At 36.8% G+C, this 288,358-nt stretch overlaps 20 protein-coding genes, 1 long non-coding RNA gene and 1 pseudogene across 39 annotated transcripts in view; 13 read left to right on the plus strand and 9 right to left on the minus strand.

Annotated features, from left to right (window-relative positions):
* Positions 1–22,225: 22,225 nt before the first annotated feature.
* Positions 22,226–23,403, minus strand: LOC135589084 (myb-related protein 306-like). Its single transcript, XM_065081391.1, has 3 exons — positions 23,196–23,403; positions 22,992–23,121; positions 22,226–22,898 (listed from the first exon to the last, which is right to left on the minus strand). The coding sequence occupies exons 1-3, from the start codon at positions 23,329–23,331 to the stop codon at positions 22,334–22,336; spliced, it is 831 nt and encodes a 276-aa protein (XP_064937463.1). The 5' UTR covers positions 23,332–23,403; the 3' UTR covers positions 22,226–22,333.
* A 1,705-nt stretch (positions 23,404–25,108) lies between these two features.
* On the plus strand, positions 25,109–28,933 carry LOC135587778 (protein EMBRYO DEFECTIVE 514-like). The gene is made up of 2 exons (XM_065079533.1): positions 25,109–25,898; positions 28,392–28,933. Exons 1-2 carry the CDS (start codon positions 25,191–25,193, stop codon positions 28,755–28,757), a joined length of 1,074 nt encoding a protein of 357 aa, XP_064935605.1. The 5' UTR covers positions 25,109–25,190; the 3' UTR covers positions 28,758–28,933.
* Positions 28,934–29,833: 900 nt separating this feature from the next.
* On the plus strand, positions 29,834–36,697 carry LOC135587780 (defective in cullin neddylation protein AAR3-like; annotated as a pseudogene).
* Positions 36,698–36,998: 301 nt separating this feature from the next.
* LOC135587779 (cytochrome P450 704B1-like) lies at positions 36,999–39,360 on the minus strand. Its single transcript, XM_065079534.1, has 6 exons — positions 38,873–39,360; positions 38,589–38,801; positions 38,224–38,520; positions 37,780–38,151; positions 37,492–37,692; positions 36,999–37,236 (listed from the first exon to the last, which is right to left on the minus strand). Exons 1-6 carry the CDS (start codon positions 39,218–39,220, stop codon positions 37,060–37,062), a joined length of 1,608 nt encoding a protein of 535 aa, XP_064935606.1. The 5' UTR covers positions 39,221–39,360; the 3' UTR covers positions 36,999–37,059.
* Positions 39,361–40,114: 754 nt separating this feature from the next.
* On the minus strand, positions 40,115–46,076 carry LOC135584010 (rhamnogalacturonan I rhamnosyltransferase 4-like). The gene is made up of 8 exons (XM_065079535.1): positions 45,623–46,076; positions 43,367–43,434; positions 43,205–43,293; positions 42,726–42,888; positions 42,206–42,492; positions 41,163–41,367; positions 40,835–40,992; positions 40,115–40,745 (listed from the first exon to the last, which is right to left on the minus strand). Exons 1-8 carry the CDS (start codon positions 45,888–45,890, stop codon positions 40,481–40,483), a joined length of 1,503 nt encoding a protein of 500 aa, XP_064935607.1. The 5' UTR covers positions 45,891–46,076; the 3' UTR covers positions 40,115–40,480.
* A 7,393-nt stretch (positions 46,077–53,469) lies between these two features.
* LOC135587781 (actin-related protein 4-like) lies at positions 53,470–75,598 on the plus strand. Of its 2 annotated transcripts, XM_065079536.1 has the most exons (20): positions 53,470–53,631; positions 53,740–53,831; positions 54,519–54,674; positions 54,762–54,835; positions 55,585–55,665; positions 56,337–56,397; positions 56,526–56,575; positions 57,849–57,903; positions 65,273–65,350; positions 65,430–65,483; positions 67,454–67,507; positions 67,598–67,658; positions 68,225–68,276; positions 68,468–68,534; positions 72,737–72,796; positions 72,883–72,945; positions 73,752–73,814; positions 74,189–74,253; positions 75,142–75,210; positions 75,314–75,598. In XM_065079536.1, the coding sequence occupies exons 1-20, from the start codon at positions 53,619–53,621 to the stop codon at positions 75,357–75,359; spliced, it is 1,314 nt and encodes a 437-aa protein (XP_064935608.1). In that variant the 5' UTR covers positions 53,470–53,618; the 3' UTR covers positions 75,360–75,598. The 2 variants fall into 2 exon arrangements, with proteins under 2 accessions (XP_064935608.1, XP_064935609.1); XM_065079537.1 differs by lacking the exon at positions 72,737–72,796 and having other exon boundaries at positions 53,477–53,631.
* Positions 75,599–77,155: 1,557 nt separating this feature from the next.
* LOC135587784 (serine/threonine-protein kinase VIK-like) lies at positions 77,156–90,703 on the minus strand. 2 transcript variants are annotated; one of them, XM_065079538.1, is made up of 11 exons: positions 90,337–90,703; positions 89,212–89,286; positions 81,793–81,909; positions 80,663–80,757; positions 79,815–79,935; positions 79,645–79,724; positions 78,739–78,798; positions 78,542–78,663; positions 78,369–78,454; positions 78,169–78,284; positions 77,156–77,787 (listed from the first exon to the last, which is right to left on the minus strand). In XM_065079538.1, exons 1-11 carry the CDS (start codon positions 90,661–90,663, stop codon positions 77,661–77,663), a joined length of 1,326 nt encoding a protein of 441 aa, XP_064935610.1. In that variant the 5' UTR covers positions 90,664–90,703; the 3' UTR covers positions 77,156–77,660. The 2 variants fall into 2 exon arrangements, with proteins under 2 accessions (XP_064935610.1, XP_064935611.1); XM_065079539.1 differs by lacking the exon at positions 90,337–90,703 and adding an exon at positions 89,690–89,876.
* A 7,575-nt stretch (positions 90,704–98,278) lies between these two features.
* Positions 98,279–104,824, plus strand: LOC135587785 (26S proteasome regulatory subunit 7A-like). Its single transcript, XM_065079540.1, has 10 exons — positions 98,279–98,438; positions 98,875–98,956; positions 100,269–100,360; positions 100,916–100,993; positions 101,093–101,154; positions 102,008–102,152; positions 102,366–102,584; positions 102,714–102,895; positions 104,065–104,240; positions 104,461–104,824. The coding sequence occupies exons 1-10, from the start codon at positions 98,355–98,357 to the stop codon at positions 104,616–104,618; spliced, it is 1,278 nt and encodes a 425-aa protein (XP_064935612.1). The 5' UTR covers positions 98,279–98,354; the 3' UTR covers positions 104,619–104,824.
* A 3,898-nt stretch (positions 104,825–108,722) lies between these two features.
* On the plus strand, positions 108,723–110,178 carry LOC135589085 (RING-H2 finger protein ATL3-like). The gene has a single exon (XM_065081392.1). The coding sequence runs from the start codon at positions 109,184–109,186 to the stop codon at positions 109,973–109,975; it is 792 nt and encodes a 263-aa protein (XP_064937464.1). The 5' UTR covers positions 108,723–109,183; the 3' UTR covers positions 109,976–110,178.
* A 9,472-nt stretch (positions 110,179–119,650) lies between these two features.
* LOC135589086 (DNA repair protein RAD51 homolog) lies at positions 119,651–123,261 on the plus strand. Its single transcript, XM_065081393.1, has 9 exons — positions 119,651–119,849; positions 121,024–121,168; positions 121,277–121,387; positions 121,510–121,601; positions 121,977–122,071; positions 122,156–122,269; positions 122,476–122,605; positions 122,717–122,838; positions 122,917–123,261. The coding sequence occupies exons 1-9, from the start codon at positions 119,754–119,756 to the stop codon at positions 123,038–123,040; spliced, it is 1,029 nt and encodes a 342-aa protein (XP_064937465.1). The 5' UTR covers positions 119,651–119,753; the 3' UTR covers positions 123,041–123,261.
* Positions 123,262–124,078: 817 nt separating this feature from the next.
* On the plus strand, positions 124,079–129,427 carry LOC135587786 (uncharacterized). The gene is made up of 5 exons (XM_065079542.1): positions 124,079–124,606; positions 126,345–126,497; positions 126,574–126,715; positions 126,802–127,043; positions 128,843–129,427. Exons 1-5 carry the CDS (start codon positions 124,166–124,168, stop codon positions 129,047–129,049), a joined length of 1,185 nt encoding a protein of 394 aa, XP_064935614.1. The 5' UTR covers positions 124,079–124,165; the 3' UTR covers positions 129,050–129,427.
* A 935-nt stretch (positions 129,428–130,362) lies between these two features.
* LOC103994770 (protein PHYTOCHROME-DEPENDENT LATE-FLOWERING) lies at positions 130,363–141,268 on the plus strand. Of its 3 annotated transcripts, none has more exons than XM_018830926.2 (12): positions 130,363–130,752; positions 131,312–131,357; positions 131,439–131,506; positions 131,635–131,712; positions 133,141–133,221; positions 136,782–136,940; positions 137,023–137,121; positions 137,194–138,431; positions 138,860–139,080; positions 139,190–139,302; positions 139,392–139,430; positions 139,526–141,268. In XM_018830926.2, the coding sequence occupies exons 1-12, from the start codon at positions 130,612–130,614 to the stop codon at positions 140,915–140,917; spliced, it is 3,675 nt and encodes a 1,224-aa protein (XP_018686471.2). In that variant the 5' UTR covers positions 130,363–130,611; the 3' UTR covers positions 140,918–141,268. The 3 variants fall into 3 exon arrangements, with proteins under 3 accessions (XP_018686471.2, XP_009413474.2, XP_018686472.2); XM_009415199.3 differs by having other exon boundaries at positions 131,442–131,506; XM_018830927.2 differs by lacking the exons at positions 130,363–130,752; positions 131,312–131,357; positions 131,439–131,506; positions 131,635–131,712 and adding an exon at positions 133,408–133,464 and having other exon boundaries at positions 133,162–133,221.
* Positions 141,269–157,519: 16,251 nt separating this feature from the next.
* On the minus strand, positions 157,520–159,289 carry LOC103994771 (protein TIFY 10a). 2 transcript variants are annotated; one of them, XM_065079543.1, is made up of 5 exons: positions 159,053–159,289; positions 158,688–158,982; positions 158,169–158,440; positions 158,021–158,078; positions 157,520–157,927 (listed from the first exon to the last, which is right to left on the minus strand). In XM_065079543.1, exons 1-5 carry the CDS (start codon positions 159,180–159,182, stop codon positions 157,801–157,803), a joined length of 882 nt encoding a protein of 293 aa, XP_064935615.1. In that variant the 5' UTR covers positions 159,183–159,289; the 3' UTR covers positions 157,520–157,800. The 2 variants fall into 2 exon arrangements, with proteins under 2 accessions (XP_064935615.1, XP_009413475.2); XM_009415200.3 differs by having other exon boundaries at positions 158,688–158,862; positions 159,053–159,286.
* Positions 159,290–175,281: 15,992 nt separating this feature from the next.
* Positions 175,282–181,828, minus strand: LOC135587788 (polyadenylate-binding protein-interacting protein 7-like). Of its 4 annotated transcripts, XM_065079548.1 has the most exons (7): positions 181,191–181,828; positions 180,701–180,870; positions 179,195–180,005; positions 177,494–177,902; positions 177,311–177,381; positions 175,988–176,112; positions 175,282–175,479 (listed from the first exon to the last, which is right to left on the minus strand). In XM_065079548.1, exons 2-7 carry the CDS (start codon positions 180,718–180,720, stop codon positions 175,422–175,424), a joined length of 1,494 nt encoding a protein of 497 aa, XP_064935620.1. In that variant the 5' UTR covers positions 180,721–180,870; positions 181,191–181,828; the 3' UTR covers positions 175,282–175,421. The 4 variants fall into 4 exon arrangements, with proteins under 4 accessions (XP_064935620.1, XP_064935621.1, XP_064935618.1 ...); XM_065079549.1 differs by lacking the exon at positions 180,701–180,870; XM_065079546.1 differs by having other exon boundaries at positions 179,195–180,870.
* A 149-nt stretch (positions 181,829–181,977) lies between these two features.
* On the minus strand, positions 181,978–189,506 carry LOC135587787 (glycine-rich domain-containing protein 1-like). Of its 2 annotated transcripts, none has more exons than XM_065079545.1 (9): positions 189,365–189,506; positions 189,096–189,276; positions 187,400–187,517; positions 187,046–187,300; positions 185,624–186,073; positions 184,536–185,056; positions 183,969–184,170; positions 182,733–182,885; positions 181,978–182,654 (listed from the first exon to the last, which is right to left on the minus strand). In XM_065079545.1, exons 2-9 carry the CDS (start codon positions 189,254–189,256, stop codon positions 182,184–182,186), a joined length of 2,331 nt encoding a protein of 776 aa, XP_064935617.1. In that variant the 5' UTR covers positions 189,257–189,276; positions 189,365–189,506; the 3' UTR covers positions 181,978–182,183. The 2 variants fall into 2 exon arrangements, with proteins under 2 accessions (XP_064935617.1, XP_064935616.1); XM_065079544.1 differs by having other exon boundaries at positions 189,096–189,295.
* Positions 189,507–193,202: 3,696 nt separating this feature from the next.
* Positions 193,203–196,071, minus strand: LOC135583995 (stress enhanced protein 1, chloroplastic-like). 2 transcript variants are annotated; one of them, XM_065079552.1, is made up of 5 exons: positions 195,913–196,071; positions 195,714–195,809; positions 195,285–195,463; positions 193,574–193,680; positions 193,203–193,456 (listed from the first exon to the last, which is right to left on the minus strand). In XM_065079552.1, the coding sequence occupies exons 1-4, from the start codon at positions 195,974–195,976 to the stop codon at positions 193,576–193,578; spliced, it is 444 nt and encodes a 147-aa protein (XP_064935624.1). In that variant the 5' UTR covers positions 195,977–196,071; the 3' UTR covers positions 193,203–193,456; positions 193,574–193,575. The 2 variants fall into 2 exon arrangements, with proteins under 2 accessions (XP_064935624.1, XP_064935622.1); XM_065079550.1 differs by having other exon boundaries at positions 193,570–193,680.
* Positions 196,072–197,018: 947 nt separating this feature from the next.
* Positions 197,019–199,916, plus strand: LOC135589089 (uncharacterized). The gene is made up of 7 exons (XM_065081395.1): positions 197,019–197,231; positions 197,322–197,361; positions 197,543–197,613; positions 197,866–197,960; positions 198,987–199,054; positions 199,164–199,274; positions 199,526–199,916. The coding sequence occupies exons 1-7, from the start codon at positions 197,048–197,050 to the stop codon at positions 199,665–199,667; spliced, it is 711 nt and encodes a 236-aa protein (XP_064937467.1). The 5' UTR covers positions 197,019–197,047; the 3' UTR covers positions 199,668–199,916.
* Positions 199,917–242,431: 42,515 nt separating this feature from the next.
* LOC135589090 (uncharacterized) lies at positions 242,432–245,411 on the plus strand. 2 transcript variants are annotated; one of them, XR_010476594.1, is made up of 4 exons: positions 242,432–242,570; positions 243,542–243,681; positions 243,915–244,212; positions 244,307–245,411. It is a non-coding gene; the product is annotated as an uncharacterized LOC135589090 (long non-coding RNA). The 2 variants fall into 2 exon arrangements; XR_010476595.1 differs by having other exon boundaries at positions 244,005–244,212.
* A 2,061-nt stretch (positions 245,412–247,472) lies between these two features.
* Positions 247,473–255,154, plus strand: LOC135586494 (nuclear transcription factor Y subunit A-3-like). Of its 2 annotated transcripts, none has more exons than XM_065079553.1 (6): positions 247,473–247,720; positions 250,275–250,645; positions 251,513–251,625; positions 251,751–251,822; positions 253,635–253,805; positions 254,478–255,154. In XM_065079553.1, exons 2-6 carry the CDS (start codon positions 250,486–250,488, stop codon positions 254,832–254,834), a joined length of 873 nt encoding a protein of 290 aa, XP_064935625.1. In that variant the 5' UTR covers positions 247,473–247,720; positions 250,275–250,485; the 3' UTR covers positions 254,835–255,154. The 2 variants fall into 2 exon arrangements, with proteins under 2 accessions (XP_064935625.1, XP_064935626.1); XM_065079554.1 differs by having other exon boundaries at positions 247,505–247,547.
* Positions 255,155–255,637: 483 nt separating this feature from the next.
* On the plus strand, positions 255,638–265,748 carry LOC135585620 (casein kinase 1-like protein HD16). Of its 4 annotated transcripts, none has more exons than XR_010475970.1 (17): positions 255,638–256,413; positions 259,519–259,647; positions 259,764–259,837; positions 259,930–259,999; positions 260,160–260,215; positions 260,708–260,779; positions 260,883–260,977; positions 261,173–261,239; positions 261,332–261,461; positions 261,557–261,775; positions 261,860–261,990; positions 263,191–263,365; positions 263,439–263,529; positions 264,298–264,455; positions 264,747–264,935; positions 265,183–265,366; positions 265,451–265,748. XR_010475970.1 is itself a non-coding variant. In XM_065079555.1 (16 exons), the coding sequence occupies exons 1-16, from the start codon at positions 255,976–255,978 to the stop codon at positions 265,240–265,242; spliced, it is 2,154 nt and encodes a 717-aa protein (XP_064935627.1). In that variant the 5' UTR covers positions 255,638–255,975; the 3' UTR covers positions 265,243–265,412. The 4 variants fall into 4 exon arrangements, 1 of the variants encoding a protein (XP_064935627.1); XR_010475969.1 differs by having other exon boundaries at positions 265,183–265,351; XR_001979554.2 differs by having other exon boundaries at positions 265,183–265,340.
* Positions 265,749–266,829: 1,081 nt separating this feature from the next.
* Positions 266,830–269,968, plus strand: LOC103994779 (protein GID8 homolog). 3 transcript variants are annotated; one of them, XM_009415217.3, is made up of 6 exons: positions 266,830–266,986; positions 267,089–267,248; positions 267,373–267,479; positions 268,353–268,484; positions 268,904–269,060; positions 269,624–269,968. In XM_009415217.3, exons 1-6 carry the CDS (start codon positions 266,936–266,938, stop codon positions 269,743–269,745), a joined length of 729 nt encoding a protein of 242 aa, XP_009413492.1. In that variant the 5' UTR covers positions 266,830–266,935; the 3' UTR covers positions 269,746–269,968. The 3 variants fall into 3 exon arrangements, with proteins under 3 accessions (XP_009413492.1, XP_064935629.1, XP_064935628.1); XM_065079557.1 differs by having other exon boundaries at positions 266,830–266,983; XM_065079556.1 differs by having other exon boundaries at positions 266,835–267,248.
* Positions 269,969–271,547: 1,579 nt separating this feature from the next.
* The window catches only part of LOC135587791 (sodium/hydrogen exchanger 8-like), a 27,763-nt gene continuing 10,952 nt past the window's right edge, over positions 271,548–288,358 (minus strand). The window contains exons 8-24 of one of the 2 annotated variants that reach the window (XM_065079559.1): positions 283,017–283,069; positions 282,871–282,936; positions 282,453–282,497; positions 281,232–281,287; positions 280,619–280,803; positions 278,789–278,842; positions 278,603–278,710; positions 277,553–277,784; positions 276,611–276,913; positions 276,182–276,279; positions 275,814–275,945; positions 275,516–275,734; positions 275,215–275,421; positions 274,604–274,868; positions 272,599–272,900; positions 272,163–272,521; positions 271,548–272,081 (exon numbers count right to left, since the gene is read on the minus strand). In XM_065079559.1, coding sequence (XP_064935631.1) covers positions 272,198–272,521; positions 272,599–272,900; positions 274,604–274,868; positions 275,215–275,421; positions 275,516–275,734; positions 275,814–275,945; positions 276,182–276,279; positions 276,611–276,913; positions 277,553–277,784; positions 278,603–278,710; positions 278,789–278,842; positions 280,619–280,803; positions 281,232–281,287; positions 282,453–282,497; positions 282,871–282,936; positions 283,017–283,069 — 2,649 coding nt within the window. In that variant the 3' untranslated portion in view covers positions 271,548–272,081; positions 272,163–272,197. Of the gene's footprint in view, positions 272,522–272,598; positions 272,901–274,603; positions 274,869–275,214; positions 275,422–275,515; positions 275,735–275,813; positions 275,946–276,181; positions 276,280–276,610; positions 276,914–277,552; positions 277,785–278,602; positions 278,711–278,788; positions 278,843–280,618; positions 280,804–281,231; positions 281,288–282,452; positions 282,498–282,870; positions 282,937–283,016; positions 283,070–288,358 lie in introns of both variants that reach the window. The other variant, XM_065079558.1, reaches the window with a different exon arrangement.

Consider the following 288,358-nt stretch of genomic DNA (forward strand, 5'->3'; position numbering starts at 1 on the left):
TCAAATTTTTAAGTTTTCAAATATGCTAAAAAGAAAATCATGATATAATTTTTGAAAAATAATTTTTTAATTCCTATTCCTACTATCTAAATTAAGCACTCATGAAAAACTTCAAGTAATTTTAAAATAATTCAAGAAAGTTGAGTTACTTACCTTGTAGTCGAAGTTCTTGATTCATCCTTGGTTGCCTTCCTCTTCTTTGGCCTCTTCCTCCGTTCAAATTCATTATTTATTTTAGATTTTTGTTTAATAAACTTATTAAGATTTAGTGTTCAAAGTTCAAGTTCATCATTGTCCTCATCACTTGAGTCATCGCTCAAGTGGTATTCATGTATTTATATCATCACATAAGGAATATCAAGAAGAATTATTAGGTGATGAGATGTATTTCATTCATTCAAAGAATTTTACATAACAAAATTCAAGTCATAAGCCTTAAAAAATGTCATGAGAGAACATATAAACAATCTTGATTTATAAAATGAATATTCAAGTTATAATTTCGAGAAATCAAGAGAAACCGTGATTCATTTTAATAAATCTCCTCTTAAATAAATAACATAAAGAATTCTTAGGAGATCATGAAAAAGATAGAATTCATTCAATCTTGTAAGAGAACAAGATTTTAATTCATGCATAAAAAATCTTGATTTAAACTTAAGAAATCTTAATTTATAAATTTCAAAAAATCAAGATAAAGCTCATTTAAATCATCAAATCAAGATCAATAGATTTTCAAAAATGAATTGTTAGGATCAAGAAAATCCGAAAATAAAATTTAACATTTTCATGCATTCGGACATGGTTTTGCTATAGATTTTCAAACACAATCATGAAGATAAAACATGCTCATGATCATGAAAATTTTTGTATCCAAAACACATAATTTTCAACATGTTATTAAGGCATGTAATAGTGTAAAATTCTCATTATAGCAATTATATCCTACCATGCATGATCAAAATTTCTCCTCATTTTATCATATTTAACATGATTAAAGCATTGAACATGATTCATATTTAAAATGTGTCTCATGTCATAAGTATGAATCAAGCATTTGTGAAATCTGAAATCATCCTCAAAGTCACATTCAATAAATTCATACATGACAAGCATAGATTTATTGAAAAGTCAATAAGATAGAGGATCATATTTCGTTTTATAAATTTCTATTCATGTGATTTGCTTCTTATAAGCATGCCTTTACTTTTAATAAAACAAGTGTCAACATTTAAGACGGAAAGGTAAATTTCATAAAACAAATCATCAAGCATGATTCCATGTTAACATCCTTTTAATATCTTGATATTCATCATCAAGTATGATTTCAAAAAGTATGTTCAAGAGAAATCATTAAGACCAAATGCTTGATACACTCATTTATTTTCATGTTTATTTTCATGTGATTCACAAGATTGGTAAAATAAATTCATTAATCTCAATAGAATAGAAAATTCATTTCCATTTCATGCAATTGATTTCATGTGAGGGTATTCAAGTCTTTTGTGAAAATATGTATCATCATTTAAAATCGAAACATAAGTTTTGTCATGAAACCGTCAAGACCAAACACATCATGATATCACATCTATCATCAAAAGACTATCAAGAAATTCATACATAGATGTACATGCACTATGTCATCTTAATATGCCATGAGAATGTCATCTTAATTCGTATTAAAAATGATTAGACCACAAACATGTTAATCTAAAATGAGAATTTCAAATCAATATTTACTTCAAACACTCATGCATGACATAAAATCATCAAGATACACATGCATGGATTAATCCTAAGCATTATCACATATCATATAATTATCATCCCTAATGTTGCATACATCATTCAACATTTCAAAACATAACATGCATGAAACCTTAGCAATATACTTTTCATGATCAAATTTTTAATTTTTCAAAGATGCTAAAAAGAAAAACATGATATAATTTTTGAAAAATAATTTTTTATTTCCTATTCCTACTATCTAAATTAAGCACTCATGAAAAACTTCAAATAATTTCAAAATAATTCAAGAGAGTTGAGTTACTTACCTTGTAGTCGAAGCCCATCAAAGCCCAATTCACCGTTTCACCTTTGGAAGTTCTTGATTCATCCTTTGTTGCCTTCCTCTTCTTTGGCCTCTTCCTCCGTTCAAGTTCATTGTTTATTTTAGATTTTTGTTTAATAAACTTATTAAGATTTAGTGTTCGAAGTTCAAGTTCATCATTGTCCTCATCACTTGAGTCATCGCTCAGTGGTATTCATTTGTCCGGAGTTCCAAATCCTTCCTATTCTTTGGAAGGTAGTTCAAGTGTTCATCGAGTTCAAAATATTCCAAAAGTGTCATTTTATTGGTCATTAATGACCAAATTAATTCTTCTAATGAAAAAATATTTAAATTTTGTATCTCTTGTATTGTAGTTATTTTAGGATCCCACCTTTTTGGAAGGAATCTTAAGATCTTGCTTACGAGATCAAAATTCAAAAAATATTTACTAAGAACTATTAGATTATTGACGACATCCGTGAAACGGGTGTACATGTCGCCTATAGTCTCGCTTGATTGCATTCGAAAAAGCTCAAAATCATGTAATAAAATGTTAACTTTTGAGTCTTTGACTCTACTAGTTCTCTCGTGCATGATTTCAAGTGTTCGCCAAATATCAAAAGTCGTTTCGCACGAAGAAATCCGATTGAACTCATTTTTGTCCAAAGCGTAAAATAAGGCATTCATAGCCTTTGCGTTTAAAGAAAAGTACTTCTTCTACAAATCCAACCATTTATTCATCGGTTTAGAGGGAAGTCGAAAATCGTTTTCAACAATATTTCATAAATCCAAATTCATAAGAAAACTCTCATTCGAGTTTTCCAATAAGTGTAGTCCAATCTGTTAAACAACGGTGGACGAATAACCGATAAGCCCTCTCGAAAGCCATGAAGAGTCATTTCTCTCGGGTGTAAATCCGAAATGAGAAATACCAAGCTCTGATACCAATTGTTTGGATCAAGAGCACTAAGAGGGGGGGGGGGGTGTGAATTAGTGCAACGGAAAACTTTCGACGATTAAAACTGCATTCGTACGATAAAAGCGATTTTGGTAAGAAAGCCGATTTGTAAATCACTTTAACTTGTGATCAAGCCAGATGCAGTTAAAGCAAATATATAGAGGCAGTTTGTAGTTTAAGATAGACAACAGAATATGATAGCAAACTGGAATATGACGTTCGTACGATAAAAGCGATTTCGGTATGAAAGCTGATTCGTAAATCACTTTAACTTGTAATCAAGCGAGATGCAGTTAAAGCAAAGATATAAAGGCAGTTTGCAGTTCTGATGGAAATCAGAATGTAAGCGCAAACTGAAATATGATGTTCGTACGATAAAACTGATTTCCGTCTTAACGCCGATTCGGAAAATACTTAACTATGAAACACGTTCGTAAATGAGCAGAAGGCAGTAAGCTACTGAGGAGGTTTGCAGTAAAGATAAGATGCTCAAAGTAAATGCAAACCGAGATTTAGAGTGGTTCGATCAATCTTGACCTATATCCACTTTTGGCTTCCTCCACCGACGAGGTCACTGACGTCCACTAGAGGCCTTCCTTCAATAGGCGAAGGCCAACCACCCTTTTACAGTTTCACTCCTTTTGACGGGCTTAGGAGACAACAACCCTTACAAACTTTTCTCTCCTCTCTTGAAAGATTAAAACTTGGAAGAAAAGAGGGAGGAGAACTTCTAGCCTTTAAAACACTTTTGAGCTTTAAAAATCATAGAGTAAGATTGGATTTTCGGTGCCTTTGGGTTGCCCTTTCATGCAGGAAAGGGTGGGGTTTATATAGGCCCCAAACTGGTTTAAATTTGGAGCTCAAAAGTGTCTTTTCCCGGATTTTCGGGGTCCTGGCGATACTACCTCCTAACTGGGGTGGTACAACTGCCTGGCAGCTCGGAGACTGAGCCACTGGGCAGTGCCACCACTTGACAAGGGTGGTTGCACTGCCCAGTCTCGCTCGGAGACTGAGCCCAGGCAGTGCCACCGCTCGACTAGGGCGATTGCACCGCCTAGTCTCGCTCGGAGATTAAGCCCAAGAGGTGCCACCGCTTGACTGGGGCGGTTGCACCGACTAGTCTCGCTTGGAGACTGAGCCCAGGCGGTGCCACCGCCTAACCTGGGCGGTTGCACTGCCTAGCTTTCCTGGGAGACTATCTCTTGGGCGGTGCCATCGCTTGGCAGGAATTCTGGTCTGAATGGGTTGATCCATTCGGCCCAATTTGGGTCTATCAAGGGCCCAATTGCCCCCAGATTAAGTTAATGGGATCACCTCTCATTCCTAACTTAATCTACATGCTAACTATGATATTTCTTAAGATATTTACTGCAACTTGCTCTGGTGCGTCAATCGCTTCTTTTGACGAGCTTCCGGCGAACATCCGACGAACCTTCGGCGATGCTCCGGCGGACTTCCGGCAAACTCCTGGACTTGCGACGATCCACTTAGCGAGTTCCGACAAGCTTTTTTGGCAAGCTCCTGGACTTCTCGGATCTATTGCCGGAGAACCTCCGTCGACTGTCTGGACTTCTGTCGAACTCTCGAACTCCCAACGTGATCATAGTCTTGACTCCGGTGCAACTCCTGCTTCATGTCTTACTTCCATTGTAGTTAATTCTGCACATGTAAAATAAAACTTCGATCGAGACAATTAATCCTAAGTAATTAACCAAGTTGTCCGGCATGTCATTGGTCCCTCGACGCTTCGTCCGATTATTCAGCACATCATCCTCTCCTGCGGCCTATTGTCCAATCGGCAAGTTGACTCCGCAACTCCGATATCCTTGGCACAATACCCGCTCTTCTTGGCCCGATGCCCGAGTTCACGGTCCGAAGCCTTCTATCGATACGTCGACCGATCCACCGGCCTGATGTCCAATCTTCTGACATGTTCCTCCAGCACAACATGATTTTTTCTGCTTTAATTGTCTCATCCTGATCGAAGCATCCTGCGTCACTCAAAACGCAGATTAAAACATAAACGTAATTATCAATTGGTTTCATCATCAAAATCTGAGATTCAACACTACACATATTAGAAAACTCGAATGAGATTTTTCTTGCTTTCGTTGAATCTCGATTTATGGAACATAGTCGAATTTGATTTTCAAAATCTTCTCTTCCAATGAATGATTGGAATGAGTTAGAGAAGAAGACTTTCTCTTTAAATGCAAAGGTTATGAATGTCTTATTTTGCACTTTAAATAAAAATGAATTCAATCGGATTTCTGCTTACGAAACGACTTTTGACATTTGGCATACACTTGAAATCATACATGAAGGCACAAGTAGGGTTAAAGATTCTAAAGTTAATATTTTGATGCATGATTTTGAGTTATTTCGTATGGAACCAAGAGAGACTATTAGAGACATGTACACCCGTTTTACGGATGTCATTAATAGTCTAAAAGGACTTAGTAAAAGTTTTTCGAATTTTGAACTTGTTAATAAAGTTTTGCGATCTCTTTCTAAAAATTGAGATTCAAAGGTAACAGCAATACAAGAATCAAAATATTTGAACCATTTTTCGATTAAAGAACTTATTGGGTCTTTGATGACCTATGAAATGATGGGCAATGCACATGAATAATTCGAGAACAACCTTCCAAAGAACAGAAAGGATTTTGCACTTAGAACAAAAAAGGACCACTCGAGCGAAAGCTCAAGTGATGATGAACTTGAACTTCTCACAATAAAGCTTAAAAAGTTTTTAAAATAAGAATCAAAGAACAAAAATAAACATAAAATGAACATAACTACTTGCTATGAACATAAGAAGGAAGCACTTTAGGATGAATCGAGCTCATCCGATGACGAGAAGCAAACCGATGAATACAAAACGACAAACTTCACCTTAATGACTCTCGACGATTAGGTAAATGACTCACCCGAAACCCCCTTAATTTATTTTGAAATTACTTGATGTATTTAATATGTTGTTTTTAAATTAGTATATAAAATATAAAAAATAAATAAATAAAAGTGGATCATGCTTTTCTTTTTCTAGCTAATTTTGAAAATGATAATGAAAATTACATGTTTTATGATAAATGAACAAAATGTTAGATTTAAATCTAATGATTAATCCTATTTATGTTTTTAAGAAAAAATAATGTGTATCTAAATTGATGATTTTCTATTTTGATTGAAAATGCTTTATGAAATCATGTTTAATGATATCATGCTTAATAAGTTTATATTTCAAAATTATGCATGATGATTTTTGTGAATCATGGCTTATTGATCTTTGTCGCAATGAAAGTTGAATTTTCGGTTTTAAACAAGATGGATAGTTTTCATATGAAAAACTTGAGTATATTTATATGAAATCAATCACATAAAATGAAACATATAAAAAGAAAATATATTGTCATTGGAATTAAAATGATAAATCAAATCTCTTGTTTAAAGAAGTCGTATGTTTAATGTGTCATATTTTGGGACATAATGATGAAATTTGTTTTTCGGTCTTAAACCATGATACATGTTTTTATTTAGTATAAATGATAAAGGAATGCTTGTATGAAATAAATCACATGAATTGAAATAACTATAAAGAGAAAAATATTTTTCTTGAATTTTTTTTTCTATCTTATTGAATTTTGAATAAGAGATTGATAAATCTATTTATGTTATTTTGAATCTCTTGAGCTATGAAAGTGATTTTGATGATTTGATAATTTAAATTTGAATAATTTTTTATCCAAATCATGATCTTGTTTCCTTGATATTTATAAATTAATATTTATTATGAATCAAGATTTTTCATTAATTGTTCTCCTACGATTCTACTTAGTATTTTCTTAAGAGGAGATTTTCTAAATGAATCATGATTTTTCTTATGAATTCTTGGATTTATAACATGAGATTTCTTATGAATTTAGATTGTTTAATATGATTCTCCTTTTCGCTATTTGAGTCATCCGAAAAGAATCATAATTTTTATCTTGATTTTTTGATATTTATAACTTAAAATTTCTTGTGCAAGAATCAAGATATTATATCATTTGATCTCCTAAGATTTCATTTTGATTATTTAAAAGGAGATTTGTTAAAATGAATAATGTCTTTTGGTGTTCATATGATCATATCTTTCATGCCATGATTTATTTATGATACTCCCTTATATTCATTTAGTGTATATCTCATCACCTAATTAATTTTTCTTGATATTCTTCATGTGATGAAATAAATATGATGATTTAAAACTATGCATGAAATACTTATGATATTATGTTGATTCATACAAATGAGAAGTTATGATCATGCATGGTAGGATGCAATGTAATTTGACATTTTGATACCATCATGATTTGAATTATTTATGATTTGGAATGATACATGCAATACTAAGATTTGTTGCTAAAATGATATATCATGAATGCTTGAGTATCATGTATGATATGCATAGAGTGATGATTTAGTTTTGGTATCATGCATGAAGTAAGGATGAAATATAAGATTTTAAAATTGTGCATGTTTTAATTTGAAACTATAATAATGCATAAATATATTGAAATAAGATTGATACTTTACCTTTGTCATGATTTAAAAATTATTGTAAAGGGAAAAGAATTACATAATCATATTCTTTCCTTCTTTTTCACAATGATAAATGGGGGGAAGAAAAGTTGCTAGTTTGCACGTTTCAAGTGTAGAATCTCATATTTTGATGATGAAACTAATTGATGAGTATTTATGATTTAATCTATATTTTGAGTGATGCAGGATGCTTCGATCATGATGAGATAATTAAAGTATGAAGAATCATGTTGGGCCGGTGGAACATGTCAGAAGATTGGATGTCGAGCCGGAGGATCGGTCGACGTATCAACAGAAGGCTTCCGACCATGGATTCGGGCATCGAGCTAAGAAGAGTGGATATTGCACCAAGGATATCAGAGTTGCGGAGTCAACTGGCCAATTGGGCAAAAGGCCGCTAGAGAGGACGATGCGCCAAAGAATCGGACGAAGCGTCGATAGACCAATGATATGCCGAACAACATGATTCAAGCTTAGTAATAATTGTCTAGATAGAAGTGTGTTTTTACATGTGTAGGATTAACTACGATAGCAAGGCATAAAGTAAAATAAAGTCCCGAAGTCAAGGACGCGATTTCGTTGGGAGTTCGAGAGTTCGTCGGAAATTCTGCAGGAACCAACTGAGAAGTCTCGGAGCTTGCTAGAGAAGCTCATCGAAACTCGCCAAGAAGATCATCATGAAGTCCAAGAGCTTACCGGAAGTCCATTGGAATATTACCGAGATATCATTGGAAGTTCACCGGAAGATCGCCGGAAGAAACCAAGACCTAGGGACTTGTTTAGCATAAGTATGCCTTAGATTTCGTAGTTAGCACGTAATTGGGATTGGATTTGGGCCAACCCAATTATGGGCCAGTTGGGCCCATGTAAGGACTATGTTGGGCCCAATGAGAGGCTCAAACAGTGACCCAAGAGGCAGCTCCGTTATGGCACAGTCTTCGAGACTATGTTAGGCAGTGGTACCGCCAGTCTAGGCAGTGGTACCGCCAGTTTAGGCGATGGTACCACCCCTGGCAGGGTGCCAGGCGGTGGTACCGCTAGTCTGGGCAGTGATACCACCCAATGGCCTAGTGCCAGGAGGTGGTACCGCCCAGTGTAGTGTCTGAGTCAAACTAACACTAGCGATGGTACCGCTTAGACCTAGGAAACCCGGGATGAGATGTTTTTAGGCTCCAAGTTTGAATCAACTTAAAGCCTATAAATACCCTCTCATCCCTAGTTAACACACACAAGCACAAAGAGTTTTAAAGTGAGAAAACGCTATAGAAATCACTTGAGAAATCCCTCCTCTAGATCTAACTTTAGAATTCTGTTTAGAGAGGAGTGTGTGTGCTTGTAAAGGTTGTCTCCTAAACCTGTGAAAAGGAGAAGAGGGGTGTAAAAGGTGGTTGGTCTTCGCCTATTGAAGGAAGACCGATAGTCGATGCCAATGGCCTTGACAGAAGAGGAATCGACGGAGTGGATGTAGGTCACGACGATCGAACCACTATAAAATTGGCGTGTTCTCTGGATTGCATTTCTATTGTTAACATTTACTTTACTGCAAACCATTTTACTTTCTTACTTCCTTCAATACATTTACGAACACATTTTCAAGTTAAGCATTTCTGAGTTAGGCTTTTATCGTATGAAAAGTATTCGAAACCGATGTATTTTACCCCTGCACTAATTCAATACATTTACGAACACATTTTCAAGTTAAGCATTTCTGAGTTAGGCTTTTATCGTATGAAAAGCATTCGGAACCGATGTATTTTACCGCTGCACTAATTCACCACCGCCCCCCCCCCCCATTGCCGACCTCGTTCCTAACAATTGAAATCAGAGCCTCATTTTCTCATTTAGTTTAACACCCAAAGAGAAATGGCTCTTTTCGGCTTTCAAGAGAGTCACTCTCTCGTTCATCCTCCCTTTTTCAATGGGACGGACTACACTTATTGGAAAACTCGAATGAGAGTTTTCTTGCTTTCGTTGAATCTCGATTTATGGCACATAGTCAAATTTAGTTTTCGAATGTCTTCTCTTCCAATGAACCATTGGAATGATTTGGAGAAGAAGACATTTTCTTTAAATGCTAGAGCTATGAATGCTCTCTTTTGTGCCTTAGATAAAAATGAATTCAATCAGGTTTCTTTGTGCAAAATGGCTTTCGATATTTGGCACATTCTCGAAATCACACACAAAAGCACGAATAGAGTTAAAGAGTCTAAAGTCAATCTTTTATTGCACGATTTTAAACTTTTTCGAATGAAGCCTAATGAAACCATTGTTGACATGTACACCCGTTTTACGGATGTCATTAATGGTTTAAAAGCTCTTTGAAAATACTTTTCTAATTTTGAACTCATTAACAAGATTTTACGATCGCTTTCTAAGAATTGGGATTCGAAAATAATAGCTATACAAGAATCAAAAAATTTGAATACTTTTTTATCGAAGAACTTATTGGGTCTCTGATGACCTATGAAATAACGTGCAATGCACGTAAAGAACTTAAGAACCACCTTCCAAAGAACAAGAAGAATTTTGGACTAAGAAGAATTAACAGGAAGAACTTGAGAACCACCTTCCAAAGACATGGTCTTCTAGGCGGTGGTACCGATAGACTAAGTGGTGGTACCGCCAGACTGGGTGGTGGTACCACCCAGTGTCAAGCTGCAAGTGGTGGTACCGCCCGTACCTCGAAATTTTAGAGATTTGAATTTTGACTCCAAGATTTAAAGCAATTTGGGGTCTATAAATACCCCAGCTATTCCTGCATGGAGTAGGAAGAAAAAAGAATAAATACTTTATGTTTCTAGAGTTGAAAACTCTTGTAAAGTATATAGTCCCTCCTCCTAAAGTTTAGAGACCGTTCTAAGGGAGAGTGTGAGGGAAGCTTTGTAAAAAGAGGGTGTAAAGGTTCTCTTTTGAGCCTACAAAAGGAGAATAGAGTTGTAAAAAGGAGATTGATCTTCACCTATTAAAGGAATATCGTTAGTGGATGCCGGTGGCCTCGACGGAAGAGGAATCGGTGGAGTGGATGTAGGTCACGACGACCGAACTACTATAATTCGGTTTGCATTTACTTCTGACAATTTACATTTACTGCAAACTGCCATTCTTTACTTGTGTTACATCTACTATACTCTCCTGTATGCTTTCAAGTTAACATCTTTCGAAATGGGTTTAATCGCAATGAGATTTTGAACCAACGTAATTTTTACCATGTTGAATCTCGTATTTTGATGATGAAACCAATTGATAATTATGTTTATATTTTAATCTATGTTTTGAGTGACGCATGATGCTTCGATCCAGATGAGATAATTAAAGCAGGAAAAATCATGTTGTGCCAGAGGAACATGTCAGAAGATTGGACGTCGGGTCGATTGATCGGTCGACGTATCGACAGAAGGCTTCGGGCCGTGGAGTCGGGCATTGGGCCAAGAAGAGTGGGTATTGTGCTAAGGATATCGGAATTGCAGAGTCAACTAGTCGATTGGGCAATAGGCCGCAAGAGAGGACGATGTGCCGAATAATCGGACGAAGCGTTAAGAGACCAATGACATGCCAGACAACTTGATTAATTGCTTAGGATTAATTATCTCGATCGAAGTTTTGTTTTATATATGCAGGATTAACTACGATGGAAGTAAGATATGCAATAGGAGTTGCACCGGAGTCAAGACTATGATCACGTTGGGAGTTCGAGAGTTCGACGGAAGTCCGGACGGTCGTCGGAGGTTCTGCGGGAACAAATCCGAGAAGTCCAGGAGCTTGCCAAAGAAGCTCATCGGAACTCACCAAGTGGATCATCGCAAGTCCAGGAGTTTGCCGGAAGTCCGCCGGAGCATCGCCGACGGTTCGTTGGATGTTCGCCGGAAGTTCGTCGGAAGCTCGCCGGAAGAAGCGATTGACGCACCGGAGCGAGTTGCAGTAAAAGTCTTAAGAAATATCGTAGTTAGCATGTAGATTAAGTTAGGAATGGGAGATGATCCCATTAACTTAATCTGGGGGCAATTGGGCCCTTGATAGACCCAAATTGGGCTGAATGGATCAACTCATTCGGACCAGAATTCTTGCCAAGCGATGGCACCGCCCAGGAGATAGTCTCCCAGGAAATCTGGGCGGTGCAACCGCCCCAGTCAGGCGGTGGCACCACTTGGGCTCGGTCTCCGAGCGAGATTGGGCGATGCAACCGCCCCTGTAGGCGGTGGCACCGCCCAGAGGCTCAGTCTCTGAGCTGTTAGGCGGTTGTACCGCCCCAATCAGGAGGTAGTACCGTCAGGACCCCGGAAATCCGAGAAAAGATACTTTTGAGCTCCAAATTCAAACCAGTTTAGGGCCTATATAAACCCCACCCTTTCCTGCATGAAAGAAAAACCAAACACACCGAAAATCCAATCTTACTCTATGATTTTTAGAGCTCATAAGTGTTGTAAAGGCTAGAAGTTCTCCTCCCTCTTTTCTTCCAAGTTTTAAGCTTTCAAGATAGGAGAGAAATTCTATAAGGGTTGTCTCCTAAGCCCATCAAAAGGAGTGAAACTATAAAAGGGTGGTTGGCCTTCGCCTATTGAAGGAAGGCCTCTAGTGGACGTCGGTGACCTCATTGGAGGAGGAAGCCAAAAGTGGATGTAGGTCAAGATTGACCGAACCACTCTAAATCTCAATTTACATTTACTTTCTGTTCTCTATCTTAACTGCAAATTGCCTCCATAGCTTTACTTTAACTGCACTTTGCCTAATCTAAGTTAAAGCAATTTTCGAATCGGCTTTTATACCGAAATCGCTTTTATCATATGAACATCGTTTTAAATCATCGAAAGTTTTCCACTGCACTAATTCAACCCCCCCCCCCCCCCCCCCCTTAGTGCTCTTGATCCTAACAATTGGTATCAGAGCCTGGTATTTCTCATTTCGGATTTACACCCGAGAGAAATGGCTCTTCATGGCTTTCAAGATGGCTTATTGGTTGTTCGTCCACCATTGTTTAACGGATTGGACTACACTTATTGGAAAACTCGAATAAGAGTTTTCTTGATTTCTATGAATTTGGATTTATGGAATATTGTTGAAAACAGTTTTCAACTTCCCTCTAAACCGATGAACGAATAGTCAGATTTGGAGAAGAAGTACTTTTCTTTAAACGCAAAGTCTGTGAATGCCTTATTTTGCGCTTTGGACAAAATGAGTTCAATCATATTTCTAAGTGCGAAACGGCTTTTGATATTTAGCAAACACTTGAAATCACACACGAGGGAACTAGTAGAGTAAAAGACTCGAAAGTTAACATTTTATTGCATGATTTTGAGCTTTTTCGAATACAACCAAGCGAGACTATAGGCGATATGTACACCCGTTTCACAGATGTCGTCAATAATCTAAAAGTTCTTGGTAAATCTTTTTCGAATTTTGATCTCGTAAGCAAGATCTTAAGATCCCTTCCAAAAAGGTGGGATCCTAAAATAACCGTAATACAAGAGAAAAAATTTAAATGATTTTCCATTAGAAGAATTAATCAGGTCATTAATGACCTATAAAATGACACTTTTGGAATATTTGAACCCGATGAGCACTTGAACCACCTTCCAAATAATAGGAAGGAATTAGAACTCTGGACAAATGAATACCACATGAGCGATGACTCAAGTGATGAGGACAATGATGAACTTGAACTTCGAACACTAAATCTTAATAAGTTTATTAAATAAAAATCTAAAATAAATAATGAACTTTAATGGAAGAAGAGGAAGGCAATCAAGGATGAATCAAGAACTTCCAAAGGTGAAACGGCGAATTGGGCTTTGATGGGCTTCGACTACAAGGTAAGTAACTCAACTCTCTTAAATTATTTTGAAATTACTTGAAGTTTTTCATGAGTGCTCAATTTAGATAGTAGGAATAGGAAATAAAAAATTATTTTTCAAAAATTATATTATGTTTTTCTTTTTAGCATCTTTGAAAAATTAAAAATTTGATCATGAAAAGTATATTGCTAAGGTTGCATGCATGTTATGTTTTGAAATGTTGAATTATGTATGCAACATTAGGGATGATAATTATATGATATGTGATAATGCTTAGGATTAATCCATACATGTGTATCTTGATGATTTTATGTCATGCATGAGTGTTTGAAGTAAATATTGATTTGAAACTCTCATTTTAAATTAACATGTTTGTGGTCTAATCGTTTTTATAACGAATTAAGATTACATTCTCATGACATATTAAGATGACATAGTGCATGTACATCTATGTATGAATTTCTTGATAGTCTTTTAAAGATAGATATGATATCATGATGTGTTTGGTCTTGACGGTTTCATGACAAAACTTATGTTTCGATTTTAAATGATGATACATATTTTCACAAAAGACTTGAATACCCTCACATAAAATAAACATGAAAATAAATGAGTATATCATGCAATTGGTCTTAATGATTTCTCTTGAATATACTTTTTGAAATCATACTTGATGATGAATATCAAGATATTAAAAGGATGTTAACATGGAATCATGCTTGATGATTTGTTTTATGAAATTTACCTTTCCATCTTAAATGTTAACACTTGTTTTATTAAAGGTAAAGGCATGCTAATAAGAAGCAAATCACATGAATAGAAATTTATAAAAATGAAATGCGATCCTCTATCTTATCGACTTTTCAATAAATCTATGCTTGTCATGTTTGAATTTATTGAATGTGACTTTGAGGATGATTTCGGATTTCACAAATGCTTGAATCATACTTATGACATGAGACACATTTTAAATATGAATCATGTTCAATGGTTCAATCATGTTAAATATGATAAAATGAGGAGAAATTTTGATCATGCATGGTAGGATATAATTGCTATAATGAGAATTTTACACTATTATATGCCTTAATAACATATTGAAAATTATGTGTTTTGGATACAAAAATTTTCATGATCATGAGCATGTTTTATCTTCATGATTGTATTTGAAAATCTATAGCAAAACCATGTCCGAATGCATGTAAGTGTTAAATTTCATTTTCAGATTTTTTTGATCCTAACAATTCATTTTTGAAAATTATTGATCTTGATTTGATGATTTAAATGAGCTTTATCTTGATTTTTCGAAATTTATAAATTGAGATTTCTTATGCTTAAATCAAGATTTTATATGCATGAATTAATATCTTATTCACTTACAAGATTGAATGAATTCTATCATTTTCATGATCTCCTAAGAATTCTTTATGTTATTTATTTAAGAGGAGATTTGTTAAAATGAATCACAGTTTCTCTTGATTTCTCGAAATTATAACTTGAATATTCATTTTATAAATCAAGATTGTTTATATATTCTCTCATGACATCTTTTAAGGCTTATGACTTGAATTTTGTTATGTAAAATTCTTTGAATGAATGAAATACATCTCATCACCTAATAATTCTTCTTGATATTCCTTATGTGATGATATGAATACATGAAATATCCATTAATTTGTTTTGATGTATACAAATAAGAAGTTTCGATCATGAATGGTAGGATGTAATTTGACAAAATTGGTACCATCTTGATGTGAAATAAATGATGATTTGGAATCATACATTAATGATGATTTTATGATTTGGTATGATGCATTCAATGATGAAATATTCATTAATTTGAAATGATGCATGCAATACTTATGACAATGATGTACATGATGTATTGCATATAATGTGTATCATGAATGCTTTAAATGATGAATGTTTGGTATTATGATCAACATGTTGATAAATGCTTAAAAATTTTAATGTTTGAGTATCATGTATGATATGCTCATTAATGATGATTGATTTATTCTTCGGTATCGTGCATGAAAAATAAGGTTTTTGAAATTGTGTATGTTTTAATTTGAATATATAATGATGCACAAATAAGATTGATACTTACCTTTGTCATAATCTGAAAATTGATATAAGGGTCTTCCCTTCTTTTTTACAATGACAAAGGGGAAGCAAGAATTTCTAGCGTGGATATCATGAAATGAGGCAAACTAGCTAGCTTGCACAATTCAAGATGAAAGCAAAAATTGCACTTCTCAAAAGAGAAGAAATTGCTATCTTGAACATTACCGATAATTGCTAGTTTGAAATCTCAAGAAGAAGCAAAACATGCTAATTTGCACATCTAGCAAACTTGCATATTTCAAGAGGCAAGAGTTGCTTTCTCGAATATCTTTAAATTACTAGCTTGCATGTTCTAAAATGTTGTAACATTGATAGCTTGCACGAGCTTGCTATCTTGAACATCTTAATAAACAAAAATTACAAAAGTGCTATCTTACCTATCTCAAGAAGTAAAACATGCTAACTTGCGCATCTAGCAAAGTTGACAAAATTTACATATTTCAAGAAGCAAGAGTTGCCTTCTTGAATATCTCTAATTTGCTAGCTTGCATGGGGTAGAAGTTGCTATCTCAAAAGAAGCAAAAGTGCTATATTATATGTTGTAAAACTTGCATATCTAAAACTTGATAGCTTGAATGTTCTAAGCATGATGTAACACTTGCTAAATTTTCTAGCTTCAAAACTGCATGATGATAAAACTTGATATTATGTTTTTCATGCAATAAGTTGAATTAATACTACAAACACATTAAAGTTGGACTTCTCCTTTTTGTTGATGACAAAAGGGGATAAGTATGATGTTATGCATAAGTTTATGCATATGTTCATGATGACGTGTTGCAAGTATTCATGATGAATATTGCAATAACTTAAATTCAGTTTGAATTCAAGGGTCTATCGATATGGCATATTGATAGGGGGAGTTTGTTTAAACTCTGGGAGTTAAGTTTAACTCTGTCATCAATTGGTTGTCATCATCAAAAAGGGGGAGATTGTTGAATCTCGTATTTTGATGATGAAACCAATTGATAATTGCGTTTATGTTTTAATCTGCGTTTTGAGTGACGCAGGATGCTTCGATCAGGATGAGACAATTAAAGCAGGAAAAATCATATTGTGCCGAAGGAACATGTCAGAAGATTGGACATCAAGCCGATGGATCGTCGACATATCGACAGAAGGCTTCGGGCCGTGGACTCGAGCATCGAGCCAAGAAGAGTGGGTATTATGCTAAGGATATCGGAGTTGCAGAGTCAACTGGCCGATTGGGCAATAGGCCGCAAGAGAAAACGATGCGCCGAATAATCGGACGAAGCGTCGAGAAACCAATGACATGCCAAACAACTTGGTTAATTGCTTAGGATTAATTATCTCGATCGAAGTTTTGTTTTATATATGCAGGATTAACTACGATGGAAGTAAGATATGCAATAGGAGTTGCGCCGGAGTCAAGACTATGATCACGTTGGGAGTTCGAGAGTTCGATGGAAGTCCAGACGGTCGTCGGAGGTTCTATGGGAATAAATCCGAGAAGTCCAGGAGCTTACCAAAGAAGCTCGTCGAAACTCACCAAGTAGATCATCGCAAGTCCAGGAGTTTGCCGAAAGTCTGTCGGAGCATCGCCGAAAGTTTGACGGATGTTCGTCGGAAGTTCGCCGGAAGCTCGCTGGAAGAAGCGATTGACGCACCGGAGCAAGTTGCAGTAAAAGTCTTAAGAAATATCATAGTTAGCATGTAGATTAAGTTAGGAATGGGAGATGATCCCATTAACTTAATCTGGGGGCAATTGAGCCCTTGATAGACCCAAATTGGGCCGAATGGATCAACCTATTCGGACCAGAATTCCTGCCAGGCGGTGGCACCGCCCAGGAGACAGTCTCCCAGGAAATCTGGGCGGTGAAACCGCCCCAGTCAGGCGGTGGCACCACTTGGGCTTAGTCTCCGAGCGAGACTGGGCGATGCAACCGCCCCTGTCAAGCGGTGGCACCGCCCAGAGGCTCAGTCTCTGAGCTGCCAGGCGGTTGTACCGCCCCAGTCAGGAGGTAGTACCGCCAGGATCCCGAAAATCCGGGAAAAGATACTTTTGAGCTCCAAATTCAAACCAGATTGGGGCCTATATAAACCTCACCCTTTCCTGCGTGAAAGGGCAACCAAAGACACCGAAAATCCAATCTTACTCTGTAATTTTTAGAGCGCAAAAGTGTTGTAAAGGCTAGAAGTTCTCCTCCCTCTTTTCTTCCAAGTTTTGAGCTTTCAAGAGAGGAGAGAAATTTTGTAAGGGTTGTCACCTAAGCCCATCAAAAGGAGTGAAACTGTAAAAGGGTGGTTGGCCTTCGCCTATTGAAGGAAGGCCTCTAGTGGACGTTAGTGACCTCATCGAAAGAGGAAGCCAAAAGTGGATGTAGGTCAAGATTGACCGAACCACTCTAAATCTCGGTTTGCATTTACTTTCTGTTCTCTATCTTAACTGCAAACTTCCTCCATAGCTTTACTTTCACTGCACTTTGCCTGATCTAAGTTAAAGCAATTTCTAAATCGGCTTTTATGTCGAAATCGTTTTTATCATACGAACGTCATTTTAAATCGTTGAAAGTTTTTCGCTGCACTAGTTTACCCCCCCCCCCCCCCCCTCTTTGTTCCGACTTGTTCCTAACAAAGGGTAGGTAAAATTATGCATGGTTGCAATTTTATAGTGACTCAATCTTTTCTACCTATGTCCACTCTCGATTCCTCTTCCCACGAGGCTATTGGTTTTCACTATCGATCTTATTTCTAATTGGTGAAGATCAACTACTCTTGTTATTATTTTTTCCTTTTTCAGGCTAAGGAGATAACCTTCATGCTCTCCTTTTACATAAGATCTCTCACCTCTTATAACTTAGAATTATAATCAAACTCAAGAGGAAGAGGAGACTCAAGCTATACTTAAGATAAGAGTTTATAATACTTTTTTTTCTTAGGAATAGATACTCCATCAACTAAGCCTAATTAGGGTATTTATAGGCCCCAAAAGGCTTTAGAAATGGAGTTAAAATTTTAAATTCTTAAAATTTCGGGGTATTAACGGTACTACTACAAGCACTAGGTGGTTCTATTATTGTAACTAAGTGAAAAATAGGAGTTTTGGTGGTACTACCATTGGCCTAGGCGATACTACCATCACCTTAGGTGGTACTACCATCAGGTGGTACCATCGTTGAAAATATCATAAAAGCATAAACAATACTTTTCGACTGACTCGGGCTATACAACTACTTAGCCTAGTGGTACCACTACCCAGGTCTGGTTTAGGCCATCGATTTAGCCTTCTAACAGGTCTAATTTGGTCCTTGTTTAAGCTCAATGGCTTCCTTGACAAGTTCATATGGTTTCGGCCCAATACCAACTCAAATTGACCTATAATGACCTTGATCAAGACTTTAACAAATCAACCATGCATATGTCACATTAACGAAACTTTCGACATGATGTATGTTATTCTGGTACGTCGACTTTCCCACGATATCCAATCTTCCAACATAATATCTGATTCTTCTAACATGATTCCTAAACCTACAGTACGAAGTCTAATCTCTAACATGTTTACTAATCCTTCGGCTTGACATCCAATTTTTGGCATGATAATTTTTTAATGTAATGTCCGACTTTTCTTCTCGATAGTTGGCCCTTCGATAATCCAAGTGTGTGATCGAAGTATTTCTTGCATCACTTATTTCAAAAATATATTTAGTCTAATAAACTCATTAATTAGTTTTATCATCAAAATCAAAGATTCAACATGATCCACCTCATTAACTGTATGCTCATCCCAATCTTACAACATCAGTTATCATTTAAATGACTATTTTATAAAACCTCAAACTTTTAAAAATTAAAAATATTTGATTGCTTATATTATCCCTAGTTGTGCCCCTATACTTTACGTAAATTAGCACTAAGATCTAGGTCATGCATCTTCATTAGGTACTCCCTTGAATATAATATTTTTCAGTGCTTTGATCTTAAAACTCATAAGGTATATGTATCACATCATATTATTTTTATTAAGTTCATATTTGTCTTTCAAATATGAGCTACTACAATAACCATCTATTATTTTTATTAAGGTATATGTGTACCTCAAATCCCCTCAAGCACACGTCTTACCACATTAGCCAGTAGTTCTCCTCTAGACGTACTCACTTATTACTCTAGTTCAGCAGCATCTTATCCCTTTTACAATTTCAACATCCACCTCTCCACTAACTCACTATGTAATATCTAATAAAGCAACACTCTTAGCACCATAAATGATATCTTTATCCTTTCCTCATCCAAGTGATACCGAAGTGCATTAACCTAATCAGATACATATCACTAACTCTTTACCAATTCTCATATCATCAAAAAATCCAATAATACGATCGAGCCCAAACATCACATCATAATTATGCTCTAAAAATGGTATGTTTAAACTATGTCAAATCCTTAATCTTCATACTATCACAAGCTCTCTACCCTGCCCTACTAAACCCACAAAGATCGCCCTAGCTTAAAAATCTTCACACTAGCATAAAGCCATATGTGAAAAAATATGATGTCCTACTTTACAATGTCAGATGGATCCTTATATTATCTCATCTCACACAAAATATCATCGGGTGTAAGTGAATCTTTTGAATTAAGTGTAACATAAATGGATGCATTGCTAGATACAAAAGACATCTAGTGGCTAAAGGGTTTTATTAACTATCAAATATTGATTTCATAAAAACCCTCAGTCTAGTTATTAAATCGATAATAATTTGACTTATTCTGAGTTTGGGTATCACTCAAGGCTGACATATATGTTAGTTAGATATTAATAATGCTTTCTTACAAAGGATCTTAACTGAAGATGTCTTTATGTAGTAACACATTAACTTTATCCATCTTCAATGTTCAAGCTATATTTTGTAAACTACGAAAAGCTACTCATGGACTTTGTCAAGCTCCAAGAGCCTAGTATACCAAACTTAGCTCATTTTTTATGTTAGTCGACTTTACCAACTCTAAATACGATGGCTCTTTATTCTTAAGAGATGTACTATATATCTATTAGTTTATGTAAATGATATTATCATCATAGATAATAATTTCAAGAAGATCAAATAATTCTATAAGCAATTGGTAAATTGATTTTCCATCAAAGATCTAGCAACCTTAAACTATTTTCTAGGAATGAAAGCAATGTTTACATCTTTTGAACTTTTTTTATCTCAAAAAATATATATTCGAGATCTATTATCAAAGATAAATATATAGAATGCTAAAGAAGTTATCGCCCTATTATACTCCACTAAGTCACTCAAGCTATAAAATGACAACCCTGCTATGCTACAGATCCCACTCAATATAGATAAATACTTGATTCCTTGTAGTATTTGTCTTTTATATGTCTAGACATTTTATTTACGGTTAGTAAATTATCATAATTTATGCACTGACTCTCTACTATACATTGGTTAGTACTAAAACGTATCCTATGATATCTTAAAGAAACTCTCAAGTATAAACTTATTCGTAAATACTCATTTCTTTATCTTTATATCTTTGTTGATTGGGCAAGCAATATTGATGACAAAACATCTATATTAATGTATATTAGCTTCCTTGGAATAAATATGACTAATTTGAGTTCCAAGAAATATAATACACCTGCAAGATCAACCACTAAAATTGAATATCGAGTTATTAGCACCACTACTATAGAAGTCAACTAGATCATCAATCTATTATACGAATTTGGCATCACCTCTTAATTCACTCTAATAATATACTATAGTAATATCAGTGCCACTTACCTATACTCTAACCTTGTGTTCTACTCTCCATGAAATACAATGTCATCAACTTTCACTTTGTCAAAGATAAAATTGTCAAACATCAATTACGTGCTTCTCACATCTATACTTCTGACCAACTAGTGGATTCCCTCACAAAACCTCTCACTCGTATAATATTTCAATCACATCGTTTCAATATTAATAATTTTTAACGAAAGTTCAATCTTACGGGAGAACGATAGAGGACCGTGATAAAGACAAATATGCAATAACAACTTTGTATTCATTATATGTTTAAATCCTTAATCAATCTATAATTTAAAAATCAATCACTATGATATATATTTTTATATATATGAACATAATTTAAATATATAATTAAAAAATTAATTTTATATAAATATACATTACCTTAATAAATAAAATCATTATCACTTTTATAATAAATTCTTTAATTTCACCGGGCTGCAGTACTAACTTTGCTTTCCGGTTCCTCTGGCCTCATGGCGTCCATGAGTCTTTTGGACATGGATGGTAAAGAGCAAGCAACCGCAGTCGCTCGTAAGTAAAATACATTTAATGGAGGAGGAAAAGTTGAAGACACTTCACATGTGGTGCATTAAAGACCAACTTGTTTTCTAAGGCTGATCTTTACCTGGATCCTTTTCTTCCTTCCTGTGAATGTTCATGAACTGCAAAGTTGCAGCATCCAAATTCCAATCTATGTAATGTAATCAATACACCATCTACAAACAAAGGTCCATTATTTCTCTTCCTTTACTCTTTCCTGTTGAATCATCATCGTTATAGTTGTGAGGATGCATTGTCCCTAAAAATGATCGTAATTGCTGTCAAAAGTTTTAGATCAATTATTATATTTGTTTCTGCAACTTGAGCAGAGACAAGCATTGGAGATTTGGTGGCTGAAACTCCAAGAACAGTAAAACTACTCTCATATGATTGATGTGACCAATGAGTCCATGCACACCAAGTAATTTACACTTGTTTTCAACCAAAACAACAGGAGAAATTAGTGTGATCAGTTCAAGCAAACACCAAAGAAGACGTCAAACACGTCCCCTTAGAACAAGAATTGATCACATGCATCATCACCTGGCGCCATGTCTGGAAGGCTCTCTTGCCCATGTCCGACACTTTCATCAAACAACCATGACTCGAGCAACGACAACGGTGTTCGGGTCTCCGCCGTAGACTCGTTGATCCCAAACAGTGACTCGAGCGGTTCCGGCGACATGGAGCAGCCGGAAGCACTCGAGGCCGAAGCAACGCCGGGCTTCGGTGAGCCCCTCAACCATCCTTCAAGAAGTCGAGATATGTTCTCGGTGCTCGATGCGTAGGTCGAAGGCCTGATGTTGAAGTTGTACTCAGCCGAGGAGGCCATCGAATCAGGTAGGTCATCGGACTTCTCCATGGACAAGGCCTCGCTCAGAGCCCGCTTCGCCATGTGGATGTCGGTTTGGAGACACCTCTCCCACTGACCTTTGGGGATGGAACGGCAGCTCGGGCGCCTACTGCTCGTTTGTCGATCATTGCCAGTTCCAAGCTTCTTCTTCAGATGTGTATTCCAGTAGTTCTTGATGTCATTATCTGTCCTCTCCGGTAGATACGAAGCTATAGCTGCCCACCTGCATTCCAATAACATCGATGTCATCAATCAGTAGCCAGAACGAAGTCATGATTCATGTCATCTCTTCGTATTAAGGCTTCAAATCAATTACCTGTTGCCTAGAAGAGCTTGGAGATGGATTATAAGCTTCTCCTCCTGATCAGTGAAGTTCCCACGCTTGATCCCAGGCCTGAGGTAGTTTGTCCACCTGAGCCTGCAGCTCTTGCTGCATCTAATTAGCCCTGCCAAGGAAAGAAGACGATCTAAGTCGAATCAAGTATTCAGATCACAAGACTAGAAGAACGAAAAGGCTCACCAGTATTGGTAGGAACAGCCTTCCAATTCCCTGGACCATGCTCTTGGATGTAGGAGACCAAGACTATGTCCTCTTCTGGTGTCCAAGGTCCTTTCTTCACACCATCTCGGTCACAGCGTGGTGGTGGTCTGCCCATCTCACTCCTCTCTTAACCTTTTCCTTGAGAACGAAAACAAACAAAGAGTCTCTTCGCCACCTTTTGCTCCTTTTCTCCAATGTAGCTCAAAAGACAAAGACAACTATCTTCCAAGCTCTCCACAGGTATATACACACACCCGCTGACCCTCACAAAGACTTTGGCTGCATCAATCGTCAAAAGAAGACAGCAAGGTGCATTTACTCAGCGGTATCCACGGAAGTCGGCTTGAGGGAGGTATCCACACACTACCGCGTGCATTCAATGTGGTTGCACCGGGAAGAACCCTAATCTGACTTCTCTACTGCTTCGGATGTCGGTATCAACTACTAAAGCTTTTGTTACTGCTTACTGGCAATGGAGTTCAGGTTTTGATGGCGCAGAAAAAAACATGCAAACTCTACTTAGCCCTTGCTAGTCTCTCTTCTCATGCAAACCCCAAGAAGTCGTGTAGGTTGAACACTTGATGATGGATAGAAGTAGATGCAGCATTTAGATGGCCATCTCTTCATGTAAAATAGTGCTAGAACACAGACGCGGCAAGTCTTCACTGACACTTCCCTGACCTTCTTCAAGTGAGTTACTGTTGTTAGGAAGACTCCCAAACAGCAAGGAAGAGCAAAGGTCAACTCACAAGTGTCAGAATCAAATTAATGTTCTCTCTGGATGAATATTTATTCTTTTATTTAAAGAAGCTCAAAAACTGAGGCAATATATATTTGTTAATGTGGCTCTTTTTTTTATGATACTCAAAATGATTTCTTTTTCTTTTACTTATTTAAGTGGAAGAATATGAGACAAACTATTAGGAATAGGAAGAGAGAAGGCTAAACTAAATATTTTTAATTATACTAATTTTTAATAAAACTCAATATCATTAAAAGATCCATATTGTTGTTCCCAATTTATTTAGTATATTTCAACTAATTATTTTTGTAAATTCAAGCTTAAGAAAACATGCATGAAAAACCAATGACCTAAACTTGTAAATTGCAATATGGATTTCATAATTCCCCATTGGATAAAATCTCTGTCTTCATGATCACCAAACTCAACTTAGTCTGTGATCAACAAAGGCTTAAAGGTGTGGTGATAGGGGGAAAGAATGTTCACCTTCGATCATAACTTGGAACATAATCTTCTAGTCGGTAGAAGAAAAATATTCTCAATTGTCAATAATCAATCGTCACATCAACATCGATTAACAAAAAAATATTTTTATGTTATGTGGAATATTTTCTGAACCATTAGTAGTCAAATTCAAATTGACTATAAAGCAACATGAAATGCTCCTCTTGACTCAGGACTAACTTAATCATCCAATAAATTATATTGAGAATTTACACCCAAAATAGCAGCTATATTTGAGCATAAGTTAGATCTTACATTGGACATTAAATGCATGCCACAATTAACTTTAAATTCTCCTTTTATATATGAGAGAGATTATAAAAGGCTCAAGTTTAAATATGGATTAAGTTAAGAGAGAATCTTAATTTATATATTATATTATTTTTATATAACAAAGGATTTGAGTTAAGCATTGGATCACATATGTCTTATTTTTTCTTTTTTTTATTATTATATTTTATGGTTGATTTGATGAATGTATGAATGAATAATCTTCTCAGTTGATGCTTAGAGAAGAAACTCATTCCAAGCCCTATTTCAAGTGGCCGCCAATACCACGAGATTCATTTGTGGGCTTGAGGCCCATTTTAAATGGCTTAAATGTGGGCTTACGGCCCATTTATCCCTTCAGACTATGGCTTCGTCCACCTCGGAAGTTTTAGCTCTCAACTTTTAGGGCGAGCAGCCTGAAACCCTTCCTCCTCCCTCGGGGTCGCGGAACCTCGACTATGGCGGAAGAGCTCCCGGGTAGCAACCCCCAACATGCCAAAGGCGACGAGGCTGCCGAAGAAGACATGGAAGTCGAGACGAGCCCCGTCCAGGACCAGCCCGACGGTGCCGAGAATGCGGCGGTTAATGGTGGTGGCGGCTCGAAGAGGGGAAGACAGAAGGAAGCGGCGGCCGAGGGACTCGAGGAAGGCGCTGTCTCGAAGAAGCCGAAGGTTTTCAAGAAGAGATCCTTTGAGGAAGAAAGGATGGAGAAAGTTGAAGGGAAGGGAGAAGGAGGAGCTGATATGGAGGAGGGAGGCGGTGAGGACGAGGAGTTCGAAGGTGACAAGGCGAGATCATTTGATGAAGAAAGGATGGAGAAGCTTGATGGGAAGGGAGAAAGGGGTGAGGATTCGGAGGGGGGAGACGGTGACGACAAGGAGGCGTTCGTAGGCGACAAGGCGAGATCAGTTGAGGAAGAACGGATGGAAAAAGTTGAAGGGAAGGGAGAGGGGGCAGAGGATTTGGAGGGAGGCGGTGACGACGAGAAAGAGTTCAAAGGAGAAGAAGAAGAAGGGGGAGGGGATTTGGAGGAGGGAAGAGGTGACGTTGAGAAGGAAACCTCCGGCGTGAGTGTCGGCCCGAAGGTCTTTACCTCCTCTGTCGAGATGTTCGAGTACTTCTTCAAGTTGCTCCATTCCTGGTCACCAAATCTTGATCTCAACAAGGTCACCTTTTGGCTTTTCTGTCTCCAGCTTTTCCTATTTTTATAGAAATGCGGCTCTCTTTAGTCCGCATTTGCCAAACATGTAGATTAAGTTGATCACATTGCTGTAGAAGATCGAGTTGAATACCCCACAAAACATTGTTATACTCGAAATTTCCAGCACAATATTTTAGGCACCCTATTGTTAGTGTCAAACTCTTTTATCCGATCCAATCAAATTTTCATACTGTTCTATGCCTAGAATTTGTAGGTGGTGCATGACATCTCCTCACATTTGTTTATTTAGTGATTCATTGCTTATCAGTTATGTGGATGTTGCATTTAGGTTATGATTGGATTCTATTCGTAGTCCTTTATTTACTTGAATTATTGCATATATTAGCATCAATTTTACCTGATTTGTGGTGCTGTTGGGGTTTAGCAATCTAGTTTGAGGTTTCTCTATTATTAGTGGGAACTAACTGTTCTTGAATTATGCCAAGGTTTTCTACTATTGTCCTCATTGTCTGGTACAAAATAGTTTAGATTTCGTTAAAAATTTACATGGCTTTTCTGTTCTATCGTTCCTGTTGTCTTTTAGTTTTTATCCACTTACAAGGGACAAATATAATTATTTGACTGTTCGATTGTGTTAATGTAGCAATTATTTTTTTCTGCTAGCACCTACTCGTAGATGATAAATGTTAAGAGGAGAAAAACGCGGTCTAGTCTACTAGATTATGAAGTAAAAGAAAAGCATGTTTGCACTTTGTTGCCGCCTCCTCTTCTTCTGCTTCTCTTCTCTTCTTTGATTCCTCCCCCCTTCCTGATATGGTGCCTACCAACGCACCATATCGACCCGTACCCAACATGGGTCCAGTGCCCGAAATTACAATCCCTAGTTGAGAAGAAATTATTTTACCACTTTTCTTTGCCTTGTTTACTTATTTGTTAGGGCTGCCAATTTGTCTGGATTGGATCAGAAGGCGCTCAACCTGCTTCAGATCTGTCTTTCTGGATCGATTAGTTGGCCAGAAATCAAATCAACCCAAGAAGACACACATCTGGTCAATTAAGTGGGATATACAGAAAATAACACACAATGAACAAAGGTAACTAAAGAAAAATAGTTCTTCAAGGAATTTTCTCTTGCCCTAATAAACATTTAAACTCATTATCACATTTAAGGGCTTACAATCACAGAAATTGAGCAATGAAAATTTGTTCTTGTATTCCTACAAGATCCTCCTATAATAGTACTTTTACATTCTTCAAATATGTTTCTAAGTAGCCTGACATATACCAAACCCATGTATAAGGATGTTTAGACATTATTTTTTCTTTAAATAGGACTTGGAGGTCTTTTTCAGTTGCCTATGTAGATGAAAATGCATTGGCATTCCTTAGTTAAGTAGGACATCAACACTCTTGCCAAAGGAGGCTATGCCTCTCAGTGTTTGTTCCGATCCAAACTCATATGGTTATGGTTATCCTGCCATCTCTTCCAATTAGGACCTGGTCTCATTGCCATGTCAAGTGGTGCCCCAATTGCCAGCAAATCAAGAGTATATTTGGGTAGGGTGATGATGAACATCGTCATGTAATTAAAAGGTGTTGGTTGGACACTCCGTGTTGATCGGATTCTAGGACCCACTGGTAGGTTAGCCCAAGTGATGTGGGACCTAGTAAGGATGAGGACCAGCCCAAGTTGGTTATTAGATCTTGACTTTTGTAAGATTTTCTGGCCTGAGTTTTGACCTCCACGGCTCTACCATAAGGAAAAGATGTCCTCGTCAATTGGATCCAATATGAAGATCAAATCATCGCCATAGGTAAATCGATGATGCTTGAATTACTTAACATGGTCTGTCTATAATCTTTAGAATTGTCTGGTCATGATGATTCCATGTTGGAATCAATGCAGTACAACCCTGGATTGATCTGACATGCATTGGTTAAAAATAAATGTCATGACAAATTTCTCATTCCTATTCTTTAATCAGGTGATTCAGTGGCTACTTTATGTCAGTGCAGTACATAATGAAAAGAAAGACGACTTGTACAGCCCCTTTTTACTTATTTTTTCTGGAAGCTGCTTTCCTTTTGCAACATCAAATGGTCTTGTTACTATTATATTGCATGTTAAGAAAGCATGTCACTCTAATTGGCTTTAGTATTACATCCATCTAAGGTGATTCATGAAAAGAAAGGTGACTAGTACATTCCTTTTTACATATTTTTTGCTGGAATCTGCGTTCTTTTTGCAACATCAAATTTTATTGTGATAATTATACTGTATCATAAGAAAGCATGTCACTCTAATTGGCTTTGGTAGTGGACCATCCATCTAAGGTGATCCTGTTGGTGTTTTTAGTAGTGTTAGGGAAAATTGTGGTACCTCATTTTGCAGTTCTCTCTGTGGTATGCTTACATGTAATTGAGTCCTAGGAAAACAGCTCTCCCACATCATTGGAACTCAAATTGTCATCTCACACTCGACATATTATGCTTTCAGTATGAGCACATGGTGTTGCATGACTTGCTGAATAAGGGGCATCCAGAGCCCACTAAGAAGATTGGAGTAGGTATCCAAGCATTCCAGGTGCGCTACCATCCGGCCTGGAAAAGCAGGTGCTTCTTCGTTGTCCGAGTTGATGAAACAATAGACGACTTCAGCTTCCGTAAATGTGTCGACAACATACTGCCCTTGCCCGACAACATGAAAGCCCGACTGTCATCGGGTGGCAATAAGGTGACGGATCATAAGAAAGCATGGAGCAATCAGAAGGGAGGCCGTGGCAGTAGGGGGCGTGGAGGAAGAGGTGGTGGTGGTCATGGCCGTGGCCGTGGTGGAAAAAAGGGAGGAGGGTTCCGGAAATAAATCTCAGCTGTTTTTGCTCATGGTAGCGGTTGACCTACTTACGTTTGAAAATCTTACCATTTTTGGATTCCCTTGGGTTTTTGAATCGAAATGTTTTTAATCGTGGTTTGTAAATTGGGATGCCTGTCTATCCTGCAATTTAATTCAAGAGCTTCAACGTCTCCCTTAATGATTGATGTTACTTGTAAAGTTCACACGGTTGAAATCCATGGATGAGCGAGTATGATGGGATTTGGATCGGAAATAGTAGAGTTTGAGACACCCATGCATGCAACAAGGGGAACGATGTTGTACATGATGCTGTCTGTATCAAGAAATGGTAATCAGACATGCAAGAGAATTGTTAGGAAAGTCTGTCGAAACATACTGTAACGGTTAGATTAGTTTTTGGCTCTTGTTTTCCGAAAGAGGAAAATATGCTATATTTGTCTTAAAACTGTGAATAGAAGAAGATATGTTGGGATGCTATTCCTAACATCCTCACTTTGTATGTCGATTGAATTGTTAATCGTAATTATTAATATGCCCGACGGGAGTCAATCCCACAATGAGAAAATCCATATCTTGCAGAGACGTCACCTTAAAATCCGTGATTACGTACGTAATCATGGATTTTTAAGCAAACACTAACTTACTCATTCAACAATGATTAAATCATTCTGAATATAGGAAGAACTCTTTGAAATATACTAACGATTGGTGTCACCGTTACCACTCTTAACTTCATCTCTTTTCTTCTTTTTTTTTGTGTTTCTGAAAAATATATATATAAATATATAATAAATAAAATATTTTAAAATCATATTGAGTATAAATAATAATAATAATAATAATAATAATGAGGATTACAATAATAGTTCGTTGTATAAATGGTTGTGAGCTATTAATTCATTCATTCTACTTGGAACATCAAAAACATTTTTGGTGCCTATATTTTCTATTCAAAGTCATTCCGAATCTTAGAATAAGGTTATCCGACGTGATTTTAAGTATTCGGATCCACCTATATAAAAAGGATCCGACCCGTTATCTATCCTTCGCTTCGTTGGTCTCCCACGTGCGGAAAGCGATCTTGGTTCTTACGCTAAGCCTTTCCCACCTCTGCTTTGCTTCCCATTCTCTCTCCTCTCCTCTCCGAGCCGATCCGAAAGGGGATTGATGGTTTTGGTCACTCGATTCAGGGTCTGAATCTGTGCGGATCATTCCTCTCGGAATCCTATCTGACGGAATCCATGGAGTCCTCCGCGCCGCAGCGGTTCGACATCTTCCGAGTGTTCTCAAGATACTGCGGTGAGTGGGGAAGAAGAACCTTGTTGTCGTTTGGATGCGTCTTAAGGGTTGCATTTTCCTTGTTGACAGCTTTGATTTTTGTTTTTTCGTTTGTTATCTGGCGTTGTAATTTGGGGAAAAGTTGCCTTTTGTTGTTTTTGAGCATTATCGCTTATTGATGCGTAAAATTTTGTCTTTCTTATTTCGGATGGATTTATTTTTTGTATTTTGTTTCCTTTTTTTATCTCTTTTCCGGGCAAGAAGACTGTTTGGAGAATCAGGAATTCAATTGAGTGCTTCTGTGTTGATTGAATAGGACGAAGCGTGAGAAGAGATGAACTAGTGTTGGTTGGCTATGTTGTTGGGATGAACTCTGTTTTGATCTGGAAATTTTTTTTTTATCACCTTGTTCTGGTGGTGATATACTGGACCCACTTATCAAGATTGAGGATGCGAAATCTCATCTTATATATTTTTTTAAGGTGTCAATTAATGTGCTCGAGGTGCTGGGATTATAATCCGCCTTTGTCACTTATCCTTTGCAAAAAAAAGAGAAAAAAAATTATTCTGGATGGGTCGGATATTATTCTTTTCAAAATTATTGGATACAAGTGGAGTGGTTATATGGTATGTTTGTTTGAATATATATTCTCAGCTAAGTTGGTGTTTCATTCTTGAGCTTTATAACCCGTTTATTGCAATCTTCTCGAATATTAGAAGATTACTTTTTTTTCTTTGCATGAAAATTTTGGTGGCAGATTTGCTTATGTAAGTGGTTCTTTTTTGGTGCTGTGTTCTCTCACGTTTAAATCTCAAAGAAAGATTTTTATTTAAGAAGCTGTGAATTATTGAATGTGCAAAGCAAGAAGAAAATTGGATTCCTGAGTATCTTTGGTCATAATCTTCTCGGGCGTTTTGTGGATTATGAGTTCTGATTGTTTTGTGCAACTCAAGATAATTACTTCTTAACTGTTTCTTCTTTTAATAATGTGGACATTGCAACATTTTTATGTAGATATTGTGTCAAGAAATCATCTTTCAAGCTCAAAGGAATTGTTAGCTACGCTTTTGACCTCTCTGGAGTACAGTGTGCTAACAAGGTTTGGCTCTTTGGGATGCTTAAGACTTTGAAAACCAAATTCATGTCATATTTATATGCACTTTTTTGATAATTTTGAAGAGCTAATATGTTGAAGGTATTTTGTTTCATGTCTCATATCTACTAATAAATTAACATGTTAATTTGAGATGCATTTGTGAAATTCTTGTGAACCCGCTCCATAAAACAAGGCACCAAATACCATGCTGATGACCCAAAAGCAGAATCAAAGGAATCACAATTACCTCTAGTAGTCAATTTGCATCGGTAATCATTGTTGCATGTTTTTAAAGTTGACAAATTCTGTTTGGCAAAACTCATTCTTGATCCCACTATACAGAATTGAACATAAGATCGATACTGAAAACTTGCATATGCTTCAGCTTTGACTTCACGATCATGTGGACCTACTATGTTTCAATCACTCCCATACTTTCTGACCATTTATGAGTATATTTGTTCCATGTGGTATCTTGAAAGTTTTCTTGAAATTCTCTATCCTGTTCATAATACTTGCTTCGGTCAACCAAGCTTCCATGTTCTTGATATTTCATCCTTAGAGGATCAGTCACTCATCCATAATATGATTAAAACATTTGGTATATTAAACCTCTCCTTTGATGCTTCAGTTATTGCAAGATTTAATTTTTTTAATTTCTAACTTAAGCATTCCAAGAATAAACAATTTTGGAGTATCTTATGTGATGTTCCTTCGTAAATTCTCATACCTTTCTATCTCAAAGTCAAAGATATATGTAAATCATTCATTTGACCCTGTCCTTGTGGTTCACTGGCATCATTTGTGTAGAAATGAATCCTAACAGTGTCGGTAGTGATGATCAGATGAAAGATCTAGTTTTCTTTTTTATTTTAATGAGAATATTCTTGAAGAGATGATTTTGCAAAGCTTTTGTGCCTTATGCAGTGTAAATTTCATATTCCTGTAGACTAATTATTTTGTATATGCTTCACTTTCTTTCGTTCTAATAAATTTCTGGTATTTGATTTAGGGAGACATTATTCAATGACACCTACAGGCTTATGTCATGCCTTGATTTGTCTGTGAGTGCTGACTTATAAGTTATATACCCTTTGTCCTGGTATTTTGTTTGTCACTTTCATTATTGGTTTTTGACTATGATTTTGTAGGTTGATTCTCGTCAGTTCAGTTCCTTTTATGATTTCGTCTTCTTCATTTGTCGTGAAAATGGGCAGAAGAATATTAGTAAGCTCATTTTTGTGGATTGTTCTGTATTTAATATTTTGTGTTCTTTACTATGTTTAGCATTATGTGATTTTTTTTCTTATCAGCTGTAAATAAGGCCATAACAGCATGGAGGTTAATTTTGAATGGAAGGTTTCTTATGCTAGATCAATGGTGTAATTTTGTTGAGGTGTGTAAGTACTAAGTATTGTGTGCTTGATCACCATTTACAAGTTACATACAAATTCTAATGTAGTATTTTGGCTGCTTGTTTGGTTGCTCTCAGAGATGGCAATGATTTGATATGTTATTTCATTTCTAAACTATCATCATTCTGTTTCCCAACTTTTAAATTGTAATTGTATACTTTTTCCGCTAAGGGAATGCAGTTATGAATGATGTATATGGCACATCTGTCTGAAGTGAATTTACTAGTGTTAGACATTCTACTGTTTTATATAGCCACTTTTCTCAAAAATATGTATAACAATCACTAAGATAGACCTTTATCGATGCTTCTTTGAGACACCACTGGATTGCCTCTATTTTTCCTAGATGCATTATGAAGATTGCCGGATTCAGTTGTGATTGGTAACTAGAAGCATCTCAATGCATCAATGAAAAACTGTGATGGTAGCTAAGTGAGGATCAATTACTGCAGATCAGGGGTAAAGGATATCCAGTTAAAGGATACACTCTTGGAGTACATAGCACATGCAGAAAACATCCTATAGTTGGTCTTATGATGGTGGTAATGAGATTTCATTTTCTCACTGGAAACAAAGTGGTCAGGGAGATAACTAGAGCCATTGAAAATATGAAACTACAGTAAAACATATAGGTATCGATGCAGATAAGGGTCCAAAGAAAAAACTCTAGAAGCTGAAAAGTAGGTGATAGAACACTACTATGAGGATTATTCTTTGGAGAAGAGAGAATATAATATTATAAATTCTTAGTCTCGTCTTGTAGGAAGAGTCAATCAGGTCAAAAACAACTGTGCAAGATTTGGATGAAATAATCAAAGGAATATATGAAGATAATTTCATATGGGACATAAATTGATTCATAGGTAAATGGCATATAAACTATTTGTGGATACATGTAGAATACAAGAAAAATATATAACTAGATATATAAATGTAGATTCTACCATGTCTTACAATTCCTGTAGTAGCAAATATACAATGTAAAAGTAATATTAGAAGAGTATAATAAACTTGAACTCTGAAGTAAACAGTGAAACTCCAAAGCAAGGATTGAAATTTCGTATCGTACCAAAATTTCGAGACTTATTCGGTACGGTATGATACTGTATACTAAGCGATATATTTCGGTCTATCGCTCGATATATATATATATATATATGTAAACCGCTCAGTTTACCTCTATGCGGGGTGACGTCGCTGAGGCGACGTTGCAAATAAAAAAAATATTACAGGCGACGTCGCCCGAGAAGAGAAGAAAAGAAAAATCTTCGCCTCTCTCCACCTCGCAACGTCGATGCCTCTTCTCCCACGCGCGGATGAGAAGTCGCCGATAGATGAGGAGGAGAGCGGCGATCTCCAGGTTCTCCCTTTTTTTCCTATTTCTTTCTTCCCTTTCTCCCTCTTCTTTCTTCTCCCTCGGTCATCATCGACAATAACGCCTCAATCGACGACGATAATGCCTCAATCAATGCTACCGCTCGGTAGCGGGCAGTCCGCGTACCGATCTGTTGACGGAGTGGTACGTACCGCCTGGTCCGGACGGTATCATTCGATATTGCAGACCTTGCACCAAAGATGGGAATATAGTGCTTTTGAAAAGTAAAAGAAATGAGTTAGTATTCTTTCTGGAATAGTTTAACATAGTGGCTTATTTCTAAGAGTTCTATTTATGTCATTTTATCTAAATTTTCCTTGATTGAGCTCAGAAACACCAACGGCATAATATATCTGAGGATACTTGGCAACAACTCCTGGCTTTCAGCCGATGCGTAAATGAAGATCTTGAAGGCTATGATCCAAAAGGTAATTGTAGACTAGGATCATCTCTTGGTATAATTGTGGCACCATTGCTGCCAAAATGTGTTTCCTATGTGCAATCTGAAGACATCATCAAGCAGGGATAACTTTTTTTAAAATTTTTTTAGGTGCTTGGCCTGTACTCATTGATGATTTTGTTGAGCATATGTTCAGGTTTGTCTTCTTCGCTGACCTGCTATTGATGGTTTCATCTTTTCACATAATGGTACTATTAGTCTAACATCATTTAGTGGAAATTTTCTTTTGCATTTCCATTAAAGCTGTCTGGATTATCTATCTTGACGATGCATTCAAATCACATTGCTGCCCAAGACTGGTGCCTCATGAATTTGGAGATGAGAGTTATTATAAATTTATAATGGACAAGCAGTTCTTCAATTCAAACAAGAGTTTCACATCACAACTATTGTTTTCGATTCATTATGGTTGTAAATAATGGCATAATACATGATCGGACCAGAAATTTCTTTTTTATTCCCCAGTTTTTTTCTTTTTAGTGATTGGAGATGCCTAGTTGATACCATTATGTGGAAAATTTCTTAAACAATTTAAACACTTGAACCCTGGAACTCATTTGTTCTTCTATTGATAGGGTGAATCAAACTACTGGTATATATTGAGGATCAATGCACTGTGACATGATTGATCTTGACTGTTCTAAATTTGGGAGGTCTAACAGAAAAATGAGGCTCATTATCAGGCCTGGCCAAGCTTCTCCTGGATCAGTTTCAGGATTGGCTGGTCTTGTAAACCATTGGTAAAAGAGAACATGAGTACAACGAGTTTTTATTTGAATGTAAATATCTGGGTTCTTGATTTCAATAACAGTATGGAAGGGGCTTACCCTAAATTCCAGTCAAGTGGAGCTAAATATAGACACCACTTCTGTTCTATTTTATATTCTTAGTATGTTTTAGAAGTTAATTTTTGCAGTCTGTGTGGCAATGATGAGGCAGCTGTTTAGATGGTTGAGGTTGTGTATGCTGGTTTTATCTCATGAACTAGTCTTTCGTACATTTGGTCTTATAGGGAAGTTATTGGCTTTTTATAACATTGTTAAGCAGAGGTGCATGAGTCTGGACATAAATTTCTGTTGAAAAAATGATTTTGTAGGAAAATCTAGTACGAGTTTGAAAAATATTCTCATAGAAAACATCATTAGCATGTTCCAGAAGACATATGGGACTCTACATGCAAAGAAATGAAACCGAAGAGTGCATAATGATAAGAAGCCATCAAAGACACTTGTTCATAATGAGATTATGAGATCATAAGATCAGTTGGGAGCAAAATGTCCAATCTTTTATTTGAGCATGATATATGCTAATTTCAGTGTGTAAAATTGGAAGTTGCTTGGTCTTTTTTGTGATATGGTGTCATGATTTTTCGTATGAGTTAGTTTTGAGTCAGCTACTAATGACTTTATCGTGATTCTTAGTTGGCATAACTCAGTTATTTCAGTTTCATGTTTTTCCCTGATTTAAATTTCTCTATTTGTTTTTGTAACAATCAGCTTGCCTGCCTATGCTTGTTTAGATGATTTAAATTCATGATAATTCATGTTCCAAAATGCAGTATCAATCAATCCAATGATTGTGGTGCTCAAGATTTATGCTGCTGTGGTGATGTCGAAGCACAGCCTAGCATATCCAGTACTTTTAGTGGTAATAAGCCCAAACCCTGAGCAGAAGAGCAAGAATATATATATATATATATATATATATATATATATATATATATATATATATATATATATATATATATATATATATCAGATGTCAGAGGTGACAATAACAAACCCCTTTTTTCTGACATGTTTCCATGATTAATCCATTGTTTTGCAGGATTGAATTTGCATCCTGGGTTAAAGCGGAAATATTCTTCTTATTTTGAGAAACATATTGAGCACATTCCAAAATCGATGGAGATATCAAAATGTTCAGACTTTCCAGCACAAACCAAGCGATCAAAGCAGACTTCTTTTCCCCGGCAATCTTGGACATATGGATTCCGATATATCTATGAGCATGGTTGATGGTACATGGGACTACCAAGATGGAATGAATAAACACAATTCACATAATTGTCTTCATCCCTCACTTTGTGCTGTGGAGGATTGCCTGTCCAAAGGTTCAGAAGGATATCTTTCATTTGGCTGCTGTTTTCATTTTGATCAGAAGAACAGGGTTTACTCCTAAACATTTTTCTTGGTCAGAGTCTGAGCTTCAAGTATTTTATGCATCCTTTTGTTACGGTATAAATTCGGGTTTTTTTGTTGTGTGCATCGTATCATCAGATTGTATGTATTAAGCTGGCCAGCAATATATCAACTATCAAGTCATGTGATCTTTTGTTTCTTGACCGACTACTGCGAGTATCAACATATATGATTGGTTGCCATGATTTCTCGGTTCCCTCTTGTTCAGATGACTGCCACCAATATCTAGTATTGTTTATTTGGAATTGGTATGTTCTGTTATCGGGCATGTATCATACTCTTTGTACTAACTAGTAGAGTATGCAGTTTTGGATTATGGTTAATTGCTTGTTCATTGTAGTTCTGCTTTGAATGTCTTCTCAAACCAGCCATGTCTTCAAAGGAAGATTCAGAGTTGTGTTGTAGATAGGATGAGACTGAGATATGATCTTGTACTGTAGTCCTTACTCATATGGCAATGCAGTTATTACATTTTCATGACATTATTATCGTCGGGAAATATAAACTTTTAGTCCATGAGCCATTGATAGTATTGTCATCATCCTATACTGCACTGTATGATTTGGCACCAGAGTGAATGTGAAGAACCTGCACAGGATAGCCAGTGTCATCTTCATTTGCAGGTAAGCAGAGTCTTTCCCCAGACATATTCGCGGTCCAGCCTGCAACCATCAATACAAAATTGCAGTGGTTAGTCTTCCTCCCAAACGTCCATTATCATCAGTGTATAGTTCAAACTTCACCAACTCAAGTTTCATTGTTGTTGTTGCAGTGGAAGTAGAGAAAGAGAATGTTCCTATTTAACCTCCATTTATCATCAGGTAAAGCTCAAGCTCAAACTTCACTGATCTAAGTTTCACTGTTGTTGCAGTGAAGTAGAGAGAGAAGTGAGCTTTCGATTTCCATGGTGGATGTACCTGGAATGCTGTGAACTTGAATGGGGAGACGGTCTGCAATATCCCATCCTTGAACCACCTCTCAGGTTTGTACAGTGCTGCATCAGGTCCCCAGTTGTACTCCATTCTCCCCATGACATAGGGAACATAGGTAACCATGTCACCTGCTTTCACCTTTGTTCCATCTGGTAGAACATCATCCTTCAGAATTCCTTTAGGATCCTGCATTCTCTCACTCACGGTTACATGATGAAGATTGATTGCAAGTTATCTGTGCAGGTTTGCAGGCCATGGAATGGGATCGATCACCTGAGGAACTGCAGGGTACAGTCTGAGAGTCTCTGAGATGCATGCATGGAGGTAAGCCAATCTTCCCATGGAATCATAGCTGAGGAAGCCAGCAAACTGCGTCATCCTGTCATCGAAAGCCTCGACCAGTAGCGCAACACCTTCTTCCTTGGCGCGCTCTTCTTCGAATGCCCTGAGCTCGTCATGGAGCTTCTCGGCCACACCAGGGTGTGTCATCACCATGTAGATGAACCATGACAGCGTCGCCGCCGTCGTGTCTCTTCCTGCGATCACAAAGTTAAGGACCACATCTCTGAGGCTCTTGTCGTCGCTGAAGATGCTGCCGTCGCCCTCGCCGAGCTCGATGAACCTCGACAGCAGATCGTGCTTCATCTGTTGCAGAAGCAAGAACAGAGTTCTAGGATGGCAACCAGATCAAAGCAGGAGAGTATCAGGTCATATTACCTCATCTCCATTTCTCTTGGCTCGTGCAAGCTTGATCTTTGCTTTCCTCCGACGAATAATGTCGTAGGTGAACTCATCGAGGACTTTGATGCTCCGCTGCAGGCGCGCCTCTCCTTGCACGCGAAGAAGCCTTTTGATCCTCCAAAAGGGATCGATGAATCGGTTAGTGACGATGATATTAGCATCATCGAAAGCCTGAGCAAATGCGTTCTCGGGGAGGTCAGCTGCTAGCGTTCCGATCTCGACTCCAAATCCAACCTTGGCGATGGAGTCCAACGTCATCCTCATGAACAGATCCTGCGCCCACAGCAGCTGCAGCTGCATCAGAGCTTCCAAACGCCATGCATGGATGACTCACCGATTACCTGCATGTCGACGTCGCGATCGACCGGAACTTGGCATAGTATTCGTGAGAGCTTCAAAGCATGTTCTCTGAACACACGAGTGCTCAAGTCCCTCAGATTCTTCGACGCGAACTCGAGGCTGGCCGTCTTCCTCTGCGCCCGCCACAGCTCACCGTCCGCATTGAAGATGCCGTCTCCGAGCAGCACATCCATGTAGGATCGATACGCTTCCCCCTTCAATTGCTTGCATCCACATGAGAAAGATTGCAGTGCGAGAAAGTCTTCGGTCCGAAGACTGAGATCACCTTGGGGTAGTTGGCGAAGTTGGTCTTGAGGACATGTTCGACGCTTGCAGGATCGGCGATGTAGGTGTAGGATTTGAACGGCAGCGAGACGGTCACCGTCTTCGATTCCGAGAGGTAGCCGGCGAGCCAGTCGTGCATGCGGTCGTAGTTCTTGAGCTGCTCGATGGTTGATCTGATGACAGGCCATGTCTTGGGGCATCTCTGGTGTCTCTGCTTCCACCTGTGGATGAAGACCCAAGAAAGCAGAAACAGAGCGAGTAGAGAGCAGGTGTGCAGTCCAAACAGGGAAGAAGAAGAAGAAGAAGAAGAAGAAGAAGACGCAGAGGGCAACAGGTTGGATTCTTCCATGGACGCAGATGCTTTTGAGGTTGGGGAGTGTGGGTATATAAGGAAAAGGAAACAGTAGGTGAGGTGTGGGTGACAAGTATCTTGGCATGATCATGGGTTAGATGGTCTCATTCCTTGGGTGTTGTACGCCTAACCAAGAGGAATGAATCAAGCGACGTTGCTGCAGCGATTACCAAGTACGATTCTCTCATCATCATCGATGGTATGTTAGATAGATGATATATCATTTGTCATGATCGATGAATAGAGCCTCGACTCGATATTGGGAGGGTTAGAGGTCTTATTCGCGGCTTCACTCCCATCCCATCCCATCCCATCCCATCCATATTTCTGTTTTACTGTTCTACTTTAATGCTTAATGAATTTTTTTTTTCTTTTGCCAAAAAACTTGAGCTATAAATACACTCGACGAGTTTGGCGGTGCAGTTGGGAACTAGCTATAAAAACTTGAGCTATAAATACACTTGAGCTATTATAAAGACACTCAACTAACTAGTTTGGTTGTGTTTGCTCGGTTCTTGCGATCCACTTTTCCCATGGAAGGATGTGATAGCATCAATTGATATCATTTCTAATAAAAGGACTTGTACTAATAAAAGGACTTCTACTCGAAAGGTGAACCGATAGACACTCGATAGTCATCCACTTTTCGATCCAATGACGTCATTTCAAAGAAAAAGACTTCTACTAAGAATATTATTTTTGAAATTCGGATACACTAATACGATGATACCATACACCAATACAATACCGGTCATGGTCCAAGTCCCGACCAATATGATACCGGTACACAAAATTAGAAGCTTTATTTAATACCATCACAATACGATGATCATTAATTCCACAAAAAGAAAAGCTATTCAGAGAATGATGATCATTAATTCCACAATATGATGATGCGCAATTGTGACTTTAAACTCTTGCAATCAAAATTAGGCTCATTGTCCTTCTGGACCATAAGTGCCAACTTGACAGAAACTTCATTAGCATCTACAATTTGGTAGAGATACTCCGGCGGCAATCTCAAACATAATTCGAGCAACTATTTTACAGCGATAAGGTCACCCGAGATGCACCGGGCACCACAAAATAATAATGCCTATGAACAAAAGAATAAGGCCTATGGAACATAAGAATAAAAGGAAATCATGAGCTGAGAGATCGTGCCTCCGCTGCTGCCTTTCGCCGTGTCTCACCATTCTTGGCTGCCCGCAGCAGGCCTGCTCTCGCAAACGGAAGCTAACAAGCTGCGAGATACCTTTACTTCACAGAGCTTGACTTGTGAGGCATAGGGCATTCATTTGCATTTGTCAGGCACTCTTGAGGGTTAGAATAGAAGTAATCTTCCTCCTTGGGCTTACCGGCAACAACTCTTCGGCAGGTTGGCTGGCCGATGCTCTTCTCAAGAACTTGTCTCACTGAAGTTGCAAAATCGTCCCAAGAAAGTGTCTTGTTGTTATGCAGATCCAGAAGCTCCACCAATTTTCTGCGGTCCAGGGAGATAGTTTTCCTGAACCCGAGATACCTATCAAGACCAAAACACAGGCAATCATGTTAATTGTGAGTGAACCGATGGTAACAGCTACAACACAATAGCAAAAGAAAAAGACCAACCTTCGATGTCCCTCGACGACTTTTGCCATGTTCCCATCATATGTTGGGATGAAGACATCACTCGCCAAAGAAACCATATAATCAAGGGCAGCCATCTGGGATGAATGGTTCTGAAATTGACGTAAATCTTCTGGGTCAAGTAGCATCTCCTTTCTAACCTGGAGAATGGCATATTTGTTGCTCGTAACTTTTTGTACTAACTTTAATTAAGCAGTGACAGAAGTTTCCTATGGAGGATAGCTTCTAACTTGAAACTGGTAGCTAAAGAAAAACAAATATAAAATTCAAAATTAAATGAAGCAACTTAATATATGGAATAAGATCTTACAAGCTTCGGGAATGCTGCGCGTAATGTAGACAGCCTCTTTTCCCCACCATAAATCTCACCAGAGGCAATGTATATTTCAGTATCCTTGTCAAACCCCAATGCTTCGAGAACAAGCGTGGTCTCCTCAGGTGTAAGTGGGCAAAAGCCTTGCAGCCTTTTGGCTACAGAGTCTATCTCTTTTTCCCTCCACCATGGATAAGCATACCTAAAAAAGTGCAGCATGTTAAATTCACACAGAAGATAACACTAAATAACATTTATTGCCAGATAATTCTATTGCTTGCATAAAGACAACTGAAACCTTACAACAGAAAGAGAAAAAAAGGCTGCTTGTACCATTTTCTTCTTTTCAAGGCAACGCTTATCAATATCCTGAATATTTTGTCTATTATGTTTCCAAAAAGTTGTATATTGCTTTCACAAGACTAGAGAGACCTTATGACAAAACATAAAAAATATAAACCTGCTTATACATTACACAAGCATATATATGTGTGTGTGTGTGTATACATATATATATACATATATACATATATACATACATATATACATATATATATACACATACATATATATATATATATACACATACATATATATATATATATATATATATATATATATAGTTTTTACCAAATGCCACAGGCCACATGGTTTCATCAGAACTAAGCATGGATTGAGACAAACATTGAAAAAGAGCTTGGCAGATGAATGATGGTCATCCCATGAAACTTAACAGTAAAAATTCGAAGTCATCTCGAATTAGTTGATATATGATATGAGACTTATACCATATAACAGTATGATGCTTCAAGTTCTTTTTCCTTTAGAGAGAGAAATTATTCTTTATAAAATAGATTGATCTTTTTATCTGTTTATCGTACACCAAGATTTGGTATTTGCAAGAGTAATTTTTACAATAAAAAACTACGAACACCACAGGAAGACATGATAAATATTTTAGAAAAGCCTAAACATCAGAAAGACCAAATTGATATTTTTGAACAAGAGGCTCAAAAACACATAGGGTTACTGTTTCAAACCTTAGACTTTTAAGCTCCTCAGCTTCTTCCTTGGAACAACCATGAGTGCAGCCAGAGAAAGCCAGCATATCCATTTCATATCTCAAATGTAGCGCAATAAAGGATCCCCGCTTTTGAAGAATTTGAACCAACCTGTTTCCCAGTGCCTCGAGCTGAGGAGTAAATTTTAATGCATGATAGTTTACATGGCATCTAAGCTTTTGGAGATGAATAGGGAGATTGTTTGCCAACCGTGCATCTGTCTTATTAAAATGAATCACATTGGACTTGTTGAACAGTGGCAAAATCTGCATCATGTGAAGAAAATCAGAGACAACACCAAGAATGGTAAACTCTAAAATATTAGCAGTGCAGTATCTTGCAAGAATACAGTCAACATAAAAGGCATAAAAGCCACTTAAGCTTTTGTGCATACTAAGACAAGCCACAAACATATACATCATTATTACCACTGCATGAGACATTCAAGCAAGAGAAATAAATGCAAATGTTCAATACTAAAAATAAATAAGTTCAATACCTGTTGCAAGTAGTACTTCTCATCTGACCAGCTCACAGGACGCATTCTAAGTAAATTGCTAGAAGCCTTTCCACTTATCTTCTTTGGTAGCCTTTTAGTGATGTGTACTTCATCTTTTAAAGAATCGATGAAATGTTTCACATCAAATAGATCATCAAAATTGCTGCAGTACGAATATATAGATGTTTAGTACCGCAGCCAAGAATGACAAAAAACACAAAATGAGAATCTTAATCGTGGACCATAATGCCAATCATAACCAATACATTAATGCAAGGTACTAGACTGGCATATAAATGCATGTCGATGTAGTATCAAAGGCAATGCTATATCATATGGGTCTGTGATGTTGTGGTCAGATATACCATCTACTGGAAGTGAATGGCGCAGCTCAACCATGCATAGCACTTGCTAATGGCTGACTAGCATACACTTGGATATGAAATGTAGTCAATTGCTTGTTACCAAAGAAAAAGTACCTCGGGTCAGCCCAAAATGACTGCTTATCAAGCTCCGGAATCACCAGTGTAAGGTTCAACAAGCGAGCCACTGTCACCATGTCACATATCTAAAAAAACCCAATTACCATAATTTCAGAAGTAGCAGTGGATATGTGCAACATTCAGAAAGAAGTTACCAACCGCTGCACGCATTTGGTTTAAGCCACCATTGCATGATACTTTTAGATAACCATTGCTTGTATAATTTCCTGCAAATAGTTAGATTGGGAAGGCATTAGAACACTTACTGAAGTTAACTACTGTGTTAACAACATAAGTTACTATTTGTAATTTTGACATAAAGCATTCGAATATGTTCTATTTTGGAAGGTCTGGCATTCCTGATATAATTATAACCTTATAAGAATTGGACATTTTTGCATCTGGACTAGCATGGTAAATCATATAAACTAATCACTCCTCTGTAGGACCATAGGCAGAAATTTTAAGACCTAAACATGATAAAAGATATTACAGACAATCTTTCAAGTAATTTTTAACTGATTAACTGCACCACCAGGAATTCATTCAAAGCATGAAGCTGCAGACTAAAAAAAGGAGGGAGAAAGAGAGTTTTTCAAGCATAAGTTACTGGATTTGAATGACACATCAAAAACAAGATTCAACTCCTGGTTATCAGATGCAAAAATGTATATTGCAAAACATGTTGATCAGATGCAAAAGTTACCACTCCTGGTTACTGAAGCACCCTCATTGTGTCCCTCTTCTAATTTAGATTCATGAAGATAGCATATAAAGTTTCACACGGAACAGACAATAAACATGCATAATCTTAATTGTGAAGAATTTCAGGGTAATATCAGCTAAATGGGTTCTAAAGTTTAAGCTATCACCATGGAATTATGAAAAGATATATATGTGTAAAGATTTTTTTGTTACCGATGTGTAAAGATTTGAAATGAATATATCAAAGGAGTAGAAGTAAAGTACGCAGTTAAAGAAATATTTCTTGAGGAAAAATTCTTTTCAAGAGCAATCTGATAGTTGATTGTGAACATGAGCAAAATGACTACAGAAAATATGAATATAACCACTTAAAAAGCACAATGCATCATTGTTTTTTGATTTTCCATGTTACAAACAGTCACATGTATGAGTCCCCTTCATAAGATGGACAAAATAACATAGTAACCCAGTAACTTATCATCTAGGACAGCTAGAGCCTTGTGTGATGGCTAGTTGAAGGGCTGGGTACTTTGCAGCAAGATGGTTATAAGCAAATATTTTATACAAGGACAAGTGATCATGCCAAACTAAACTATATGATTATAAGCAAATATCTCTCCAACCATATTTGTCCAACTACTTCTGAAAGAATGTGATCAATTAATCATGGCATGAAGCAATTCTGCTGGAAAATTCATCTTTCTTATCTAGAAGCAAAAACAACATCAAAACGTTTGTTATAATCTTAAAAACAAGGGACTCCTAACTCTTGGTTGAAATCAGACGTCTTTTTCCCTTAAATCTTTATTACACTTAGGCTTCTCAAATAACCCGTCAAAAAGAAAAAGAAGAAAGAGATAATAAAACACATGACATCAGCCAGTATCTCAGATATATAGAGAGAGATATAGAGATCTTCCCCAATATAGTACCGATCTACCATTCCTTTAACAGTGTTGATAAAAATACCAAACTGTCTTTTATACTTTTAACAAAAAATTATTTGACAGAAACAAATAAACCTCACCCTCCAAAAAAAGAGAAAAAAAAATTAAAAAAAACATAAAAACCATGGAAAACAAGTCAGAACACATCTATCATCCTCTTCTCTGTTTTCTTTCAGTTTTTGTCCCTATCAAAAATCTTATTGAGAATGAGTATAGTGCACGATTGTCCAATGTTTCCAATAGTGTAATTTTCTTTGGGGTTTAGAAGTCTCCATTACATGCTACAAGGCAAGTGCCTTGACTAATCCTGAGAAGCAGATGATTAAAAGCTAATGCATGCACAGTTAGAGCTATTGTTTTCATTACTCTAGAATCCCCTACCCATTGCTCATCAAGATGTAAAATCAAAGGGGGAGGGCAGAGAAAAAATGTCTAAACATTCTTTATTCTATTTTATTGTAATTAACCGTCACTTCTCATATATAATTTCTCTACGTGATACACTTTAAGTGTGTGTTTACAGGTGCTTCTTTTATCCATAGCAAAATGGTTTTCCTTCCTTGCATATCAAGAAAAGACAAGATGTTAGCACTAAATCGCGTTTTAGGACAACAAGATGAAACATTTGATCCCAAATGATAGTGACATCTGTTCTTTTGCTCCCAAGATACGTCCAAAAGAAGAAATATGCACCAAATCGGCACTTTAAGGCTACATTTTTTTTTTCGGGGAAAATCTTCAAAGAAAAGCTTGGATTACATACTCAATGGTGGGAGCGGCGGTGGAGGAGCAAGTGGCGGATGAGCGGACCTCGATCCTGCCTCGGCTATGCCCAAGAACAACCGCGCCGTGTTCCAACCCCAAGCGTGGGGCCAGAGGCGCCCGGGGACGAGAAGCTGGACCAGGCACGTCCAGATGAGGATGCAGCCGCACACGGTCAGGAACCAGACCTGCAGCCGCGCTCGCTGCGGCATCGCCGCTCTGGCCGAAGGCGCTCCGCCGGCCTCAGAATGTGCGGCGACGCCTCCCATCGCACCGCCGCCTCATCGGAAACTGGAAGAAACCTAAATCCGAAACACCCCCTCCCCTCCAAGATTCGATCTTTCGTGTCCTCGATCGAATCCTGTGGGTATTCGTATCCAAGAAGAGAGAGAGTGATGGATGCGGCGAAATAATATCACCTTCACTTCCTTCTCTTTTTTTATTCTTATTATTCGAATAAAAGGGCCAGCTTTTAGCACGCTCAGATCCAATTGTGCCAGCGGTTTAGTGGCTATAAATAAAAAAAAAAGCCGGTATATAATATTTATTTATATTTATATTTATATTTATATGAATAATTTATCAAAAAAACACCTAATAATAGACTTTAACATGTACTAATGTGTAATCCCTTTTTGAAGAATGTTGTTTCAAGCCTAATCGATCAACATGCCAGTTCGATTTGGGTCAGATCAATTCAAATCAGATCTATTATTTATAATCAAGTTACACTTATAGAAATTATTAAAAATATACTAATTTTATGTACTTTTATTGCTTAACTTATTTTAATTTTGAGTGTAACTAAGTCAAAATATGAAATATAAAATATAAAATATTGAATTTTATGATAAATTTAAAATAATTATATATAAATATTAGTATTTTTTAACATATTCTATGTATAACTCAAGTGTAGTTCGAGTGTACCTAATAATTTTTTAGATATTTTTATATAAAATTAATATATTTTAGGATAATTTAATTCTTTTAGATTTATGATGAATTTAAAATAATTTTATATAAAGGCTAATATTTTTTTAATAGATTATGTGAATGAATGTAACTCAAATGTAATTATTTTTTAAATAATTTAAGATAATTTTTATATAAAATATTTTTTAAAAAAATATGTTATGTGAATAAGTGTAGTAGTTTTTTTAGATAAACTATGAGGAGCGAAGGAATAGTGGATTAGAAGTAAAAGAAGAAAAAAAAAAGAAGGGGATTATTAGGCAGGTGGATGAGAGAGAGAGAGAGAGAGAGATATGATGAGGAAGCGAAAGGAGAGTGGGGAGGTGATTGAGTAAGAGAGAGAGATGATGGTGGAGGTGGAGTGAAAAGAGGATAAGATGATTGTGGAGGTAAATTGGAAGGAGAAGGCAACACAAGTAGAAGGCAACACAAGTAGAAGGCGATTGGTAGGAGGTGAAGTGGAGAAAGCACAGTGGAGGAGGGGGGTAAATTTGACATTTTCAAAAGATAATCTAAGAGTTTAATTAAATAATTAGTTGAATCGTATGATTTGATTCATCTAAACAAAAATTGATTTTATTCTGAAAAATCAAGTCAAAGTACGATCATCATTTTTATTATTATTTTATTTAAAATATTTTTTTATCAAAACTCAAAAAAAGGGATTTATCCTAAAAACCATATTATGTCATATGATATTATCAAGGGTTTTTTTTTTTTGTATATACACATACCCCATTGATACCCTATTTTACTTCCAAAAATATCCTACCATAATCTCCTATCTTTGCAGTAAACTGATTGATTCATAAGTGAATGTGTCTAAAACACTATTATTAGCGAAAGTTATGTTTTTTAGTTTTTATATTAATAAAAAATATCTATCTAAGATTTTTTTGATAAATTATTTTAAGTTATTATTTCCCACTAATAAGATTTTTTTTATATGTTTATAGTGTTTTTTATAGGAACTTGAAAAACATTATAGCTATATTAAAAAATAACTTATAGAAGACAAGTTTTTTTTTTTTTTGCTGTTTTTGTTTTCAAATCAACAAAAGCACATATCCTGAAACCCTAAAATGTTTTATGAAACTTTAATAAATATAATAAAATAATAATCAATACTTGTGACAATTTGAATTAATTAAGATTGGACTCTAATATTTCCATTATAACGTTTTTGAATAGAGCTAGTGTTTTCAATTTACTAAATAAACATTGTAATTAGTTTGATTGAACCCAAGTAACTATAATCCTGTTCAAACTGAAGTAATTTAACTCCTATCTAGTTGTGTTTCCATGAGAAACTTAGAAACTAAGGTTGTACTACTATCGTCAACTATCCAAGATTAAAGAGGAGGAGGAGTGAGAGAGGTGGGGAGGAGGAATTGAAGGAGTAGAGGAGGAGGAAACTAATTAGAAGAGGTGGATCGAGAGGAGGAGGAAGAAAGGGAGGGTGAGAAGGATGAAGCTAATGGAGAGAGGAAGAAAGAGGCACGGGGGTGGGGGTGAGGGTAATCTAGGATTTAATTAAATTAAATTGATCAGTTAATGCTTCGTTGAATCTAATTTATCTAAAAAATAATTCGATTCTAAAAAACTGAAATGATTCGATTTTAAAAAATTAAGTCAAATATAGTCAAAGATAATCTTTATCTTTTTATGATTTCATTTAAAGTATTTCGATGAAATCCCGGGCCTCCCTCGTAAAAACTAAATATGCGAGTGTTATCTGATAAAAAAGATATATATATATATATATATATATATATATATATATATATATATATATATATATATATATATGTATATATATATATATGTATGTATATATATATATATGTATATATGTATATATGTATATATGTATATATGTATATATGTATATATGTATATATATATATATGTATATATATGTATATATATATATGTATATATGTATGTATATATATATATATATATATGTAGATATTTATATATATGTATATATATATATGTATATATATATATATGTATATTTATGTATATACATATATATATGTATATGTAGATGTATATATATACATATACATATATATATATATATATATATATATATATATATATACATATATGTATATATATATATATAAATAGTGAATGTGTCTAAATCATTATAATTAATAGAGTTAAGTTTTATTAATTTAATAAAAATATCTATCTAAGGTTTCAATGATAAATTAGTTTTATTATACTTTAAGTCGTTATTTCTCACTAATAATATTTTTTATATGTTTATAGTGTTTTTGTAACACCCCTGATTAATTCCATATCGAAAGTGGACAAGATTAAGATTGACTTATAAGAGCATGATGAGTGTATTATTATTAGCTTTAGCTTAAACATTTTGGTTACGACATGGAATCATCATTGGGATACGCCTCTATGCTATGATCTAATCTGAGTTATGTTGGGGTTTTGAGTGGGGGTGATTGTAACACCCTGATTAATCGTATACGGGCAAAATTAAGATTGGCTCATCAAACTCGGGTCATGACAGTTTTTGTATATGTACTTTAAAAACATTATAGCTCTATTAAAAAATAACTTACAGAAATCTTCTTTTTTTTTCGTGTTTTTGTTTTCAAATCCACAATAACACATATCTTAAACCCTAAAATATTTTATAAAACTTTAATCAGTATAATAGAATAATAATTAATACTTGTAATTTAATTAAGATTGAACTATAATATTTTCATCGTAGCATATTTGAATAGAGTTAGTGTTTTCAATTTACTAAATAAATATTGTAATTGGTTTGATTGAACCCAAATAAATATAACCTCGTTAACTACTTTTCACATGTGTATATATATATATATATATATATATATATATATATATATATATATATATATATATATATATATATATATATATACTCACTGAATATTTATCAATCAATACCCTCATTTTATTTTTTAAAAATAGTACCCTAATTTTATAAAATCCAAAGTATCCTAAAAAATTTCTTCCTATCGTAATATATTGATTTGTTATAATGTTTTTTTGTCTATTATGATGTTTTGATCATTAATAAAAATATCATAAATAATACTCATAACTTCTGATAACAAGTCTAAAAATACAATATGGATCCATGAGCAATAATAATTAAAGAGGGACCATGTGATGCAATTTATAGTATTTTTAATAACATTTATAATGTTTTCAATACATCAATAAAAGATTGTAAATAATATTGAAAAATATTATAAATGAATAAAATAAAAACATTATAATAGTTAAAAATTGATTAAAAAAAGATAAAAATACATGATGAAAAAACTTTTGAAATGCATTTTGTGTGTTTTTCAGATTAGAGATACAAGGTATTGGAAGTTATTACTTAAATATATGAGAAAGTATGACTCAAAAATATTGATAATTTCTATTCAGGTTTAATTCGATCTCATCCAACAAATTAAACAAGAACAACTATGAGATCTACATGAGGTTTAATTTCCAAGTAGCACATGAGGTTTGTTAGAATCTTTAAATGTTCATAAACGAAAATAATGAGAAGGTATTATTATAGATTTTCTTTTAAGTTTACTAAGAAACTCTAGAAAGCATGATATTATTTAGGTCATCATTGATATGCTAATTAAATCTACATAATTCTTACCTATTAATATGACTTAATCTGTTGTAAGCATATATATTTGATGAAAAAGTAAAGCTTCATAGTGTTTTAAAAGAAATTATCTCAAACAGAGATTTTAAATTTTCTTTTAATCATGAAAAATGCTATAAAAGTTTACGAGTACTAATGTTAAGTTTAGTACTGTTTACTATTCACAAACTAATGATCAATCAAAAATAAAAATTGAAACGCTTGAAGATTTGCTTTAAGTTTATGTCAAAAGCAATAATAATTTTTTATTATAAACAGAGATTAAGAACTCTTTTATTGAATTCACTTACAATAATAATTTTTTATTATTATAAAACTTTATAAAGCTTTATATCAAGGAAAATGCAAAACACTTATATAATGGAAAGAGATTGGCAACAGAAAATTATTAGCACCAGACAAAATACAAAAGATTAATAAGAAAATTTAAGTTATATAAAAAATTAAAGACTACCCAAAGTCATCAAAGAAGCTACGCTGATAATATAACGAGAGATATTAAGTTACAAGATTTTGTATTATTAAAGATCTCCCATTATAAGTGTGTGATAAGATTTGAAAAAAAAGAAAAATTAAGTGTAGATTTGTCAATCATTTTGAAATTATTGAGAGGGTTGATTCTATTACTTATAAAATTACTTTGTCACCGTCGTTATCTTATATCAATGATGTATTTTATGCATCGATATTGAGAAAGTATATAGTTAATCCCCTTATATCATTAAAAATATGAGTTGATTTTAATCGATAATGACTAATCTTATGTCAAAGAATTCATTCAAATCATTGACAAGAGATAAAAGATCTTTAAGATTTTGAGTTTGTTCCCTTGGTTAAAGTGGTTTAGAAATATCATTCCACATAAACTATCTTGAATATATATGAAGAAATGAAAAGAGTTTACCTCAATCTTTTCATTGAGGTATGATAATTTAAAAAACTAAATCTTTTTTTTAAGAGAGAGAGAGAGTGTGTGTGCGCGTGTGAAATATCATTCATTTCTTAATTATTTATGATATTGATTTTTTTTATTATTTTAATTAAAATTTTTATTTAATAATTTCTTATTTTAAATAAATTTATATTGAAAGCTTAGGGCTATAGGGCCTAATTGGAAATCCTAGAAATTTTAATATGATTTGTGAAAGTATTAATGATAAGTTAATGGAGGAAAAAAAAGATAATAAATGTGGCACTAGAAAATAAAATAGGGCCCTTATGCTTGATATATGTTGACATCTAATATAATTTTGATGCATGCTTGCCACTTTGTATTACTAAGGCTTATCTAAATATTAGCAATTGGAGTACAAAAGTTAAATATTTTTAGTCGATCAATGTCTATGCTTGCCATCCACCTTACACTAGAGAAGAGAATAATTGAATGAGAAGAAGAAGAAGAAAACAAGTGTGCTTAGTTTGACTTGAGAAATTTGGATTAATTCAAGATGTTGGGAATTAGCTCTTTAAGGCCGGTGTTTAATCTGATCATATATAACATTTTATCTTTAATTCCCTTTTACTTCTGAGTAAGATTTTTCCCTCTTTCTAATAGCATCAACCTCAATTAAGTTATATAAACATATAATTATGGAATTATAAGAATCCTCACTTATCTATCATATTTTAACTATAATTTGAGCAAAAATATTATTAAAAATTATATTTTTAATATCTTATTTGAATAATTCAAAAGTACAAATATTTACCCAAATATTTATTTCAACTGATCATTTGAATTCTGCTAAACAAAGATAAAATGATTTCATCCATTCGTATTAAATTACTTATAAATTTCTATAGACAACTTTAATTTATATAAAATATTTTTAATTAAAAAATAAACTTTGCATACCTTTTTAACAATAGCTGGCTTGAATAATTTATATCTTAATTGACTGTCCGGATAATTACTATAACTTACCTTAGAGATTGTGGTAGAATTAATTATTCTCAATATTATTATACAATTTGATTTCAACGAAGACTCATAATTCTTAGTTACTGATTCTTATTATGATTGAATAAGTTGAATATAAGTGTATGTTAGTTTTCATATTTCTTTATAAATGTACATATATGTTTTTGTTGCTTCCCATACATTTATACTTTTTATATTTTTGGTGTATTCTAGTGTCTGTGTGATACTTTTATCCTTTTGTCAAAAATAATAAAATATATATATATATATATATATATATATATATATATATTAAGTTTGTGGAGTCATGACAAGCTTAAAACTTATATTAGATCTATTAAAAAATGAGTGGGATTATATTATGTTTTGTCCACACAACACCATCTATGTTTTTTTATTTTTTATTTATATGGTCTTGAAGAACATGCTTATGTATTGATGTATACGTTTTTTGACATGAATGAATTGAATGGAATATCAAAGATAACTGTTGAGCTCATTTTAATCTTGATTTGCTTATATGTTATTGTTTGCTTCTTTGTTAAATATGGATTTAGTAAAAAAATATATATTACTCTTGAAATTACATTTTATATCTTAACCCTTATGTCTTATGATTTATCATTCTTATTATAGAAGAATATTTTTTTTTATAATTTTGTCCAAAATCTAAGTTAGTGTATGTTTTCTTTAATGTTAAAATAAATCTTAGGAAGATTATAGATATTACATATGATGTTTTGATCTTTGGTGTAAACTTGTAGCAAATGATTAGCTTATGGACATGGTGTTTCATTGATCCAATAAGTTTATAAGTAGTTGTTAAAGAATCTTTAAGTGGCCTTTGAGTTTTATAAATTTATTGAATGATTTACAAATTATACAAGTTGTACATATATATATATACATACATATATATATATATATATACATATATATATATGTATGTATATATATACACATATATATGTATATATACATACATATATATATACATATATATATATACATATACATATATACATATACATATATACATATATACATATACATATATATACATATACATATATGTATACATATACATATATATACATATATATATATACATATATATACATATATATACATATATATATATATGTATATATATATATGTATATATGTATATATATATATGTATATATGTATATATATATATGTATATATATGTATATGTATATATATATATATATAATCGGCACAACTCTTACAAGTTTTAAACCCATTAGAAACCCCTCGCCGTCAGCAGTGCGCGCAATTCGTCAGATCTGCACCGGTGCGAGCCCCGGTGTTCTTCTCCGCTGATTTAGGGCTTCTCGATTCCTCCCTCCTCGCTTCTTCCGAACAACCGGGGCAGTTGCTCTCTTGCGAGGAACCATGTACGGAGGCGGTGTGTCCGTTCATTCCTTTTTCTCCCAAAACCCTAGCCCAATTGATCTGCCGCGACGGAGTGCCCCTTGTGAACTCATCGGCTCGCTGTTTGTATTTTCACTTGTAGATGAAGTGTCGGCGATAGTTCTCGACTTGGGCTCCTACACATGCAAGGCTGGGTACGCGGGAGAAGATGCCCCTAAGGCTGTTTTTCCCTCTGTAAGTGCGTTCATTGGCGCGTTGATTCGTTTGTCCTTGCAGTCTACACATAATTTCTGTTTGACATTTTGACTACTTGCTCCAAAATGGCATGAGAACCCGAAACTGTTATGAGTTACCAGATGCAGTCATCCTGCTACCGTAGACTCTTGAGACACTTGAAGTAACCTCTTGATGGCGAACTGTGTCTTGCATTTGAATGTAGCTGAAAAGTCATTCTCAACAATTTCGGTAGATTAGTAATGAGACAGAACTTAAGAAAGATATAGAAACGGATAGAAGTGGTATATGGTGGCTTCTGAATAACAGCATGTGAAGCTTTTTGTAAGGTTAATGGTGGTGAGAGTAGACCCTTACAACTCAAATTAGTCTGGTCTCTGATTCATCGCTTCAGCTGGTGCTATTCTGGATAAATGGCTCATAATCTGTCTCATGTACTTATCTATTATGTATTGTTGTTCCTTAGAGGATAGAGCTGTGACTGCACTGGATATCTAGCCATAATTTGCACTATGTTCTTGAGTTCGATGCAGTGCTCAAGAAATATGTGGACAATCACAAGATATGCTGTAAATTTCCCACAATTGTTTTTCTTAGTACTGTAATTTTTTAATATGTTACAGTTGCTCATTGCATTTTATTTTTCTGGTGCAAGTTTTATTGTTATATATGGGTTGTTTTTTTAAGGTTGTGGGGTCAATTTATCAAGCGGGAGCCACTGATGAGGTTAAACATGAGAAGGACTCTGATTCAATGTATGATTCTGAAAATGCTGACAAGATAAAGACAAGGAAATTGTATGTAGGCACTCAAGCCTTAGGCTATAGGCGTGATCACATGGAGGTCAGGCTACCAGAAGGCTTATGGTACTATCGAATGAGATTTTATCCCTATATCTTGATTCTTGTGCCATCTTTGTTTTTGATGTAGGTTATATCCCCCATAAAGGATGGAGTTGTTGTTGACTGGGACATTGTTGACAACATATGGAATCATGCTTTCAGGTGAGACTGCTATCGGTGAAGATTTTGTAAATTATTTATAATAACAATTAGCTTGAAGGAAGGATATCTCCATTGACCCATCATGTTCTTTATATGTTGTCTTGCTTTGTGACCGAAGTTAGCTATGGTATACTTTGCTTTGCCTCTCATATTATGTTCCCATGCGTTTTTATATGGATCGTGCTTCTAAGTTTGCAGTAAAGAAGATCTTTGATCTACAATCAACTAGGCTTCTTTTTCTCTTTCCACTTGCCCTTACAAGGATTTCTAGGCAACTTGTTACAGGTTTAGGTAGGTCAATTCTTGCCATGAAATATTCTAAATCTTTTAAGCATCACAACCTGATTGCTATGACCAACAGCATGTTTTGGGAGCACAATATTTGCTTCTTATTACTTTTGTACTTGCTTTCATTTGATTTGTTATGATCACAGAAATACCATTAAATATGTTTTGGGAGGAGGCATGGAACCTGAGACCCTATTTTCTAGCATATCTTACCCATGATACAGAATTTGCTCTGTATATGGTGAAATAAAATGTTTCTAAGACATTCCTTATGTGACAGAGTATGTTTATACTTGGAAGTATTTTTAATGAAGTAGGTGTCAGCTGAAATTATACTAAACGTGCAAACTGGTTATATTTAGTAAAGTTAACTGTTTGTGCTATATGTTTTTCTTTCCGTGAGCACAATATTTTATCATTTTTGACAATTAATAACATGGTTAGTGTGATATCCTTTGCAGGGAACGCCTTCTAATTGATCCAAAAGAGCATCCCATGCTACTTGCAGAACCATCTTTTAACACTCCCCAACAAAGAGAAAAGTAATTTGCTTTATCCATTCCTATGCCAAATGCCACTAGAAGTAATCTAGGCATATATGCTTTCAACGCTGTAGGATTTGTACTGTATAGTCTTTTGTTTTGGCAGCCACAATGGATAACATCATAATTTTACATGATCTCTATCATATTGGAATATGATGTATACTTACAATTATTTAGCTTACTTGGTGGACTAAAGATGCATGTATGTAAAAAACAAGTCAACTCAAATTTAGCTTTTGAGTGTTGTTTCTTTGTTGTGTTTATATTTCTCTACTCTTGCTTTTTTATTCCTTCTGCCATTTCTGTGCTTATATTTTTATCTTTTTTTTATCATTCTGTTATTTTATTTTAGCTTTTTTTTCTTGCTGCATTTCTGTTTTTGCTATTACATTACTACAGTAATCTTCCTTCTTCCAAGATGTGAACCTCATCTTCATATTCTTCATGTTCATGAGTTCTGCAGTGAACAAAATAGCTTTTGTAATCATATTCTAATTACTTGTCATCCTTAATGCACCTTTGTTCAATGAGGTGCTTGCTTGCTTTGCACCTAGGCTTCAGGAAATATTACTGCCTTATTGTGCCTCAAGCTGTTGAATTACTTTGGTTCTAATGTTTGACATGTTTTTTTATTGTACTTTTTCTAACTCATACTATTTGACTTGCAGAGCAGCTGAGCTTATGTTTGAGAGTTACAAAGTCCCTGCTTTATTTTTAGCTAAAAATGCTGTATGATTTTGTCTCTCCTATACTCACAATCAGTGTCTTCCACATGTGTTTTTTCCTTCATTCTCTTCAGTTGCACATCTGGATAGAAATTCAATTGTTACTTCTGATGATTTGGTCAAAATTTCTAGGTCCTTACATCTTTTGCTTCTGGTCGGGCTACATCTTTGGTAGTTGACAGGTAGGACCTAATGTTTAAATTTATTTGTTATACTTTTTTTGTCTTCCAGTTTGTATGTGGCAGTTCTATTGATGAATATATTTGATGTGGTTATATGTTTGGTGTCAACCTCATTTTCACCTAAGTAACTTGATTTTACTTGCTGGCATCATTCATATAAGTTCTTATCGTGCCTTCTATGAAGCTCTTTATCAAAATCACCCTATGTGCTATTAGACAGGTTTTGCTGGCGATTGGGGCATTTTGGCTTCTGAGTTGTGGTAAATAAGTTGAGGGCATTTAAAATATATTATGGTGTTTTTGCATGCACAAATGAAACTTTTTTTTAGCAACTTTGGATTATTTAGATTCAGTGAATAATGATACTTATGTTTCTTTATCAAGTGAATATTTGTTCATGCTCCTTATTTTGTAGAAATAGTACTCTGGTAAAAATACTGGTGGTGTATCAGTAATTCAGTTGAAAACTTCTTTACCTTTACGAACCGCCTCCAACTAAATAGATCAAGCCTAAAGCATGATGAAGTAAACTAAGAACATTGACATGCAAAGTTCTTGTATTTGAGTGTATCAGATAGTAAAGCTATATGGTTTGTCTTTATACCTTAGTAGTCAGTATAAGAAGACAACTAAAGATACTGATCTGTAACTGGTAATTTCTATCTTGCATAATTCCATGAAAAGGTATCCAAGACCTTGGTGTAATGATAGATATTCAATGCCTAAATTTCTGCCTAGTAAGTTCTATGATATCTATGAGCAGGCAACATCACTGTAGGTCTTACTCTGGTAATAATAGCCCTTGATTATTAGCTTAAATAGTTTTGCCTGATCAGGTAATTTTAAAAGATTATTCATTTGGTTTTCGGATTCATCTAAGTGGCAAGTTAGGTTTAAGTTAAATGTTGACATGAATGATTGTAAAATTTCACAAGGTCACATTCTTATGTCCCACAAATTGATCAGCAGTTGATGAGAAAAATCATTATGTAGTGTCATCATCCAATTCTGTATTTTCTGTTACTGAAGTTCCTTGTACAATTGTGATACTCTGATGCTGCATTCTATATATTCTTGTAATTTTGTAGTTGGCTTTTGTTATTTTTCTTAAAAGGTTTGTAGTATTAAATTCGATGATGAGAATTTTCTTGTTTCCCATATTATGTTTCTTCCATGATCTCTTACTGATATATCCTGATGATCTTAGAAAGCCTAGACATTCAGTGCCTTATATTAGCTATTTAGTAATGGTTCTGTTTTTCCCTTTGCTCAGCGGGGGTGGGTCCACAACCATAGCAGCAGTACATGATGGCTATGTGCTCCAGAAGGTAATTATCTGTTTGTGAAAGCTTTAATCATTTAAGCGTATACTGTCCTGATAGTATGGTTACCTGCCATCTCATTTTGGCATCCTGAAAGTGATGAAGTTATCTTTCTTGAACTTAAAATACTAAAATTCTCTTGACTGTTTGACTTCCTTTAGATTTTGAGATGTCTTTGACTGGCATAGGTATTCTACCTGTCAAATCTTCAGTTTCTAAATTTATTAGCATAGTACTTGTCTTTTTCTGCCTTATTCTATCTTTATCAGTTCATAATCTAAAATATACTCTCTGGCTTCTTCCTAAACACTTCAAGTTGATATATCTGTAAAATACCTTGTCTGCTGCTTCTCAAATTATCAATTCTGCATTTTTTAATTATGAGAATGTGACTTATGTAGGATTGTTTTAGCTGCTGTGTTTTGAGTTCTTAGTGCTCACTCTCCAATTCTGTCATGATCATACGGATGCATGACTAGGTACTAATTCTAATTTATTAACATAAAAGGATTTTGGTGTCCCTTGCTTTTCTTGTGCTGCTAAGGTTGTTTGTGGTGCCACACATTGGCAGCATTTGCCAAGGCACAATCTAGCACTGCTCTAGCATGGTTTGGTGTTAGAGCATTTAATGGGGAAAACCACGAATTACAGGTTTACCCTTACTTTTGAACTTTTGAATTTAAACTTACGATTTTATCCTCATTTTTTATTGTTTCTTTTAAAAATTATAAAAATGCCCTTGATTTTTTATCATTTTGCCTTGGGAGTAATGCCCTATGTTACTCCCTCAACCATGCACACGTGATGCATGTGTGTTGATTGCAGTGGGCGATTCAGCTTGTTGTTGTCACATGGCGCACTCATAGGCTGCCAAATGACAGCCCTTGATTCGTTGGAAAACCTATAAATAGTCTTCTTTCCACAGCTTTTCAAAAAACTCAACTCCATTGCTTTCCAATCTTTCTTTCAAGCTACATCTCATATTTTTTCTGTTTGTTTTTGCTTGTTCTGTTGGTGCTGCAGCATCCTCTTGATTCTCCATGACGTGCACATAGAAGAATCTACATTTCGATTGTATCTTGGGTGGTCTTATTGACAAGCGCCAACATAAGGTGATGGGAATATGCTTAGGACCAAGGTTCGCTATATCGTATCGTATCGGCGTTTCGGTCCGGGCTCGATACGGTATGGTACCGGTGTACCGGGCGGTACATCAAGGCATACCGAGTGGTACACCCTGGTGTACCGAACAATTTTTTATTTTTATTTTTTCATACTGTAGCAGTGCTACAGTATAGCACTGTAGCACTATAGCGGTACTGGGCGGTCCGCGTACCGGTAACCTGTTGGACCGGTACGTACCGCCCGATACGGGCGATATGCTTCGGTATGGCAGACCTTGCTTAGGACAACGACCACATGCCTTCAGGTTTTATTTTCTCACTTCTATTTCATTTCATAACATTTTACCTGTTTTTGTTCTAATTGGAGGTTAGAAATTATTATTCCCATTCTAACAATCTAAGCATATTCCTTTTCTATTTGTTTAAACATATGCTTGGATTGTTAGAACAAGAATAATAATTTTTAACCTTCTATTGGAACAAAAACATGTCAAATATTATTAAACGAAATAGAAGTTAGAAAATAAAACCTAGTGGCACGTAGTCATTGTTTCTAAGTGTACACTCCGTTGTGTGCTGTCACTTGTTGAGAAAATAAAACCTAGTGGCACGTAGACCAGCGGAACGCGGACCACCCGGTACCAGTGCACTGTATCACTGTAGCAGTATTGTAGTGCATTATAACAGTACAGTGCACTGTTGCAGTGCACAGTTACAGTAGCAGTACAGTGTACAGTACACTATAGCAATGTACTGTAGCAGTGCGACAGTGCTCGGTGCACTTAGGTGTACCGCTCGGTACACCGTACCGTACCGGTACCGAGTCTAGGTCGAAATACCGGTATGGTACGGTATTGCGAACTTTGTTTGATAGTAATGGAGCTGAGTTTGAAAAGCTACGAAAAGAGGGTTCTTTATAGGTTTTCTAGCCAATTAGGGATTGCAATGTGGTAGCTTACCAGTGCGCCATGTGGCAGCAATGGGTTGAAATGCTCACCACAGAAAATGCACATGCATCATGTGTGGGTGAGAGAGTAACATATGGGTTTTACTCCTAAGGTAAAATGGTAAAAAGGCAAGGACATTTCGTAATTTTAAAAGAAATGATAAAAATGAAGGTAAAATCATAAATTTAAAACAATAAAAAGCAAGGGTAAACTTATAATTTATGGTTTTTCCCATTAAATGCTCTAACAAGCATAAATTATTTTAAAATAAATAAATAATAAAATGAAGAACAAAATGAAGATTGTTGTGGATGTTTCTACTATGCAGTCAATGAGGTCTTTTCAAAGATGACTCATTTAATGAATTGAGCATCCATTTGAAGGAAATAAAGTGAATCAGGTTTTGAACTGCATTCCTTCTATCTAAACTTCAATTAACTCACGCAATGTGAAATACATCCTCGCGTATTAATGCGATAATGATCATGCACAAGTTTCTTATTTGTTAATAAGAGAATCTGAGGATTGCTTAGATCCTTAACCGTGATCGTCTATGAATCCTCTTATATAGGAGAGTCCTACCAAGGATGTTTGTAGAACCACATCTCACGAAAAATACTGTCTCGATTTTCTTTCAGAGTCATACCTCCTATACTTCTACACAAGAGCACTAATCACCATAGGGATGGAGTTAGAGATAAACTTTATCTATTTGCTTCGAAGTGCTAACCAATGTGCTCTTTAGCCAATCAATCAACTTGCTATTGCCACTTTGAACCTTACTCAAGGGATCTTCTATTACAGAGGTTGAGTTCCCACCACTAGAATTCTCATTCTAGGTTAAAACCCATTCCCCTCGATGACATCAGGACCTTAGTCCTATTTAGGTCTTTAGGAAGGCAGTCAAGTATATTATTATCAGTTTTAACATGAAAAATAAAGATAACGGAGTGAGAATTTAGCCATCTAATTGACTTTTGTTTGATCTTTATATGTGTACCCATCTTAATGTTTATGAGTTTCTTTTTACAAGAATATATTGTAGCTCTGTAGTCACATTGAATGAAAATAAGAGGAATAGGGCTAGAGATCATTGGAAGAGAGAAAAAAAATCAGATTTTTAAATCATACGGCTTTAATTCAAGTAGTGTTATGTGCCATAAAATTAGCTTCCATGGTGTTCCTGGCAATTATGGTCTGTTTGGAAGATTGTCAAGATATAACACTGCCACCAAGAGTAAAATTATATCTAGATATAGATTTGCTATCTAAAGAATCAAAAATCCATTTAGCGTCATTATAGCTTCCAAAAACAGACGGATACATGCAACGTTAAGTCCATAATCAAAAGTACCCTTAAGGTATCTAAAAACTCGCTTAAGGGCATTTCAATGAGCTAAACTAGGGTTATGAGAATATCTATTGAGTCTGAAGATAACATAAGAGATATTAGGTTTGTTTCTATTTGATAAGTAAAGAAGTGATCCAATGATATGAGAATATCTTTCTTGATCTACAGGATACCAATATTTTTAACTAAATTAGTATATAGTTATAGTTGAATAGTCAGTATATCCAATTTTTTCAAGATTTGTTAAGTATAATGCAATTGATCTAAAAGTATAGATTCAAAAGATTTAAAGAATTTTCATTCATAGAATAACATCTGTCTCCCCTAGATTCTTCATATCAAAATGATCAGATAAGAAAGATTTGATCTCAATGATCATATCTAGATTAGAAGCATGAATCAATATATCATCAACATAAATGCAAAATAGAATGAATTTATTTCCTATCTTTTTACAATAAAGACTATTATCATATTATTAATTTGGAATCAAAAGAATAGAATCACATAATAAAAAATTTCATGTTATTGCTTAGGTGCTTGCCTGAGTCCATATAAGGAACGGATCAGCTTGCACACTCTCTTCTTGTCCGAGCATGATAAAGCCTTCATGTTGATCCATATAAATTTCTTCTTCTAGATCTCAATGAAGAAAAGCAGAAGGTGGTCTTCACTTCCATTTAATAAACCAGGAGTTTAATAGATAAAACATAAAAGTAAAAGTAAGTAGGACTCGAATGGTAGAAATTTGTGCTATAGGCATGTATGTGTCACAATAATCAATGTCAGCCTTTTGCCCCAAACCTTGAGCTACAAGCCGAGTCTTCTATTTTTCAATTGTGAAGATCCACTTGCACCTTAGGGGTAAATCAGTGAGATTCCAAGTATGGTTACTAATAATAAATTATATTTCGCTATTTACCGTCTCCTTTCAGGAAGGAGCATCTGAAAAGAAAATGGTCTCTTGGAATGAATTGGGTGTATCATCAATCATATAGGTGACAAAAGCATCATCAAAATTCCTTCCAATCCTTGCTCTTTTGCTTTTTTTGGGTTCAGAATAAAGGGTAGGTTCTAAAATTATTGAAATAGGAGAAGAAGAAGAATCACATAAGATACATGTAGCAATCTAGATTTAAAAGGAAATATATTATCAAAAAATGATAGATTTCTAAATTCAATCAAGATGTCATTTGAGATTTCAGAAATTCTAGAGTTCACTACAAGGAATTTATAGGTGTTGGTGTCTAGTGAATATTCTACAATGACAACATTTTTAGGGCCTGTCTTTTTCCTTTACTCAGAGATATTGACTTTGGCTATACATCCCTACATTTAGAAGTAATTTAGTCTTGATTTGTGTCTTTTCAAAGTTCATAAGGAGCTGTCTCTTTATCTTTTTGAGGAATTCAGTTAAGTATATGACATGTAGATAAGATGGCCTCCCTGTACAAGTTTTGGGGTATTATTGAACTAAGGATCAATGCATTAACCATATCTAAAAGGATTTCATTCTTTCTTTCAGCTACACTATTATACTTAGGTAAGGAAGGAGCAATCACTTTATGAATTATGCCATGATCTTCACAGAACTTATCAAATTCATTTGAAGTGTACTCACCTCCCTTATCGGATCTTAAGATTTTAAATCTTTTATCAAGTTGATTTTCAGCCTCAGCCTTATAGATCTTGAATTTATTAAGAACATCATTTTAGACTTTAAAAGGTAAGCGTAGCAGAATTTAAAGAAGTCGTCAATTAAGGCCCTGCCTTTTGCCTTGGATTTTTTACCGTTTTACCTTAGGAGTAATTTTCATACATTACTCCCTCACCCGTGCACACGTGATGCATATGCATTGATTTAGTGGGTGTTTCAGCCATTGCTGCCATGTTGTGGACTCATGGCAGCCCATATTCTTTCAAGATACGTTTCCTATTCTTTTGTTTGTTTTTGCTTATTTTGCTTAGGGTTCGTCTTACTGGGCTATACCACTCGGTACGGGTGGTACGTACCGGTCCGATAGGGGATCGGTATGCAGACCGCCCTCTACCGGGCGATACCCTTTACATGATCCCGTGTTGGGCGATACGAGGTCTGTATCGATTGCTAACGGTCGGATTTCGACCATTACTGATTAAGGGCTCAAATTGCCCTATTTCAAACGATCAATTTGATCGTTTGAACCATAGAAAAATGGTTTTTAAACCCTTTCCTTCGCCACAGCCGCCCACCCAGCGTGCAAAGGAAAAGAAAGGCAAAGGGGAAGGTAGTAGCAACATCCGCACCGTTGGAAAGAATCAAGTCGGGCGATGAGACACTTTATCAATCACATTCAACAACCCACTCGATCTAAAGATATGGCAACGACGTGGATAGCAGTTCCTCCACTGATGATGGTGACGACACTGACGAGTCGATGGTCCTGCCTACACAATGGTCCGATGAGCAATGTTTTACATATGCCATCCAAGATTCAGATCATCAAGCTCGTTAAGGTATTAGTCAAGTTTATACACGAAAGTGGAATAGGAAGGGGAAGACATGGGATGATTTTAAGCAAATGCGACAGAGCCTATACGATGTAGACATAGAGTGAAGCTCATTGTATTCACAGCCTTGTATTCTGGAGAATCTTATGGCCAATGATAGTATGGTGATTGTTGGTCATATTTCAACAAGCAGCAGTACGATCTTATGATGCAGAGTAACATATTAGTGGTGAAAGTATAAGTTCTGATATTCTCCATGCTCCGCACCAATACATACCACAATTGTCCTTGCCTTAGGAGTCGCCTCGAACATATGGTTCACGATGATCGGACTACGACCATCACTACATTGATGCACCAATAACATACGGTATATCAATATATTATGTTGTGGGATCATTTTCAGGATTTAGTTTGACAATCATATCAAATTGATAATTTGATATACATGTACATAGGATCGAGGTCCCCGATCCATCGCCCGTGGAGTCTCGTCGTTCTTTTTGGTAGTAGAATCAGGTATATCCATCAATTGATCAATTGATTACTTGATTCATTTGAATCTTAAAATTTAAGTTATTTAAAAAATAATCTAATAATTCAAATAATCTCTTTGTAGGTAATTCAATATTAATGGAAGGAAGGTCTGGAATGTATCACAAAGTTACTTCGCAAGCCCGAAAAATATGTGTCACTATCTTTCCTAATTTAGATTATTTTTGCTAAAATTATACTAAATTTATATTTATTTTTAACTTAAAAACCCTAATCCAATTTTTTTCTATTTTAAAAAAATTTTGGAGTTATTTTCAATAATTTTATCGTACCGTTGGTATGCTTAGGTATATCGACATATGGTACATCGGTACATACTGTGTCGACGGTTAGTTGGTACATCGATATGGACCGGTAAGGTGAACCTTGGTTCTGCTGGTGCCAAAGCATCCTCTTGATTCTCCACAACATGTGTGCAGGAGAATCTATATCTCAGTTATATCTTGGGCGATTTTCTTGAGGGGGGAGAGACGGTGACATCTACGGATTTTATTTTCAAACTTCTATTATTTTGTTTCATAACATTTTACCTGTTTTTGTTCTAATTGGAGGTTAAAAATTATTATTCCTGTTCTAACATATGGACTATCTTATTCTGCAATTAATTGTGGAGATTGTTTTGCAAAGAATTATGACATTATAAGTTTCTTACTAGCTTTAATCTTTACTGTTATTCTGTTTTTGTTTAGTAGCTCATAATTTTTGACATCAATTACTATTAGAAGGAAACAAATACAGTTTTCTGCCTTTCTCAGTGTGTTTGTCAGTGTGTTCATGCCTTATTCTTCAAATCACTTGGTTGAGAATAAGTTTAACTTGGTACAGATGTCCTTTTAGAAGTATTGTGTAAAAGATCTTTCACGTTGAACAAGGGCTCTTTGTGCTCTAACTCGTTCTATGCTAAGCAGGCTGTTTCAACTTCCCCCATTGGAGGTGAATTTCTGACTGACTGCATGATGAAAAGCTTGGAAAGCAAGGGAGTCATGGTAAGTTTGAATGTACATGATCTTAAATATCCTATGCCGAACTTTTAAAGCCTGATTTCTGATCATCTTCTTGTTTCAGATAAAACCTAGATATTCATTTAAACGGAAAGAAATACGCCCAGGTGAATTTCAGGTAGTTCACTGTTGATATCCTGCCACAGTAGTGGGCCTTAAAATTATTTATTTGGTTAACTATTCTGTAACCTTTGTTGTTTGTTTTAGTTTTCTTCATTGTTATTTGCTACACCTGTGAGCATATCCATTTGGCTTCTGAGAATTTGAAGACTGGACCAAGCTGAATGCACCGTTGGTCAGCTTTAGAATTTTGGATCAAATTAAGCATAATCTTAGCCAAGACAGATTGCTTTCTCTTTTTTGCATATTTTTTATACATTTACTATTTATAGTTTCTACTTGGGAATCCTTTACGGGGTCCTATTTTTAAGTTGTATTTTTTTCTGAGTCCTACTTGAGTATATGTTGGGTTGGAAGAGTCCAGTAGCACAAACGATCAGTTTTAGAATTCTAGATCTCTCTTTGGACAATTTTTTGAAATGTTGAGTTTACTATTTTTGAAGGAGTTGCATCTTTTTTATCACTAAACTTTTGTTCTCAAACATCACTATAACATTAGTTATATTTTTCCGTTAGATTCTATTGAAACTTCCACTGATACATATATTTCATTGTCAAATAGAGTCCTGAAATAAGCATTATTTTCCATAGAAATCAACTTCTGCTCGTCCTACTTTGCTGAGGCATTCATTTAATGAACTATGTAATAACGGTTCAATATTTGTTACTGAGGTTGTGTATTTGTCATGTCTCCATTGTCATATGTATAGGAGATCGGCTTTTCTTTAGGACTGCATTTGATGATGTTAAGATATAATTATGTCTCTTAGTTGGGTCTCAAGTTTTGTGATATGGAGATTGTAGTTTCTCCGGGTAGTTGATCCTAAAGTTTTGCCACCCAGATTTTTGGCCCAAATGCCATGGACTAAATGATGATGAAAGATCCCTTCTGAGTTAGTACAAATATACTTCTTGTATATTAGTTGGAGTGACAACATGCTCTTTCAGATTTTACTATGAGGGATCTTGGCAATTGTCATGAATACTTCATGAAGATTTATTTAAGCTGCACTCCATCTTTTTCCTATTGGGTAGTACTGTTTAGAAAAGGTTGACACTAATATATAATCCTCGTTAAGTTTGTGTCCGTGGCAATATCTATCTTGTGGACCTGAAGTGATTCTTAGTTTTCACGAAAGCTGATAAGCTTGGCTTGGATTTAAGTATGAATAAGATACAACTGAATTGTTTAGTTACACCTCTTTGGATTTTATAGGTTTGACAGTTTGGGATGTGCTTTTGCTCCAGGACAGGTAGCAAGTTTGGTGTATGAACTCAGGAGAGAGACTCCATGAGAGAACGATAGAGGGAAGAACAAAAAATAGTAGAGTGAAAAAACCTTCCATAAATATCCTCAAACCAACAAAGAAGAACATGTCTATGATTTTAAATGAACTACTTAAGACAAGTTCACTTTAAAAGTACCTTACTTTCTCTTTGGTTTATTGATATTTACTCAAGTTTAAGGTGATCCCTACTGCATTCTATTTTATTATATTGTATACATTAGGTTGATTATAAATTTAAGAAAATGAAGATTTTTCAAATGCATTATTTTTACAACACCAAATTTTTTTTTTCGTTACAGAGTATGTTTTGCAATAGTTAAGTAGTTATTACATATTATATATACTTTTTGAATCATATATATTTATTGAGAATATTATAATTAGTAACTGCTTTGATATGTTTATATAGCATGCAAGACATGCTATTATCTCAATCATGTAAACCGACATGTAATAAGAACTTTATGGTTTGTTATATTTTGTGCTTATGCCATGTTTGTGGTTGAACATATTTTCATGGTTTTACTAAAAATAAAAAATTTCCCATGCTCTCATGCAATTCTGACAATGGATTAGTACTGTTGCAGCATTCTGCATCTTGTTTATATTTGTTGGATACCTGATCAGTAAACATGGTAAAGGAAGTTGATTATTTTGTTTCTTGATTTCATGTGAACAGACCGTTGACCTTGATATTCCAAATACGACTGAAAGTTACAAGTTGTACTCCCAGGTACATGTTCAGTTTGTTTCTTTGTTTTGTTGCTGTACATATTCAACTTTCTTGAATCCACATATTGTTGCTAATGTTGCTGATTGACAGCGAGCTATTGCTAGTGACATTAAGGAATCCGTTTGCCGAGTACCTGACACTGCTTTTGAAGGTAAATTCAATTTGGATCATGAGTGAATCCTGTATTCTTCTGTCAGAGTATCATGTTTTGATACTTGCACAAGATACATAGCAACTGCGAGTCTATTGTGCATATGTAAATGATGCTAGAAACATAAAATTTGAAACTATCATTTTGCACTTTGGCATAGAACTTGCATGTTTTGTGGTTTAAGGAGCTTCTGGTGATTCTTCTTTGGAAACCTATTTACAAAATATAAAACTGTTGTTTTGTGGTTTTTCGTGCCAGTAGTCAGTATGATTTTTCATTGACAACTGTAAAAATATTTCATATCTTTGTTGGCATCATAGTCACTAAGACATCCATTCAACAGTTGTGTGCTTCTTGCTTACTCTAATATTCTTTTGTTGTCATTCTCTTCTTGTTGCTTTTCTGTATCTCTTTTGCATTTGTGCATTGAGGATGGAAGTTTGTTTTGTTGGGAGTGGTTCTGGTTAGGTGTTGCACTACATAGTTTGATTTTCCTGAAGAACTTCAAAACACAGTTTGTTTTGTGAATGTGAATATGAAAGTTGCTGACACTGGTTATTTTGCAGAAAGTGGTTATGCAAATGTTCCTATGACTCCTTATGAGCTTCCTGATGGGCAGTAAGTTGAATACTTATTTCTCTCTTGCTCAGGTTAAAAGTTCAAATGGACAACCACTTGAATATTATTGTCAGAACTCTTTTAACCTCTAATTTATGCTTGTGACTTTTATTTTTCTTATTTCATTTAATGCAAGTTAGCATGCATTAGTACTGACAAGTATCTGCACTGCTCTAAATTTTGGTCTCCAGAACTATAGAGATTGGGGCAGATAGATTCAAGATTCCTGATGTCTTGTTTAATCCGTCGCTAGTGCAGGTAAAGGACAAATATTTTGACAAATTTTGATATGCTTTTGCAATACAAAATATACTTCTCGGGACAATGATCATGCTATGAACTATTACAAAACATTTCCTTCTCTTGGCCTTTGTTATAGGAGTCTTCTTGCAATAACTGCTGCAAATGGGTCTGAAGATCTTCATTGACTATGGGCCCAACTCATAAATGAGGCCCAATTAGATCTGAGGGCTGGTGATTAGGATCTCTATCACCAAATTCCTTGATTAGAACCTCATTAAACCTATACAAATAGATTAATCACCAAAAACTTATCGGTGAATGTGATATCATTTATTTGTATCATAGTTAACTCTTCATGATTAACGTTATCTCTATCAAGTCATTACCATTGATTCTCGATTGTAAGAAAAGGGTCATGCGGTCTATTGACTCCAGATAATTGGGACCTTACAGCATTATTATTGCCATTAACAGTGTTTTCTTGTTTATGAAATTTAGCTTACTGGTAGGAAAAATCCATGTAGTTGACCCCAAGTATCTAGAACCTTAGTCTATGTTGTTATTTACTAGGTAGTAGTGATTTAAAAAGCGTTAGGCGCTAAGATCCAAAAACGCCCGAGACGCTAAAATATAAAATATAATTAATAAATATAATTATTTAAATAAAAATATGCTATTAAATTAAGAAAATCTAAGGTGCAAAATCATAATATTACATTAACAAAAAGTCTCAAAATTTAAAACAATAAAATTTTACATCAAAGTCATTCATCATAATCAATATTATCATCATTTTCACACAAATCATCTTCATTGAATTCGTCCTCTTCCTCTTATCCTTTTTCTTCATCAAAATATGTTTCATTCTCTATGTCTTCAACAATAGCATGAGCCGAGCTTGATGTTTTTGCACTCATTTTTCTCTTTGTCATCTGTCTTGTATATATTTGTAATTCTTTAGCACCTGAAGCTCTTGCTACATATCCCCATGTCAATTTATCATCTTCAAATACAAGCTCGTTTTCGACATTTTGCAAGTTGACACTCATTTATCCCACTAACCACTTATTTAAAACATCAATATCTTGTAATGAGATTAGATCAATTCTATTTCGCAAATCATAACGAGCCTTTAAAGTTTGATTATACTTTACGTAAACAAGATTATGTAATCGTTAATGTTCCAACCGATTTCTTTTGTTTGAGTGAATTTATCATGTCATATAATTTAAAAATATATTAATACATCTATCTAAATAAATAAATTAATTGAAATAAAAATATTTAGTGATCCTTACATGCTCAAAGACGTTCCAGTTTCGATTACAACCCGAAGCATTACATGTCAAACGAAATACTTTGATAGCAAATTGCTCTAAGTTCGAGATGAAATTTCTTAATAGACTTCATTCAACTGCAAAATTTATGTTATTATTAGTAATAACATAATAACATACTATAGATGAAATTAATTATATCAAATTATTAATACTTGGAGACGTAGTTGTCCTGGATCGAACTGCCATTGGAATTCCAAAAAGACCTTCGACATTTTTATATAGAGATAATTCACGAATAATCTTGACTTGCACCTCAAGGCTTGAAACTAATCTTGTAATGCACTGATATAATCCATCCAAAACTTCTGCATCAAACCCAACAAATTTAATCTTATAAAATAATTCAGGGTTTAAATAATATCCTGCTGCATGTAAGGGACGATGAAGTTGACAATTTCATCTTTCGTCAATGATTGTAAAAATTCTCATATTTTTCTTCATTTTTATTAAAAGACTTTTTAATTGTCTCCTTTGTCCTATCCATAGCCTCATAAATATATCCCACTACAGACTTATTTTTATTATCCACCAACCGAAGGACTCAAATATAAGGGTTCATTACCTTTAATATATAAACTACATGATTTCAAAAGGATGACACTAAGATAATATCAGTAGTCCTCTTGCCTTTTGCTTCTTTTGCTCATTTGCTTGTCATCCATTTCTCGTAAACATGTTTCTCAGATTATGTTTTTGACGATGCACGCTCTGTATGTCAAGAATGAAGTAGCAAATCGGGTAACACCATATCTCACTAATTCTTTATTGCCTGTGAATTCTCTCATCATATCCGAAGCCCCAATATGATTATAAAAAAATTCAACAACAAAAATTACCGTTTCTAAAGTTTTCTTGATGTTTCAGATTTTTTTAATATCTTCCAACATTAAATCAATACAATGTGCCGCACATTGAGAGCAAATATAAGTGTTGTCTTTTTGTTTCAATTAATTTACTTGAGACAAAGGATAACAAAAATAATAAGACTTAATAGTTTAACACATTTAATTGAAGATAAAATAATTAAAAAAATAAAAAAATTTCAAAAAATGAATATTACCAGCTAATACATATTTGCTTCCATTGTCGGTTATGTGATTTGAACGACATTTTGTTCTTCAATTTCTTCCACGAACTTGTCAAGTAAATCATATATTTTGTCTCCAGGTTTACAAAAGATGAAACATCTATTGACTTCACAAACATAGTCCCTAAATAATAGTTAATCATAAAATTAATTATACTCCTGCGTCTCCTGTCAGTCAAAGCATTTAACATAATAGAGCAACTATGTGTTGCCCATGATTCTTTATGACCTTTTAGTAAGTCATTTATATAATTCAACTCTTTTTGCAACAATATAACTCATATCTCATAATAACTTTGAGGTTTTAATCTCGCACCATATCTTCCAGTAACTTCAATCATTTCCTTACAACTGTCTAAATAAGTTGTACTAAGGGGAAGACCGGCCTTATAGAAGAAGCGAGCGATGTGCTGAATCGTTCTTTCTCTTATTTTATTTATCACAAGTATCACTTATATTTGTTTGTCTAAAATTTGAGTCTCCTGTTTGCCCTTGTTGCTTCTGTGATCCATGAAACATATATAGATCCATCGGTCCTTTTTTTACCCTTCTTAGTACTAATAACTTCTTTTCCTTTTTTGTCGTATACTTTTTTCTTACTTGGGTTAATACTCATAGAATAATCTTCTTCTTCATCCCTGAGATGTTCAACATTATCTTCTAGTAAATTCCCGTAAGATTCATTCTTTTGCATCTTCTTTTTATTCATATAACTCAACAATTCTTTCTTTTACCTCAGGTGAATACTTTTTGTAAGCTGCTGCTTTTTTGAAATTTCCTACTAGATGTTATTTTACATTAAAAATATCACTTTTAGTAGTCTTTTTGCAGAATATGCAAGTCACTGCATTAGGATCTTTCGGATCCTTTAGATAATTATACTTTAATGCAGGATCTTTTTCTGATGTCATTGGAGAATCTATTGAGTTGCTCTGTACACTTGTCATTATCCTTAAACCTAACAATAATTTTAAATAAATAAAAATTAATAGTATTAAAATCAAAATAATATATTATTAATCTAATAAATAAAAATACTGTTACTAATATACAGTTAGTAGTATACTGTTAACAGTATACTATCGAAGTGAGAAGAGTGTGAGTAAGAGGAAGACCAAGGTTGTTGACTGAGAGCAGCGGGAGCGGGGGCGGCGAGCGGTGGCAGTGGTAGCAATAGCGATAGCGGCAGCTGAGAGAGGCAACGATAACGAAGAAGAAATCTCGACGGCAGAATCACGAGTAGGGTTAGGGTTGGGGAAGTCTCGAGAGGGATGCTGGGAGGCTGATATTAGTGCTTTAGTTGGTTCGATTGGAGCAACTAAAGCACCTGAGATTGAACCAGACCTAAAACGTTGGTTCGGTCGCCTGGTTTAACCCGGGCGCTTGCTTAAAGCACCCGACACCTGGGCTGGGGTAAGCACCCAAGTGGCACCTCTTTGAAGCGTGCTGCCTAGAAATTAAGCAAGGCGCTCGGGCCTCACCTCGCCTCGCTCGAGCGCCTATTGAAATCGCTGCTAGGCAGTGTTGACTTTTCTGGTGTAGTTGCACCCTAGTGTTGTGTTTCTTTTTCATGGTTTGTGGGTGCACGGACAGCTTGAATGACTTTTCATATTATACAACAACAATATAGCCATAAAGGATCAACTATTTGGAGTTGGCTACATGGTTCTGTTGCTGTCATTTGACATTTGAGTGATTGACTTTTCTTATTATATGAGAAAATTATTCCTGTAAGCTTAAGACAATTAATGGATACATTTGTTTTTTCTTTCGGTCAATACATGTGTTAGACAATTCCTGGAATGGAAAGCTTTGCTGGTTCCGCTTCTGTTAGTGGGCTTCCACAAATGGTGAATCATTCTTCTCAGCATGCTTAGCTTGACTTTTGTCATAAAGTGTATACATTTTGTAATTTTTTTTCATTCTTGTCATTTAGGTTATCGAGAGCATAAACAGATGTGATGCAGACATTAAAAGGGAACTATTCAGCAGTATACTGGTATACCTAACTGTTATTTTTGAAGCATTAGTTGACTCTAACCAGTCCTGATATGGTTTGACATTCTAGTTCCTGCATTTTGAGATCCTAATTTATTTCCCTGTGGACTTCTCTTAGTCCTTGGGATGTTTGCAAATTTTGTTTGATGTTTGTGTTGTAATTAGTGCAAATCATCTTTGTAGTAGTATCTCAATTGCCTTTTTGGTTAAATCCAGCAATCCTGAAACTTTTTCGGCCATCTCAAATGCCTTATGAATAATGAAAAGGATTAATTGAAAATCCTTATAGAAAAGGAAATTCATTTCTGACTAAAATAATTTTACTTAAAGATGACTTAATCTTAAGCATGATACTAATTGTGACTCGTGATTTTCAGAATAAATGAAAGAAAACAAAACAAAAAACAGGTTCCTCGTTTTTACAAGCATAAATTTGGAGCAGTATTTGACCCTTTAAGTTAACATTCAAACTTGGGCAACGAGAAGTGATTTGTAGAACAAGGTTTCTTTTCTCGTCAAGTCTAATATTGTATATGATGTTTCTATCCTAATAGAAACTTACTTTTTACAAGCTGGACTCCAATTAATATTTTATCTAATGGATCTCCTAAGCTAAACCTTGTTAATCTTCTTGACAGAATTATATAAATTAGATTTGTCTCATTGATCTATTCTTTGGAATGAATTATATCCTCTTTCACTCCGTCGGTTCTTTCTTTACGAGAAGATTCATGTAGGTCATTTCACATTCTCTGTGTAGCTTTTTATTATTTGTCCTAATATATCTATAAATGTTTTCCATATCAGCTTGCTGGTGGCACAGCATCAATGCTGCAGCTTAAGGAGCGACTTGAAAAGGAGTTGATGGAGGTAAAGATGGTCAGAATTCCATTTATCTTCTGAGTTCAATAACTAGCAGTATATGAGAAAGATCCATTACTACTATATCTAAAAGGTCAAAAGAATTTAAAACTGACACCTTGGATGGATTAGTGGCCTGCTGATAAATGATAGTTATCTTTCTTGTCTTATTTATGTGTTTCTGTACATAGCTTTATTTCATTCAAAAATCAAAATGATTTGGTTCTGTATGCCCTACGCTCTTTTGTCCTTGATATATTTCACTTTTGGAGCTTCTCATGTATAACACATTTTTGGGATGCCTCAAACAGAACTTAAGAGATCACATGCATTTATTGGCTAGGCCACAAGTGTTGGATGCTTACTGCCTCTGTTGTTTGCAGGAGGCTCCTCAAGCTGCACGAGTCAAGGTTTTGGCTAGTGGAAATTCAATAGAAAGGCGATTCAGGTTGAACTTTTTGAATATTTTTGGGCATTAATCCAATTGCTCCAATCTAACTGATTTGTCTTTTAAAAGCATATCTAATGTGTCTAATAATTTTAAACAGTTCAAGAAAACTTCATCTGGCTCCGTTGGGTGGTTTCTGGCCTTTGTGTTTCAGCTTGTTTCAATTGTTTAACATGCTTGGTAGATAAGCGATATATACTGTGATGTGCTTGCTAGATAGGTGACGTCCCATCTTTTTCTGAATTTCTTTTTTGGTATGTGGCTTGGACTTGACAATTTTTACGGTGTATGTGTTGGTGTGCACGCATTCATGTGTATAATTGTTAGTGCGTTTGTCTGTTCATGTGTGCGTAACTGTGGATACATTTGTTAGCGTAACCAATGTGTTTTCAGTAGAGTTTGCTGTTGAGCTTTAAAGCTTGTTTAGATCTTGTGCAAGTTCAATTTTAAGACCTATTTGAAACCATCTAATGTCCATCATGTGACATTCTATCTGACAATGATAACTTGAGACATTATTTTTCCATTTAATAATAGTTTGACTATTATGGATAAATTTATATTGTAGGTGAGCGTGCTTTATCGTATGTGCAATGTAATTTATACGTCTGCATGTTGCTTGTTGCTGTGCGTGCACATAATTTATACATCTGCATGTTGCTGCTTGATGTGCAACATATAGTTGCTGGTGTATAATAGGCCAAGAACACAATATGTGACATGCACTTTACTAACCTACTTTCTTGTTACATATAGTCAGGCTAGCATCTCAATTTGTGGTTTGTACCATAAAGAAACTCTTGAATTTCTTTTTAATTTCTATTTTTCTGTCTGCTTCAACAACATTACTATTGGTGGTTTTAATGGATTCCATTATGTATGAATCAGTGTTTGGATAGGAGGGAGCATTTTGGCATCTCTTGGATCATTTCAGCAACTGTGGTTTTCCAAAGCGGAGTATGACTATAGCTTTGCATGCATATCCGACGGTTAGCCAGTTTCAAGCATATATGCATGTTAGCTTATAACCACTCTTTGCTTGTTCATATTCTTGTGACAGATATGAGGAGCATGGAGTCTCGAATATCCAAAGAAAGTGTCCTTGAGGATGTGTTATTGGAGCTAGACGAACATAAAGTCATGCCATCTATTTACTGTAGTTTGATAGTTGATTTAATGCTTAAGGTATCAAGCTCACCATTCCTCCAATATGATAGTACAGTTTACAGCTTTTGTATGCACACAAGTGAACTTGTTGTTTTATTGATGTTTGTATTAGGCAAATACTTGGAAGAAACAGCCTGGTTATTATTATTATTATTATTATTAATGCCCATTTGGTTCATACATTGAAGTTATTATTATTATTATTTGTGTTTGGTTAAGATTGAGGTTAAATAAATTGTTCTCATGATTGAAACTTCACTTGAATCAGCAAGAATGTTACTGTTATAGTGTAATCCCTACTTTGGAAGAAACAGCTTGGTGGAGTAGTAGGTGGCCGAGTTGTAGAGAAGAGGGAGAGTAGTTTTCCACTTCATGCATTGCTTCTTTGGATCTTTTTCTTCGAACATCTACAGGTGAAGCCATCGGGATAGCATCATTCGGTTGGGGGCAAGTTTACCGGAAGTATTTCTAACTCTGGATTCTGGTGGTAGCGCAGTGAGTTGATGGGCGAGTGTTCTTCACTCTCAATTCTGCTCACCAAGGGATTATGTTGGACCGTTTTGGTGCTGGTTAGACTAACATAATCGCCTGAGTCTCTCCCACATTTAGAATTCTGAACCCTGTCGGCGAGAGTAAGGATGAGGTATTGAGAGTTATGGCACCGTTATTTTTATTTTTTATTTTTCCCTGCACCCGTCTACTACTGTGTCGGTAAGAGAGTAAACCTTAAACAGCCTAATATTTTGATCTTTGAAAATTCTTTTAAGCATGTAGTTAGTGTGTTTCAGTTCTTAGTCTAAAACACCATATCAAGCAAATATTTTTGTTTGCCAAATCAACTAGTAAGTTTTGCTAGGTCAAATGTATATCTCCAAGAAAAATTTTCCAAACCATAAATGATTTAAATAATATTTTTCTAATCGTAAATGATTGGAATTTTTATACTATTTAGGAATGAACTCTTCAAACATTTATCCGCAGTGTCGTCGGGCATGGCATGCTTTTGTTGCAAGTATTTTTGAAGTTGGTTGTGGAGATCAAACACCCTTAAAAATCAACACGGAGGTTATCCGAGTTGGCTAGCGTGAGAGCCTATAGCATCCCCAGCAGCCAAATGCAGAAGCGGGCATTTGACTCTTCCTTGAATGTCACGAGCCTATGACAGAAATATGATATTCCCATAATGTTGGCAGACACCCCAAAAACAAAAACAAAAACAAAAACAGAATCTCCTCGAACGTTTTGCATATACAAAGAGAAAAAGATGAATGGAAAGCTCCCACTGGTTTAGAAGGATATATCAGATTCCCAAGGAGTAAACACATTAGAAAATTTTGGCAATCGCGTCAACTAGCATACGATGAAAGATCATGCATGTCTAGTAGCTATGACGGTTTTTCTTATAAATAATTTATTACTCCTTTTTTATGTGTCAATGTGAGACTAAATTGATGTTACACAACAAGGTCTCAAATCCGACTCTACATTGTGACATGCCCACTATAAATAATATTTCTCCATTAATGGATAACCACCTTATTATGCAAGGTCTCAAATATTTTGCTTCAACACTTAGTTGGCTCTCATATCAATTATCACAGACTCTATCCCAAGGGATAACCAATCCATTCATTTTGTTTGTTAAGCATGAATCATTAATCAAAATATATTTAAACCAAATTAATACTAAAACACCTATCGAGACCTCATAAAACAATCCAAACATTTACGGTGGTAGGACTAAACCAGAAATATTACATCTTGAGACGTGGTCTCAAGAAGTAGAAACATGTACATATTTACATAGTTACAAACAGTAGAGGGCATATGTCTAGCTATGCCGGTTTACCAAACATCCATAAACTTCACCCAAGTTTGTGGGATCATTTACATGATAAATTTTCAATACAATATCAATAAGAGTAGCAAAGTTAAAGAGGCAAATTCTTCCAAAGCAACATATGTAGCAGATGACTACCACAGGCTTGATAGCAATTTAGAATATCACTTATTCATCCAAAATAAGGAGGCAAAGAGAAAGATTATTGAAAATATATATAAAAAAAAAAGGGGGTCACACCTCATGGCAAGGGCATGCTGTGAACAAATCCTTTGCAGAACTTGTGTGTGTACTTGTTCCATGATGAGCCAATGTCCCAAAGAAGCAGTTTCACTTTGATCTTACCTGGAAAACACAAATCTAATTGATGATAATGTGAAGCTTAAAGCAAATCTAGTTTTTACTGGGTGAAAATGCTCCAGTGGTGATCTGATGATAGGTTCTCTTTGATCTTTTCGAGCCTCTTGAGAATATCAATAAAGGAGGGCCTCCTGTTCATATCGGCAGCCCAACAATGATCTGTCAAGCTGCAAGACTCGGATACCAGATACAAAATATTACTTTCTGTCATAGATACATATTAGCTGAGAATAATCATGATATAACTACTTAAAGATAAAAAAACAATTGGTAGCAGAAATACGAATAAATATGTCACATTTCACTTTATTTTGAACTTCGGGTAATGAAATAAATTGGTTGAGAAAGAATAGATCATATTAGACCAAAAATAATAATAATAATAATAATAATAATAATAAATACAGCTTCCGTTTCAGCTGAATCTATTTTCTGATATCCATTGATAAAAATGTATGATAGAGCAAATCGTTCTACCAACTGGCTGGTGGCTTCAGCAAAAGACAGCAGAGAGTCAAACTGTAAATACAATTTTTAATGTTACTTACTCCCTTAGTTCCTGAACATATCCTTTTGAATGGTACAACGGCCGCTTTCCATCTGCAACAAGCTTGGCAGCTTCATATGGTTCATGGTTCGGAAACGGAGGATTGCCTTCAAGCATCTAAGCATACAATCACAAGTTTGTCAGGACATATAAAGTTAACCAATCATCGGTCACTAGATTGCTACTTGAAAGAACATTTACCTCGTACAGAATCATTGCAAAAGAGAAAACATCAACTTTCTTATCATATTTTCTATGCTTGAATACTTCAGGAGCCATATAACGATCTGGTTTTCAAAGAGGAAAAAAAATAAAATTCAGCCAAGCATTTGAAACTACACTTAAGGCGAAGCTAAACATTACTCGATACTCACAGCTGCCAGTTTCTCCAGTCATTCTGTACACATCATTTGAGTTCTTGACTCTGATGAGCTTACTTAGTCCAAAGTCTCCAACCTTTAAATGATCCGCACTTGAATTCACCAAAAGGACATTTCTGAAAGTAAACTTACCTAATTAAGCTCTGAACAATCCACATCAACAACACAAAGACATCACTATTTGAGTGCACCTTGGTTTTAGATCTCTGTGTATTATAACATTTGGCTCATTGTGGAGATACGCCATGCCTCTGTCTCAGAGGGTCCAGAATAAACATTAGGAATACCATGGACATGTACTGATGCAAAGTTGTAAGCTCTAGAAAAATTCAAACTCAGAATTAATAATTTAGCTAACATATTTAACTTTCATGGTAGTCAATTCAAGTTTCAAAATATTATGACTGGGACCAAGTCCTCTGATGTCACACGATTAAAAACCCAGCGATTGTTGACTTGGTCCACTGCAAATTTTGAACAGTCTTGCAATCCCTACATCCACCTTTCATGGAGGCCAAGGGACATGGAAAACAATAAATGAGAAGAGGAGAAAAGAGAACGAGAGAAGGAGAAGAAAAAAACTTTATTCAACTTATATCAGATTTATAATAAAATATCTAAATTAATGTAACTTTGAAATAATTTATTATATTTCTAAATACAAAAATAGTTTAGAGGTCCGAAAATAAATTAAAAATTAAAACTACAAGTATTTTGAGATATAATCTTTAGACATTTTAATATGAATATATGATTTCATATTCCTGTAACCATATCTAAAATTGGACTTTTTGTTGCATCCTCATTGTCCAAGTTTGAAGTAACAATCACATTGCATAGTTGGGTACCAGTACTTTGTATCCAAACCATTTTAATTATTAATTAATTTACCCTTTCAACAAACAATTATAAGCACTATTCACAATTAGTAACAAAATATGACTAAAGCTAGCAAGAGAATGTGCACTCCAGAAGAATATGCATGATCTACTGATGTGATTTATTTGGAAAAGGATTTCCAACTCTTCAATGAGAATGTAGCTCTGAAGGATGTGCTATTATAAGCTGTAGATAATTGCAAAGGATGATAGTATTACCTGGCAATATCCAGGGCAAAATTGATAGCTGCTAATGGAGTAAGTGAGCCCTTTTCCTTCAAATACTGATGAAGATCACCCTGAAAGAATATACAAATAAACATTACTTTAAAACAGGATAATCTTACATTCTTTCCAAATGAAATTTGCTAGGCATATTATTCTTATACCCCTCTGAGATATTCTGTGATTAGCATCAAGGGTTTTTGATCTGTTACAGCCCCAAGGAATTGGACAATATTGGGATGCCGCAACTTCACTAGCACATTGACCTCATGGCGGAAATCTTGGCTGAATCATAACAAGGCAGCTCGTAAGATGCCAAATGTTAACCGAGGAAAAAGAAAATAGATATTTCAATTGGTTCATAGATATTTTAAGGCCTAATAAAATGGAGATTTCAAATGTTAACCAGGGAAAAAGAGATCAACTGAAAAAAAAAAAACTGTCCCCAAATTTCTTAGAGGACCATTAATCACTATCTGCAACTATGCTTTTCTTAACAGGATAATGGAATCCCAGTCAGAGAAGATATATAGGAATATATGAAATGACAATTCAGATTCTACAAGAATGTTGAATGAGATAAGGTAAATACATGTTCTCTGACCTCTTGCAAATAAAACAGTAGACAAGAACTACATCCAAAAATTCATTTAGAATAAAATGCACATGCTATCTGTCCATCATAGAACTATATATAAAAACTAACCACCATAACAGATAATTCAGAATGTAGCCTAAGAATCAAACAGATGCAGGACTTTTGTGAAACTTTCCAAGACCAAAAAAAAGGTCTATAACATTTTAATATAAAACAGGGCACCAGTAACACAATATTCCAGAACATAACAACAGTATAGGGTCTTACATCGCCAATCGATCATCTGATAATGATGGAAGAATAGAGTTTTGTGAAACTTTCCAAGACCAAAGAAAAGGTCTATAACGTCTTAATATAAAAACAGAGCACCGGTAACACAATATTCCAGAACGTAACAACAGTATAGGGTCTTACATCACCAATCTATCATCTGATAATGATGGAAGAATACGTTTGACGGCAACAGGTGTTCCACGCCAATAAGCTTTTATAATCTCACCAAATGAACCCTGCAGCATCAGAGATGCCACAAAACCTAATCAAAATTCTTGAAAAAAATAAAGGATAGTTTGTGGGTCTGCATTAGTATAGAACATCACAATCAAAACAGCCGCTTAAATTTGGGAGAGAAAAGGAACATGTTCAGGAAGATAAGGGTGACCGATCAGACTTGTTCAACAAATTCACATACTTTTGTTAGTCACTCAAAGAAATCAGCCTTTATTTTCTTGTATCATTTAAGTCCGAAATCTACACTAAAACTCTCAATCAGGTTATTTCTGTGATCCATTATATTATTAACTATAAATGCTTCTTATCCTTAGTCTTATAGTAAATATTTGCTAACCAGCAAAAACAACAAATGAGCTCATTTGAACAATAAATGCAAAGGCTTATGGTCAAGAGTATCTAGCACAACAAGCAAATTAACTAATCAAATTACATGCATGTGGTCAGATGTAGAACATGTAGACCAATTAAACCAGCAATTCCTTCTATCCATAGAAACATACTTACCATTAAGCATGACATGTATCTTTTCATATGAGACCTATCACTTGGTTCTTTTTTTAGGTTGAGTCCATTGCTTATTTAGATCCTACCATTTGCTTGTCATCCACATTCAAAACTTTATACAAATAGTCATTTTCTTGATTGTTATTGGCTTCTCCATCCTAGGGTTGTTTTTCCAGCAGCATATTGTCTATGACCAGCATAGATCAAAGCAAACAAAAACAACTTTGAGAATTTCACACGTTAAGTTCATATTCAAGACAACTTTTAAGAATAGTAATGCATTAGCAAATGATAATATAGTGGATGCAGTCAGCCTGTGGGCAGAAGGCCAACCTGTGAAGTATTATAAAGCACAGCAAAAATTAAATTTTACATTCAATCAGCCTCTGCCATTGCATAAAACTCACAGCTACAAAAATTTTAATGATCTGAAGTTCTAAGCTGGTTCTTTGGACTAATGTGAAACATAAACTCTAATCACCATAGTGAGTAATGCAACATGAAATGACAAAGCATTAACAGTAAACCTTTCCGATTATTGTGGCAGTTGAAAAATCCAATTCAGATGGTTCAATTTCCCAGTCACACTTGTTAGGAAGAGGCGGTGGAACTGGCTTTTGTTCAAAATGGCTTCCATCATGTCCCTGCAATGCCAACAGAGGCCATTGGTTGTTTCAGAAAGTTTAGGACACCATAAATCAATCAACTAAAAGTTGTGTTAAAGTATGCTATACTATCAGAACAAGGATCATATGTAACGACAAACACTAGATCAACTTAGGTAGTTAAGCTGTTTAATGTTTTTAATCGACCATAAAGGAGACAAGAACAACACAGTAGCGCGTTGTGCTTAGGATACTAGATATTGAAAAACACAAGTATTTTACGTACTAATATGCAACAATTGCCTTCTTTGTGAAACAACATCATGCTGACAGCTGGCTGGTGTTGTATATTCCATAGGCACTGCAAGGTGTGCAGCTATTCTAACCCATGGAGACGGTAAGATGGAGGCAGAAGCGAGATAGGACAAGAAGGTAAGAATAGAAACCTGCTTCTATGAGTGGTGTTCTCCCTGGCCAAATGTAGAGTGACTGCCAACTCTATCCAGTGATTTCAATAGGCGCTCGGGCGAGGCGAGGCGAGGCCCGAGCGCCTCGCTTCAAATAGGCGCTCGCCGGAGCCCAGGCGTCGGGCGCTTCGGGCGAGCGCCTGGGTTAAACCAGGCGACCGAACCAGACTTTTAGGTCTGATTGGTCTCCGATGCTTTAGTTGGTTCAATCGAACCAACTAAATCACCGATATCAGGCTCCCTCTCACGATTTCCCCGACTTCCTCAACCCTAACACTCGCGATTTTGCCACCGAGATTTCTTTGCTGTCGTTGCTCTTGCCTGCCGCTGCCACTGTCTTTGCTCGTTGCTGCTTTCGCTACTCGCCGCTGCCACAATCGTTGCTCGCCGCTGCTGTCGTCACTCCCGCTGTCGCTCGCCACTCCCGCTCCCGCTCCAGCTACGGCTGTCGCCTGCTACCGCTGCCGCTACCTCAGCAGCCTCGGTTTTCTCACACTCTTCTCACTATACTATTAATAGTATATTTTTATTTTAAAAACAAAAAATACTATTATGATTTATTTATTTATTATGATTTTGTACCCGATTTTCTTAATTTAATAGCATATTTTTTTATTTAAATAATTATATTTATTAATTATATTATATATTTTTATATTTTAGCTTCTCGTTTCACTCGGGCGAGCGTCTGGGCGAGCGCCTAGCGGCTCAGGCGTTTTGGACCTTGGCGCCTAGCGCTTTTTAAATCACTGACTCTATCATATCAGGTAGTGAGAGAAAAGGCATCATAGAGAGGGCATACATATCAAGGAGCCAAGACAGAGCGTTATGCCAGAAGATATTTTAGTAAGATGTGGTTGGTAAGAGCCATGCATTTGACCAGGCCTGATAAAGAAGGCTTGGGACTGGTGAATTAATTGTGTTATGGATCTAGTACACCGGATTATGGTCAATTAACCAATTTTGAGCATACCGCATGAAACTGGGCATCTTGCAAATTGTTCTCCGCCACATGTCACCATGCATCGTGGTAATATTTATTAGAATACTGTCTTCTAATGAACTTTTAAATGTCACAGTGGCAAATCCTACTAAGATCAGTTAGACGAAGCAGCAGGAAAGAAAAATCTAACATGCCATCTGACATGAATAACCACAGTAAAAAAGAGAACCTTGCCAATTGCTGTTGAATCTCGGATTTTGATGATGAAACCAATTGATAGTGTTTATGATCTGATCTATATTTCGAGCGACGCAGGAAGCTTCGATTAGGGAGAGAAAATTAAAGCAGGAAGAATCATGTTGGGCCGAAGTGGAACATGTCAGAAGATTGGACGTCAAGCCGGAGGATCGATCGACGTATCGGCAGAAGGCTTCAGGCTATGGGTTCGAGCATCGGGCTAAGAAGTGCGGAAGTTGCACCAAGGAAATCTGAATTGCGGAGGTCAATTGGTCGATTGGGCAATGGGCAATAGGCCACAAGAGAGGACGATGCGCCGAAGAATCGAACGAGGCGTCGATGAACCAATGACATGCCGGACAACATTTGATTTAGCTTTGTAATAATTGTCTAAATCGAAGTAGGTTTTAGGTGTAATTGGGTTGGAACTGGGCCAACTCAATTATGGGTCAATTGGGCTCAAGTTTGGGTTGTGTTGGGTCAATTGAAAGGCTCAAACAGTGACCCAACAGGTGGAACCGTCGGTGGCACAGTCTCCGAGACTGTGTCAGGCAGTGGTATCGCTAGTACCCCGAAAATCGGGGATGAGACACTTTTTGGCTCCAAGTTTGAATCCACTTGGGACCTATAAATACCCCTCTCATCCCTACTTAGATAACACAAGAATTGAGAGCAAAAAGGAAGAAAAACGCTATTGTAATCTTGTGAGAACTCCTCTCAAGCTCTAAGTGCTGGTGGAGTTTAAGAAAGGAGGTAGTGGGGGTGTAAAGGTTGTCTCCTGAACCTGTCAATTGGAGAATAGAGTTGTAAGGGTAGTTAGTCTTCGCCCATTGAAGGAAGACCGTTAGTGGATGTCGGTGGCCTCGACGGAAGAGGAATCAGGAGTGGATGTAGGTCACAACGACCGAACCACTATAAAACTCGGTTTGTATTTTTGGTTTGCTTTTCATTCCCTTACTGCAAACTGCCTTACTTGCTTACTGCTTTCACTAAGCTTACGAACGCTTTCAAGTTAAACTCACATTTCCGATACGAGCTTTTATCGAACAAAAGATTTTCGAACCGACGTGGTTTTTATCGCTGCACTAATTGCTTTCACGACGAGCTTTTATTGGGTCTTTGATGACCTATGAAATGACTTGTGTTGAACATGATGAACATGAGAACCACCTTCCAAAGAACATGAAGGATTTGACACTTCGAACAATAAAATACCACTTGAGTAATGACTCAAGTGATGATGATGATGATGACCTTGAGCTCCTCACAATAAAGCTTAAAAAATTCTTAAAACAAGAATTAAAGAATAAAAATGAACTTAAAAAGACATAATTACCAAAGAAGAAGAAAGTATTCAAGGCGGCTTGGGACAAATCGAGCTCATCCGAAAACGAGAAGCAAACCAACAAAGACAATGTGACGAACTACGCCTTAATGGCTTTCGACGACGAGGTAACCAAAACTCCTTTACCTTATTTTGAAATTACATGATGCATTTCATGAGTTGTTCTTAAATTTGTTTAGAAAAATTATATATATAAAAATAAAAAATTTGAGCATAAAAATTGCATGTTTTGTAATAATACTTGCACATCAAATAAGATTAATTCCTTGTATGTTATAAGAAATAATTATGTGTATCTTGATGATTTTCGTATTGCTTTTTTATTTTGATTTTGATTGAAAATACTTTATGTTTAATGAAATCATGTTTGATGTTTTAATGATGCATAATGATGTAAGACATAATGAAAATGTTAAAAGTTTTGAAATCATGATTAATGAGTTTATATTTTAAAATTATGCATGATGATTTTTGTGATTTATGGCTTATTGATCCTTGTCATAATGAAAGTTGCTTTTTCGGTTTTAAATGATGATGCATGTTTTGATTTGGCGTAAAAACATGGGCATGCTTGTAAGAAATCAAATCACTTAAATTGAAATAACTAAAAAGAGGAAAGCATTTTTCTTGAAATTTTCTTTTTCTCTATCTTATTGATTTTTTAAAAAGAGATTAATGAACCTATTTATGTTATTTTATGAATCTCTTAAACTATTAAAGTGATTTTGATGATTTAGATTTGAACGAGTTTTATCCAAATCATGATCTTGATGATTGAAGATTTCATATGCATGAATTGAGATCTTTTTATCTTATGTTTCTTTTTATCATTTACTAAAGAGAAAAATTATCCAAATGAATCATGAATGTTCTTTTGATTACAACTTAAAAGTTTTCGACAAATCAAGATTTTTTCATACTTTGTTCTCCTACGATTCTTTTTGTTATTCACTAAAAAGGAGACTTATCTTATTAAACCATGATATGCTACTTGACATCTTGATAATTTATGACTTGAGTCTTATTATGCATTATTCCCCTGTTATTCTTTCTTATTTACAATGACAAAAGGGAGAAAGGAAATCACTAGCATTTCAAGAGATTGATAAATCTATTTATTTCATTTTGAATCTCTTGAAAGTTATTTTGATGATTTTTATTATTTGAATTTGAATGAGTTTTCACCTATATCGTGATTTTGATTCCTCGGAATTATAATTTGAAATCTTTTATAAATCAAGATCTCTGATTATGTGTTCTCGTATTATTTAAGAGGAGATTTTTTTTATGAATCATGATATTTTGAATTATAACTTGAGATTTTTCTTCAATATATAAATCATGATCTTGACAACTTGAGATTCTTATGAATCAAGATTGTTTAATATAATTCTTCTTTTTGTTATCCAAAAGAATCATAATTTGTCTCTTGATATTCACAATTTGTCTTCATGAATTGTATATCTCATCATCAAGCTAAATTTTCTTGATATATTTCAATTGATGATTTTTAAAAATGATGTAATGGGAAAAATTTTGCACCTTCTTTTTGACAATGACAAAGGGGGAGCAAAACTTGCTAACTTGCTCATCTCAAAAGAGAAGAAAGAAGTGCTATCTTGCAAATCTCAAGAGAAACAATGTTTACTAACTTACACATTTCAAGAAGATGTAAAAACATACTATCTTGTACATTTCAAATTTGCTAGCTCAAGATGCAAAATTTGGAAACTTGCAAAAAGAAGAAAAACTTGGTAGCATCCTCATCTCAAAAGATGCAAAAATTTTGCCAACTTTCATATGTGAAAAATTTACTAGCTTACATGTTCTAAACTTGTTATTTACTATCTCGCATTCTTTTTCAAAAACTTGCTAGTTTGAACATCGTAAAGAAAAGCAAACATGCTAACTTGCACATCTAGCAAAATTTATAAACTTGCAAAACTCAAAATTATTGCTAGCTTGCATGTTATCAAATGATGTAAAATTTTGTTAGCTTACGCTTTGCAAAGAAAGCAAAAAATTGTACTTCTCAAAAGAGAAGAAAGAAAATTACTAGCTTGCATGATGATATAACTTGATATTATGTTTATAATGCAATGATTTGAAATTATATATCAAAAACTTGCTAATTGCACTTCTTTTTATTGATGACAAAGGGGGAGAAGTATGATGACGATATTAAAATCTTATGCATGATTTTATGATGACATGTTGCTTGGATTTTTGAATTCAAGAGTTCTATCAATATGACATATTGATAGGGGGAGTTAAGGTTAACTCCGTCATCAATTGGTTGTCATCATAAAAAAATGAGAGATTGTTGAATCTCGAATTTTGATGATAAAACCAATTGATAGTGTTTATGATCTGATTTGCGTTTTGAGTGACATAGGAAACTTCGATCAGGGAGAGACAATTAAAGCAGGAAGAATCATGTTAGGTCAGAGTGGAACATGTCAGAAGATTGGATGTCGAGCCGAAGGATCGGTCGACATATCGACAGAAGGCTTCGGGGCATAGGTTCGGGCATCGGGCCAAGAAGAGTAAAAATTGCGCCAAGGAAATCGAAGTTGCGAAGATTAATTGGTCGATTGAGCAATAGGCTGCAAAAAAGGACGATGTGCTGAAGAATTGGACAAGGCGTCGATGAACCAATGACATGTCGAACAACATTTGATTTAGCTTTATAATAATTGTCTAGATTGAAGTAGGTTTTAGGTGTAATTGGGTTGGAATTGGGCTAACTCAATTATGGGCCAATTGGGCCCAAGTTTGGGTAGTGTTGGGCCAAGTCAGAGGCCCAAACAGTGACCAAACAAGTGAAACCGTCGGTGGCATAGTCTCTAAGACTGTGTCAGGCAGTGGTACCGCCCAATGGCAGGGTGTCAGGCGATGGTACCGTCCAGTGTCAGTGCTACAGGCGATGGTACCGTCAGTACCCCGAAAACCGATGATGAGACACTTTTTGGCTCCAAGTTTGCATCCACTTGGGGCCTATAAATACCCCTCTCATCCCTGCTCAAATAACACAAGAATTAAGAGCAAAAAGGAAGAAAAACGCTATTGTAATCTTGTGAGAACTCCTCTGAAGCTCTAAGTGTTAGTGAAGTTTAAGAGAGGAGGTAGTGGAGGTGTAAAGGTTCTCTCCTGAACCTGTTAGAAGGAGAATCAAGTTGTAAGGGTAGTTGGTCTTCGCCCATTGAAGGAAGATCGTTAGTGGATGCCGGTGGCCTCGACAGAAGAGGAATCAGGAGTGGATGTAGGTCACAACGACCGAACCGCTATAAAACTCGGTTTGCATTTCTGTTTTGCTTTTCATTCCCTTACTGCAAACTGCCTTACTTGCTTACTACTTTCACTACGCTTACGAACGCTTTCAAGTTAAACTCACATTTCCGATACGAGCTTTTATCGAACGAAAGATTTTCGAACCGACCTGGTTTTTATCGCTGCACTAATTCACCCCCCCCCCCCCCCCCACCATCTTAGTGCCGACTCGATCCTAACAATTGCAAGCTAAAAATTTTGAATAACAAGATCTATAAGACAAGTATAAGTTACTTGAAAAACACAAACGAATAATTAATGAGAAAGCAGGGAAATTAAAGTTCATAGAACTATGATAAGAGCAGTTTCCATTCCTAAATTTAAACATATCCTTTTGAACAATGTCCTAGGTGAACTTGGAACATGAGAGTAATTGTAAAGGATAACAATTGGAGATTATAGCTCGCTCACAGAATGAAATTTGACTGCAAAACTTGGGTACTATTTTCTGTAGCCAGAGCTTATGGCTAGCCCTTATCTCAAATTTCAGATATGCTACTATTGATGACTTATTAATTGTTCTATAAAAAGTCAACAAGTAGAGAATTTACTCTTAAGAAAAGTTTTGCCAAGATATTATGGTCGATGTCCCAGCCTATAATAATAAAAAATGGTGCAGTGAACAGACATAAACCCAGAAGATACCACAAAACAAGAAAAATTGATGTTATTGACAAAATATGCATAAAGGAAAACAAGAATAGTAAGTAAGGTAATGCAGTCTTTATACAATTATGAATTAGCTAAAAATTTGACAAGCAACCGTTTGCACAAAGCTAAAAATTGCATTGAAGAAACTACAATTTCGTTACTCATGCAAATTGTTAAAAGATATCAAGGTATACACAATCCTAAAAAGACAAAACTGCTAGAAAGAAAAAAGTGAGAGTCACCAATGTTCTTTAGGATGATTAAATCAAGAAATAGCTGGTATTCTTCCAAGACTAATGTTTTGAGATAAACTACTCAGTATATCTACCGTGTACAAGAACAGCACATATTTATTGTAGTAAACGTACAAAGGACATGCCACCATGTGCTTTTAGCAGTTCGATCATGCCATGCTGCTTAGCACCTTCTGCATCAGCCAATGGCTGTCAAAACAAATGCAAGCTCAGGATCAATATCTTTCATGTATCAAATGATAGTCACTGGAATACAAAATTTTCAAAAACAAACAACAAAATTATCTTTAAATAATTGAAATAAATACTAAGTATTACTATTTATAAATGTAGCAGCACTCTAGCATGTATTACTATTTAAAAGTAAATACTATCATACTGTTTCAAATTCATACTGATGTGACAAATATTCCATTATCAATTCCACCAGTCACTGAAATGTAGTTTGCCAATTTAGTTACCCTTTTCATGATACTTTTTCTTGGAAGGAACCTTCCCAGGTGGAAAATAAAACATAAAAAATTCTCTGGTGACATTAGTTTCACGTATAATTCCCTGAACTATCATCTTAGATACTTGGATCAAGTCTTACGCTTCTAGTCTCTCCTGAAACAAACATCTGAATGGCACCAGCTATGAGAACAATATTCCAAAATGGCACAACTCAGACGGTGAGACCAGAATATCCAATGAAAGACAATTTTCCCAGCAACCAGAAAGTCTAGGGTCTACAACAGCTGAACATCCAACAGAACCCTATGCAATCTGAAAGCGATTCCAGATCCGTCCCTAGGAACAATGTTAACTAGTGAGTTCCAAATCAAAGGCCACAGCCTCCAAATGGTCCTCTCTCTTTGATAATTTCACATAGTATCTATCACCTTACACCCCTCCACATAATCCTCATCTGCATCTCGTACAGTTACTAACCACATCTTTTTATACCTTTTTCTCTGTCCTCTTTTTCCTGGTCAACAACATTTCACACAAGATAGTTCCAATCTTCATAGATTTCAACCACATGGGTATCAAGACTTTCATCCATGACTTCCACTGGAATGACAATTGGTCTGATAACTCGTTCGCCCTAATCGATCAAACTCAGAATCATAAAACAAGGATTAGGTGAAGTTATAGCAAGAAGAAGAAACGGATGATGACTGCCAACACAAGTTTCAGTCAAACTCCGACTGCGTCATGGGGCGAGGTGCGATCAGCACCTACAATCAAGTGGCTCACCGTGTTGTTCCATCGGTCCTGGGCATTGACGTCGGCGCCATACTCGAGGAGGCACCCGGTGACGTTGATCCAGCCGTGGAGCGCCGCGACATGGAGCGGGGTACGGCTATCGTAGTCGCGGGCGTTGACGAGGCCACGATCTTCCTCGAGGAGCTTCCGCACGGCGGCGGCATCGTTCTGGTGGGCGTGCCACAGGATCAGCGACGTCCGACTGACCCTCGCCTTCTCCTTCTGCTTCTCCCCCGTCCGCGGCGGCGACACTCCCGAAGAGGCGCCTTCTCCTTCGCCGCCTCCGTCACCAATGGGGTTGCCCTCCTCGGTGCTCATCGTCCAACGTTGCCGTCGCGATCCACTCTTGACCTTTTCCCCGATCGAGGGAAACAAATCTAAACCCGTTCTTACAATTAAGTCCCCCAAATATTTGCATTTTAATTTATATATTATTTAATTTCTTATTTTTTAAAATATTTTGAAAATAAGATTAATATCATGCTAATAATTTGTAATGTGGAAGTGTGAAAAATGTTTGCAATTGGGTTTGTCCGATGAAATCCGATAATCAAATTAATATATGTTCGTATATTTGATAAGATCATTTTATATAATAATATCATTCTTTAACTATTAGTTTGATTTGTTGAGGAAGATTATGTTATATAATAATATCATTCTGATGAGGAAATATTTTGTTTCGATGATGAAAAAGTATGCTCTACATCATTTTCAATAGCTAACGTGGGTGTCTAATAGGTGATTGGATTCTGTGTGTAGAAAATAATTATCATATCATCCCTTAAATAAATCATGCTTCGGTTTATCCATCCTAAAATTAATATAATATTTGTTTCAGGACCTTTGATCATTATAGTTTACATTAAAGAATGATTTAAGTTATAGTTTGGTTATTTTCTTGTCCTATGTCAACGTTTCATTAAGTGCTTTAAATATTATTATTTTTTCTTAAGCGGACACATCTTATAATCGTTTAATCAGACGTTGTAGTGAAAAGTCCATAGAGGAGGCTTTTAACTAACACATCCGCCACTTGTTTGTTATGTTTAGTTTTCAATGATATTGTCTTTATGTTTTTTCTTTTAGCACTAATAAAGTCAAATTTGATTATCAATTTAACTTTATCTCTGGAAGAGAGGAATCATTAGATATCTACAACTTGGGAAGGAAAAAATGTTCTCTCCACCTTGTGTCTGCTTTCCTTAATGTTTCCTTGTACACGATTCTCTTAAGCTCCATAAGTTAGTACATGTCCATAAGTATTTGTTTAGTTAGTTTTAAATAATCATACACATATGAAAGTTGTCATATAAATTATTATTATTATAACTATTAATTAATGAAAGGATATTATCTTAGGATAAGGTTCATTTTAACAATTGTGATCTTGGTTATAAACATTTTAAGTTATTATGATTTATTCGTGTATAAAATAACTCTTATATTTTAAAAAATATAATATATAAGTTACTCTCGTTAACATATATTAGAGTTCGCTTACATGATATGTTAACTCATAATAAATCATTAATATAATGACACATATAATTAAAATTAAAAAAACTAAAATCATTATTAATGGTGGGGAGGAGACATCGTCTAGCATCGAGTTGCTACTGTTTAATAGGGCATCGTACGCACACAGCCTCTCCCGCGCTGACGATGAGCTTAAGAGCTTCCGGTCCTGCCTTAGGTGGATTTGCATCGACCAGTCTGACACTAGGCACATAGTAGTCTCTTGGTCCCTCTTCCTTCTCCTAAGTGTTTTCATCATCGCCTCTCATTTCATCCTCTCTTGCATCTCCACCCATCGCGCTTACGACGTGATGGTCCAGCTCTTCCTCATCTCAAAATGGGTGTCGTTTGCGGTGGCAAGCAATACCATGGTGGCATATGCCATGGAGCTGGCGAGTAACATATAGTAGATCTAGCTAATTAGCTCCAGGGCACATGCCACTACGTCACCTATCACGGTGTTGCTTGCCACTACAAACGGCACCCTATCAAATCCCAACAAGTACAACCATACATTGTAAGCCATCTCTCCAACAAAACATGACATCACAAAGACGAAAAGCAAGTGGAAGAAGTGGTTGAGCTAATTCATGTAGCCCTCTCGCACCCGCTCACTCTCCCTAACCAGCATGTCGAGGAAGAGGAAGTGGCGGAGGTCATAGCGATGAATGAAGGCGGAGAGGTAAAGGTCAGAGGCAAAGGTGAGAGAGACCTGGACCACCATATCATAAACGCGGTGGGTGAGGGCACAAGAGATGATGAAATGGGAGGTGGTGGGGACGAAGACACTCAGGAGGAGAAAGAGGGACCATGAGACCATTGTATGCCCAGTGTCAAATTGGTCAATGTACTGTCACGGATAAACTTCTAAACAAGATGTTTGATGTAATGCTTATGTATGTCCGTGTCTTTTGGCATGTTCATGCCTTGTACAGCATGTAGAGGGGCGACCGAAGGCTTAATAGTCTCATTTTAGTTGGGTTGGTGGCCTCTTTAGGCTTGTAAATAAAGGTTGTATCATGTGGACACGTGCGAGAGATCTTCGGTCTGTAATGGACCATTTTACCCTTTGTTGTGCCACTGTTCAGAGCTTGTAAAGTCTGTTTGTAATTTGCATTGTCTATGAAGTTTTTTTCGGAGATGTTTGCTTGTGGATCCCGATTGAGGCATTCTCTCTAACCCGTTCTCTCTTTTGGTGGTCCTAAGGGACAATAGAAGGCTTCGGGGAAGCTGACCTTTGCGGACGAACACGCAAGGGTGCCGCACGACTTAGGCAAAACCAGCTAAGTCCGTGACAAATGGTATCCGAGTGGGACAAGCACTCATAGAAGCACTTAGCATGCAAACGTGGGGGACCTAGCGGGGCTGTGTTGAGGGCAGTCAGCATACGCGCGACCGTTTGGGGGAAAACGGGCATGGAGATGTAGGGAAAAGGAGTCGCTCGGAGGAGCGGGCATCTGAGATTGGCATTCAGAGGAATGGCCAATCCTTCGCGCAAGAGGCACTACGAGAATAGACAAGCTTGGAAGAATGCAGAGCGCACAAATGTTGGGATGGCTGAGTTTGAGCTACGACTCAACGTTGACAACCATACTTGATGGTGCTCAAGGCAAGCGAGGCGCTTGGTAAAGGATGAGACCATCCAAGGTGGAATAAGTTGCTCAACAACCAAAAGAGTTATGCAAAGCTCACAGAGGTGAGGGGAATTGCTAACTCGAAGAATTTGGTACTCATGCATGGGCTTGTATGCGGATGATGGAATGTTCGTGGCCATCCCAAGACGACCGAAACTCGACGCCATGGAGCATTGAAACTTTCTCTTCGGCATTGGAAGGATACGTCCGTAGGAGGCTGAAGTGTGCAACGAGTTCAGCATGTTGCTAGGCCTTGAGTGGTGCAGCGGGGGCTGTATTGACGTGGAGTCGTAATCTAGCAAGTGCGTCTGCAGGAGGCAAAACAATGCACAGTTTGTTCAGTAGATCAGAGTAGTCCAAGGGGATGGTGGTCTCCGAAACAAAGAGAGATGTTGCTCCAATGGGACAATTATCCAGGAGGGATAAGTCCCGGCTCTCTAGAGGGAGAATCATGTGGGACGGACCTCACAAGTTGAAGAGGAGTGCCTTGACAAACAACAACTCCACGAAGCTCAATGGACTGAGCAAGCGGCGAGGAGTTATCGCATGATCTCGCTCGAGAGAATGCATTGGTGGATGCATTGCGAGATCAAGTGGGGAAGCGACCCAAAGCAACTTAAATGAAGGCACACTTGGAGTCGATGTGGAGATCGGACTCAAGGGAGGGCTGACCCGTGGAATGGTGGGCACGAGGACCACCATCGACTCAATGTGAAAACGAGGAGCGGAGCAACTTGGGTGTAACTTGGCGAAGTACCCAAGCCGCATGAAGGGAGCCAGCAGAGAAGTTGGAACATGGAGCAGAGGCACAGTGCTTTCCTTAGACAGAGGTCAAGGACATAAACTCTTGTAGAGGCAAGAGTAGGATCATGTTGTTCCATGGGTCCTTCATTCTGACGGAGTGGACTCATCTTGCATGGTGCCAAAGTCGAAGGGAGCTTCTGGGCACATGCACCTTATCTCGGAAAAGCATTTGATGGAGGAACTAAGGCGACTCAATTTGCGGAGGCGAAATTGAGTTCAGAGGGCCTTAGCACGGGGCAAGAGGATGCAGAGGCAGGTGCTCTTGAAGAATATGCCACAGTGTTGCCATTCAAGTTGCCATGAAGGAAGCGGTGCGCAGCGGAGATTGTGCTGGTAGGGGCAGAGGCCCAGGATCCAAACAATGGTACACAAATTACAGTGAAGTCGGTGGACTTCGGGAGCTACTAGGCGACGGACTATCCTAGAGCGGTGATTCATCTAGGTGTGACCCAAGAGTGGGTGGATGAAGGTCGATTGCTAAAGGAGTGAACAAAATCGAAGGTGGAAGAGACCCTGCGATGTATTGGCAGAGGCCACACATGGAGGGTTCACAATTCGAGTTTATTCTACAAGGATCAGAATGCAATGGAGATGTCACCAGGAGGCGACATGGTGCAGCGGATCGTGGTGGAACAGTTTGATGGCAATGCGATACACACAACCTAGCCCCGTAAGGGACTATATCATATGGAGGTATGATCGAGAGCTACTGGAAGCTCCACTTCGGTGAACAACATGACGACAAGAAGGGCTATGGATTCAAGGAGTGAAGGCCATGGTACCGTAGAGGCGGGTCTTTCGTGCGTGCATCGAATTTTGCATCGGATGAAAACCTTTGTCATCAGCATATGGGGGCTGGGTTCCACCAAGGGAAAAGTTCGGATGCAAGTACCAGTGAGTTCCATGGGAGGGACTTGATCATGCAGAGGTATGATCGAAGCAGTTGGAGAGTTGGACTACTCCAGAGCTCATATTCGCTTAAGGGAGCTCGGCAAGTCAGAGGACAAGATCGAGTAAGCGAACGTTGCTACTAAGGAAGCTAAGGAGAACAGAATCGGTGCATACCCTACAACGTGATGGCAGAGGCCATGTATGGGAGTTGCAGTCTATCTTTCCATCGACCAAACGGACTGCTTGGAGAACACAGAGGTGTTGAAGCAGGGGGTTGAAAGGGGCGAGGAAGCGACGACGAGTCCAGAGGGACTTAGCTACCCAAAATCAAGCATCAGTTAGAATGAAGATGGACTCAGAGGAGTGCCACAGAGACATATCTACTGATCGTGAAGAAAAGGGATGCAGATATAAGGCGACGGATAGTAGGGCCATGGGCATGGCAGCACCATGGTACCGCAGAGGCGGGACTTCCGTGAAAGTCATTGATCCCTTGCTCTCATGGAGGGAGAGCGCTTGGTCGTGAAAGGGGCCGAGGAGGTGGAGCATGCAGAGGCAATCTCCAAGTACCAAGACAAGGCTGAAGGGTAGAGGCCGAGGAACTTCGTAAGACCGGTGTCAATGAGCTTCTCATCAAGATGGCCGAAAGTGAAGGACTTCGGGTCATGCAAGAGTGCATAACCAAGGAACGAAGCAGGCAGTACGTGGTGTTGTACCTTTACTACTCAGTGGAGTAGGCGGTAGGGTTGATAGAGAAGACGGTACAATCCCAGAGGCGACCAAACCTATGAGAGAATTACTCCAAGTTGGGGTGAAAACTTCCTGCATTCTAGAAGTTCGATGGCATTGAGAAGGTGAATCACAGTAACTAACTCAACGCAAGGAGTGCAAACACTTAAAGTGCTTCAGAAGTGTGAGCAAAGAGCAGGCAAAGTCCAGTAACCATCTCGATGCATGGAGTACAACCTCGGGGAGGCGGGCGAAGTCAAGTAACCTTTGCCTTCTCAACTCTTAAGAGAATGGGCGAAACCGAGTATCCCAATTCTCTTATCTATCCAGTAGAGGAGCTCTTCACAAGTTCAAAGACCCTTTGAAGATAATGGAAGACAATAGTTGTCAAATCCTCACCAACGGTGATCAGTGCTACTGAGAGTAGATTGTCCGCTTCATTTCCCAACGAAATGCCAATCGAAAGCGGAAGTGATGCGAACCTACTTGGATGTGACAACTAAGTGAAAGAAGAGTCAATGAGCAAATTTTGTGGAGGAAGGACCCAAAACTTCAAAAGTTTGTGAGACGATGCTCGTTAAAGCTCCAACAAGCATCCACCCAGTTCAAACAGCATGAGAAATTTGAGAGACTGGCGCAGTAAGGATGGTCTTTTCCTTCATTTGGGGGATCCGCAGGAATCAACAATGATCAACACAACTCAGCCAACCCCACACCAGAGTCAGAGTCATTGGTGAGTTGAAGCAACATGGCGGATCAAAGGTTCGACTACTCAAAAACAATAACGGAGAGCAGCTAGGAGCCAAGAGGCGCATTGTAGCTGGAGCAGAAGATTGAAGACTCAGCAAAGGCGAGGAGTTGCAGTGTCAACAAAGGCTTCAACGAGGACGTCGAAGGAATAAGTGGGGAAGAATGTCACGGACAAACTTCTAAACAAGATATTTAATGTAATGCTTATGTATGTCCATGTCTTTTGGCATGTTCATGCCTTGTACAGCATGTAGAGGGGCGGCCAAAGGCTTAATAATCCCATTTTAGTTGGGTTGGTGGCCTATTTAGGCTTGTAAATAAAGGTTGTGTCATGTGGACACGTGCGAGAGATCTTCGGTCTATAATGGACCATTTTACCCTTTGTTGTGCCACTGTTCAGAGCTTGTAAAGTCTGTTTGTAATTTGCATTATCTATGAATTGTTTTTCGGAGATATTTGCTTGTGGATCCCGATTGAGGCGTTCTCTCTAACCCGTTCTCTCTTTTGGTGGTCCTAAGGGACAATGGGAGGCTTCAGGGAGGCTGACTTTTACAGACGGACACACAAGGGTGCCGCACGACTTAGGCAAAACCAGCTAAGTCCTTGATAGTATGTCCACGTAAGTTAGGACCGAAAGCTCTTAAGCTCATCGACAGCACATGAGAGGTTGCGTGCGGTTAACACCTTGCTAGGCAACAACGACTTGGTGCTACTACTGGTGGTCGCTTCCATGATAATATCTCCTCCTATCATTAATGGATGTCTCAAAATTATTTTAACTAAAATTACATATGTCATTATATTAATGATTTAGTGTAAATTATTTTAACTAAAATTATTTTAACTAAAATTATTTTAACTAAAATTACATATGTCAATATACCGTATAAATATATTCTAACGTTTGTTAATTCAGATTCGAGTAAGCAGCGAGTATGGATTCCATGCCAATCAAAGAATGATTTGCTTTAAATCTTGCGACTAGGGAATAATTATCACACGTTTGGATCAAAAGTGATTGAATGCAAATGATTCTTACTCTTTACAACTGCAACAAAAGCGCCTAACAAATTTTACTCGTGACATTTTTCACTGTGCCAACGTCACATCGATGACTAATTAGTAAGATAATATAAAAATTTTGTGTGTGTGATAATTATTCTCTATTCGCAAGATTGAGTCCGTTTGGATCGTCGATTTCCGCATGGAGAAGGCAATCGTGCATTATTGAGGAGAATGAGAACCATTACAATATAAGATGTCTCATGATTTCTTAACGTTCATTAATTTTTATTTCAGTTAATTAGCTCTAAGTGTTTCTGTCTATACCATTCAACTCGATCCTCGTGCCACAGCCGGCACGTGGACCTCTCTCCTACCCGTCCCGAGATCGTTTGGTCACCGACCGAGTATGTCTCAGCCCCAGTGGGCCACCACACATTTCTCCATTCTAAAGGAAGGTAATGTCTCCGGGTATAATTTGATTTTTTTTTATAGAGCAAAAATCCGCGAGAGCGTTGCATTTAGACATATGTGGGCCACCACAAGACTTCCCAATTCACGAGGCAGGTGAGCTATCGGGGAGGCTGTTTAAAGTATATTTATCTTTTTGATCAGGGCGATCGCTTACTTAGGAGTCGAGTTAGGGGAAGAAAGCGCGTGAGAGAGAGAGAGGCGATCGCCATGGCTCCGGAACCTGAGGACGGGATGAACGAGAAGAACCCTCGCCCTCTCGACGAGGACGACATCGCCCTCCTCAAGACATACGTATTGTTCTTTATTCCCCCTTCCCTTTCTCACCTCATCCATGGATGGCTCTTCTTTTCTCGAGTTACCCGTCTTTCGTTTTCATTTTAGCTGCTTTTCTATGCCCTAATTTCCTCTCGTTTTTCCTTAGCGAGCCAAAAATTAAATCGAAGATCGGGATATTTGTCAAATAGTCAAAATTAGTAGGCCATGTTCTTCGATAATCGTAAATTTAGGGATTTAGGGTTTCGTTATGCTTACATTTCTTGCTGTCTGCCCTAGAAGTTGCTGTCTGTTTTCTTTTTAACCATTTAACTTTGAATTTGTTTTTTCTATTTTGCAACTTCGTTTCATGGTTCCTATGACAACTGTAGTTACTCTTTCTTTTAGATCGCCAAATTCCATTATGGTGGTTGTTGTTTTGGCAATATTATGCATTCTGAATACTTGATGGCAGGGTTTGGGACCTTACTCAACAAGCATTAAGAAGGCTGAGAAGGAAATCAAGGAATTAGCCAAGAAGGTCAATGATCTATGTGGTATGAGTTCTAAAAGAATATTTAAGTCTCCGGGTTCTTGTGATGGTCACCTTCCTAATTGTGCTTTCTGGTCTTGGTTTTTTTGTTGAGGAGAACATCATAAAAGATGATGGTATATTCAAACGGAAATCTGCATATGGACTTTGCTTGATCAATAAACCTGGAATTTTATATATTTTTATTTGCACAATATTATTAATATCATGTTTTAGGTCGAAAGTTAAAAATGATTGTTTTGGATTAATATTTCAAGATGTCTTTTGGTGAGGTTTTTGCTTAGGTGTTCTTATGTCCGTAAAGTAAGCTGACACTTAAAATCATGGATAGTCCAGGTTGCGACTATAACATAAAGGAAATGAAATGTGTGTACAATTGAACTTCTTGGCCAAGCATTAATAATATCTTTTCAGCCTAGTCAAAGTTCAATGTGGGAGTTGATTGGATTTGAAAGGTTTTATTACAATTATCACGGTCAAGCAATATCTGGTCTCCTATATGGTGTATTCACACACTGTAGTTGCTCTGATTACTTGAGTCCTTGGTGCATCAAGTCTCAATCTAAGCATCCAAATCATCTGTAGTCTAAACCCTGACCGGATTTCATCCTTTTGTTTGTGTGTATAATGGCGTGACAAACATTTTGAAGGTGTGGCAAACCAAAAATGTGATGATTGTGGTCATTTCCTACACCCTCCTTGTGTTTACTGTTCTACTTCTGCCTCTCCTATGCAGGCCACATATCAGTCATTGGCCTCCTTCCGCTGCTTTTGCTCCATCTTTTTTTCTTTTTTCTATTTACCAGAGAAATAGAATTGGTCAAAATCTGATATCTTTGGCCAAATTTAATCAATTTTAGTTGATTCCGTCGCTTCTGGCAATAATATTAAGAAATCGGCCAAATTTGTGTTGGCCTTGGTTGACAAGGATACAAATATGTGTATCGTATTGGAATCAATCGGCACAATAATCTATGATGGTAAGCTTATCAGTGACTTGTCACTGTGAATTTTTCCTGTTGACTTTTTTCTTGGTATTCCTCCACTATTTAGTGTAGATTGTTTGTATTTTTTGTGACAATCTAGGCTCGTTGAACATGTTCTTTGGCATGGTTTAGCTTTTTCCTAGCATAATTTCACAATTATCACTTTGATACAAGTAAAATTCAATTTCGCATGTGTTGTTTGTGTTGGTTCAAATTAGTTCAAATATGAAATTTTTTTATATAAAAGAAGCTTTTGTGCAGCTGTCTCTGTAAGTGCAGGAGGACCTGATTATTTCATTGCTTGTTATTTTTTTCTGACTTAAATACCAGGAATCAAGGAGTCTGATACTGGTTTGGCTGCACCAAGCCAGTGGGATTTAGTCTCTGACAAGCAAATGATGCAAGAGGAGCAACCTCTTCAGGTACATTTGGTCAAATTTCCAGCCCCCTCTTTGCATGCGACATATACACACATGCACAAGCACCCATAGGACAAGCTTGCAATCACAATAACCAAGATGGTGCATCGGTAACCCTGAAAATTCTATCAAGATGCCATGTTTAATCATTAGCGAGCTTTGGAAGGTCCTTCCACAATCTGGATCTTGCCCAAAAGGACTTGGGTCAGTTAGCATTTGGCTACCAGATGCATGGTTTAAGTGGGATAAAAGCACACACCAAAATACCAATCCTGACATACTTTGCTTCTGAAATCCAGATTAAAACATGCAGCAGCAACCAGCAAACTTCTTTGCTGCATTCCAGAACTTCTGGTACATGCTAGTGGATTATTTACTAACCTTCTCATCGGCTTCCTGCCACCAAAAGCCACATAAGCTTGCAAAATGAAAAACAAAATGTTTGAGCTACAAAAGATGGGGGAAAACACTTCTAAATACTGTTATATTGTCTGAGTTTTGTATTATGTTTTCCCTAGCTTATGGTGTTCCTAAAGTAATTACATGCTTCTTTGGAAGGTTGCAAGGTGTACCAAGATTATTAGCCCAAACACAGAGGACACTAAATATGTGATAAATGTTAAGCAGATAGCCAAGGTATTTTCCTGATTTGGATAATTCTCATTCTTGTCAGATACAAATATTTACCTTGATATATCTTTGGAATGTTTCACATAATTTCATTTTTATGTGCAGTTTGTGGTGGGATTGGGTGACAAGGTCTCGCCAACTGACATTGAAGAAGGGATGCGTGTTGGGTAAGAAATTGTTTACTTAGTGCATATTACACTTGTGCAGTTAAAGATTTGAAGTGCAAAAGCAACTTATCAAAATTTTCAAGTAAGATCATACAAATCTTGTGTCATCAGCTGGCTGTCAGATTAGGTATTTAATTGTTAAGTCATAACAAGGAAATGAAATATCAGATTCTTGTTTGGTGCATGCAATTTCCCAAAATGTTTGGCTATTTATTGCTAAGAGTTTTTATTGTTCCAGAAGTGCCAATTAGGAGGATAAAATGACCCTAAGAAAAATGGTTATTTAGTTTATTGAATATGCAAGGATATTGTAGAAATAAACGTTTGTATAAAATATTATTTTGTTTATTTTTCTACAAGTAGTTGATAGACATAGCTATTCAAGAATTACAAGTAAAAAGAAAGACTCAATACACAAGACTTCCACCAATACGGTGCATATACATTGCCTTTTCTGCAACCAGAGAGGTTGATTATGTGATTTGAACTCTTGACACCCAATAATTATAGGAGCAACCTTATCATAGTGCCATGGCTGATCCCGTAGTGGAACGAATGGTTCAAGGTATTTGCCACTTATACCAACTCCTAGACACTGAATAAGATTTAAAAAAATATCTGAGGATATGTACTATGTTTTCATACATTTACCATATTTTTTTGTATGCCTTCTAAGCCAGTATATCATATCATTATGCATTTAGAAAATGGTAAGTAGTACTTGGATATATTAATTAATACAGCTATATTGTGATGGTGGTTCTTGCAACAGGGCTTCAATTGCCTTGTTTACTGTAATTTTCCTATTATATTTGAAATTATATTTTCATGCCAAGCCTATTTCTTGGTGCAGAGTTGATAGGAACAAGTATCAAATCCAGATACCGTTACCACCAAAGATTGATCCAAGTGTTACAATGATGACAGTGGAAGAGAAGCCTGATGTCACATACAATGATGTTGGTGGATGCAAAGAGCAGATTGAGAAGATGCGCGAAGTATGGCCAAAGCTGCTAATTTGCTTTTGAAGTACTTTTGTTTGGGATTGTTAGTTTAATAATTCATTCATAGTGCACAAGTTAATTTCCAGACAATGGCAAGCATTGTAAATATGTAATATACTTCTGAGTGGAGTAGTTGAAGCCACGAGAACATATTTTCTTTTCACAATGAATAAATACTAACATTTTTTTTTTCATATTATGTTTCAGGTCGTGGAACTTCCTATGCTTCATCCAGAGAAATTTGTTAAACTAGGTATTGATCCTCCAAAAGGGGTTCTCTGTTATGGTCCTCCAGGAACTGGTAAAACACTACTAGCTAGAGCAGTAGCAAATAGAACAGATGCATGCTTTATTCGTGTCATTGGAAGTGAGCTTGTTCAAAAATATGTTGGAGAGGGAGCTAGGATGGTTCGCGAACTATTTCAGGTTTTTAAACTCCAGACATATCATGCTCTTCTTTTATTTTGAGAGTGATCACAACCAGAATTTTGTTCTCTCTCTTTTTTCTTTTTAATTTTTTAGTACCAAATTTAATCAAATTGTTTGTTGTCATAGATGGCTCGCTCAAAGAAGGCCTGTATAGTGTTCTTTGATGAAGTAGATGCAATTGGTGGAGCTCGGTTTGATGATGGTGTTGGTGGTGACAACGAAGTTCAGCGTACCATGCTTGAAATTGTTAATCAGCTTGATGGCTTCGATGCAAGAGGAAACATTAAAGTTCTAATGGCCACAAACAGGTTTGTTATTCTACTTTCTTTCTGCATGGTTTTTGCTTGTGTACACTTATCTGGAGATATTGAAGAATAAAATTTTTAAACAGAACAAGCTTTCTACGCATGCTTATTGAACTCACTGATATACATATTATTAACATATGACTGTATAATCAGTATTAAAACTACCTAAACATCACTAAAGAGATATTGCTTCTTTGATTGATGTTTGTTGGTATTCTTCACTTTCTTTTCTGCACAGCTTATGTTTGTTGCTTGTCTCTAAATATCATTAAATTTAAAGGTTCGACTCCTAGCAAATACATCTCTATATTTTGAGGACGGGCCACAATGGTAAGGTTGCTCTTTTGCGAGACCTGGGAGACCATGGTTTGAGTCATGGAAACAACTTCTTTAAATATTCAAAGGTAAAGGCTATCTACATTGACCCTCCCTAGACCTCGCATTGCGGGAGCCTTGTGCATTGGGGTACAACCTTTTTTAAAGTTAGTTCTTAATGCAAGCCCTATAATATATACTCACTAGTACCAACTCCATAATACATATCTGTTATCACCTTAATATGACTAATAGATTTTTTTTAGTGTTTCTAGCCACTTTATCATGCTTTTACCTTGCAAAAAAAAAAAGTGTAATTTTTTTCTTTATATTTATCTTTAATTGAATTTCAATAAATAAATTTCTATTTGATCTTCTAGACATAAGTTTAAATTGATTTGTTTTAGAAAAAAGAATAGCGAAGGTAGTATATTACTGTTGGTTCCAATTGAATATCACATCTTTGAATTTGATCTGCAACTCCTAAGGGCTTAGAGACAAAAAAAATATGAAATATCATTGGCTAGATGCAGATTAACCGGCTTTAATGACTTCAAACATGTGTTAACATGATCAATAATCTAGAAGCACACAAGGTAGTTCATATGCATGTCTCTAAAAACATGTAGGCAGGAATCAGTTTAGATTTGGTTACACTGCTGACTATGTTGGAGAACTTACTTGAAATCAGCTTCTTTTTTTTTTTATTGTAAGCATATGGTATTATTGACATTTCATTTGTAGTGTTAAAACTTACTTGAAATGTAAAAATTGCATCCTTATATTTGCTTTGCAATTCACAAATGAAAGCTAACTCCAACATTATACATTTCTACTGTAAAAAAAACTTTCAGACCTGATACTTTGGACCCAGCTCTACTGCGACCTGGACGGTTGGACCGCAAAGTTGAGTTTGGTCTGCCTGATTTGGAGGGTCGAACCCAGATATTTAAGATCCACACCAGGACAATGAATTGTGAGAGGGATATTCGCTTTGAGCTCCTTGCTCGTCTGTGCCCCAACTCCACTGGTATGAACTAGTCACTACTAATTAGGTTACAAGAGATCTATCATACCTTTGTGCAGCTTTACATTTCAAAGTTTTGGTGCTAATGGTCCTAGTAGGGGTTTATAATGTACAGTTAAGAGGCTGCAAATTCTGTTCCAATGACGATGTCATGTCCATTGCTTTGACTTCAATAGGTCATAAATTTATGGAGCATGTTTGTTGATGTGGTTTATTTCTCTAGGGGCTGATATAAGAAGCGTTTGCACCGAAGCTGGGATGTTTGCTATCCGAGCACGAAGGAAGACGGTCACGGAGAAGGACTTCCTTGATGCTGTGAACAAGGTCATCAAAGGCTACCAAAAGTTTAGTGCAACTCCAAAATACATGGTCTACAACTAAGGCATTTTCATGTGATCTTTCATGAAAACACAAGGTGGAGATACACGCCATAAAATTTTATTCACGCACTTCTCTCCCATCACTAAGATTTCATGATAATTCAGTTTGCAATTCCATCACTAAGCATGAGCTGCATGCACCACCCTCTATTTGTTGAGCTTACTCTTTCATGCATCTCTTGACTCAAAAAGGTTCTATTGTGTTTAGTTGTGCTACTGATGCTGCTCCTGCGTCTGCTAGAAGAATTATTCACACTGCAAGAATGCTCGTGTTGTTGCTAATTGAGCTCTTGTTGTTATCATATGAAAGCAAGCTGCTTTTATAGTGCACGATAGGAATGGGACTGCACGTATCTTTGCACTTGGTGATGTGGACAGACATCGTATTCCACCTCATCGAGTCTCATTGTCTTTGCCGATGTTGGAGGTTCCAAACCTTCTCCAACACCAAAGCTCATCTCCGATCATCTCAACTAGTTCTTGGGAAACCAAACCATTGGCTTAATCCTATCCTCAACAGAAGACCGACCAATCATGGCGCCGAACGTCGTCATCTGCGTCTTTTGGTTTGATTGGTAATCGTTATGCCATGAATTATAATAGTTCGAGTGAATCGGATGTGTGACTGATTGTTCATTATGTCATGAATCGACTGATAATAATAATCCGAGTGAGAGATTTGGAGCCTTTTCTTTCGTTTCGTACCTAAGCGCTTGGTCGATGGAGATGGTGACACTACAAAAAGGTTGAGGCTCATGTAACCAATCTTGTCGTGCATTCCTGAGGCTTCTTCATCACCATGCACCGAAACTTTGCTGATGTCAGATAGGTCGCAGTTGTTCCTTCTTTGGACAACCCAACCCACTACGGAAGAAATACCACCACCACCACCCACCAACGACAGCACTCTCTCTCTCTCTCTCTCTCTCATTACCTGCCACATTATATGAAATAAAAGAATAAGGGAAACCTAACAAGAGCACTTCGAGCGAATCTCTTTCTCTCCATTAGCTTTTTTGATGGCAAATTTTCAGAAATAAATTTAAAAATTTAAAAATTTTCTGCAAAGTACTTCAACTTTAAAAAAATTTTATCAAATATTTTTTTTTTATAAATAATCAATTTTTTCTTAGTCTTGTCCAACCCGTCGTCGTTGCCTTCACCTTGCACCACCCAAGTATTGCTCGTGCACACGTGGAGGTGACGATGGATCTAGTAGGAGCTAGCCATGGGACGATGTCGCCAGAACCAATAGAAGTGGAGGGTAGAAGCGACGGTAGGTAAATGTGAATAATTCTTTAAGTTACTCATTATTTGTAATATAATAATTCAAAAAATTTGGATAAAATTCTAAGAAAGGAAAAATAGATTTTTTAATTCTTTTGTAGCCAATATTTACATTGAAAAATCTAAAATATTGATAAAAAAATTCTGAAAAAAAAGGACGAAAGAAAGGAGAGAAGTTTCTCTTTATTTCTTTTGTTTCTTTTCTATTTATATTTCTCTATTGGTATTGGATTATTCATTATGGTGCTAATAATCATCTTGTTTGAATGAATACGAAGGAATACGCTTAGGATAGTACTTGCATACATCTAAATTTAATATATAAACTACTTATTTCAATTTCAACACATTTGAAATAATAAAAAGGATATTTTAGTATTCTTTCTTCAACAAATTACAGATTATATAATGGAAAAAAAAGACCTATCAACCAATAAAATCCTGACGAATGGATTAAAAAACTACTTAAGATATCACCTCCATATATTTTATCAAAGTTCGATCAGCTCGACTACCACATCAGCAAAGCTGACGTGGCTACCACATCATCATTAAAATAATAAAAGAATATATACTTTTAATAATCATCCGATTCCATGTGTCTTTGACATTCGACCATTATTATACGGGAATCTTCATATGATTGGAAATATATATATATATATATATATATATATATATATATATATATATATTGTTTTGCTTATTATTTGTGGCGCATTTCATTAAGAAAGTTGACCCCAATCTTTCGACAATTCAAATTTGATTTCTAGCAGCATCTATTATTTGTGTAAAAGTAGGCCTTTTTTCTTTTTTCATGTACCATTAGAATCTCTGATGTATCTCACTTTATTCATGTTATTCCATCTAATCATAGTCGAGATAGCAATTATATCTGTGCCTAATTTGATTCAAATCCATATTAATTGTCTATCATCTTCATATGCTAATATAATTAAAGAATTAATTTCATTACTAAAACAAAACCCGTGTTATAAACATATCGATGTAATCCAACCTAATTATTCCCACTGATAACGCCAATATTCGTTTATCAAATATCCTCATCGACTATCAATAGTTTGATCCACTTAGAACGCACTAATAAACCTAATTCGGTTTTAAAGATAATAGGTTACAATGTTCTTATATATAGCTATAGTATGTTTTTGTTACTAAGATAAAAGCATCACAAATTATTAAAAATACTAACCTTATTATATATTTGAGGTTTCATAAAATATATATTTTTTTAATTTAGAGCTTTTAACTATGAATATTTTTGATATATTTGAAATTAGAGGATGACAAGTCCTTTTTTTTTATGCAACCTTAAATTTAGGACTAGAATTTTTTGAAAAATCTTATGATATGTATTATTAATCATTTAAAAATAATTTAATAAAAGGAATTTTTTCACCTAATCAGAACAGTGTGGTAACTCTAATGGAAAAAACATATAACTCAGTTTTAATTAATTAAAATTTTCAGTAATCATAAATATCAATTTTACCATATGTTTTGAGGCACTATAAAATGTCTAATATGAGAATATGAATGTTCTGAATGAAAATTATGAAGGAACTCACATATTCAAAATAAAGTATGATAAAAATATAAAATTTTCTACTTTGTTTTAAATTTAATTTAAATATCTTTGAAAAATTTAAAATATTTATATTCATTTATTGTGAATCAATGATAATAAAGAAGAATGTGATGACTTTGTAAGAAAAAGCACAGTAAGAAATACTGTAATTATATTTAAAAATTTATTTAAAAAATAATAATATTATTATACTTGTTTAACCCAAATAGTATTTTTGATTTTTTTTAAATAAAAGGATGGGATTCTCTTTTATTAAAATTCATCCCCTATTTTTGTTTTTCCAAAATAACCATTATAATTCGAATAATACCTAAAATATCTCAGTTATCAAATTTTTTTCATCAGCTTTGGACCGTTATAGTGTTTTACAATAATGTTAGAGTATTTTATTAAGGTTCTGAAAATGTTATAGGTGACATCAATAATGACTACTACAATATCATATTTTTAGGGTTGTAATTAGTTTGGTTGATGTTGGGAGTCTATTTAGATCATATCTAATGTTTTTACGTTGACTTTATAGTGTTTTTTGTTGTGGTAGCTCAAAGCATTATAATAAATCAATGTTTTTTTATTTATTTATATTTGGGTGTTATAAATATATATATTTGAATCCTAATATAACATATCAAGTGATTTCTAGTTTGTTTAGATTCTATTTAGTTCATTAATAATGTTTTTCAATAATATTATAGTGTTTTTATTAAGGTGTTGAAAATAATATAAAAATATTTTTTTTAAAAATACTATAAGTGATATTATATTGCATCTTTGATTGTTTGATACAATAGATGAAATTATATTTTAAATATACATTTATATAAACATTGCTCGGTAAAATTATATTTAAAAAATTCGTTGAATATTATGTGATAAATTTAACCATACAAATATATTTTAATATTATATATATATATATAAATTAATAAGTAAATAATATAAAAAAAAAATAAAATGAATGCACATAATTTTACAATAAATGAACATAAAATAATATTAAAAAATAAAATATATTTCTCACTAAATCATGCCATTACATTAAATGAGGATTAGAGTTCTATTATATATAGTGATAATTTTGTGATTTAAAAGAAAGTCATAAAGTGCTTTGTGAAACTTCAAAAAATTTCATTAACATCTCTTAAATACTGAAATGCTAATGCTATCCAAAAATAATATAAGGATTTACACAATATAGCATCCAAGCTAAACATGATTCAAAAGAAACTTTACCAAGCAACAATCTATATTTGCTGTGCATCATTTAATTTTAGGATCCCATTTGCATCCATTTCTTGTATTTTTCAAATGAACTTTATAATATTTTTTATTATGGCGGCCAAAATATTATAATTGGTAGAAAAAAAAAATACTATTCCGGTATTCCAAATACAGATCCCATTCAAGAAAAAAACAAAAAACAAAAACAAAAACAAAAACAAAAAGGGACAATTTTTGGAGAAATCGCCTTTAAAAAAATTAAAATTAAAATTAAAATATGGGGAAAAAAAATCACCATCAAAGAAAAAGCTTTATGGCCCAAACTCCATTTCTCCGTCCTCTCTCATGCGGCGCGCTACATATACACACGCAATTCTCAGAACACTTCACCTGCCATTTCTTCCACTGCTGAGCTCATAAAACACATCGAGGAGGAGAATCCCAGACTTATGTCCGGAACAGTGCAGTCGATGGGCGGCGTCGGCCGGTTGTCCCTGACGACGGCCACCGGGATCATGGTCGCCGCGGTCATCGCCTTTTTACTGCTCTTTGTCCTCGCCTTCTTCATGTACCTCCGCGCCAAGCACTGCTGGGGCGCCATCCCGGTCTCCCGCGGCGCCCCTGCCTCCTTGGCCTCCGCCCCGCGGCTGCGCGGCCTCGAAGTTCCCGCCGTCGCCGCGCTCCCTTCGGTGCTGATCCGCTTCGGGGGCTTGAAGGATGGCGCCGAGTGCGCGGTCTGCCTCTGCGAGCTGTCGGAAGGCGACGCCGCGCGGCTGCTGCCCAAGTGCGGCCACGCCTTCCATGTCGAGTGCATCGACATGTGGTTCCTATCCCACTCCACCTGTCCGCTCTGCCGCAGCTCGGTGGATCCCGAGGTTGCCGATCGCGACGCTCGCTCATCGGAATCATCGCCGGATTCTGCGGCGAATGTGCTGCTTTGTGCCTCGGACGATCAGGTTAATGGCCCAAGTTCTCTCGCGAGCTCCAGCACTTTGAGCTCTTCTTCTTCTTCTTCTTCTTCTTCTTCAGAGGAAGCATCGGTGATCGAGATACCGAGGAGAGCGGTGGACGGGTTCCAAACTCCGAATTCGCCATTGCCCGTAAGAAGGCTCCCAGAGGAAGAGACCAGATCGCCCACAGCACCAACGTCGAGATCGCAGGGATGTTCTACGGGGACGAGTTCACGAATGGCTGCCGCGTGTTGCAGAACGTATGCTTCACTGAGTCTGTCGAAGGTTTAGCATCAACATTTCCATTAGATTTGCACAGGTGGTAAGTAGTCAATCTATGTCATGTCAATTAGGAATTCCATAACAAGGATGAAAACAAGTGCATGTGCATATGTTTTGCTGATTGTAAAGAAAGGCATTTGGGGGTATTTTAGAAGCTTGGAAGCAGACAATTCTTTCATATATATATATAATATATATAGTTTCTGTGTGAATTTGTTGTTCTCTTAATTTTAATTCATCCATGTCAAAAAATTTGAGCTTTGGGTTCTCCATCAGAGGCTCATACTTCAATAATGATTGATTGATCGATTGGGTACAATGCAAGAATGAATGCATTTGATACTACCAATGACCTCTCGGCCACAGTGCTGATGAAATCTATAGAAACTTCATTAGTCTCTTTTTGGCTTTCTTTCTCTTATGACTGGTAATTTCATGGTTCATTCAACTAAGCCATGTATAGATTGTGATCTATGCGAAAACCCAAATGAACATTTAGGTTCCGATTTCTGGTGAGTCCAAATTGCACTTCACTTCTGGCTCAGGAATGATGAAAGAGTTCAATTTTGAACTAGGGTAGATGATCTAGTCCAAATTGCATTGCACGCGCCAGACTATCTGCTTTCGTGCGCCTGACTGTAAAAACATATTAGCATCCCTTTATTTTTTTGTGCTTTAAATAAATATTTTATTGAGTTGATATTTAAATAAATAAAATCGGATAGAGATTTATTTGATATTTATTTATTTATTAAGAATCCAAGTTCTAATGGACTTTGTGTGGAAATCTATAAATAGAGATAGAGATTTATCCATTTTTTTTAACCAGCAATGAATTATTATTTAGTCTTTTGACAAACCCTTCGAGGAAGATTTCCTCGAAGTGATCAAGGAGGTCGATTCTCTCAAAGTGATCATCTCATTTTCTCCCCTTTCTTCTATGATAAAATCCTGGGGTCTTATCGTTTGGTATCAGAGTAGTGATTCTCGATGTTCTCATTGTAATTTTTCACAACACTTTACCATGCTATAATCATCATAAAAAAAAAAAGAAAAAAAAAGAGAAGAGGGTGAAGCCAATAGCCACATTTTTCTCGAGCAAGAAAGGGCCCCTGCTTCCGGCCAACGACAACTGTCGCCGCTACTTCCATGCCAGTGACCCCCCCCCCCCCCCCCCCCCCCCATCGTTGCACCACAATCGCCGTCCAACCATGCATACCCCATCGTGCTCAAGCGAGAAAGTGTCACCGTCGCTGTTCCCAACCACCGAACCACCCCACTCGTCACTCCTAGCCTCGGCGATCCTTGGTTGCTCCCAGCCCTAAGTGATGCTGCTTCCCAGCCACGCCACCACTGTTGCCTCTTGATCTCGGCAGCAACCTCCCTCCTTGTGGCGATCGAAGCAAGGCAACTCTTCATCTTCTATCGTTGCCGCCGATCACCATTATTTCCTCCCCTTTTGCTACTGCTTCCTAGCTAGTGACCATCGTAGACGTTGCTTCACCACCATTGCCTCTCGATCTTGGTAGTAACCTCCCCTCCTCGCGGTGATCGAAATAGGGCAACTCTGCATCTTCTGCCACAATTGCCATTCACCATTGTTTCTCCCCTTTTGCTATTTCTTCTCGGCTAGTGACCACTGCCGCCGTTGTTTCCGACTGGTGACCACCGCCCTCGTTCTGCCGCAACCACCCTCCAGCCGCGCATGTAGTAATCGTAATAAGCCTTTACGTTGCCCTACCTCAACCCCGACCGCTCGTCAATTGCTCCCCTTGGGTCGCAGCAACCACAACCACACACATAGCTGCCCTCAATCACTCCCCACGCCGACATCGTCGCCATCAATCCCCCGTAGCCCCACCCCATGTAGTGATAGAAACAGGGTAGCAACATTTCCTCCTTGCAGCGACTACAACAAGCCTTTATGTTTCCCTCAACGTCCATTTCCTTGATAGGTTTGTGTTCCCTTACGTCCTCAACGTTGCTTTGGGCCAAACTTCACAATAGCTGCACCGAATAGTACAGTACTGATGCCTTTGACCTAACATTAGTTGGAGATTACAGATCTGTAGTCTTACACAATGGCTACCAATAACTTAGTGAAAGCTCAATTAGAAGTTTTGAAAATCAGAATTGAAAACCGGTTGCAAGAAACCCTTAATGATTTAAAAAGAATTTATTGAAGAGCTTTAATAAGTTTCAATAAGATGAAAGCTCAAATCTTACTTTAACTAATATGGAGATACAAAGAAAAGGAACTAAGAACATGACACAAGATATCCATACATGAAGGTAGAATTTTCAAGATAGGAAGATGGAGATCCGACCAGTTAGATCTCTAGGGTAGAATTTTTTTTTTGTCATTTTCACAAAACTCCAAAAGAATCCAAGGTGAAAATAGCTTCAATCTAACTAGATGTAGATGCAATCCAATGGTATGATTGGTATGAAACCTAGGGTCCTCTCATGGGAGCAATTCAAGAGAGGACTTCTCATTTGCTTTGGACCATCTGAATATGAGAATGTTGATGGGCAGCTCACTAAAATTCGTTAGATTTATACAGTACTAGAATATTAGAACATATTTGAATGATTGTTAAATTAAGCCAGAGATTGATCCGAACGACAACTAGTAGGAACATTTATTGAAGGACTTAATCCAAATATTTGGTATAAAGTCAAAGCTCACCAACCCTACATTATGGCAACTGCAATCTTGTTTGCACGTTTTCATTAGAACAAAATCAGTAGAAAAATTCATCAAAATAGAAGTGCCAATAAATATATGATCAATAAGCCACCCGCCCCATTTATTCCCAACTGAAACCCTGACACCCGAAGACTAGCTCGAGAAGAACTTAAGGAATAATCAGTGAAGGGTTTGTGCTGACACTGTGACGAAAAGTGGAGTAAGGAGCACCGATGTAAACAAGGGCAATTTATGATGATTGAACCAATTGGGGAGAAACCAGAAGCTAACAATATGAACTCCGATCATGAAGGTATGAATTTTGATGAAGATGTTGGACCTATCATACATATAGTATATATATTATTTGGCTACTTTAACTCATAAACTATGAAAGTTGGAGGAATTTTAGAATATCAGTATATTATAGTTTTGATTGATATTAGTAACACTAAGTAATAAAATATTATAGGTGAAACTTTATAAATAGATATATATTTATTTTTTTTCGATAAGTAATAAAAATTTATTTAGTCTTTTGATAAATCCTAAGAGATCGATCCACTTCAAGTGATATATATATATATATATATATATATATATATATATATATATATATATATATATATATATATATATATATATATATATATATATATTATGATATAATTTTAGGCTCTTATCAAAACACATTGAGATGCTGTTTGGTGATAGAATGAAAACTAACCAAAAGGCTGCTTACTTATGGTCAGGCCTCACTGGATAAGTAGCTTGAGTGGGACGAGGCTACCGGATGGGAAGGGAAGAATGTTATGCAAGCAAGAGACTTTTTCCCTCCCATTTGTCACTTTATTGATGTGGATAGATGAAAGCGATTGGAAATATTCCTGCTGGCGTATGTCAGACTGTTCTATCATAATTAGCTCATTGACCAGAGGATACACATTTTGATGTTGTCCGGAAGCCCTCGGTGGTTTCCATCATAAAATACATCACTACAATGACTGATGTTGCATGAACCTAACTTCTATAGTCATTAATCGAGCAATCGATTTTTCTCACACCAACAATCACTTCTTTCTTAATCGACAGTGACCGTATTGTTCACATCTTTGTTATAGCTGCACCGAAGCTTTGTGCTCCTACTAAAGATATTGCTTATAACATGCTTTTATCATGTCTTCTCTGCTCTAGTGTTCAGTTATATGATCGAGTTGTCTCGAACATGTTGTTGCTCGTTCCACTTCATCGGATCGTCCAATTCATGCAACAGTTATCAAGCTTAAATCATTTGGTTACATCAAGATAGTTCTTTTGCTACTTGTTTTTCACTGTTCGATGAATTGGATGGGCAAGATTTTTAATAGACACTGTAATTTTCCATCACACAAAAACAACCCTTCAAGCAATGCTTGCAATTTTTTTTTTTTCAGTACCGATAGGCACATTTCAACTTTTTACGATGAATCAACTTGTGCTTTTCGAGTCTTGTTTTTTTGCTTACACTGTTCTTCTCCAAATTGCTTTGGATCTCGGATTAATAGTTTTTTTGAATCCTAGCTTTCTCGATTTGCAAGTTGGAAAGGGTGTCTTCCTGGACTTTTCCTTCTTTTAGAAGGTTAATGATAGGGCTTATTTTGGGTCTAAGACAAGTCATACCTAGTGTCACACGTCAGGTCAGAATCCGTACTAAGTCGTTGCTTGGCATGTCTCGGATTTCCCGAGATGACACTGCCTCCAAGACACGACAAGTTAGAATCCATACCAAGACACTGTTTGACACGTCCACTACGTTAACCCGTATACGATCGACCCTTGGACAATAGTATAAAGACTTCTGGCCGACATCCGGCTCAGGGGGAGAAAAACAATTCCACAAACAATTGATTTGCTCGTTGGAGGGGCCACAGTCGAGAATCACTCGACGAAGGCCTTTTTTACAGGTAGACAGTCACCCCGAGCCACGAGCGCCTCGACCAGGAAATCGCCACCCAGGGAGGTCGAGCTGTCAGTTATCTCGGGAATAGAGAGACACAGCTCGACGCTGACGGTGCTCGAACCAAAAAACGCTGACCAACACCCCGTTGCGAAGGCCTGAGTTACCTGGGTATCCAACTCAGCCAACAGAGAACTCCCGACATTGACCCGTGGACCTAGCTATGCTGACTCGTCAGCGATGACATCTTTGTTCACCAACAGCTAATATATTCAATATTAATTCTGTACCAACCCTTGACATTATCATTCCGAATTCATATGGCCACTGAAACCCCCATCTGAAGCTGTAAATTCTATGATGCCAATGGACAAGCCCACAACAGCTTCGAGATATTATACAGGGTTTATATCAGGGACAGGAATCAGCGTCATATGGCTTTCTCAATTTTCATGTGGCACAAAGTATGAAGCCAATAAAACAAATTATTATCTTGGATTAGGAATCGGAATATGTTCCTACCTGAGAGGTGCCTCATATCCTTCTCCTTCTCCCAGATTACTGTTGCTGCTTGCTCATTCCTTCCGCAGAATCTATTTAAATTGTTACCACCTAGCACAGATCGGTAATGATCGATTTAGTGGCCATATGAATTCGGAAAGATAATGTCAAGGGTTGGTACAGAATTAATATTGAATATATTAGCTTCGATTGTTACCACCTAGCACAGATCGGTAATGATCGATTTCGATTGTTACAGGTTGCTAATGATCAAAATCGATTGTTACCGACCTATAGTGTTCCAACGGTCAAATTGACCATTAGAGCTCTTTTGCATGAGTTTCTAAACCTATCCTCTCCCTTATTTCAACATTTCACTCCTGCACTCTCTTAGACTACCTCAAACTCATTTTTTTTCACATTCTTTTTTTTATTCTTACATTTGCACTCTCTTAGACTCTACAAAATAATGATATTTTTCTTATTTTCACCTTTGCACTCTCTTAGACTCTACAAAGCAACTATTTATGAATTATATCGAGACTAATTTGAGAGGATTAAGAGGAAAAACTTTTTAATCAAGAGTATGCATTCTCTTTCTTTAATTAGAGAGTAATTCATATATTTAATATTATGATTAATGTGTTTAATATTGATTAATTCAAAATTAGACATCAAATATTTATATTTCATGTATATTAAATATTAAAAGATATTTATAATAGTAAAATATATTTAATTAGTTTTTATTAAAATTATTTAATATTATAATTAGTGATTTTAATGATGATTTAATCAAAATTTAATTGATTTTGGATTAATTGAATGTCTTTAATGCATATTAAGGTGTTTGTGATATCAGGAAAATGAGGAATTGAATTTAAAAGGTTGATAGTTATATTTGCTGGGATAAGTTTTTTGGATTTAAGAGAAACAAACTTAAGGTAATACTTTCATAAAATCGATAAATAGTTCACCACCGAGTTTAGAATTATAAAAGGATACAAAAAATTTACCACCCAAATGATACTAAACAAGGATACAGAATTAAAAACAAATGACTCACCACTCAAGAAAATGTCCAAGAGAGACAGAGATGAAACCTACCACTCTGTGGTAAACAAAAAAGACACATAATTAAAAGAGAACTTAAAGAGTTTCTACAAATACAATCAAATTATGGATGATTTTTAACTCTAAAACACGATAACTAAGCCATTTAATGCATTCCTTATTAATGAAAAAAGTTAGAATTAACTCCTCATTTGAATCTGCCCATCATCATCAGTTGGAAAGTTAAGAGTATGAGCTTTTTCAACTTCTCAAGCAATGCCCCTTAATTCTTTAGTAATCAATATGAGCTATTCAATTAAGTTGGGCCATTACATGTTTGTAAAAATAGGTTTGCAACTCATTTGGCTTATGGCTGTCACATTTGAGAGATCTGGATTAAAGACTATGAGACAAGTAATTAGGGCTATAAAGAATACCATAGATTCATTATAATTTATGCGAGCTTATTGTTGGAAATTAGGCACTCTTGTGTTAATCTTCTCTGGTTGAAAAAGACTTGTCCTTAAGTCCTTATTTATTCCTTCATTATGATAAAGACTTAAATCAATCACAATGAATATTGGGGACACTCCATAATCTCCAAGCAGCTCGATCTCATAAACGTTCTTGCCAATTCTCTTAAGCACCTTGAATAGACTATCAGCTTTTGGTTTCAATTTTTCAAATTTGTCTAGTGGAAACCTCTCATTCCTCGGATGAATTCAAACTAAATGACCCTCATTAAGCTTTACATGCTTTCTGTGTTTATTGACAACTTACTTGTATCTCTTATTTTGCTTCTCAATGGTTGCTTTAATACTCTCATGCAACTTCTTTATCTATTTATCTCTATCTTTAGCATCTCTACTAAATTGCTTAGTTGTAGAATGAGGAACTAAGTCTAAAGAACTAACAAGATTAGCACCATAAACAACTACAAAAGGACTCTTATCATTGTTGTGATACATGGAACGGTTGTAGACAAACTCAATTTGTGAAAGACTGAGATCCCATGGCTTAATGTTCTTACCGACATAACTTCTAAGCAAGTTTCTAAAGCTTCTATTCGTTACCTCTGTTTGTCCATTGGTTTGTGGATAATGAGGGCTATTAAAATTCAAAGATGTACCTAGCTTCCTCCGTAGAGTTCTCTAAAAATGACTAAAAAATTTTGAATCTTGATCAGATACCATAGTTCTTGGAATGTCATGCAATCTCACAATATCCTTAGAGTGCAAATCAACAATATAAGATGCATTATTTGATTTGTTGCACAGAACAAAATGAGACATCTTTAAGAATCTATCAACAACAACCATGATAAAATCCTTATTCCTTTGAGTTCTTGGCAGTCCCAAAACGAAGTCAAGACTCACATCCTCCCATGGAGCACTAGGCATCGACAATGGAGTGTATAAATCAGAATTTTTGACTTCTTGTTTTTGCCAAATGACACACTCAGCATTGCTTCACAAGTCTCTCCACATCTCTGAACATCTTAGTCCAATAGAAATTTGATTAAACAAGAACTAGAGTCTTATCCTTACCAAAATGTCCTCCCAAAATACCACCATAAGCTTTAACCAAAATTATTTATCTTAAAGAATAAGATGGAACACATAAGATATTAGCTCGAAAAAGAAAATCCATCAAAGAGAAAAAATTATTAAAAAGAACTTGATTTGCAATTCTATCATATTTGAGATGAAATCTATATCATTCTCGAAGAGATATTTAAATGTTGCAAATCCAACCACTTTGACTTCCATGATAATAAAGAATGCTTTCTACCTAATGCATCAGCAACTATATTTTGAATACCAGATTTGTGCTTGATAGTAAAATTATAAGATTGTAAGAACTCTACCCAAGTTGCATGATCTTGTTTAGCTTATGTTGGAGATTAATGAACTTCAAAACCTCATGATCAGAATATAGGACAAATGACTTGACAAAAAGATGTTGGGATAACTAGATAGTGCATCATATGTAGTGGAAGAATAAAAAAATAAAATCCTATATTTCCCAAAAGAAAAAGATTTCGTCGTCGTGCCACAAAACAAATTACAAAACAAAAAATTGAACGTGTCAAAGTAGATTTGTTACCTAGGGAGATCATATATCCTTATAAAATCCTAGATATATAGGAATGAATGAAAGAGGTGAATTATTCTCCTCTCTAATGATGATCCATATGGTAGATGCGATAAAGACACGCTTCAAATCATTGCATGACCTTCCTCTCCATGTGCACCACGTAATCAAGAAGCGGTCGACTCTTCTTGATCTTCCTCTATATGCCTCAAATTAGGGTCGTCGACTGAGGAGGAGAGGAAGAGAGGAGAATAGGAGGTGACAGTAAAAAATACTCTAATCATTTCATGATTAATCCTTTCTTATGCTTACAATATCTTTGATTGCTATCATAAGGAAAATTAGCACTTTCAATTTCTCTCAATTTGACATGTTATCCATCTCAGTAAGAGTACACATTGAACTCTCCAAATTCAAATTCTAATCGTGGGAGCCTTGTACATTGATTGTTCTTCTCGCATGACTGATTTATACCATTGTATCGATCAATTATTGATATGATATGTATCAATATACTAAGATGCATTAATGTACCGTTCATATCAGTCATCAATTGAATTGGTGCATACTTAAATCTTGATCCTTCTTACTTATTTTTAGCATCAATGCACTGATTGTATCCAGCCTCATATTTACATGTCATGTTTCTGAGTTAACTCTTCCTCTCTATGAATTAATTAATACAGGCTTTGGAAGATGCGTTTAACAGCTTAAAAGGTGTAACATGCAACAAGGCCAAAGGAGCAAAGGTGTAATATTCAAAATGTAGCCCTTTGGATAGCCCAAAATGTCCATTGCATGAGTCCAAACTCATAGATTTGTGATGGAATTTTGTGCATGAGAACGTTAATGTAAATAACTTAACATAACATGCGACAATGTCTGTGGAAATAGTTTCATGGAACATTAGTTTAATCTTTACATCGGAAATGTGCAAAGATGTGAATATTTTAGATCCACTGTCATTAGTTTAGGTTTGAATAATTTAGATCGATGGTTTAGATTCAATAGGTTCAGATCCACTCTCATGCGTTTCGCACGTCATTTTTATATTATAATAACAATAAAGCTATAAAATATTAACAATTTTGGATTGATTAGTTGGGACGTGTTAAATGAAAATTTATGTAAGATTAAATTTAGACCATTAATAGGGTAATGCTTGATCGAGTTAAATTACTATAAAATAAAAACCATATTATATATTTTTTTATGTCTGAATGGAGATATTATATTATATATATATATATATATATATTTAAAGAAGTAATTGTATGTACTACAGATTATTTTCCTGTATAATTAAAGATTTCGGTGCGCCTATCGGGCCCCATAAATGAGGCAAGCCCACATAACTTGGGCTGGTAGCTTCCAGAAGAAGCCTCAGCTTTGTATTTACACTACACGCTTCATAGGAAATCTTTCACCTGTAGGTCTCAAAACACAGGATTTTGGCGCCTCCAGGATTGTTCGAATCCCTCGTCCCTCCTCCCTCTTCTCTCGCTGGGACGGCAATGGCGGCGGCGGCGCAGAGGCACCAGAAGATGGCGGAGGATCAAGATGAGGCCGAGGACATCCAGCACGGACCTTTCCCCATCGAGCACCTTCAGGTATGAGGAACCCCCATTATTTCCCCCTCTTTTCTTGGAATCTTTGATCGTATCAAGAACGAGGCTTTCTTGTATTTTCAACATCATGACTCGCCAAATCCGACTTGAAACATCCATTCCGCTGTCGCGTGCACAAGTTTCTTGTTGATCGAGTCTTTGCTGGCATTGTTTGATTCAAGCTGCAGGAACTTGTCTTTAATGTTTCTCCCTTATCGTTTGCCAACGGATGGGATCTGGAAATCTAGGGAATTTTTCGTGCTTTGTTATCTGCCCTTCCTCCGTTCTTTATTAGGTTCTTTTCTGATCCATTAGGGTTATTGGATTGGTAACAAAATAAGGCTTTTACAGCGGGTTACTTTATGATCTGGCTAAGCATGACAAAGGTGTACTAGAGGCAAAAGATGCAGCTAAGGGAGCCTCAGGGAAGCACTCCACTAAATTTGCTATTACCACCCTGAAAACAAGTTCTCCTTTGCATCTTCTCCCCTGCTATAATCTCAGAATACACTGGCTCAAGATTCTTCGATGTATACCTACTCTAGATTAGGACATGTCAATTCCAACCAATACCTTTGAAACGTATTGCCTATTCTCAAATCAAATTATATACTTTCCTACTGCCATGCTTTATCATGTCTTATTAACTTTATGATTAGAATGTTTCACTTCATAAACTACCTCATATCATATCTTGTGTGATTTGCATGATTATGTTGCAAGAAATGGTGATTACATATTTGGCTAATGTGGCACTTGATTGTAAATTGAGTCTTGAACTCATCAATTACTAAAGCTTGTAATTATTACTTGATGATAGAATTAATGCAAAAGAAATTTAGCACTAGAATGACAGATTCAAAGTGATTTACCCTACAATATAGTCTTAGCAATGTCCTTGTTACAGGGTATGCCACCTTCAGACGTTACAAAATCCTAAATATCTGTGGGGGCAAATTCAATTTGTATTCCCAAGAACTATGTCTAGATTTCTTTTGGTAAACTTTGTATCCAAAACATCGCAGCACCTGTAGTTTTTCAACTCAACTATGCTTATTTGAAAAATTGTGGTATATGCAAATGCAATCGTTACGAGTTAAAAGTCTTACCTGTGGGGTGCTATCATTTACCTGTCACTATATGATTTTATGACTCATCTTGTGTTTTTGTGATGAAGACATCTGGGATTGCTGCTATAGATGTTAAGAAGCTAAAAGATGCTGGGCTCTGTACTGTGGAATCTGTTGTATATTCACCGAGGAAGGATCTTCTGCAAATTAAAGGGATCAGTGAAGCAAAGGTTGACAAGATAATTGAAGCAGGCATGTAATTTGATCTACTCTTGCATGATTTATGACTGCATATTTCTGTTGCAAAATTCACCGACTAAATCTCCCAAAAATATTGATTATGGGATCCATTCTTGACAGCTTCAAAGTTGGTACCACTTGGCTTTACCAGCGCAAGCCAACTTCACGCTCAGCGGCTTGAAATAATTCAGATCACATCTGGAGCAAGGGAACTTGATAAGATCTTGGAGGGTAACTTTCCTATTGATAAGTCTAGGATTTCTCTGTAGCAAGAACAAATTAAAATTCTCATATCGGTAATAATTATTACTTTATATCATATTCTATCTTAATTTGTTGTGGATATTGCACAGGAGGTATTGAAACTGGATCTATTACTGAAATATATGGTGAATTCCGCTGTGGTAAAACTCAGTTGTGTCACACACTCTGTGTCACTTGTCAGGTATATTCTCTGCATGGTTATGTTACTTTTGAATAAGAAGTTTCCAGTGTAGTCATATATTTTTACCAATTTAGGTAAATTTTGTTAGTATATATTTGTTGGAAATGTATTTTTTAGTTTAGTTACTCATGTTTTATCAATCCATGTGAACTTGCACTTTTGCTGTGGTGCCTGACATATGCCTCATATGTCAGGCATGGTAACATTGGAACCCGCTAGCATATGTTGAAGCATCAATTAAAGCATAAGTGATGGTCAAAACTAGGGTAAATAGAGCTTTCTAGAGCGCTTATATATTTTTGGAGAAAATTTTGTTGTATCATTTCTCGACTTCAATGTTATTTCATATAATTGGTTAGTTACATTTGTTTCTAGCTCCCGTTGGATCAAGGTGGCGGTGAAGGAAAGGCACTATATATTGATGCTGAGGGTACCTTCAGGCCACAAAGACTCCTCCAAATTGCAGAGAGGTTTTACAATTACTTCATGGTTAATCATAGCATCCCAACAACCAAATCTTGCTTTTAAGACAAGAGTACTTCAAAATTTTGCAGGTTTGGACTAAATGGTGCTGATGTTCTGGAAAATGTAGCTTATGCTAGAGCATATAATACTGATCATCAGTCAAGATTGTTGCTGGAAGCAGCTTCAATGATGGTTGAGGCAAGGCATGTTCCTTCTAAATCTTTTTCATCTCGGTTACTTGATCATTCCTATTGCTGGTCAATATTTTCCCCCATTTCCTAGACTTGAATAGTTATTTCACTTTGAAGTTGTTTAGGTTAGGCAGTTAATCTTGTAAAATAGTTTCTTTTATCCTACTCTTAGTTTGTTCTTTGTCAGATAAGACTGATTGAGCTTCAATCTTTTCTAGGTTTGCTCTTATGATAGTAGACAGTGCTACAGCTCTTTACAGAACAGATTTTTCCGGAAGAGGAGAATTGTCAGCTAGGCAAATGCATCTGGCAAAGTTTCTTAGGAGCCTTCAGAAGTTGGCTGACGAAGTAATGCTTATCAATCCATTATCCTTCACCAGAAGAACACGAAGATGCTGAAGCAACTATAACTTCTTTTTTCTAAACCTACACCTAAATGTTTTTTCCTGGATGTTATAGTTTGGTGTAGCTGTGGTCATTACGAATCAAGTTGTTGCACAAGTGGATGGATCTGCAATATTTGCTGGGCCACAAATCAAACCCATCGGTGGAAACATCATGGCACATGCTTCTACAACAAGGTGCCTTGAGATCATCCTTTGATCTCTCTCACATCTCTTTCACTTGCTTTAATCTTTATTCTCTCTTTGCTGCACCAGGCTTGCCCTACGCAAGGGAAGGGGAGAAGAGCGCATTTGCAAAGTTATTAGTTCCCCATGTTTGGCTGAGGCTGAAGCAAGATTTCAGATATCTCCTGAGGGTGTCACGGATGTAAAAGATTGACCAGTGCAACAGCAGTTATCTTGTCGTCCATGCTCAGATGAACCATCAGAACCCTATGTACAATGCATGTATCTATTCCTGTTCTTCTGCCACCAGCAGCAACTTCATCCCCTATATGTTTTTTCCCTACGGCCACAGATTCTTCAAGATTGTAAATGTGGGAAGCATGCAGGTATGGTACTCTAGGGTATGAATATCTATCACATCGTCAATTTTGAATCTGAGCATGGGCATCTCAATTCTCCTTTTTGCTATCTCTGTTTTGAGATATGTTGTCTCAGTGCCCTTTTCTTGTTATTAGTGGCTCCACTTGTTCGTGTTCTTCTACAAGTGCAAACTTCATGTACTACTGGTTCAGTTTACTGCTGCAACAACAAACTCTTTTCATATGAATTCTTTATCATCATCGAACTATGTAGAAAAATATACTAATTAAGTTAATTCTTAATAATTAATAAGACTGTTTCAGGTTTTCCTTAATATCTTTTCATATTGATTATACTCATTGTTTTATTTTCTCTAACTATATGTTCATATCATTATAAATAAATTTTATTTTATTCTCTGATAATTTACTGTACAATAAGCTTATATACATAACAATAAAAACAATGGAATGCTAAGATCCATGGAATAATAACCTTTGATGAAAATTCTATGTGCATGGAATAATCTCTTGCATTAGTATTGTGGAATGATATGGGGTTGTATTTACGGGACCGATTGTTTATTGGTACATGCAGCTAAGATAAACATTAGAGCTTATAACTTACACTTACTACACCTTAGACCTGATTATTAATACATTATTGATACAACCAATAATAGATTTAATCCATTAGCAATTCTCCAACATAAATGACAATTCAGATGCTAACTAGTTGAATATTTATCAGCATAGATTACCTTAGAATCACATGACTGCCGCAACATAATTGAGAAGACAGTATAACAATACGTACTCGCCACAAGTGTCGTCACCATCAGTAAGTGGAGGTCGTGGTTGCTATCTTTAGAGACCTTTTGCTGCCTGCCTCCGTCTCCTCTTCTCTCTCCACGACTGGAAACCAAGTATAGAGGAGAGAGAGAGAGAGAGAGAGAGAGAGAGAGAGAGAGAGGGAGGAGATGTGGGGGCGGTCCGCTTCTTTCCTTCTCGACAAGCGCCTTCGCGACCAACACCCCTCCCTCTCCTCCCCTTCTTCCTCATCTCCCGACTCCACCATGGACCTCAACCCTAATCCTAACCACGGGGTCTCCGCCTACTACCAGACGCGGGCGGAGCATCACGCCATCGTCAGCAGCGACTGGCTCGCCCAGGCCCAGGCCGCCGTCGATCGCGAAGACGATACCGCCCTGACGGAGAGGCCGCACGCCTCTGCCGCCGTCTCGCTCTCTGCCTCGAAACCCTTCAGCGTTATCGACGAGTTCAACTACTGGCGGAAGAAGCCCGACCTCGCTGAAGCCGTCGCCGCCATCATGGCCCTTGCCGCCGTCATCCGCTCCTGCGAGGCTACCACCATGATGGAGCTCGAGATCGAGCTCAAGAAGGCCTCCGACACGCTAAAGGTGAGAGTTTTTTTATTGCACAGCTGCTCGTTTCAGTTTATGAACCATCTCTCGATACCTTGCTACGCTTTTTAGGGTTTTGCTACAGAATTTGGTCGAGTTGGTTGATTTGGTCCATAGTGCGCTCGCCTTTTGGGGTAATCACGAAGCCTGTTTACTATGTTTATATTCCCAATTCAAATTTTTTTATAGATTATGGAACTCATAAATAATATCTTATTAGTTGTAAAAGAACGTAACTTTGGCTTGAGAGGGGATAAGCATTATCTGGACCTTTGAGATTCTACTGAGATTTCCAATAGAATTGGTTACTTTTGTTTACACTGGGTACAGGCCTGAATTAATTAGTGATGAATGTTTGTACATGAATTTAGATGATGATTAAAGTTTTTAAGCATCCAAAACCTCACTATTTCTTGCTTCTGTTTAGTTGTCGCTTTCTCTCTTTTTGGGGCATATTCTTACCTTCTATCTCGTTGGATCATCCGGTAGCATATTCTTCCGCATATCCCAGTTCACTCAGTGAAAATTTTTATTGGATATGATATGTCTGTCACCTCAATGGCTTTGCAAGCCATTTTTTCTTATTGATCCTTTATCAGGTTACTGTCATATAGATTGATAAAAGCTAGGGCCCCTAGTCTAACAAGTAGGTCAACTAAATTTCCACTTAATATGAGTTCATCCCAATAGTTAACATTGTCAACCCAGAATTGTTGTCTGTTTAATCTTTAGCATCTTTGAGTAGATGATGGATGAGTTGCAAATAAGTTTACCATGGTTCAGCACCAAAGGAGAATGCATGGCACGCTTACAAAAGGGATTTTAAGGCGAAAAATTGCTGTATAAAGAAGATTCGTAAGCTGCAGATGGAAGGATCAAATATTTGGATCTCGTTGAAGAAAAGCCTTGTTGTAGGGAGTCTGATAGTCATAGAAAATTTGGGATGTAAAGAAATTGTTGTCGTGTTCTGTTAATTAAGAACACAAGTAACCAGAGGGCATTGAACATGATAGTTTCTGAGATATGCATAAGCTGATTTGAAGAAATTTGCCATCAGGATTTGGCTCAAAATTAGTTGAAGACATTTGCTATTAGTGATCATATTAGAGTAGTTTCCTTATCAGGATGAAAGCTTTATCTCAAAATAACCTGCCGATGCGAATAATGGCAAAAGTGATTCTGGCAACCTGGTCCGGTAAGATTAAAATTTGACAGAGATATATATCTGAGCTAATGAAATAATCAATGATCTGGTCCAGATCTCTTTCAGGGTTCTTGTGCCATCATTTGACATCATATTTCATGGACTCTAAATATTTCTTTAGCTGTTCGATTGTGGTAGTAAATTGGCAAACCCTACCCTCCATTTGTTCTTGTGTGTCCAAAAAGTATCCAAATGTAGCTGAGAAAGAATTCAGGCAAGTGAAAAGGGATTAGTATATCTGGACTGGGTTAGTGCTTTAATTGGGTTGGAAATTTGATTAGCTAATTCTACATATATGTGGTATGTGGGTGAACCAGGAATGAATTTTTGCATGCGACAGATGAATAGTTACAGCTTTAGAATGAGATATGAATGGACATCGTGCCCTAGGTTTCTTTTTGTTGTTGACTGACTTGGTAATATAGACTTTATTATCTTCTCAGTTCGCAATAGGTAACCAGAGAAATATTCATGCATGTTGTCACTTTATTTGACTGTGAAGTTTACCTAACCGACATGTTTGTATTTTAGTCTTGGGACACAACTTCTATATCATTGTCAGCCGGTTGTGATCTGTTCATGCGATATGTAACCCGAACTTCTGCTGTGGAATATGAGGACTTCCATGCTGCAAAGCTTCGGTTGATTGAACGAGGGGAAAAATTTGGAGAGATCTCCATGAAGGTACATGATAACCATGTGTTGGTTTCTGTTTTCATCCTTGCACCATAGTAATTTACTTTGGCATGAACTTTGCTAGGCACGCCGCACAATTGCAATGCTTGGACAGGATTTTGTATTTGATGGTTGCACAATTTTAGTTCATGGTTTTTCAAGAGTAGTATTGGAAGTTTTGAAGCTGGCAGCATCAAATAGAAAACTCTTCAGAATCTTCTGCACAGGTCCTTGTCTGAAGCACCTCAACTATGTCTATTCTTTGGAACCATTAACTTCCACAAAAATAATTGGTGTTTTTGTTCTGTTTCAGAGGGCAGACCTGACAAGACAGGCCTTAGATTATCCAAAGAACTTGCAGCACTCGGTGTTCCTGTCAAGCTTCTAATTGATTCTGCAGTGGCTTATGCAATGGATGAGGTTGACATGGTATTTGTTGGAGCTGATGGGGTTGTTGAAAGCGGAGGTATCATCAACATGATGGGAACATATCAAACTGCATTAGTCGCTCATAGCATGAACAAACCTGTTTATGTAGCTGCTGAAAGTTACAAGGTCTAATTTTCACCTTGATCTACTATGTCTGCAATTTTTATGACCAGTAGTTTGCAAACTCAAAGATGAACCCAACATAGGCTTTCTGTCATCTTTATTTACTTACAAAAATGTTTTTTCCAACAACTGCACCTTGTCCAACTTTGATGGCAGATACAGGCAAGACAGAGCTAACCATCCAGAATTAGAAATGGAAACCACATCTTATGTTCTTGCTTACTTGTTAAATTCTTGTAATGTGAGGCTATGGTGAATAGGGTCTACCGTGAGGCTATGTGGGAACAAATCCTTTTATCGTAACTTCATGTGTAAAGCTCTAGTCTAGTATAAAACCTAGTCCTAGCCTGCTTTTTTCGGTGTTACGTTTTAATTCTTTTTTTCCCCTACTTTTCATCATTGAGTTACCAGAGCAGTACAAAATGTTGTACATAAAATGTATAGCATTACTTGAATGATTCAATAAAAAATTTAGGAAGAATTGATGATTTATCTAATCATTTATGTTCAACATCTGCTGCATGATGGAGTGATCAACATATAGGGTGTAACCTGTGGCTGTCATTTTCCTGCTTAGTACAAGGGAATACAGGAAAAGTTGTTTCTATGCCTTTATCCTCTAGATCATTGGATATGTTACAATTCTTCATGTCCAAGTAATTAGATTTGTAAGATGGTTTTGAGACAGCCAACTTGATGCTCTTACTCGCATGATTTAATGTCTGGTGTTACTGATTTCTCTAAACATTTGTGAAGTCTATATTGAACTTATAGTGTTGAACTAAGGCGCCGATCACCCTTTTTATTTTGTGGTACAAATGAAGGGTGTAAAGGGAGTATAATTTAGTGAAGAAAATTATGACACACACCTAGTGGAAGTTGGTTTACTCTAACAGGTTTAAGCCCGATAACTCCTTTTGTCTTCCGCTGTTGTTAATTATAAAACAGGATGGTTAAACTGAGAAGGGGCGTCAGGGGTTTTTTTTGTATACCTTTATGATTAAAAAAAAATTATAAGACAGTTGTGAGATTAAAAAATAACATATACAAAAAATTTTTATTACTGAGATTAGAATGTTGAGATAGATGTGTGGAATTTAGAGTTTAAGATGAGATAGAATTGTTTAAAATGATATGACTATATGCTGAGGAAACCTATGAATGCGGTAGTTCAAAGTGACGAAATAATTAATATTAATGGTATGAGAAACATAGAAAAACTGAAAAAAATCTTACTAGAAATTATAAATAAAGACTTTGTACATATTTCGATGATGGCAAAAGAACCATGTAGACAACTCCAAATAATTGGGATTTACAATTTTATTGTTGTTGTTGCTAATTGTACTTTTATTCTTCTCTAATTGAATATAAAATTAGATTAGTCAAACCTACTAGTTTACAGGGTATGGAAGCATCAGTTAGCTTTAGAGTGTAAGGGGGGTATCTACCAAGTTCTGTTTGTACTGACAAAGGAGTTAAAATGAAATGACACTTCTGTAATGCTAAACCACATGAAATAAGGATCCATGTCTATTAAATCTGGCGATTATACAATGACTGGATTTTTTTGGAAAGTAAAAAATGTAATGTCTAGCTTTCTTTCAATTCCCCAGACAGCATAAATTACCTTTCTGAAGATTTTTAATGTTTGGTATTTTGTTTCGTCAGGTTTATTTTCCACACGAGATGCATGGTTGTGTTCTTTTTCATTTGTTGTTGAAGTTAAACCAGAACCTGCCTTTCATGAAAGGTGTCAAAAGAATTAGTGAATTTGTGCTTTGCTGTTGTGATGATTGCAGTTTGCGCGCCTATATCCATTGGACCAGAAGGACCTGGAACCTGCACTTCACCCGATAGACTTTGGTGTTCCCATCCCATCAGGGGTTGAGGTTGAAACATCTGCGAGGGATTACACCCCACCTCAGTACCTCACGCTGCTTTTCACTGATCTCGGTGTTCTTACACCTTCCGTTGTGAGTGATGAGCTTATTCAACTCTACCTCTAAACTTTGGAGCAATTACTTACTGCTTGTGAGATTACCTTAAGCATAGTATTTCAAGCTGCTGAAGAAAAGAGAGCAAATCTATGCAGTCATCCCCTTGTTTTATCAAACTACTTGTTCATTAGGAATGTCTCATACCCCGCTATATGCTCAGGGTGTAAAATCTATGCAGTCATCCCCCTGTTTTATCGAACTACTTGTTCATTAGGATTGTAATTTTAGAACTGCTATATGCTCTTCCCAAGTGAGAGGAGTATCGTCTGATTTTGTGGTTCAATCATTGAATTGTTTTTATTTCTGTTGAGAAACGTAGTGCAGTGGATGAAAACTTTTCCATCTTTTATGAAATATCATGGAGGAATGGAGTATGAATTTTGTTAATGGTATTGTGCAACACAAAATTACATTGCCAAATTGGTAAAGATTCCAAGATTCATGGAACTGTGTCCCATGCTTTTTATTTCATCCTCAAATATGCTATTGGTTCCTACAGAAATAAATAAGATCCATCAACTTTTTGGGATCTATTTCCTTATCATTGAGTTCTTTCTTAGACTTTAGGTTCCTCTATTACCAAAAATACAATTGATGCCAAGTGTGTTCTATGAGGATCTAATACATGTGGAAGAGAAGGGATGATGATGATAATGAATTAAAAGTGTGATACTATGGATTCGTAGAGATATTGTATCCATGAGATAACAAAAATAAAGGTGCATAAAAGAACATGACTTTTAGATCGTATTCCAAGGACATGAGATGAATTAATTCCATGCAGATTTGTTCAAGATCAGACCCCCTGGGAAATCTCGATTACCACATCAAGTCCCCATTAAATGATCCAATCATCAAGAATCCAAGGGACGCATGAGAGGGGAAGACTATTTCAGGTATTTGAGGATAATATTAAAAGAATATATTATATAAACAATAAAAATTAGATTATCTCTAAAAATTCTAGTGATTAAAATACAATGCATGATAACAAAAGGCAAGTCTTAATAGGTTTTTTGATGCATTGGTATCACATCTCTGCCAAATAGTAGCCATTTCCTACTCCATGTCAATGCCACATCATATATCACATATATTATATAAATATAAATATAAATATAAATATAAATATAAATATAAATATATATATATATATATATATATATATATATATATATATATATATATATATATATATATATATATATATATATATATATATATATATATATATATATATATATATATATATATATATATATATATATATATATATATATATATCGCACGCGCTCTTTCGTCGTTTCCGTGTTTTCTGATACTATTTGGAGACGACATCCCGAGGGAGGGAAAGGCGAAGGCAGAGGGGCAAAGGCAGAGGCAGAGGGAAGAAGGTTTACATGAGGAGGAGGAGGAGGAGAACCAAAAGTCTTGATTGACTTCAACCAAGTGGTGCTCTTTGAGAGAGGGTTCATTGAGGTTTTCCGATCGCTGCCTTCTGCTCGGAGTGGAGATCCGTGGCCCGGTAAGGAAGGGACCGCTGGTGGCGGAGGAGGAGGAGGAGGAGGGAGATGGGTATATCCTTCAGACTATCGAAGTCCGGGAAGCGGTTCCGGCCGAAGCCGATCTTGGTGCAAGAGGAGACCGGCCCATCCGGCGAGGAATCCAAGGAGAGCTCTGGCGTTCTCGTCGGAGCTGGGTCGAAGCGCGAGGTTCGTCTCTTTGTTCTTTTGCGCTTTGGCCGGTGTCTTTTGATCATTCTCTTATTTCTGGCGAAGATTGGGTGATTCTTTAATTCTTGATTTGCTTTGGAGGGCATTATTGGAGAAAGATAGGTTTTTGGATGCTGTTTGTCGTGAAGTTTGCTGTTTTTTGTGAATTGCGTTTGGTAATCGCTTGGAATTTTGAAATTCTTTAGGAAGTTTTCTGGTTCTGACCTAGAGCACTTTGAACCGGATAGTATCTGGCATCCAACATGGTCGAAATTTGTTGTTTTGTTGGATGGTATCACGAGTTGTTTGAGTTGCATTTTTATATACGACGACTTTCTGGTCTGGCGTACACTTCGTGTGTGCATGCAAAAACTACTTATTCCCTTACTCTGTTCTGGCTATCAGTTGTTCTTTTTCTGTTATCTGGAGAGAAATTCTCCTAATGTTCTATTGAATTTTGTGTTTTGGTGATCGTGTAGATCTTTTCAGAATTACTATTGTATGATGGAAAGAAATATTAGGTCTTTTCTTCCTTTGCCTAAAATATCTTATCCCGTAGGTTGATGATACCGAGGCTGCAAATGACACCGGTGACGTATTTCGAGGTAACTGTGATTATTGTTGCAAATCATCAACACAAAATTCAGCTCTAGTGAGTTACATCCTTCTTTGTTTCAATACTGTAGCAGAGCATGAGGTTTCTTTTACCTTGAACCTTTATCCAAAGGGATACTCCATCGGGAAACCAACCGAGGTTTGTTGAAATTATGAATTACACATCTTCTGGATCTTAATGTGTTAATATTTGCCATTTGTCCGATTATTTACAACAGATTCATTTATTACAGTCGTTATTATCCTAACATAATTTCAATATGTCAGATAGAGAATTGCCAGACTCTGCTTCAAGATGTTAAGCCATTGCATCCATATGATAAGGCATCGGAGACACTTTTTTCTGTAAGTATGAACTCTGCAAATATGAAGTTGTTTATGAGGTTCTAATTGTCTTTACATTTAGTTCACTTTTGATCAAGTGAATTTTTACTATGGGCAGCCCTGGTACCAATAAAACCAAAATCTTTTGTGAGCTTAGTAGCTGTTGGCCTCGACTCATATGTCACAGTCGGCTGAGCAAATATTTCAACTAGGTACTGAAAAATGTATTAAGAAGGAAGGAATGTCGTTTTGGGTACCGGACCCATTGGTCAGATTTGTATGTACCTGTTGGTACCAATGAATTGGCACATAGTATACTAGTACGTACTAGTGTTTCAAAGAGGAAAAAATTGAAGGAGAAGAGGAAGGAATGGTGGCAGGAGAGGAGGAGGAAGGACGAAGAGGAAGGAGGAGGAAGAAGAGGAGAAGAAGCATACCTGTTGATGGTGCACACAAGTAGTGGGCGGTGAATGGCGGGCAGCAGGGAGTTACGTGGTGTCCAGTGCCAGTGGCAAAATCGTGCTAATTGACTAGGAAAAATGTTTTTATTTTCTTTTCCTTTTTAATGGGTTGGACTGGACTGCCCTAGCAGAGACAGTCCACATACCGGTTCACATTCGGACTATTATGTACCACTACCGGTCTGGATGAAATGTCAAATCCCATTAAGAAGTGACCAAATCAATATTGCATTGATGTGAGATTTTCAGTTTTGCAATCTTCTGCTTTGAGGTTGGACCATTCTTTGCTTGCACAAAAGAAATTAGGTTACCTTGGCTCGGCCTGGACCAAGTAGTGAGAGATATTGTCTTGCATTTAACTATATAAGCTGATAAATTGTTTGAATGATTCAAAGCCTGAATCTCTAGTTCTAGTTTCTGTGAGTTTTAAAAATTGTACAGTCCTGGAAATTGGTGTGGGTCATTTCTATAGACACAAATGACCTCGAGTATTCAGTTTTAGGCTGTGCAAATTATTAATATTTCATACATACCACATGCGTGCATATATGTGGAAAATTTATGCTGGTTTGATTATTTGCACAAAATGCTGCAACACTTTTTCTTTCTAATTTAATTCCTCAAGAATTAATTTCTTTATTAACAAATCATGAGCTCATTTCTTTTTTTACTTTTAATTTTTAGTGTCATTTTGTTGGAACATAATTTCGGAGCTCTCTCACAGTCAACACTCTCCCTCCTCTAACTAACATAATAGTGACAAGAGAAAATGTAAAAAATTGAAGCTTCTGTATTTTATATTATATTCAGCACAAGATTTCTTTGTATTTCTATGATAATGGTGCAACCAATTTCACTTAAGTTTTAAGTTTGTTCTTCCTTATCTGCTTTGTATAAGATGTCAGAGAAGTAAATATTCTCATATCCTCTTTCATCTTGATTCACTTCGACTCTAATTTTTTTTTTAATTGTTCATCACATCTTGGAGGCAATTGAGTCAGGGTGGTTACCGGGAGATATTCTTGATGATATACCTACCAAGTACTTTGATGGGGCCATTGTCTGCCAGGTCAGCTATACTTCACACTGCTGAACCACTCATGCTGATACTTCAAATTTACAGGATTTTGTTGTTCTTTAATGAAGTTTATTATTTTCCTTATAGTTGCCTGGTGTTTGCTAGGTGTCTGTTATATTAAGATTTAAGATTATCATCTAGACTCATTATTCTTGTTTTTGTTCTGGTTTGACGAAGTGATGGATCAAGTTAAGTTTGTTTGAAGACGTGTTCCTCAGATTCATGTACTCAAGGGTACTGACTGCCTCATTGGTTTTTGTTGTTTTTCCAAGAATTTGGTTGTTTTCCCTATAATTGTCTTATGTTTGCTATGTTGTATCTCCTATATTAAGACTTAAGATTATATAACTAGGTTCATTGTTGTTTTCATTTTGGTTGATGAAGTGATAGACCAAGTAGTTTGTTTGAGAACATAGTCCTCAATTTCATGTACTCAAGGGCACTGACTGGCTCATTCACACCCTATCTTATTTTCTGGTTAATTACTATTTACTATGTGTTTTTTTTGTCATTTTGCTCATTTTCCATTGCCAAATTAATCAGTTCTGCATGCTAGATGGTTCAGCTGTAGCCTGTAATCAGTCATTTATTTGAATGAAAACTATTGGGTTAAACACTTCCAAAGTTTTTCAAATGACAAATGAACTAAAATCAGTTTATTAAGATGAGCTTTATTATTACAACAATGTATGAGACTAACTTTCATATATAAAGGAACACAATTTACTTAATTGTCTTGTTATGTTGGCAGTTGCTGTATTTTGAATTGACTTATAATATCATAAGGATGACATGGATCCATCCATTCAGTTTTACATGTAACAATAATGTCTTTGTAAGTGATATATTTCTAAAGTTGGAAACTAGACAGAAAACCATTTTTTGACCATCTTCTACTTTTCCGAACAATAATGTGTCAGCTATAGTTTAAGATCTGAACAATTTCATGGAAGATATGGTAGAGTTTATATGACTGGTGTCATCCTGACATCATCTCTCTGTGGTACTCAACCCCTAGGCAAGTTAAAGTTATCATCAGAGGACACACTTAAAAGAAAGAAAAGAACCTGTTGGGGATGAAGCTCTTTGTTACTGGTTTCAGTTTGCACAGCATAGTTTTCCAAATTACCTAAACTTAGGAGGACTGCAGAAGGAAGGAAAATGACAAGCTTTGCTATAGACAGCATCTTAATGGCACATTCAAGCAACAAGACAATAGAACAAACACCTATTTTGAGCATACACATTATGACAAATTAGTATAACGTTTTTGTACTCAAAATATCTCATCATCTGGAAGTCAATTGTTTGAATATCTCCACACACAGGTTTCTTTTCTTGTGAACTTTCTTTTGTATTTATTGGTCTAGAAGTAGTGACCAGTTGTTCTTGGTTTAAAGCTACTGATTTGTGCCTCCAAATATTCTGTTATTTTTCTTTTCTGTATGTTGTCATCTTTTTTTTATCAATTTTATTATTAATATTAATATTAATATTATTATTATTATTATTTGGCTCCCCCACTCTTTTTAATTTTTAGAACAATAAAACCTATATTTCAATGTTAGGTAAAATATGAAACTAAAGTAGTAATGTATATATGATCGGTTGCTTGACCTACCATTAAAGTGACTATTATCTTATTGCTTTGATCTTGCTAACCTTGTGGAACCTAGACTTGCATAATTTCATAGTATAATTATATAAATGGTGAGTTGAATGAAAAACCAAGGTTTGATGTACCGAAATATACCGCTCGATATGGGCGGTACATACCGATCCGATAGAGGACTGGTATGGGCGGTACATCGGCACACCGTAGTGCACCATGCATTGTTACGTTTGGTACAACTCAATACGTACCGTACCGATAGTTGGTCGGTACACTGGTAAGGATCGGTAATGCGAACCATGTGAAAAACAATGACTTTTGTACAGTGTTATCAAAAGGTGCTCGGTTGTCACCTAGGTGTTTAGGCAACGCGAGGCCTAAGCACCTCGAATCAACTCTTGGGCGAGCGATTGGAGTCGGGACACATAGGCAAGCGCTAGGGCCTGGGCGCTAAGCAGCTCAGGTACTCACCTAGGTTGGCCTAGGTCAATTCCAATTTGATTTGAGCCTTATCGAGTTAATTGATATAGATCAAACTAAGATGCTCGAACTTGACCATGTGATTTCAACCTGACTAAGTCAATTGATTTAGCTCAATCTTCTAAGAACTAATTGATTAGGGCTTGCATGCTTTCAATTGCGAGCCCTAATGTTTTCTTCGTAGCCAACGATGACCTCCTCGCAACCATGGCCCCTCAATCGACCATGGCCAGCGACACCCTCCCTGCAACTATGCTGGCCTCAACCAAGCACGAGGCCACCACTCCAACCTTCTCATCGCATGAGTCGTCAATTTTACTCGCACGACCTCTCTTTCTTTCTCTCTGGTGTTGCATACTCTTTACTGTCATCCCTTTGTTGAGCTTGACAACACCCCCTCTTTGGTGTTTGACTTTCCGCTGTCATCATTCCTCTGTCACCATGCATCCGGAGCACCTCATGCGGTACCTTCCCTTTGGTGCATGGTAGCCCCAACCACCCCTCCTTCCTAAAAAATAGGACCCCTCCTGTCAATCATTGGCAATGTCCTCTCGTCGTGTGCGACAACCAATTGAGGAACATCACCATAGAGATAGCACTAGAACGTACGCGTCATAGAGACAGCTTTAGACTCCACCACCTTTGGGCTCAACTGGATTCCACTGCACCTTTCCTTTCCATCATGGCACCCCTCTTCTCTGTCGCCTCTACACTCTATCGGTATAGCTTCGCTGTTAATTTTTTGTTCTCACTGTTAACTCTTGTCAATAATAGTTAAATATTGTTGATAACAGTGATGCTAACTTTTTATTATAATGGGTAACTCGTTAATAGTGGTTAACCAGTGAGTTCTTTAATTCTTTATAGATGGATAATCTTGTGTAATTTGATGTTTTAGTGGTAATCTTTCGAATATGAAATGATATGAAACTCATTTATTGTGTAATTTTTATTTAATGATCATCGTTATTCCTAATTATATATTAACATTGGTGAGAGTTTGGAATCGTAGTACCTTTTGGCCCCTTGTGTCTTTGACAATACTGCATCTGTATGGTACATGGCCATCCAGTGAGTAGTTCATGGCTGAGATAAATTTGTGGAATTATGACTAAACCTAATTAGGAATTATAGCTGAGCTAATCAAACTCCATATTGTCATGCAACTTACTACAACCCATCAAAACAGATGAGTCATTTAATGAACAATTACCCAATATGGATGGAATATCTTCTGTTTTGTAACTTATAAGAAAGTCATTCTTCCCAATTTTCCAAACTTTTTAATGTGCTTTTGAAGAACGACAAGCGTAAACATGACCACCAATGAGTTGTTTCCTGTTTTATTCTCTAGAGAAGTAAATCAACAAAAATAGTTGATGCCAAACATGCCCTATGATTAAATTATTTTTAACTGTTTCTTCCTGATTTGTGCTAAGACAGTTATTCCTTTATGCAGGTACGGGATTATAGAGATCACATATCTGAACAAGGAACTGCTACCACATCCTTTGTCATGCCAGTTTTACGTAAAGTACGGTTAAGGATGTCACTGGAAAATGTCATTAAGGACATGCCTTTTATAGCTGATGATTCTTGGACCTACAGTGACCTAATGGTGGGCATTCCTCTTTGGTATCACCTAAGAGAACATTCTTACTACTGAGCTGTGAATTGATAGATATGATTTTGTTTCACAGGAAGTGGAGGCACGTATTCTCAAAGTTCTGCAACCGCGTCTTTGTTTAGACCCTACACCAATGTTGGATAGGCTTTGTAAAGACCCTAGTGCTACCAAGGTATTTTGAATTTCCTTAAATTACTTTAGCAATGAAACACATCCATTATCTATTCTCAATAATTTTTTGCAGCTGAATCTTAGTTTTGGAAGAAAGAGGAAACTGCAGCAAATTGCTGAGGTGACTGTTACAGCCAATAACCAAAACCTTGGGAAAAGTATTTGCACTGATAGGAAACCTGGGAATCCTAACTGTGGACAGGGAGGTGCGGGAACTTCAGTGTGCAATGCATCACTTCAACAAGTTTATGAGAATATTTCCATGCAACATGGATCAAGTGGGGTTCCATCCTTCAGACGTAACAATGTTGGACATGAAGCCACCAGACAAACTTTGCCTCTGCATTCCGAGTTCAAGCTTCAACCAGCTATCAACTCATCTGCTATTGCAGAGGATCGTGCAGCTGGACTTCCAAGCAACTTTTCTGGAGTTAATGCAAAAATTTCCTTGGCTCAGAACATGATAAGCTCTTATGCTGACACAGCTGGCAGTAACTCTGCTAGTTCTTTGAAGAGGGAGAACCCAGATGCCCAGTTGACACCTTTAGCGGCCATGAAGAGACCAAAGCAGACACCAGTAAGACTAGATGACATCCAGCAGCAACAGCAAACAGGGCCTCCATTGGTTGGCCTTACTGGCACAGATATGCAATGGAAAAACCAACTTCCACATTCACATCCAGACATAAAGGGAATTCAGCACTCTTCTACTTGGGGTGGTCAAAGACATACTTTGTCTGTGATGAATAATGTACCTAATAATGAACCTGGAGCACCTTTCTTCAATCAACAAGGTTTGAGATATGGTGCTAATGAAGAACATTTAGACAGGCAAGGGACTGAGAGGCCTAAAGAGGCTCTGCCGACACTGGACTCAGATAACAGTGTTCTTGATCTGCAGCAGTTACGAGCACAGCATTTGCGACAGCACTCATCTATGAGAAACCATCCTCCAACTGCTGTAGAGTGGCAGAATGGCCGACCAATAACTGAGGACATTGTAAAGGACGATGTGCATCAAAGAAGGATATCAGTGCCCAGTCCACGAGTCCCTTCTGGGCCTATGGTACAGTCACCGATGTCCTCAAAATTGGGGGAGATCTCATCTGGTTCTTTAGCTGGACAGTTCAGTGGTGTTAGAACTGTTTCTGTTTTGGGTGTGCAAAAGGATAAGTTAACAGCAATCACTAATGCCAGTGTTAGTAATATGAATGTGCCACTAGCTGCTAACAGCCCATCAACTGCAGCTGCTCCTATGGGAGATCAAGTCATTCTTGAGCGATTTGTGAAAATTGGTGTGGTGGCCCAGAGGTATGTTTATAATCTGTAGTGATTGTTTATGCAATAGTTGTCTTCCTGCTTTTTCTAGTGAAAAATTGCTTTTTTATAGCATTCTACCGCAGCATCCTATTTAATATATGGTTCTCTTTGACGTCTGCAGTCTGTATTGTTTCTTTGTTCCTTGTATAGATGTATATTGTAGATAGAGAGGAGAGAATTTATTGAGCACACTGAGAATCATCAAACATATAATGATGATTATAGTTTGTCACTTGGGAAGTGACTGATGCATAAGTGTAAACATTCTCCATCTCTCGATGTGCTAGTTCTTGTCAGCATATTCTATAATTGTAAATTTTAGGAACAGCATCATTTTAGAACATTTTGGTTTACATGAATGGGTAAAACTATCAATGTCAGCAAGCTGGTCATTGCTAATCTTTTTGTTTTGGTATCAGACACCAACTCAATGTCAAGAAGAACAAAGTTGATCATTATTCTGCAAGGGAAACAGTACAGTATTCTACTCAGCAACTTGCATTTTATCTCTCTGATTCATTCAATTGTGAGGACTACACAGACCACACAAAACCCATGTCGAGGTCTCTAATTGGTGGGTCAACTACTACCTGTAAGGCCAGATCAATGAGCTTCATGCGCAATGAAGAGATGTATCAAGGTTAACCCTGCTTAAAGCTTTTTTCCCTGAAAGATATAAACCTGTAAAACATTGTTAGTTGACAACTGGGTTATTAGTCCGCTGATATGCAACTCTTCCTTCTTTCCAGTCCCTACGAGGTTGTTAATGACTGAGAAGCCCTTTGATGGCACAGTATCAATGCAGTATGGATTTATGGATGATTCTGTTATTCACGATTACCAACTGACATTACCCACAAATGTGAGTTCCTTTTCACTGAACCCTACTACCAATTTTAGCATATTTGGATTGAATTATTTTCTGATCTCATATATTGGTATTTTTATCAGCACCATGCAGATCTGCTTGCAGCACAGTTTGGTCTACTGGTAAGTATTTCAAGCAAGATTTACAGGTCGAAATATCTAATTGTCTAGTCAATTGACCCTGTTTGAACTCCCTTTATGTGTTTCATATTATTCAGATGGAGCGTGATGGATATCAGAAAACTGATGATCAAATACGACCAATACCAATCCGCATGGTTGCTCCAAACAAATTGGCCCCAGTTTCAGGAATGTTACTAGATAACACTGCATCTCAAATGAAACAACCAGAATTAGCTACTGGTCAGCCACTGCAAGTAGCTGCCCCAGCTATGGCCAATGGCATGGTGCCTATGAATGTTTCCCAGAACCCTTCCAACCATGCAAGGATGCTGACATCTGTAAACAACAGCCAGGCATTGGGGATATCACAAGGTTATATTCCAGGGACTGCTATACCGACCAGGATGCAGCAAGTTGATCAATATTTGTTTCAACAGCAGCAGCAACAACCACCATGGCAACAACAGCAGCTGCAGCCCACCACACAATCACGGTTGCAACAACAACAAAAACTTCCATTCACTCATGTTCACACATCCTCTCCACCGCTCACTACGAATCCACTCTCTCAGATAATGAATCAGACATCAAATCTGCCAATGAGCACTAATCAGATGGTAAAGCCATCACCATTGCAGCTACAGATGCTGCAGCAGCAGGCAGGACAGCAACAGCAGCCACAGATTTCAAGGAAGGTGATGTTGGGGATTAATCAAAATATTAGCATGGGAAATGTGGGAAACAATGTGATGAGTCTTGGTCTGAGCAATGTCTTAGGCATTGGTGGCCCACATGGTGTATCTTCCCCTACAGGGTCTATTTCGGGCTCAGGCAACATTAGTCCTCACGAGATGAACCTTGCATCTGCGTCCAATTTCAGTCCAGGTCTTCGTCCAAGTTCTCTTTCACATGCTCAAGCTGCTACTGCTGCAGTGGCAATAAAGCTGAGGATGGCACAGCAAAATAGAGCAGGGCCATATGGTCAGTCTGGGATTGCTGGTATACCAGGAAATACCAACCAGATGCTTCCCAGCTCAGCAGGCCTGCCTGTGCTGGGTGCACTTAACCGAGCAAATTTGAGCTCTTTACAACTGAATGCAATGCTGCCTATGGGTCCTCCTAAATTATCTGGAGCGAATTTTTACCTAAATCCTCAGCAGCAGCTTCAGCACCAACAATTACAGCAACAGCAGCAGCACCAAATGCAACAAGTAAGCTCTCCATTGCAACAGCCACAGGTTGGCTCTCCGCCAATGGTGGGTTCCCCATCAGTGATGGTGATGCAGCATCAGCATATCAGCCCTCAACAACTGAGCCAACAGACTGCAATGAGTCCCCAGCAGTTAAGCTCTGGTGCATTTCAGCCTACTAATAACAGTGGTAATCCAGTGGCTGGACCTGCTAGCCCCCAGTTGAGCTCGCAAACGCATGGGTCTGTTGGTAGCATCACAAGCTCCCCCCATGGATCAGCTTCAAGGTGTAAATAAAGCTGGTTCAGCCAGCCATATTTCAGTTGGTACAAATGGGAGTATGCATGGATTGATGACCTTCATGATTAATTGACTCAACCTCAACCTTCAGTCCAGGCATAATCTTTGTGAGAACGGATGTGGGGTTCGATCAGTGGTTAACTCAGCACTTTGGATAGTAGGTTGCAACCTCTTCAAACTGCATGTAAATAATCTTTCAAGTCATGGCACAAATTTTATAGGATGTGAAACTCTGATTTGTTATTCAATGTGTGTACATTTAAGTATGTTTTATGACATTCTTTTATATTTGTAAGCAAAGATAATGTCATTCTTGCAATCAATCAACTGATTTGTGGGAATGCATTAGGTAGAGCTGCAAAACCTTCATTTGTTCATGGGATAAGAATGCACATGAAGAATGTACTTCCTGTGGTTGGCTGATGTGCAAAACATTTTCTTGTTGCTAATGTTCTAAAAGAGCAATTTTAACCGTGTTATGCTTCTTGCTCTTTGAGCAGTCGAAACATCAGAGCCAGATGGTATCTTCAAGCATCTGATGGCAGTGGTAAGTGAACCAAATGAGAACTTGTCTGCTATAGTTGGTGGAAAGGGAGGATCAACTGGTGCCTTTATTTGTTGTCTATTGTCGTCATTAATCAAGCAATTAGAACGTGGAATGTGCTGACATCAGCTTTCTAGCCTGTCAGCTCACCGGCGGAAGTGATAGACGGGCAGGGCAGTAACTTTGCTCAGGTGTGTTACAAATAAATCACGTTGGTGATGACAATATATGTGACATGATACATAATTTTTTATTTTTATTTTATATATTATTATTATGATATTTTTTATTTTATATTATTTATTATATATATATATATTATGATGCTTGTGGATCTGTATAATGAGAATCAAGTCGTGATGAGATCACGATAATGAGACCGATTCATCTTTAAACATAGACCCTAAATAATTTCGATCATAGATTACTCGAGAGAGACATCGAGATAACTGAACAAACTAGTGCACTATATACCAATCCATATGATAGAGACGATTAGTCTCATATCTGTCCGTGGATCTATGCAATGAAAATCGGATCGTGATGAGATCATGATAATAAGATTGATTCGTCTTTAAACACAGACCCTAAATAATCCCGATCATAGGTTACTCAAGAGGGATATCGAGATAACCGAATAGACTAGTGCACTACATATCCATCCATATGATGGAGGTGATTGGTCTCATAGCTACTTATGTGGGGACACTAGGGATACAGTACATGTGCTCATTGGAAAATGAGTTCACTGATTGATCCGCTTACAGAATGTTGATTGGTTGATGATACCTCATTATTAGATAGTGAGTCCATCATCCTAGTAGTGTACCTAGTCCTTAGACTTGAGATATCAAAGATGTCCTGTATAAGTACTTCACTCTTTGATATCTGATTTATAGTTCCAAATTTAATATAGTCGGTCATTGGGAGTAGTAGCCAACCTTATAAGGGCTATTGAGTGTCGATAGAGGATCATCCACTCTCATTATCATGAGAGGAATATCCTACGTGTTATTGCTTAGAAAAATCCTTAGCCAAGGTCATTCGGATTAAGAGAGAAAGAGTTCTCAGGGAGAATTCAATTAGAGCGAGACTAGAGGAGATATCGTATGGGCCTAACAGCACTATACTCGGTATATGGTCTCTGGGATATTAGATGGATGGGGGATTATAGGTACATGGTAATTGAGGACAAATAGGTCTAAAGGATTGGATTCCCCTGTATCTCTTGGGGATTATGACATAATGACATAATACGCCCGTAGTCGATGAGTCGAGTGAATTATTATAGAGATAATAATTCTCTGAGCTAGAAGAAGTTCTGATAGTATGATTCATGGCCAACTCGATATTGAGCCTAGAGGGTCACACACATATGGTAGGCATTGCGACGAGTAGATGCTCGATTATGAGATATTCGTTGGAGCCTCTATCTTATTGGATATCCAATAAGCCACTGAATTATTAGATCCTATGGATGAGATCCAATAAGAGCTAATAAGATATTATTGGATAAAGACCTACTAATCTAAGAGGCTTGGATAATTTGATAGAGATTCAATATCCAATATGACAGGATCCATTAGGGTTAAGTTAACTAGGGGCCTCTATAAATAGGAGGGAACCAAAAGCCCATAGGTTTGGGCTTCCCTGAAAGTGTGGAGATTTCAATTTAAGGAGCGTTATCGCAGCCCTGTTGTGTGGATTATCGCTAGATAAAAACACTATCTCACACGTGGATTTAAGTTTTGCAAGTTTTTGCGCATCAATCTTCAAATGATGACGAACACATTTTTAAAAATTTAGGTTTTTATTTTCTATTCTTCTACTGTGCATATAATGTTGCTTCTAGATTTCCCAATAACCTTTTGCTCCCATATCGTGATTTTAAAGGAGGTTGTATAGGTCGACCATCATGAGTAGTAATTCTCTGGAGATAGCCTGTTTGCCCCTTCCCCAACCGGCTAGTACAGGCGATCATCATTCGCGTATTTCGGGTGGCGGTTAGTATTGACAAGCGACGTCTTAGCAGTCATCCTTCACTAACGACGCATCATAAGGAATCGTACCATTTGGTTGTCCATATAAATGAGCTCCAAGAGAGTGTATAGTCTAGTCTCCATCAGTTGTTTGTCGGTCTTGCTTCATTGGTTGTATATGTATAAAAGCCGATCTCCAAGGCCTGAAGAGGGGATTGGACATTAGAGAGATTAAGTCAGAAACTCCTCCCAACATGGATCGCTTTTGATAATAGTCAAGATCTCCATAATAACAACCTCAACAACAGCCAAGATCTCCCGTGATAACAACCTCAACTATAGCCAAGATCTCCCTAACTACATGATGAGATATCATAAATCTGTTAAGAAAATTCTCCCTTCTAAACATATATAAATATGGAATATTATGTATTTCTTCAATCAATACAATCTTATTCTTTCTATTTCATTTCTATCCGTTGAATCTCATATTTTGATGATGAAACCACTTGATATATGTTTATATTTTAATCTATGTTTTGAGTGATGCAGGATGCTCCGATCAAGATGAGACAATTAAAGCAGGAAAAATCATGTTGTGCCGGAGGAACATGTCAGAAGATTGGACGTCAGGTTGGTGGATCGGTCGATGTATCGGCAGAAGGCTTCGGGTCGTAGACTCGGGCATCGGGCCGAATGGATCAGCCCATTCAGACCTAGATTTCTTTGCCAGAGGTGGCACCGCCTAGGTCGACGGTGGCACTGCCTGGGTCGATGGTGGCACCGCCCAGGGCTCAGTCTCCGAACTCTGGTTGGGCGGTGCAACCGCCTCTAACAGAGGTGCAACCGCCCCTAACAGGAGGTGGCACTATCTAGAGGCTCAGTCTTCGAGCTCTGCCAAGCGGTGCAACCGCCCCAGTCAGGCGGTGCAATCGCCAGACCCCGGAACGCCAGAACCCGGAAGGTGGTGCAACCCCCCCTTAGTGCTCTTGATCCTAACAATTGATATCAGAGCCCGGTATTTCTCATTTCGGATTTACACCCGAGAGAAATACCTCTTCATGGCTTTCAAGAGGGCTTATTGGTTGTTCGTCTACCGTTGTTTAACAGATTGGACTACACTTATTGGAAAACTCGAATGAGAGTTTTCTTGATTTCTATGAATTTGGATTTATGGAATATCGTTGAAAACGGTTTTCAACTTCCCTCTAAACCGATGAACGAATGGTCGGATTTGGAGAAGAAGTATTTTTCTTTAAACGCAAAGGCTATGAATGCCTTGTTTTGTGCACTTGACAAAAATGAATTTAATCGCGTTTCGATGTGTAATTCGGCTTTTGATATTTGGCGAACACTTGAAATCACGCATGAGGGAACTAGTAGAATCAAAGACTCGAAAGTTAACATTTTATTACATGATTTTGAGCTTTTTCGAATGCAACCAAGTGAGACTATAGGCGACATGTACACCCGTTTCATGGATGTCGTCAATAATCTAAGAGTTCTTGGTAAATCTTTTTCGAATTTTGATCTCGTAAGCAAAATCTTAAGATCCCTTCCAAAAAGGTGGGATCCTAAAATAACCGCAATACAAGAAATAAAAGATTTAAATATTTTTCCACTTGAAGAACTAATTGGTTCGTTGATGACATATGAAGTGATGCATAATGCATATAATGAACATGATGAACAAAATCACCTTCCAAAGAACAGGAAGGATTTGGAACTCCGGACAAATGAATACCACTTGAGCGATGACTCAAGTGACGAGGACAATGATGAACTTGAACTTCGAACGCTAAATCTTAATAAGTTTATTAAACAAAAATCTAAAATAAATAATGAACTTAAACGGAGGAAGAGGCCAAAGAAGAGGAAGGCAACCAATGATGAATCAAAAACTTCGAAAGGTGAAACGGCGAATTGGGCTTTGACAGGCTTCGACTACAAGGTAAGAAACTCAACTCTCTTGAATTATTTTGAAATTACTTAAGTTTTTCATGAGTGCTTAATTTAGATAGTAGGAATAGGAAATAAATAAATTATTTTTCAAAAATTATATCATGTTTTTCTTTTTAGCATCTTTGAAAAATTAAAAATTTGATGGTTTCATGCATGTTATGTTTAGAAATAAATATTGAATGATGTATTTAACATTAGGGATGATAATATGATATGTGATAATGCTTAGGATTAATCCATGCATGTGTATCTTGATGATTTTATGTTATACATGAGTTTTTGAAGTAAATGTTGATTTGAAACTCTCTTTTTAGATTAATATGTTTTTGGTCTAATCGTTTCTATGACGAATTAAGATGACATTCTCATGAAATATTGAGATGACATAGTGCATGTACATCTATGTAAGAATTTCTTGATAGTCTTTTGATGATAGATGTGATATCATGATGTGTTTGGTCTTGATGGCTTCATAACAAAACTGATGTTTCGATTTTAAATGATGATACATGTTTTCACAAAAGACTTGAATACCCTCACATGAAATCAATTGTATGAAATGGAAATAATTTTCTATCCTATTGAGATTAATGAATTTATTTTACCAATCTTGTAAATCTCATGAAAATAAACATGATGAATATTTTGAAAATAAATGAGTGTATCATGCATTTGGTCTTAATGATTTCTCTTTAACATACTTTTTGAAATCATACTTGATGATAAATATCAAGATATTAAAAGGATGTTATTATGGAATCTTGATGATTTGTTTTTTACATTTCCGTCTTAAATGTTGACACTTGTTTTATTAAAGGAAAAGGCATGCTTATAAGAAGCAAATCATATGAATAGAAATTTATAAAAACAAAATGTGATCCTCTATCTTATCGTCTTTTCAATAAATCTATGCTTGTCATGAATGAATTTGTTGAATGTGACTTTGAGGATGATTTCAGATTTTACAAATGCTTGATTCACACTTATGACATAAGACATTTTAAATATGAATCATGTTCAATGCTTCAATCATGTTACATCTCCTTAATTCATTTTGTTCTCCTACATTTATTTACCAAAGAGGAGAATCTTCCGAATGAATGAAATGATACAAATGAATCACTTATTGATATATCTTTTTGAAATATCTTTTTAATGTGATGTTGATATTTTGAGATGCCTATTGGAATTCATGACATGAGATAATTGAATCCTTGACTTACTCTTTATATGGTTTGAAAATGGATGTTTAAAATCTTGCTTGATGAGTTGTTTTATAAGATTTTGCCTTTACATCTTGAACTTTCATGCTTATCTTGATTTGGCATATAAAGACTACGACATGCTTAGATGAAAAAGAATCACTTAAAAAATGCTTTTCCCATCTGATCGAGATTAATAATTTCATGATATTTTGTGAATCTCGAAATTGATTTTGATGATTTGATTATGAGTTTCAAGTTAACGATTTGATCTAAATCATAATCTTGATCTTGCAAAATTGAAATCATAAATAATATCTTTTGGTATTCATGAATTGATACTCACAAAATGAAAGTACTAGTATTCATGACTTGAATTTGATTGAAACATTGCATGCTTAAATTAATTATTCTCCTATGTTTCAAAAATTCTTTAAATGCCTTATGTGATGACTGAAAATTAATTTGCTTTATGATGAATCACGAATCATGACTTGATCTATGATATTGATATATTTTAATCATGATCCTTGGTTGTATAATTCTTTTGCTCTATTAAAAGGATTTGTCGAATGAATCATGTCCTTCTTGAATTTTCTTGATATCATGACATGATTTTGTAATATGGCCTGTATAATGATTAAAATTTTTTAGCCTTTGATTTCTCCCTTCTTTTCGATAATGACATAGGGGGAGAAAGATTGCTAGCTTAAGGCAAATGCTGGCTAGCTTGTACTCTTCCCTTCTTTTCGACAAAAACAAAAGGGAGAAAGTTTTTGCTAGTTAGAACATGCAAAGAAAAGCAAAGTGCAATCTTGCACAAGAAGCAAGTGTTGAATTGCCATGATTGAACTTAAGAATCTTGCTATGCTTTTGTGCTTATATGTTGTGATGAAAATCTAGCTTCATGTTACAAAAACTTGCATATCTTTTAAAATAGCTAGAGCTACTTCTCCTTTTGTTGATGACAAAGGGAGAGAAATATATAAATTGATACTATGAGTGCCATATTTGAATTTGAATTATATTAAGATATCAAAAGAAGCTTGTATCGAAATATATGGTAAATTGATAATCAAAATGCTATGATTGCCATATGCCATGTTTGCATCATGTTAAGATATCAAGAACTTGCATTGTAATTTTACTTGATGATATCTTGTCATGTGATGAAATGCTACGATTTGTTGATGCATGCAATACTTATGCTTTTTATGTGATGTATTGCATATGATATGAATCATGATTAAAATTACCTTAATTTGAATTCAAGGTTTATCTCAATTATGAAATTTTGAAATAAGAATGATTACTCACCTTTGTCATGATTTAGAAATTGAAACAAAGGGTCTTCCCTTCTTTTTGACAATGACAAAGGGGGAGATAGCTAGCTTGCACAATTCAAGAAGAAAGCAAAAAATTACACTTCTCAAAAGAGAAGAAATTGATATCTTGAACATCACCGAGAATTGCTAGCTTGAAATCTCAAGAAAATGCAAAAATGTGCTATCTTGCCTATCTCAAGATGCAAAACATGCTAACTTGCACTTTGCAACGGAAGCAAAATTGCTAGCTCAAACTTTGCAAAGGAAGCAAGAAATTGCTCATCTCAAAAGAGAAGCAAAGATTGCTGACTTGCATATTTCTAGAAGCAAAAGTGCTATCTTACCTATCGCAAAGAAAAGCAAATATGCTAACTTGCATATATTTGAATTTGCTATCTTGTATGTTGTACAACTTGCATATCTAAAACTTGATAGCTTGAATGTTCTAAGCATGATGTAACACTTGCTAAATTTTCTAGCTTCAAAACTGCATGATGATAAAGCTTGATATTCTGTTTTTTATGCAATGAGTTAAACTTATATTCTAAACACAAGAATAGTTGGACTTCTCTTTTTTGTTGATGACAAAGGGGGAGAAGTATGATGTTATGCATAAGTTCATGATGACATGTTGCAAGTATTCATGATGAATATTGCAATGACTTGAATTCAGTTTGAATTCAAAGTTCTATCAATATGACATATTGATATGGGGAGTTTGTTTAAACTCTGGGAGTTAAGGATAACTCTGTCATCAAGTAGTTGTCATCATCAAAAATGGGGAGATTGTTGAATCTCGATGATAAAACCACTTGCTATATGTTTATATTTTAATCTACGTTTTGAGTAACGCAGGATGCTCCGATCAGGATGAGATAATTAAAGCAGGAAAAATCATGTTGTGCCGGAGGAACATGTCAGAAGATTGGACATCGGGCCGGTGGATCGGTCGATGTATCGACAAAAGGCTTTGGGTTGTGGACTCGGGCATTGGGCCAAGAAGAGCGGGTATTGTGCCAAGGATATCGGAGTTGCGGAGTCAACTGGCCGATTAGGCAATAGGCCGTAGGAGAGGACGATGCGTCGAAGAATCAGACGAAGCATCGAGGGACCAATGACATGCCGGACAACTTGGTTAATTGCTTAGGATTAATTGTCTCGATCGAAGTTTTATTTTACATGTGCAGGATTAACTACGATGAAAGTAAGACATGCAGCAGGAGTTGCGCCGGAGTCAAGACTATGATCACGTTGGGAGTTCGAGAATTCGACGGAAGTCCGGACGGTCGTCGGAGGTTCTACGGGAATAAATTCGAGAAGTCTAGGAGCTTGCCAAAGAAGCTCGTCGGAACTTGCCAAGTGGATCGTCTCAAGTCCAGGAGTTTGCCGGAAGTCCGCAGGAGCATCACCGAGGGTTCATCGGATGATCGACGGAAGCTCGCCGGAAGAAGCGATTGACGCACCGGAGCAAGCTGCAGTAAATGTCTTAAGAAATTCGTAGTTAGCACGATGATTAAGTTAGAAATGGGAGGTGATCCCATTAACTTAATCTTGGGGCAATTGGGCCCTTGACATACCCAAATTGGGCCGAATGGATCAGCTCATTCGGACATAGATTTCTTGGCCAGAGGTGGCACCGCTTGGGTCGGCGGTGGCACTGCCCAGGGCTCAGTCTCCGAGCTCTGGCTGGGTGGTGTAACCGCTTGAGCTCGGTCTCCGAGCTCTGGCAGGCGGTGCAACCGCCCCTGACAGGAGGTGGCACCGCCTAGAGGCTCAGTCTTCGAGCTCTGTCAGGCGGTGCAACCGCCAGACCCCGAAATTCCGGGAGATGACAGTTTTGAGCTCGAAATTCAAATTGGGTTAGGGCCTATAAATACCCCACCCTTTCAGCAATGAAAGGGTAACCCAAAGCCACCGAAGCTTGATCTTACTCTGTGATTTTAGAACTCAAAAGTGTTGTAAAGTCTAGAAGTTCTCCTCCCTCTTTTCTTCCAAGTTTTGATCCTTCAAGAGAGGAGAGAAAAGTTTGTAAGGGTTGTCTCCTAACCCCATCAAAAGGAGTGAAACTGTAAAAGGATGGTTGGCTTTCGCCTATTGAAGGAAGGCCTCTAGTGGACGTCGGTGACCTCGTCGGTGGAGGAAGCCAGAAGTGGATGTAGGTCAAGGTTGACCGAACCACTCTAAAATTGCGGTGCTCTCTGGTTTGCATTTACTTTGAGCATATTATCTTTATTGCAAACCTCCTTAATAGCTTACTGCCTTCTGCACGTTTACGATCGTGTTTTAAAGTTCAGTATTTTCCGAATCGGTGTTTAGACGTAAATTCGTTTTATCGTACGAACATCATATTTCAGTTTGCGCTTACATTCTAATTTCCATCATAACTGCAAACTACCTTCATAGACTTGCTTTAACTGCATCTTGCTTGATCACAAGTTAAAGTGATATACGAATCGGCTTTTCTACCAAAATCGCTCTTATCGTACGAACAAAGTTTTAATCGTCGAAAGTTTTTTGCTGCCCTAATTCACACCCCCCCCCCCCTCCTCTTAGTGCTCTTGATCCTAACACTATCATGGTATCAGAGATCTCGCCGTGAAGGCCACTTCTAAACATCTCGAAGTAAACCCGTCTCCCCGCTGGACTCCACCGAATCTCGGCTCCTTCTCCTACTACCTCATGGACCGCGACTCTATCTTAAAGTAGTGTAGCATTTTCCATGGATGTCCTCCAGGATCGTTGCGTCGGCCTCCTTCAAAGCTGAACAAGGGCCACCACGCTGCCCTTCCTCTGCCTCTTCTTGCAGAAGCAGAGCCGACACAGCCTCGCAATTGCTCCCTGGCTAGTGACCTCTCCTCCTCGTTCCCACATCTTGCTCGAACAAGAAGTGCCGCTGTCACTGTCCTTATCGTAGCAGCCCTAGCAGCCGCAGCAGTTATAGCAGCAGTGATTTGCTCTTCTCTCAAGCTGCTATCCTCTGCTTCTTCTTCGCCTCGACAAGTAGCATCCAGAACCATTTCCAAGTTCCCAACTGCAGAACTGCTGCACTACTGCACAGAGATCTGCAGGTTTACACAATATTGATCATTGCCAATATTGATCAACAACCCACAACCTATTTGCCACCATAACCCATTTGCCACCAACACCTCTTCCTCATTGTCTCGCTGCAGATTTCTAGTTGCTCCCACATATTGGTACATATCTTCCATATGTCCTCATCATCTATCTCTGATGCTCCCATTACTATTCATGTAGGGAACCACAATACTTTCCTAAATACAGGCCTTATCTCCATAAATGCAGTGACCCTCATCCCCTTCAAATTATCCAAAGGTGGCAACTACGCATCATGGTATGCTCAATTCTTTAATCTACTATTTGGTTATGATCTTCTAGGCTATGTCGATGACTCTCTTCGTTGTCCACCGGCAATGCTCAACATCCCAAGCGCACCCAATCCAGTACCAAATCCGGACCATAAATTATGGTTAGGCCAGGATCATCTCCTCCTTCAAGCTATTCAAACCTCGGTCGCTGGATCTCTCGCCCCACTCATTTCTTCATATGACACTACTGCCGAAGCTTGGTGCAAGTTGCAAACCACCCTAGCTAATCGTTCCCACACTTGCATACTTAGTCTCTTATCTAATCTCATGACGATAAAAAAAGAGGGAAATATTGTTACTAAATTGGCAGATGAATACAAGGAATTAGCAGCAGCAATACGCGCATGTGATTCACTAGTGTCATTTGAAGAACTCTATGATAAGTTGACAAACTATAAGATATATCTCAAGCGTGAGGATAAGTTGCTAGGACCATCCATCACAGCTTAAGTCAGTCAAAAATCTAAGAAGAAGAGCAACCAGTACAACAAATCTATTAATAAAGGTTTGGCCAGCATGCCTGCACTTGTGGGCTCCAAACAAACCTCCCCTCCTCAACATTTCAATTATAACCATCAAGGCGACTACTTCAATTATCCTCAACCCTGGCGTCCTAATCACACAAATCAACAAAGAGTTGTCTGCCAACTATGTGACAAAGTTGGCCACTCTGCAAAAGTTTGTAGAACTCGACCCAGACTTCCTCCTCCATCGCATTGGCCTCGTGTAAATCTTATAGCTACTCTGACTACTGGTCATCAAAATTGGATTGTGGACTCGCGTATCTCATTATATCACCTCTGATTTATAAAACTTGTCCATCCACAACGACTATGGCGGAAATGAAGACATCATCATCGGTGATGGTAACGGACTCCCCATTACTCATACTGGTTCCACAATGCTTAATTCACATAGTACTTCGTTTATCTAGATGATGTTTTATGTGCACCTCACATCAAACGAAACCTCATTTCTATTTCTCAATTCTACAAACAGAATCATACCTCAATTAAATTCTTTTCTAACTCCTTTCTTGTCAAGGATTTGAGCACGGGGGCACCCTTGGTCTGAGGCTAGAGTAAAGACAACATTTATGAGTGGTCGTCCGTTCTATAAATCATCCAACCCACTGTCTACTCTTTGGTTGCAGCTCCAACTGATGTGTGGCATCGTTGTCTTGGTCATCCCTCAACTTTTATTCAGCAAAAATTGCTTTCCCATTATTCTCTTCCTACACTTACATCCAATAACATCATAACTCATTGTGATGCTTGTTTAAGTAATAAAAGTCATAGACTTCCCTTTGGAAAATCCTTCATATTTTGCTCTAAACCCATTGAGGTTATTTACACTAATGTTTGGGGCCCCGCCGCTCTAATCACTTCCTTTGACAAATTCAGATTTTATGTTATTTTCGTAGACTATTTCACCAAATACACATGGTTATACCCTCTTCACCATAAATCTGAAGTTTCAACGGTCTTTACCAACTTTTGAAGATTGGTCGAGAACTTTTTTTAGTTTAAAATTAAAACTGTTTACTTCGATGGTGGCGATGAATATCAAGCCCTCACATCCCGCCTATCTGCTTATGATATACAATACCTCAAGTCACCTCCACACACTCCTCAGCTTATCAGCTCTACTGAACATAAACATCGACATATAGTTGAAACCGGTCTCACACTCCTACACCAAGCCTCTATGCCACCAGCTTTAGATGTTTATGTTATCCATGGCTCTGTCCCTATACCTCACATAAGTTAACATCAAAATCTAAACCTTGTGTTTTCATTGGATACTCCTTTGACCATAATGCTTTTCGATGCTATGAACCCCAATCTCGAAAAGTCTTTACGTCCGTCATGTTATTTTTATAGAGATTACCTTTCCGTTTCACAACCCTGAGTCTCATGTTGTGCGACCTACTCCATAATATATACATCACTGGAGTACGCCATCAATCCCATGAACCGAGTCTCCTATAATATCATCCAGTCCTTCTCCTCAGGATCCATACTCTCTCCTTCTCCTGGTGCAACAGCTCCTCACCCCCTCCATTGTGCCTCTTCCTTCTTCACTATGTTCCTCTACGACTAAAGGTATTCCCTCGGAATCACATTCACTATCTTTATCCTCTTCTGGGACCAATGACACTGAAGTCTCTCAGCCTACCCTAATTTGTGCCCCTCCACCGCCCATACCTACAACACCCTCTATAGCCTCTGGACATCCAATGACAACATGCTCCAAAAGTGGTGTCTTTAAACCATGACAAATCTTTGACCTACATACCATCTAAACATCCTCGTCAGAGACCACTGAACCTACCACAATTACTCAAGCATAAAAATCTCCATATATTAGCATAAAGCCATGTGTGAAGAATATGATGCACTCTTCCATAATTTTACAGAGACCCTTGTACCCTCTTATCCCACACAAAACATCATTGGGTGTAAGTGGGTCTTTCGAATTAAGCGGAACCCAAATGGATCCTTAGCCAGATATACAGCGTGTATAGTGGCAAAAGGGTTTCATCAACGACCTGATGTTGACTTCACAAAGACATTCAGCCCTGTTGATAAACCCACAACAATCCGACTTATTCTAAGTTTGACCATCTCAAAAGGCTAGCATTTACGTCAACTCGACGTTAATAATGTCTTTCTACAGGGGACCCTAACTGACGATGTCTTCATGCAGCAGCTTCTTGGCTTCAACCACTCTCAATATCTAAAGCATGCTTATAAACTACAAAAAGCTATTTATGGATTTCGTCGGGCTCCAAGAGCTTGGTACACCAAACTTGACTCGTTTTTGGCATCAATTGGCTTCATCAACTCTAAGTCTGATACCTCCTTATTTTTTCATTACCAAAGTGGCAATATATTATATCTTCTGGTATATGTGGATGATATTATTGTCACAGCCAACAATCCTATGGAAATCAAGGTATTCCTCAAGCATTTAGCAGATTGATTCTCCTTTAAAGATCTAGGAACCTTGAGCTATTTTTTGGGAGTGGAAGCAATATACACATCTTTCGGGCTCTTCCTATCATAACGAAAGTATATTCAAGATCTATTATCTAAAACGAATATGCAAGATGCAAAGGCAGTTACAACACCTTTGTCTACTAGCAAGTCACTCAAACTATGTGATGGAAGTCCTGCTATAGACTCAACTCAATATCGTCAAGTCCTTGGCTCCTTACAGTACTTATCTCTTACCCGTCCAAATATCTCATTTGCGGTCAATAAATTATCCCAATTCATGCATCGATCATCTACTATGTATTGGTCTGCAATCAAACGAATATTACGATATCTTCATGGGACTGTCAATCATTGCCTCTTTTTTCGCAAACACTCTCCCCTTCATCTCCATGCCTTTGTTTTTGCTGATTGGGCAAGGAATTTTGATGACAGAACATCCACATCGGGGTATAGTCTCTTCTTTTGACTTAATCCAATCAGTTGGAGTTCCAAGAAGCAAAAGACAGTTGTACGTTCTACAAATGAAGTTGAATACCGTGCCATTGTCACCACTGTTACAGAACTCAATTGGGTCATGAATCTCCTCAAGGAACTTGGTATCAACATCCACTCTACTCCTATAATATATTATGACAATGTCGGAGCCACTTATCTATGCGCCAATCCGGTATTCCACTCACGCATGAAACACATCGCCATCGACTTTCAGTTTATGCGAGAACAAGTTGTCAGACATCAACTACATGTTTCTCACGACTCTCTCACGAAGCCTCTCACCCGCAAATCGCTTTTATCATATCGATCTAAGATCGATGTCCTTGACAGAAACACCGTCGCGGGAGTATGATAATAGTTATGATCTCCTGTGATAATTACCTTAACAACAGTCAAGATCTCCCTAACTGCATGATGAGATATCATAAATCTGTTAAGAAAAATACTCCTCCGTTGAGAAACATTCTCATGTATAAATATGAAGTATTATGTATTGCTTCAATCTATATAGAATCAAACCGTCACGACTAGTGGTTGACGTTATCAAGGTAAAAACAGAACGTTTCAGTCATCCGTGGATGTGTGGTTTGCTTCCTCTGCAAAGATTTCAGCTCTCTTTCTTTTCTCCTTCCTGAAATTTACAATCATAAGGGCAAAGTTCTGCCACCTCTCTCTCTCTCTCTCTCCCTTCTCTCCCCCCTTTGTTATGATGACGAGGATTACATATCATTGGATTAGTTGATTAGGTATAAAAGATTATATGCCAAAGGCAACGTAAACCCTACCATCTTCCTGCAGGCTTCATCCTGGGCCCAGGATTTGGTGGTCAATCAATGTTACCCTTGTGGACCTACTCCGATGTTATGGTAGTTCACCGATGTGTCACGTTGTAGGCGCAAAAGAACCTTGGTTCTGCTCACCACCTTTGAGAACAAGCAGATGCAATTGGGACGACTCGGGATCATATTAATTTCTTGAAGCCCATTTGACACCCGACTGCTGTGCAGTAAGCGAACCGGCGAGTCTGCATATGACGAGATAAAAAAAAGAAGAAGACGATATTTGGATGGCTTATATAACCCAATTATTATTTTACAGTAGAATGCCATACAGTAAGCGCACCGGCGATTTGCTTGATTCTGCTTACCTCCGGCGGGAATAAGGAACCGGAAATTGGACGATTCCCCTGCCGTTCCTAGTTTTTTTAGGCCACTTTGACTGATAAGTATAGATTATTTTAAAAATAATATTAGAATTTTTACATTTACGAAAGTTAAATATTTAATCTCAATTCTTCTCACGTCATTAATTTCGTCTAAAAATAAATAAATATTATCATGTGTAAAATAATATGAATCGATAAGATAAAAAAGTAATTTCACTGTATTAATTTCATATAAACTTCTCAGTAGCAACGTGTAGGCTTCCACGTACTTTTCTCCTCGCGTTGGTTCGACGTTGCCATCGCAACTGTCGATGGAGGCAGCGACGGTGACGTGAGCTGATGATCACATTGCTCTAGCTCCTACAGTCGGTCCTGCATCGTAAAAAGGAATATCTCCTACCACCTCGCACCTCGCAAACCCGAACGTCGAAAATCAGACAAAGTTAAGGAGGAGGGGTCCGAAGAAGAAGCAGAGGGAAGAAGCGTTCTTTGCTTTACGAATCGAAGAAGGAACAGTGTGTTTTATAACTGCATCTACTGTTGCTTGTGCTATTGCTGCAACTTCTCCGATCATCACTTCATAATAGCATTGATTCTAGCATCCAAACGCATCGAGCTTGAGGATTGCACACCGGAGTGGCCGGGGAACCCTGACGCAATGCCCCAAGCCCTCTCCACAAAACAAAACATGCCCTAATAGAGACGAAAAAAGAAAAGAGAAATCTATAAAGAGCGAGTTATATCAACGAAGAATTTAGCTTTGTTTGTGCGAAAAGCCTCCGTACGAGCGAGAAATTTATATGAAATTAATATACAGTGAAATTATTATTTTTTATCTTTTTCATTCATGCCTTTTTCATGTGACAAGATAACCCTCGGCAACCACACGTTCATTTATAGTTTTGAACCCCCAAGGTGCTGACTTTTCTGCATTGTGATGCTCAAAGTCTTTGTCAGACATGGTTGGTTGGCATCAAGGATGAAGATAATAAATAATGAGGCAGGGCAGGGCATCGCCTAAATAATGGAGTTTGGTTGGTCCTCTTAATTGACTGTGGTCTCAGTATGACCGACAGAACGGAAAGAAGGAACGGGGAATCCAATCACATGCACAAAACATGACAAGTCGAGTTAGAGCTTATCACCTGCTAATCTTCTCTCAGAAGATTAATCACCTTCTGGATGCAAAAACACAATCTTTCTTCAGATAAATAGATTCAAAAACTACTGCTAAGATAGTGTGAGAAGTTGATCATCAATGGCATGAAATGAGTTTTGCATTGGAAACAATATTATGTTCAAGAATTTCTCATTATTTACTCAAAAGATTCATCCTTAATGGGTAAAGTCCTCATTCACAGTGTGCAAATTCTATGTTCAAACAACTTCTACTATAGTTGGATAAAAATATGGAATTCAATTTTTTTCCATACTTGAGAGAAACTATCTATTGTAATTGACAACATATGGCACAATATGACAATCAAACAAAGATCAAACAAAAGTAGAGCTGTCTTTCCAGTTTGCAACAATATCTAAGATTAAAAAGTTAATTCTATTGAACAGCCATGATTTGTTTCGGGTACTATGACAGGGGAACAACACTCCTGCTACTAAGATTTCAAACATACATATTTCCCCCATGATTCCTATATGGAAGCATGAGCTACAGTTTCAGAATAACTCTGAGATCTAAGTCTGTCGGTGACAACATCGAAAGATCTTCTTAGAAAAGGAACGCAAGTTCCTAAAAAAAAAGTAGTCCAAACTTGTGAGTGATCGATTGGCTTCAAGCAGGATAGCATCTGTGTTTGACTTCATTTTGTGAGGCTGGCAATTGAGGACCGAGGAGCCAATCCAAGCCATGCTCTGCTGCCTTCTTGCTCGACAGGTACTCCCATTCCGGTGGAGGCAGTGACTTGATACGGTGCTCTTGCATTGATCCTGCAAAATTCACATAGAGGCTAACCGATTAAATCAGCTGAAACAGTCAACATTTCCTCTTCACTGGCGAATCATGATGCAAGGATTGCCTACCGATCCTTTCTCTTCTCGAGGAATCGCTGGAGCGAAGCCTTTCTAGCAATAGGAAGATCTGCAGTTCGACAGAACAACAACAAGATCAAGGACCTGCAGATTTCTGAAGCTAAAACTCTCGATTTAGCATCAAAGATGGAATCAATACCAGAAAGGCCAGATTGTGCTGATCTGGGCAGACGGACATGGGAAGCCAATGAAGCGTTTGCAGATTTGGGCAAGGTCGGATTTTGATCCGAAAGGGCTGTCGAACTTGACATAGCCGAGCTTGAGGAAGCGGGCACATAGCCAAAGTTCGGTGCGGTTGAGTTGCCCTTGCTCGCAAGCTGCATCAGATCATTGGCCTTCTCGGCCGGGAAATTGTCGAACACCGACACCTTTCCTCCATAGAAGATTGTGAGTGGGGCGCTTTCCGCATCCCTGCAGTACGAGCATTTGTCACCTTCAGGCTTCTCATAGCAGATGAATGCCAAAATATGCGAACATCACCTCAAATGGCCGATGACAAACCACATTATGATGACATCTACGTGTTCTACAATCTAAAGCTTCTAATTGCGTGCGTGTGCGTAAGGGTTAGAGGATAGATTTGATCGATTGAGGGCAGCTGATCATGCAAAAGAAGAGCTTTTTCTGATAGAGAAGAGTTTGGGCGAAGAGTTGAGACCTAACATCCTCCGACGCAGCGGGGCCGAAACCAACACGCTGGGGAAACAGCTCCAGGGCGTTCCCCTGGGGAACTTCGTCCCCTTCCGTTCTCCTCTCGCCGCCAGCTCCGCTCGAGATGTCGCTCTCCGGCAACCAACTCACGGTAGTCGGCGGTCGAAACAACCCTGATTTTCCTACGGAATGAATCAAAATTAGGTCAATCAAAACGATAAATCGCGTCGGATCTGGAACGCCAAGAGCAAGAAAGGCCACATCTTTGACGCGACCCGATCGATATTTACAAGGAAAACGAGCTGAAAACCAAAAGGCATCAATCAGAGACAGCCTCAAATCCGCATCACCGAAATCGAACCGAGGTCTCACCTTTGGCGGCAATCGGGGCGATCGCGATCCCGATCCCGAGGTCGGCGACGCTCCCCTTCTTCTCCTTGATGTACAGGCTCAGTAGACTGCAGGTCAGCGCGAAGTTGGTCCTCTCCTGCTTCTCCGCCATGTCTCACCGATCACTCTTCCTCTCCCCCGAAACAAGCGCGGATCTGCTCACCTCTCTCGCTCGATCGACCCAACCCAACTCGGTCACCGTCTCCCCTTTCCCCACTCGCCTTCCGCATTTATAACAGCGGCGGCTTTCACAACACGAGGAAATAATGAACGATAAAGGAGAATCATTGTTTATTAACAGAGATATTATATTTAGTATTTTACACATATAGCCCTCTCAAGATAGATTTTAAATACATAACCTTTAAATATTTAAAATTTTCGTATGTGCCACTCTGTAAATTATGATATATAATTTATAATAAATTATATATCATATTTAAATTTTAAATCTTAAATTTATAAATTATTATAAAGGAGAAAGGAAAATATTTAAAATATTATTTATTATACTCATTACATTTTTTTTAATTAAAAGCATAATAATAAGATATTTATGTTAAGATTAAAAATATAGGGGTGTCTATAAAATATCTAACCGTGGAGGGGTATATGTGTAATTTCGTTGTTAGGCGGATGGCCGGTCGAGAGAGGGAAATAAATGATAAACGTGGGAATCTGCTTCCTCTCCCGATGGAGTCACGTGTAGAAGATGGAGCTAATATTTTAGTATGCGGAGCGGAGCTGTCACGTCCGTCGCCACAAGTGGAAACATGAGATCCACGTTGGTGTTCTAATATTTATCTTACCCGACACGTGCTAAAATTTACATTGATTAAGAATCAATTCTGTATTAAAGGTGTTTTACAAGAGTTCAGTTAATTACTTTAAATAAAATATTAACTGGTACTTTAAAATTTTATTTTAATCACAAAACGTTTTCATTCATAAGAAGACATGAGCTTACGATATTTTCGATGATTAGTAGAATGAATTAGCTTTTTTTAAATAATAGGAAGAGAATAAAAAATAACGTTCCACGAAACAGACAAAGCGACAGAACTATGATGTGGATGTGGTTGGATGGGTGATACCTAAAGATGGGCATGCAATGCCAGAGCATATGACAAGGCTGCTTGCCTACTAAATGTGACAAAGACACCACACCACATAGGAAGCTTCGCAGCCACGCCATTTCCTGCCGATCAAACTTGGAATCACAGCTTGGGATACATTAAAATTAAATAATGATATATTAAATTTATTATATATATATATATATATAATTAATATTATTAAAAATATATATTTAATTCATAAAAACATCTTTATCAGTTCCAAAAATTATCATATCTATATAAAAGATGAGAGAAGATTCATAATATCTCAATAATTAATTAAAAAAATTTTTATTCTTAGGAGATTTTATCTTTTTTTATAAATGAGAATAGAGAGTTTAGAATAAATAATTTAGAAAGTCATTCCACGTCGTCTTTTAAGAATTTCTACTATAATTGAAATTCTTTTATTGATCGATAAGGATAATTAGAATCTAATTATATCTATAATATATTTTACATAATTAGATAAAATCATATAATCTAATATTCTCTCATTTGATCATTAATTGATAACATAGAAAAAAATTAAAATTAAAATAAATAAAATAAAAGTTATTTGAAAATAATTTTACTTAATTAGATTTTGAACTTTGAAAGAATATTTTACATGTGCATATAAATTTTATAAAATAAGCTAACAAATTTAATAAACATAATATCATACTAAATCTAATTATCAATGTAAGTCATAGTGATTGTTTATCATTAATGTCAACTTCCTTCTATTATTACAATACTGCTATTTCTATTGGAGTCCAAAATCACATTAGGTTATAGTTCATGATCATTTGATGTAATTGCTCATATGATGTGTGATTACTTATATACCTACTAGATATGTATATATATTTACATGCGATATAGATATTATATGGAAATCCAAGGGACATCACATGCGTGATGGAAGAACAGAAAATAAAATCCCAAATTTTTACAAAAATGTTTCATCATTGTGCGAAGATTGTTGCGCAAAAGTCTATAAAATTGAAAACCACGTATAAGATAGTTGTGTTACCTAGGGAGATCATGTATCCCTGAAATCTCATATCTATGGTAGATGATGAAGGAGGTCAATTGTCCTCCTCTATAGCGGTGATTTACACAGCAAAGGCTACGTAGACGCTTCTCGAATCACTGCCCAAATATCCACATCTTCTGTCTAAAGGAGAGAAGGAGAGAGGAGAATATGATATGGTAACCAAGAAGCATAGCATATGACCCTTTGATTCTCTCATATTTATAGAGGTCCCTTATCAACTTAATCCTAATGGATCCTATCTTATTGGGTATTGGATCTCAATCTAATTACCCAAGCCTCTTAGATTAGTGGATCCCTATCTAATAATCTCTTATTAGCACTTATTGGATCTCATATATAGGATCCAATAATTTAGGGGTTTAATGGATATCCAAAAAGATAGGGGCTCTAGCAGATATCTCATCTCCGAACCTCTACTCATCGCAACACCTACCATATGTGTATGACCCTCTAGGCCCAATATCGAGCTGGCCGTGAGTCATACATGTCAGAACTTATTTTGGCTCGGTGAATTATTATCTCTATAATAATTCACTCGACTCATCGATTGCGGACGTACTAAGCTACTATGTCACAGTCCACAAACGATATAAGGGAATCCAATCCTTTGGATCTATCTGTCCTCAGTTACATGTACCTATAATCCCTCATCCATCTAATATCCTAGAGATTGTAAACTGGGCATAGTGTTGTCAAACCCATGTGGTTTCTCCTCAAGTCTCGCTCTAATCGAATTCTCCCATAGAACTCTTTCTCTCTCAATCCGAATGACCTTGGCTAAGGATTTGTTTGAACAAGAACATATGTGATATTCTTCTCATAATAGCAAAAGTGGATGATCTTTTATCGATACTCAATAGCCATCGTAAGATTAGTTGTCACTCCCGATGATCGACTAGCATTTCGTGAGAGGAATATCACATATGTTCCCACATGAGCGATAGAATCATTGAGGTGATAGAATTATTGTTTGACAATGAGGTATCATCAACCATCTAGCATTTCATGAGTAAATCAATCAGTGAACTTATTCTCCAATGAGCACTTGCACTGTAGACCTAGTGTTCCCACACGAGCAGCTACGAGACCAACTGTCTCCATCATATGAACGGGTAAATAACATACCAGTCTATTCGATTATCTCGATGTCCCTCTCGAGTAACCTATGACCAAGATTATTTAGGGTCTGTTTTTAAAGGTGAATCAGTCTCATTATCGTGATCTCATCACGATCTGATTCTCATTGTATAGATTCATGAACATCACAATATATTTATACATCAAGCAATATAAAGTGAGAAAATATCATAATAATAATAAGCAAAAAGAGTATATGTCATGTCACATATGTCATCACTCACATAATTGGCTTGTAGGGCACCTATAACTAGCAGATATATATTAAATATGTATATATGTGACACGGAGACTGAATCAAAATCCCCTCTCTCGATAATATTAAGTTGGTAAACATGAGGCAATTAGATTGACCCACATGACCCTCCATTATTATAGGAAGAAATCAATTCCTAACATAGGATGAGCTGATCAAGTCCCTCGAGGCTCACTTATATCGTGATTCGATATCTTGCTTATGACATAGCCAATAACCTAAGGACGTGGTATGCTTGGTCAAGTCCCTCGAGAGCATATCATCGAATCCGACTCATCTTGTAATGATAGTGATGACTTAGTCGAACATCATAGTTGGTTGAGTCCTTTGAGACCATGGTGGTTCGAAGGCCGAACAGGATGAGAATCATAAATAGTTATAATCGGCAAGAGTTACCTACCTTTTGGGCTTAGTGTGTTTGGTCGAGCCCCTCGATGTTACACTAAGATGTCGATTAGATCCCGATCCCCACTAGAAGTCTACCGAAGACTTTAGTTTCACGTGTTGAGGGTATCACGTGATTCGCTAGAAAAATAGTGGAGGCACGTCAAGTAGAAATTCATATATTGATTATTTATTTTTTTATAAAATCTGTATATTTTTTATTTATGCTACATATTATGTTTATCAGAAACATATCACTTTTAAATCCCTTACGTGGCATACTTGATATCAATCACCTCACTAGTCCAAATTACATAGATTGGCTTCACAACATGAGAATCGTTCTCACAACGAAGAAGATCGTGTATGTCCTTAATACAATGATGCCTACGCCCGAGGAAGGGACAAGCGAGGATGAGATCGCTTGCTACATGAAGTATATAGATGACTCCACTCTTGCTTAGTGTTACATATTGGGCTCTATGACTCTCGAGTTATAAAGACAACATGAAAAGATGGATGTCAGATCCATTCACCTACATAACTACAAATAGTTTAAGGAATAGGGAAGAACTCAACAATATAAGATATCCAAGAGTCTCTTCCGTGCTAGGATGACTGAGTGGACATCGGTTTAAAACCATGTCCTCAAGATGATTGAGTGGATAGAGAAACTCACAAGCCTAGGAATGGTCTAGAGAATAACTTGTGTGGATCTTGTGCTTCAGTCCTTACAAATTCCTTTTCTCGGTTCATTATAAATTTTAATATGAACAAGCTTGAGGTGACTCTCCCTAAACTCCTCGATATGTTGAGGGAGGCTAAGAGCACTATCAAGAAAAAGAAGCTAGTTCTTGCTAGTCATAAGTGCCCAGCAAGCCAATCACGTGAGTGATGGCACGTGTGACTTGATACAGAATCTTTTTGCTTATTATATTTTGGCGTATATCACTTTATAACTATTGCATAAATGCATATATATTGTGATGTCCTTGGATTTGTGCAATGGGAATCGGATCGTGATGAGATCACGATAATGAGATCGATTCACCTTTAAACACATATCCTAAATAATCCCGGTCATAGGTTACTCGAGAGGGACATCGTGATAACCGGATAGACTGGTGTGCTGTATACCCGTCCATATGATGGATGCAGCTGGTCTCATAGCTGCTCGTGTAGGGACACTAGGGATACAGTACAGGTGCTCATTGGAGAATGAGTTCACTGATTGATCCGCTTACGGAATGCTGGATGGTTGATGATGCCTTATTGTCAGACAACAATTCCGTAGTCCTAGTGGTGTATCTGGTTCTTAGACTTGAGACACCAAGGATGTCCTGTATGAGTGCTCCACTCTTTGATACCAGACTTATAGGTTTGGCTGTTCCCAGATCTAGTACAGCTGGTCATTGGGAGTGGTAGTCGACCTTACGAGGGCTATTGAGTGTCGATAGAGGATCATCCACTCTCGGTATCATGAGAGGAATATCCCATGTGTTCTTGCTCAGACAAATCCCTGGCCAGGGTCATTCGGGTTGAGAGAGAAAGAGTTCTCCGGGAGAATCCGATTAGAGCGAGACTCGAGTAGAAACCGTATGGGTCTGACAGCACCATGCTCGATATACGGTCTCTGGGATATTAGATGGATGAGGGATTATAGGTACATGGTAACTGAGGACAGACAGGTCCAATGGATTGGATTCCCCTGTATCGTCTGGGGACTACGGCGTAGTGGCCTAGTACTTCCGTAGTCGATGAGTCGAGTGAATTATTACAGAGATAATAATTCACTTAGTTAGAAGGAGTTCTGACAGGTATGACTCACGGCCAGCTCGATATTGGGCCTAGAGGGTCACACACATATGGTAGGCATTGCGATGAGTAGAGGTTCGGATATGAGATATCCGACGGAGCCCTTGTCTTATTGGATGCAGATCCAATACCCACTAGGGAAAGGACCCATTAGGGTTTTGACACGGGATCTCTATAAATAGGAGGGATTCACAGCCTCATAGGCTAGAGTCTTTGCTTGCCCTTCCTATTCTCCTCTCCCTCTCCACCTCAGAGTAGGCCTGGAGTTTTGAGGAGCGTCGTCGCAACCCTGCTGTGTGGATCACCGCTAGAGAGGAGGACGCTTGACCTCCTTCACCCTCTCCTAAGGATCTGCAAGGAAACAGGGATATACGATCTCCCTAGGTAACACAATCTCTATACGCAGTTTTTGTGTTTTTTGCGGATTTTGCGCACCAATCTTCGCACGACGATGAACATCCTTTTGGGAATCGGGGATTTTTGTTTTCTTGTTCTTCCGCTGCGCATATGATGTCGCCCCCCCCCTTATGATTTCCCAACAGTGGTATCAGAGCCAGGTTGTTCGTGCGAATGATTGGTTTTTGAACTGCGTGTGTTGTGTTTAGGAAGAATATTGACGTCAAAATCGTTGACGCAAAAGCAAGGAAGGGCAGCAACAGTTGCTGCCCTCGATCTGCATGCCTGCAGCCAGCCGCAGCCGCAGCCAGGCAGCACAGCGCCGGCGCATGCGTAAGCGCTGTGCCTGCAGCAGCCGGCCGGCGGTCTGCTTGCAGCAGGCTTGCGGCCGACGGGGCTGGGAGCCCGCTCGGTAGAAGCGCCTGCGGCCACTGAGCCCGCGGGCAGAGGCGCCGCGGGGCAGCAGCGCGGGCTGAGGCACCGCAGGGCAGCGGCGCCTGTGGCCGCTGCTCCCATGGGCAAAAACCCCGCAGGGGCGGCCGCCAGCGAGACAGCACCACCTGCGGGCGCTGACTCGCGGGCAGAACCGCCCGCGAAGGCGACGGCGCCCGCGGGGGCGCCCACCTGCAGCGGCAGCGACCCCAGCGGGCGTGCCACCTGCAGGCGAGGGCAGTGCCCTCGCCCTCGCCGCACAGGCCGCCGCCAGCAGGGTGGCGGCGGCGGCGGCGCAGCAGCGAAAAGGGGAAAGGGTATTAGGGTTTTCTGCGCAAAAGACAGTTTTGTCCCTCGAAATTTGAGAAATTCCAGTTTCTGTCTTTTGTCCAAATTACGAAAATACCCTTAGGAATTGAGAAATTCCCTATATATCCCTGATTTCAGAAAATATTAATTAATTAAAAGGTTTAGTTGATTATTATTTTTATTATTATCTAGTAGTCCTACATGATGATGATTATTTATACATGTGATGTATGATGAGTGGACGGATGATCATGGACCGTGTGATGTGTGTACTTGTGATTATTATTATTGAGGTCTGCGAACCTCCATTATATTTCTCGTTTATTGTCGGGCCTGCGTGCCTATGATTAAGTTGTAATCACATGAGGAGGCTCAGCGGGAGCGTGGAAGCCATAGCGGGACCCACGAGACGGACGATCGTGATGCATGAAGATGCATCAAGATGTCGACGGAACCAACGAGGACGAGATGGACGATCACAAGGCATGGAGATGCACCGTTGCACACATAGATCTTGATGTGAGTGATTAGGCCTACTGGCTCGGGCCTAATCATATTAGGTTGTGGTCCATGATCATCTGGTGTGATTGCTTATACACATAGTAGATATGTATATATATTTGCATGTGATGTAGATATATATTAAATATGTATATGTGTGACATGTCATATTAGGAGACCAAATCATAGAAACATCTCTCGATAATATTAAGTCGGTAAACGTGAGGCAATTAGATTGACCCACGTGGCCTTCCATCGTTATGAGTAGGAACCGAATCCCGGTGTAGGTTGAGTTGGTCGAGTCCCTCGAGACTCACCTATATCGCGATTCGCTATCTTGCTTACGACATAGAGATGTCACCGGTGACCTGAGGGCATGATATGCTTGGTCGAGTCCCTCGAGGGTATATCATCAAATCAGACTCATCTTGTAACGAAGGTGTTGACTTAACCGAGCATCATGGTTGGTCGAGTCCCTCGAGGCCATGGTGATTCGGAGGCCGAACAGGACGGGAATCACAAGGAGTTGTGATCGGCAAGAGTTGTCTACCTTTTAGGCTTAGTGTGATTGGTCGAGTCCCTCGAGGTTACACTAAGACGCTGATTGGATCCTGATCCCCACTAGAAGTCTGCCGGAGACTTCCGTTTCACGTGCTGAGGGTGTCGCGTGACTCGTTAGTAAAATAGTGGGAGCATATTAAGATAGAAGTCCATATCTTGATAGTTTATTTCTTGCAAAATCTGCATGTTATTCATTTTTGCTACATCTTTATTTTCAGAAAATGTCGCTTTCAAATCCCTTACGTGGCATACTTGATGTCAACCGCCTCACTGGTCCAAATTATACGGATTGGCTCCGTAACTTGAGAATTGTTCTCACAGCGGAGAAAATCGTGTACGTCCTTGATACAGTGATACCTACGCCCGAAGAAGGGGCAAGCGAGGATGAGATCGCTCGCTACGTGAAGTACATTGATGACTCCACTCTTGCTCAGTGCTATATGTTGGGCTCTATGACTCCAGAGTTACAGAGACAACATGAAAAGATGGATGCCAGATCCATTCTCCTACATGTCCGTAAATTGTTTGAGGAACAGGGAAGGACTCAACGATATGAGATATCCAAGAGCCTTTTCCGCGCTAGGATGACTGAGGGGACACCGGTTCAGAACCATGTCCTAAAGATGATTGAGTGGATAGAGAAACTCACAGGTCTAGGAATGGTCCTAGAGGATAACTTGTGTGTGGACATTGTGCTTCAGTCCCTACCAGATTCCTTTTCACAGTTCATAATGAACTTTAATATGAACAAGCTTGAGGTGACTCTCCCAGAGCTCCTCAATATGTTGAGGGAGGCAGAGAGTACTATTAAGAAAGAGAAGCCAGTTCTCTACACTGGTGAGACCAGAAAGAAAAGGAAAGCAGAAAGGTCCCTTAAGAAGGGAAAGGGCAAGGGCAAACAAGGTAAAGCAAAGGTTGCTAAGAAAGACCCAACAAAGGACAAAGGCCAGTGCTTCCACTGTGGTAAAGATGGGCACTGGAAGAGAAACTGCAAAGAGTACCTTGCAGAAAGGGCGAAACAAAAGCTTGATGAAGCTTCAGGTACATTCATGATCAGTCTCCATTTGTCAGACTCTTATGATAACACATGGGTATTAGATACCGGTAGTGCTTATCATATATGTAATTCGTTGCAGGTTCTGGCAAGGCCTAGGAGACTAGAGAGAGGCGAGATGGACCTCAAGATGGGTAATGGAGCAAAAGTTGCTGTATTAGCTGTTGGCGAGGTCGCCCTACATCTGCCTAGTGGAGCTTTTATTGCATTAGATGCATGTTATTTTGTTCCTTCTATTATCAAAAACATTATCTCCATTTCATGTTTAACAATTAGTGGATATAAATTTGTTTTTGAGAACAATGGTTGTTCGATATTATTAGATGATAAGATCATCACGAAAGGAACATTGCATAATGGTTTATTTATGTTAGACACCACTCCACATATCATGAATATAAATGTGTCCAAAAGGAAACGAGATGAGTTGAACAGTGCATACCTGTGGCATTGTAGGCTAGGTCACATCCATGAAAGAAGGATTCAAAAGTTGCTAAATGATGGATATCTAGATCCATTCGACTATGTGTCATATGCAACTTGTGAGCCTTGCATTCGTGGAAAACTGACCAACTCTCCATTTAGTGGAACTGGAGAGAGAGCCACTGAGTTGTTGGAACTCATACATAGTGATGTATGTGGACCCATGTCAACTCATGCCATTGAAGGTTACTTCTACTTCATTACATTTACTGATGATTTCTCAAGGTATGGATATGTGTACTTAATGAAGTACAAGTCCGAGGCCTTTGAGAAATTCAGAGAGTATAAGAATGAGGTGGAGAACCAGACTGGAAAGAGTATCAAAACTCTTCGATCAGATCGAGGAGGTGAGTACTTAAGTACAGAGTTTACTCACTTCCTCAAGGACCATGGGATATTATCCCAATGGACACCTCCTTATACACCTCAGCTCAATGGTGTCTCTGAAAGGAGAAATCGTACATTATTAGATATGGTACGGTCCATGATGAGTTTCGCTGACCTACCCATCTCATTCTGGGGATATGCCCTAGAAACCGCAGCTTACCTTCTGAACAGAGTTCCAACTAAGTTGGTGGTGTCTACACCATATGAGATATGGAAAGGGAAGAAGCCTGATCTTAAAGTAGTTAAGATTTGGGGCTGCTCTGCCCATGTTAAAAGACACAACCCCGATAAGTTAGAATCAAGGACAGGGCGATGTAAATTTGTGGGATACCCCAAGGAAACTTGTGGGTATTACTTCTATCATCTCGAGGACCAAAAGGTCTTTGTAGCTAAGAGAGCAGTGTTCCTTGAGAAGGAACACATTCTTGACGGAGACAGTGGGAGAATGATAGAATTGAGCGAGGTTGGAGAACCAAGCTCAAGCACCACTCTACAGCCCGAGTCTGTTCAGGTATCTAATACACAAGTTTCAACTTTACGCAGGTCTGATAGAGTATCCCATCCTCCTGAGAGATATGTGGGACATATTAGAGCAGAGGATGTAGAGGATATTGATCCTTAGACCTACGAGGAGGCTATTATGAGTATAGACTCCGGGAAGTGGAAAGAAGCCATGAATTCTGAGATGGATTCTATGTACTCCAATAAGGTTTGGAACCTAGTTGATGCACCCGAAGGTATTGTACCCATCGGTTGCAAGTGGATCTTTAAGAAAAATATCGGAGTAGATGGAAAGGTAGAGACCTATAAAGCAAGGCTAGTGGCTAAGGGGTATCGTCAAAGGCAAGGTGTTGACTACGACGAAACTTTCTCACCCGTAGCAATGCTAAAATCCATCAGAATTCTATTGGCTATTGCAGCACACTATGATTATGAGATCTGGCAGATGGATGTGAAAACCGCATTCCTCAACGGGAACCTGGAGGAGGAGGTGTATATGATGCAACCTGAGGGATTCGTGTCCAAGAACTGCCCAGATAAGGTGTGTAGGTTGCTTAGATCCATTTATGGACTAAAGCAAGCTTCCCGAAGTTGGAACATAAGATTTGATGAGGCAATCAGATCTTATGACTTCGTTAAGAACGAAGATGAGCCTTGTGTATACAGAAAGGTAAGTGGGAGCGCTATTAGCTTTTTGGTGTTATATGTGGATGACATCCTCATCATTGGGAATGACATAGGAATGCTATCCACAATAAAGGCTTGGTTATCTTGACACTTCTCCATGAAGGACTTAGGAGAAGCATCTTATATCTTGGGGATTAGAATCTATAGAGATAGATCCAAAAGGATGCTTGGCTTGTCCCAGTCCAGGTACATAGAAACTATTGTCAAAAGGTTTGGCATGGAAAATTCCAAAAGAGGTCTCATACCGATGAGACATGGGATATCGCTTTCTACGAGTATGTCCCCAAAGACTCCAGAAGAAAGGGCGAACATGGATATGATACCTTATGCCTCAGCAATAGGGTCTATCATGTATGCCATGCTATGTACTAGGCCTGATATAGCGCACGCTCTGAGTGTCACGAGCAGGTATCAGGCGGATCCAGGCTTGGAGCACTAGAAAGCAGTAAAGTGTATCCTTAAGTACTTGAGAAGGACTAAGGATCTTTTACTAGTATATGGAGGTAATAGCCTTAAGGTTGAAGGCTACACTGACTCAAGTTTTCAGTCTGATGTCGATGATAGCAAGTCGAATTCAGGGTATGTGTACACCTTGAATGGAGGAGCAGTGTGCTGGAAGAGTTCCAAGCAAGATACCACTGCTGACTCGACCACAGAGGCGGAGTACATTGCTGCATCAGATGCAGTAAAGGAGGGAGTCTGGTTGAAGAAGTTCATCACAGATTTGGGAGTCGTGCCGGATAGTGAGGAGCCGATTTCCCTATATTGCGACAACAACGGGGCAATTGCTCAAGCGAAGGAACCTAGGTCTCATCAGAAATCTAAGCATGTTCTGAGGAGGTTCCACCTTATCAGAGAGATTGTGACCCGAGGAGATGTAGCAGTGGAAAGAGTTCCATCCGAAGATAACATTGCAGATCCACTAACAAAGCCATTGTCTCAGATTGTCTTTGAGCGTCACAGGGGTCTGATGGGGATCAGACACATAGGTGATTGGCTTTAGGTCAAGTGGGAGATTGCTAGTCATAAGTGCCCAGCAAGCCAATCACGTGAGTGATGGCACGTGTGACTTGATACAGAATCTTTTTGCTTAGTATATTTTGGCGTATATCACTTTATAACTATTGCATAAATGCATATATATTGTGATGTCCTTGGATTTGTGCAATGGGAATCGGATCGTGATGAGATCACGATAATGAGATCGATTCACCTTTAAACACATATCCTAAATAATCCCGGTCATAGGTTACTCGAGAGGGACATCGTGATAACCGGATAGACTGGTGTGCTGTATACCCGTCCATATGATGGATGCAGCTGGTCTCATAGCTGCTCGTGTAGGGACACTAGGGATACAGTACAGGTGCTCATTGGAGAATGAGTTCACTGATTGATCCGCTTACGGAATGCTGGATGGTTGATGATGCCTTATTGTCAGACAACAATTCCGTAGTCCTAGTGGTGTATCTGGTTCTTAGACTTGAGACACCAAGGATGTCCTGTATGAGTGCTCCACTCTTTGATACCAGACTTATAGGTTTGGCTGTTCCCAGATCTAGTACAGCTAGTCATTGGGAGTGGTAGTCGACCTTACGAGGGCTATTGAGTGTCGATAGAGGATCATCCACTCTCGGTATCATGAGAGGAATATCCCATGTGTTCTTGCTCAGACAAATCCCTGGCCAGGGTCATTCGGGTTGAGAGAGAAAGAGTTCTCCGGGAGAATCCGATTAGAGCGAGACTCGAGTAGAAACCGTATGGGTCTGACAGCACCATGCTCGATATACGGTCTCTGGGATATTAGATGGATGAGGGACTATAGGTACATGGTAACTGAGGACAGACAGGTCCAATGGATTGGATTCCCCTGTATCGTCTAGGGACTACGGCGTAGTGGCCTAGTACTTCCGTAGTCGATGAGTCGAGTGAATTATTACAGAGATAATAATTCACTTAGTTAGAAGGAGTTCTGACAGGTATGACTCACGGCCAGCTCGATATTGGGCCTAGAGGGTCACACACATATGGTAGGCATTGCGATGAGTAGAGGTTCGGATATGAGATATCCGACGGAGCCCTTGTCTTATTGGATGCAGATCCAATACCCACTAGGGAAAGGACCCATTAGGGTTTTGACACGGGATCTCTATAAATAGGAGGGATTTACAGCCTCATAGGCTAGAATCTTTGCTTGCCCTTCCTATTCTCCTCTCCCTCTCCACCTCAGAGTAGGCCTGGAGTTTTGAGGAGCGTCGTCGCAACCCTGCTGTGTGGATCACCGCTAGAGAGGAGGACGCTTGACCTCCTTCACCCTCTCCTAAGGATCTGCAAGGAAACAGGGATATACGATCTCCCTAGGTAACACAATCTCTATACGCAGTTTTTGTGTTTTTTGCGGATTTTGCGCACCAATCTTCGCACGACGATGAACATCTTTTTGGGAATCGGGGATTTTTGTTTTCTTGTTCTTCCGCTGCGCATATGATGTCGCCCCCCCCTTATGATTTCCCAACAGTTCTCAGTACTGGTGAGACCAGAAAGAAAAGGAAGATAGAGAAGTCCCTTAAGAAAGGCAAGGGCAAGGGCAAACGGGATAAAGCAATGGTTACTAAAAATGACCTAGCAAAAGAAAAAGACTAGTACTTCCACTATAGTAAAGATGGGCATTGGAAGAGGAATTACAAAGAATACCTTATAGAGAAGGCGAAACAGAAGTTTGGAGAAGCTTCAGATATATTCATGATTAGTCTCTATTTGTCAGATTCTTGTGATAATACATGAGTATTGGATACTAGTAGTACTTATCATATTTGTAATTCGTTGCAGATGTGATAAGCCTCTGAATTATTGGATCCTATAGATGATATCTAAAAAGAGCTAATGAGAGATTATTGAGCAGAGACCCACTAATTTAATAGGCTTGAATAGTTGGATGAAGATCTAGTATCCAATATAGCAGGATTCATTAGGGTTAAGTTGATATGAGCCCTCTATAAATAAGAGGAAACCAAAGGGCCATAGACTAAGTCTTTTTGGTTGTCATCTCGTATTCTTCTCTCTCATTTTTCTCCTAAGCTAATAGCCCCTATTTGGGGCGTGTAGAGATATGAGCAGCGATTCGAGGAGTGTGTTCATAACCCCTACCGTATGGAACACTACTAGAGAGAAGGACAATTGACCTCCTTCATCCTCTCTTATGGATCTACAGGATTTCAGGGATATATGATCTCGCTAGGTAAAACACATCTCTCATATACGCATGATTTTTTATTTTACGATATTTTTCGCATCAATCTTCACACGACGATGAAACCTTTTTGTGGAAATATAAGAATTTTATTTATGTTCTTCCGTTGCACATATGATGTCAGTGTTAGATTTCTCTACACTTAGTTCTCATATTAAAATAAATCTCTATTATTGATAATATAAGTTGAAACATCAGAATCAATCTACCAAGTCAGACTTATATATTTTCCTTTTGAACCAAAATCTTATATTTTTTTTCACAGTTTGTTACCATAAAAGTAATATTTTATTATGAAGATTTTTCTCTTATGAGTTTATATAGCATTTATAAACTCAAATTATTTATACTTTAACTTTTTGTTATTGTTATCTCACTCTTTAAATAGTACCCAAAATATTATAAGTTTTTTTTTACTTTAATCTTAATTCTTTCTAAGCATATATACTAGTTAGCTCATTTAAGTTTCAATTATCTTTAATTTTATTATAGTGAATTTTAAATAAATCAAACTAAAAAGAAATAAAATTAAAAATAAATTATATGAAAAAAAAACTATATTTATATCCAAAGTTTTTGAGATTACAGCTTTGTTAAACATAGTGAGAATATAATCTTGAATTCTCCAAATATTATCATATTGAAGTTTATATGTTCTTTAATTAAAGTATCAACTAATGGCTTATCAATAAATTAAAATTTATCTTTAAATATCCGAACACACTAGTTGTAAACTATAATAAAGTTTAAATATTATTAGTAATTATCATAAAATTAAATCTTTAAACTTTTTGAACATTTATCTTAATTATTTATTTCATAAAATTTTTAACAGTTTTGTTTGTGATCCTTCCAACTAGCCTTATAATTATCTAAATATCTGTGTGAATATTATTTTTCTTAATATTATTCAAGATTAATTCCTTGACATAATTTTATAAGTTATTGTATATATATATACATATATATATTTATATATTTATATATGTATATGTATATGCATATGTATATGTGTATATATATATATATATATATATATATATATATATATATATATATATACATATACATATATGTATATATATATATGTATATATATATATATTTATATACATATACATATACATATATATATATATATTTATTTATTTATATGTATATATATATATGTATATATACATATGTATATTTATATATATACATTTATATATATACATACATATATACACATTCATATATATATATATATATATATATATATATATATATATATATATATATATATTTTCCCCTCTATAGGATTGTTATTAGCGATGAATTAGGGATAGAAGAAAGATAAAAAAAATCTATAATCTCTAAATAACTAATTTTTTTTATCCTTAGGAGATCTATAATCTCTAAATCTCTTACATCAATATATTTTACCTAACTAGATAAAATCCAATCATATTTATAATATATTTTTCCTAATTAAATAAAATATAATCATATTTATAATGTATTTTACTTAATTAGATAAAATCAGATAATCTGACACCCACACCCTACTAATTTTATAACTTTATAACAGAGATATGCCTTGAGATAAAAAAATAATAATAAAGAGTCCCACTGAATTAACTTACAGGAGGTGGCCAAAAAAAGCCATTACTGTTTAGTTTCATATTACTGTAGCAACGTACTCTAGATATTTCCATCTTAACACTTCAGAAATATACAGAACAAAAATTGGACTGTGTTTTTTTTCTTTTTTTCTTTCCTTCCTTTTCTGTTTTTTTTTCTTCTTTTTTTCTTTCCTGAGGTATAGCATAAAAGCCATCAATTTATAGCGACGCAGAGTAGGCCAGGCTGAGGCAGGGTGAAGTGAACGCCTTCACCGAGCAGGTACTGTTCGACTGCGACAGTGAGCCTGGCGGGGATGCGGGAGCCCTTGGTGTGGTGTCCAGTGCCAACACATATCATAGCATGCAGTCGCTGCCCGGTAGCCGTAGCTGTGCTCCTCAGGTTGCTCAATTCACGATCTACAACTTGTATAGCTTCACGCACATGAAGACCATGCAGATCTATCAACCGATCTTGTACCCCGCTGATTTTGACTATTCCAGATTTGACAGCCATAAAGATCAAAAAGTTCAGGATGCCAACCTAGTGCTCAGGATTCAATAAAGTCAAATGATCAAAGAAGAAATTAGTTTGGCAGACAGTGTGAATGTACAAACTGGAATTAATTATCAAAGTAATCAAACAAACCAAGTAGTATTTCTCTACCCTAATGAATATACAGGCCAACCCTTGTATGATTCTGATTTACATTGGCTATAATCATATGGGCGTGTGTGTGTGTATCAGAAGGGAAGGTGAAGTGGTAACAGTAGTGAATGGAACTACTGATTAAGATACAGAACAAAGTTAAATAGCTAAAATTACTATAGAATCTTTACAACAACTCAACAAGAACATCTGCCGGCCCAGTAAAGGCAACATGCTCAGATAATTCTAGGGAAACACTTTAAAAATTCAAAAAGTCAGTACAGAACTTGAAGGGGAAAGTAGGAATGAATACACAAGATGAAACATGAACTTCAAAAATGATGAGTGTCCAACCTTTTCTGGAAAATTGTTTCTCTGGCTTTTTGACGAGCTGCTTTCATATGCATGTTGTACAACTGACCCTTGAAACTCAATTCCTTTTCTAGAGCCTTGTTTCCAATTAGATAGGCTTGTCTTGCCTGTCAATATTCATAAAAATAGCTCATTACTACAAACTACATAGCTCAAATTCCCAGTTAAGCACATGTAAGAAAGCATACATCAGTTCATAGTATTTCAAACGTTATAGCAACATTACATAAGCAAACCACCCAAAAATGCCAGTTGATCTTCCACATCTTCACTAACTCTGACAAATCATGTGACATGCCTCCACATTATGATAATCTTATTCCTGATATGGACATGTTTCAAGCATCTAGACTTATTTTTATACTGTTACTTGAATTTTGATGTGTATCTGATTATCTCTTCAATATATTATCATATCTCCAAAATGAACATGTTTGATCTTGCACTTTGTAAAACTGAGACATATCAAGGTGACCCTCATGTACAGAAGTTCATATTTATTTTTCTGGCACAACATTTAATTTCATCTGCTTTGTTTTAGCATATGTATTTCCTTGGACCTTGAGGTGTGTTAGCTAAGTCCAGTATGCTTTAGGTGTAAAGTTTTCTGGATTCAAGAGGTCAGTCACAAGATTGCATTCGATTGAAAATTGATATGCATTTCAAGCTAGAGATATAAGTGAAATACAATCCATTAGCCAAAATAGCAACAAAATAAACATACAACAGGCTAATTCCAATAACTTGTGTAACCCACATGTGACTGCAGAGGAAATTGGAGAATTTGACTACATGCGTACATATCTTAGATCTGTTGGTGAAGAAAACTACTATAAGGCTAGACAAACCTCTCTCAACGGGTTAATTGACAATCATATATCATGAAGTTATTTCCTCTGATCTTTCAGAAACACAACAAAATGTAATTTGCATCCAGGGGATATTAAGTGTGATTATTCTTTTAAAACATTAAAAAGAATCAGTCCACCTACCCTAATTTAGATACAAATTTTGAATGGACAACAAAAAAGAAACATCCAGGTAACTTTAAAATGTAACCCAGATTTTCTTGCTGTCCTCAGGACACTGATGATCTGCATTATCTGATTACTATAGATCGCTGTTTATATTACTTGTACTATTTTAACAGGTATCCAACATATAAGAACACTGAAATCTAAACCAGTCAGTTAAACATTCAGCCAACAACATAGAGTCAATCAATCTAAACAGACATATCTCTGTCACTTGTGAGTAAATACATTGTCCTCCTACACTAAATGCAATAGAAACGAGCACACCTACCTGTTCAAAGCATGCATTTCGAAGACGTGTAAAATCACGAGCTTCTTCCCCCGATTCTGTATAAATATTTGCTACCATAGACAAAAAATGGAGAAACAATTAGAAGAAAACCACCTAAATAAGTGGGGATTGATGAAACAATTTTGTTAAATCACAGAGAAGCTACTGTAAGAGTATTTTTACCCATTGCTTCCCCAGTCTCAAGCCAAACAGGAGATGCCCGAGCTGCACTTGAACCACTCCATTTGTCTCCATAACGAACTCTGCCACTACCATTATACGAGCTACCTGACAATCTGGAACTTCTACTTGAACCAGTGCTACCATCAAAGGTACCATTTCCATCATACTTCCAATGACCAGGATCCTGCAATGCTAGTTTTCTAACAGTTGGAGCAAAATCAATGTCACCTCTTAATATACCAGGAGATCTATATGTAATGAAGCCATGTTGGAGATCTTCTCCATCAGGCTTTGGCAAACCATTCTGAGTGTTTCCTACTGGAAGGGTAGGAAAGTCCAGTGGGCTAAAGTTTGGGGTAGCCGAGGACTTTGAGTCAAGGTTTGGGCCAAAACCACTGTCAACTTGAAGCTGCAATATGGAAATTTTACTGTCAGACCTCCTTGCAACCCATTAAATTACACCTGGTGATTAACATACAACTTTTGAACCATTGTGCTATCCTTTAACGCTATCAATAGAACTCTAGCATTTTGTGGCAAAACTTTACAAATGCTTCAGAAAAAACAGCACCAAAAGCTATAAACTAAAATTCACCTCCTTATCTAATTAATGATAAGAAAAACAAAAACTCATTACAAAGATGAAAGCTATTAGAAATGAGTCACCTGGAAATATTATTAGATAAACGTTCATGCATCATCAGTTTGTGATAAGCAGAGCATGTGTTACACCAGAAATAACAGATATATAAATGTGACAAAAGGCAACCAAAGAGTGAATGTACAAACTTCAAACATCACCTTTATAATACTAATTCTGTTTTGATATCTCAGATTTGTGCCAATAAGTGGCAGAGCAAAGTATGTCCTTGCAGTCAAGCTCTCTGTGCATTGCCATTCTATTTAAAACAACTAATCATGATGTCCAACAGTAAAAGAAAAAAAAATTTAAGCCTTTGTTTTTAGCCACAACAGCAACACAATTATCAAATCCTGAATCATCAGAGACTTTCTTTTTTTGCTCTTCATCCTAAAATGATCTCAAATATGCTCAAAATTCTAATAACATAAAGCCATTATGGTTTGCTAAACGGAAAAGAGAAAGAAACCAAGATATCTCATTTGATCAGAAACAAAGAGACCCACTAGATGAATGAATGGTCGCAAGATATTCTCTGTGCTTCTAAAGTTCTAACAAATTTCCTTTTCCATTCCATCACTGTTTTCTAAACCCTAGCAACATATATCATGATAATACATTTTCAAAAAGCTCATTCAGTAGTTTAAGATGATAAAATTAAGCATTTAAATATATTTCAAAAAATAAATAAGAAAATTTTGGTTTCCAGTAATTCTTCCAGGACGTCAAACAGTCAAAATTCATATTTTTCCACACTTGTAAATCTAAATCCAGATGACATGTTGGTATTGTCAACCAGCAAATTGCACTTGCTGATTTAGGCAGATGTTAAAGCACACTCTTTTAAGCATGGAATAAACAGCAAATTATGGTCCATCCACAGTTCCAAAACCTTCATGAAGACATCAAACACCAATATTTTGCCAAATTTGCTTTTCTTACATATTTACGAGGGAACCAAATCTGTGGCTTCTTAAAGTCTCAACATTCAACACATGGTCAGACATGAAGTGTACTAATTTATACAAAAAAAAAATAAAATTGAACAGATGCAAACATACCTCAAGCTGAGCTAGAATCCCAATGGTTAAGTTCAAATCACATCCATTCCCATAATAAACATCTGCAAGACTCTGAGAACCAAAACCAGGGAACTGTGATGACAAGAACTCTATGGGATCAGTGACATAATTCTCCAAAAACACATTATCACCTATCAAATCACCCATTGAACTGGTATTATGATTCCCATTATAACGATGCTCCTCCTGCTGTTCACCATTTATGAGAGGATTACTCCATAAATTATCAGCTGAAGTTATTGAAGCAACTGATGGTTGTTCTTTAGCATAGATGGATCCAGGATATCTCATCTTTCCACTCAAGTTAATATTATCAAGAGTTGGAGAAGATAGATCCCACATATCCAATACACCACTAGTGGTCATTGACCCTGAAAATTTTGATTGTCCAACACTATCATGAATTGACAAACCTGCTAGTGTAAGGTGTCCAGGTTTATGCAGCTCATCTTCTCCCATGACTTCAAAGTCAGGAGTGATGTCGTCTGGAAGCCGATGAGGCCAATACTGGTGTACCTCATCATCTGAATTATTTGAAATGTTGGACTCTGATCGATCTAAGACTGATTTTCTAGAAGATCCTGGTAGATCAAGCTTTGGAGTAATTAAGGCTTCAGTGGTTCCATAAGTATATTTAACACATGAAGGAACAAATTCTGCTGCATTGGGATTTAATGCAGTAGCCTTATTCAGTGAACTGAACTTTACGTCTTTGCTGTCTGAAACTATGTTGGACGTGTTCATCTTTATCTTACAAAAAAAGAAGTTCCCGGAAGAAGTTATCCCAATCCTGCAGAAAATGTTATGTTTACACATAACAACTACAGCAAGCATACCAAACAATTCAATAATAAAAAACACCATATCCGTCATGTATAACAAAAAATAAGGCATTTTTTGTCATAGTTAAGTATCCAACATTCTTCAAGGAGTATGAATGTTTCATTTCAGTAAAGGTTATGGAAATTTTTTATCGGGCTGTTGCAACTTGCAATTGTTTTTGTGTGTATCCATAAACACACTAAGACTGATGAAAAGATACCTAAGTTTTTTTGGGGGGATACTTCATAGACAGAATTCCATCTTTCCACATATGTCAACAACTTCAATTTCATTTTTCCTACTGTAGTTCCATCTTTTTCTCAAATTAACTGGAACCTTACGATCATAATTACGACAAGGAAATTCATTATCGGGCAGTTGCAACTTGCAATTGGTTTTGTGTATCCATAAACACACTAAGACTGATGAAAAGATAACTAGGTGTTTTTTTTTTTGTTCGGGTTGGGGTGGGGAGGGGGGGCCAAAATTCCATCTTTTCACACATACCGACAACTTCAACTTCATTTATCCTACTACAGTTCCATCTTTTTCTCAATTTAATTGGAACCTTACAATCGTAATTCTGACAACTAGTTTGGACCTGTATGCTGGAAACAAAGCAAAATATGAAGCTAAATACTGTTAAGATGCGGAGATCTATACAAATATATCAGCAGTGGCATGTAGAATTCAAGGTTTCAGGTAGGATTGCTCTTCGTATATTTCAATTTACTTGCACCCTTGTCATATTCCAACAGATAACCTCCTTAGCTGTCTATGATTGTTGTGATCTTCCAACATACGAAAGGAACGACTCAAAGTGTGAACATCACCTGCGAACGAAAATTACAGCCCAAAATCACATCAGATCTCAGTAAAGAAACAGATATAAGCTTCCAAAAGCCAATCAGCACACCCAAACACAAGCAGCAGGTACAAGGAGGAGAACTCTAAGTAAAAGGGTTCCTGAGGTCCTCAATCAAAAACCGTTCATCCGGCAACTTCAATAAAGACATGAAAATGATCTCCCACGAAACCCTCACCATGAAACACACCAGAGAAGGCCAGATTCGCGGATTTCATCGAAAGAACAGACCAGTGAAAGAAACTTCAAGAACATCAGCCAGAGAAGATTAAAGATAGAAGTTCCCACCTTTTCTGAGATCGATGAGGGGGAATACGGCTGGGAACGAATCCATTGAGTGAAAGGGAAAAGAAGGAAGTGACAACGAGCGAGCTCCTACTCCTTCTCCCTTCTCTGGATTTCACCTCAAAGATTCTTCCCGAGCTTCGGATTAGAAGGTAAAAAAGTGAATCTCCCCCCTGGATTCACCTGCTCGAGCTGGCTCCGCTTAGAATCCCGCCGGCGGTTGTCAATCCCTGGTCGATTTCGCGACTACTGCGGCTGCTGCGAGAGGAAGGGGCTCCATTTCTCGAATCAACGAAGGACGAGGGAACAGAGAAATCCACACTCCCTCCCTCTCTCGCCCGCTCGCTTGTGTTGACGACTAGCCTTATATTATTGTGAGAAGAGATAGCACATGAACGCTTCCCCTGAATCCCAGCCATTGGTTTATCAGAACTCGAGCACATCTGAACCGTTCCAGCATGCGTGACGATTCGGGCCTCCTCACGTCGTCGTGCATCATCGTGAATGGACGGTCAAGATTAAGGAACCGGTAGGATAAAACGTCTGTTTGCTTCCGGATAAGCCCATTAGGCCTCCAACGCAGGCCTCTTAACCCAATCATATTGGCTAATCATAGTGAACTTTACGAGGCCTCTTAACCCAATCATATTGGCTAATCACAGCATCACGATCCGAATCCGTAATGAGGTAGGATTCGTATCCGAATTTGAGAACGGATCAAGTTCACACCCGACCCGAAATCTGATCAACCAAAACCCAAGATCCACACGAACTCGGACCATCAAGCCCGTCACAACCGTAGAAATGCATTTGAATGGTGGATGGTAGCGGAGTTCATTGCCGCCTGCCTGTCTTATTTATCATACAAATTTAAGGGTTTGACCATAATCATCACGATGTTGACTTTTAATACCAGCACATAACAGCACAAGGAGCAAAACGCTCCATTATTCCGAAGCATCAACAGCGCCCACCTTGACGACACGTGTCATCCCGCTAAGCAGCAACCGGGTTCACGTTTGCGTTGCTGGGACCTACGACGGCCCCGCAGCCGCCGCAACTACCGGAACAGCCGCTGCCACAACCGCCGCCTCCCTTGTCACCTGCCAACTTACTGCCACAGCGACTGCCGTACTCGCCGCTACAACCACCACCACAGGAGCCGGAATCGCTGCCTCCAATTATATTTCCACAACCTCCGCCGCACCCACCACCACATCCGCCGCCGCAACCACCAGACTTAACGCCGCTTAAAAAGTTGCCACAGCCACCTCCACAGCCACCTCCACACCCACCGCCACAACCACCACCACAGCCACCTCCACAATCGACAATCTTCGCTTCAGTAACTGCTGGGGAGGAGATCTCTTCTGCCTCCTCTTTGTCGGGAAAGAGGGCATTGCATCCTTCTTTCTTGATTATGAATGCCAGTAGGATACCAAGCAAAGCAAACGTCTCTTCTTTGACCTACTTGCCAAGGAGGATAAGTAGTCTGATTACCGATGTCGAAAGTTCAATCTAGTTTGCAGGTATGAAGCTTGTTACCTCGACAGTGTTTGATTTCATGCTGAACAATGCGACTGCTTTTCCATAGGGGCTTTCAGCAGATAACTCCACAAGTGTGATGAACTCATTGTCATTTCTCGCCTTGCAACATTTGGATTCGTATTCCAGCTTTTTGCCGAAGAAGAGCTTCAGCTGTTTGACAATGAGATGCTAAGTTAACTCCTTACCTCGATAAGCTTGTATGTATCAAAAGGTATTAAGAAGTATATTGAGAAACAGAAGAGAGTTAATCAGAGCAAATGATCGACCTTTATGCTGAAAGATGTAAAAGGTACATTATATCATTGGAGGAGCAGTTAATACTGTCTGTGAACATCTACTGAAGCAGTCAGCTGGTCAATAGATTTAGTGGCTACATGTACTTCTTGATGTCAATAACTCATATGAAAGCTGGTGACTGGTTATATAAAGTGGCTTTGTTAGTTCTCATCAGTTATCTCATACTAAGAAACTGACATGAAATGGCTGTGACATTCTCTTGTTTGAAATGCATTGACTGTTTTGAAACAATTTCTGGTCATTTAAGCTCTTACATATCTACTTTTAGCTCTATGAAGGGTCTCATACCATGCTATCTTGGTATCTATTATATTTGCTTCAATCCCAATCTTGTTCAATCTTCCCATCAAAGTTGCCTTAGATAGCTCGGTTCTTCTTTGACTGATCATGTTTGTAACAGATATGTGACATTTAGATAAGGATATTATCTATGAAGCAGTTGACTAGTTTAACATGTAGCAGATTTTATGACAGATGTCACTCTCAATGTGAAGAGAAACCATACAAAGCTAAGATGAAGCCTCCAAAACAATCTAAATTGTGATGCAATTCAAGATCTGGCAGCAAGCATGTAATCTGTTTATCTTAGTAGTCAAAATGGACCTGAAGTTCAGTCTTGCAAGTATATTTTGTACATTTGTTTTGCTCTTGAAAATGGCATTCAAGGATAGCAGTTGGAACAAAGTGCACATTAATCAAGAATATTTATATCCCATTCTTCATTATGAGTCTTTCGAGTTCCTATAGATCAGCTTCACAAATGCCTTACAGGTTAGTAGCCAAAAAGGAAACCTAACAGTTGTTGTTGCATGATTAATCATTTTTAGCCATTAAAGAGCACCAGAAGGCATCATATAAGAAGTAAAAAATATCAATAGAAACATCAACTTTCATCATGATTTAGTAGTTCATAGAACTTATACTTGATGAACTTACCTGGGGATCACCTTTAATCTCAAATGTATGTGCATCTTGATTTTTTTCCTTCTCAACAACTAGTGAGATATTATAGTCATTCAGTGACCACTTATTGTCTGCATACTCTGCTAGCAAGCATGGTTTTCTCGAAAGTCTTGATATGCCAACAACTTCCTTCTTTGAAGCAGTGGTGTTCGTCTCTTCTGGTTTCTCCAAATTCCTGTGGAGTTTAAATTAACAATCAATTAATTTTAGTATCTCGTATATTTTGGCAAATCACGGATATTGAGGTGACAGAATATTTTAGATAGGAAGCATAAAATACTATTAATTTCCCTACCATTCTGATAATATTCTTTCATTATATTCTAAATACATGCCACACGTTACCACAGTAGATAGAGACTAGGTGGTCCGTCAAGTGACGTACAATACCATGTGACTGCATACGAGTGTTAGCACATATGAAAACTAAGGATAAGATGAGTGCATTTGCACCTTCAGAAAATAACAATATCTGGCTCAAAATAGTTCAACTACATCCATATAGGGATCACTTTATAGAGCTAGATGTGGTATGAATACCTGAGTTGTAGACAGCTGACTTCATCACCATTATGATCAAGGAAACGGGTCCAACTTTTGATCCTTTCCTTCTCTTGGAGTGGTAAGGTGGAGACAGGATGTGACTTGAGCATGCGAAGTTCAAGGGGAGCAGGAACTGGAACAGTAAAAGACACAGCAACAAATAGACAAACTGGTTCAGAGTCCACAGTTCCTGATTGAGGCTTCAATTCAAACCACTTCTCGATGGACAATTTAGACTCTGGATTCATCAAGTCTTGAAGGGCAATCGACGTTGTCCCAATAGTTCTTGCTGGCACGGATGAGTCAATCTTGGAATCCGATTTGGACATGAGGGCCAAAACAAGCTCCCCTGTAGGTTCACATTTGAAACTAGCTGAATCTCTCTTGCCAGTTTCAGATTGAATGCCTAGTGTACCACCATAGAAGAGCATATCTGGTTTTTTCTTACTAAACGACACAAACAAGTCACCGTGTTGACCGTCTGGCAAGTTTTTTATTCCCACAATCTCCAAAAGCACCTGCAGAAAAAAGAATGATTGCAACAAAAAATTTGTGAAGCATAGATGGTACACTTTAATTGCATGTATAGCCCCACTTCATTGTTATGGATTTCAGAAGAGATGTGCTTAATGCTTATCTTGATAAAGGATGGCTCAATGCATGAGTATCTTCAGAGAATTGATGTATGTAATCAAATCTTTTACCCTACAAGGAAATAAACTGTTTTCTTGACTCAAACATGATGGTTGCAAATGAGCATTATTACTGTTGTACCAAGATTCATTTGGTGCTTTGTCTTGACAAATCTTTATGTTTATATAGATTCCATTACTGCTAGTATTTATTATTCTAAAATAGCACAATCATATTATCAAAAACAAAATTAGTATAGGATCTCAGAATCAAATTCACTAAAAGCTTCTGCAGCCTGAAGCTGCAAAGCTTGATTGACAGTTTCGATTAAATCTATAAAGACAATTGCATAATATCTGATAACCATTTTATAAGAAAATAACCATTGTTTAACGATCTATCTTTTTCAGTTAGAAATCAAAGGAACAACTTAAACAATTTCTGAATCCTACCTCGACAACCATCCGTTGAGGAAGCACAAGGTGATTCTGAGATCTGTAAGGGATAGTTTCATTTACTTCCAGATGGCTAGAGAAATCCGATATCACGGGAGAAGGGCAATTGCCTCTGTACATTGTACCTGCCTTCCTGTATCTCAAACCGTATGTATCTTCCCATTGCTTGGTCGTTTCATTAAAACCAACATCAAGTTTCTTTCCTTTGGACCTGTCAGAGTCTGTGTCATCATGCTCCAGTACCTTCCCAAGCAGCTTAATCATGTCGTTGCAGTAAGAAAGAGGATGCAGCTGGTGAGAATGCCATATGAGATCTATGTCATAGGCTGGCACACAGAAGAGTTTCTTTGACCTATTCCGCTTTGTTTTGATCAAATGCAGAAACCCCTTATATCTGGCCACTGCTGCTTCAAGAAAACGGTTGTCAAGCATGTATGGTCTTGAGATCTATCAGTAATACGATTGAGGTCAGAAACAAATAGCAATCTCAGAATGTAAACAAAGATCATAAATATTCAGATGATGCAGATGAAAAGGCATTCCGTATTGTTCAGGCAAAATTATACTGCATAGTATGGCAATATAGAGATCTTATGGACTAGTATTAGAAATTTAATCAATCAGTCAACATTAGTGTAATAGAAATGAAGAATGACATAGATCATTCAAGCATGAACTGAGTGAACTTGCTACTTGGCAAAGGATAATGTTTGTATCTTTCTAAATGTAAAAGGGATCATACACTACACAGGGCATAGAAACATCTACAAACTCCAAGTGATAATCCTTGGTCACGTTATATAGCATCAAAAAGGTGAGCTACAATTGAAAACTATCTAAATCATATCATTCGCTTGGTTGTTCCCAAGTATTTGCTACCAAAAAATTCTCTTAAATAATGTGAAAACCATCTTTGGAGGAAGCTCGATATTGATCTTTACATGGAAGTCAGCAAATCACAGTCAGTATTTTTCTTTTACCATTTCTTTATGTTATGTGCAATTGATAACCACCCAAAATCATCAGAAATCTTGCTCACTATGCATTTATAGCTTAACACATTGTGCTTTTCTTGGTTATCTCAAAAAATGCTGGTCAATGTTTGCAGTGTAAATATTAATATGCTCATTTGTTTGACCAAAAAGCATGGCACATATGAGTGGGTCCTTTACGTTAGCAGCCTCAGATGCTGCTATATCTTTTACTGGACTCACATCCTTAACGTATGAACGCTAGACAAAGTAAGACACAAATAAGAATATGTAAATGTTTGCAAAGTACACCATATGTTGCTATTGCTAAATTCATTCCTGTTTCTTGCATTTAGATAAATAAAGAATATCAATCACCATAAAACACTAGATTAGAACCTTGGATATCTGCGGCGGTATAGAGGAAAAAAGACACTAACGGAGCTACCTGGTAGCAGAAAGAAGACTGCCTTTTAACAGCAGAAACCAAGTCATATGTAAAAGCCAAAGCAGCTCCAGGGCACTTATTGAAAGTCTCCTCTGAGAAAGTACTGCTGCAGTCAAGCTCAAAAGGCTCCTCTGGGTACAGCTTAGACCATTTCTCTGACATTTCATGTTTGGATTTCGCTTGCAGAGAGGATATGACATTATGGTTATCCAGGATCCTCCCAAAAGTTTCTTCGCAATCCTTCTTGTATTGAACCTGAACATGAAACAGAGTAAGAAACTGTCCAACAAGAACCAGAGAAAGAAACAGTTGTGCATGAGAATTCAATTATCAGAAGTCATAATAGATGCCCACCGGATTTAATCGATGACAATGCCATATCCATTCACAGTCCAGAGGAACATACAGAGAACCATCTGTTGTTCCACATTCAGAGTGTTTGGCTAGCAGAGGAAGCCAACAAGCCTTGTACCTAGATAGCAAAGTGGCCATACATCAAAAGAAAGGAAAAAAGGACTAAAGGAGTACTTATTGCCATCTTATTCTCACATTATGGCATGTCAAAACATAGAACCTGGATCTTATTCTCCAAAGGTAAAATTCTTACAGTTCAACCTTTTCTAAGAAAGAAGAGAGAGACTAAAGAAGGAAAATATCACTATCAGAATTTCCAGAAGTGCTCACATAATTTCATGATTTCCCTTGAGTCACAACAAGCTTCTAATGATTATTTGTTTAGCCACATTATGAAAGAAGGTTAGATCAAGAACTACTAGAACAGTCTATGCATTTTTCACATCAAACTCTACAAGTTCAATTAGCAACTCTATTCTGCCAGTGTGGTATGATAGTTGTCAGGATCAAAGTATTTGGATGGATATGTAACAAAGAACAGATGAGTCGATGCAAAACTGATCTGAGTGATGTGCAATAACCATGTGGAGATCTGGGACCATATATGGTCTACATGTCCAGTCACCAGAGAAGGGTGGTGCGACTGGGATTAAAGAGGAAGCAATGCACCTCTCTTTGTGTCTTTCAGTCAGCTCGCCATTGATACCATCTCTCGCAAGTCAGGCAACTACATCAAATGAAAAGTTCAAAGCTTTCATTTGGGCTGGTCCTGTACATAGTAGAATGAAAGAACTAGGTTTATGCAGCCCTCTGTTCCATGGAACCAGGTGCCACGCATTGGATGCCATCTTAGCTGTGTAATATATATATATTTTTGTACTGGTTCAAAGTAGAACTTTGACATATATATATATATATATATATATATATATATATATATATATATATATATATATATATATATATATATATATATATATATATATATATAGTCTCTCCATTTAGTTGGACCACTCCTCCCAGAGAAAGATTAAACTAAATCATCTTAGCTATGTAATATGTTCTCCTTTGTACTGAACAGAGGTAAGATCGTTTTATATAGATACTTCCTTTGGATCTACTACTCTTTGACTATGTCAACCCTAATGATGAAATGGGCCACCTAACTTGCATTTAGAAAATGTTTGTGCCACATTATATCAATAGATTGTGCTGCAATAAGATAAGGTACCTCGACCACTCATTGGACCATTTGATTGTCCAATTAATGAAGCCATCATTTAACCCATTGGTCTTATCCCTCAGTTTTTTACACATCATCTAATGGACTCCTTTATCCTGATTGTTCATTTGGCACAAGAACCAAATGCTCTCACTCTTTTCTATGCATATTCGCTAAGCAACCACGTTGACTTTTTTTTTACCCCTTCACCTATCCAGCAGATTGAATAAGAAAGCCGTATATGGCCAGCAAAAGGCTTGCTTTGGTTGGGTGGCAAACTCCAAACAACAACATCAACTTAGGTTATTACAATCTCATTGTTTGATCAAATAAAAATCCTTTTAGAAATTCCTGGCCACTCTCACCACAAAAATAGGTTCAAAGTTCGATTTTTATGTTCCCCTGATGCGATCTTCAGCATCGGAACTCGTCATTTACACCGTAACACAATGAAATTGGCAAGCAAGTCCGTACCTGCGGATGGCGTGATCCAACAAGGGGCCGTCGACGTAGAGCCACCTCCGCCGGTCCACCGCCGCAAGGAACACCAGCTGCCGCTCGGCGGCCGCGACGAGGTCCTCGCTGATGGCGATCGTCTGCGCCTCGAGCCACGCCGACGCCTGGTCCTCCTCCATCTTTTCGCTCCCGCGACAAGCTGTGACAAGACGAACAATCTGCGAGAAATTATTACACCTTGCGACTCAAAAGCCAGCAAGAATTTGGAATCGACGAAGATCCCCAACCAAAATTGAAGCCTAATCGACTGCCGGAGGAGATCGAACCAAGTGGAGGGATCGATCACCTTTCGGGAGTGGCGGGGAAGTAGTGCGTGGGATCGGCGTGTAGCGTTCCCTCCATATTTATGCCGTGGAGAGGTGAGGCAAACGGATCAATACGCAACCAACCTTTCGAAAATTATAAATATGCCCCTAAATATTATATTTATATTTTATATTTTATTAAAATATGTGGATCAAAATATTAATATTATATGACTATCAATTATATAATTTAAATAATATTTTTCTTTGTTTGGTAATAACAAGCCCTTCCGTAAAATACTTGTTATATCAATAAATAAATAAAAATAAAGAATTATTCATTAATTAATTTATTCATTAGATAAATTATGAGTGATTGGAGCTGAAAAAATAAGATCCGAGATTTTGTGAATATCTCATAAGAACTAGAATGATTTCTTGAGAAAAAGAAGTTCTTCTTTTTTAGTTTTTACTGAAAAGTGCCTGTTATTTTTAATTTTTTTTAATAAAAATATTATATTATAGTATTTTTATATTATGTTAAAAGTGTTTTCCTAGTGTTTACTGAAAAAATAAAAATACTATAGAAATGGAGGGGAAAAAAAATTATAGAGAAAATAAAATAAAAATTGAAGGAAAAAAAATCAATTCAAAGATATTTCATATATTAGATAAAAATAGAGGCATTCTTAGATAATTCTAAAAACATATAACACTCATAGAAAAAAAATCGAAATAGATAGATTTTTTTCAAGAATTCGCTTATACTAAATGAATATATATATATATATATATAGTAGAATTATATAGTAAAGTAAAAAAAGAAATTACACACACACACACACACACACATATATATATATATATATATATATATATAATGCAAAATAATACACATATATATATATATATATATAATCATAATCTTGAAATTACAAAGTATAGGAAGGGCAAAAGTGGGCCGCATGTACTGCAATGAGAAAGATGAGTGTACTACACACATGCAACTGAATTGAAGTGGGTGAAGTTGCAGGCGGAGAGGAAGACAAAATTAGTCGCATGTACAGCTATTAGTGATCATTGTACTGCATATGCATCTTTAGGTGAAGTGCAGGCGGTGACAAAGTAGTAGTTTTAGATAGTAAGTCTATCTACTTATTGATGTAGAATTTCGATATCTTTTAATCAAATACAAATTAATTTGGATAGAAAAATTAAGTATTTTGGTGGACTATAATTTATATTTGGCTCTTGTATTTTGTATATCAAATACACCGAACAAAATTACCATACCATTTAATTATAATTGACTCGTATGGAACATTGATAGCCAAATTGTATTAAATACCTAGATAGCACTTAATTTATTCATATCTATATCTTATAATTCCTAATGATAATGTAGTAAAATCATCCCTATCCAAGTGCTATCATGATAGTAACTAATAATACTAATAATTAAAGAAGTTGAATTGGTTTAATAAAAGTTAGATCTCGAAATTAATTTATGGTAAGTGTAATTTAGTTAAATTTTGATTAATTAATTTATAAATAAGTCAATTGAAACTTTTATAGAATTATTATGATATGATTCTAAGATGATTAGCATTATTTTTAAAATAAATTATGATAATTAATTATCAAATTTTGAGAATATAATAAAGGAGAGGAGGATGGGGGAGAAAGAATAGAGAAAAAGAAGGGAGAGAAGATGAAGGAGTAAAAGAGTAAAGAAGATAAAAAGATATTGAAACAAAAAGAAATGGAAGAGGAGGATAAGAAACTTGTCCAACCAATTGGATAGAAAAATACCTCTAAAAAATATATATATTGTGGGCATCATGCATAATCGATCGATCAATTCAGGAAGCCATTAGCTTACACGAAACCCCATCGAATGAATGGAGGAGTTCATCATTGACTGTGATTGATTGATAAGATACGGATATCTTTTATGTTGGTACTCCATTGATTGTGACCCACTGCCATCCACATTTCAAAGGAAGGATGATGACACATAATAATGACTATCATGTGAGCTATACTTCTTCCACGAAAAGAGGGTACTTTTCTCACTGTTAATATATATTTATATATATATATATAAGAAGAGTGTAAGGAGAAAGCAGTGAAGAGCAATACAAGTTATGATTGTATGGAAGAAAGAGAAGAGTGTAAGAAGACTAACTAATTCAAGAAAGGTTTTGATGAATTCGAGGATTCCACAAAATGTGATAACCAATTAGCACATTTGCAGGGATAATTGGTAATAGATCTTTTTATTGTTTGATGAATTGGTGAGAGAAGTGGATGACAACAAACAGATGCACACAAACACTTGAAAAGTTGAACCAAATAGAGACACAGTAGATAGAATGATGAGATGTTACTTTGTGATATGTATGAGATATTAAAGTTTGATGGCTTAAAGATAAGACTGAGTACATTGATTTTTTTTAAATATTATATTAGTAAAAGTTTTATGTATTGAATATATATATTTAAGTCAAAACTAATATATTGTATTGGGATAATTTGATCTTAAACTTAATATTATCTCCCCCTTGCTAATATAAAATTTGACATCCCAACACAAGAAAGGAGTGTAACTGTGTAAGAGAAGAGTACATGTAGCAACTTGCACCAGATGTAGACACAGTGGGGCCACATGTTGGGGCCCAGAATGTCAAGTTGCTATCCAAAATATGGTGACATGTACTGGAAAAAGTATAGTACAGGAGAATAAAACAAGCTGCATGTACTGCAGCATTGATCAGTGTACTGCAGAGATGCATTTGGGAGTACAGTGACAGCAAGCAGAGTGGATGACTGCATGCAATTCATGCCACTGGAAAGGTATTACAATGGATCAAATCTTTTAGATGTGGTGTCATTTCCTCATTTAGATTGTATTTTGATATCCTTTGATCAGGTTGAAAATGGCTTAAGTCAGAAATTTAGGTCTTTAATAATATAGATAAATAATATATATATATATATATATATATATATATATATATATATATATATATATATATATACATTTATACATATATACAGGGTATGACATTCAATTTCATGAAATTCATAACTACTTAATTAAGAAAATTTCTGTTATTTGCATCTATTTGACCTGTTCAAATCAAGCTTTAAAAAATCCTTAATAGAGATGGGCTTCAATAGAAAAGTAAGTCCTCTAATTTTAAATATCTAAATAATTAGTTGGGTTCATGTTCAGATAAAATTCATCCTGAGTGGCAATGTAATTGGTCATCCCTCTCCTCAGGTCAGAGCATGTTCACAGTGTTGGATCAACATTTCTCCTATTCCACACTCCACAGGATGCTTTTCCATGTTGCTAAAGCTACAAAAGCTCATATTCCATCAGTACTGCCAGAACCAACATCAAGCTGGGCAGATCATTGTCACTGAAGCCTTCTCTAAAGAATAGTTTTCCCAGCATAGCCTTAAAGATGCCTCAAAATTATGTCTCAACTGCAATTCTTGGAGTAGAAAGTGCAATCATAAATTGGCAGCAACAAGTCTCTCAAGCATCCCACAATTTTTTACTCTGAAGAGGAAGAACTATATTAATTCAAAACTCTAATACAGGGTATGACATGCTCCTCGGAGCACAAAACTTGACCAGGTTCTGTAGGCCAAGAGTCTCACCAAACACTGGAAGATTTGGAGGTTGTCGCAAAACGTGCCACTAATTAGCACTCGTGCTTCCCTCCTGTACACAATTCATCACTTCCCATGATGGTTGATTGGTTGTTCCCTCCACATTTTAAACATATCTTAAATGTGAATAGAAATATCAACGAAAAGGAAGGTTGCCAAGTAAACCTTACATGATAAGACAACCATCAGCTTACATGATAGTATTGTCTTCAAGCAATATGATCCATCAGCTTGAAAGCATATCTATGCGCTTTAAACAAGAAATGAGAAAATAATCTACAACAATTAATCTCGAAAGGCAGACTGAAAGATGAAGAATGCTGTAAGAAGGCCCACTGTTGCTGCAACAACCAATGCTAGAGTAGGCAATGGTGTCTTAAACCCAAAGTTCTGCAGACCAAAAATAATTATTATTTGTTAGCATTCATCATGATTTAGATCCTGCAACAAGGGATAAAAAGAATATCAATGCAATATAAACAAGATAAGAAAAAAGAATCTACAAACGATTAATCTCGAGAGGCAGACTGAAAGATGAAGAATGCTGTAAGAACTCCAACTAGTGCTGTAACAACCAATGCTAAAGTAGGCAATGGTGTCAAAAACCCAAAGTTCTGCAAAATAAAAATAGTTATCATTTATTAGAATTCATCAAGATTTAGATACTGCAACAAGGGATGCTCTGGCATGCCAGGCGCATCAGTTGAAAGGAAGCAATAAGTTCAAGTTTAGACAAAGTCACGAAGAGTATGCACACATTCTTGCCAAGACTAGACAAATTAACCATCTGTTGTTTTGTTGCTGACTCAACTAAATGTTTGGATTATTCAAGTATGAAAAGAATAAGAGAAACTTAATCTGATCACCTGTGATTTTATGTACTAAACTACGCTGACCAAGTTAAGGTAACCTGAGTATGTCTAAAGCGTTGACAGACTAAGCCCTTAACCGTAATGTCCTTAATCTCCAACAAATGCTATTAACTCTGTCATAGCCTCTGCATATTGTCCTGATGCTGCAGTAATATGTCCAAAGTGATTAAGACTCCTACTTATACGTTGGATATGTTACTTTGCAACAATTAACAACACCAAACCAGATGCACGAGAAATTACATGGTCTGCCAAGGAATATGCAGGCTTCAATTACTGCAGACCCTATTTCAGGACTCAGAACCTGAACCAACATCAAGTGGAACCTTATTTGTAATTAGCTCCATATATCATTATTAAAAAAGGACCGAAACTTAAACTGAAAAACCAACTTGTTTTTCTTCCTTAGTTCCTTCTTGACACTATCTGTCTTTTTCCACATGCTCTTTGCATGACGACAATCGTTAAAAAGATGTTGAAAAAAAATTACATGTGAAAAATGATGATGAATAGTATTCTAATGTCAAGGAATGATGACAGTCACTAAATAATAATTATTTAAATGGTTATACTTAATTTTCCATTTTTTAAGACTAAATCAATTGTTAGGACTTTTTTAAGTGAATGTTTCTAACCCCCTAAGTTCAAGTACGGTGAAGTTGGAGGATAAGTATCTACAAATCTTCTATAAGGTCTTAATCAGATTTATTGATACAAGATGACCAAGTATACACATTCAATCATCTTAGATAAACATAATTCTTTTCTACATTCCAAATTTGTCTTGGACAAATAAGCAATAGAAAACATATGAAAACACCTCAATAATTTATATTCAAATATTACAAGAACTAAAGCAACAATAAATTATTCAGGATAAAAAAGTCGTTGCATGATACATAAGCTGTTGCCTGATACATCAAATTACCAAATGTGAAATTTCAAGACTACCTCATCCAAAGAAATTTAAACTATCACAGGGAAGTATATATATAATGTGCAACAATTGATATAGAACATCACTTAGGGGCCTAGTACAGTGCTACAATACTAGCACATGAATTACTACCACATGATAACTGTAGCAATTTACACATGATATCTTGCATAACTCAATATTTTAGACCATATTTATAGGAGTCCTTGTCTGAATACAAATCGATCCAGATTTACAGGGAAGGAAATAGGTGTGCCAATTGGTTGGCAAATTTTGATATGTCAATAATGTCCTCTTTTCTTTGGAAGGGTGTTTGACCTGAGCCATCGTATGCTTTAATGTGTGCTGATCCCCAGAGCACAGATTGTATTAGACATAAAAGTATTTTAGATCAGTCTTGAATCCATACCTCTAGAAGTCCTTTCCCTGTTGATATTTCGACTGTGATTGCTGTTGCAAACCCAACCATAGCAAGGCGACCCAACCACACATCCAATCCGCTACTCTCCTTTGTTCCCTGCTCACACCTTATGGAAACAGATGTTCTTTGATGATTAACTTTCTTTCTCTGAGATGTCACCGAAAAGACTGCATGTAAAATACTTTGCAACATTAGAAATAGCAAGAAGTTATCAGTGAGCCAATTCTTGGTTGTTGAAAGGTTGAGAGCAGCAAATAAGATAAAAAAAGACGGAATCATATTAATTTAGCCTCCCATGTCGAACCCTAATAAGAATCATACCATAAATTCAGAACCCAATTTGGCCTATCTAACGCCCGAAACCAGAGAAATCAAAGCAAAATCGATTATTTTTTTTAACCAAGGGTTGACTACCACCGGGAGAGCCGCGCGTGAAGGAAGAAACGAGCCGGGAAGCGTCGGTGGAGGAGGGCGACCGATGCAGTGCACGAGGTCTGGAGGCAGCAGCGGCACCTGCAGAACGAAAACGGGTCGCGTTAAATCCCTTCAGTACCACATTGGAACAGTCGAGAAGGGCGGAGAACAAGAAGAGAGAGAGAGAGAGAGAGTAGGTGACATGGTGGCAAGAGGCAGGGCGGAGAGGAGGCCACGAGGAGAGATTGGACGGCGGCGGCGGCCATCAGAACGGGAGCCGCAGCTACTCAAACACCTCGAACGCTTAGCTATCTGCGGCGGAACGCGGTCTCTTTGTTCCGGTTTTATCTTGTCATCCTCGTTTCTCCACCACTCAAAGACCGCTGAGTTTGTTTCGTTTCGGAATTATATCTGGTGTTATATTCATGTTGTGTCCGATCCGCTACAAGTTCAACGGGCACCTAAGAAACCGTTTTGAGCTAAAAATAAATCTTATTCTTTTGATATCCATTTGAACAATAGCACAAAAATCAAATGCTCCGATTATAACAAATATATACGATATGAATAAAAATTAAATATAAAATTAGAAAATACCGAAGACACGTAAGCATTATCCTAACTGTATTCGTGGGCCCCACCTTATACATCCAACGTTATACCCAACCATATACGATCGTGAAGAAAGTTTTGACACCAAATGAAATGAATAAAGAACTTCCCGTTTCATCTCATTTCTTATTTTTCAATTTTTTCTATAAATTTATCATATTTTTGCAAAAAAAATAACAGAATTGGTCGGAGAGCTCATAAATAAACCTCTTTCACAACTGATGGAGATGGTAGGAAAATTAAAAAAAAAAGAAATAAATTATGAGAAAAATAAAGGAAGAAGAAAATAAAGATATTCATCTCATTTTCAAAGTCTCATCACTATCAGACTCATTGAAGATTATTTAGATGGTTTCCAATTAGACGATTACATGAGAGGAATGTTTATGTACCTCTGGAGTTTTTTAAAGATTATATATATAATTTTTATTCATATTATATATTTCGATCTAATTGAAGTATGGATTTTACTATTATTATTTAAATAATATTTTCATCATATTTTATAATATAAAAAATTTAATAGTATGCAGAAATCAGTTTTTTGGGCCTTTTTTATTTTGCTTCAAAATCAAAATTAGGAAAAAGTAAATATAACAGACTAGTCGACTGTAAATAACGGCCGTTATTTTCACTAATCGATATATCGGCAAGGAAAATAACGGCGTCATCAAAAGGCGGGAGGATTAGGCCTTCTTCATCCCGTCTGTTGGGTCCTCTGCGCCATGGCATCCACTGTGCTGACCGCTTCCTCCATCGTACCCCACGGGGCGGCGCACCTCTCGTCCTCCGCCACCATACGAAGGGGGCGGTGCGTCGCGTCTTCGTCATCGCCGCCGTCGGCCACGAGGCGGACCGCCTCCATCGCCCTTCTCTCTCTCCTCTGCGGCTCCTCCGCCCATCCCGACGGTGCGCCCACTTCCCCATCCTTCTCCTAACCCCGCCGCTTTATTCGAGCCCAAATACTGCTAATCTTCTCCTCCCTTTGTTTCATCGCAGGTGCTGATGCGGTCAACCTCTTTGATAAGTACGTGAAGCGGTAAGCTCATCCCTTCCAAGATAATTCGCGTATGGATTGGATGGCGAAGCATTTTTTTCATTAGGTCTTCATCATTCTTGAATCAGTATCAGATTTATTCCCCTCAGAATGGGAAATTGTTACAAAAAATTCGTTTCTTTGCTCTAATTATTAGTTTTTATTCTTTCGGAAACGATAATAGGAAGAAATTGGATCCATTAGAGGCGTATATACCCGCTGTTCTCCTGAGTCGAGCGCAATTTGAGGACTTGGGTAATGTCTGCAAATCCTCCGTTGCTAATTCTCTTAATGTTATTCTGTTCTGTGGATATAGTTGTGTTGGTTGGATCAAAATGCAAGATTCCTCTCCCTGTGACTATATGACCTTCAGAGATAACAGTAATGTTTTCAGGCAATATTTTTTGTTCAATCAGAATTTTGGTTATTTCTTTTGTGTAGTTGGAAAGTGAATTGCCAAATTATATCTTGTTTGTATATTTTCTTACTCTTCCATTATTTGAACAGAGAAATCTTTGGATACAAAGCAGCCAAATTATGATATGAGTAGATTTATGTTGCGCTCTGGTCCAGCAGGATCTCTACGCTTGAATATTAGAGCAGTAAGTGGTCGTAATATTTTCACCTTAGTCACTGATAACTTTATTGTGTTGATAAATAGTGCTACAGTTTTCAAGACCGGCGGTCATGTTAAGTAGTTTATTTTCTTTATTTTCTTATATTTGATACTTTTGTGAAATTAAATGTGATTCTTTTAATCAAGTGTTCATGATTTATGCCATTTTTAATCCATATCTGTTTGGTACATATAAAGTGGAGATTGTTGAGTAAAAACTTGCATGATTGTAACATGAAAGATCTAACAATAAAAAAGGTGCTTTGTTTTCATCCGGAATTTCACTTGGAGAGTATCTTAGGGCAGTGATCACAGCATTTAAATAAATAAATATATATATATATATATATATATATATTTGGAACAATAACAATTAAAAAATAAAAAATAAAGAGCAGATCATATATAAAGCCATCCATTGTTTATCATAAGAACATTCACTTTTTCATGATTATGAGATTTGTCTTCTCCCCTGCATCATTCCCCTACCTATCCTTCATTCTTTTTCTTCCTCATGTCAAGCTCACCACACTTTTTGTTTCTATTATTTGTTAAAAGAGAAACAATTGAGTTATGGCTGTGAAACATGTAAAACTAAAAAAAAAGTTAAATTAATTGGTTTCTATTTTTACAAGTATCATGAAGTGAATGATGCTAAATATGTCCTAATACAATGTAATTATCTGCTATAAAGCTTCAAGGAGGATGAACAAGTCAAATGATTTGGTTTCTACACATTGGTCAAACAAGAAAAGAAAGAATTCATAAAAATGCAGTGTTAAAGTTTTTTTTTTTTACTATTGATAGTCCAAGATGAGATGATTGTCCAAGAGGACAACTAGGTCTGATCCTTCTGATTGCAGATAGTATGTAGTTTCCTGCTAATTATATAGTCTATTTAACTGGACAATAAAAGAAATCCATCTGAAAGTGTTTTTGTGTTTCTTGTATGTGGCAGTTCTCACATGACCTGAATTCCTTCTAGCTTTGAATATTATCTTGGGAATTATAGGTGGCACAATATGCAGCTGAGGATGGCAATGGAAAAGCAGCTTCTGATGCTGTTGAGCAATGCCTAAGGTTAGTTAGATTGGCCTTCACAACATCTAATTGATCAAAATTCAGCTGTCCTTGGAACTTCTCGGCCATCGAGGTAGTTGTTCCTTTCACTGATTCTCTTCACTTTCAGGGGCTTGGAGGATCTTGACTCACTGTTGCTGCAAGCAATAAGAAATAATCCAACAGCTTCAGTAGAATCCATGAAGAGCAAACTCGATACCGTTTTGGGAGCCTTGGACAGGTACTGAAAATTTCCCTTTGATGAGCAACAGGATCCCAATCTTGTAGTAAGATTCTCCCATCATCCAAATTTTGTGGCTCATGACTTGATCCATGGAACAATTTGTCTACTTGTTAATAGCATGACCACCTCTTCTACTGATTATAGTCCAACCCCCAATCGTGAAGCATGAAAAAGTTAAGAAAAGAATGAACAGCTATTTACAGAAAATGGATTTATAATCTGACAAAAAGGTTGATTTCTTCTTGCAGCCTATTGCAAACTGTTCCATCCAAGGTGCTGGATAAAGGAAAGGCCATTGCAGAGGCTTATAGGATTCCAGGTTACCAGAATGATGAAGGTCCACCTGAGGATTTGGACCCGGAGGTGAAAAACCTGGAAGCCCTTCTTTGAGTGACATAAGCCTCCTCTACTGTGTTCCATTTTCTTCAAAGGAAGCATTTGCTTTATAGAGTGACCAAATGATCAGGTTTCTATCCACATCACCAACAAAACATCTGTAAATGAGCATTCCTCCAACATATCATTCTCATTGCTAATGCATGCTTAGTTATATACACTGATATGTTTGGGATTAGTGTACCCAATTATAAAGTGTGTGTGAATGTTGTGTTGGCATGGTAGACATTCTTTGTTTTGTAATTGACTAAGCTTTCCTTATATATACATATACATATACATATATACATATACATATATATATACATATACATATACATATATATATATATATATACATACATATATATATATATATATATATATATATATATATATATATATATATATATATATATATATGTGATTTAAGGATATATTGTACCTAACCAGATAATCAATGTATGAAATAATCATATTAAACTTAAACTTCTGTTGACTATGACTTAAAGATAATTAGTATAAAATATCATCACATCCTTTACTTTTAGATTCGTGAATTATAAAATATATAATTTATAACACATGCATACATATTTAATAGGGTGAATTCTAAAAAAAAAAATTAGTTTTAAGAAATTGCCACATAGAGCTCTAACTTTTCAAAATGACAAAATAACTCTCCAACAACTTTTATCTTTTTTCCTTAAAACTGGTTATCTTCTCTCCCATTAAAAGTTGAATATTCTCTTTTCACCTTTTTATTAAACAAACTCATACAATTAAACAGATTCAACTGATCAAAAACTTGAACAAGTTCAAAATAAATTATATTAAATAATTTTTTGATATATCAATTTATATTATTTAAAATAATATATAAATATATTAAATTATTATAAAATAAAAATAAAAAAATTAAAACTAAATTATATAACTATAAAGTAAAGAGTAATATAATAATATATATTAAAACAATATAAACTTTTAAAAACCGTTTAAGATACGTAAAAATAATTTTGAAAGTTCTATAACACCATTATTTTTTATTTTAAGTTTTAAAAATAGTTTATTTACTAATTTTGGACCTTAAAAAGTTAAATTTATATAATAAAAACAAAAAAGTATAATAAATAAATTTAAAAATATAAATTAAATATTTGAATTGGGCCTAGATAGACATATATCATTTTTTTTATTTTATAGAATTTTTAACATTTTTATTTATTCAGAATATGAATAATTTATGTTTTTTTATTTTCTCTATTTTTATTTCCAACAAAACATGATGGATCTATAGAATATTATTTGATATTTGAGCTTCTAAATAGATGAACAACCCTATGGGAAAAATTTGGTCCAAAAAAATTAAGCCTTGATATCCGATATACTATTTTTGGGGTCAAATAAAAAATAGTACATCACAAACAACGAGTGATCCGAATGCTTTAAATTTTTTTTAAAAATATTATATTGGAACCAGATGAACATCTATCATTTTTTTAATTTATAATTTTTTGATATTGTTCTAATTTATTCAAAATTTGAACTCTTTATGATTTTTTTTCATTTCCACCGAAATATATTGGATCCATGCAATATTTTTTAATATTTGAGCTCCTAAATATATGGACAATCTATGGTAAAAATTTAGTCCAAAAATATTAAGCCTTGAAATATAATATACTATTTTTATGGTCAAATTAAAAATAATATATTGCATACAAGGACCAGTCTAAATGCTCTAAAATTTTCATGAAATGTTTGAATTAGACCCATATGGATATCTAACACTGATATTCTATTTTAGATATTTTTATCAATATTTTTTTTATTTATTTAGAATCTACATAATATATAATTTTTTTACTTTCTCTATTTTTTTTATTTCCTCCAAAATATGATGGATCCCTACAATATTTTTTTATATTTGAGCTTTTAAATAGATGAACAACCTACGATAAGAATTTAGTCTAAAAAAATTAAGCCATGATATCCGATACACTATTTTTTGGGTCAAACCAAAAAATAGTGTGTTGCATATAAGAACGGATCTAAATACTTTGAAATTTTTAGAAAACCATTGTATTACAACCAGATGTACGTCTATCACTTTTTTTTTTCTAATTTAAATTTTTTATTTATTCAAATTTAAATAATTTGTATTTTTTATTTTCCCTATGTTTTTTCATTTCCATCAAAATAAGCTGGATCCATACAATATTTTTTGACATTTAAGATTTTAAATATATGAACAACCCATGTTAAAATTTTGGTCCAAAAATATTAAGCTCTAAAATATGATATATCGTTTTTATGGTTAAATAAAAAAATAGTATATAGCATACAATGATGGATTCAAATGCTCTAGAATTTTTATAAAAAGTTTGAATTGAACTTATATGGACATATATCATTAATTTTTTATTTTAGAGAATTTTTTTTGTTTTTTATTTATTCAAAATCTAAACAGTTTGTAGTTTTCCTATTTTCTCCATTTTTTATTTCCTCCAAAACATGTTGGATCCATGCAATATTTTTCAATATTTGAGCTTCTAAATAAATATATGACAAATTATGATAAAAATTTGGTCTAAAAAATTGAACTCTTGGTATAGGATACACTATTTTAAAGGTATATCACATATAAGAACTAGTCAAAATGTTCTAAAATTTTTATGAAAGCTTTGATTTGGACTCAGATGGACATTCATTATCTGTTTTCTAATTTAGACATTTTTTTAATATTTTTATTTATTGAGTAGTCTATAGTTTTCCTATTTTACCTTTTTTATTTTTACCAAAACATGATGGATCCATATAATATTTTTTAACATTTGGGATTTTAAATAGATAGACAACCTATGATACAAATTTGGTCTAAAAAAATTAAGCTCTGATATCTGATATATTATTTTTGATTAAATCAATTATTAGTGTATCACATATAATGACCGATTCAAATACTCTAAAATTTTTAGAGAGGCTTTAAATTAGAGTCAGATGGACATCTATCATATTTTTTCTAATTTAGATTTTTTTTAACTTAATAAAATTAAAATATAGTGTATTTGATACGAGGATTGTTCAAAATGCTATGAATTTTTTATAAAACCTTCATGTGACACCAGATTGACATTCATGGCACATTTCCTATTTTATTATTTATTGATATTTTAAGCATCTGAATAGTTTAAAATTTTCCTTTTTTAAAATTTTACTTACCATAAAAATATGACATATCCAAGTAATGGTTTTTAATATTTGATCTTTTAAATAGGTGAAAAACTTATTATAAAAATTTGGTTCACAAACTTATTATTTTATTACTTTACTTTATAGTTACCTTTTAAATTTATTGATTATATTTTTTATTACTTTTTATGATTTGATATATTTTAATATATTTATTTACTATTTTGAATAATATAATAGTAATAATAATAATAATAATTCACTAATAGGGTAAGACTCTATATTTTTTTGACATTTTCTGTATAAATTTAACCTTTTAAGGTTCAAAATTAGTAAACTATTTAAAAAAAACTTTAAAATAAAAAAATAATAGTCCTTTTGAATTTATTTTCATGTTTTAATTTTTAAAATTTAATTTTAAACTATATAAATATTATTATTATTATTATATTACTTTTGACTTTATAGTTAGATAAATTATTTTTAATTTTATCATTTTTAAATATTTATTTATTATTTTTAGCATAATTTTTTTGAACCGATTGAAGTTTTTAGATGATTGAATTGAGTTCGTTTGAGAGCAAATAATAGTTTTTAAGGAGAGAAAAGATAAATGTTATTGGAGGGTTACTTTTATCATTTTAATAATTTATGGCTCTCTGTACAAATTTTTGGAATTGGAACACTTTGCGCGAATTTTTTAAAACTAAAGATGCTCTACGATAATTCACGCTATTTAATAAATAAATAAATAATTTTTAAAAATATATAGTAAAAAATAAAGAAAAAAAATTCAAAAATAAAAAAAATTCTTGAAAGATTAATGGGTGAATTCTTGAAAAAAAAATTGCTATCTTTGATTTTCTCTAATAGAGCAATTGAAAAATTCTCAATTAGTATCCTTGTCTTTTAAAATGATATGAATAATACCCTTTAAGAATAGGGCAAAAACATTGTATAAAATTATAACAATTTTTTTTAATTTAGAGATTTTTTGATATTTTTAATTTTTCAAAAACTAAGTGGTTTTTTTTTTTAATTTTCTCTATCTTTTTTCTAGTTCCACCAAAACATGACAGATTCATGGAATAATTTTTTTGTATTTTAACTTTTAAATATGTCCCTAAATTTGATCCAAAAAAATCAACTCATGATATAAAATACGATACCATGGGTTTGGTTGAACGTAAAAAAATCGACCTCAAGGGCTATTTCAAATACTATGAAATTTTTAGAAAAGCTTTCGGTTGAAAGCAGAACATTTATAATAAATGTTCTAATTTAGAGAATTTTTAATATTTTTTTATTAATTCAAAATCTAAACAGCTTAGTGTTTTCCTATTTTCTCAATCTTTTTTATATTTTCACCAAAACATGATGTATCCATATAATATTTTTTAACATCTGAGCTTTTAAATATATCCCAAAGTTATGTTATAAATTTGGTCTAGAAAAATCAACTCATGATATTGGATATCTTGATTTTGGTTGGATATAAAAAAAATTAGTAATATTTTAAATTTTTAGAAATTTTAAATTCTATGAAAGTTTTAGAAAAACTTTCAGTTGAAACCAAATGGACCACTATCATAATTTTCTAATTTAGAGATTTTTTGATATTTTATAATTAATTTAAACTTTAAATAATTTAATTTTTTTATTTTATCTTTTTTTATTTCCATCAAAACAGGATGAATCCATGAAATATTTTTTGATATTTTTTATTCTAAATATATCTCAAACCTATAGTGAAAATTTGGTAAAAAAATAACTCTTGATATGCAATGCTTTTATTTTGGTTGAACCTAAAAAATCAGAGTATCAACCTAAAAAAAAAGTCTAAATGCTATGAATTTTTTGTAAAAGCTTTCAGTTGAAACTAGATGGACCTTTATCATAAATTTTTTAATTTAAAATTTTATATGTTATATTTTTTTTATTTAGCCAGAATCTGTTAGTTTGATGTTATTTCTATTTTGTCCATATTTTTCTTATTTTTACCAAAACATGATGAATCCATACCATGTTTTCATATTTCCTATTTCCACCAAACAATTACAATAGTCTATCGACATATTTAATTTTCAGAATTTGATTTAGATTTGATCCCAAAACCTTTGTATTCATATATTACAATTCTAACTAACCAAACTTCCATTATAATTATCATTGCGTATAACTATTGTGATACAAGTGAGAATTCACATAATTGATTATTATGTCCAAATTATTGGTACCTTGGACATTTATTTTTTTTAAATTATTATTTATTAATTTAATTCTTGCTTTATTTCTTCTATCAGTCTATACCATGCTTCTCGGATGTAATACGATATGATCATATTCTCATTATATCCAATACTATTTACTTCTTATACGAAAAATTTTATTGTTGTAGATCTTTTTTATAGTGTCAATGTTATAAAATTCTTCACAAAATAAATATGGATTAACACTCATATCTAATAGCAACTATTACACGAGAACAATCAATTCCCAAAAACATCAAAACACCGACATGAACAATTTCATTTTTCCAAATCTACTACAACCGTTTTAAAGGATGTCTAATTCAGTATGAATATGTGGAAAGATATTATAGTATCGATGTTTGTCATTTGCCTTGGCAAGTTAATCCTCTATAATACTTGTCATAATTTATTTTAAATTAATAATCATTTCACGATAAATATAAAATCATTTAGTAACTTTTGTTATTATCATTTCAACTATAAATGTAATAGGTAAGCCACAAATATCCTTGAGTAATGAATTTATATTTTTTAATATTTTTGTTGTCAATATTATATAATGATGGGTAGGGAAAAATACAGAAACTCATTTCTCCTTATTAATTTCAAATATTTATAAGAAACTATTTATGTGATTTTTTTTCAACTTTTGCATACATTTGTGAAACTTGTACATAGTATGGGCTTTAATAACAACTGAAAATAACTTTATAATCTCTCTATCTTGAACATTGGTGATAAGATTTTTTGATAAATAAACCATGTAATAACCATGAAATGCAATGATCTCCTTCACAACTAAATTTTTTTTAGATTTTTTAAGATTTTGATCACCAATAATGGTCAAATTTTTATATCCTATAATATATATTCTCAATTGATGCAAAAACCACTCTCATGAATCTCTACATTCAATATCTATCACAACAAATATAATTGGAAATAAGTTATTATAATTATCAGTAGTTATAGCAAACATCAAAGTACTAGGATATATTTTTTGATAGATATGTAGTATTAATACCAAACACAGGTTGCATCTATAATCTAAAACTTTAAAGGCAAGCTCTAAAAGTTCAAAATATTTTTTAAAAAATAATTTTATGATAAAATTATCATTTAAACATAAGTTTCATAGTCACCATGAAACCTTATCAAATGCAATCTCCCATGCAAAATAATCCTTTTTGTATGATACAATAACTTCAAACTTTTTTTAAATATTGTTAATAATCATCTTTGGAGTATAATTAATATTTATGATCTTTGATTTGATTTACAATAAAAGAACTATTATATTTCTTGTAATACTTCTTTAATATTAATACGCTATATTTATGATTTTTATAAAACTTAATAATTTTAAAACGGTTAGTTTCGAGCTTTATATTGTACTTTTATATTATAACTTCTAGTTGCAATATGTTTGATTTTAAAGTTTTTTTGAATTATCTTGAAATATCTATACAAAGATATTATTGTTAGATTCGAGTCGGCACTAAGGGGGGGGGGAGGGGGGTGAATTAGTGCAACGGATAAAAACGACGTCGGTTCAAAAATCTCGTTTCAACAATATGAATTTAATTTGAAAGCGTATGGAAGAGTGTAATGAGAAAGTAAAGAAAGTAAGATAATTTGCAGTGAAGGTAAATTGCACAAATAGAAATGTAAACCAAGTTTTATAGTGGTTCTGTCGTCGTGACCTACATCCATTCGCGATTCCTCTTCCGTCGAGGCCACTAGCATCCTCTAGTGGTATTCCTTCAATAGGCAAAGACCAACTACCTTCTTACAACTCTATTCTTCTTTTGATAGGCTCAAGAGAGAACCTTTACACCCTCACTACCTCCTCTCTTAAACTTTACTAACACTTGGAGTTTGAGAGGAGTTCTCACAAGATTACAACAGCGTTTTCTTCTTTTTTTTGTCTCAATTCTTATGTATGTTAACCAGAGATGAGAAGGGCATTTATAGGCCTCAAGTGGATTCAAACTTAGAGCATAAAAGTATCTTATCCCCGGTTTTCATGGTACTAGCGGTACCACCACCAATGCTGGGTGGTACCACCGCTTACATCACTAACAATGGGCGGTACCACCACCCAGTCTGACATAGTCTCGGAGACTGTGCCACCGACAGTTTCACTAGTTTGGATCACTGTTTATGCCTTTCACTTGGCCTAACACAGTCCAAACTTGGGCCCAACTGACCCCTAATTGAGTTGGCCTAATTCCAACCTAATTATACCTAAAACTTACTTTGATCTATACAATTATTATAAAGCTTGAATCAAATGTTGTTCGACGCTTCGTCCGATTCTTCGGCGCATCGTCCTCTCTTGCAGCTTATTGCCCAATCGGCCAGTTGACCTCTGCAACTCCAATTTTCTTAGCGTAATTTCTACTCTTCTTGGCCCGATACCCGAACCCATAGCCCGAAGCCTTCTACCGACACATCGATCGATCCTCCGGCTCGACGTCCAATCTTCTGACATGTTCCACTTCGACCTAACATGATTCTTCCTGCTTTAATTGTCTCTCCCTGATCGAAGCTTTCTACGTCACTCAAAACGTAGATTAGATCATAAACACATTAATTGATTTTTTCATCAAAATCCGAGATTCAACAATCTCCCCTTTTTTTTATGATAACAAGTAATTGATGATGAAGTTTAAACTAAACTCCCCCTATCAATATGTCATATTAATAGAACTCTTGAATTCAAAAATCCAAACAACATATCATCATAAAATCATGCATAATCCAAATTTCAATATATCATTCTATACATGATCATCATCATACCTTCTCCCCCTTTGTCAGAAACAAAAAAGAGAAATGCAACTATCAAGTTTTAGAGATATATAAATTTTACAACATACAAGCTAGCAACAATTTTGAGTTATGCAAGTTTGCAAATTTTACTTCTTGAGATAGGCAAGATCTTTTGCTTCTCTTAAGATTGCAAGCTAGCAATTCTTGGTGTTGTTCAAGATAGTAAGTTCTTTCTTCTCTTTTGAAAATTGCAAGCTAGCAATTTTGCTTCCTAGCAAGTTTTTCTCTTTGCAATTTGTAAGTTAGCAAATTTAGCAAGTATTACATCATATTAGAACATGCAAGCTAGCAAATTTTATATCATTTTAGAGCATGCAAGCTAGCAAAGTTTACACATATGAAAGTTAGAAAAATTTTACATCTTTTGAGATATGCAAGATAGCCTATTTTTGTTTTTGCATCTTCTTGAAATGTGTAACTTAGCAAACATTTCTTCTCTTGAGATTTACAAGATAGCGCTTCTTGTTTCTCTTTTGAGATGAGCAAGTTAGCAAGTTTTGCTCCCCTTTGTCATTGTCAAATAGAAGGGAAGAATACAATGTTGTAAATCTTTTCCCTTTACGTCAATTTTTATATCATGATAAAGATAAATATCAAGGATGAATTTACATTAATATTTTAATAAAAAATCAAGTCATGAATGTCAAAAGGTCATATATCATTTTTGACAAATTTCTTCTTTTGTAAATAGAAAGAATGGTAGGAAACAATCTTGATTTAAAAAGAGCACTCAACTCATAAAAATCAAGAAATCAAAATCATGATATGAAAAATTTATAAGAAGAGTTTATGTATTTGGGAGATTTAAGTTTATCATTCAAGCACTTTTTTTTTGTTCTCTTTTGCAATGTGCAAGCTAACATTTTTCTTTTTCTTTTACAACAATGATTCAATCATATCATATCATGAGATATACAAATCATAAATATTTCAAATCATGATGGTATCAAAATGTCAAATTACATCATATCCTATCATGCATGATCATGACTTCTCATTTGTATGCATCAACATAATATCATAAGTATTTCATACTTAATTTCATATCATCACATGAAGAATATCAATAAAAATTAATTGGGTGATGAGATATACACTTCATGAATATAAGAGAGTCATAAACTAAATTTTAAATTATGAATATAAAAAAATCAAGAGAAAAATTATGATTCTTTTTTGGATGACTCAAATAGCAAAAAGAAGAATCATAGTAAATAGCAAAAAAAAAAAAAAAGAATCATGGGAGTTCAAAAACAAAATCTTGATTCATAGAAAGATTTCAAGTATCAATATCGAGAATTCAAGATCATAATATAGATAAAGACATTCCTATCACAAAAGGAGTCATGAGAGAACACATAAAGGATATCAATTCATGTATAATATCTCTCGATTCATTATAAATCATAAAAAAATATAATTCTAAAAAATCATGACTCATTTAGAAAAATTTTCTTCTTTAGTAAACGACAAAAAGAAACATAGCAATGATACCGGTCATGATTCATTTGGATAATAGATAGTAAAAAGAAATATCAAGGATAAAAGATCTCGATTCATATAGAATAATTTTCAAATTATAAATATCAAGAAATTAAGATAAAAATCATGATTAGATAAAACTCTTCCATAATCATCAAATCATCAAAATCACTTTCAAGAGATTCAAATGACATAAATAGATTTATTAATTTCTTATTTAAAAATTGATAAGATAGAGAAAATTTTAAAATACATTCCTTTTTTAGTTGTTTCAATTCATGTGATTGATTTCATACGAGCATGTCCTTGTCCCTTTTTCTACCAAATCAAAACATAATTCATTGTTTAAAATGAAAGTGTAATATTTATCACAAAAATCATTAAAGTCAATAAATCATAAAAATCATTATGTAGAACTTTAAAATCTCATGCATATAATAAAATCATCAAGCATGATATCAAATCTTTTAATATTTTCATTAAATCATTACATCGTTATACATCATTAAATCATCAAAATTGATTTCATCATTCATAAAGCATTTTCAATCAAAATTATTTTGTTTATTGTAGTTATGTATTTTTCTTTTCAAATAAATTCAACTTTTCATGCTTAGTGCTAGGAGTTAACATGTAATTTTCATGCTCAAAATTTTAATTATATATATAATTTTTCTAAACTAATTTAAAAATAACTCATGAAATGCATCAAGTAATTTCAAAGTAAACTGGGGTTTTGGTTACCTCGTCGTCGAAAGTCATTAAGGCATAGTTCGCCACCTTGTCTTTGTTGGTTTGCTTCTCGTCATCGGATGAGCTCAATTCGTCCTAAGCCACATTGAATACTTTATTCTTCTTTGGCAGCTTCTTTTATTTTAAGTTTATTTTTACTTTTTGATTTGTGTTTTAAGAACATTTTAAGTTTTATTGTGAAAAATTTAAGGTCGTCATCATCATCACTTAAGTTATCACTCAAGTGGTCTTCTATTGTTCGAAGTACCAAATCCTTCTTATTTTTTGGAAGGTAGTTCTCATATTTATCATGTTTAATACAAGTCATTTCATAGGTCATCAAAAACCCAATAAGTTCATTAAGTAAAAAATAATTCAAATCCTTCGCTTCTTGTATTACGGTTACTTTCGGATCTCAATTTTTAGAAAGAGATATTAGAATCTTGTTTACAAGTTCAAGATTAGAAAAAGATTTACCAAGTACCTTTAAACTATTGACGACATCCATAAAACGGGCGTACATATCAACAATAGTTTCACTTGGTTCCATTCGAAATAATTCAAAACCATATATCAAAAGATTTATTCTAGACTCTTTTAATCTATTCACGCCTTCATAAGTTACTTCTAGTGTATTGTAAATATCAAAAGTCATTTCACAAATAGACACTCGATTGAACTTATTTTTATCTAAAGCGCAAAACAAGACAGTCATAGCCTTAACATTTAAAAAGAAAGTCTTCTTCTCCAAATCATTCTAATCGTTCATTGGAAGAGAAGTCTTTTGAAATCTGTTTTCAACGATATTCCATAAATTCAAATATAAAGAAAGCAAGAAAACTTTCATTCGAGTTTTTTAATATATGTAGTCTGTCCTATTGAATATAGGAGGACGAATGAAGGAGTCACTCTCTTGAAATCCAAAAAGAGTCATTTCTCTTGGGTGTTAAATCAAAGGAGAAAGAACGTAGCTCTGATACCAACTATTAGGATTGAGTCAGCACTAGGGGGTGTATTAGTGCAGCGGATAAAAACAACGTCGGTTCAAAAATCTCGTTCGATAAAATCATTTCGACAAAGTGAGTTTAACTTAAAAGTGTACGGAAGAGTGTAATAAGAAAGTAAAGCAAGTAAGGCAATTTGCAGTAAAGATAAATTTCACAAATAGAAATGCAAACTGAGTTTTATAGTGGTTCGGTCGTCATGACCTACATCCACTCCCAATTCCTCTTCCGTCAAGGCCACCGGCATCCACTAGCGGTCTTCCTTCAATAGGCGAAGACTAACTATATTCTTACAACTCTATTCTCCTTTTGACAGGATCAGGAGAGAACCTTTACACCCCCACTACCTTCTCTCTTAAACTTTACTAACACTTAGAGTTTGAGAGGAGTTATCATAAGATTACAACAACATTTTCTTCTTTTTTTGCTCTTAATTCTTGTGTATGTTAACCAGAGATAAGAGGGGCATTTATAGGCCTCAAGTGGATTCAAACTTGAAGCATATAAGTGTATCGTCCCTGGTTTTCCGGGTACTAGTAGTACCACCGCTAGTGGGTGGTACCACCGCTTGGAGCACTGACATTGGGTGGTACCACCACCTAGTTTGGCGGTACCACTGCTTGATACAGTTTCGGAGACTATGCCATTGATAGTTCTACTAGTTTAGGTCACTATTTAAGCCTTTCACTTGGCCCAACATAATCCAAACTTGGGCGAAATTGGCCCCTAATTGAGTTGACCCAATTCTAAGTCACTTATACCTAAAACATACTTCGATCTAGACAATTATTACAAAGCTTGAATCAAATATTATCTGACATGTCATTGGTTCATCGACGCTTTGTCTGATTCTTCGACGCATCATCCTCTCTTGCGACCTATTGTCCAATCGACTAGTTGACCTCCATAACTCCGATTTCCTTAGAGCAATTTTCACTCTTCTTGGCCCGATGCCCGAACCCATAGCTCGAAGCCTTATGCCAATACGTCAATTGATCCTCCGGATCGATGTACAATCTTCTGACATGTTCCACTCTAGCCCAACATGATTCTTACAATCTTCTGACATGTTCCACTCTAGCCCAACATGATTCTTCCTGCTTTAATTTTCTCTCCCTGATCGAAGCTTCCTATGTCACTCAAAATGCAGATCAGATCATAAACACATCAATTGATTTCATCATCAAAATTCGAGATTCAATAATTATTTGGATTATAAAATAGTATATATAAAAAATACATAATAAAGTAATTTTAAGTGCTTCATAATAGCATACCTGACCAACAAATAACATAAGAAGTGGTATGTTTAACATAATCATCTTCGATACACTCATATTCAACAAACACTTAGTTCAATATTATCGTATATATCCTCACTTAAAATAATTCACTCATAAACAATATCTAATGCATCATAATTATTAGGATTAGTGTCACCTTCAATTTTTTCTTATATTATTTCTTTAGCCAATTCATTTTGAAAGATATTATCACTATCATCATTTTGATCATAACAAAATAAGTCATTCGAGTCTATGGTACAAGTGCTAACCAGAACTATTTAATATTTAATACCTTACTTTTAGTTCCATCCATACCTTACATGTCTAACTAAGGTATGATACCATATTTCTTTCTTTTACATGACTACTATTAATATAAATGCAACAAAAGGTATGGAATCTTAAAAGGCAAAATATGAAATGATAGGGTTTTTCTATATAAAATTATAATATTTAACTAAAAAAGAAAATTCAAACATAGCATGGCCAACTAGTTCTATCTAACATAACATAGCACGTCCAAAATTTTATATACGAAATGCCCATAGGTCATTGTTCATATATATACTAGCATCAACTCATATATTCACTTCCCTACCCAATCACTTGAGTGAGGTGGTAGTATCCCTATATACAAAATAGGGTCTATAGTGAGTGATCACTAAATAAGTATAAGCTCTTATAGCTTTAATCAAGTGAGTAACATTATGTCATATATATAATATTTCAAAATAATTAGGGTTAAGGTTCATTTTAGTCCATGTGGTTTTGGCCATGGACCACTTAAGCGCTTATGGTTTACTCGAGTTTAAAATAGCCCCTATATTTTTAAAAATGTAGCATATAATCCCCTCCCGTTAAGTCTGAATTAATAGATATTAGAATCTACTTATATCACATGTTGACTGATAATAAACAATGATATAATGACACATATAATTTATATTTTAAAAAGAAGGTTTATTTTAGCCCTTGTGATTTTGGTCATAGACTACTTAAGCCCTTATAGTTTTATTTATATCTAAAATAACCCCTATATTTTTAAAAATATAGCATATAAGTCTCTCCCGTAAAGTTTGAGTTAACAGATATTAGAGTATTCTTACATGACATACTGACTCACAATAAATCGTTAATATAATGGTATATATAATTTAAGTTAAAAAAAAAGTCTAACTTATTGATGAAGAGGAAGACAAAGGTCGTAGAGGCGGACAAAGATGAAGAGACAAAGATAGGAGAGGTCGGAGGTGGAGTTGAGGGAGAGCTAGACCACTACGTCGTAAGCGCAATGGGTGGGGGCACATGAGAGGATGAAGTGGGAGGGAATGAAAACAAAGATGCCTAGGAGGAAGAGGAGGGACAGGAGATCATTGCATCTCTAGCATTAGACTGGTCGACACACATCTACCTGAGGTAGGACCGAAAGTTTCTAAGCTTGTCGTTAGCACGGGAGAGGTTACGTGCATATGATGCCTTGCTAGGTAGGAGCGGCTCAGTGCTATTACTAGTGATCACTTTTATGACGATGTCCCCTCTTGCCATTGATGGTAGTCTCAAAAATTTTAATTTAAATTACACGTGTTATTATATTAATGATTTATTGTGAGTCAGTATGCCACATAAGCAAACTCTAATATTTATATGCTATGTTTTTAAAAATATAGGGATTATTTTAGATATGAGCAAAACCATAAGAGCTTAAGTGGTCCATGATCAAAACCATAAGCGCTAAAATATATTTTTTAAAAAAATTAAAAAAAATATATATTATTATATTAATAGTTTATTAAGAGTCAGCATGTCATGTAAGCAGACTTTAATGTCTGTTAACTCAAACATGATGAGAGGGGCTTATATGTTATATTTTTAAAAATATATGGATTATTTTAGATACGAGTAAACCATAAGGGCTTAAGTGGTCCATGACCAAAACCATGGGAGTTAAAATGGACCTTAATCCTGTTAGGATCAAGAGCACTAAGAGGGGGGGGGGTGGGGGGGGGGGGGGGGGATGAATTAGTGTAGCGGAAAACCTTCTGCGATTAAAATCGAAAACTGCTTTCGTTCGATAGAAGTGATTTTGGTAAGAAAGCTGGTTCGTAAATCACTTAAACTTTTGACTAGGAGAGATGTAGCAAAGATATGAACGTAGTTTGCAGTTATGATGGAAATCAGAATATAAGCGCAAACTGAAATACGACGTTCGTACGATAAAAGTGATTTCGGTATAAAAGCTGATTCGTAAACCACTTTAACTTGAGATAAGGCGAGATGCAGTTAAAGCAAAGATATAAAGGTAGTTTGCAGTTATAATGGAAATCAGAACGTAAGCGCAAACTGAAATACGACGTTCGTACGATAAAAGCGATTTCGGTATAAAAGCTGATTCGGAAAGCACTGAACTTTGAAACACGTTCGTAAAAACACAGAAGGCAGTAAGCTATTAAGGAGGTTTGCAGTAAAGATAAGATGCTCAAAGTAAATGCAAACCGAGATTTAGAGTGGTTCGGTCAATCTTGACCTACTCCACTTTTGGCTTCCTCCACCGACGAGGTCACCGACGTCAACTAGAGGCCTTCCTTCAATAGGCGAAGGCCAACCATCCTTTACAGTTTCACTCCTTTTGACGGGCTTAGGAGACAACTCTTACAGAATTTTCTCTCCTCTCTTTACAACTCAGAACTTGGAAGAACAGAGGGAGAAAAACTTTTGGCCTTTACAACAATTTTGAGCTCTAAGAATCACAGAAAAAGATCAAGATTTTAGTATAAGTTCATACCCTTTCAATGCTGAATGGGTGGGGTATTTATAGGCCCCAACCCAATTCAAATTTGGAGCTCAAAACTGTCAATTCCCGGAATTCCGGGATCAGGCGGTTGCACCTCCTGACTGGAGCGGTTGCACCGCCTGGCAGAGCTCGAAGACTGAGCCTCTGGGCGGTGCTACCTCCTGTTAGGGGCGGTTGTACCTCCTGACAGAGCTCGAAGACCGAGCTCAGACGGTTGCACCTCTTGACTGAGGCGGTTGCACCGCTTGGCAAAGCTCGAAGACCGAGTTCAGGCGGTGCCACCTCCTGTCAGGGGAGGTTGCACCGCCCAGTCTCGTTCGGAGACTGAGCCCCAAGCGGTGCCACCGCCTGGCTGGAGTGGTTACACCTCCCAGTCTCGCTCGGAGACTGAGCCCAGGCAGTGCAACCTCCTGCCTTGGGCGGTTCAACCGCCTGGCAGAAATCATGGTCCGAATGGGTTGATCCATTCGGCCCAATTTGGGTTTTTCAGGGGCCCAATTGCCCCAAGATTAAGTTAATGAGATCACCTCCCATTTTCAACTTAATCAATGTACTAACTATGATTTTTCCTAAGACATTTACTGCAACTTGCTCCGGTGCGTCAATCGCTTCTTCCGGCGAGCTTCCGGCGAACTTCCGTCTATCATCCGATGAACCCTCGGTGATGCTCCTGCGGACTTCCGGCAAACTCCTGGACTTGCGACGATTCACTTGGCGAGTTCTGACGAGCTTCTTTGACAAGCTTACGGACTTCTCGGATTTGTTCCCGCAGAACTTCCGACGACTGTCCAAACTTCCGTCGAACTCTCGAACTCCCAACGTGATCATTGTCTTGACTCCGGCGCAACTCCCACTGCATGTCTCACTTTCATCGTAGTTAATCCTACACACTTATCTCAACATATAGATTAGATAACAAATGACAATTGACTTCATCATCAAAATCCGAGATTCAACAATCTCCCCCTTTTTGATGATGACAATCAATTGATAATGGAGTTAACCTTAACTCCCCCTGTCTATATGCAATATTTGAGATAAGTCATTCTTGAATTCAAAACCTAAGAATTCAAAAGACATATTGATAAGTTAAAATCATTTGAACTTATCAATACTCCCATCATGATTCCCATCATGATGTATCTCTCTGAAGATGATGTCAAGGCTTGACATTCATTTTCAAATATAACAAGTTTGAATGATGGTAATAGTAGCAATTCATCATATTGTAAGATATCAACATGTAAAACTGTGAAGTTAGATTTTGATATCATTACATGATGTACACATTTCAAATATTTTAGCAAGTATTGCATTTCTTCACATGGTAAGATATCAACTCAAGGCATAATACAAATTAATGCATGGCATCTATTCATATATCTCTTGGTGATGCAAGCATGACATAATCATAGCATCAGTGTTTATAGCATCAATTCATATATTTCTCCCCCTTTGTCATCAACAAAAAGCATGGTAGTTGTGATACCAGCAAATTATCAAGTATATAAAGGAAGGCATGATACGTAGATTACGTTGAATACTTCTTCCTCTTTTTTTTGTTATAATCCTTTTTGCATGAAGGAGGAAAGCCATTTATGATACCAGCTATTTGTGAGTTTACTTTGAGTCAAGATATGTGTGTGAAACAGCTTTTTGCAAGTAAAAATACTATCATCCATATTTCAAGATGGAATTCATAAGCAGGAATCATTTCATCAAATCCATTTTAGAAAAAAATATTTTTCATAAGAGTGTATGAGAGAATTCAATTTTTAGCATTCCAATTGTTAAGCAAATCCGAAAAATGAAATGAACTCTTTCATACATTCGGACAAGACTATGCTATAGATTTTCAAATACAATCATGAAGACAAAACATTTTTGTATTCAACACATAATTTCCAATATGTTATTTAGGCATGTAATGGCAATCAAGTGATTTGAGCATTTAATAAAGTCCGAAAAATAATTTTAACTAGTTTATGTATTCGGACACATCAACATTCCTAATTCTCTTCAAATTGTTCTTCACTTAGAGGTAAAAATATCAGCTAGTTGATGTTTAGTGTTAATATCATGGCAATGTCATGACTTATCAACTGCATTGGTATATCACTTTCTCAAATTATATTTATCATGGAAATCAAGGCACAAGGTTTTCAAAACATTTAGTTTCAATGTAAAATCCGAGATAAACAATGAGAGATGTTTGTAACTCTGCATATGCTAAAAAAAAAAAAAAAATCAGGTAACCATATCAAGGATCAAGGCAAAGCCCATCATGGTGAGTAACATAAGGAATTTACAATAACAACAAATGATTGTGTTCATACAAGCTCATTCATGAGGTGGAAAATTAAAGTGCCTAAACAAAGAGTCAAATTGTCGATGAATTTGCTGCAGCTCAGATAGGATTTGATCTTGTCGATGTTCAAGCCGTTCTTGTCTTTGTTCGAATCGGTCCATCCGAATCCCAATATCTTCGACAGATGATGTATGAGTTTGCTCAAATGGATGTATTTCCTCAAAGGGACAGATCGGAGGAGATTGGGTACCCCTAAAGACTGGTGTTTCCGGTTCTGGTTCAGGTTGAGGGGGATCGGTTCTTCTTGGTATTCTAACCCAGTTACCGTTTCTATAAAAACATCTTAATCGGTGAAGTAGATTTTTATTTATTATGGTAAACCTATCTACTTTTATTACTTCTTCTTCCAGTGGTATTAGAATATCGTAGGCTTTCATTATTCTAGTGATTATACCACCATATGGGAGCATCATGTCTTTCTTAGATAGTTCTAACATGTTTTGTTGGATAAGATAACCAAGACAGATGTCATGCCTTTCATGATCAAATACATAGTTCCTAATTCTAATTGACTTACTTCATCATGATGGTATTGTTTAGGGAGAATGATGCTAGTTAGGATATGATGAAGTACCTTAGTGTTTAGAGGCAGTAGATGTTCACAACTTTTAGGAACAAATGCTAAGTTGGGATTGGCAAAAATTATTCCTGAGGCTTCAACATATGTTGTTCCAACAGTTTCATCAGCCCATGATCCTCTAAAGTAAAGTCCTCTACTTTTTATGGGAATGCCTATCATGTCGCAAATGAATTTATCTGTAATGGAGATGTGTTGTCCTAAAAGATAGGTAGACATTCTTTCTTCTTCATCTATTTGTATGTTGTTGTAAAACAATCTAACAAGTCTTGGATAGATGGGTTCATTAATTTGCAAAATAGGGAGTAGATCTAAGTTTGCAAACCATTGGATTATCTCTAAGTCTCTTAGTTCATTTAAATCTACATATTTTCCCTTATTGACACTCCTAAGTTCGAAAGAGGAAAACTTTTCAGCATGGTATTTTAAATCGAAAAGGGTGAGATCAAAATCTTCTACTAATCTCCTCTTTCCTTTGTCCCTTGAGGATCTTCTAGATCCCATAACTATTGCTGTTTAGAAGAATAGTGATGAGCAAGAGTAAATGAATCAAAAAACAGAATTTAAGGGCTTCTTAGAGAATACCTTAGTGAGATCTTCAAGAGAGGGAAGGATTGTTGATGTTTTGCTCCGAAATGAGGGGTATTCGGGATGCTATGAGGGGAGAAATGGGGATGGAGGAGCCTTGGAAGAGTAGAGAGGGGAAGGGAGTAAGTTGAGGTCGGTTTCACTGCCGGCCCTAGCTTGGGTTAAAAAGGGCAGAGTTACGGGCGGTTGCACCTCTGGCTGGGGCGGTGCAACCGCTTGCAACACGTGACAGCCAGAGGTGCTACCTCCAGCTGGGGCGGTGGCACCGCCTGCAGGCGGTGAGCACTTGTTCTGATCGCAGTGTGATCTGATTTGAGAGTTTTTGTCTTGAGAAGAATTTTTATTCAGAGCAATCAACTTTACTTACGTAATTACGTAAGAGTTTTCATTTTAAGACAAGAACTTTTGCACGATCAAGATAGATCTTTTAACGTGCATACTCTCAATGTCGTACACATGTTTATGACAGTTTGTTCAAGTTGGTAAGCCTTACAAGTTCATGACAAACTTAGTCAGTTCATGATACAGAGTTGGATTCGAAAGTTATGAACGGATGAAATTGATGGGTTCGAAAATCCAGAGGATATATGAATTGAGAATCATGCGTTTCTAATTCTGAAAAATCAAATAGGATTGTATCTAAATCGCATTTGTGATTTTAAATTTCTAATCTCCATCTGTTATTTAGGCTAGAGAGCATTGCAAGTTCTTTTTGGATCTTGGGTCATGAATATCGAGAATCCAAGGAGCAGAATATTATTTCTTGCTCCAACTTATAATTTTTTATGTTTTTACAGGAAAGGATGATTTTTAGGTACCCATTTGCTTTTGGGTGCCTCAAAAATAGATCTACATTGTTTATCATGTTGCATAGAATTTATTATGGTTCCTTTAGGAACCCAAATTAATTTGTTTGGACTAATTTTCTTGAATGGACAATAATGCGTTTTATGTCCAAATTTGTAACAAAAGTTGCATTTGCTTTGGTGTCGAACATGTAAGATGGGGCCTTTTATGAAGGTGGTTGGATTTTGGTGAGGACTTCTCACAAATCCAATTCCACTTCTTTTGGGAACGTGACCCTTGTTTGCAAGGATCATGTTCAATGACTTGCTACCAACCTCGAATTTCTTCAAGGTGTCCTTAAGTAGCAAGTTTTCCTTTTGGAGAGTTTCTAGATCATGGCATTTTATGCATGAACTTAAACTATCATGATATTCAGTTTTTAACTTATCAAAATTACAAGTAAGACTATCATGCTCCTTTTTTAGCAATTTGTATTTTCTACTAATAATCTTGCATTCATCAAATAAGTCATGGAAGGCATTTAATAATTCATCAAATGATAAATCTGCATCTATTAAATTTGTTACCTCCTCTTCGATGGCCATTAAGGCGTAGTGAGCAACTTGCTCGGTGTTGGACTCCTCTTCTTCAGACGCGCTCGAGTCATCTCACGTTGCTTTGAGCGCCTTCTTCTTTGATGTTCTCTTTTTGGCTTGGGGACAATCACTCTTGTAGTGTCCTGGCTTTTTGCATTCATAGCAAATAACTTGGTCCTTCTTGAGTTCAAGTTTATTTTTTGCGTCATTCTTAAACTTGTTTCTTTTAATAAATTTTTTAAATTTTCTTGTTAGAAGTGCCAAGTCATCATCACAGTCCTCATCACTTGAGTTTTCTCTCAAGTGGCCTTCTGAAGTTTTAAGTGCCATATCCTTCCTGTTCTTTGGAAGGATGTCTTCTTGCTCTTCATGAGCTTTGCAAGTCATCTCGTAGGTCATTAATGATCCGATTAGTTCTTCAAGAGGGAAGTTGCTTAGATCTTTCGCCTCTTGAATAGCAGTGACTTTAGGATCCCAACTCTTAGGAAGGGATCTTAGAATCTTATTTACGAGCTCAAAATCTGAAAAACTTTTTCCAAGTCCTTTTAGACCGTTGATAACATCCGTGAAACGGGTAAACATGTCGTCAATGGTTTCACTCGGTTTTATTTGGAAAAGTTCGAAAGAATGTAACAGAAGATTGATTTTTGACTCTTTCACTCTACTTGTGCCTTCGTGAGTCACTTCGAGTATGTGCCAAATATCAAATGCGGTTTCACAAGTCGAAACATGGTTAAACTTGTTTTTATCAAGTGCACAAAATAAGGCATTCATAGCCTTTGCATTAAGAGCGAAAGCCTTCTTCTCCAATTCATTCCAATCGATCACCGGAAGAGAAGGCTTCAAAAATCCATTTTCGACAAGATTCCAAAGTTCAAAATCCATAGAAATAAGAAAGATCCTCATTCGGGTCTTCCAATAGGTGTAGTCTGTCCCACTGAACATGGGTGGACATGTAATAGAATGGCCCTCTTGGTTTTCGGCGTATGCCATCTCTCTTGGGTTTTAATCCGTTAGAGAGTTAACCCCGTTCTGATACCAATTGTTAGGATCAAGAGCACTAAGAGGGGGGGGGGGGTTGTGAATTAGTGCAGCGGAAAACCTTCTGCGATTAAAATCAAAAACTGCTTTCGTTCGATAGAAGTGATTTTGGTAAGAAAGCTGATTCATAAATTACTTCAACTTTTGACTAGAAGAGATGCAACAAAGATATGAACGCAGTTTGCAGTTATGATGGAAATCAGAATATAAGCGCAAACTGAAATACGACGTTCGTACGATAAAAGCGATTTCGGTATAAAAGCTGATTCGTAAACCACTTTAACTTGAGATAAGGCGAGATGCAGTTAAAGTAAAGATATAAAGGTAGTTTGCAGTTATAATGGAAATCAGAACGTAAGCGCAAACTGAAATACGACGTTCATACGATAAAAGCGATTTCGGTATAAAAGCTGATTCGAAAGCACTGAACTTTGAAACACGTTCGTAAAAACACAAAAGGCAGTAAGCTATTGAGGAGGTTTGCAATAAAGATAAGATGCTCAAAGTAAATGCAAATCGAGATTTAGAGTGGTTCGGTCAATCTTGACCTACTCCACTTTTGGCTTCCTCCACCGACGAGGTCACCGACGTCAACTAGAGGCCTTCCTTCAATAGGCGAAGGCCAACCACCCTTTTACAGTTTCACTCCTTTTGACGGGCTTAGGAGACAACCCTTACAGAATTTTCTCTCCTCTCTTTACAACTCAGAACTTGGAAGAACAGAGGGAGAAGAACTTTTGGCCTTTACAACAATTTTGAGCTCTAAGAATCACAGAAAAAGATCAAGATTTCGGTATAAGTTCATACCCTTTCAGTGCTGAATGGGTGGAGTATTTATAGGCCCCAACCCAGTTCAAATTTGGAGCTCAAAACTATCAATTCCCGAAATTCCGGGATCAGGCGGTTGCACCTCCTGACTGGAGCGGTTGCACCGCCTTGTCACGAACGGTCATCGCGCACCCGCAACAACTCCGTTCAACGAACCGTTCGTCACTCACACCCACATGTAAGCTGCTTGGCAGCATGTTTTCTTATGGTTTTGGGTCATTTTGCTTGTAAATATGTAAGTTCGAACAAGCTGCAGCGTTGCAAAGCGACCGTTCACCGAACCGAGCAAAACAGCCCCAAAACAGCTCCGTTTTTGTGTGCCGCGGGAGGTGAGCAGAGAGCTGCCTCCACTCACCAAAATGTCAGCCACCTCAGACCCCAGGAACCCCCTGGGTGGCACATGGCTGGATGGGGCTTCGGTTATATACCGAGCGTTGAACACTCTTTCGCAAGTTCGCACGTGACCTTTACAGGAACTTGGTTTTGCGCCTGGGACTAGGTGAGTGGCTGTTTGTGGGCTTGCAGCTGTTCATTCATCCTTGAAAGCCTTGTTTTTCTCCCTCTCCCTCTTTTCTCTTGTGCACACAAGGTGTTCGACGAATTGCTTGTAAAGCTTTCCTTTTCGCGAGACTTTAGGACTTGTCTGTTGCTCATTCTTTCGATCTAACTCTCTTTCTCTTTTACAGGTCCTTCAGGACCTGCGAGAGGTTACAAAGTGGGCTGATCCTTGCGGAGCAAGATCGCAAGGGCGAAGCGCAACTTAGGCAACGCAAGCTAAGTTCGCGTCTTTGCCACAAGGGTGACTCGCGACTTAGGCAACGCAAGCTAAGTTCGCGTCTTTGGCCGCAAGGGTGCCGCACGCCTTAGGCAATTCCAGCTAAGGTCGTGACATTGTGGTATCAGAGCGGGCAAGCTCTTCGATCGAATAGCGAACGAACTTCGCAATTTCGCCATGGCGAAGCATCGTGGCGAATCAAGCAAGACGGGGCAAGCCGGACCTTTGCCCCAAGCAACCGCAGGTGGGCTACATGTGCACACTCGCTCTCATGCTGTTGGAGCCGTTCACGAGGATCACGGCAGTGAACAGGATGAGCGAGAAGTTGGCAACTCTCCGCGAGCGGAGGAAGCGCAATCTGGTGCGCTAACTGGGAAAAAGAGTCATAAGAAGAGACTCACGACGGCGGAAACCCGCCTGGATGTTCTGGAAGCGAGCATGGAGGAACTCTACCATGGCCAACAAAGACTTGTTGGGGTAGAGAGCTCGCAAGAGAAAGTGGAGTTCAGTATCGACAAGGTCGAGGCCCTAGTCGACCGACTATCTGATGACACCAAGGACTCCGTGCAGCACTTATAAGATGTTGTGGCGGAACTCACCGCAAAGGTGGCCATGCTCACAAGAACGCTAAATGCGGGAGGAGGCAACACCCGCGCTGCACCGCCACAAAATTTGAGGGCACCTGAGCCCCATGGATATGGAGGGGCCAGAGATGCCAAGGAGCTCAAGAATTTTCTGTTCGACATGGAGCAATACTTCCGAGCTACGAGGCCCGATTCTGAAGATACCAAAGTTTCTATAGCAACCATGTATCTGAATGGAGATGCGAAACTTTGGTGGCGAACTCGTTGGGAGGAAATCCAACAAGGTCGGTGTCGAGTCGACACATGGGAAGACTTGAAGCGGGAGTTGAGAACTCAGTTCCTACCGGAGAACACAGAGTTCGTCGCAAGAAGGAAGTTGATGTTGAATCTCGGATTTTGATGATGAAATCAATTGATGGGTTAATTGATCTAATCCATGTTATTGAGTTAAGTGTGCAGGATTAACTACGATAACCAGAAAACACAAAGCAAGAATACCGGAGTCAAGATCGATGGACGTTTAAGAGTCCGAAGAATCGTCGGAGATGCTGCCGGAATCAACCGAGAAGAAATCGGGAACCTATCGGAATTTTCGGAAGTTCGCCGAAGAGATCGTCGGAGGTTCACGGAGATCACCGAGAAGGCTCGGCTACTCGTTAAAGTCATCACAAGATCGGGAGCTTGATGGGAGTCCGTCGGAAGAAGCTCGTCGGAAAGCTCGCCGAAACAAGACTTGACGTTCGCGGTTGAAAGCTTGCTTAGGATGTGTTTTTGTTATGTAATTCACTTGTAATTAGGATTAGGATTAAGAGATAATCCTATATCCTGGTTAAGGGCCAACTGGGCCCAAAGTCAGATATGGTTTGGGCTTAAATTAAGCCAAACCAATGAAATCGGAGAGCTAGGCGGTGGCACCGCCTGGCTGGGCGGTGGCACCGCCCAGCACTCGAGAGCTGGGCGGTGACACCTCCTTGGCTGGGCGTTTGCACCGTCCAGCACCCGAGCGCTGGGCGGTGGCACCGCTTGGCTGGGCGGTGGCACCTCCAGCATTCGGGAACCTAAAGAGAATTCAAATTTTGGAGCCCAAATTTGAATCCTCTTGAGGCCTATAAATACCCCTCAAATCTCAGCTGAGGTTACAATTTTTTAGAAGCATTTTGATTGAGAGAAAAGTCTTAGAAAGTCTTAGCAAGTCTTGTTTTCAATTTGCTAGAGAGTTCTCCTCCTCCTTTCTTATTGAAAATTTATAAGAGGTTGAGCTGTTTGTAAAAGGTTGTAAGAGGGGTATTTACCCTTCCATTTCAAGAGATTTGCTAGTGGAAGGTGGGAGCCTCATCGAAGAGGGGCCTCGCAAGTGGATATAGGTCATTTGACCGAACCACTCTAAAATCGGCGTAATCTCTGGTTTGCATTTCATTATTGCTGTTTACATTACTGCAAACCTTCTTACATGCTTTAGTTCCTTATTACCTTTGCTGCGCAACTTCAAGAATACGCTTTCAAGTTAAGTCTTTCAAGTTTCGTTCTTATCATACGAAAGATTTTTCTAAAACCGAAGTTTTAATCCGCTGCACTAATTCACCCCCCCCTCTTAGTGCCGCTCCGATCCTAACAAGTGGTATCAGAGCAAGGTTATCTCTCATATTTGGTTTAATACCCAAGAGAGATGGCTTACTCCAGCATGCAAGAGGGCCACTCTATTGCACGACCACCTTTGTTTAATGGGTCAGATTACACATATTGGAAAACTCGCATGAGAATCTTCCTCATTTCTATGGACTTTGAGCTTTGGTCTATTGTTGAAAACGGATTTCAAAAATCTTCTCTTCTGATGAGTGAATGGAATGAATCGGAGAAGAAGGTTTTTGCTTTAAATGCAAAGGCTATAAATGCCTTGTTTTGTGCACTAGACAAAAATGAATTTAATCGTGTTTCAATTTGTGATTCGGCCTTTGATATTTGGAGAACTCTTGAGGTCACTCATGAAGGCACTAGCCGAGTGAAAGAGTCCAAAATCAACATCCTTGTGCACTCTTACGAACTTTTCCGAATGAAACCAAATGAGTCCATCGGAGACATGTACACCCGGTTTACGGATGTCATCAATGGACTCAAAGCTCTTGGTAAAGATTTTACTAACTTTGAACTAGTAACTAAAATCTTAAGATCTCTCCCTAAAAGTTGGGATCCAAAAGTTACGGCCATTCAAGAGGCCAAAGACCTTAAAGCATTCTCTCTTGAAGAACTCATTGGGTCTCTAATGACCTACGAAATGACATGTCAAGCTCATGACGAGCTCGAGAACCCCCTTCCAAAGAACAGGAAGGATATGGCACTCAAATCACAAGAAGACCACTTGAAAGGAACATCAAGTGATGAGGACAGTGACAATAACATTGCACTTTTGACTCAAAAATTTAAGAAATACTTAAGAAAGAACAAATTTAAAAATAAATTTGAACAAAAGAAGGACCAAGTGATTTGCTATGAATGCAAAAAACCGGGACACTACAAGAACGATTGTCCTCAAGCCAGAAAGAGAACATCAAAGAAGAAGGCGCTCAAGGCAACGTGGGATGATTCAAGCGCGTCCGAAGAAGAGGAGTCCAACACCAAGCAAGTTGCTCATTACGCGCTAATGGCTTTAGGAGAAGAGGTATGTGATTTATTTAATGAAGATTTATCTTTTGAAGAACTCTCTATCGCTTTTCATGAATTATTTGATGAATGTAGAATTGTTAGCAAGAAGTTAAGTATCTTAAAGAAAGAGCATGCTTTGCTACAAGATAAGTTTGAGAATCTTCAAATTCCTCCATGCTCTAAGTGTGAGCATTTAGAAGCAATAAAAAATGAAAATTTGCTTCTTAAAGAAACCTTAAAAAAGTTTAAGGTTGGTAGCAAAGGATTAGATATGATCCTTGCACACAAGGGTCACATCGCAAATAGAAATGGAATTGGATTTGTAAAAGGATTACATCAAAATCCTACCACTTTCATAGAAGGACCTACATTACATGTTTCCTCTTATATGAAATGCAACTTCTGTTGCAAATCCGGACATATTGCCTACAAATGTCCATTTAGGAAAATTAGTTCACGAAAATTAATATGGGTTCCTAAAGGAACTATAAAGGATTCAATAATAAATAACAAAATTAGTGGGTCAATTTTTGAGGCACCCAAAATCAAATGGGTACCTAAAAATCATCCTCTTTTGTAGACAAACCCACAAGCTAGGAGCAAGAGATGGTATCTCGATAGTGGATGCTCAAGACATATGACTGGAGATCCATCTCATTTCTCTATGCTCACTAGCAAAGTAGAAGGGTACGTCACATTCGGAGACAACAACAAAGGCAAAATCATTGGCAAGGGAACTATTGGTAACAAATTTAGTTTTTCCATTGATGTTGTTTTACTAGTTGATGGATTGAAACACAATCTCTTAAGTATTAGTCAACTATGCGATAAAGGATATATCGTTAGATTTGAATCAAATATGTGCATTATTGAAAAACCAAATCATAACATGACTATGATTGCTTTAAAACAAAATAATGTCTATACCATCAATCTTGATGAACTAGGTAATGAAATGTGTTTCTCCGCCGTAAATAATGATGCTTGGCTTTGGCATAGGAGATTAGGTTACGCAAGCATGAAAACAATATCTAAAATCTCATCTCAAGAATTAGTACGAGGGATTCCAAATATGAAGTTTATTAAGGATAAGGTATGCGATGCATGTCAACTAGGCAAACAAATAAAAACAAGCTTCAAACCAAAAAATCAAATTAGCACCACTAGACCATTACAATTGATCCATTTGGACTTATTTGGACCAATTGATACAACAAGTCTAGGTGGAAGCAAATATGCTTTTGTGATTGTGGATGACTACTCTAGATACACTTGGACCTATTTCTTAGCTCACAAAAGTGATTGCTTCAAGTGTTTCTCTAAGTTTTGTAAACTCACTCAAAACGAAAAAGGCTTCATGATTTCATCAATTCGGAGTGATCACGGTGGTGAATTCCAAAATCGTGACTTTCAAAATTTTTGCGAAGTTAATGGGTACAATTATAACTTCTCAACTCCAAGAAATCCTCAACAAAATGGAGTAGTTGAAAGGAAAAATAGAAACCTACAAGAAATGGCAAAAACTATGTTAAATGAACATAGTTTACCTAAATATTTTTGGGCCGAAGCCGTAAATACGGCTTGTTACATCATAAATAGGGTCCTAATAAGACCATCTCTATCAAAAACTCCCTATGAATTATGGAATAACAAAAAACCAAATATTTCTTATTTTAAAGTTTTTGGTTGTAAATGCTTCATTTTAAATGAAAAGGATGCCCTAGGTAAATTTGATGCTAAATCCGATGAAGGCATTTTTCTTGGTTACTCCTCCATTTCTAAGGCCTTTCGTGTCTTTAACAAAAGGACCTTAGTAATAGAAGAGTCTATTCATGTAGTTTTTAATGAAATTTCTGATTTAAAGAAAAATGATTTTGATGATGATCTTGGTTTTAATAATTTGAATTTAAACGAACCCCCTCCTCAAAATAGCCATTTGAATGCATCTTCTTCCGAAATTTCTTTACCCAAAGAATGGAAGTATGTAGATGCTCATCCAAAGGAGCTAATTATAGGAGATACAACAAAAGGGGTTCAAACTCGTTCTTCTTTCAAGAATTTTTGTGCTAACGCCGCTTTCCTTTCTCAAATTGAACCTAAATGCATTGACGAAGCCTTAAAAGATGATTTTTGAGTCATTGCAATGCAAGAAGAATTGAACCAATTTGAGAGGAATGAGGTATGGAAGCTTGTTCCTAGACCAAGTGACCACTTAGTCATAGGTACTAAGTGGGTCTTTAGAAACAAGCAAGACGAAAATGGTATCGTGGTTAGAAACAAGGCTAAATTAGTGGCCAAAGGTTTCAACCAAGAAGAAGGTATCGATTACGAAGAAACCTTCGCTCCCATGGCTCGATTAGAAGCCATAAGGATGCTCCTTGCCTATGCTAGTAGTAATAATTTTAAACTATTTCAAATGGATGTCAAAAGTGCTTTCTTGAATGGTTTTATTTCCGAAGAAGTATATGTTGAACAACCTCCCGGATTTGAAAATTCTCTTCTTCCTAATCATGTATTCAAATTGACTAAAGCTCTCTATGGCTTGAAACAAGCTCCTAGAGCTTGGTATGAAAGGCTTAGTTCCTTTCTTACTTTAAATAATTTTACCAAAGGCAAGGTTGATACTACATTGTTTATTAAATATTTTGAAAATAATTTTCTTATTGTGCAAATTTATATTGACGATATTATTTTTGGCTCTTCGGATGAATCACTATGTGAATCATTTGCCAAATGTATGAGTCATGAATTTGAAATGAGTTAATGGGTGAATTAACTTTCTTTTTAGGATTACAAATCAAACAACTTAGTGATGGTATATTTCTTAACCAATCCAAATATACATTAGAATTGTTAAAACAATTTAACATGGATAATTCAAAAGCAATAAACACCCCTATGAGTACTGCGACTAAGTTAGATATGGATGAAAATAGTGAAAATTTCGATCAAAAAACATATAGGGGAATGATAGGTAGTCTACTCTACCTCACCGCGACTAGACCAGATATTATGTTTAGTGTAGGACTTTGCGCTAGGTTTCAATCTAATCCTAAATTATCTCATCTAAAGAGTGTTAAAAGAATATTTAGGTATCTTAAAGGAACTCTAAATTTAGGATTATGGTATCCAAAATCTGAAAAATTCGATCTAATAGCTTATGCAGATGCCGATTTTGGCGGATGCAGGATAGATAGAAAAAGTACATCCGGAACATGCCAATTTTTAGGACATGCACTTGTTTCTTGGACTTCCAAGAAACAAAATTCAGTTGCACTATCTACGGCGGAAGCCGAATACATTGCTGCAAGTGCATGTTGTGCACGAGTCATTTGGATGAAAAATACATTAGAAGACTATGTAATTCACTTTAAAAACATTCCCATAAAATGTGATAATACTAGTGCCATATGTCTTACTAAAAATCCAATTCAGCACTCTAGAACTAAGCACATCGACGTTAGGCATCATTTCATACGCGATCATGTCCTTAACAATGATATTGTTCTAGAATTCATTGACACAAAGCATCAATTAGCAGATATATTTACAAAAGCTTTGAATGAAGACCAATTTGAATTCATTAGAAGGGAATTAGGTATGTTAAATTGTCCCTAAGAATAAACTTGTTTGAATGAATTTTCCATAAAGTTTTTCATTCTCTCTCCGTTCCTCGGTGACTTGTTAAATTATCTTATCCTATCTTGAGTCAAACACCGCTTCCATCTGATCAAGATTAATGATTTTATGATAATTTGAATCTCGAAATTGATTTTGATGGCTTGATTATGAGTTTCAAGTTGACGAATTGAATTTGAATGGATTTGTATTCGAATTATGATCTTGACTTATTGGAGTTACTACTTAAAATTTTTTTTTATCCCAATCTCTTCTTTGTACATCTACAATTTTTGTTATTTATAAAAAGAAGAGATTTGATAATATGGATGAATGCTGAATTTTCCTTTAAGATGAACTCTGCGTAAATATTTTAGCATACTTAATTTTGAATGATAAAATCTTTGTATGATCAATGATAATATAGATGAGTGATGTATGATCAATGATAAAATCTTTGTATGATAAATTATGTGCTTCAAGTCTCATTCTCTTTTTGTTGATGACAAAGGGGGAGAAAAGTGATGACTTGTATCATTTTAATAGCATGACTTATATGAATTGCAAAAGCTTGTGTGATATGAATGTCTTATATGCCTTGCAAAATCCTTGAGAATATCACAAGATTGATTGATCATATTGAAAGCATGCCTTACATCAATATCATGAAATTCATGTTGAAAATCTTTATCTCCTATCGTAGTAAAAATTGTCCCATATCATTTGACTTATGATTTTCATCGAAGTTTCGCATTTACTATTGCTTAATGAGAATAACGATAAGCTCTACGGTTAGAACTTATCGGTTTATGCTTGAATTCAATGGATGAAATTCAAGTGTTTTCATCTTCTCATAATATGGCATATAGATAGGGGGAGTTATGTTTAATTCCGTCATCAATTGATTGTCATCATCAAAAAGGGGGAGATTGTTGAATCTCGGATTTTGATGATGAAATCAATTGATGGGTTAATTGATCTAATCCATATTATTGAGTTAACTGTACAGGATTAACTACGATAACAAGAAAACACAAAGCAAGAATACCAGAGTCAAGATCGATGGACGTTTAAGAGTCCGAAGAATCGTCGGAGATGCTGCCGGAACCAACCGAGAAGAAATCGGGAACCTATCGGAATTTTCGGAAGTTCGCCGAAGAGATCGTCGGAGGTTCACGGAGATCACCGAGAAGGCTCGGCTACTCGTTAAAGTCATCACAAGATCGGGAGCTTGATGGGAGTCCGTCGGAAGAAGCTCGTTGGAAAGCTCGCCGAAACAAGACTCGACGTTCGCGGTTGAAAGCTTGCTTAGGATGTGTTTTTGTTATGTAGTTCACTTGTAATTAGGATTAGGATTAAGAGATAATCCTATATCCTGGTTAGGGGCCAACTGGGCCCAAAGTCAGATATGGTTTGGGCTTAAATTAAGCCAAACCAGTGAGCACCGCCTGGCTGGGCGGTGGCACCGCCCAGCACCCGAGAGCTGGGCGGTGACACCTCCTTGGCTGGGCGGTTGCACCGTCCAGCACCCGAGCGCTGGGCGGTGGCACCGCTTGGCTAGGCGGTGGCACCTCCAGCATTCGGGAACCTAAAGAGAATTCAAATTTTGGAGCCCAAATTTGAATCCTCTTGAGGCCTATAAATACCCCTCAAATCTCAGCTGAGGTTACAATTTTTGAGAAGCATTTTGATTGAGAGAAAAGTCTTAGAAAGTCTTAGCAAGTCTTGTTTTCAATTTGCTAGAGAGTTCTCCTCCTCCTTTCTTATTGAAAATTTGTAAGAGGTTGAGCTGTTTGTAAAAGGTTGTAAGAGGGGTATTTACCCTTCCATTTTAAGAGATTTGCTAGTGGAAGGTGGGAGCCTCATCGAAGAGGGGCCTCGCAAGTGGATGTAGGTCATTTGACCGAACCACTCTAAAATCGGCGTAATCTCTGGTTTGCATTTCATTATTGCTGTTTACATTACTGCAAACCTTCTTACATGCTTTAGTTCCTTATTACCTTTGCTGCGCAACTTCAAGAATACGCTTTCAAGTTAAGTCTTTCAAGTTCCGTTCTTATCATACGAAAGATTTTTCTAAAACCGAAGTTTTAATCCGCTGCACTAATTCACCCCCCCCCTCTTAGTGCCGCTCCGATCCTAACAGTTGAGACAACTCCGCCAAAGTACCACCATCCGAGACTATGTGAAGCAGTTTTCTGCACTAATGCTGGACATACAAGACATGTCCGAGAAGGACAAGTTGTTCAGCTTCCTTGATGGTTTGAAACCATGGGCTCAACAGGAGCTGAATCGAAGGAATGTTACCGATGTAGTCGGGGCAATTGCAGCTGCAGAAAGGCTCACCGACTTTGTTTCCTCCGAAAACCCAGCGAGAAGGAAACAATCTTCAGGCAATCGCCCTCCAAAATATTCTCGAGGGAAGGAGCTCGGGGGCGAACAGAAGAAGAAGAGCTCCCACAAAGGGCCGAACCCGAAAGGCAAGGCCTCAAAACCTGGAGGATGCTTCTTGTGCGGAGGACCGCACATGGTAAGGGAGTGCCCACAGAAACAGGCACTCAATGCATTAACGGCTTCCATCCACCCCCCCGATCGGATAAGGGCAAAGCTGTTGCTCTTAGTTCGAGCAGTTCAGAATCCAGCAGCGACGATGAGGAGTCGCAAGGACCCCGAATGGGAGCAATGCGTTTGTTGAACGCTATGCGGGGTCAAGTGGGGGAGAACATGAAGACAAAGGCACAAAAAGCAGGAAGTAGTGAACTGATGTATGTGGACATCAAGCTGAATGGCCAAACGACCCATGCAATGGTGGACACGGGCGCTACCCACAACTTCATAGCCGATCGTGAAGCACAACGACTTGGGTTGACCTTGGAGAAGAGCCCAAGCTGAATGAAAGCGGTGAACTCGGAGGCCAGGCGAATCTCCGGGTTGGCGAAGGGTGTTCCTATCAAAATCGGGACTTGGAGCGGAAACACCAACATGATGGCCGTGCCACTGGACGACTTCCAAGTGATTCTTGGAATGGAGTTTATGCACGCGGCAAAGTTGGTGCCGATGCCGTTCTTGAACTCCCTATGTATGATGGGAGGCGATGACCCCTGCATGGTTCCCGTCTCTCGGAGAGGAACCAAGGAGCCCCAACTCATTTCGGCATTACAATTGAAGAAGGGGGTGCGAAAGGGCGAACTGACATTCATGGCTGCTATGAAGCTAGAGCCACTCAACGAAGAGGCCATTCAAGAACCTGCTATAGTGGCGAACGTCCTGAAGGAGTTCAAAGACGTTATGCCACCCGAGTTGCCAAAGACTCTTCCACCACGCAGAGGCGTGGATCACAGTATCGAGCTGGAGCCAGGAGTGAAGCCTCCAGCGAGACCACCCTACCGCATGCCCCCGCCAGAGTTGGCAGAACTCAGGAAGCAGTTAGGTGAACTGCTAAGTGGTGGTCTCATCCGCAGCTCAAAAGCGCCTTTCGGAGCTCCAGTTCTCTTCCAAAAGAAACAAGATGGGAGCCTCCGAGTATGCGTCGACTACCGAGCCCTCAACAAAGTAACAGTGAAGAACAAGTATCCCATCCCGCTCATTGCGGACTTGTTCGATCAATTGGCCAAGGCGAAGTATTTCTCAAAACTCGACCTTCGGTCGGGATATTGGCAGGTGCGCATTGTTGAAGGCGACGAAGCAAAGACTACTTGTGTGATCAGATATGGAGCGTTTGAGTTCTTGGTGATGCCTTTCGGCTTAACCAACGCTCCGGCCACATTCTGTACTCTCATGAACCAGCTATTCAAGGAGTATTTGGATAAGTTCGTGGTCGTCTACTTGGACGATATCGTTGTCTACAGCCAAACGCTCGAGGAGCATGTCAAGCACCTTCGGACGATTTTCAAGGTTCTCAGGGAGAACACTTTGTTCGTAAAAAGGGAGAAATGCTACTTTGCTCAAACGGAGATCCTATTCTTGGGGCATCGAATCGGTGATGGCTCCATTCGGATGGATAAGTCGAAGGTGCAAGCAGTTGCGGAATGGCGAACTCCAAAGAAGGTGCCAGAGTTGAGATCCTTCCTTGGTTTCGTCAACTACTATCGACGCTTCATTGCGGGATATTCGAAGCGGGCAACTCCACTGACGGAGTTGTTGAAGAAGGAGCAGCCGTGGAAGTGGTCGGACAAATGTGAGATAGCATTCCAGGACCTGAAGACTGCTGTTCTAGAAGAACCAGTGCTCAAATTGCCAAACTATGGAGAGCCCTTTGAAGTCCACATAGATGCTTCGGACTTTGCTATCGGGGGGGTACTCATGCAGGAAGGTCATCCGGTGGCCTACGAGAGCCGCAAACTCAACGAGACCGAGCGGCAGTATCTAGTGCATGAGAAGGAGATGACAGCAGTAATCCACTGCCTACGAGTTTGGCGACACTACCTTCTCGGGTCGCGATTTGTGCTGAGGACAAACAACATCGCCCTGAGCTACTTCCAAACTCAGAAGAAGCTCTCCCCAAAGCAGGCACGGTGGCAGGACTTCCTGGCTGAATTTGATATGGCAATGGAATACAAGCCCGGGAAGGCGAATGTCGTGGCCGATGCGCTGAGTCGGAAAGTGGAATGCGTGAATGCTGCACAACTGGAGGGCAGAGGCCAAGCAAGTCAGTTACACTCCAACTTCCTTTCCCGAATCAGAGATGGACTGTATAGTGATCCCCAGGCAGTTATCCTGATGCAGCTCATCAAAGAAGGCAAGACACGACGATTTTGGGTCCAGGAGGGACTTGTTTACACAAAAGGGAATAGGGTTTATGTTCCCCGAGTGGACAATTTAAGGCGTGAACTCTTAAAAGAGTGTCACGATTCCCTTTGGGCTGGACATCCCGGCATTCACAGAACGTTGGCTCTCGTGGAGAGGGCCTTCTACTGGCCAAAGATGGGGATTGATGTGGAGGAGTATGTTCGAACATGCCTTACTTGCCAACAAGACAAGGTGAAGCAGCGGAAGCCGGTGAGACTTTTGGAGTCGTTGCCCGTACCAGAAAGGCCATGGGAGAGCATTTCCTTAGACTTCATATCAAGCTTGCCACCTGTAGGGGGACTTGGATCGATACTTGTGGTGGTCGATCGATTTTCAAAGTATGCAACTTTCATTGCTGCTCCCCTACACTGTTCAACTGAAGAGGCGGCCAGGCTGATGATGAAGGGTGTAGTGAAGTATTGGGGAGTCCCACACAATATCGTTAGTGATCGAGACGTTCGGTTCCTGGGATGATTCTGGACCGAGCTATTCAAATTGTTGGGGTCAAAGTTATACTTCTCTACAAGCCTCCACCCCCAGACGGATGGTTAGACTGAAAGAATAAATTCGCTCTTAGAGCAGTATCTCCGGCACTACGTGAGTGCCAATCAACGAGATTGGGTGAAGCTGTTGGACATCGCTCAATTCTCCTACAACTTGCAGCGGAGCTCTGCATCCAACAAGAGCCCCTTCGAAATTATCACAGGACAACAACCGTCGACTCCGCACACTATGGCAATTGGGTATACTGGAAGTAGTCCATCAGCCTACCATTTCGCAAAGGAGTGGCATCGAAATGCCGATATTGCGCGGGCTTACTTGGAGAAGGCGGCCAAACGGATGAAGAAGTGGGCAGACTTGGGAAGGCGACCACAAGAGTTCAAAACTGGCGATTTGGTGTTGGTAAAGCTCCAACCAGCATCACTCCAATTCTTTAGGAAAAGAGTCCACAAAGGATTGGTGCGTAAGTATGAAGGGCCCTTCCCAATTATCAGCAGGATAGGCAATGTTTCTTACAAGTTGCAGTTGCCGGCGTGGTTCAAAATTCACAACGTTCTTCACGCCAGCAACCTGAAGGCCTACCATTCGGATCCGCAAGATGCTTCTCGAAGTGTTCCAACTCGGCTACCTCCCATCACAGCCTCCTACGAGAAGCGAGTGGAAACCATTCTGGCGGATCGCAAGATAAAGCTACCTAATGGAGCGGAGCAGACAGAGTACTTGGTGAAGTGGCGAAAGCTTCCCCGAACTGAAGCCAGTTGGGAGCCTGAAGACACCCTGCGACAGGAAGAAGAAGTCATCAACAACTACCAACAAGCGTCGACGAGGGCGTCGACAGTTTAAGTGGGGGAGAATGTCACGAACGGTCGTCGCGCACCCGCAACAACTCCGTTCAACGAACCGTTCGTCGCTCACACCCACATGTACAGCTGCTTGGCAGCATGTTTTCTTATGGTTTTGGGTCATTTTGCTTGTAAATATGTAAGTTCGAACAAGCTGCAGCGTTACAAAGCGACCGTTCACCGAACCGAGCAAAACAGCCCCAAAACAGCTCCGTTTTTGCGTGCCGCGGGAGGTGAGTGGAGAGCTGCCTCCGCTCACCAAAATGTCAGCCAGCTCAGACCCCAGGAACCCCCCGAGTGGCACATGGCTGGATGGGGCTTCGGTTATATACCGGGCGTTGAACACTCTTTCGCAAGTTCGCACGTGACCTTTACGGGAACTTGGTTTTGCGCCCGGGACCAGGTGAGCTGCTGTTTGTGGGCTTGCAGCTGTTCGTTCATCCTTGAAAGCCTTGTTTTTCTCCCTCTCCCTCTTTTCTCTTGTGCACACAAGGTGTTCGACGAATTGCTTGTAAAGCTTTCCTTTTCGCGAGACTTCGGGACTTGTCCGTTGCTCGTTCTTTCGATCTAACTCTCTTTCTCTTTTACAGGTCCTTCGGGACCTGCGAGAGGTTACAAAGTGGGCTGATCCTTGCGGAGCAAGATCGCAAGGGTGAAGCGCGACTTAGGCAACGCAAGCTAAGTTCGCGTCTTTGCCACAAGGGTGACTCGCGACTTAGGCAACGCAAGCTAAGTTCGCGTCTTTGGCCGCAAGGGTGCCGCACGCCTTAGGCAATTCCAGCTAAGGTCGTGACAGCCTGGCAGAGCTCGAAGACTGAGCCTCTGGGTGGTGCTACCTCCTGTCAGGGGCGGTTGCACCTCCTGACAGAGCTCGAAGACCGAGCTCAAGCGGTTGCACCTTCTGATTGAGGCGGTTGCACCGCTTGGCAGAGCTCGAAGACCGAGCTCAGGTGGTGCCACCTCTTGTCAGGGGAGGTTGCACCGCCCAGTCTCGTTCGGAGACTGAGCCCCAGGCAGTGCCATCGCCTGGCTAGAGCGGTTGCACCTCCCAGTCTCGCTCGGAGACTGAGCCCAGGCGGTGCAACCTCCTGCCTTGGGCGGTTCAACCGCCTGGCAGAAATCATGGTCCGAATGGGTTGATCCATTCGGCCCAATTTGGGTTTTTCAGGGGCCTAATTGCCTCAAGATTAAGTTAATGGGATCACCTTCCATTTTCAACTTAATCAATGTGCTAACTACGATTTTTCCTAAGACATTTACTGCAACTTGCTCCGGTGAGTCAATCGCTTCTTCCGACGAGCTTCCGGCGAACTTCTGTCAATCATCCGATGAACCCTCGGTGATGCTCCTGTGGACTTTCGGCAACTCCTGGACTTGCAATGATTCACTTGGCGAGTTCCGACGAGCTTCTTTGGCAAGCTTATGGACTTCTCGGATTTGTTCCCGCAGAACTTCCGACGACTGTCCGAACTTCCGTCGAACTCTCGAACTCCCAACGTGATCATTGTCTTGACTCTGGCGCAACTCCTGCTGCATGTCTCACTTTTATCGTAGTTAATCCTGCACACTTATCTCAACATATAGGTTAGATAACAAATGACAATTGACTTCATCATCAAAATTCGAGATTCAACAAATCCAAATAATTAGCATAAGATATTTAACCCTACATAGAGCATGCACAAAATAAGAACGTAAAACTCTATATCGAAATAATTCGAAATGATTCGAAATGCTTATATGCACATGAAGGAAATATGACAATTCATGAACTTCTACACCCCATATTATAATATATACGTGCACTCTCACACTGCATATCATCGTAATATATATATACACTCCTACACCATATGTCATAATATATATGTGCACTCCCACATCGTATGTCATAATATATACATGTACTCCCACACCACACATTATAATATATACATGCACTCATACACCACACATCATAATACATACATGCACTCCCAATACCACATGTTATAATATATACATACACTTCTACATTACATGTAATCATATATGCATGCAAGACATTTTTATCATAATTCATATATTTTTATACTTACAAAGTATATACATTTTCATTTAGCTCATGACAAGCACATAATGATCATATCATTTGAATTATACTAGCAAATAAATTATGCATATGATAATATAAATGGCCACTATTTTGTAGTGATTAAACCTATATTTACCTGATTGAACTAAAAAATATGATGCTAATGAAAGACCATATTTTTTAATGATCAAGTGTGCTAGGGAGCGATACACTTATCAAACTATAAGCATATGGTTATGAGATATGTTAATTAATAACCATACCTCTTGAATTGTAATAATAATTCATTATAATAATCCATAGAAAAAGTTTGATAAAATTTCTCATAAATAAACTATACTGATTCATCTAGATTTCACCATCAATTTTCTAACAATTCACTTTAAAATCAAACAAACTAGCTAGCATCAATCAAACTATCACAAGATTATGTGAAGAAATCTTACTTCTCTATTCTAGCCAACCAAACGATATTAAATTGTTATAAAATTTTATAAAAAACTAAGAGACATATCATCATATTTTAGCTTAAAATAAAATTATTTTGAGGTTAAATTACCCTCATAATTCAACCACCAACACAATAGTGTTATGCTGAAATTGGGTTAGGGCTTTCTGAACTTGTAATCCTCATCCTAAATCTCACAGAACCCTAAGAGAACCTTTTAAAACATATCCTTAAGATGGTTAATTTAGCTCAAACAAAATCTCTTCTTAGAAAATAGGATATTCTAAGTACATCAAATTGAAACAATAATAACTCAATGCATTAATCTCATATTAAGGTAATACTAGAGGTATTAGAATGATAAGAGAATCATCCAAAACATAACTAAAAATTCAAAGTATAAGTTATTCAAAAGTAGCCAAGAAAGAGTTGAGTTTTTTTACCTAAATCTTTCTTAGAGTTGGGGTTTTATGGCCTCTCGAAGAGAAGCTAAGAGAATAACCGAAGAAGAAGAGGAGGAGTCATGGGTTCTCATGTTATTAAAGGGGCCGAGACTAAAATAAGATTGAGGTACTTAGGAGGTGGCCTTGAGGTCTTGGGTTCAATCTAATTAAGCCTCATTTCAAGTTTTTCTTTTTTTCTTTTCTTTTGTTACTAATATAATTTTGATTAGGCTTAATTTGGTTTGTAGATGATATTTTTTAATCTAAACTCATCTTTCAATCTCACTATGTATCTCTATATTTAGTGCAATACTCCTTTTTAATTTGCATCATCATTTAATTTTTTATCACTCTATCCACTAACTGACTTATGATCCGATGTTTAAAACTTAAATTTCTTTTATTTTAATTATGTTCAAATTCATTCGAGCCTTAAGATTTATTTAAAGTCAATTACAACTCAATCATCACTTCTAGTCATTATATATATGCTTATTACCATAACTTAACCTTATATTCGAGTCCATCAGTATATTTTGACTTCTTATTTTATACTTAATATATGTATTAATACTTATACATTCTCAACCAACATTATATAGAATAGTGAGAATGACATTTTTAGAAAGCATGTACTTCAATTTGAGTAAAAAAATGAGCATATCATTTATCATATTCACGGAGCATAAACATCATAAATCATATAATAAAATAATTATATATATATATTATTTATGTTTCTATTGGCATTGAATGTGTGTGAGACTCGACCACTACATAATAATTGGCTTTCACCCAAAGATGATGTCTCACATGATATTTTAATATCAATATTTTCGAGAATAGAAAATAGATAGTCTTTAAAATGAGGTCATTAGATAAACAAGCATATAATATTTCTATACATAAATCAATATTATAATATATTAGGCTATAAAAGTTTTTAGTTTTTAGATTCCATAAAGAATGGCACAAACTAAACAAACTATAGTAAAAATTTAGATTTATATAATGTTATTTAATTTTTGACCTTCTAAATGGGTCCATAAATTATTGTAAAAGTATGGTCTACAAAAATCAACTCATGATATACAATACCTTGATTCTAGTTAAACCTCAAAATCAAAGTATCGACCCTAAGGGATGGTCTAAATACCATAAAATTTTAGAAAAAATTACAGTTACAACCATATGGACCTCTATAACAAATTTTTTTAATTTAAATAATTTTTATTTTATTTTTTTTCAAAATATGAATAGTTTGGCTTTTTTTCTATTTTCTCCATTTTTTTTATTGATGGATCCAAGCAATATTTTTTACATTTGGGTTTCTAAATATATCTCAAAGATATAATAAAAATTTGATCCCAAAAAATCAACTCTTAATATATGATACTATGATTTTGGTTAGACCTTAATATCAAAATATTGACATCAACGAATGGTTCAAATATTTTAAATTTTTTAAAGAAGTTTTCAATTACAATCAGATAGAATTCAATAATAAAATTTCTAGTTTAAAATTTTATTTTAATTTTTTTGAATAGTTTGTGGTCTTTCTATTTTCTTCATCTTTTTTATATTTTCACCAAAATATAATAGATTTATGCATTATTATTAGATAGTTAACATTTTAAATAAGTTCATAAACTATGATAAAAGTTAACTTTTGGTATAAGGTACCTTAATTTTGTTAGACCTTTGGTTTTGGCTGGATCCTAAAATCAGAGTCTCAATCTCAATGAATGGTATAAATGCTATAAAATTTTCAAAAAAAACTTTTAATTGCAACCAGATAGACATCCATAATAATTTTTTTTATTTATAATTTTTTTTATTTATAATTTTTTTGATATATTTTCTTATTTTTTCAGAATTTGAACAGTTTGATGTTTTCTAATTTTCTTCACCATTTTCTCATTTTCACCAAAATATGATGGATCTATGCAATATTTTTTGATATTTCAGCTTCTAACTAGTTTGACAAATTATGATAAAAGTATAGTCCACAAAAGTAAACTATTGATATATGATACTTGATTTTGATTGGACCTCAGTATAGACCTCAACGAATGGTACAAATCCTTTAAATTTTTAGAAAAGTTTTTAATTATATCTAGATGGACCTCTATAACAAAATTTCTACTTTAGATTTTTTTAGATATTTTCTTAATTTATTTAGTATCTAAACAGTTTGGTGGTTTCCTTTTTTCCCATATGTTTTTATTTTCACCAAAACATAATAGATCTATACAATATTTTTTAATATTTTAGCTTCTAAATATATCCTAAATCTATGATAAAACTTTGGTTCAAAAAAGTTCACTTTTGGTATATGTATTCTAATTTTAATTGGACATCAAAATTAGAATATCGACTTTAAAGAGTAATCAAAATGGTATGAACTTTTTAGAAAAGTATTCAATTGAACTAGATGGACATCTACAATAATTTTTTAATTTTCAAAAATTTTAGATATTTTTTTAGAATATGAATTATTTGGTGTTTTCTTATCTTCTTCATCTTTTTTTTCCATTTCCACTAAAACATGATGGATTCATGCAATACTTTTGATGTTTTAACTTCTAAATCAGAATATTGATCTCAAGGAGTGATTCAAATATTTTAATATTTTTAGGAAGGATTTCAGTTGCAACAATATTTTGTCAATATTTTTCTTATTTTTTTCTAAATCTGAATATTTTGATTTTTTTTAATTTATTTTTTCTTTCTACCAAAACATGATGGGTCCATATAATATATTTTGATATTTGAGTTTCTAAATATGTCAAGAAACTATTAAAAAAAAAAGGTCCACAAAAATGAATTTCTTGTATACAATATCTTGATTTTGATTGAATCTTAAAACAACAATATCGATCTCAAGAAATAATCTAAATATTATAAAATTTTAAAAAAATTAAATTTACAATCATATTGACCACTATAACAATTTTTTTAATTTAGATTAATTTTTTGATTTTTTAGAAGTTTTTTATATATTTTTTTCATGTTTGTTGATATTTTTAAGGATTCAACTTAGTTTGGTTTTCCTATTTTCTTTAGTTTTTCTCATTTTCACTAAAATGTAACAGTTTCCTTTTCCATGGTATATTTTGTTATAACAATTTTCAAATTCAATGTTTGTCTCAATGTGAAGGATTTAAACATCAATTATTTTTTTATAAAATTATTTTGAGTGAGAAAATTATTTTATCATGTATAAATAACTATTAAATGATTAAAAAAACAAAGATAGTATTTTCTTACATGGCATCTTTTTTGGGATTCAATCAAACAGAAGAAAGAGCAATATCACTCATGTAAAAAGCTAGAAGAAAAAAAATAAAGAAGAAGAAAAATAATAATAATAATAATAATAATAATAATAATAATAATAATAATAATAATAATAATAATAATAATAATAATAATAATAATAAATGAAGTTGAACCTGACACTATACATGTTTCCTTGATTGACTATTGTGCTAAATCAACTACCAATCCATCTAATATTAAACCATTATTAATTGATGGTTTACAAATTACTATTTTGAGCGAGAAAATAATTACTTTGCTGTCTTCGATAAAAAGATAAAAGGTACATAAGCACGTCGTTGTTCGAGAATTTTCTAGACTCGGGACGCTGCAAGGAAAAAGTCCAAATTAAATTCGTCCCAGATTAATTTGAACCGGACGTCAGCAAATTGGGCCGATTGCCGGTCGTCGAACGGCCAAAGAGAGAGAAGTCTACTCGGCGGCACAGCCGGAGATCGTGCGGGCCGTGCAGAAGGATGGACACGACCTCGCGCATTTCCACGATCCCTCCGACACCTCTTCGGTAAGCTTCGCCTGCCTTCCTCTCCTCAAGCCCTTGTTTTGTGCATATCTGGGAGCCAGAATGTCGTCGATTCAATGTTCCTACGTACGTGCAATCATAATTTAGGGCAAATTGTCTTCTCATGCGTTCTGCGTACACCGGATTTTGGGTGTACTCCTTCCTATTCAGCTATGTATTCATTTACAAGTTCTGCTCATAATACATCTCCTGCAAGCCACCAATCATCTTCGGTTGAGATATTTGTTTTCTGGTTCTCTGTTCTCAAAGCTCATTCGGCAAAACCCATCTTGGTGTTGCTAGTTCATCGCAAACTTGAAGTCAATACAACAAGGCCTAGAAAAAGGTGTTAGTCGTCTCTAGCGGTGTGTAGGTTAAAGCTATCTTGCATGAGAAAAGGCAATTACTAAGGTCGCTGTTGATAAGGTCATATTTAATGCCACATTGATTAGAAAGTTCAAGAGAGTTTGGAGAATCAATGGCTAGCAGATTGTAGTCATTTCAATGGCTTAAAGAGTTTGTACCAGTGAAAGCAAGAGCTTTGACAAGATCATATTTAATCTTTTATTGGTCGAGTAACTAGAGAATCTAATCTAGTCTTGATAAAGAATCAAATGTCCATTCAAAACGGATAATTTCTTGCAACACCCACTCAGATGTATCTTCTTTTATGCTTAAAACTCCATGAAGTTTGACGCTCAACGATAATTTGGAGAAGTGAGATGATATTTTTCCTTAATATTTCAAAGTCTGGATACAGTTTCAAGTAGTTACTGGTGTCAAATCAGCAAAATCTCAAGCTTTAAGATTCTAAAGGAGCATGTTTAAACTTGGATAATTCAGTACAAATGTTGCATGAGGATAGGATTTGGACAAGCATACAAGTGCCCGGTTCTTCAAGATTTCAAGGTGCATAGAATAGTCAAATAATTGAGATATAATAATCATGCTAATGTTATTAATTGGACTTGCAGCAGGGATGAAGACAATATATGCTAAGGCCATGCCAGGTTTTGACAGCCATCAAACAGCTGATTTACCTATGCCTTGTGGCACCACAAGCCACACTTGCTAGCAAAAATCCGTCTGTAAGATCTTCAAGGAGAGAAAATAGGTTAGTTTGTTTTGTTGCAAACTCAGATTTTTTTTTTTACTACATTTAATTTTCTAAACCCTGCATGAAAATGGTGCCCTGATCTTGGTTTTCCTTTTTCAAAACTAAAGTCTCTTTCAAGTGAAAAAAAAAGGGCGCTTTATGTAGTAGTTTATTTAGAGATTAATTCATGTTGCTCAACAAATAACATCGAGAGTTTGTTGACTTCATGAAGAACTTGTTGACTTTTACAGACTCTAAAAATTAGCTGGATTCGAGGCTGGTCAGCTGGCATTTTTAGTGCTGACATATCCGGTAGTTCAGGTTGTGTGTGTTGCTTGCAGGAACTGCATCATGGAGTGGTGCAATGAAAAGCCTGAATGTCATCTCTCCTGTACTCCCATTACTCATTCAAATTTAGTTTGTATATATCATGCTGATTCTGAACATGATATAGTCAAATCTCGAGTACTATTGAATTGGGGGAATATAAATTTTGATTTTGTATGGCAATGGAATTGGAAGAAGATAACAGTGGAGACCAATCACCAGGTGAGAGAAGCCACTCACCACTTCAAAGTAATTGTATTTCAAGGATATTCAAACATGAGCAAGATTACTGATGGCTCTCATGTCTATTTTGTAGCTCTAATCAAATTGACAAGATCGCACCGTTTGAAGAATGAACATCTTCAACATATACATAAAATATGGATCTAGTCACATGTACCATAAAAGAATCAGTATTTCAAACATTACAAGACTCTTTGATCAAAGGTAATTTCCGCTCCCTTTTCATATAAGCTATCTTGATTTTTTCGGTAACATTACCATGACTTATGTTTCAAAAAAACGGGTATAGATAATTTTGAGCATTTTATTTATTTTCTTTTATTATTTTCATTTGCCTAATATAAATATGAGGACCGATAGTAGATGAAGAGATGGCTAAACAAGTTTCACTTTCTAACATGTCCATGATTAAAAAAAAAAAATGATACTTGTTGTGTCAATTGTTATGTCAATCATTACTAGTTTTCTTTGGTTTGTAGCTCAACTCAGGTGCAACTATCATAGAATCATGATTTGCTAATGCATCTAGAGATTTAGTATGATGCATTATGCATGATGTAGGCATAATTTTTTTTGTCTAGCATTCCATTTTATTACATTAAAAGTGTGATAATAATAGAGGTCCACCATGCTCTACAACATCCTTTATGTCAAAGGTCCCCTCCATGTTTTAGGTGGTTTAATGCCAACCATTTAGAAAGCATCACCTCTTAAAATTCTCTTTTTCTTGCTTTAATGATTGAGCATTTTCTTTTGCTGGGAGAATTGGAAAATGGAGATATTACAGCCATGTTTTCTCCAACCATTAAAACAACTCGGTGGAGAAATAATGTTCTGTACGACCCATCATTCGAGACTTCAAGATAGTTGACCACAGAAATGAAAGATTCAATTGACTTGGCACAATTATTACTCGAAGGAGAAAGGACTAATCATGTTGGTTCCCAGATCAGAGTGCATCAACAGGTAAGAGGACTCGTACTACTTTAGATGGTTAGCTTGGTCCACTTGAAATAGTATAATAGTATCTACAGGACTGGTTTATGTACCAATTCAATAGTATAAGACTGCATATCAATTGCATCACCTGAAGCATTTACAAGATTTCTTTTTTAGTTCTTCTGAGTTATAGTGGAAGAAGAGTTGTATAAGATATTCTCAGAAGGTGAAACATGCAAATTGAGCATACACAACAATAAGAACATTTGTATACTGACCTTTTTCTGGACTCCACATTGGCTGAGACCTCTTATTTTTTATTCTTGAAACATCACAAATGTTACAAATATTTCTTTAGAAATTTTATATGCTTTAAAAAGGAAAAGAATGTTTAATCCGAGCTTGGTTGATTATGGCATGGTGATCACACTAACAATACCATAATTTTGAGAACCTTTCATTATTTACATCTAATTATTGAATACACCCATACATGTAAAATAAGGAAAGCAAGAAGACAATCATATTATTTTCATTACATCTATTTTCTCTCTAGAAGATAGTGTTAGAGACATGTGACAATCATTTGATCCCACTTGGATTAAAAGAACAAAAAAAATAATAAAATAAAGCTCAAATAGATGATGAGACTGTCATCATAAACACCAAACAACTAGTGACAGCAAGTGCAAGACATTTCTCCATGTCTTTTATTCATGATCATTTCTCCAATTATTTTCTGACCAAAAATCCCCCAAAAAAAAAAGTTGGAATAGGTGTTTAAAAGGAGATTCTCAGATCTAACTATAGACAATAAGGGTGGGGAATAATTTTTGGCATTTTTTTTAAAGGACCATGCCAATTCATCAACTCTTTGTTGTCTTCCAACCCCATCTTTAGGCCTCATCAGAATCTACCCTTTTTGGTGTTGAGTCAAGTCTACCACACTCACATAGGTCCCTACTAATATGCTCTGGAATCTACATGTTCTCTTTTAAGCAACCCCCACAAAAGCACCTAATTTTTCTTTCTTTTTGAGACATTGCCATATCCAGCCCAACACTTACTGTTGCATTCCCTTCTGGCCTCCAACTTTGGTTTGCCTCCATTGATCCATCCTTTTGTGCTTTTCCTTCGTGCGGTAAGGTCATTTCAAATGTCTTGTTCATGCTTCAACACCTTTCAACTGGTCTTTCTTTTCCCCCTTTTTACAAGGAACTATAATTAGCTTTGGCTCAGAAGCATTTAAGTTAATGCCTCAGAAAAGTTGACACTCTTTCTACATGACAAAAAGGATTTTGGTTGCACACCTCACTTTGTTAAGGAATCCCCCCACGCCCCCCTTTGCAAGAGCTACTCTTATGATTTATTCATGAACTAAAATTTCATAAATTGATGCATATTATCTCTCCTCTATCTTTTGTTACAATTTCCTTTGTAATTCTTTGGAATTTAAATGTTCCCACTTAAAAGGAAGAAAAAAAAAAAGGTTTCATTCTACAAATTAAAGCATAACCAAAAAAGTATGATCAATGACCCAAATGTTTAACTCGTGAGGTTTTGACTGCTTTTCCAAATGAATTGTCACTTCTATTTTCTATTTAAAAATAAAATAAAACATAATATAAGCTTTAAATATTTTAATCTTGATGAATCTTGATAGATCGATCGATCAATAAGGTACCTCAATCATTGTTCTGAGTCGAGAAAATATTTTTCCTTAAACATGCATTGTTAAGATAATCTGTACACACACACATATATATATATATATATATATATATATATATATATATATATATATATATATATATATTGTTTAGTATTTTCTATAATATTTTTTGGAAATTATTTTTATTATGGGAAAAAAGGCCTAATATAAGAAGGGTTGTGGCCATGCAACGTGGCATTCGTCGACTCAAAGTCATAAATGGTTTGTTGACGCTGTTGTGAGATCCAAGCACGCCACAATTAATCCAAGGTCCGGTAGACTAATGGGGAACCAAGGACGTGTAGAACCTGTGAGCGGGACCCACGCGCGGGGTGGAAGAACGCTTCGCCGTGCTGGGTGTGGTGGTGGGTCGGTGTGTGGCGGGCTGACTCGGTGACCGCGGAAAATAAGTCGCTGGCTACTGTACGAGTCGCCCGGCTGTGTTACAGGTGGCGTTTGAAATATAATGAAGGGGTGGCGTTATCGATAATAATTTGGTAATCCGTGGGCATTTGTGTAAGAAGATAATGACATTAAGTGTGCATATATTCATTTATTGGTTCTTTTCTTTATTTAGAGAAACAGGGGAAGAGAGAGAGCGAGGGGAGGGCAGCGCAGGGAGGGGCAGAGTGAGGTTGCATGCTGGTGGTCATGGCAGTTGGAGGTACTTCTTCCCTCTCTCCCTTCCTGAGAAAATGATCGAAGAAGACCAACGATGAGGAGGATTAGATGCTTGCTTATTCTGTGCTGTGAAGTGGAGGTGGTGCAGGCAGCAGAGAAGGAAGAGGTTGTGTGCGAGGGGGAGATAGAGACAGAAATGCTTCCTTGCAAAGAAAGGTGGTTCATTTCTTGGCTCCGCCGTTCTTGGACCTATTCTTTCTCCTCCCGTCGTTCCCTTTGGTCGTCTTTCTTCTTTCTTGGGGTTTGGGATGTTCGGGCGAAAAGAGGCTCGTTTGTTGGTTCTGCATGTGGTGGTTTGAGGACGTTTTGGTTCTTGTTGTGTCGCCCTTTTCGACTTTGGGTTGGACGAGCTTGGCTTCTTGAGATCTCTTGGTTCTTATGTTGGGGCGCATGTGTTAGGGATTGGGATGTGATCCCACGGTAGAAGGTGACTAGATTTGGCAGTGTTTGGTCTCATAATACTGATTGTTTTTGGGAAATTTATGGTTTCTTGGTCTTGTCTAGTTTGTTCCCGTGATTACTCGTTTATGATCTGTTATAGGAACAATTTGAGGTTTGTTTTCTGGATCCTTGATTTAATTGCTTAGACTGTTCGTTGTTTTATGGTACTTTCTTGTCCGAAAAGAAAAGAAAGAAAACAAATAGTTTAAGCGGCATCTTTGCGATGATTTTCTGTGTCAGACTTGAATTCTTGGTGGCCTTTTAATAACTTATTTCGAAAGGAAGGATTTTGCACGACGGTGTAGCGCTGTTTCACTGTACTGTAGTGAATGACGGTGCAATGACCTCACTGGAAATCAAGACCTTTCTCTTGCTGTTTGATAATAATAATAATAATAATAATAATAATAATAATAAGATTCCAATTTGATAAAGGTAGTTCGCACTTGATGTTGTCAGAATCTGTTCATTAGTTGTTCTTTATATTAAGTTTGCAGCAAATAGAATCTTGCTGGTCATGAAATTAACTGGGGCCACTAGTCTGTTGGAGTCATTGAAGCCAGGTAGCTATAATCTCTTCTTAATTGAGTCCTTCATTTAAGAGTGTTTGAGTATCAAACTTCATCATTATGATAAAATTAAATGTGTAAGATGTATGGTATTTGTTTGATGACATCATTTTGGTTGATGAAAGTAAGAATATGTGTATAGAAATCTAGAAACACAAAATAGAAATTAGGATTTTAGGCTAGGTGAATATATGAATGACTCTTTTAATTTAAATAGAAACTGAAGTAATATAACTATTATAGATGGTCATGATTATTTAGAATATCTTGATATTCATCAACAAGAAAGAGAGACTGATGAATCTCATTAATTATGTGGTAGAGTTAATATAAAGAGCATATTCAAAGTCTTATGTGGTTGCAGATTTACCTTTTGATTTCAAAAACAAGGTAACAAGATACGTATATCTATTTCATTCGTAAAATTTAGTAGTTAAGAAACAACATATTCAAAAATTTAAACTGGCAAATTTTTTATATTTAGACGGATGGTTGGTGTAGGAGAGAGAATAATAAATGATTTTATTTAGTGAAAAATTAGGGGTAGTACTACTACTAATCAAGTACAACATGCGAGAAAATCTTCTACCGTGGTGAAGGCATTTCTGAAAAAAACTTCTAAATGTCCCATAAGATCAGGTCAGTTAATTTAGATTACAGGCACCAAGAAAGAGAGAGGACCAAAGAAGAAAAGTTCATGTGAGTTAACTTTATTTTAGAGTTTCTACCAAGACATCCAAAAATTTATTGATCCTATGATTTAAATTTTCCCTCCAAGTATAATAGCTTGTTTCTTATTTCAATATTTATTCTCTAGATCTTCCTAAATTTTCTGTTTAAAACAAGCATAATTACCAAAAAACTTGTCCAAACCACATATAGTTCATGTCCAAGTAGACTTGAAATATATGTGGCTATCTTTGTTTTAAATTTTTATTCAGTTATAAATTACTTTTATTTCATTGTAACAATCTCCAACACTGATACATTATGACAAAGGCAAGACTGCGGAGGTGCAAAGCTAAAGTGAAATTGAATTTTTTTTTACATCTGTCAAAATCAATAAATATATGATGGCCCTTGAGTTATCTTGGGATAGATATCACCTCAACATAACTAAAAGATGGGAAATGCTCCGTTTACATGATGCCAAGCAATTCAGGAATACTTATTGTCACTCTTTGCTTTTAAAGATAGGCAATAGACTTTACCTTGAAGCCCTTTAGTTTGGTTAAACTTTGGGAGACTTCGGACCGTAGATGTGAAATGTTAAAAGACTTTTCCTACCTGTTATTTTTCCATATTATACATCATCATAACTACCAAACCTTTTTTTTTTCCTTTTTTATCAGGTTGGCTTCATGAAATGTTTGGTTGACAATCTGGCATTAATTATTTAAAACCAGAGAATGGCTGTTTTGAAATAGATTTTTTTGTAATGTATTTTATTAGATAAGTTTTTCACTATGCTTCTTTTTTTACTGATTATTCAAGTTAAAATATTATCTGTGACCAACAAGATGTAGTAGCTAAGTAAACCTTTAAAGTTTAAAGTTCCATCAGTTACTGTCTATTGTTCTCATTCACATGGTTCTAATAGTTGAATTCTGTGGTTTGCATCATCTGTAGTCTGATTTTATGTGCAACTATCTACCCTTTTAATGCATTGGTCGTGATAACTTGTTCTCTTATGGATACAGCCTGATGTAACAATCCAAAACTGATGCAGAATTGAAGCATCTTGTTATTAAGATATTCTAACAAAGTTTAGAGGATATTTGGTCTATTCGACACCCAGTTGGTTATAGAATCATCTGTCTTGGTGGAACTCAGGCAGCTCAACCAATCGAAGTTCCTCATATTCCCAGTTTAGAAAACCATCTATCTTGGTGTAGCTCATGTAACCTGAATATGGACATCATGGCAGAAAATGGTAATCAGTTAAAGCATCTAGGCCATCAAATGCACAACCAAAACTCACCGTCTACTCAGTCAACTGGTCAACCCCATCAAGAAGTATCAGAAACAAGTGATTGCAACAACCACGAGCAACATATTTCATCACAATCTGGTATAGATCAGATTGGCATCTTGTATTTCATACTATACTTCTCTTTCAACATGCCATTTCACTGTATTTCATTGAAGTCAGCATTTTCTCCTTTTCTCATGCATTTTTTCCAGCAAGTATCTAGATGCTCTTAGACAGCCCCATTCTTGTGTTATAATTATGCAGACCGACAGTTTTCTTGTAGTATAGTTACTTCAAACATATATGCAAACTTTTTCCTGGAGGATGTTCAGACGTTTCACATGAAAGATTCCACATACTTATTCTGATAGATAAAATTTCAAGTAGGAACTAACTGCAAATTTAGAGGGGTTCAAATAGTAAGTTCAATATAAATAAGTTTGCAAACTTTTACAATCTTTTTCTGCTCGGTAGAGATTCCACATGCTTATTCTGCTTTGTTAAAATTGAAGCAGGGACGAACTGCATGAGTATCCTGATTAAATTTTGATACAAGCAAATAATTTAGGTCACTGTTGTTTCTGTTTTGTCTCTTCTTCTTTTCAGTGTGGTATTAAAACAACTTAAGGGGAACATGATAACTTCTTTTGGCTTCCCCTCATCATCATAAAATATTGGAAGCATTTCTGTGGTTCTGAAACGTCTTGTTTAGATTCCTTTACATAACATGTAGATAATTAATGACATAAATCATGCTACACAGACTTTATGTTGGGGTTTTCATCATACATTGATAGGGTGCTATAGATTTATTACGTGAAGGTGCCTGTACTTGTAGTTCTTTTAGTTGGTAACAATTTTCAGTGTCCATGTTTTCCAAGCCTGCATATACTTTTCTTTTTGCGATTTTAGGTGACTTCCTTAACATGTAGTGTTGATGATCTGATGCAATTGTTCTTTCCTTAGGCATAAATAATACACCAAAAAAGCCAGTTGAATGTCATATGAAGGCAGTTCTATCACTAGGGGCTTCAGAAGCTACCTATGCACCTCCAAAACTTGATTGTAGCCAGCCTTTTGTAAGTTTTATGGTTTCAGACTTTAAGGTGACATTGATTACTTTAAGCACTGGGGTAGCAGCATGGTTATTTAATTTATTTTCTATTGTGTAGATCTGATACGTCTTCTGAAATTCCTGTGGCAGGCTTGTATAACATATCCATATGCTGATATATACTATGGAGGCATCCCGGCAGTATATGGACCACATGCTATAGTAGGTGCTCCTGGGTGTATTCTTGCAATTTCTAAGTTGGTTGACAAAGTGTTACTGCTTTGTTTCTGCTAATTAAGTAAATAAGTGCAACTATTTTGCCTTTTCCAAGCAAGTAATTTACTGCTTGGTTTCTGCTAATTAAGTAAATTAGTGCAACTACTTGGCCTTTTTCAAGCGCCTTGGACAAGCAAAACAGAAAGTAGAAAATAGAAAAAGAAAAAATGAAACAAACAGAGAAAATAAAGATCTTTCACTTTAATTTGAGAGTACTTTTCTTCTGTGAGATCTGTGTTGTTATAGTTTTTCAATTATGTAATGTTGTTTAGTTATCAAAGAGCAGAATATCCTGTTGTATTTAATTAATTGTCAAAGTTTGGGAAACCTTTTTGAGAGTCTGTAATTTTGATTCTGAGGAAACCTTTTTGATAGTCTGAAATTTTGATTCTGAAAGGTAAATTCAAACATACATCATCTAATCAATTCAAGTGTATTTAGATTGAAACTAAAAATTGAATGTAAGTTTTTCTGCCATGAATAGTAGAATGAAGTTTGCCTGAATCTTCTGAATCTCTTACCTATCTATAAAGATGCAATCTTCTTCATATTTTAATGTGGATTTACTAAGTAAAAACAGTGGAAAGAGTTCTCTGTGCATATTGATCATAACAAACAGCCTTTAAATAAAGTTTCTGAATTTTGTCTTAGGCATAAAAATATATTAGAATCTAAGCAAAAAAATTCATTTGCAAAAGAATCACTTTTAAACACTTGGTTTGGTTAGCTTTGACTGAATTGGAGAAACAAATTGGTTAAATCTGAAACTGTATAAATCACCTTGAGGTATACATAATGACTTCACATGTTTAGTTAGTGTTTTGGCAAGGAAAAGCTTGAAGTAATGGACCTAACGGGACACTGATCATGTAAAACTCTTACCTCTTTGTTATAGTAATTGTCCATCTGTGGTTTAATTTTCTTGGTGTACGACTTTGCTACTCATGTTAATGTCCTTTTGTGTGGGTTTAAAGAAATACACTAGCTAATGTATAGTTATTTTGACTTATCATCAGTTATGTTACATCAATGTATTGTCTTCAATCGCTAAAAGAGTCAATGTTTGGCTGCACATGCTTTCAGTTTGTGGGTAATACTTGAATGAAAAGTTTTTTGTATTAGCTTACTAATATATTGTTTATGATTTTGATTTTATAGTTTATCTATTTTTGATTTTCATATATTGTTTATGATGTCTCTTTAATGTTTTTGATAATCAGTAGTTCAATATTTTGCTTATACTGTGTGATGCTTGTGTCAACATTTCCAAATCAACTTTAGATATTAGTCAACATAGGACAACATCATAATCATGCCTTCATTTCCTTGTATTTGGAATTGACAATAGTTTGAGCCCAGAAGCCCTTCGATTCGTGTACTCTTGGAGTCTGTTTGAAGTGAATCAATGTCGTCAATCATTGTGTTGTTTGGGACTCCCAATTTGGTAATTTTATTTCCATCTTTCTCAAGTACCTTAAGGAGATGGTTTGCCAAGTTATAATTTCTGTTCAGCCTGCAATAGATTTGCTTGTTTTTTCCTACTTATATCATGAAAACACTTTTCCATTCCTTTTTTTCCTTGATTTTTTCTAAATTACCAAGTTGATTGATTGAGAATTGTGAAATTCTTCGGCTTTCTGCTTTTCTTCAAGTAAGCAAACCAAAAGTTTAGTATGATCCACCATCTTGTAATACTGTGTGCTACTTTATCGAAGATTTACCCTCTTCTAATAGCTGTATTGTGCTACTTTATTTTAGATTCACCCCCAAATGGCTGGAGTAGCATCCTATGCTCGAGTACCTTTGCCTACTGAACCTGCTGCTGAAGAACCCATTTATGTGAATGCAAAACAATACAGTGCAATCCTCAGAAGGAGGCAATTTCGTGCAAGGTTGGAGGCTCAAAACAAACTTATGAAATCTCGAAAGGTACAATCCTATTATAATATCTGTGCTTGTTTTTTATCCTTTCAGGTTTAAATGGTGAGGCCTGTGTAGCAATCTTCTAGACATATGGTGATAGAAGTTTCTACTTTCTAGTAGCTTACCAACAATATGGACCAACAGCTCCTAAAAATTGCTTTTTGTTCAGGATTCCACCTTGCTGCATTTTGTGTTCCAAATTCAGTCTAAAGCCATATCATGCTTTCAAATTTTCAGCGTTAGTTCTCTTTTTCAGTTTCTAATCATATGCATAGCTGGTACAATGAATTTTGCAGACTACTAGTATCTAAATTTTTCATAAAATATTTGCTTTCTCTTACTGTTCCTCGTTCTTGACCGTTATTGGAAATAGAGTGTTTAAGCAGTATCATGACCTTGTAGCTTATATTATTCATTAACATATTAATGCATGTGGCATACTTATCCATCTGTTGTTTCTCTTGTTGTTTTGTCATGCATGCATTCATGCCTGGGTCCATTGGATGCTTGTGTTTGCTTATTGAATGAAGAACCTGTTCCTTTCTTTCATGGTGTTTTTAGTATGGAAATTTAGATCATGTAAAATATCAAGATGTATATAGTCAGTTGATACTGTACTCTCTAACGACTGATCTGCAAGCTCGAACTTGTAATCTATCTTGTTCTGTACATTTACAGCCATACCTTCACGAGTCTCGACATCTTCACGCGATGAAACGGGCAAGAGGATCAGGGGGACGTTTCCTTAACACAAAACAGCAGCAGCAGCAGGAGGATGCTCTGCCTTCTGCCATCATGGTGTGCCAGGATGCCTCGGCTTCTAAATCCTTATCCGGTGGTCGTCCTACTGGCTCTTCTGCCACATTAACCACCTCCAACACGATGATGGCTTCGACCAGCGGAAGCAGGACAGTGCAGCAGCATCAGTTCGGCTTTTCTTCATCCAAGTACCGCCCTCATGCTACGGTGTCTGTTCAAGGTGGCTGCAGCAAAATGCAAAATGGCTCGGAGCATCGAGTCCCTCCGATGAGGTAAACCACGGAGCAACCCATCATATCGTGTTTCACTGCGTTTGTTGCTTCCCTGGCAATTCATCCTTGGCTTACTGTGTTTGGACCAAAAATGGTTTGTTCCGTGTGGGTTGAACTATGTTTGCTTCTTGGATACTCTTTGTCCTGGATGTGTATGGTTACAGAAGCTGAACCCACTTCGATTTAAACCTTCATGTTGGTTCGTGTTGGTTGTGTACGCTTGAAGTCGCTGAGGATAGACTGATATTGTTCATGTAGTAAAATTTCGATAAAACGAGATGGAAAAAATTAGAAAAAAGAAATATGTTTATTAACTTGTGAGGATGTCCCTTTGTTATAGAAAATGTGTTTTTATTTGAATTATATATATATTATTTTAATTTGTTAGTGACGTGACTGCGTTAGTGGCAATAAACACAATGGTGCGGCAATACTGTCCGATCCCACTCTTAATATAAATACTAATAACAATCATAGTTGTACCGTTGGTCGGTTCTTCTGTTGGCCCGTGGTTAAGCCCATTTACTCAGTCTTCACCGATTACCGGCATTTCTATTGGATGGAGTTGTGGGGCAGTCCTCTCGTATCCCATCTCGGGCATCGTCGTGCAAGGAATGGGTTTGTAAGCGAGTAGAAAAGTGTTTCGCTCGTCTTAAATGTGGCTGACGGTGAAACGGGGCCGATCGTTTCCCTCGCTTGCGCTCCGCACGGCCGGCACACGTGCGGAGAGCACGTGCTGTATTCCCGGTCCTCCCCACTCGACATTCCCACTATCGCCTCGCGTTGCGTCAAGTACCAATTTAGCCCACGATTCGACGCGTCGGGTCTTCATTCCCAATCCATCTCTCTCTATCTCTCGCTCTGTCTCTCCATCTCTCGAAGGCGCTCCGTCGAGGCAACTGTTCTACCTCGTCGTCGATCGAATCATCCTCCATCCGTTCTTCGATTTTTCTCTCCCTCGATCGCTTCGATCCTCTCGAGGTTCTGAAGATTGAAGAAGATCTCTGCGGATTGCGGTTGACCCGGGGATCTCCTTTTTGGGCATCTTTTAGGGTTTCAAGGTCGGAATGGGTGGGAAGTCCGGGTGAGTTTGAGGAGATAATGGTCGAATTGGGACCGCGCAGGCGCGATTGCATGGGTGAAGAATGCCAGAGCTGCAGAGTGGGGTGCGTCGAGGGGGCCATGCTCCGCCGCCACCGACGGAAGCGGTAGATCGCCCCCTGCGGAATACGAGGGCACGGGCCGCTGCCAAGAAACCGGCGCCTGCTGAGGTTGCCGTCGTGGTTGGCCGTCGGGGGAGGACCAGGGCTGCGCCTTCGCGGCCGGTGGCCAAGGGGAGGCAGCGTGTGAGACTGGCCAAGGAGAGACGGGATTTGGTCGAGGAGGGGGAGGGGAAGGGATCGGATCAGTTGAAGGAGGTGATCGTGGTGGTGGAAGAGGAAGAAAAGAAAGGAAAGGAACGTGCAAATCTAGCGGAGGAAATAAGAGGGAAGGAAGTAATGGGTGACGACAGCGGTGGATTGAGCGCCAACAAAGTTGCGGTACAGGAAGAGGAGGGGAACACTACACCGTTCCCCAAAAAGGTATTCTCTTGTTTGGTCTTGTATTTGTTTGCTATCGTTTCAGAAAAGGCTCCATTCCTGGTAGATCAATTTCTTAGATGTAGTTGAATATTGTTTTTGTAAATTCCAGACTGCCGAATTATACATCTCTCATGCCCTTTTTTTTTTTAACAAATTACAATAATCTTTTCGTTGTTCTTTTCTTTTCCATTATTTATGTGATGACAAGAGGAACCTTTCTTCCTGCTTCAGAAATGCGATCTTTTGGCTGTCTGGCTCTTGAACAGTATCCTTTAGGCTTAACCCACAATCGTTTTATATGTGCACCCAAGTTAAGATGGATGGCAATAACTTTATAGTTACCATTTTGGATGACTGCCTTTATCATTTCTTGATGACACCCTGCAGAGCAATAGGATAATAAGGATTCTTTTGCCAATCCTGGTTTTTCTATGCACGTCCTTGGCAAGTTATTAATGATCCAAGGTACTCAATTTCACCCGGACAGACCGGTGCATACAAGTCGACACTTACTGGTTTGGGCATGAACCAGCACTCAGACCATCCCATTTCGGGCAGTTCATGTCTGGTATAAGGCTTTTCGGGCAGTAAGTCTGGTGAACTGAGACCAACCATGTGGTTTCGACCGATTATCAGGCCTGAACCGGGTGGCAACCTACCTGACTATGGGTCTCTTTCACAGGTTTAAACCAGACACATTGAAGTCCTGGGTTTTTAGTACACATACTTGACAAATTATTTAGTTGTACGATCTATTTAGTGTTTTAGGGAGCTGTATATACTAAAACAATTCTACTTCATATTTATTTTATCTATTACATAGTTACCTTCCAACTGATCAGATCCCACTCATTCCATGAACAACTTATTTTTTTAATTTGTGGTACAAATTTTCACAGAATTGTTATATTTCTTCCATTATATGATATACGAGCAACCAAACTAGCAAAGTGTTCTTTTACCTCTTACATGTTCCCCCTAGTTTTGCACCATACTAACACTACTCTTTGTGATGTACAAGCCACTATATAAATAGTCTGTGCCCTTACCATATTTTTCTTTGTTTTTCAAGTTCCCTTTCTGAGCAACTGGATGCATAATTTAGGCATCAACAGTTGTGTCTTACTTCAGAATAGATTTGTCTTATCTTTATCAAGAAAATAACTTTGTCGATGTTCTTTCTTTTCATTTAGTTCTTTGCCTTCTAGGTTTAAGCTGTGGCAGAAACTGATTTAATTGTTCTACTTATTATCATCTCCTTTGTTCTGTGCTTTTGCGTACTTGTTAGTCCATGTTGTGACAATTAAGTATACATTGCAATATTTGTCCCTGTTGTAGTAGTATATTGCATTCTTTCTTCTTGTCTATACACTCATTATGTCTGTTTCAGTGCTTGTTATTTCCATATCCTGTAATGACATTGTTAACTTTATATGGTCTAGAAGTCAATAGGAGTTTGATTCTTTGATATTTTGACAAGCAAACTTAGTCTATTGGGTTATTTTTTATCTATATGGGGTCCAGGTCCGATAATCTGTCGACTCGATACCACCTGTCGGATAGAAGTTTCGTGGAAGAGAGAACTATCGCAGGAAGCTTAAAGCATAAAACTGAAAGAAAATAACCTCTATTGCTTGTAAAACTAAAGTGCTAACACAGAGTTGAAAACAACAGAATTAAAAGTGTGTAAAGAGACTAAAAGGCACGTAGGGCATAGGTTATCTTCGGACAGCACTTGGGTGCTCTTGGCAAATTATGTATCGTTGCCAGTTTTAGTCTTCTCCTTCTGTCTCGCTGCGAGAACCTCCTCCTGAGGTTCGGACATCAGAAAGCAGGCTTTGGAGGTTTCTCACAGCATGGTTCATCTTACTGGTCCATACTAGTGTACTGATCGGCTATTGGTACGATACATACCAAACCATACCAACATACTAACATATGATACAGTGGGCCATATTGACAAACCGATATGTACCACCCATACTAGTCTTCTATCAGACCGATACGTACCACCCATGTCGGGCGGTACACTACGTTATGGTGAACCTTGTCTCATGTAGCTGGGTGGAGTTTGATGCAAAGATTTGGCTGTTGGAACTCGAGGAAAAGGCTGCAGTTGAAAGGATTGGCTGCACCTTGTAGAGTATTTACCTTCTTTCTTCTCCTCTCTTCTCTTCTTTTTTCTGAGGTTGGAACAGCTAGGGCCAGCTGGGTACTTGTTGGGAACTTCTTTGATTGCCTTTAGATGGGGATATATCCCTTGTTTTATAGGGTGAGCGGCGCCCCAAGTCTTTAGGGTTTAAGGGCTTTACTTGTATGGTGTGCACAGCTAGTACTAGTAGGGCTGCCGCACCCTCCTTGCTCGGTGGCTGCTCCGATTTGAGTGAGGGCTGCCCTAATCTAAGTCCTATTAGGACTTGGATTTAGGTAAGTGAGATGCTGGGACTTGGGCCTTGCTTGGCCAAACAGAGTTTCAAGTCTTTAAGGGGCCCTTGGATAGAAATCGGCCAAACTGGTTGAATGGTGTTGAGATCGTCCCAGATCAAATTTTCAAACCTAGACTTTCAGTCAATATTATATAGGTTTGTGGCTTTTGTTTTTTGCAAATCCATATATTCTTCTGTTTGTGTTGGACCATGCTTTTCTTGTGAGCACCTTTGTTAACTCTACAAAGGTAATCTCTATGCAACCATTGTTTTTGCACAAACTATCATCTATTTCTAGGGCATATAAGGTCACCTAATATCTGCTTTTGGCTTACTATTGGTTTGATAATTTGCATCTTTCTCACTTTTCCGATGACTGTCATTTGAGTTGGAGTAATCAATGTAATAAAGGGTCTTGCTTCTAGTTGCTGGAGCCATTTTCTTATGTTAATGCTGTCTGTGGCCTTTGTGGTTCATAAATTACGTCTAATTTTATCATCCTGAAAGGATATATTACCATGTGTTTCAGAATTTTTTTCTTCTTCTCTTTTTGTTTAACAGAATGTTACGGCAACTTGCAAAAATCTCTCTAGATCTTTTACTGTCTTTGTTTGTTATCATTCTTTGGCGGTGCCTAAATTTGAGAATAAAGGTCAATCTACATTTGAAATAATTTCAGGTTCAGGTTGGTGGTTCTCCCGTATATAAGGTTGAAAGGAAGCTGGGCAAGGGTGGGTTTGGCCAGGTATTTGTTGGTCGACGAGTCACTGGTGGCATTGATCGAACAATGGGTCCTGGTGCATTGGAGGTACGGTTTTATTTTTCTATCATCTTTAGGCTAATGGAGCAGAAGCAATTGAAAGAGCTTATCATGCGTCGCTATTATATATTTTTCTATTTGATTAAGGTTGCCTCTGATAATAGGTTGCCATCAAATTTGAGCACAGGAACAGCAAAGGCTGTAATTATGGCCCTCCTTATGAATGGCAAGTTTATAGGTTCGTATAGAATATCCTCCCTGCCAAAGAATTTGATGCTTCTTTTCCTCTCTAGTAATAGTTCTGACTTATTGCTGTGGCCTTTTATTTAGTGCTCTCGGTGGTAGTTATGGAGTGCCAAGGGTACATTATAAAGGTCGGCAAGGTGACTACTATGTGATGGTATGGTTTCTTCTGTTTACTCGTGCATTCTTTTGCATTCAGCCAGTCAGATAGTTGGTGTGCAACTGCCTCTATTACTTGATTCATTCAGCATGGAAAATTGTACAACAAACTTTCTTGTATACTATGCTGACTTACTTTGTTCACTTGCTACTCACAGGTAATGGACATGCTAGGTCCCAGCCTTTGGGATGCTTGGAATTCTTCAGGTCAAACGTGAGTATACATTGTCACCTTTTGGAGTTTAGCAAATGATTTTCATGGTTGGCTTTTCTATTCTTTTGATCACCTATTCCTGTGCACCTGTCAATTTTATACTGGTGTGATCTTGTGTGCATTTGTACACACACATTTCATTTAGTGAATATTATGTTGTTAATAAGATTGCTATAATTTTTTATAAAGATGGCCTGCAGTTGTGTTTTTACTATTTTTTAGAAGGGTCTAGACCCTACAACATGGGCTACAATTCTTCATAAAGTTATCCTAAACTCTGTGTATGGTACAAGATCATTGAGTATATTGTAGCTCAGAGCTTCAAAAAGGGAATGATCCATCATAATTCTTAGGAAAAATGTGCTACTTGTACAAGATGGGGATCAAACCCAGGCCTACTGCTAGGGTAGAGATGTTTTATCATCTAAGACAAAGGATGATAGCATTTATCATTATCTTTTGAGCACTAAGGTTGTTTTTATTATTTTCTAGGATGTCATCAGAAATGGTTGCTTGCATTGCTGTTGAGTCCATATCAATCCTTGAGAAGATGCATTCAAAAGGGTAAGATTGAAATTAACAACTAACCTGGATATAGTGTCTTTGGAAGTGGTGTTCTTTCACTCAGAGCTTTTTTATCATAAACTAATAGAACACAATGTTGTAGATATGTCCATGGAGATGTAAAGCCTGAAAATTTCCTTCTTGGTCAGCCTGCAACACCTCAAGAGAAGAAACTATATCTTGTTGATCTTGGATTAGGTGAGTGAAGAGTTTTTGGTCGGGTGATAATACCTCATGCCCCCTTTTATTCTTTTGTTATAATTTTTTTTTTCTTTTGTGCACTTACATTTATATTTAAAAAAAAAAGAAGAATTCCCTTTTATTTTAGTCATGCTTTTGTTGTCTTATTTAAGTTTCCTTTTCTTAAGTTCTTGTGCATTCATGTTTCTATAGCCACAAGATGGAAAGATGCTAGCAATGGTCATCATGTTGAGTATGACCAACGCCCAGATGTGTTCAGGTATGCTAATTTCATACTAATACAAATTCCAACAAAGAATGCTTTGGACTGTTTTGATTGCCATGGTTTATACTGGATGTTTGTTGCTGTAGAGGAACTGTTCGATATGCCAGTGTTCATGCACATCTAGGAAGAACTGCAAGCCGGCGAGACGATCTGGAGTCTCTTGCATATACACTAATTTTTCTTCATCGAGGCAGATTACCATGGCAAGGATACCAGGTAATTGGATTCAAATAACATAATTTTCAAAATGTCTAATTGTTTATCTGCGGTCAGATAAAGCTGCATTTTCTTTATATGTCTGTGCATCACAGGGTGATAATAAATCTTTCTTAGTTTGTAAGAAAAAGATGGCAACATCTGCTGAGATGCTATGTTGTTTCTGTCCTCCACCATTTAAGCAATTTCTTGAGCTTGTGGTTAACATGAAGTTCGATGAGGAACCAAACTACTCTAAGCTTATTTCTCTCTTTGATGGATTGATTGGAACAAATCCAGCATCTAGGCCAATCAACACTGATGGTGCTCAAAAGGTGATTGTTGTACCTGTTGAATTTGTTTTTCTATCAAATCCAGGGGTTGGTAGTTATGACTTATCATGGCAGTTTATCTAGTAGGTTGGTCAAAAACGTGGTAGATTGACTATTGATGATGATGAACAAAGCCAACAAAGGAAGAAGATCCGTTTAGGAGTACCTGCGACCCAGTGGATTTCTGTATATAATGCTAGGCTTCCGATGAAACAAAGGTAGATTTATGTATATTCTGTTTAGTCTTTTGTTGTTTTCTGATCCTAGGAAATTTACTATTGTAAAATTCTTTTTTTCTTCTGAGCATTATAAATACTATCGTAAAATGTCCATTGTCTGTTGGTTGCCTCCATTATTGACAGTCCTCTTTGTAACAACTGTGAATTGTTTATGAAAACTCGTTTTTTCTTTTGAAAATTCTGGCTAAATCGTGTGGGTATTATATTTTCAGGAGTATTAGCTAGATTGAAATGCTTACTTTTAAGCATATGTAAATTACTGTTCAATTATGTATACAGATTATGCTGAAGCGGTAAGTTTTTGATAAATGAAGCAAGAACATTCTATTATCATAATCCTAATTTGATGTATAATACGAATGAAATAGAACAATATTTTGTATATTATATTATCTCGTTTGGAATCAAAAGAACAAACAGGTGAGAATTTAAATCTTGGTCCGATATTGGTCTTTCAGAATTCTATTGGACCGGTATTGTACTGGTATATTGCTTGGTATACTGACCCATACTACCTGGTATCACCTCAAAAGGCTAATAAAATTTAATACCAACTAGTACTGGATCATATGGTCCATACCAGTCCTTGATTGGACACAAACCTAATGGTATTTGAAACCATGCTTCCAGGTATTCATTTTTAATTTATTAAAAAATAATTTGGACAAATATCCAAACCATATATAAGAACTATCCTAAAAGTGTTATATCCAATGCATTTTCGAAGCTGACATAGCATGCAATCTCATGCTAGATCTTAACTTTACAAAGTGTTATTTTTTACACATTATGAGTGTTATTTTTACAAAGTACACAGGTTTTGCTAAAGAACTAAATGAAATGATTGCAGTATAAAATAAAATTGAAATTCAAACTTTGTAAATATAAGCTATAAATATTTACTTTAATCTTCAGTAGTTTTAAAAGAGTGCCCTTCAGATTGATGGTTTTTTAGAAGAAAGGAGAATGTCCTTCATCAGCATGATCTTTGTGACAAAATGTGGGCTATCCTTCACGATTCTCTCTTTCTCTCTCTCGTGTGTGCTTATAAGAGAATTTTAAATCTGGGGTATTTAGATCTTTTTATTTATCTTTTGTGGGGCATTCTTATTTTTTTTCTACAGCCTGTATTTTTAGCATTGTTTACTGTTTACATAGGTCTTCTTTGTGTGTGATTAGGTACCACTACAATGTCGCTGATGCACGTCTGGCACAACATATAGACAAGGGAAATGAGGATGGTTTACTTATTAGTTGTGTTGCATCGAGCTCCAATTTGTGGGCCCTTATTATGGATGCAGGAACTGGTTTCACATCTCAGATCTATGAGTTGTCACCATTCTTTCTCCACAAGGTATGATGAGATTATATGCTAACCTCTTGGTATTAATTTACGATGACTTTATTAATAAAGTAAAGTGATGCAGGAATGGGTTATGGATCAATGGGAGAAGAACTACTATATAACTTCTCTTGCTGGTTCCAACAATGGAAGTTCTCTTGTAGTTATGTCGAAAGGTTTGTCTTATGTGAGAAATTGATGACCATGTTTTACACTGTTAGAACTTCTCACCAATCAAGTAATAAACAATTATGCAGAAATATGTCATGTATTGGTTATTGAATTATATATACTTGTATCATGTAAATAATTGACATTTTTTAAATTTGGCCAACTGCTTTGAAGTCAGTAATATTAGTTGATGTTTGTGAGCCTGAAAGAAAGCATTTGTCAAGGATAGGCTTTAATCTCTGGTTCTTGGCTTCCGAAAGCAATTTCACAAATTTTGTATCTAAAACATCTTTGAGTTTATTGTTGCCCTTTGCAAGTAAGCCATTCTTCGATGCAGGATCATCAAATGCATGCTTAGAAAGTAGTAAAAACAACTGACCATGGACTGTAATTAGAGGGGAAATATAAATATGATGAGGAAAGAACACCCAATAGAAAAAAAAAAGGGGGGGTAGATTTGTGCCAGAGGGAAAGAGAAGAGGGGTGCAGGGAACGAAGCCTTTATGTTTTGTGGTCCCACTAAAACACAAAATCACCTCTACCTCTGTTTAGATGTTTCTACAACCTCCCTCCAGCCCACACTTAATGGAAAAAGAAAGGACAAAAGAGTTGCTATGGGGAATTTGGTCCTTCCTTTTGGTTAGAGAAGTTATTCATAAAAAGTACATCTGCAAGATGCTATGCTTTTGGTTAGATTTCTTCAAGTCGTACAAATGCTATGCTCTTTTGACAAATTATCTTTGATATTTAACTACATCTACAATTCAACTCAGGCACCCAATACACACAGCAGTCTTACAAAGTAAGCGAATCTTTCCCCTTCAAATGGATAAACAAGAAGTGGAAAGAAGGATTTCATGTCACATCGATGGCAACAGCTGGGAGCCGATGGGGCATTGTCATGTCACGCAATGCTGGTTTTAGTGATCAGGTATGCTGCAATTTTCTCAACCTTGTCTCAGTGACGTACCGCTGTCTGTGCCAAATGAGAATTTTTTTTGTTCAATTGTTCTTAGAAGTCAAGATCTGTACTAAACTGTAGCAAAATTTTCTTGCTATTTCTGTTAAGTTTATGGTGATATGTTTATTAGTGTCTCCCATAAGTGATGAGATCCTATCAACTTGCTTATGTAGCTTAGCTATTATAGTATTGATTACATGATGGTATTAGAATCTGATGTATAACTGAAGATGCTTGCATCCTGATCCGCTGCTTTTGCAGGTTGTTGAATTAGACTTCCTGTATCCAAGTGAGGGCATCCACAGACGTTGGGACAATGGATATCGCATTACTTGTATGGGTGCCACTTGGGATCAGGCTGCTCTTATCCTTAGTGTGCCCAAGCGGAAGCCTTGTGATGAGACTCAGGAAACCCTTAGAACATCAGCATTTCCAAGTGCCCATGTTAAGGTATGCATATCAATTTGACTATGTTCCAATAAAATACTGTTGGTCACGCCACATCTATTTTTTGTTTTGTGTGCATAAGTGTTCTCACTTGATCAAAATGAAGAGAATAGAATGAGTATCTTGTTCTAGTTTACAGCAGCTGTTTTTAATGGGTCTACTTGATTGCGTGTTATTGCGACATATAATACAAGTTATTGTTTTCTGTACATTGCTTAGCTATCTAATTTAACCTGATTTTGATTCACAGGATAAATGGGCAAAGAATCTGTACCTTGCTTCGATCTGCTATGGACGTACCGTATCATGATATACTTATTTCAGCCAACCTACATCCTAGACATCTTTCATACTTCGTGGAACATGTTAATATAGCTTAGACATCGATTGAGTGATGATCGCGACATAGTGAGCCTGGTGTAGGCTATGTTACTGTATTTATTTATTTCCCTTGTTTAATTGTAAATCTGTTTGCCTGGACATGCTTGTGCTTATACCATGAGGAAATGTGGTTGCAGGCTGTGATGAATCAAGAAGCAGCAGCCTTCCTGTGGTATCATAGCAAGTGGATAGTCGAGGATGGCCACAGAAGCATGAGAATTAGGATTCTGGTCTCTGGCGTTCTACAGGCTGTCTAATATGATGATTAATTATTGTCTCATGAGCTTGACATAATGAATTTATGCAATAATGCAGATAGAGGAAGGAATGACATTTCAAACTATTCTCTTGTATGTTACGAAACTGTTGTCAACCATATGATATGTACGTCTGCTGGTTGATCTAATTTCAAAATATTTCCTGGTTTTGATCAAATGAACCCAAAGAAGATGACGTTTTTATCATTAGGCTAGTAATTTTTCACAAGAACGATACTAGAAAATACTCTCTCTACTAATGTCACTACTCAATTCAGAGTACTTGGCTTCGTAAGCACTATTCTTGTTGAATTCAATATATCAAAAACAGTTTGATATATGCAGGACGAAGAGATGAATCAACTGCGGAGATTAGTCTCACGATATCAAAGAGGATTAATAGGATTGGATTATACACATTAAATTTAATCCCTAAAGGATAAGCTTTTAACCCATATTGATGTCCAATCTGTGTATAATAATAAAAAAGGATTATATATATATATATGTCTTAATATTTCAATAATTTAAATAGGAGAAATTGGGTCAAATAGATTATGCTTTAAGCCCTCTTCGTATCCTGTTTCGTGACTGATGTAGTTGCTAATTTCACTAACTGCTGCTTCTGCTGCTCCTTTGATCAAACATATTTTTATATAAATTAAAAAAAACATATTGAATGAGATTTCAAGTAAGCAAATCATCAGTTGAACAATGTCATAGATATAACAATATATTAAATACGATCCTAAACTCTCAGTGTTTTGTAGGTGAATTCTCAATTTCATATGAAAGCTGTTGTTTAAGTCGCGGGTGAGACCAGCGTGGCAGTCGTTACTTAGGCGCAACATCATGGATGTGAGGGATAAAACAAGTCAAGTAGATTTACCTTATGGTTAATAATGGTTATAGAAGACATTTAAGCAACTAATTTGTCTTCAACGATTTAATAAATACTTTTGCCATTTATTGCGTATTACTCTCTTTTTATCGCACACAAAAAAAATACTTATCCTTATTTATCTCCATGTTACGGGATGGAAAATCCTCATTCGTGACCTATCCGTATCAGCCACCTGCCTTGATATTGGAGGCAGAAATGTGCCGAATTTGGTGAAATGGGATCCTTTCCAATTCATCCTCCTGTTAACAGAAACTGATTTTTACGTGGCAGGTACTAGAAATTGGATTCGTAAATTGAATGGTTAAGATTTGACTTGAAAAGTGGGTGGTTCCGATGGAGATTGGAGAGGATCCTTGCGGTCACCGACACCTGCCCTCTCCGAAACCCACCGCCCTCTTCGTCCTCGTCTTCCACTTCCACAGAACCATCGATGAGATCAGCTGCGCCGCGGTGACCTGGTGATGTCCCATTTCTACTACCTTCTTGGCCGATTCACTTCCATCGAGACAGTGGTGATCTCCTCTAGAAGCTGCTCGTTTCCCTCGGGGTTTTCTCGCCGAAGCTTTTCGTTTCCTTGGACGTTCTTGACCCGATCCTGCTTCTTTCTTTGGCAGCCCATGTCGAAGAAGGTGATCACGAGAGAGGAGTGGGAGAGGAAACTCAAGGATGTCAAGATTAGGAAGGAGGACATGAATAAGCTCGTCATGAACTTTCTCGTCACCGAGGGCTACGTGGAGGCGGCCGAGAAGTTCCGGGTCGAATCCGGCACCGAGCGTATCCTCCCCCATTGCTTCAAAGAACAAAGAAAAAGGAAGATGATTTCTTGACAAGGGTTTCGTTTGTGTTATTCTTGTTGATTTAGTGCCGTGTGGTTTGGTTTTCCTTATGAAGGGATCAGCGGACATTGATCTTGCCACGATAACTGATCGCATGGCCGTGAAGAAGGCACTGCAGTCGGGCAATGTCGAAGATGCGATCGAGAAAGTTAATGATTTGAACCCCACGGTAAGATCCATTTGATCTCTGACTGCCGTATGTAGGAGAGATGATTCAACTTCTCTTTTAGGTTTATGTTCTGTGCGATCTAATCAAGAAACAGAGGAGTGGAAGAATGTGATTGAGAGTAGCTTAATTGAGGACTTTTATTGCTGTCGACATTACCTATGGGTGGAAATTGTGAACCTTTGTGAGAAAAGAGTAGTTTGTGACCTGCTCGTTGCCTTAATCTCTCCATCTTGGGACTTCTTATCTCTACATAGCATATGGTCGATAGCCTTGGGAGAAGCCAATTTCTCTTTTACGTTTATGTTCGGTGCAATCTACTGATGCTACTAATCAAGAAACAGAGAGATGGAAGAATGTGAACAAGAGTCGCCTAATGACTAGGAATGAAGTCAGAGAAGAGCTTTATAGCCAACGAGACTACCCTACAAATGAAAATTGTGAACCTGGTGAGGAAGGAAGAGTCTTTTGACTTGCTCGTAGCCTTAATCCCTCCATCTTGGGACTTGTCGTCTCTAGTAGGTATATGGTAATATTAGCATATGAATGAAGGTTCTTTGTGTTCGCCTTATTATCGAGAATGTAATATCCGTTCTCTGAAGCAACAAGTATTTGGAACATGTCATCCGACACCATTCAATTGTTCATCATGACTATGTGGCTTAACTAGATCCAGTTTTCTCCATATATCATGTGATCTGATCTTCATCTGGGAGTTTCTTGTATTCTGTATGTTGACATTCTTTTATAGTGTATGGTTCGATAGTATGGTGCTTTAGATATTGTTTATGAATGTTGTACCACATATTAGACACGTTTCAAGCTGCAAAACAAAATTGTTTCCTTATTCCTGACTTGGTGTATTTCATTTTGCAGATTCTAGATACCAATCCCCAACTTTATTTTCATTTACAGCAACAGAGACTGATTGAGTTGATCCGCAGTGGAAAAATAGAGGAAGCTCTAGAGTTTGCCCAGGAGGAGCTTGCACCGAGGGGGGAAGAAAATGTAATTCCTTCTTTCATATTTTCATGGATATTTATTCATATCGTCAGATCTTTTTGTTACGTTTCTCAGTTAAAATGCAATGTTTGCTCATGTGGCTTGCATTTATCATACTTAATTTGGAAGTAGTATGTGAGCACATGCCTTGCTGCCTTGTTCCAGTGCGGCCTGGGTGTCAAGTGCCATATAAACAGCATCCACGTATGTACGGGTTGTGTCGAAAGTTGCATATGATGGTGCTTTGGGTGTCAAGTGTCATATAAGCAGCCTCCACGTATGTAGGGGTTGTATCGAAAGTTGCATATGATGGTGCTTTATTTGAAACTTTAGATGATCTAATAAGTATTTTCTTTTTGAATTTTGATGTGTAACTAAGTAGAGAGAATTGTAAACTAATGTAATTGGAATTCTGGATTTGACAGCAAAGTTTTCTAGAAGAGTTGGAGAGGACAGTAGCTCTCCTGGCATTTGAAGATGTTAAGAATTGTCCTTATGGAGAGCTTCTAGATGTGTCACAACGCTTGAAAACTGCAAGCGAGCTCAATGCTGCCATACTAACAAGCCAAAGTCATGAGAAAGGTTGGTTATGTTTTCTTTTTTTTCTCATTTTGTGATTTTCTTATTTATTCTCTAGTGAATCAAAGGTGTCTTATAAGCAACCAAAAAGATCTATTCTTCGAGTCAAAAGAGTAATGAATCACTGAATACACTATGATGGGAAACACCATTTTGTGATGCATGTATAATACATGTTCAAATTGGTCCTCCACCTTGCATTTACCATCTTTCTTATCTCAAAATAATGATCTCATTTCCTGTTAAGCCTAGGCTGAACCGTCTCAATCATTTATATTGCTCCTGTAGCAACTTTATACTTTTGACGTAAAGTGTTTAATAATATTTTCCAGGAGCCTAGTTGGTAATTCTGTTTTTGACACGTGGGAACCTTGTTTAGGAGTTCAAAAGATATGTAAGCAAATTTTGAATAAAATGCCCATCAAAATGTAGATATGCAGTCGAAGTTCTCTGCCACCTCTTATTTTCTTTAGAGGTCAAACCAAACATAGCCATGCTGCTTTCTAGCAAACTAGAGTATCGCGCTTGAGATACCGTTATCACTTGATGTGAGTGACTTGTGGCAGATCCAAAGCTTCCAAGTTTGCTGAAGATGCTGATATGGGCTCAGAACCAGCTGGATGAGAAGGCTGCTTATCCAAGAATCAACAATCTAACAACGGCAGCACTCGAAGACCCAGCAGTCTAAATATATGCAGTTTCTCAGATCACTACTAGGTCCATTTCTGTGGTTCCGGGCCGGTGCTCCGGTATCGTATAAAAAGGCTCCAACATGCATTATGCGTGGTTGCTAGGCAAAGTTTAGCTTCGTAACTCGAATGTGTACATTACTGGAATTACTGGAAAGCTCATCATGATTCTCTTTTAATTTGGATGGTATTAAATGGGCTGACATGTGTGTTGAGTTTTTATCTGGATGCATCGGTGGATTGTCATGGTCGACTAGTTGAAATTAATTTTATTTGGCTGCAATTTACAAACTCTCCCAAACAAATGATACACTGCATTTGAATTCTACAACCATTTGTAGGTTTCGTAGGGATACGATACTACGCGATTAAACACGTAGTGGTGCAGTTAACGAGTGAGTGAATTGGTTGGGTTGATGACCATAGAAGGGATGAGTCAGGTAGCTCTGCAAGACTGAGCCATGATGAGCTGTTGATTCTATTAAATTGGAGAACGGAGAAGTTATGTTGGGTCACTTTTTAGATAAGTAGTTATTTTGCCGGCTGATTTTAATGAAAAGAAGTGTGGAATGTTGAGCACGGGGCATTTGAATTCTACAACCCCTCTTCCTCAGGTCTGCACTGGTGATCACAGCAACCTTTACCTGACTAAAAAGATTTCTGCTGCTGACCAAATGGAGCTTGGCAAAAGGAACGATCCTACTGACCAAATGGAAGCTGGCAAAAGTCATGATGCGTTTCACTGCTGAATTTTATCAGAATTATTGGGAGGAAATTAAAACCAGTATCTTTGAAGCTTTGTTTCTATCCACTGTTAGTGCAAGTGTTTTTCTTCCTTCCAGTTGGGATAAAATGATTTTGGCTTTTGTTCTTGAAAGGAAAGAATGTTTTGAATCCTCGAAATATCTCTTATAGCATGCAGCAAAGCTTCTTGTTCTTGGCATAATATATATAAGTAAACCTCTCTGTGATATTAAAGGTGGATTTCATAAATTTATTGGTAATGGTTGCTACATCAAGTTATGAGATGATCATTGGTGAAAGAACCTATCTATAAATAAGTGACCTGCTTTTGTGAATAATGTATATGAGACGAATCATTTTTCTACAACTCTTGGAAATTATAAAGCAATTAGTTCTTTGTTTCATCATATCTTGATCAGAAAAATCTATCTATCATATGCACTCCTCCTATAGGCTCTGTATCGTCTACAAGTGGTGGTTAATTCATATGTAACAAGTATCCTTTTCATAAGGTGGAAACGCTGGACTGGGTGGAAGGAAGGTGATGGTGATGCTCTCCCTAAAGTTCAAAAACCTTTTTGTGTGAAAATGATTGTGGAACTGCTCCTCACTGTTTGCTCGAATTCTTCATTTTCAAACTGATTCTTGTTTTATTTGTAATATATCTTTTTTGGACTGTCCTTTTGTAAGAAACTTATTGGAATTTGCTTAGTTCTCAAACCTATTATGACTTCTTCCCATTGGCACAAAGGTGAGTGGGGCATGGCCTTCTTATTCTTCTTCTTCTTCTTCTTCGGAAGAGGAGGAGCCTTCTTGTTGCCAAGTTACTTCGGTTTCTTTGAAAAGCCAAGTCTCAATTCTTTTGAATCAAATTGTTTATAGGTATGAGTTACATAATCAAAGACAAAAAAAAAAAAAATAGAGGCTTTCTACGTGACACGTGGAGACAGCATAAAAGAATCTAAATAATTGGCAATCCCCTAATTGATGCTTTAAAGGATGAGCAGTTGCAGAACATTCTACTACAATTTGACGCATTAGAAAATTATCAACCGGCTAAACAGAACGAGGGAGCATATAAGATTAATGATGGCACATATTTTGGCACTGCCACAACAATTGATTGTTACACAGTTTTACTTTGTTAACTACTAAACTCATTTACCTTGCTAACAAAAAGCTAGAATAGAAAGATCAACTCTTTCCTAAGGAGTTGAAGATGCTAACCTTTTTGAGGCCTAACATAGGCCAAGTTTGAATGAATAGTTTTCCTATAAATATATATATATATATATATATATATATATATATACAAATTAACATTTACCCTTTTTTATTGACCAAATCCAAACTTCACAACAGTAGTAATTGTTTCTCCAATTACAATACAACTACAAGAGTCCAACTGATTCGGAGGTATGCCAACCTAAGGATCAGGTCCCCATTCCTTTGGTGCCAAAGGAATGGGTTTTGTGTGACAGAACAGCCAGCCACTTTGGACGCACGCCTTGTAAACTTTTATTCAACATGAACATTGCCTGGAACTCTGGTCTCTCACCTGTCCCCAAGATGATGAGGCAGGGAAGCAATGCTGTTGTACAAACCGGAAGAGAGAAAATTTGTCACCTTTGCTTATCAACAGGAGGAAGGCCGGAAATAAACAGACATATACCTACGGGTACACATTGCATCACCACTTGGAGTAATTTAAGTTCCAGAGGCCTGGTTGAAAGAGAGTCTACTGGGAGAATCAATTCTAACAATGACTTCTTCACCTCCAGATTCATCGCTTGAATTATCTTCAGCATGCCTTACGTTCCTGTCCCTGATTGGTAATGGAGCGATAGAACCCGATTTGCCAGACCTTCTTGGAGCTAGCCTGCTTTGTAGACTACTTCCCTCCGATTGAACAGACACAAGAGATCTGGCATCTGTTGTTCTTGATGGAACTCTAGGGTAGGACAGGCTGTGTGAATGATTAGATGTTGAACCGGTCATTATATTTCGGCAGTGGCTACACCTGACATTCACCTGCAGTTCGGAACATCCATGTCAACTTACAAGTGGAAAAAGAAAGCAAATGGTATATAAAGTTCTAGTTCACTAACCATGCTCCCGTATATGCTTAGTTCCATTGCTTTGGCAGATAAACTTGTTGATTGCTTAATGGATTCATTAGGACTCTGATGATGTCCTGTGGCTTTATACAGATGCTCAGGCCAGCTAAGCAACCCTATATGCTCCATGCTCGGGGTTCTTTGTGGTTCACCAGATTGTAAGATCCACGAGGCAGATCTCTTTTGAAGAGCACCATCAGCCTCAGATACACCAATGTCAAAAAATATCACCCTGGCCCTTGTTTCGACCTGGTACCTGGATGCAGTGTGACAGAAGCTAAGACTGTTCACACCTGCAATTAATGGAAGTAGCTCAAAGATCAGATTTCTGAAATGTAGATATAATCATCAGCTAAACCAAGCACAGCAGCATCTAAAATTTCACAATCGTTGCAGTTTATTGGTGAAAGGATCAAGAGCTACATCTGACCACCCATGCAACATGCTTTCAAATGACCAACATGATAAGACCTGAATAACTGGGCAATAAAAGGTCAGCCTAGCCTCAGGCAAGTTGGAACCTATATCCTGCTAAACCAATAATCTATGATAAATTAATTACCTTCTTTCTGCAATCATTATACAAGTGCATTGGTGATGAAGGTAAAAGAAACCATACTATTTCACCATTTTTATAGCATTTGTTCATAGCTTCAGGGCCCAACCTCTATTGCCCTGAAAAGATGGTTTTCCTAAACTATTGTAGCTTCTCATTCTTTGGTTCTCTAACCACAGAATAATTGCACAAGCAAGTCAAATTACATATGCACAGGCATAAAAATCTGTGTGAATTAACGGAGTATTGCGCTGATTTTAGTTTATAGGTATAGTGTGAAGTTTTTTATTTTCCTTGATCACCCCTCAAACTTTCCCATCTTACCTGCTAACCAGGTTCAAGTACTCACCTAATCAACCAGCAGATAAGTAACATTCAGAATTAGATTAGCAATTACAATTTCACTATTGAAACCTTACAGAAACTTTTTCAGTCATGATTACAAAAGAGTCCTGTAGAGCAAGACATCGAAAATATTAGTTGCTATGGCCAATTCTTAAACAGTTACACTCAACCAAGTCAGTTTGGGTGTCAACTTGCTTTTCAGTCTCTACATAGTCCAACCAAGGAACCAAATCATGTGTGCCGATGCTGGGTTAACCATCTGATTGACTTGTACCATTTGACATGTACCATTCCTACTCTCAAAACATGATAATATGGTATAGAAGGGATTGCCCATTGCAGCAAGTTCTTGAATTCATTAAATTTGCTGACTGGTTCTGGTATCAACTATTTTCATCGACCTCTGTTAGTTCAATTAAAGAATTAGATCACATCATCTGATGCTGGGCGCTAAAGGAACAGATATAATTTATTGGCATGGGATGTAAAGAAAGGGGCCTAACAATTGAAGGACAAGAATAAAAGAAAAAAAAAGGGGAAAAGTAGAAAAGCAAGTTGGCTTCACACCAAGAACATAGGTTCTAAATTAAAAGAGACTCACAAAGGTCAGAGCCCTAGCCATGCAACCATTCTTACTGTTGCCTTTGAACTTCAAAAACAACAGCCGGTTGGAGAATGAGAAGACGGGGATGGGACTTAAGTTTTAGGCATGATGGTTTTGACTTTTGAATAGATTACTTCATATGCTTATAAAATAAATATATACATATTGGTACTGTTTGAAGCACTTTCTGTTTTATATATTGAATTTTAACATATTCTAAGGATAATCAGAGACACTGAAGAGCATTCTGTTGCTATATGTAACTAATGGAAGCAGATGTGTGGATTTAGTGAAGTACTAATGGGTAGAACCACAAATATCAATAGTAAGGGTTTATTAATAATACAATAATACATGTAGATGATTATGCAAACTGGCAGCAAAGATTACATCATAAGCATGCCATGTTCTCAATTTGAGGTTGAGTTAAGAACATACCTATTAACTATGATCAACATAAGACCACTTAAACATAAGACATATTTTCATACCTGAAGATTCTAAATCAATAAAGCTTTGATCAGTTTGTGATGACAGCAATACTGCTGGAGATGTTATCAACTGTTCTTGATCATTTTGAGTCTTTATAAATCCTTCCAATAAAAATCCAATAGACTTTGGTCTTATTTCTACTGCTTCTCCTCTTATATATTTGTTCATACTTGATCTTTCAGCAATAAGACCCCTCAGTTCTTGCATCGACATTTTCTCAAATATTTGGGGAAGCAAGATTTTAGCTATGACTATAGCACTTTCCTGCAAATTAAACATCAAACAAGCAGAATTAGAAAAACAACATGAAAGCTCAAGCAACCTGAAATAGCATTGGGAAAGCTATAAACAATGAACACATTTTACCTCAATTCCCATTTAGTTGTAAAATTTTTTATTTACAACAAGGATATGTAAAAATAACAAATAAGCAAGTAGCACAATGTCTAAATTGCAGAATCATGGAATTCAACTTCTCATAAGAGATATATCTACCTTCCTAGTTGCATAAATAGGTAAGCATATACTATAGACTTCTCTGTGATGCCAAATTATGGAAAAAAAATTTAGTAAACAGCTAAAATATGAGAATGGAGTATAGCAAAAGTACCTGCCAAAGAAAATCTTCAATAGCTGGGTCTGACATAAGTAATGACAGTATCTTTTCTGATTTAATGAAGAAATAATGGACAACAGAATCCGTAACCATGTTGCAAATATATGGCTTTCCAGTTAGAACTTCATATAATCCCAAAGTGCTTCCATGTGAAAAGGTTGGATGCAGTGAATGCTTGTTTCTCAAGTTCTTACTTGTCCACTGAGAATAAACAAAAAACATGTATCACCATGAAGTTACAAGTACCAAGAAAGCTTAAGTCAAGTATTCACTGTTGTTTGGTTTTCAAGCTCACCTTAACTACTCCAACGGAAATGAACCATATGCCTGTGGGCTTGGAACCCTCTCTATACAAGTTTACACCATGTAATGTCATTGTTTCTTTTGTTGAACTGCCGAGAGGCTCACGGATAGCGGAAGGTAGTGCACCAAGCAAAGGATGGGAGCTTAATAATTCACTGATTTTTGGCATTTTTACCATAGGTGGATTTCTTAGAAGCTTTTTTAAGTCAGTCTGCCATGTTAGAAAAATTAATTTAGTAACAGAAAAACAAAGGAAAGTTCAAAGGTTAGTGATTTGACCAATGAGTAACCTGGACAGCATCATTGAGATGAAACATCTCCTTTTCTTCTAGTAATCCAACTTGTTCAAGATTTTGCACATACTCATTCAGATGTTTCAATATTGAATAAGTTACTTGTCTGGTCTTCACAACACGGAGGACCTACAAATAAAATTAATACAAAGTTGTAGATCAAGCATATCAGATATATATATATATATATATATATATATATATATATATATATATATATATATATATACACACACACACACAGAGAGAGAGAGAGAGAGAGAGAGAGAATAGCAGAGTAAGCCTATGTATTTACAAGAAAAGAGAAAGAAAAACCAAAACTACGTAGTATAGTAGTTGACTGTCTTTGTTAAGAAGTTACAGACCTGAGGGAATGTAACACGAACATCTTCCAAGAACTTTCTAGCTTCCTCTCCCTCTGCATTGCTTTCATTGATAACGGCAGTAGCAATTACACTCTCACCTGGTAGAGGACGTATAAACACAGTCATACATGCTAAAGATCAAGAATAATTGATAACTCAAAATTATTTTGCTGGTATCTATTACAATTCAGAAAACGATGGAGACCAGTAGGAACCATTTTGAGTTTAAAAATTCATGAAATGAATTTAGCATGGTGAGTAATACTATCTATTAACATAGAATCAAAAAGAAAAAGGTAGCAGCTAACATGTAATTTTCTTCTTCTTACAGAATATTTCACCTTGATCAACATAGGGCCAATATATAGCACAAAGATATGCAAATATATATATATATATATAAAGTGCACATAGTCAAAGATAATGTACCGAGAAAATCATGGAGTTGTCCCCTTGCTATTCTATGAGCACGAAGAAATGCTGCACATATATAACATGCAGACTCCAATCGTTCCACAGTGAAATATGTGATCAGCCTCCGTGGAAATTTGCTCACTTGAAGGAATCTATAATAGTATGGGAAATGAACACTAGATTTTAAACCCTTCCAATCACATAAAGGATCATTTGCTACTAAATCCATAGCTTCATCAACAGATCGCATCAACAGAGTTGCTGTAGTCTGTGTTATCCTTCCTTCTTCAAGCATTCCCCAATAAGAAGCCTGAACACCTGAAATATTTCTCTCATTAGATCTTCCACAATAAAGTTAGGATTTGGAGAAGTAATATCTTTCATAAATTCAGTAAGTTCAAATGCAACATGAGATAGAGCACTAGCAGATCTTTCAACAAAAACTAGGAAAAGAAATCTGAAGTATACCGGTCAATAAGAAGCTAATTGGCACAAATCTTGCATGGAAGTGTGGTGGTTTAGAAAAGCAAATTTATCACTTCAGTGTGGCATGTATCACAGCCACAACGAGAATTATATCTAAGACATGCCAAAGATTTCAACAATACAAGCAACTAGATCCAATTTGTCTAAAATTCTCTTTAGAAAACAAATTTCATGACTGACAAAAAAAAAATCAACCGTCCAGAAACTCAGAGGTCTTTAATATTCATTCGATACCCGACCCACAGAAAAGAGCTAGAGATCAACCTTTAAGTTGTTATTGATAAGAAAATAAGCCAAAACATATATTGTCATGACTCATGAACACAATAGATCAAAAAAGTGAAATGCTTCATTTTTGACATTTCTTTCATATTATTATGCAGGTTTGAAGCTGACCTATATAGTAAACTGAATCATCATTAAATAACTTTGTTAATCGTCATGAATGTTCATGTTGTACAAGCAGCTTACCATTTAGAAAACGGACACGAACATCTCTCAGGTTCATCATCTGCATGTAAGACTCACCCTCACTGATATTATGAGGATGTATTTGACCTTCATCCAAGTTACTTAAGCATGTGATGTATCGCCTTACGGTGGGCCAATCAGCCGGCCCAAGTTCTTCATCATCTCCAAGATCACGAAAAGACTCCAAGGCCTTGTTCAACATTTCATACCTTGCATAGTTTAATATGCGAATCTGGCATTATAGGAAATTACAAGAATTAAAAAATAAATTATAGATAATACAGGAACTAGAATCATTATAGTATAAATTATATAGTGCTAAATTTTAGCTACATTATATTTCACAAGAAATGTTCTTCTCCACTTTTTGTCTTATCAAATCTTCGTTGTCACCGGGAACATTTATGCTGCCCATTGGAATTGAGATTTCGAGGAAGTGTTTACAAAACCTTCTTTTGTCTGAAGAAATGATTCATCAAAATAATGAGTCACCCATTCCATTGATATGGACACAAATAGCTTGCCGTGGTAAGCAACAAAATGTGGATAGGAAGAATAGAAAAATGCTTCAAAAGAAAAGAGGGTGAAAAGAGAGAGAGAGAGAGAGAGAGAGAGAGAGAGAGAGAAGAAAAGTGTCTTAGTCTAATTTCACAACAGCTATGCTATGTAATTAATTTAAGTGAACCAGTCACTGAATAAGGAAAATACAAAGTTGTCCAACAGGTACTATTATAAAATTATTAACTAATGGCACTCATTCTAATTTAGTCATCTAAAGATCCAAATTTATGTGACAAACTCTATTGATCATTCAAAAAAGAGCAAGTTTTGAATATGTGAAATTCCAATTAATTCTTAATAAATAATAATTATAACAGATATAAATGTACAACCAACACCTTTGCCATTTCAGATCCAAAATAAAACCATCAACAATGAAAATCAATAAAGTTAAATAAGAGAAATATGAACCATGATATCGTTCTAAAGAAAGCATGGTCCTGCACAATAAATGATTATGACCAGTGAAATTAACAGAAGAAACCTAACCTTCTCTGTCGAGAGTTTATCCATGTCCAGCAGCTGCAGGAAGAACTGAACAGTTGATCCGTTCAAAATTAGTGTCAAGAAAACAGTCCCACCAGTAAAGAATAAAAACTGCATTAAACGAGCATCATCATATTTCAGGTTTCTCTGTTGGGAAAATTAATATGATAGCTTTAACATAAAACATACCAGGGTCCCTAATTCTCGTTTGAGAATTGATTTATCCAAGTTGTCACTGGCACGCTAAAGAATACGAAAATCAGAGGTAACTAAGTTAAATTTTGAAACAGAAGATCATCAATTTCAAATTAGCAAATATTAGTTTGCTTCATTTTATAAAAGGGTCTCTCATGGCACAACACTGCCACCAATGTAAGGTCTAGAAAGGCTTGATACGCGTCGTCATGACCCTACAAGTAAAGATATTGTTTCTAGGAAAAACCTAAAACAAGGAAACATCACAGGTACCAATGCGAATACCAGGACATGATGTCATTGTGGAGAAGTACAAAATAGCATGATACTTGAAACAACCATAGTGTGTACAAAATGATGCATCATGTGCACTTCCAAGAACCATGGAGAAAAGTGTTGAAATATAGAGACCATAGAAAATAAAGCATGGAGATCTAATTTAAAATTCTTCATCCACAATAAGACAAAGTATGAAACAATAAATTTGAACCGATACTTGTACAGGACAAATATTTAACAGCAAACAAACTAGATGTGACTGAGTTTACATGACAATAAGATCTTGCTTTCCAGCCTTCTAATTGATTGGAATTCATAAACAGTGTAGGTGCAAGAATCAAGGCAACCATGAAACATAAACAAATTGAGATTTAAATTACAATTTAAAATTTTAACACACCAGTAACATAACATTTAAATAAAATGGAACTTCTTTCCTCAAAATGAAGGAATTTTTGGACAATAATTTTACTGCAAATAGGACTTAGAAGCCACCAAAAAAACCCTACAAAATAAGTCAACAATCACAAGAAAATGGTGAAAAGGTTACACAACTAGTAATCTAGTTAAATCTAAAGATGGGTCAAATAAGATAAATCCTACATCGTTCACTTTCAGTTGAATGAAACTCACTTTGATTTCTAAAACCTGAAATGTTCTTGGTTTCTAACAAGCCGATGAAATAAATTCCAAAATCAAGTCAAGGGTAATGATCTGACTGAAGTAAACAATTGTTAACTTGAAATTTATTTAAACATGGAGCCAAAATATATTTTAGATGATCACCTAGGCTTTAGTATGTTGTCCTATGATAAAGACAAAATATTTATATAATCTAGTAACATTCTTTTGTTTTAAGATATATGAACCCTCCCCAAGTCAACTTTCACTTGTTAACATCAATTGCTTCTTAATTCTTATTATAAATAGACCCAGTGTTAGAGACAGTGTGCCTGTGCAATTTCTACTTTGAGGAACATCATATGCAAATAAAAGAAAACAATTGTGAGGTTATCATCTCCACTGGTAAACTCTACTTCTGCTGTTGAAATCCTATTTAAGACCGTGATAACCATCCCATCTCAGTCCTACAAAAGAAAGGCTACAAGCCCATGGCTTTCATTTCCCACGAAAGGTAACTCGCAGTTTCCTACAAGACTACAACGATTTATTATTAAGTAGCTTATGCCTCAGATATACAAGAAAGTATATGTCAATCATGCAAATAGACGTCTTGTCATTCTAACATGAGCCTGTCCATCCTCAAAAAGATGAATGCAGATTTATGCATAACACATCTTGATGTCCAATTTGTTGCCAAATGATGATTGATAAAATTATGATCCAGAAAAATAAGTTTGAAAAGTAAGCCAAACTTATGTAACACAACTTTGGTTATAGCAAATGTATGAAAAGTGATCACACAGACTTCATTTTTAGTAGCTTCAAAAGCAAAATCAGCAGTCAATTGTTGTGTTTCTAAGAGGATAGACAACCATGTATCCAATAAATATAAGTGGAGAACACAAAGAGAAGACCACTTACTTTAACAGCGAGTGCCAGGGCTAAAGCAACCGTCCCTCGTAATCCTGACCAGACAAGAATAATTGCCTCTTTCCATGTAAGACCATACCCAAAGTACTGCAGCAGGGGAAATAAAGACCCAACAACTACGATCCGCGAGACTTGAAGATAAGCATAGAGCAAAATGACATAACCCCATGAAGTCCCTGGTCACAACAAAACATTCAGGGTCCAAAGTCCAATTTGACAGTAGTCTTTTGAAAATATCGCAGATATTTACTTTTCTTTTACTAAATAATATGTATTTTTTCTTTTACATTTTAACAACTCACTTCCTAGAAAAAAAAGCAAACTATATAAACTAAAATTTTCTTGAACTTCACCATGTTTGTCTAAGTGTTTGCCTTAACATGTTGTAAAGTAGATCGTCTAAATAAAGTGGCAGAAAAGATCTCCAGAAACTTCGTCAAAAGATTTCAGAGAACTTTTTGAAGTGTTCCCTATGGTAGAAGTTCAAACTGTCTGTTGTTGAATTATAATCAATTTGATCCTAAAAGAATTTTCATGGCAAAGACAAGCCATATATAAATTTTCAATAAACAATCTATCATAAACATAAGCTACACAGACATACCATGTCTTTCAAAGTGACTATCATTGTTGAGTACAGCTTCAGCAATAACCACTCCACTGAAGCAAAAGAATATAACAGTAAGAGCTTAATCATGGTGCACAGTCGATAAAAGAAATTACCACTTTACAAAAAGAAATCTTCTTAATAAACAGGGTGCCGTGGTGCATTATAATGAAATTTTAACTGCCACTATTTATCCAAAAGCACATAAACAAGCATTTGAAAATATCACTACCATATTGTCTATCTCATGATTGTGTTTCTTATGTCAAGGATGAGAGAAACATCTAACAGACGGTATGACAATAAGAACAGAAATAATTATGGTAAGCAAAAAATTTAGTAGAATTGGTTGACTAGGGTTTATCATAGGAATGTTGAAAAAAAAAACTCTCAGCCTAATAGAGAAAAAACAATGAACAAAAGCTTTTTATGAGATCCATGCCTGAACTGAAGTAAATACATATGAATATGTCCTTCTAAATCTCTCTCCCTTAAGATAATCCAAAGGAGATTAAGAAAGCAATACATTCTTCCTATGTCCAATAACACAAATAATGTTATCATCATATAAATTATTTCTTGAATTAATGCCATGATGATAGAAAAAGAAGTCCGAATTAGTGGGGTTACCAGGAGAAGTATCTCCCTCAGCTAATGAAACTCATTTGGGAATATTGCCATATTTGTCACACTCCTATCTGAATGCTCGGTCAGTTAATTCCAACCCAGTGACTGAGAAAATAATAGTCTTCATGAAGCTCATTACACTATGTATTTCTTATTTGTAATCAAAGTGTCTCACTAAGTTAGATCTCTTGTGCCCTTGTAGGTGTGTGCTACACTAAATTCAATTTTGTGTCAAGAACTTGCTTCTTGGCTTCTTGCTCCTTTACAAATCCTTCCATCATGTACTGTTCTAGACAATCTGCTGATATCTGTTACTGGATTCTCTAATTCTAAAAAATTCATATCCCATACATAAATGAAGGCAAAAGTCATGAGATTCAGTTATCAATAATACGGTAAAATAAAGATAAGTAGAGGTGAAAATAAATAATAAAAGAATTGCCAGAGCTCTTCTATTTATTGTGTAGATACAAGTCATGAGGGATATAGTACATAACAACATAAAGCCAAAAGATTAAGAAGATGATGGCGGAGTTGTTAAAAACATCATATGAAATCTCCGACATGAAACAGCAGATAAACTAGTAATACCTTAAGATGAATATCAATGTATTGGCGATGTAAGCGACCATTTCCCTGAAAAGATACAAATAACTTACGTTTGTTGTTTCTGAAAAGAACACTTTTTTAACATGAAATTCAGGCATGATGTAGTTATATAACCTTTTAAAGTTATTGTAATGCTAAGTCATGAACAGCCAAATTTAACCAGGTACAGATAATACATAATGTAGGCTAGATAAATGTGAACCTAACAGACTATTTTCTGATGCCTGAGTTTAGTGCAGCCTTACATCATGTTAGCCAATTGAACAATGTAAAATTTGTGTATATAACATGTTTAGCAGACAGTTTTTGTATTGCATAATGCTATAAGGAAAGATAAAGAAGCTATATGGAGATGGATAGCCTCAGCAGGATTAAACATTTGAGCAGACAAGTTACATACCAAAAATGGTGCAGACTTCGCTGACCATCACCCTTAAAAGCTGTTCTAGCAAAAGCAGCATAAAACCTGCCCGTACAAGTGAAGTGCAAAGAAAGTCACACAAACCAAAATGGTGCAGACATCATTGCAAGAGAAAGTGCACTTACATTCCCAGAGTCATCACTGTCAGGACCCCTGAAACATCTGCCGCATCTTGAGCCTGGTATGAAAAGAATATTCATGGATGATTACAAAAAGAAAGAAATATAGTATATATCAGTGATTGTTGTACTGCCCGAAACGGTATAGTACAAGCGGCACATACTAATCTGGGCATGGACCAATAAGCAGACCACCCCCGTTTCAGGTGGTTCGATTAAACCAGGGTCTGCCGTACCGAGTCATACCGCTCGGTACGGGCGGTATGTACCGGTCCGAGAGTACTGTAGCACTATAGCAGTTTACTGTAGCACTGCTGTAGCAGTATACTGTATTACTGTAGCAGTGCTACAGTACTCGATACACCTGGGTATACCGCTCGATATACCGTACCAGTACCGAGCCCAGGTCGAAATACCAGTACGGTACGGTATTACGAACCTGGATTAAACCAGTAAAAAAGTAGACAAGCGATGGGCCCTAGTCCATTAGGGCTCATGTTCGCTAGCCCTCTTCATGCATACGATGCCACAGCCCTCGCCATTGCCTCTTCGCCGCTGTGATGTTGCTGCTGCACTTCTTCACCTCCTCTACTTTCTTCTTCTTCCTTCTTCCTTTTTCCTTCTTTCTCCTCTGTTCCTCCACCATCCCTTCCTCTTCACTCTCTTTTTCTTCCTCGTCAAAACATTGGTATGCACCAACGTACCATGTGTCAGTACACCAGTACAAACTGGTACATACCATTCCAGCAGATTGTCGAAATGGGTCCAATACCCAAAAAGACAAACCCTAGCAATATACTGTAATCTGTATACAAGAATATACTGTAAACAACCTTCTTGGTAAATGAACATTAGATTAGTGGTGTTAAGCAGATGTGTAAATATTGCAACTTGCCTTGGCAGAATCATAAAGAAACTTCTGGTGTCAATGAAACACAGTTTGCACTCCCCATATCATAAATGCACAATAGTGGGCTCTTGTTACGCAATTGTACGGACTCATAATCTCATATATGATTACGTTAGCAGTATCATAGAGTGAAAACTACCATAATATAGTGACATGTTTCACTATATACTAAAACCCTGAAGGGTCTGAATATATAAGTGTGCTGGATGTTAACCGACACTAGAAAACTCAGAGGTGAAGCTTCGGTTAGCAAAAATGCAAATTTATCAAAATTGGGATGAGGTAAAATCCATAATTAAGAATCAAGAGATGGATACTCCACACTTGAAACTTACCAATCATTGTTTGAAATTAATGACCTCGGTAGTACAAACTTGTGGATAGCATCAAAAGTTCCTACAGTTCATAGAACGTCAAATAAAATTCGATATATTTTTCAATAATGTATTCTTTCCCAAGAAATCCCCCACGATTCATCACAAACCAAAGAAAAATACATGTGAAAGTCTGAATCCCCTTGCTTTGTGTCATCAAAAGAAACAATGTCTTATGACAATGTCAATAAATCAAGTATCACTTCAGTTACTAGAAATGAATGAAATCAATATTTATTTGCTCTGTTTACCTGTTTCTTAGAATTCCGTTCTGCAAACTATTCATCTACTGCCATTCGCATAGGGCTCTCTTTTCCAAAATAGTTTTGTCATGCATGTTAGTCATGTTCCTTGCATTCATGGTTATGGAGTTTTATTTCATAACAAGAGCAACTAGGGTTCAACTGATTGAATAAATTGCAAGTTGCATTCTCAGACTGCTTTCAATGAGTCATCTAACTTTGTCCTTTCTGTAATTATGTCATCTCCAAACATTTCTAAACTATGGTTTGCAAGATTGGTAATATTTATTAAAATTAGCTAGGGATAATATGACTAGAATTGGCAGCACTAATTAGATCAGATCAGTGGGATCAAAATTGGTCGAAAGAATAATTTAACAAAATATAAATAGACCCAAAACTTACTTGGGAGTTCTGAGAATGGAAATGGACAAAATTGTAACTCTAGGGATTCTCTAATCACCATGTTGGCAAAAAGTTAGGTGATACACAAGGTTCGCCATACCGATGCGTACCGCCCGGTACGGGCGGTACGTACCGGTCCGAGAGGCGACCGGTACGCGGACCGCCCTATACCGGGCGGTACACCGAATTCAGTATATATCGGGCGGTAACGGTCGAAATTTCGACCGTTACCGCCCGGTACCATTCGGTAACGGTCGATTTCGACCGTTACCGCCCGATACCACTCGGTAACGGTCGAAATCGACCGGTACCACTCGGTAACGGTCGAAATCGACCGGTACCACTCGGTAACGGTCGAAATCGACCGTTACCACACTGTAGCAGTGCTACAGTGCTCCAACGGTCAAATTGACCGTTGGAGCTCTTTCTCCTCCTATTTAAACTAATCTTCTCTCCCCTATTTCATTATACTCTCTTAAACTCTCTCTCAAACATTTCTTTTCTCTCATAAACTCTATAAAACAACGATTTGTGAATTCAATCGAGGTAAATTTGGGAAGATTAAGAGGAAGAACTTTCTAATCAAGAGGTATGTATTCGTTTTCTTTAATTAGAGAGTAATTAAGTTATTTAATGCTGTGATTAGTTATTTTAATGATGATTTAATCGAAATTTGTTTGATTTTATATCAATTTAATGTCTTTAATACCTATTAGGGTATTTGTCATGTTTATAGTGGTGAAAGAGAAGTAAATGATTAGTGTAGATAAATGATAAGTTTATCATAATTTGAATTTTGAATCATATTGGATTAAAATTACATATTTAATGTTTCTTTTATGTGTTTAACATATATATGATGGTAAAATAAGTTTAATTATGTTTTATTAAAGTTATTTAATACTGTAATTAGTTATTTTTACGATGATTTAATCAAAATTTATTCGATTTTATGTGAATCCAATATCTTTAATATCTATTAGAGTATTTGCCATGTTTATAATGTTGAAAGAGAAATAATTAGTGAAAAATTAACTATATTAATCACATAATTAGTGTATCTAATGATTTTAATACTTCTTTTATGCACGTAACATATTTATGATAATAAAATATGATTAGTTATGTTTTAATAAAATTACTTAATATTGTGATTAGTGATTTATGATCGATATTTGGTCAATTTAATATGTTTATACTTTATAGTTTATTTAATTTAAATTTGATAGGATCATGGCACCAAAGGAACAGTCACACGATGATGCATGGGTTCATGCCCGAAAGTTAGATGGAAACCGTCATCATTGGCAATGTATTTATTGTGACTACATTGGTAAAGGTGAAGGAATAACTCGAGTAAAAATGCATTTGGCTGGTGGGTATCCTGACGTTGCAAAATGCAAGAAGGTTCCAACGGAGATCCGTAAATTATTTCAAAGCAAGATGAAACAAGCAAAGGAAGATGCATTAAAAAAGAAGGCAAGAGTTGAGGAAGAATATCATAGGGCTACACAGGAACCAGTTTATGATCAGTATGAGGGTTGCGGCGATGAAGTCGACCCGGATCTCACAGCTGGGATTCGTGCATCATTGGAGCATCAGCATACGGTCGATGAAGCAATGAGGCATCGACGACCTGACTCACAATTAGAGCATGGTAGTGGTAGTGGAATCCAGAGGTCAACCAGCATGAGGCAACCAACTGCTCCTTCTCAGTTAGGCCGAACTAGTAGCATGAGGTATGGTGGACTCCGTGGTTTTATGAGAGGTCTTGGCAGGAGGTCCGCACCAGATATTGTTGATATTGATCCGCAAGCCTATCCCCCACAAACAGCGAAACAGACACGGATTGACGATGCATATACAAAAGAAAAAAAACGGGATATTGGGAAGGCAATCTCAAAATGGTTTAACTTTCATAGGATTCCAGCCAACACAGCCCAAGGTCCATATTATCAGAGCATGATCTCCTCTATTCAAAAGTCTGGCACGGGGATCCAACCTCCAACACCGAAGGAGATTCACGGCGTGTACTTAGATGAGGAGGTGGCAGAACTAAAGGATTGGATCAAATCCTTCAAGAGGCAATGGGATGAATATGGAGTGACATTGATGTGTGACAGTTGGACAGGACCAACAAGAATGAGTATCATCAACTTTCTTGTTTATTGCAATAGAAGAGTGGTGTTTCATAAGTCCGTTAATGTTTCTGAAAAGATCCAAGATGCAAACTACATTGAGAGCTTGATGGACACTATGGTAGAGGAGATTGGACCACAGTATGTTGTCCAAATAATAACCGACAATGGAGCGAATTTCAAAAAAGCCGGTTTGCAATTGATGGAAAAAAGAAAAACTTTGTTTTGGACTCCATGTGCAGCTCATTGCATAGATCTAATGCTAAAGGATATTGGTGAGTTGGATGCGGTCAAGAAATGTGTAGCTCGAGCACAATCAATTACAAAGTTTATATATAATCATCATTGGGTCCACGCATTAATGCAAAAGTATGTAAATGGTGAGATACTTCGACCTGGAATTACTCGGTTTGCTACAAATTTTATTGCATTAAAATCATTACAGCAAAAAAGACATGGCTTGAAGGCAATGGCTAGCTCACAAGAGTGGTCTGAATCCAGATATTCGAAATTGAGTGATGGAAAGAAGATAGAAAAGGCCATTCTTTCATCTAGATTTTGGGAGACTATAGCAGAAATCATAAAAGGTGTGGAACCACTTTATATTGTCCTCCGTAAGGTCGATATGGACAAGCGTCCACAAATGCCGTATCTTAAATATATGCTGATTTCAGCAAGAGAGGAGGTCAGGAAAGCATTCAAAGATGATTTTAAGGCCGACCAATACGTACGAATCATTGATCGTCGGACCGAAGTTCATATGGATCAAGATATCCATAATGCAGGTAAATTCATATTCAAAAATACTTAATTTATTATTATTTAGATAATAAATTATCATACTAACAAAATTATGTTTTGCAGCGTATTATCTAAACCCGGCAATTCAATATCGATATGCTCTCGGAACGCAAAATAATTTCCTAACGACACTACGAAATGTTATATATCGACTTTTGCCAAACACTACCGAGGCAGCCGATGCTCTTATGGAGGGTCGATTATTTCGAGAAACAGTTGGTTCATTCTCCGACGTTGTAGCTATATCATGCCGTTACACTATGGATCCTGGTGAGGAAAAGTTATGCATATTGATTATCAATTATATTTAATGTTAATTATTTGTTATGCTAATAAAATCTTATTTATATCTTTTTGCAGTCGAGTGGTGGTTACAATTTGGAGGCGATGCACCACATTTAAGGAAGGTTGCCGTTCGTGTACTTTCACAGACAACAACATCTAGTGGTTGCGAACGTAATTGGTCAACGTTTGCGTT

This window comes from Musa acuminata, chromosome BXJ1-8, assembly GCF_036884655.1.
Source record: "Musa acuminata AAA Group cultivar baxijiao chromosome BXJ1-8, Cavendish_Baxijiao_AAA, whole genome shotgun sequence".
NCBI lineage: Eukaryota > Viridiplantae > Streptophyta > Magnoliopsida > Zingiberales > Musaceae > Musa > Musa acuminata.

Bases quoted from the DNA above. Each gene is read 5' to 3' on its own strand.
- LOC135589084 (XM_065081391.1), bottom strand. From the start codon at position 23,331: ATGGGCAGACCACCACCACGCTGTGACCGAGATGGTGTGAAGAAAGGA. The intron at 23,122-23,195 runs GTGAGCCTTTTC...TTTCCTTGGCAG, and splicing joins GGCTGTTCCTACCAATACTG to GGCTAATTAGATGCAGCAAG. The intron at 22,899-22,991 runs GTAATTGATTTG...ATTGGAATGCAG, and splicing joins CAAGCTCTTCTAGGCAACAG to GTGGGCAGCTATAGCTTCGT.
- LOC135587778 (XM_065079533.1), top strand. From the start codon at position 25,191: ATGGCGGAAGAGCTCCCGGGTAGCAACCCCCAACATGCCAAAGGCGAC. The intron at 25,899-28,391 runs GTCACCTTTTGG...TTATGCTTTCAG, and splicing joins CAAATCTTGATCTCAACAAG to TATGAGCACATGGTGTTGCA.
- LOC135587779 (XM_065079534.1), bottom strand. From the start codon at position 39,220: ATGGAAGAATCCAACCTGTTGCCCTCTGCGTCTTCTTCTTCTTCTTCT. The intron at 38,802-38,872 runs GTGATCTCAGTC...AAGCAATTGAAG, and splicing joins ACTTCGCCAACTACCCCAAG to GGGGAAGCGTATCGATCCTA. The intron at 38,521-38,588 runs GTAATCGGTGAG...CTGTGGGCGCAG, and splicing joins ATCGCGACGTCGACATGCAG to GATCTGTTCATGAGGATGAC.
- LOC135584010 (XM_065079535.1), bottom strand. From the start codon at position 45,890: ATGGGAGGCGTCGCCGCACATTCTGAGGCCGGCGGAGCGCCTTCGGCC. The intron at 43,294-43,366 runs GTTGGTAACTTC...GGGTTTTTTTAG, and splicing joins TAAACCAAATGCGTGCAGCG to ATATGTGACATGGTGACAGT. The intron at 40,993-41,162 runs GTAAGATCTTAT...GCCATTCTCCAG, and splicing joins GCGCAGCATTCCCGAAGCTT to GTTAGAAAGGAGATGCTACT.
- LOC135587781 (XM_065079536.1), top strand. The intron at 57,904-65,272 runs GTAATTATCTGT...TATGCTAAGCAG, and splicing joins ATGGCTATGTGCTCCAGAAG to GCTGTTTCAACTTCCCCCAT. The intron at 67,659-68,224 runs GTAAATTCAATT...GTTATTTTGCAG, and splicing joins ACCTGACACTGCTTTTGAAG to AAAGTGGTTATGCAAATGTT.
- LOC135587784 (XM_065079538.1), bottom strand. From the start codon at position 90,663: ATGAGCACCGAGGAGGGCAACCCCATTGGTGACGGAGGCGGCGAAGGA. The intron at 81,910-89,211 runs GTACGTTTACTA...TTGGCATTGCAG, and splicing joins CACATGGTGGCATGTCCTTT to GGACATGATGGAAGCCATTT. The intron at 78,664-78,738 runs GTGCACTCAAAT...GTTTACTTTCAG, and splicing joins CACAGAGATCTAAAACCAAG to AAATGTCCTTTTGGTGAATT.
- LOC135587785 (XM_065079540.1), top strand. From the start codon at position 98,355: ATGGCTCCGGAACCTGAGGACGGGATGAACGAGAAGAACCCTCGCCCT. The intron at 102,585-102,713 runs GTTTTTAAACTC...TTGTTGTCATAG, and splicing joins TGGTTCGCGAACTATTTCAG to ATGGCTCGCTCAAAGAAGGC. The intron at 104,241-104,460 runs GTATGAACTAGT...TTATTTCTCTAG, and splicing joins TCTGTGCCCCAACTCCACTG to GGGCTGATATAAGAAGCGTT.
- LOC135589085 (XM_065081392.1), top strand. From the start codon at position 109,184: ATGTCCGGAACAGTGCAGTCGATGGGCGGCGTCGGCCGGTTGTCCCTG.
- LOC135589086 (XM_065081393.1), top strand. From the start codon at position 119,754: ATGGCGGCGGCGGCGCAGAGGCACCAGAAGATGGCGGAGGATCAAGAT. The intron at 121,388-121,509 runs GTAACTTTCCTA...GATATTGCACAG, and splicing joins ACTTGATAAGATCTTGGAGG to GAGGTATTGAAACTGGATCT. The intron at 122,839-122,916 runs GTGCCTTGAGAT...TTGCTGCACCAG, and splicing joins GCACATGCTTCTACAACAAG to GCTTGCCCTACGCAAGGGAA.
- LOC135587786 (XM_065079542.1), top strand. From the start codon at position 124,166: ATGTGGGGGCGGTCCGCTTCTTTCCTTCTCGACAAGCGCCTTCGCGAC. The intron at 126,716-126,801 runs GTCCTTGTCTGA...GTTCTGTTTCAG, and splicing joins CTTCAGAATCTTCTGCACAG to AGGGCAGACCTGACAAGACA. The intron at 127,044-128,842 runs GTCTAATTTTCA...TGATGATTGCAG, and splicing joins TAGCTGCTGAAAGTTACAAG to TTTGCGCGCCTATATCCATT.
- LOC103994770 (XM_018830926.2), top strand. From the start codon at position 130,612: ATGGGTATATCCTTCAGACTATCGAAGTCCGGGAAGCGGTTCCGGCCG. The intron at 131,507-131,634 runs GTTTGTTGAAAT...TCAATATGTCAG, and splicing joins CCATCGGGAAACCAACCGAG to ATAGAGAATTGCCAGACTCT. The intron at 133,222-136,781 runs GTCAGCTATACT...TCCTTTATGCAG, and splicing joins ATGGGGCCATTGTCTGCCAG to GTACGGGATTATAGAGATCA.
- LOC103994771 (XM_065079543.1), bottom strand. From the start codon at position 159,182: ATGGCGGAGAAGCAGGAGAGGACCAACTTCGCGCTGACCTGCAGTCTA. The intron at 158,983-159,052 runs GTGAGACCTCGG...TTTGGTTTTCAG, and splicing joins CGCCCCGATTGCCGCCAAAG to CTCGTTTTCCTTGTAAATAT. The intron at 158,079-158,168 runs GTATTGATTCCA...GTCGAACTGCAG, and splicing joins AGCACAATCTGGCCTTTCTG to ATCTTCCTATTGCTAGAAAG.
- LOC135587788 (XM_065079546.1), bottom strand. From the start codon at position 180,109: ATGCCTTATTTTTTGTTATACATGACGGATATGGTGTTTTTTATTATT. The intron at 177,903-179,194 runs GTATGTTTGCAT...TCCATATTGCAG, and splicing joins GGATTCTAGCTCAGCTTGAG to CTTCAAGTTGACAGTGGTTT. The intron at 176,113-177,310 runs GTAGGTGTGCTC...GAATATTGACAG, and splicing joins GAAATGCATGCTTTGAACAG to GCAAGACAAGCCTATCTAAT.
- LOC135587787 (XM_065079545.1), bottom strand. From the start codon at position 189,256: ATGGAGGAGGACCAGGCGTCGGCGTGGCTCGAGGCGCAGACGATCGCC. The intron at 186,074-187,045 runs GTAGCTCCGTTA...TATTACTGATAG, and splicing joins AGTCTTCTTTCTGCTACCAG to ATCTCAAGACCATACATGCT. The intron at 182,886-183,968 runs GTAAGTTCATCA...ATTGTCAAACAG, and splicing joins AGATTAAAGGTGATCCCCAG to CTGAAGCTCTTCTTCGGCAA.
- LOC135583995 (XM_065079552.1), bottom strand. From the start codon at position 195,976: ATGGCCGCCGCCGCCGTCCAATCTCTCCTCGTGGCCTCCTCTCCGCCC. The intron at 195,810-195,912 runs GTCACCTACTCT...TTCGTTCTGCAG, and splicing joins GCCCTGCCTCTTGCCACCAT to GTGCCGCTGCTGCCTCCAGA. The intron at 193,681-195,284 runs GTATGGATTCAA...TTTATTTTGCAG, and splicing joins CAGGGAAAGGACTTCTAGAG to AACTTTGGGTTTTTGACACC.
- LOC135589089 (XM_065081395.1), top strand. From the start codon at position 197,048: ATGGCATCCACTGTGCTGACCGCTTCCTCCATCGTACCCCACGGGGCG. The intron at 197,961-198,986 runs GTAAGTGGTCGT...TGGGAATTATAG, and splicing joins TACGCTTGAATATTAGAGCA to GTGGCACAATATGCAGCTGA. The intron at 199,055-199,163 runs GTTAGTTAGATT...CTTCACTTTCAG, and splicing joins GCTGTTGAGCAATGCCTAAG to GGGCTTGGAGGATCTTGACT.
- LOC135586494 (XM_065079553.1), top strand. From the start codon at position 250,486: ATGGACATCATGGCAGAAAATGGTAATCAGTTAAAGCATCTAGGCCAT. The intron at 250,646-251,512 runs GTATAGATCAGA...TTCTTTCCTTAG, and splicing joins ACATATTTCATCACAATCTG to GCATAAATAATACACCAAAA. The intron at 253,806-254,477 runs GTACAATCCTAT...GTACATTTACAG, and splicing joins AACTTATGAAATCTCGAAAG to CCATACCTTCACGAGTCTCG.
- LOC135585620 (XM_065079555.1), top strand. From the start codon at position 255,976: ATGCCAGAGCTGCAGAGTGGGGTGCGTCGAGGGGGCCATGCTCCGCCG. The intron at 260,216-260,707 runs GTGAGTATACAT...ATTATTTTCTAG, and splicing joins TGGAATTCTTCAGGTCAAAC to GATGTCATCAGAAATGGTTG. The intron at 264,456-264,746 runs GTATGCTGCAAT...CTGCTTTTGCAG, and splicing joins ATGCTGGTTTTAGTGATCAG to GTTGTTGAATTAGACTTCCT.
- LOC103994779 (XM_065079556.1), top strand. From the start codon at position 266,936: ATGTCCCATTTCTACTACCTTCTTGGCCGATTCACTTCCATCGAGACA. The intron at 267,480-268,352 runs GTAAGATCCATT...TTCATTTTGCAG, and splicing joins TTAATGATTTGAACCCCACG to ATTCTAGATACCAATCCCCA. The intron at 269,061-269,623 runs GTTGGTTATGTT...GACTTGTGGCAG, and splicing joins AAGCCAAAGTCATGAGAAAG to ATCCAAAGCTTCCAAGTTTG.